The sequence below is a fragment of the Kogia breviceps genome, chromosome X, assembly GCF_026419965.1.
Source record: "Kogia breviceps isolate mKogBre1 chromosome X, mKogBre1 haplotype 1, whole genome shotgun sequence".
Taxonomy (NCBI): Eukaryota; Metazoa; Chordata; class Mammalia; order Artiodactyla; family Physeteridae; genus Kogia; species Kogia breviceps.
The window spans coordinates 35798371-36086728 of NC_081330.1; the positions used below are offsets into that span (position 1 = coordinate 35798371).

General features: G+C 43.3%; 1 protein-coding gene across 10 annotated transcripts; it reads right to left on the bottom strand.

The window, feature by feature from the left end:
- Positions 1 to 8418: 8418 nt before the first annotated feature.
- Positions 8419 to 176445, bottom strand: TMEM164 (transmembrane protein 164). Of its 10 annotated transcripts, none has more exons than XM_059049842.2 (8): positions 176358 to 176439; positions 175544 to 175627; positions 174959 to 175240; positions 101331 to 101380; positions 72752 to 72818; positions 42719 to 42797; positions 14630 to 14730; positions 8419 to 13040 (listed from the first exon to the last, which is right to left on the bottom strand). In XM_059049842.2, the coding sequence occupies exons 3-8, from the start codon at positions 174965 to 174967 to the stop codon at positions 12834 to 12836; spliced, it is 513 nt and encodes a 170-aa protein (XP_058905825.1). In that variant the 5' UTR covers positions 174968 to 175240; positions 175544 to 175627; positions 176358 to 176439; the 3' UTR covers positions 8419 to 12833. The 10 variants fall into 10 exon arrangements, 9 of the variants coding, with proteins under 9 accessions (XP_058905825.1, XP_066879465.1, XP_058905827.1 ...); XM_067023364.1 differs by lacking the exons at positions 174959 to 175240; positions 175544 to 175627 and adding exons at positions 86464 to 86625; positions 88148 to 88284 and having other exon boundaries at positions 176358 to 176433; XM_059049844.2 differs by lacking the exon at positions 176358 to 176439 and adding an exon at positions 175960 to 176014.
- Positions 176446 to 288358: the final 111913 nt, after the last annotated feature.

Here is a 288358-nt window from a genome sequence, read left to right on the forward strand (position 1 = left end):
TTGGGAGGTTTCTGATTACTGATTCAATCATCTCTTTACTTGTTCTAGATCTGTTCACGTTTTCTATTTCTTCTTGAGTCAGTTTTGGTAATTTCCACGTTTCTAGGAACTTTACCATTTCATCAAGACTAATTTGTTGACATACAACTGCTTATAGTATTCTCTTATAACCCTTTAAATTTTTGTAAGGTTGGTGGTAACATCCTTCCTTTCATTTCCAATTTTAGTTGTGTCTGTTTTTTCTTAATGAGTCTAGCTAAAGATTTGTCAATTTTGTTGATCTTTTTAAAGAACCAACTATTGGTTTCATTGATTCTATTTCCTTTTCTATTCTCTATTTCATTTAACTCTGCTCTAACCTTTATTATTTCTTTCCTTCTGTTGGCTTTAGGTGTAGTTTGTTCCTTTTTCTACTTCCTCAATGTGTAAAGTTAGGATGTTGATTTCAGAGATCCCTTTTTAATACAGGTGTTTAAAGCTATAAAGTTAACTCTGACCACTGCTCTCACTGTATCCCAAAGGTTTGGTATGTTGGGGAGATTGGGAGTGACATATATGCACTACTATATATAAAGTAGATAACGAATAAGAACCTACTGTAAGGGAACTCTACTCAATACTCTGTAATGACCTACATGGGAACAGAATCTAGGAAACAGTGGATATGTATAACTAATTCACTTTGCTGTACAGCTGAAACTAACACAATATCGTAAATCCACTATACTCTGATAAAAATTAATAAAAAATAAAAATAAAAAAGCATATTGTAAGAAATATATGCAGAAAAAAATTTTAAATGGTACATTGTATTTCCCTTTTCATTCATCCCAAAGCATTTTCTAATCTCCCTAGTGATTTCTTCTTTAGCCCACTGGTTAAGCGTGTTGTTCAATTTCCACATACTTGGAATATTATCAGTTTTCCTCCTGTTTTTGATTTCTAGCTTTATTCCATTTGGTCAAAGAAGATACTTTAATTCCAATCTTTAAAAATTTAGTGATAGGGCTTCCCTGGTTGCGCAGTGGTTAAGAATCCGCCTACCAATGCAGGGCACATGGGTTTGAGCCCTGGTCCGGGAAGATCCCATATGCTGCGGAGCAACAGAGCCAGGTGCCACAATTACTGAGCCTGTGCTCTAGAGCCCGCGAGCCACAACTACTGAGCTCACGCACCACAACTACTGAAGCCCGCGTGCCTAGAGCCCGTGCTCCACAACAAGAGGAGCCATGGCAATGAGAAGCTCGCACACCACAATGAAGAGTAGCCCATGCTCACCGCAGCTAGAGAAAGCCCGAGTGCAGCAATGAAGATCCAATGCAGCCAAAAATAAATAAATAAAAATAAGTAATTTTTTTTTAATTTAGTGATAATTGTTTTATGGCCTAAAATATGATCTATCCTGCAGAATGTTCCAGGTACACTTGAGAAGAATGTGTGTTCTGCTCTTGTTGGGTAGAGTCTAACTGGTTTATAGTGTTGTTCAAGTCTTCTGTTTCTTACATATGTATTGTCTAAGTGCTTTATCCGTTATTTAAAATGGGATATAGAAGTCTCCACCTATTATTGTAGAACTGCCTGTTTCTCTTTTCAATTCTGTCAGTGTTTCCTTCATATCTTATGGACCTTTGTTGTTTGGTGTGTATATGTATATAATTGTTATAGCTTCTTGATGAACTGATCCTTTTATCAATTTTATTTGTCTCTGGGTCTAAATTGAGTCTCTTGTAAACAGCATATAGTTAGATCATGTCTTTTTAAAATCCATTTTGCCAGTATCTGTCTTGTAATTGGTGAGTTTAACCCATTTACATGTAAAGTGATTACTGATAATGAAGAATTTTTTTTTCCTGCCGTTGTGCTATTTGTTTTCTACATGTCATGTCTTTTTTCCTCAATTCCTCCAGTACAGCTTTCATTTGTGTTTGATGGACTATTTTCTAGTGTACCATGTTGATTCCCTCTTCATTTCCTTTTCTGTATCTTTTATTTTCTTAGTGGTTACCATGGGGATAGAGTTAACATCCTAAATTTGTAACAATCTAGTTTGATCAACGTTTTCTTTTCCTTTTAAATAGACTATAATTTTAGAGCAGTTTTAGGTTCACAGCAAAGTTGAGCAGAAAGTACAGAGAACACCCATATACTGCCTGCCCCACCTCCTCCGCCTCACACACACATAGCCTCTCCTACTATCAGCATCCCACACCAGGGTGGTACACCGGTTGCAACTGACGAACCTACACTGATACCAAAGAAGTCCAGAGTTTACATTAGGGTTCACTCTTGATGCCATACATTCTACGGGTTTTGACAAATGTCTAATGAAATGTATCTACCATTATAGTATCATACAGAGTAGTTTCACTGTCCTAAAAATCCTCTGTGCTTCACATATTCATCCCTCCCCGCAACTCCTCCTGGTAACCACTGATCTTGATCACCCCTTTTTAACAATTATAATAACCAATATTTATCGAGTGCTTACTGCACAAAAAGGACCAGGGTATACACTTTTCAACAGCCTTATGAATTTTCGATTTTACAGACGCTAGATCAAAGAAGTTATCCGTTACCCAAGGCCACCTAGCTACAAAGTGGCAGAGCCAGGATTCAGACTGTGTTTTTCAAGCTCCAGAGACAGCTTTCCATCATTCACTCTGCTGTCTTAATGAAGATGAAGATGATGGTGACAATGGTGGTGGCAGTAGTGGTGGAAATGGTAGTAATGACAGCATCTAACATTTATGGAAGTAGTGCTTACAGTGTGCCAGGCACCGTGCCAAGTGCCTTATCTATTCACTCTTCACACCTGCTCTGTGAAGTAGTCATTATATTTATTATTGTTATTGCCATCTTATAGATGAGTAAACTGAGGCTCAGGTTAAATAGCAATCTCCCTCAAATGCATAGAACCTACTAAGTAGAAGCTAGTGACTATGACTGAAGACTTCGTTTTGCCTATCCACCATCTCTCTCTAGGGCTGAAGGTGGCAAAAACATAGGACAAGGTCTTTCCCCGAAAATTGGTTGGCTTGGTCTTTGAAGTTCAAAACCCAGGGACTTAGGCTTGACGTTACTGGACTCTTTCTTTTCCAAGGACACATGAGGTCTGACAGCACTGCTCTCCCACGGGCAGGGCAGACTCTGCCCTTGGCTGTCCAGCCTTAGTTATTGTCTTTCTTGTCACAGGAGGACTGACCCCAGGCCTCTGGGTACACAACTAGGGCTCAGAAATAGCCCCCTAATCGGCCTCATCAGCTTTGAAGGAGGCCACTGCAGGAGGGGCCTAAGTAGGCCAACACTTTAACCCAGTTACATGAGGGCGGCTGTAATCCGGGCTGATCATGTCTTGCTAAGCTCCCTCGCGGGGCGGTGCGGGACGGGAATGTCCCAAAACTGCTTCCTGTGCCCAAGTATCCCTGGATCTCACCGCAGACACTCCTTCCCCTTCTGGAAGAGCCTGGCCTCAAGGCTACAAGGGCCGAGCTTAATTAGAGTGGCTGCCAAGACTCGAGGGAAGGTTGGTGGCAATTTCCAACCGCAGTGAATGTACATGGCTTAGGCTACCCTAGGTGCTGCTTTCCCCCAAAAGGCCCACCGCCTAACTCTTGTTCCATCTTGTCGGACGAGGTGAGGAAGTCATCGTCTCCCCTCTGCGTGGGCCAGACAGCCGCTTACATCAACCCAGGGAGCTCAGGACAGGCTGCGCTCCCTTCCCCTGCCCCAGCCCTACCAGCTCATCCCTGGCAATGAGCAGCCCTGGGACCTCCCCAGGGCAGCAGGCTAAGCCTTCTGGCCAGGCTCTGGTTGGGAAATAAAGAAACCAGAGCTGCCGGGGGCAGCTGGCCTGGCTTGTGTGGCTCCCTCCCTGTCAGTTGGCACGGTGGGCTTCCCTGCGCAGGTGCACTCGGCCTCGTTTCTCTCACGTCCCACGGAACATCTGCCCCAAGAGACAGCCCAACAAAGGGGGCTCCCTCTGGTCAGGAAGCAGAAAGCTTGCCTGGCCTGGGTGGATGCCCACACGGAAGAAAGAGAGGACGGAGTGTTAGAAGGAGACTACATGCTAAAAGTTTAGAAGATTTTTCGAACGGCTGTTCTCTACCAGGAGGGTGACTCTCGTGGAGAAGAGGAAGAATCCAAGTTAACAATGACGGCCCTTCAGTGACTCTAAGACACCTCAGATTGGAAGATGTCTGCTATTTTATGCACTGCTGAAAAAGAAAAAAGAGGTTGCCGATTAAATTGTCATGCCACTGACTAGTAAGGTGCATCTCACATTTGGAGATTTTTGTTTAACATCTTTATTGGAGTATAATTGCTTTACAGCGGTGTGTTAGTTTCTGCTTTAGAACAAAGTGAATCAGCTATGCATATATGTACATCCCCATATCTCCTCCCTCTTGCGTCTCCCTCCCATCCTCCCTATCCAAATTTGGAGATATTAAAATCTTTTTTTAAAAAGTGTCTTAGAGTCAATGAAATACAGAAAAAAAAATGCCTTAAATCTGAGGTTAGCACCTCTCTCACACGCCTCAACCACACAGGGCACAGGAAGGTGCAGTGTGTGAGTGTAGTCAAAACCCCCACCAACTCCTGTGCCCAGAGAACAAGCCTAGAAACCACACTCTCTGGAAATAGGACCTCCTTACGTTGGATAGGACTTTGCAGTTTATAAAGCCCTCTCCCACCCATGTATCTCACTGGATGTCTCCCACCTCCCTGGAGTTCAGAGAGGTCTGACTTTGTCAAGCACACCTGGGACCTAAGAGCGGACGGAGAGCTGGGACCAACGGGTCCCACCCGCTGAGTACTACCGCAAGGCTTTTCCAATGACTACAGGACGACCACTATCTCAGAGAGGGTAGAGACAGACTAGGGAGGGTGGAATTAAGTGGCTTTTAAACCCTTTTCCCAATGAAACTATTTACAGAACCTCAGTGTACAAAGTGGAATAAAATTGGAGTTGTTTGGGGTGAAGCAAGGGGAAAGGCCGGAACCTCACCCCCTCTGCCTCTACCCATCCCTCATCCTGAGGTGGCCCCTCAGACACCTCCCCAGACTCCCTGAAGCTCTGAGGAACAATCTGGAGTAAGGGGGCTTCAACTCTCTTGGTAACATTTCTTTGCTCGAAGCTGGACTTAGATATTATTCTTCCTACTTTTGGGCATGTCTTAAAATTTTCACTGAAAAACGGCACTTTTGGTGTAGATGGGCAGGTCAAAGAGATGACTTCCAACCTGGAAGCTTAGAGTCAAAACAAAATCAAACAAGAAGTTTGCTTTGAATTATGAGCTGGGGTGAGGCCGGGGCATTGACAGTCTTTGTAAAGCTCCCCAGGGGATTCTAATACGCAGGAAAATTTACAAGCCCCTGTATCAGCGGCATCCTGTCATCTCCAACACTCTGGAAATCTGCGGGAGGCCCCTCCATTCTCAGAGGGAGAAAAACCGGAGAGCGCGGGGTCTTTCTAAAAATGTATGGAGACTGGGGACTTGGCGACGAGGGAAGGAGCAGCTGAAGGGACAGTACAGCAGGCAGTACCTCTTATTGGTCCCTGGATGGAGAGGGAAGGGGGAGGGGAAAGGCGGCGGGGAGACCAGGGAGAAGTAGCGGCTGGGGCAGTGGTACAGCTGGGGACCGACGCGGCCCATGCTACTGGCTCTGTCGCCTATCAGAGCTTTGTTAAGGAAGCATCTACCCTCCTTGCTATGACCTGCTGTGTAGTGAGACTCCAAGGCCACCGGCCGGCCGCGATGCAGGCAGAGCCCCACTGAAGCTAGGAAGCCAGCTGTGGAGGGCAGAGCCCTTTGGGTCATCCATCAGCAACAGGAGTAGCCTTCACTAACTGCCTTCCTGGGGGACGCTTCAGCCCCTCCGTGGCACAGCTGACACCCCCAGATATGCGGTCTAGATGCTAGGCGAACACTGACTGGGAGAGAGGCAGGTACAGGCAGTAACAGAGAGTCCTTGACTTTGGACTAGGCCGGCCTTACTGGTTGCCAAGGTTAGTAAACCACATGGCCTTTGCGTAAGCCACTGCACTTGTCAGCCTGACATCTGTGGATCTCTGAGCCCCCACTGGCCTTGGCAAACCAGGACAAGGGAAAAACTCACTGGGGGATCAGGTTGTAACCATCAGCTGCTCCCTATACCTCAAAGGGGTAGGTGACACATTCCATGGGCTGGTGGGGCTTTTGCCACGTAAACACCAACTCGGCCTGTGTGCCCTGGACAGCGGAAGGGGGACCCTGGAGGGGATAAACAGCTACCAGGGATGCAGAAAAGCAGTTGGCTGCCTCACCCACACCCCACCCAGAGGTCTAGGGAAGGGTCAGGCGGAACAGATGCTGTCTGTCTCTGTTCTCTTTCCTCACAAAACGCCTCCTCATCCTGGATCCCAGCTACCCAGGGCCCCACAGAGAAGGAGGATGGAGGCCCACCGGCTGGAGCTCGAGGTGCCCGGGCCGTCAAAGGCACGGGGCCCCATGCAGAACTCGGGATGGGCGACAGCTTGTGTGGCCTTCCACTATTTTGCAGGACTCTGGGATAAGAGCATCGTTCACCGAACACCTTCCGAGGACCAGGTCCTGGGCCAGGGGCTAAAGGATGCATCAGACCCCTCTCTGCCCTCAAAGAGCTCAACGTCTACAGAGGGAGACAGTGCCCTGATGACTTCCTAGGAGGCAAGTGGGGGCCCTGGAGTGAGCACCGGGGACGGTAGGAGCCGAGTGGAGGGGTACCTGATGCATACTGGGGCTTGGGGAAGACTGCGTGCAGGAGCTGACACTTGAGCTGAGACCTCCGGACGAGCAGGGAGAGCGGGGTAGCCGAGAAAACAGCGCGAAGAACGAGGCAAAGAAGCGGGAAATGGCAGGGCGTGAACAAGTGGAGTTCAATGTGGCTGGAGCAAAGGGTCTGCTATGGATGGGTCTTTGTGGGACGTGAGGGTGAGGAGATGTTTACAAGCCCCCGGGGGAGTGAGGCAGTCAGGTCTCCACTGGAAACTGTTGTCTGCAGTAGAGGGTACAGACTGGAGCAGAGACCTTCAGCAGGGGCAGATGCACGAGCCCAGGGGACAGGGGGCCGTGGCCTAGGTCCTGGGTGTTCAGCTCTTTCTGAAATGGGAGACACACAGAAAGGCCACGGGACTAACTTGCCTCACCTCCTTTCCGGCAGCCTCTCCCCGCAGGGCCAGCCTTTGCCTGGCCCCTTGTAGCCCTATCCCGTTTACTTGTAGGCCTTTCAGCTCTGCTCTGCGGCTCACCAGGGTCAGGTTTGCTGGCAGCAGAAGAAAAGAAGGGCTTGACCCCCTGCCTCGGCCGTCGTGGGGCCCACCCTCCTCTCTCTCGCCTTCCACCTCACTGCCCGGTTCTCCTCCTGTTCCCCTCAGGTCTGGGGCCCTGGGCAAGGGTCTGCCCAGTCATGCCAGCACCCCCAGACAGGCAGCAGAGTCAAAGGGGAGAGTGCTGAGCACCGAGGCCCTGGAGCCTCACCAAACTGGCTTCCCAGGCCAGCTCCTCCATTGATTGATTCGACCTGAGCCTCAGCGTCCTGTTTCTGTCTGTTCCACAGGGACAGCATCAGCAATCAGCTCACCGTGTTTCTGAGGGGATTGCGCCCTGTAATGCATGTGGAGGGACCTAGCACCATGCCTGGCACACGGCTGTAGCTATCGCTTTACCGACAGAGAAGCTGGGGTCACAAGCAAACGAGCGACTTGCCCAAGCTGGTGGTTTTGTGGCCCAGGATGGCAGGGCCCAGCCTCTCCGATAGCCTGGGTGCCCAACTACTGGCCAATGAGGAAATCCACCTGCACTGGGGACCGCTATGGCTAGCTGTGTCCCTTCTAGAAGCAGCCACAGCGGCAAAAGTCTGAGTAGGGCCTCTGGTCTGGTGTAAAGGTGGGCTGGGCTGACCACAGTCACCACGGGCTGCTCAGTGGGGAGCCCTGGACAGCCGGGTCCGAGTGTCCCCCAGGGGCAGGGTTACCTCCACACGGGACGGTCTGACCCGTGTCGGCCTCGCCCCTCTGCTGAACAGAGCCCGCCCTTGGGAAACCTGGGATGAGGGAGCCTGATCACGTCTGGTTTTAGAGCTGCCACCTCTAGCTCCATCCTCCAGCCTGGCCCAGCGCACGTGGGGCCCCGTGAGCCCAGCAGATGCCCCCAGCAGACAAGCCCTGCTAAGAGCACAAGGCCTGCTCAGTCCCTGGCAGCACCGGGGGAAGCAGGCAGCAGCGTGGGGGGATTCGAGGCCGCACGTCTGGCCACGCGACTCCCAGGGCAGAGCTGTGCTGAGTGCGCCAGCTGCCCCTTGCTGGTCCTCCACGGCCTGGACGCCCATCGGTCCCCTTTTGTCTACTTTTCAAAGCAGAAGCCCTTCTGAGAGGGTTCTGGGAAGCAAGGCCAAGACTCCTGGGTTCTCATAAACCTTTTAATAGCAGTAAATGAAGGAAACATTTAACAGTGAGTCCCATGGTGAGGGTTCCTTTTCATTCAAGGATCTTCAACAACAGAAACGCCTCAGACTAAAATTCAGAGGGCTAAGTACACAAATTAATGACCATTTATTTCCAAAGGTGACTGCAGAAACCACTGTGGTACAATCAAAAGGTTTTACAAAACAGAGGAAACATGACAAAATGCCCCAAGAGGCAAGCAAACTGGTAGGGGCACAGAGCACCCAAGAACCAGCTTGGCGAAAAATACTCATCCTGCAGCTGTTTAAGGGGATCACAAAGACTGGTTCTAAAGGGAGCCACTGCGGGGGCGGGTGCCAGGGAGGGGTGTGCCCAGCGCATAGCAATCCCACCCTGGGAATGAGGAAGGACTGGGGTCGGGGCGACGACAGAAGCACTGCCAATGTCCCGGCAGAAAGCATTACAAGTCGGACTATCTTATTCTCTCTACCACAGCGACACCAATAGAAGGGAAGAATTCCTCCAAATACAATACAACACTGACACTGAAAGAAAGCAGGTTTCCAAAACAACAGCTCGGCTTGAAATGACTTTTTCTTGTTGTGCTTGTTTCGTGCCACGAGTAGCAAACCAGTGTACAACAACGTCACAAGAGCAGCAACAAGCGACTAGGTTTTCCTGAGCACAAGTGGCTCACTCTGTATACAGAAGAGGAAGGTTTGCTCCCTCTCCTGGACCCTACCCACCCCCCAGAGGGCGGGCCAGGGTGTGCAGGGAGGACACCCCTTCCCGGTAGTCCAAGGAACGTGCGAGGGCCTGTGGGACAGACATCCTCCCTTATGCCTGGCTCCCGATTTACCAAAACCAGCACCGGTGTCTTGTCTTGTAGGGGCCACACTGGCCCTTCTTCGCCCCTCGTCCGCCTCCCTATCTCCCCTTCAGACGACTCGGGATCAACACGTGCACATCCATGGCAGTCTGGTTTTGGCCAAGGGAGGGGGAGGAAGGGTCTTCTGCCAGCCTCGCCCCAACACCGGCACACAGAGACGTGCTGACAACCTGCTCTCCGTGGGCAGCTGTGCCCGCTCCACTAAACACTGAAGTATCAACGAATACGAACAGCAAAACCCCGATGGAGGCTGCAGCCGAAGGGACGATCTGAGAGCTGGACGTGAGGTACCAGATGGGGAAGGGCCCCGACGCCCCCACACATCCTGGCCACGCTGCAGGCAGCTTCTGTGAATGCTGACAAGTCCCAGGAGAGAGAAAGAAGGCTGACTTCGGGGGGACGGAAGCTGTGGCTTCCTCACAAGCTGACAGAGGAACACACCACTGGGCTTCCGGGAAGAAGACAGGCCAGAGCATCTTTGGTGTACAGAAGCAAATCCCATGGGGCATGGAGACGAGATGCGGGCCCACGAGCAGGCATGACCACCTGTTATTCTGAGCTGATGCCCCAAGTTGGGCAGCTGGACACACTGATCTCGCTGGGCCAATCCTTAGCCAAGGCTACCTGGGGGCTGGAGGGAACACTCCTTTCCCTTCCCCGGGCCATTTTAAAAGAAACTGTCCACTTCCACAAACACTCTCCCAGACACACACGGAGCTCTCACAGGCTGGCAAATAGCATATGGAAACTTGGCCAGGATGGCTGGGGAAGCTCCTTGGCACTGACAGGAAAGCACAGGGGACGTGCTGCTGGGCAGCCCGGGCCCACTGCTACAGGGGCCACCCTCCAAGGCAGGCCGCCGAGGGGGTGGCCAGGTAACCCCTCCGCATGGGCCTGGCCCAAGGAAAGAGCCAGGTAGAGACCAGTTCAGACGCCTGAAGCTCCCCAACACCTCAAACACAGGCCACGACTCCCTGTGGAACCTGCGGACGGGACTTGCTCTCTGTTCCTTCCCCCTACATGTTTCTGAGCCAACCTGGCCCCCAGAAGCCCTGCATCTCGCCTTCTCATCCCCCTCCCCTGGACAGGTGCACCTGCCTCTGGCCTGGCCAAGCCAGGCACATAGCTTCCACTTTCTTCTTTCCCTCTAAGCAGCAGAAAGGTGCCAGCCAGCGTAGCAAACTTCTAGAGGCACGCCAGTGCAAGGGAAGCTCGAACTGACTGGCACCCCGCACCAGGCCACGGAGACAGGGGGGAAGAGAGCCCCTTTCCTTTTGCAAAGAGGCCAAGGGGCACTGAGGTCTTGCCTCATCAGCCACGCCTACACGCAGCCAGAGGGCAGGGCGAACCCAGCCACTCAAGAGCTGCCTCTTCCGGAGGGCAACCCAGGGCTGAGAGGCACTAAGAAAAATTTGGCCAAACCCTCAAAGATGGCAGAAAAGGAAGGTTACGCATCTTGAGGAGCTCACAGGGAGCCAGAGCATTCGGTGTTCCCCCTTCCTGCAACCCCACACCCTGGAGACTGATGACCTCACTGCCAGCGTACCTCTGCAAAGGGATGGGCCCTGCCATGGTTGCTTCCCTGGGCCTCACCTTGCTAGGAGAGACTCTCTCCCATCCTGCTGCCTCCTGTAGGTCCACTTGCTAAAATCACAACCACCGAGTCACTGAAACTCAATCTAGGTCTGATACAGTCACACCTGAAATACTGAATGGGCCCAGGGCAACTGGGTTGCCTAGAGTGTGAGAGGAGACCTCCTCCTCCATCAGAGGAGGTCACAGAAATATCTTTTCTGTTATTAAGTAATCTATTCTTAGTAAGAGCCAACAAGGAGCCAGCAAATGGCACCACCTCCCTTCTTGAGGTCCATGTATGACTGAGGCTCCCTTGCAACCAAAGGTCTCCCTTTCAGAGCACTTGAACCTCCACCCATGGGGACCTGATTTTTTGGTACCTCCCTTTCAACCCAGATGTGGGCTTTCGGGGTGGGGAGCATGTGATGCTTTCGACGCTAAACAATTCAGCTCTGAGTCTGGCCGCAGTGATGACACCTGGCCCCAGGGAAACAGCACTGCAGGATCTGTATCTTCCCAAACCTAGGATGCCGATACATGCTGTAAAACCACGAAATGGATCGACAGGTGTCCCTCCAGAGACAGGCCCTAATGCAAGGATTCTCCGAACTCAAAACATCCAAAAGCAAATGGACAGACGAATACACAAAACCCCAAGAGCCGAAAAACCCAACTCTAGCTCGTCCTTCCCTGAAGCTGCCTTTAAAAAAGAGAGAACATTTAAGGGGCACTCAAAATTCAAATGTCATCTATTATCAACATTAAACTGAAAGCAAGCATATGATTCAAATCACAGTTTTCTCAAGTTACCGCTGCTGTTGACTAATTTCTATGCTCACTTCTGATTGGGATATGGGTCAGCTCTCAGCTCTCAAGCGGAATTTACCCAAGGTCCTGCCTAGCATTAGCTGTGGACATTTCAACCTTGTGCACTCTGGATATGCCATTGCAATAGTGGAATCTAGCCCCTGGGCTGGGTCGTGCCCCACACCTCCCACCTCTGGCAGCATCCTGGAGGGAGTGGCTGGTTGGCTGCTTGCTTTGAGTCATGGGACACCAGTGGGAAGAATCTGGCCAGCTCTCTTTTGGCCATGAGCTGGGAAATCCCTTGGCTCTCGGCTTGCGGCTGGTATAGAAACAAGGCCTCAGTCCCCTTATGGTGAGGGCTGTGCTGGAGACAAAAGGGGACCCCAGCATAAGCCTGGAGGTCCCTGGCAGTGGAGGAATGAAACGCGGCCCAATCTCATCACTTCGATGCCAAAAGAACTACTGCTTGTTGTTCCCTTTCTCCTCAACCAGATGTTGTTAAAGCAGCAACAAGCAGAGTGAGAGCCACTGACTACTGTCTCGCCATTTAAGGCCATGAGGAGCAGGGAGACAGTGGCAAAGGGAAGGAGGAAATGTGCGGCCCTCAGCACTACAGCGCAGGCTCCAGGACTACCGCCCAGGCTCCAGGACTACCGCCCAGGCGCCAGGACTACAGCCCAGGCGCCAGGACTACCGCCAGGCTCCAGCACTACAGCCCAGGCTCCAGCACTACCGCCCAGGCTCCAGGACTACCGGCCAGGCTCCCGGACTACCGGCCAGGCTCCCGGACTACCGGCCAGGCTCCAGGACTACAGCCCAGGCTCCAGCACTACCACCCATGCTCCAGGACTACCGTCCAGGCTCCAGCACTACCGCCCATGCTCCAGGACTACAGCCCAGGCTCCAGCACTACAGCCCAGGCTCCAGGAGCTGTCCTGGGGGAAGAGCCGGGGAAGGAAGAGTGGTGGAAGAAAGGGACAGAGAGGAAGGAAAAAGCAGCACACCAAACGTCCTCCTGCCCTCTCCCATGATATCATCAAGAACTGGGTGTCCTCCAAGTCAAGTCAGGACTTGTTTCCTCGTGGGCAGAAGGAAAAAAAAAATCCCCAAACAAAACAAAACAAAAAAACACAAGCACCTTCAGTCTATTTTCTTGGCTGGAAGCCGGAGCAAATCCAGCAGATATTTACACAAGGGCCCAGCCATGTATGAGAACAGGATGACCAGCTTCCCGTGGGTCATGGTCATGAGAGTCTGGTGTCCCGAGGCCCAGATGCGATACCAGGGGCCGTAGAATGGGTCTGAGATGGCCGGACACAGCATGTTGTTCAAATTCACTTCGGTGACCTGCAGGGACAAGGGAGGTAGAGTGAGCGTTCACCATCCTTAGGCTTTCTCTGGCTTCTGCCAGTTCAGCCGTGTCTACCTAATGGGGGCTAGACAAGGAGGGATTGACAAATCCCCACCTGTTCATAGTGGGATCTTTCTCCCCTAGGTTTTCTGAGTGGGTCAAGGCTAGAGCCCTTTGGAGGGGACGGGGGAGGCCGTCCAGTGGAAAAGCTGGTCGGTTTTGCTCAGTTTTGCCTTCCAGTTGGGCCCAGTGCCATTACCATGCCTAAGCATTTACTAGGTGCCTCGACCCAGAGGGGTGTCATGGGGTAAAGGCAGTGCGTGGCACGGCCCCTGCCTGCACCCAGGTGGGGTGATCGGTCTACCACGTGTGACCTCAAAGCAGACGGCGCTCGCCAGCTCTTGCCCACCACGGGATCTGAGGGGTGTACAGGATGGGGGCTGAGTTCTCGGAGAAGATTTCACGAGGGCAGTGACACCTGAATGGACTCATGAAGGATGGATGGGGCTCATGGCGAGGAATGGAGTGAACGCAGCCTTCCTTGTAGGAGGCACAGAGGTCAGACCGAGCACGGTATTGTGTGGTGACATGGGCACACTGAGTCCTCTGGGACTGACCTTCACACCCTCCCTAGAGCACGGGAAGCAGTCATGCTATTGGCAAGGAGCTCAAACCAGCCCCCGGGCCAACCAGAGCAGAGCAACACGACGGGATGGGGAAAACAAAATGACTGAGTGCTTCAACAAAGGCGCTGGTGACATCGGTTACACGCCCCAGTCCTGCGAGGTCCACGCGGCTAACGCTACATCAGTGCCGCTCGCACACAACACCCGGCATGCCGCTCCAGCCTCGAGCGCGGCCACGGCCCCTGCCTTCCAACGCCCTTCAAGCACGTTCTCCTTAAAGACAAGTCCTCACCACCTCTCAGGTTGGGGTTGCAGGCCTGTGCCGTGGCACAGAGGGTGGAGCGCGCACGGCGCTCGAGAATGAGGTGACTCAGCCAGAGCAGTGGCTAAGGCCGGGACCTGCACCTGGGTCTCCCGACCCCAGCCCCAGCCCCAAGCTCTTGCTACTCACTTCGCCACCACTAGACACACCGCCCACACACTCAGCAATCCTGGGCTCTGGATAACTACTGAACATTCCAGAATGCCACGGGGATCACCTGACACCACACTTTCACTGGACACACAGCTCAGGGCCCGGTAGTAGACCCAGAATGGACCCAAGGTCAGAAGCATCCCCCAGGCCCAGGGCCAGGGCTCGCATCCTGCCTCGCGTGGGGTCCACAGCAAACCACTTTCCAGTGCAGCTCTCTATCTCCGATCCGAGCGGCCGTGAGTGAAGGGCCTCCTTGCCTCCCCAGGGATGAAAGAAACAGTCATTACTGAAGGATTCAGAAAACTCTTTGGAGAGGCCAAGGCTGTGGATCGTAAATCAGCAGCCCAGACACAACACTCTGACAGCCTGGCCTTTGGCATCTTGTATTTTCAAAACAAAACAATACACCAGCGCCAACCAGGATTATCAAGATTTATGAAGAACGCCAAACAGAAGGGATAGAAGGGGACAGAACCAAACTTACCAGGCCCAGGATCTGCAAGACGCTGAAGTGATAAAAGAACATGAGGCCAGTCGAGAGAAGGGCCCAGCAGAAACTGCTGAGGGGCTCCGGGGTATAAGCACCTGGAGAAAAAGTGGAGACAGTGAGACAGCACGTTTGATGACCCACTTCTCCTCCCTTGTCCCACAAGGGTGCAGGCGCTGCGGCCACAGCTACCACCTGCTGTTTACCCCCTTCTGCTGCCCTGTGATGGCTGCTCAAGAGACAGCCCCAACCGATTAGCTGGGTACTCCTATCACCCCTTCCAAAGTCTGTTCTGCCACGTAATGTTGGGGCCATTACAAAGAGAGATTTTTTTTTTAACTGTTATTATAAAAGTAATACGGTTGGCCCTCTGTATCTGTAGGTTCCACATCCACGGGTTCCACTAACCGGATTGGTCCATGGTTAGTTGAACTTGTAGATGCGGAATCTGCGGATCCGGACAGCCGACTGTACCACACCATTTTCTATAAGGGGCTTGATCAGCCTCAGATTTTGGTACCCGCAGGGGTCCTGGAACCAGTCCCCTTCGGATACTGAGGGATGACTGCATGTGCTCACTAAAGGAGACTTAGAAAATGTTAAAAGGTAGAAATGAGATGGAGAAAACGAAGAAAAACACTCCCAGTGCTCTACTAGCTGAATGTGACCACTGCTAGCACGTAGGTGTGTCTCCTTGGTTGCTGTACGCCTTGGGAGTTTCTTTTCTTTCTTCTTTTGATTACTAATTGGAATCTTACTGTATATATAATTGTACAGCCTTCATTTCTAAATTTATTTTAATCATTCCGTCACGTTTCTAAAGAGAAACGTCACTGAGGAAGTGTGGCGTGGTCGTTGAGATGTCACACAGATTTGGTTTCAAACCTGGATTCTACCAGTTACTGGCTGTGTGTGACCCTGGAAAAGTTGTTTCAACTCTCTGAACCTCAGCTTACTTGTCTGTAAAATGGGGCTACTTCTGAGAGTTGCTGTGGGGAGTAAAGGAAAGAGTGTATTGAGAACTCTCAGTACGGGATCTGGTACAATCAAAGTGTTCAATGCATGTCAGGTACTGTCGTCACCGCATCGTTATTATCACTCAAGTAACTAAAGAATGTGCCATATCCAGTTGTTGGGCCATTTCCCAATCATTAGACAACTCTCTCCCCTTGGAACAGCAAGAATGATGTATTTTCCCTCTATCGTCACTCAGGAACTCCTATCCCAGTAGGCTTGGATGTGTTCTAGACCGTGCAGAGCAGGGGTGTGGCTTATAGGATGCTATGGGTGCATGCATCAATGGGGGTGCTCCGGAATGGAAGGAAACTGGGACCCTCCACCTCAAGCAAGTAGGCGGCAACAGGACATCCTGGAGTAGTGTTTTCCCAAGTCGGTCTTTCATAGATTCATCCATTCATTCACCACTTACTAGGCACCTATTATATTCCAAGCCCTGTGCCAAACTTTGGGGATAGGAACATAAAGAAGACGGGCTCCCTGCAGCCTCAGATGCACAATCTGGCGGAGGAGGCAGACAAGCTGCTCTGCTAACAATGAGAACCGGTATGATGGGTGTTATGACCCAGGTCATCATTATGATGGGAGGACAGAACTCAGCTTTGGGGGTGGGGAGGGAAGACTGATGATTTTTGGTGGAGGGGGCACCGAGCAGTCCTAAAGGACAAGTGGGACTAAAAGAGGGGCCTAGGCGTTCCAGAGCAGCAGCCTGCAGGAAGGCAGACATCCGTGGGAGCGAGCCAATTCACAGAACTATGGGGAAGAGTTGAGGCCACAGGGGACAGTGTGATGGGGCAGCGGGCAGGGATAGGACTCAGAGGTTGGCAGGGCTAGGCTGCTCCGAGCTGGGCCAGGTAGGACCTTAGGAGCCAGGCTGAGGGGCTTTGGGCTTCATCCTGTGCCACAGGGTCATGACCCTAGATGCCTCAAACCTCAGGCAGGCAGGTAACTGGGAGCAGGGGAGTGACCAGACAACAGGGATGCTGGAGACGGGCCAACTGGAAAGGCCAGGCCCCTTCTGAAGAGGTCAGCCACCACTCAGTTTTCACTTTTGCAAAAGAAGCCAGAAATGGGAACTTTCATATGGAATTTCCTGACTTTTCAACGTTGGCAAATAATTCAAATTGTTTTAAGAACGCTCAATGGACCACACAAAACATGTCTCCTTGGATGGCTTTCAGAAAGCGGCGGAGGGGTCTGAAGCGGGAAACTGATGTGATCAGACGTGTGCTTAAGAAAGATCACCCTGGCCAGGGTGTGGGGTGTGGGCTGGAGCAGAGAGAGTCGAGGTGGCGGACTGAGACGGAGACTGCTTCAGGAACCCGATGACAGAGGAGGACGGATAGCTTTGAAGATAACGGCGGTGGCCCTGGGTTCTAGCTGGGCATCACTGGGTGGATGGTGCCATTTACTGAGATGGAGAAGAGAGGAAAAGGCAGATTTGGGACAGAAGGTGGAGAAAGGAGGCCAATTTTAGACATGTTGAAGTTGAGGTGTCCGTGAAATATCCAAGTAGAATTGTCTCTTAGGTGGCTGCCTGCACTCTGGGAAATACAGCGTGACGGGTGACAGTCTGGGCACTGGAACCAGGAAAACACAGGTTCTCAAATCCTGGCTCTTGTCGCTTATCGACCTCAGGGCCTTGGGCAAAGCCTCAGTATCTCTTGAACTCAGTTTCACTCATCTGCAGAATGGGGTGCCGCCGCCTACTTCACAAGGTCAGCGGGTAGATAAGATCATTTAAGCCCTGATTGGAGTGCTATATCTGGGATCTAAGAAATGCTGATTATTTTCATTATTATATGAATCACAAACTCAGTGAAAAGGACGGGGCCAAGCGTCCATATATAGGTGTCATCAGCACAAGATAGTAACTGAAGTCACAGGAGCATATGCAGACCGAGTGAGGAAGAAGGCCAGAGGCAGAACCACAGGGGACACCACGGTGGGGAGTGTAGACGGAAGGAGACGGGTGAGATGGGGCTGACTGAAGCCCCCCTGGGTCTTCTGGGGGAGAAGCTCAGGCGTGCTCTGTGAACGAGAGGCAGGCTCACCGCACATCTGAGTCAGACGGCCCTTTGCAGGGATTGGACTCATCTGTCCACTTTGTAGATAGACAAACTGAGGCTGGGAGATGGGCAGTGCCACAGCCGAAGTCAATAGCAGAGCACTGGGCTCTCAGACACAATGCCAAAGGACTCGCTGCTCAATGCCCCCGCTGCCACTTGTCACAGACCTCCATCACACCACACTGTACCAGCTCTTTGTCTATCTACCCGTCTAGACGAGTGCCTCGGGTCGAGGACTGCGTGGGATTTGTTTCTGTGTTCCTAGCAGATATCTAGCACAGAACTTGGAATGTGCTTAAACTGTGTGCACTTTCCTGTCTGCTGGATGAGTGGGAATTGGGTACCATGTGGTCACCCTGACTGCTGGGGCCATAAAGGGGAAGAGGGCACCTGGAGGACTGACAGGTGCTTAGAGCCCTGAGCAGTTTTCCCCAGGTGTCCCTTCCCTCCAGCCTCTGCTTGGCTCCCCCTGGTGGCAGCTGGGCAGTAGTGACAGACCCCACGGGCCTGGTGGTGGCTGCAGGGGGGGAAAAAGGACCGGAGGGGGAAGTATCCTCAGCCAGACTTCAGCAGCCCTCCCCCACCCTCCCCTAAAGCCCCTGAACCCTGTCCTGCCCTATATATGGGGGGAAAGGAACACTCAGGCACTGCCAAGGGGCACATTTCTCAGCGCTCTCACGGCAACCTCAGGACCATTCATTCTGTGTTACATCACCCGACCCACGTCAAGATAATTAACTCTCTGAGGGAGGGGCCGTTTCTGAATCACCTCTTCACCTCCAGCACCGGATGCAAGGTAGGCACTCAAAAAATCATCACTGCTTGGGAAATGAACGGGACAAACTTTCTGGAGCATCTCTAAAACTATATATAACCCTTTGGCTCAACAATGCTACTTTGAGGACTACCGTCCAGTACCTCAAACACCCAACACATGGCCCTTATTTGCACAAAGATATTTACACCTGCACTACCTACTATATTGAAACACTGGAAACAAACCAATTGGGGAGATAAGTTAAGTAAACTCTGGTACCTCAGTATTATGCAACAGTCCACTGCCATTCAAATAACAGCCAGACAAACTATATACGCGTGTGGCAAAGTCCCTGGCTCGTGATGGCAAGTGTAAATGACAGAACACCAAACAGTACATCAGTGATGGAAAATACAGCTTAGCGGTTTAAGACAAAGGCCTTGGGGTCGGACAGCCTTGGGTTTGAGTCCTGGCTCTGCCACTGCCTAGAGGGGTGACCTTGGGCAAATTGTGCCACCCCTCTAAGCCCGTTTCCTGTAGCAACGTCTATCTCTCGGGGCTGCTGAGTGGAATGAGAGATATAAAAAAAGTAAACACAGCAGCTAGCCTGGCATACAGATGGCAGCTGCCATTTTTATCAGGGCAACCACAGCCATCCAAAATCTCATAGAAGACTGGAAGACGACAAGGAATCTCATAAAGAGGTGATCTTTTTCTATGAAGGGGGACTTTGACTGTGGTTTCCCCCGCCTTTTCACTGCTGTTGGTTCTTTTCATTGCAAAGGTGATCAAATATTCAATCTCTTTGAAAAAATAAAGAGAAAAAAGAAAGCACCATGAGAATAGATGACCCAGTCTACACAGATATATGCAAATTGTATGCAAAAGCACATCATTCTTTTTTTATATACCTGGATGTGGCCCTTGGGAAAATCTCAGTGAAAAACCAGTTTTCTTTTAAGAGAAAATAGAAACTTAAGCACTTTCAGAAAAATTAAACACATAAAACTTTTTTTTTTTTTTTACTTTAAGAAAAAAAATAAATGTGACATTTTCTGCTAGCATCTTCTACCCCAGGAGGATAGAAGCATTTCAGCTCTAAAGGTAGGGGGAAACCGAGATAATAGCTTTTTCTGAAATTGATTTCTGCCAGAAGGAAGTTTTATGAGTGCTGGGAGAGACATCAACTGTGCCACCAGCAGCCAAGACCGATCCCCAGAAGCCTCTCCCAAGGGCCCTTTCTCTCATCCTCTAATCCCACCCGGGAAGGGCTTACACCAAGGAGATGAGACTGGGCAGGACGGCATCCTATTCTCCAATCTTCTTCCTGCTCCCTTCAACTCATTCACTTTTACATATTACCCATTCATTCAACACCGACTGGCTGCACGCTGGGCAGACTCCATGCTAGACAGTGGGGATACGGAGGCTAAGACAGGCCCTGGCCCTTCAGAACTACCCTGCAGCTTACCTGTGAGCAATGAGATGGTGTGATAAGGTAAGCGCGCTAAGCAATGGAGACACTGAGGAAGGGGAGCTGAAGAACATGACAGTTTGGGTGAGTTTTGAAGAACGAGAAGGAGATGGGAGCAGGAGCTTAAAGGAAGGAAAGGACATTCCGGGCAGCAGGGTACAGCCTGGGAAAAGGTGTGGAGGCATGAAACAGCATGCCATTTGCATGTAATCCCAAGCAGGTCTGTGTAACTGGAGCATCAAGTGGGAGGGGACACGTGCCAAGAGATGAAGCTGGAGAGACCGGCTCAGGTCATGAAGAGCCTTGTCGGCCGTACCCGGGCCCTTGGCCTTTATCCTCTTCACAACGAGAAGCCATTGAGAGGTTTGAAACAGGGGAGTGCAAGGTCAGGTTTCTGTTTCAGCTAGCTCGACTGCTCTGGCAGCAGCGTGGGTGATGGACAGAAGAGGGATATGGTTGAAGACCAGTTCAGATGCTGCTGCAGAAATGGATGACTTGGCAACTCGTAGGACACAGAGGAGGCACCTAGGGTGACTCCCAGGTCTATGAGTTCAGTGACTGAGGGGAGTCGATTCAGGGGAGAGGAGAGTTCAGGTTGGGGGTGTGCCGACACTGAATGCCTATAGGATACCCACACGGACGTCTCCAATAGGCTGTGCAAGTCCAGGTCTAGAGCTCAGAAGAGGGAGATGTCCCAGAAACAGAGCTTGGGGTATGGATAAGATCAACACGGAAGAGTCCACAGAGTGAGATGAAAGGACCAAGGACAGAGCCTGGAAAACAGCAATAGTTGCCAGGAGAAAGAAGATCCATGAGAAGACAGGATTGAAGACAGGTTAAAGACTGCCACGAGCCACACGTGGCAATTTACATTTAAATGGGTTAAGATGAAATAAAATTAGAAATCTGGTTCCTCAGTAGCCCATCACATTTCAAGCGCTCGACAGCCACACACAGCTAGTGGCTACCATATTGGAGAGGGAGGAGAAAGAACATTCCCATCATCACGGAAAACTCCACTGGGAACACGCTTCTTTGTAGAGGTACAGTAAAGACAAATACTTCCACTGGGTTTGGCAACATGCTGGTCACTGGTGATCTTTTTTTTTTTTTTTTTGGCTATATGTGGGCCTCTCACTGTTGTGGCCTCTCCCTTTGCGGAGCACAGGCTCCGGACGCGCAGGCTCAGCGGCCACGGCTCACGGGCCCAGCCGCTCTGCGGCATGTGGGACCTTCCCAGACCGGGGCACGAACCCGTGTCCCCTGCATCGGCAGGCGGACGCTCAACCACTGAGCCACCAGGGAAGCCCCGCTGGTGATCTTTGCTGTAGCGGTTTCAGGAAAGTAGTGATGCAGGAGCTGGGTTGTAAACAACTGAAGAAAAGCTTTCCAGGTGCACAAGGTAAGGAAGGGAATGCCAGGAAAAGGGAACAGGATATGCAAAGTCACAGAGAAATCTATTAGCCAAATTCCCAACGTTTCGATCACTTCTCTGAATGTTCCCGTCATCCTTTATGCTCTTCCCTGATCTACCTCTCCCCACAAGGAGCCTGCTTCATCTCTAGCCCTCTGAAGTAGTCACTGGTTTATTTTACCCCGGGCCCATATAAGAAGAGTAGGGAACTTTTTTCTTTGCATTGCTATTTCCAACCCACTACCCTTCTGTTTCACAGTTGTCTACAGACTATGGCTCATGGTCCTTAATATTCCTCAGGGATATTAGTACCTGGCTTGGTACCTTTCTCTCCAAAAATACCCCCATCTTATCTCTTGATCTTTTCAACATACGCCTAACATGAACCCTCCAGGACCCTGGCCTCTCAGCTCCCTGGCCTCCTCTCCTCAATGATTTTGTCCCCGTCTCACCTCAGCCAGTCATTCTCAAGCTTGTGCCTGAGACCTTATAATTATGAATAGCTGCAGCCCCTCATTAAGTCAAGCATTCCCTCTTCACCCACCCCTTCTATCTTCCCAGCTGACCCCCTCTAACCCTGACCCCAACACGTCTTTGACCCACCGCCCCCTGGAATCTGGGATCCATTGGTCCTCCCATCATTTTCGCTGTCCCTCATGGTTCCCTCTTCTCCCTTTCAATTCCATGGCCCATTACTCGAATTGTCCCTGGCCTACACCTTTGACTTCACGGCATCTCTCATTAACCCTGTACCCATTTTGAAAACACCCCAGCCCTGGTTAAGTCCCAACCTCCTCCCCCGCCTTGCTCGCACCTACACAGTTGAACACGGCTGGAGAAAAACACCCGTGCTGACTGTTCTCACATCAGATTCGTGATCACAAACCTCAAGTTCATCTTTCATGTTGCCAGACGGTCCTACTACACTTCCCCAGCCCGTTCACTCTCTCCGGTCACAAGTTAATATTGTCTTCTGTCTTCTCAGATCGTCAACACTTCTATCCCATCCTCACTCTCAGATAATGACCCTAATTCCTACTTCAGGGAGAAAAAAAGGAATCAAAAACTTCCAGGAGCTCTCATGATCACATCTAACCACTCAACTGCATCGGTGCCCAGTGTCCTCTGCCTTCACCCTCTACTTCTTCTTCTCTACTGGATTATTCCCATTAGCATATAAACTAAACATACTGTAACAGCTCCCATTCTAAAACACACACACACACACACACACACACGACCTCACTTCGCCCCTGCAAGCACCTTATCCTCTGCTCATCTTCACAGAAAAACTTGAGAGAAATGTCTATACCTGCCCTCTCTAATATGGTAGCCACTTCCACACGTGGCTGTTTAACACGGAGATGTGCTACTAGTGTAAACTATACTACTGTATTTCAAAGGATGTAAAATATCCTGGTAATAATTTTATATTAATTATTTGGAGCTGATAATATTTTAAATATAGTCGGTTAAATATCAGATATATTATTAAAATTAATTTCACCCATTTCTTTTACCTTTTTTTTAGTGTGACTACCGGGACATTTGAAATTACATATGTGGCTTACATGTTTTTATTGGCCAGTACTCGTCTATATTCCACTCTTCCCATTCTCTCTCAACACGAGCTAATCAGGCTTCCGTGCCTACCTCCCCACCCCTCCCCTCCACCAAAACAGCTCCCATCAAGGTCACAAATAACCTTTTCATTGCTAAGTCCAGTGGCCAATTCCCAGGCCTCATCTTATGCACCCTTTCTGTCTTGAAACGTTCTTCACTTGGCTTCTGGGATGCCGCTGTCTTGGTTCTCCTCCTGCCTCACTTCTTCTTGGTCTCCTTTACTGCTTCCTCCTCATCTCCTTGACCTCTAAATGATGGAGAGGATCAGGTTGCAGAATTCAGAGCTTTTCTCTTCTCTAAATACTTTCATTCCCTAGGTGATTTCAACCAATCTCATGGCTTTAACACAATCTGCGTGCTGATGACTCCAACATTTGCATCTCAGCCTGGACCTCTGCCTTGAACTCCAAGCTCACATAGCTCACAGTCTACTCAATATGTGCACTTGGATATCTAAGCGTGCATCTCATTCTTAAACCCAGCTTTTGATTTTGGCTCCTATGGTAGATTGTTACAGTACTGGCTCCCAGTGAATAACACCTTCCCAGTATCCACACCCTTATGTATTCCTCTTCCACGATGATTTGGCCATGTGGCCCATCTGGCTCAGCCAGGGAACTTGCTTTGGTCAATGGGACTTCATCAAAAAGATGCAATCAGAGGCTTCATAAGCTCTTATGAATTGGGGCTTGCCCTCTTGGAATGCTGCCCTGAGACCCCCATGCCATGAAAGGCCTTGTGGATAGAGAGGCCCAGCTATCCCAGCTGTCCCAGTTGAACCCAGGCAGGACCAGTAAGTAGAAAAAAAAATGTCTTCGCTCAGGCAGCCATAAAAAATACCATAAGCTGGGTGGCTTAAACAACAGAAACTTATTTCTCACAGTTCTGGAGGCTGGGAAGTCCAAGATCAAGGTACTGGTAGACTTGGTGTTGGGTGAGAACCCACGTCCTTGTCCATAGACATCTTTTTGCTATGTTCTCACATGGTAGAAGGGGCTAGGGAACTCTATGGCCTCTTCTTATAAGGGCACTAACCCCATTCACAAAAGACCCACCCCCATGACCTCATCCAACCCTAATTACGTTCCAAAGACCCCACCTCCAAACATCATCACATGAGGCAGGGGTGGTTAGGACTTCAGCATAGGAATTTCAGGGGAGGAGACAAACATTCAGTCCATGACAAAGAATGACCCAGTCAACCGACACAGCTGTGAAAAATAAGAAGTCATTATTTTAAGCTACTGAGTTTTGGGGATAACTGAAAGAGCACTTCTTCCCCCGACCCTCCAAAAAAGCAATAAACAAGCACAAAACCCCTTCTCCTAGTCTTATCTCAATAAATGGTAATTCACTTAAGTTATTACTAAGGCCAAAAACATATATGCCCAGCAATCCCACTACTGGGCATATACCCTGAGAAAACCATAATTCAAAAAGAGTCATGTACCACAATGTTCATTGCAGCTCTATTTACGATAGCCAGGACATGGAAGCAACCTAAGTGTCCATCAACAGAGGAGCGGATAAAGAAGATGTGGCACATATATACAATGGAATATTACTCAGCCATAAAAAGAAATGAAACTGAGTTATTTGTAATGAGGTGGATAGACCTGGAGTCTGTCATACAGAGTGAAGTAAGTCAGAAGGAGAAAAACAAATACCGTACGCTAACACATATATATGGACTCTAAGAAAAAATAAATAAAATGTCATGAAGAGATTAGTGGTAGGACGGGAATAAAACACAGACCTACTAGAGAATGGACTTGAGGATATGGGGAGGGGGAAGGGTAAGCTAGAAAAAAAAAAAAAAACCTTAGAGTCATCCCTGACTCCTCTCTGTCACATCCCACATCTGAGCCATCAGTAAATCCTGCTGGCTGTGCCTTCAGCATGTATCCAGAATCCAATGGCATTTCTCTGCCGCTACTGTTAGTACCCAAGCCCAAGCCACTAGCACCTCCTTCCTCTTTTGTTGCAAACATTACTTATAGGTGTCCCTATTTCTATCCTGTGCCCATACAGTCTCATTTCAGCATAGCAACTGGGTGATCCCTTGAAAGATTAACTCAGATCTTGTCAGTCCTCCACTCAAAAGCCTCCAATGGCCTCCCATCTCCCTAAAAACAGAATGTCAGTTCCTTACAATGGTCTGTGAGGCCCTGTATATGATCTGCCCCTCACCTATATCACCTCTCTGACTTCATCTGCTATCACTTTCCCCTTCCTTCACATGGCTCTAGACACACAGACATACTTGCTATTGCTAGAATATTCTAGAAACACTTCTGTCTCAGGGTCTTTACACTCGTTATTTTCTCTGCTTGGCATATTCTTCCCCCAGATATCCAGAGGCCAGCAAGCCTTCACTCAGATGTCACATTCTCAGTGAGGCCTTCCTTTACTCTCTCCACCCATTCAGCAACACTATACCCGCTGCCCTGCTTTTTCTCTTCCTTTATACACTTAACATCATCTGACTTACTCTATATTTTACTTATTTCTATGTCCTTATTTCTTTACTGTCTCCTGCCACAAAAGAACGTAAGCTCCATGAAAGCAAAAATATGTATCCACTTTACTTGCTGCTTTATCCCCAGCAAGTGCCTGACACAAAGGAGGGGTTCAGTACATAATTGCTGAAAGAATGAACTGAGCAGCCCAGTATGTTTGAGAACTTTATACAGTTCAGTAGCAGTGGACTATCATGTGGGAGAAAGGGATAAACAAGAGACGAGGGCCAGTTCTTGAAGAACCCTGTTTGCAACATTTGATATTTTGGATTTTACAAGTCATCTTGAGATCTTGTTAAAAGGTGGGTTCTAATGCGGTAGGTCTGGGGTGGGGGCCAGAGCGTCTGCATTTCTAACTAGCTCCCAGGTGCTGCTGGTCCTCAGACCACACTTTACATTGTAAGGGCCAGAGCTCCCCATCTGGCTGGCTGATTGCAATAGGGCAAGACTAGAGGCAGGGAGACCAGTGTTGAGGCTACTGTAGTAGCCCAAGTCAGAGATGATCAGATGTGAACTAAATAAAACAGGAGTAGTAGGAATGAATCTGAGAAATGATCAGGAGATCAGATTGACTGGATGTGGTGGGAGTGGTGAAGAGCCAATGGTTATCTTAAGATTTCTGGGGCTTCCCTGGTGGCGCAGTGGTTGAGAGTCCGCCTGCCGATGCAGGGGACATGGGTTCGTGCCCCGGTCCAGGAGGATCCCACGTGCCGCGGAGCGGCTGGGCCCGTGAGCCATGGCTGCTGAGCCTGCGTGTCTGGAGCCTGTGCTCCGCAACGGGAGAGGCCACAACAGTGAGAGGCCCGTGTACCGCAAAAAAAAAAAAAAAAAAAAAAAAAAAAGATTTCTGGCCTGGGTAATGAGTGAGTGGTGGTACCACTCAGTGGGATGGGGACCATAGGAGAAGGTGCAGGTTTGGGTATGTGGGGAGAATGACAAGTCTAGTTCCCCACAACAATGCCATCCCATCTTTGGTGCCCTCTAAACGAGACACCCTCATTTACCCGGAAGACAGAGCTCTGGGTGGTAGAAGCCCAACGTGACCACAGATGTGTGATTTCCCATCCTCAGCTGTTGAGTGCAGGCCCAGGTCAGGCTGCTTTTCATCCAGGCACTGGATCAGATGAACTGTACCCTCTAGTCTGCTTAATGCACAAGGCTGTTCCAAGTTGGGTGTCCATGTGGAAGGTCCACCTGGTTGACTTTCTCTCCTGAGGGGCTGGAGAGCCCACTCAGGCCAGGCTTTACCCTCAAACTGCCTAGTGGAGGCTGACTGGGCCACCCAGCCTACGGCTAAGGCAACGTTAAGACCCACCTTCATCCATGAGGATCAGAGAGCCAGCCCTCTGCCAAAAGCACACAGAGTGAGGACCCTGAGCTGGCAAAGACTCCAAGAGGTTGACCTGGCCTAGCAAACAAGCACTGGTGTCCAGAGACCCAGGTCCCAGCGTCTGCTCTTCTCAAGTTGCTGTGTGACCACCTGTGTGGATCAAAACCCCTCTAAGCGTCAGAGTCCTGCTGCCAGGGAATTCTCAGGCTCTCTGCTCCTTGCAGGAGCATTGTAGGGATAGAAGAGCTAAAGGAGCACAGAGATACTCTAGGGAAAAGCGCTACTAAACATAACCCGCCCCGTGCCTCACACACGTTCTACAGTTAGTACTTGCTGGGTCTCTGGTGAGCTATCAGCAAGGGGGAGCCAGCTCTTGGATCATTTGAGGCAATGAGGCTAAACCTCAGTCTGTATCAGAATCCCCTGGCAGGTAGCTCTCAAGCATGAGCTGGCATCAGAATACCCTGGAGGGCTTATTAAAAGGCATCTTTGGGCTTCCCTGGTGGCGCAGTGGTTGAGAATCCGCCTGCCGATGCAGGAGACACGGGTTCGTGCCCTGGTCCGGGAAGATCCCACATGCCGCGGAGCAACTGAGCCCGTGAGCCATGGCCGCTGAGCCTGCGTGTCCGGAGCCTGTGCTCCGCAACGGGAGAGGCCACAACAGTGAGAGGCCCGCATACCGGAAAAAAAAAAAAAAAAAAAAAAAAAAAAGGCATCTTTGCTGGGTCCCACCCAAGAGTTTCTGGTTCAGTAGGTCTGAAGGGGGGCCTAGAATCAGGAATCTGAGAATTTGCGTTTCTAACAGGTTCCCTGTTTAGGCTGCTGCCGCTGGTCCGAGGACCAGACTTTGAGAACCCTTGCCCTAGAGAACCTATGGAAAGTGTAGATTCCCGGGCCCTGCATCAGAGACTAGAATCCAGGAGATCTGGTTGGACCCCGGAATTTCCATCTTAATAACAAGCACCTCAGGTGATCGATGCTAGGTCCTCCAACCACACTGCCTTAGGGGGAATTCTGGAGTTGCAAGAGGTACCAAGAGGTCCGGGGAAAGCTACTGGTACAGGGGCCGCGGTCTAGCATGAGGAGCAGTATCTCCTGGAAGCTGATAAAATTAAGGCAGGAGGGCTTCTCTGGTGGCGCAGTGGTTGGGGGTCCGCCTGCCAATGCAAGGGACACGGGTTCGTGCCCCGGTCCGGGAAGATCCCACATGCCGCGGAGCGGCTGGGCCCGTGAGCCATGGCCGCTGAGCCTGTGCGGCCGGAGCCTGTGCTCCGCAACGGGAGAGGCCACAACAGTGAGAGGACCAGGTACCGCAAAAATAAAAATTAAAAAAAAAAATTAAGGCAGGAAATACTTGAATTAATTCCCTGCTCCCACAAAGCACTCCTGAGCTCCAAATACTTCCTCTTCAGCAGCGAAAATCCCACAGTCTTCAGAAACTCACCTACCCACCCTCCTGCACAGGGATCAGCCCTGGGCCAATTTCTCAAATTCCCCAGCTTTTCCCTCTAATCCCCTAACCCATCAAGAGCCTTCAGAATCTACCTGAGTCCCTTATCCTTTTCTCCTGTCCCTCGCCTGAGCAGCAAAGTGGAACTGGGAAACCAGTGAAAGAGAATCTTCCCAGCATCCTAAAGCTAGACAGACAAGTGGGGCAGTGGGCTAACACTGGGTGGGAGAGAAACAGGGGGCACCACCTGGAACTGAGGTCGGTATGAAAACTTGGGGACATCACAGGCCTTTAACTGTCCTAGAAGCTAGCACGGGGGCTGTGTCCCAGCCCTCATCCTGCAGGAGATAAGTGTAAAGCCCACTCAAGAGAGAAGTGGCTTGCCCGGATCAAACAACACTGGGGTTCTTACACCCCAGTTCCCTGAGGCGTCCCCAAAGGACATATGATTTGCTTGGACTTCAAAACAACCTTGTCACCTGGGTCAAGGCTGAGAGTCCACTGTTCTCCAAGTCTGAAACAAGAGCGCCCTCTAGTGAACCCCAAATCCAAGCAGCCTGGAGGTGGGGCTTGTTGGCTTTCCTGTGCCTGGCAGGGACCCCTCAGGAAACATGAGGACACTGGTGAATCCTTTCTTAGAACAAGGTTTTATATGCATAAAGGAAGAGGCGAAGGGTTATAAATGAAGCCAATGACGTTAAAACACGGTTATCAAAATATTTAAACAGACTTGTAATATAGTACTTATGTTTCTTTATTAATGTGTTTAATAATGAGAGCTAGGCAACTACCGTAATTTCAAAGCAGTGATGAGCATAAACAGTATTCTGAGCTGTCTGCCACGACTGTAACGTGATAGGAAGCCATCTGCGATTGCTACTGACAACAAATCCGCAGGTATGGCTCATCCCTACATTCATGTGCTGTGTTTCTGCTAGAGGTTAGTGAAAACAAACGTGATTGTTTTTCTCATCCAAGTTAATGGACCCCTTAATTCCTATTTGTGCACCCCAGGCTAAGAAACCGTGCTTAAATAAAAACCAACCCAAAAAACCCCACAGGGATGGAGAAAAGGGAGCTCCCAGAGTGGGGAGTTGCACCACCAGCCCTGCAGGCCCTCAAGTTGGCTGCCGTCCAAGCCACCTCGCTGGAAACCCATGGAAACCCATGATGGCGACCCTACCAGCAACAAATCCCTCTGTACCTGCCGCCCTTGCACGGAATGGCCCTTCCACCTCCTCACCCTAAGGAGACCTGGCTCTCCTCTGAGGACACTGCTTCTCCCTCTGGCTATTCTGAGCAGGGACTATTCTTTCTCACAGCAAGCTTTTTGTTTTGGTGGGGGGGGTTGGGGGGTGGGTAAGGGGTTGAGTGTTGGGGAGGTCCTCTAAGCCCCCATTATTGCTTCTAGATGTTTTCTTTTTCTCCTTCTTTCAATCTTCAGCTTCTCTCCCTCAACACTGTCGCCCGCTGTCCTCCAGGTCACTATCAGATTCATCCCAGGTCAGTCTCACTGGGCTCGCAGTCTTCCTTTTCCACATTAGGCCTTGTGCTGCCAGCATCCTGGGTGATTTCAACATCCCCGCGGGCGCCACTTCCAACACCCTAAGCTCACGGTCCGGTGAACCTCGTCGACTCTGCCTGCCGATCTGCGCCTCTACTAAACCTCACTCCCCACAACTGGCTTCGGTCAGCACTGCCAACTGCCCCACCTCAGACAGGAGCATCTGACCACAGCTGCCCAGAGTTTCAGCTTTCACATCCTCATTCCTACCATGCACGTGCCCGTGGACTTCCTCGTGACCTCCGACCCCTTGGTGCCCCGTTCCTCCCCCCAAGGCTTTCTTCCCTGGTGCGCGTAGGGCACCCTTCATCCCTCCCGCCCCACACTTCTACCTCCCCACTCACTAGCTCATCCCCTAGCTTGCTAACGAGAGAAGAAACTACGCAGACCACGTTTCACGGGTTTGTAGGCTGAGTCCTGACACATTAGCAAGAAGAAATCATGCTAACAACAGCAAACTTCTGTAGTGCGAACTAAGGGGCAGGCACTCTTAGAAGCGCTTTACATACATTAAGACATTTAATGCACATTACAACCCTCTGAGGAAGTACAGCTGAACCGGAAACAACACGGGTTTGAACTGTGCAGATCCACTTATATGTGGATTTGTTCAATAAATACGTATATACGCACTGTAAATGTACTTTCTCTTCCCTGATGATTTTCTTAATAACATTTTCTCTTCTCTAGCTTACTGTATTGTAAGAATACAGTATATCACATATATAACATATAAAATATGTGTTAATAGACTGTTTATGTTATTGGTAAGGCTTCTGGTCAACAGCAGGCAATCAGCAGTTAAAATATCAGGGGGAGTCAAAAGTTATACATTTGGCTGTGCACGGCATTGGCTCCCCTAACCTCCGCGTTGTTCAAGAGTCACACGTACTATTATTCTTATTTTACAGATGAGGAGACTGAAGCACAGAGAAGTTAAGGAACTTAGCCAAGGTCACACAGCTACTAAGTGACAGAACCAAGATTTGAAACCAGGTAATCTAGCTTCATAATGGGCAGTACGTACTTTTTCATCATGCACAGAAGGTGGAGGAAGAGCTATGCTGTCCAACATAGCAGCAGCTATTTCAACTGCAATTCAAGTTCCTTAAAGGTAAATTCGAAATTCCCCAGTCCTAGTGCCTCGGCCGCACGAGCCACATTTTATCTGCTCAGGAGCCACCTGGAACTCATGGCTGCCATGATGAACAGAGCAGATATAGAATACCTCTGGCATCACAGAGCATTCCATTGGACAGCACTGGAACAGTCTAGACTTATCTCCTTCTCTCATTTCCCACAGCACTTACTCTTCTTGTCATTACCCTTCTCAGTCTACCATCAAGCCCTTTCATTCTCAGCGGCTGTCATCACCTAAGTCACTCACTCCCCTTTCTCCTAGTGCCTTCAACGTGCCCTCTCATGACCGGCCTTCATCTTAGCACCTGAACGTGCCCCAAGCCATGGGCAGAGAGGGAGGGGGAAGAGGGGAAAGCAGGGGAGAGAAACCCCTCCCTTGACTCTGCAAGGCCCTTCACCCCTCCTTCCTTAATGCCCTTAAGTGCTTCTGTCCCATCCTCACATCTCCAATGACCTCACTTTCCTGGAGCCCTCTGAAACAATGTGGTACTTTGGATCACTAGTCCTTTGATGACAATTTCTAATGCCTTCGCTTCCAGAACAACTAGCCACTCCTCTGGTGCTCCGACCATTCCTACAATTTCCTTACCTTCTTCTTCCTGTCTATTATTTACAGGTTCATGTCCCACAAGGCCTTTTTCAAAGTTCTATTTCCTCCCCACCTACACAGTTACCCTGGATCATCTCATCATTCCCATGTTTATATCCATCACCTTTATACCAAAGATATCAAAGTCAGCCTCTAGCCCAGACTCCCCTGAACAGCTCCAGAATATTCCATTCAATGGCCTCCTGGACATCTCAACCTGGAGAGCCTAGAATTGCCTTAAACTCAAGTAAAATCACCTTCCTCCTTAAAATATGCTCCTTCCTTCTGTGCTCCCTATGCATTAGGGGCAGCCAATCCCCGTCCCCGCCCGTGGCTACCCAGACCAAAATCGTGTGGCCTCAGAAGACTTCATCCTCTCCCTTGCTCCTACAGCATCTTAATGATAATAAACACTATTAATTTAATGATTTATTATTAATTTAAATTACAATAAAATATGATTTAAATTCTACTGGGTTCGCCAAAAAGTTTGTTCGGGTTTTCCCCTAAGATGTTATGGAAAAATCCGAACGAAACCTGAACACACCTTTTGGCCAACCCAATACAGTTTCATCTCCTGAAAAGATGAAAAGACGAGACTGCCACCTAGTGGCGAAGCACAGATAAACAATTAGATATGGAATATAAAAAGTATAAGGAACTTCCAGGAAAATGTGCCTTAGGCTGCCTAGGAAAGTCAGACACAGATCCAGAGAGGAGGTAGCACCTTTGAGCTAACTTGTAGAGGAGGACGCTGAGTTTGCCAGGTCCAAGTAGAGAAGCTGGTTTGTGTATTGGGCGGGGGACGGGGGGTGGGGGGCGCAGGTATGACTTCGAAGGTAAAAGTAATGGGAGTTGAACTCTTAAGTGATGGGAAATTGGGTCCAAGAGAAAGGCAAGGGTCAGATTGTGAACAGTCTTGAATGCCACGTAAAGGAGTTTGGTGTTCATTCTGTATGGGAATTTTAAGCAGTGGAGTGAATTATTTGCTTTCTTTACAAAGGTATTTTGGAGACTGGATGCAGGAGAGACTGGGTGGGAGGTAGGGGCAATCAGTGGGCAGGGAGATGAGAGAAGAATCAAAGTATTGGGCCCAGCAATGGATGCTGAGAGCCTGGACTAGGACAGGGGGGTGGGGGCCAAACTGGCAAGCATTTTGAGAATCTGGATCCTCAGAACTTCTGAGCCGATTGGTATAGGGGATGAGGCAGAGGAAGGGGTCCAGGAAGCTGCCTTGGATTTTGGCACTGGGTGGTTGCTGGAGCCACTAAGATAAGAAATAGAGGAAGAGGAAGAACAGCAGGTTGGATGGAGGAGCATGGAACTGAGGAAGCTGATTGCAGATGTTTAATCTAAAGTATCTGTGGTGTTTCTTGGGCCTGCATCTATAGACGGGGAATGCCAGGGTCTCTGGGGCAGGCAGGGCAGAGGAGCCCAAGGAGAAACAGCCGGAGGAGGAGGAGAACCTGGAGACAGGGGTGTCATGGGGCTCAAAGGAGAAACGGGCATCTAAGAGGAGGGTTGTCAGCAGTGTTAAATCTACTGACAAACGTGCACTTCGTGTCTGCAAGCCTGCGGCTTTAGAAGTCAGCAAGGTACAACCCTGACCCCAAGAGCCCACGGTCTAGTTGGAAGACAGATGCGAAATTAACGAGAGGCAGTATAAGTGGTTAATAATAAGAACAACAATACACAGCACTTACCATGCGTCAGGCACCGTTCTATATACTCTACATATATGAGTTCCCTGACCCCTCACAACACACCTACTGATCCTCATTTTACAAACGAGAAAACAGACACAGAGAGATGAAGGCACTAGCCCAAGTGCCAGAAACAGGATTCGAACCCACTGTCTGTCAAATCCAGCAACTACATGCAGTGTGGTCATGACGCCTGCCTGCCTGGTTTCAAATGCCAGTTTAAACTCTAGTGCAGGGGTGCCTAACCTTTGGGTACCTTGGATCCCTTGGGCTGTTTGGGGCCCTCTCTCAGAATAAAGCTTTTAAAATATAAATATATAAAATATATTACATATTAAATATATTTATATATTAAGTAACTATATTTTAAATATAAATATTGAAAATAAAAGATACAGGGTTATAAAAGAAAAAATACTATCAAAATACAGTTAGTAAAATACTTTTAAATAATAAATGTCTTTAAATATTGAGGTGATGTTGAAGTGAAAATGATTTTTCAAGATTATCTGTAGCAGGTGTAATCAGTAGAAAATATCTGTGATTTATATGAATGACAACATGCCAAGTACTGCAAATGCAACTGTGGGTTGCTGTCTGCGATTCAGAACTGAAGGAAATGCTGTATTTCAGTTGGAGTTAATGCAAATGAAAACGTGATTTTTTTTTCCCCCACATCCAACGTCATGGGCCCCGTAAGTCTAGTGAACTTTGCGCGGATTCAGTGAGATCAAGATCATCTTGTAAAACTCTTACCCAGTGCCCAGTTCATGGAAAGTGCACAATAAATGTTAGCTTGTAAGATGTATTAACAGGATACGTGCAATGCGTAGTGTGTGGATATATAGTCATTCATTCATCCCTGAGATATCGAGAACGAAAGAAAAATTCCTGTCCTTAGAGTGACGGGCATGTAAACAGACACCTGCACTGCAGTGTGACAAGTTCAGCCACAGAATAGTTTCAGAGGGCTGCCTGGAGAAGGTGACTGCGGAGGTGAATTTTGAAGAAGGCATGCTTTCCTGGCCAACAAGCTAGAGATGGGTATTCCTGCCAGAAGTCATGGCATTTTCAAGGGCACAGAGCCATGAAAGTTGCACAGTAAACTCAGGGGACCCTAAGGATTTGAGTATCACCAGAGTGCAGAGAACAAGGAAAGGAGGAACACGAAGGGAAAGGGGCAGGGCCAGGGCACACAGGGTCTTTTGTGCCCCTGGGAGTATGCACAGTGCTCTGGGGACAAGGGGGAATCACTGAAGGTTTCCGAACAGGGAAGTGTTATGAGCCAATGTGGGCTTTAGAAACAGCTTTGGGAGTTGCCAGGACTGAAGGGCTGTTAGGAGGAGCGGGGGAGGCTGGGGGCAGGGAGATCACACAGAGCCAACTGCCATGGTGGCTCAGCCCAAGGCTGTGGCCCTAGAGATGGCAGGAAGGGGATGGCCGTGAGAGCCATCTCGGAGGTAAAAGTAGGAGAACGTGGTGATCTCTGTACACAGCACCGGCACGATCTTTTCCACAAGCAGATCTGATCAGGCCGGACTCTTTGATAAACAGTGTTGGGACAAATGAGAGACCATCTGGAAATAAAGCTGGTCCCTTTAATGCCAGGATAAATTCCAAGTGGATAAAAGACTTAAAGGTAAAAAATAATAATAATAAATAAATAAATGGAACTACTAACACAGCAGAAGAAAGTATGGGATATATTTTTTTATGATGTTGGAGTAGGGAAGGGCCTTCTACCTATGACTCAAAATTCAGAAGCCGTAAAATAATACATTACATGGAAATGTAAACACCCTACCTGGCAAAGATAAATCATGAGCAAAGTTACAAAGCAAATCACAAAAGTGGGAAAGATATCTGCAGGTCGTATCACAAAGGGCCAACTCCTATTTATAAAGAGCTCCCAGGATTTAATTTTGTAAAAAAAAAAAAAAAAAAAAAACCAACAATGAGAAGAATGAGGACGAGAGGAACACATAATTCAAGGACAAGGAAATCAACGCCAATTGAAACATGTAAAAAGAGGCTCAGCCTCACTCAAAGTAAGAGAAATTCAAATTAAAGCTAGATCAATAAACCATTAGTTTTACCCATCAGATGGGCAAAAAGTGGAAAGGTTGGAAATGAGCCAAAAGCCTCTTTTCGTGAGGCTGTGTGGAAACAGACACTCTTCCACGTTGCTAAGGAGCATTTAAATTGGTATAACCTTTCTGGGTTTGGAAATACCCACCAAATTTACAACTGCAATACTCTTTGATTCAGCAATTCCACTTAGGGGGATTTATCCTTTAGACACACTTACACACCTGCAAAATGGCATAGGTTCAAGGTCGTTCAGTGCAGTGTTATTTATATTAGTCAGAGGTTGGAATTATATATTTATATATAAATATAATATATAAATTATATATTTACTATTAAATATATAATATATACATTACATATTTAATTTATACATACATTATATATATATAAATTATATATTTATATTAGTGAGAGTGTTGTAGCCTTGTGTCGTGTCTAAAAGCCGCACCACCGAGTTCAAATCCTGGTTCGGCTACTTACTATCTGAGCATCAGTTTCCTGATCTGTAAAACGCAGATAACAGTAACACCTACCTGAGAGGATTATGGTGGAGATTCAATGAGTTAATGTATGGGAAGAGCTTGAAACAATGGCACATCACAGTGCTACATCAAGTGTTGCCATTTTTATTACCCTGTATTTTATCATCCACCCAACAGAACACATGCTGCTGTGAAAGAGAAAGCTTCCTAGGGGCTTACTTGGAAAGCTCTTTAAGACACAGTGCTAAGCAAAATAGTAACAGCAACAAAACAGTTGTGTGGCATGCTATTTGGGGATGTGTGTGTTAAGAATAAAATAAAATATTTTAAAAACTTACTTATATATACAAAAAAAGAGAAATTCTCGGAGGATATGCAACAAAACAACAATGGTGGTAACCTGTGGACTTGTTGCTGTGAATGGGGGAAGGGGTGGGAAGGGTTTTTTTTCACAGAATGGCTTTCTGTATCTTAGATACAGAGCTATATAAATGAATTACACAAGAAAAGAATCAACAGGAAAAACAAGCTGATGCTATGCCCCTTCTTAAAACTTTCACTGGCTTTCTACAGCTCTTAGAATAAAGGCCAAACCCCTGACCACAAAGCCCTCCATATCTGCCCCTCAGGCCCAGGGTCACCTGCCCTCCCTCCAGTTCTCCCTCCTGCTGAAGTGCTGGCGTATCTGCCATTTTGTCGAGTTACAAGGGTTCACCTTCCTTAATCCTACACTTACCTAGTAAACTCCTACTCATCCTTGAGATCTCAGTTGAAATGTCACTTCCTCAGGGAACTCTCCCCAGAACTTCCATACCAAGTCAGCTTTTTTGTTCTAGGCTCTCATAAAAGCATGTTCCTTTCCTTCAGAGTACTTAGCTCAGTTCTAACTATATGTCCGTTTGTGTGATTCCTGAATTCACATCTAGCTCCCCTCACTACATTATGAAATCTATGAGGGAAGGAGTGGGGTCTGATTTTCCCTCATCAGGGCCCCCCAGTGGCCAACACAGAGGCTGGCAGAAAGAGGGCACGTGTAAATACATCGCTATGGTTTGAATGTTTGTGTCCCCCAAAATTCATGTGGTAAAATTCTAACCCCCAATGTGAATGTATTAGGAGGTGAGGCCTTTGGGAAGTGCTTAGGCCATGAGGGTGAAGCCCTCATGAATGGGATTAGTGCCCTTATAAAAGACACTCTAGAGGGATCCATCATCCCATCCACCATGTGAGGGCACAGTGAGAAGGAGCCAGCTAGGAATCAGGAAGAGGGGCCTCACAAGAAGGTGACCAGGCTGGTGACTTGATCTCAGACTTCCCAGCCTCCAGAACTGTGAGCAATAAATTTCTGTTGTTTCAAAGCTACCCACTCAGTAGTATCTGGCTATGGCAGCCCAAACGGATGAAGATGCATGTGTGAGATGAATGGATGAAATAGATGCGAGGGTAGGGATGATTCCCAGGTTCTACCTGGGGTGACTGGTGGTGCTACCTGTCAAAAGCCGCAGGAAGAGAAGCAGAGCTGATGGGGAAGATAATGAGTGCACACAGACAAGATGAGCTTATGATATCTTGACTATCTTGATATGATATCTTGAGTATGTAGCATATCTTGAGTATGCTTGAGATATTCAGGTGGAGATGCTTGAGTTAACAACATGAAAAGGAATCTCCTAAGATTCCGGGCTGCAGAGGGCAATGTGGTGGCCATCACTGCACAGACTGGTGGCTAAATTGTGTAAGCACATGAGACCATGCCGGGAGTAGCAGAGCGAGAGGTGAGGCCAGAAGAGAACTCTGGGGGAAATCAACAACTCGGAGGACAGAGGAAAGAGAACTCCTGCAGGAGACTTGGGAAGGCATGGTCAGTGAGGTGGGGATGTTGGAAGCCCTGAGAATAGGACATTCCAAAAAGGAGTGTTCAACAACATCCAACGTAGCAGAGTGTGGGCAGGATGAAGCCTGAGAGACGGCCATGAGATTTGGTCACACAGTTGTTGGTAATCTTTAGAAGTGCTGTGTCCACGAAGAGGTGGGCAGTGTGCGTAGACATCGGATGGCAACATTCTGATGAATGAAACATAACTAAAAAGAGGGCTCATCAGATGCAGACAAGAGTCACTCAAAGTTACATCCTACAGCGTGAGAGAGTGGCATGGACATATATACACTACCAAATGTAGGGTGGATAGCTAGTGGGAAGGAGCTGCATCGCACAGGGAGATCAGCTCGGTGCTCTGTGACCACCTAGAGGGGTGGGATAGGGAGGATGGGAGGGAGGGAGACGCAAGAGGGAAGAGATATGGGGGTATACGTATAACTGATTCACTTTGTTAGAAAGCAGAAACTAACACACCATTGTAAAGCAGTTATACTCCAATAAAGATGTTAAAAAAAAGTTATGTCCTATTCATGAGGTGATTTCAGGTAGTAAACAGATAAACATTTTGTTTTTAATTTAAAAGTTATATATTTAAGGTGTATTAAAATAGATAACCAGTGTACTGAATCCAGGATTTCACAGAGAGTATAAGGCTTCTCTTAAAAACAAATATATCTTAGGGAAAGAAAAATCAACAGGTCAAATATTACATACATAATAATACAGGTGATTACAATGAAAAAGGCAAAAATTATTATGTCCAAATAACTGAAATTCAGGAAATATTGTTTGGACTGTTCTTTAAAGATGCTTAGCTGACAGGGAGGATGAAAGATGGAGCTGTGTGGAGTTAAAGTTTTTGAGAATAGGGAAGACTGAAAAGCCAGTAGCGAAGCATTGAAAATCCAGATAAACAAGGGACTTATTGATGGGATGAGGTTCTGGAGGAGGTGGAAGGGATGCGAGGCAACCACACCGGGGTGTGGGACCAGCCATGTGCAGGAGGAACACCACTCCCTCCAAGACGGGACGGAGGAACCTAAGGATGGGCGTGGTTAAAGAAGCTCATCAAGTGGAGAGAGGTAGTTGAGGGAAAATTCACACCAGAAAGTCTCTATTTCCCCAGTCATTTGTTGGGAGAACATCTACTGAAAGTGGAGAGGACGGAATTGAATAGACTGGACAGGAAGTTTGGGGAGGGCGGTAAAGCTTTGGCATATGACTTCTGAGGGCTGTGTGTGGAGGAGCCAGTGAAAGATAGAAAATAAGCAAAGCGATGGTGTTGAGAGCACAATTATAACAGAGACCATGGGATTTCTGTGACCCAATTCTGAACGACCTGAGAGATTTTCTCAGTAGACTAAGACTGGACACTGAGATCAGACACTAATCCCAGTGGAAGGGACAAGGGAGTGAGACAGTCTCAGGAACTGGTGAAGGGAAAGTTCCAGTACTTGGTCATAGTGGCACAAGCTGACTGGGGAAAAGGGGGGGGTTGAAAGGAGTAGATATTTGGGTCAAAGAAAAGGACATAAAGGCTTATGATCTCAGATAGAAGAGTTTTAGTGGAAAGCAAGGGCTAAAGGGGATGCAGAAGTCACTGCAATTAAGAAGCCCAAAGCTTGAGAAGCTGGGGGTGGGATAAGTGCCCCTCACCGGAAGGCTCTCAGAATGCTAGCTAGAGTTGTAATGAAAACACTGAGAGAGACACGGGCCAAAGGCATGGCGGAATGTGGGAGAAGTGACCAAGAGGTTTAGGTGGTGGTGGTAGTTGAAAAAGAGAGATGGTAGAGGAGAAAGCACTGTCACAGAAGGCAGAGACGAAACAGTGGTCTGGAAGAGACAGTGGAGAGCCGGCCGGCACACAGGGCCAAGCGCAGAGAACGGCCTCCGTTAAAGGGAGTTTCAGGCAAGAGCTGGGAGGACTTTGTGTTCTGTGAAGAGCTGGGGGTAAGGGTGGAGTTGCACACGGGCAAAGTCAGAGTTGGGAGGAAAGGAAAGAGAAATAAAGAGCCCCGGATGGAGGAAGAAAAGAGCAGCGTGGACAGGGGAGGTCACGTTTACTGTGGTGGTGCCGAAGGGCTGCAGAGACGAGGGGGGGATGAGATTCCCACTCAGCACCCCCCAGACACCCCGAAACCACAGGAGAAGCAGGACCTTGCCTTTCAGGGAAACAGAGTTCCCGGGCATGGGAGGTACCTAAAGGAGAGCTGTCTGGCCTTGGGTAAAAACTCCTGAGCCAGCTATTTCTGGAAAATTACAAGACTTTTATTAGGGAAGAGAAGTCCCAAACTCTCAGCTTTTTACTCTTCCCACTGTTCACTCCAGATCCACGCCCCCTCTGCAAGGCCCACATCCAAGGCTCACGTGAAGGTAAAACCAACCTCAGGAAATCCAGATTTTTTTTTTTCCCCTCTATACGCTCATAATTTCCCCCAAGTGAACAGCAGATGACAGCAAAGAGCCAGAAAGGAAAGCCAAGAGCACAGAAGAGCCCAGAAATGGTAAAGCAGGGAAGGCGAACAAGGCTTCGGAAATCCTATCGCGCTCTCACAGCTGCACTTGTCACCCTGTATTACACCTGTCTTCTCTCTCAGACAGGGACTCCCTGTGAAAGGACTGGGCCTCTCTGGTTCATCTCTGATTCCCTAGCACAAATGCCCTGCACATAGTAGGTGTTGAACAAATCCCGGCACACCTCGGAGTTACTGCGGGTTTGGTTGCAGACCACCGCCATTAAAGCGAATAGCGCAATAAAGTGAGCCGCATGAATGTTTTGGTTTCCCAGCACATACCAAAGTTACGTTTACATTATACTGGAGTCTATTAAGTGTGCAATAGCATTATGGCTAAAAAACAAAGTACATACCTGCATTAGAAAATACTTTATTGCTAAAAAATGCTAACCATCCTCTGACAATGCAGGGTTGCCACAAACCTTTAATTTAAAAAAAAAAAAAAAAAAAACACGATAAAGCAAAGTGCAATAAAATGAGGTACGCCTCTCTGTGTTGAGTGACTGGCTGAAGCAGGGCGGGCTGGAGGGTTGATTCCCAGCCTGATGTGGTCAGGAGACACACATCCGTCTTTTAGGACAACATGGTGTGTGAGAGAATCAAGGCCAGGCTTTGAATCCAAGCTGCGGGGCAAGGTACCTAACCTCCCTGAGCCTTGATTTTATTTTCCCCTCTGTAGAAGGAGGATTTTTCACCAGGTTAGTTGAGATGGGGACATACCCAAAACATGCCTAGCACAGTATCCTGCACAGAAAACGCTCACTGTGGTTGCCATTACTGTTACTACCATTACAGCCTCTTTTCAAGGCCAGGCACCAGAGGAGAGGGGAAAGACTCACCCACAGTAAACAAATAAGTAAAGTGGAACTAAGACTTTGGAATCCCTACTTCCTTAGCTCAGTTCCCCCAAACAGTGCAGCAACAGATTCAATAGAAGGCTGCAGTGGAATCAGCCACTTCTAGAAAGTGTAGCTTCCCAGATGGTGGGATTTTTTTTTGAAGAGGCGGGGGACGTAGAGGCTACTGGGTATTTTCCGTGTCAGACCACTCTGGCTCGGCCAACTGACAGACTTTTATGGCACCTCAGAGCACAAACAGGTTTAACTACTAGCCATGCACATTTGGCCAGAACTTGCATCCCACACCTCAGAAACCAGGAACCATGAGTGGTGGGGCTCTGGAGCCCTGGGACAGCTTCCTGCCTGGTTCCCTTCCGAATGAGTGTATCTCTGAGACTTAACATATCATTAGGAAGCTATTTCCTGTGCCACAGGGGACAGATCTGAGAAATGGCACAGGTCACCTAGATACTGGAACGTCAGACCTTTCTTAAAGCTCAGTGGGGAAAAAAGAGTGTGTTTAAGTGCAAATTAAAAGGAAGTGCTCTTTGACGGTGTGAGACCCCAAGTGGCTATACAGGGTAAAGACAGCCTCAAAGAATATTTAGAGACAGGTCCTAAGAGTCCTAACTGACAGAAACCAGGGACCCTTGACTGTAAGTAGACTCCATGGAGAGCAACAGTTCCCATCCTCCAGCATGTCCCCCGGTTGACTGGTCCTTGAGGCTCCCTTGTGCCAGAGCTCTTAAGATTTGCTAGAATTCCTGAGTTAGAGGAAGCACAGCTTCCAAACGATCTCCCAGTGGGTTTTAGGGTCCATGTGGCTTCACGTGATAGAAATGAAACCCTTGCTGCCTGGGGTGAGGTTGGTCTCGCAGAGAAGTCCCAGCAGCCAAGATAGAGAGGCTGGTGGCTATGACTAGAAGAGGATGATTTCCAGGTACAGGGCCTTCTGGGAAGGTCAGAGCATCAAGAAGGTGGCTCTCACAGCCAGTCTCTCCTTCTCATTTGTCTACTACACAGTAGAGGGAGGGGATCATTTAAGGGTCATTGTGAGGTCACAAAGGGATCAGCTTCCTGACCAGGTTGGCGGTCTCTCCCCTCATGATCAAATGAAGATTTTCGATGCTTTGTTTTACATGAAGGTCCCTGCTCTTTCACCTGCCTCTTCCCTCAATCCCATAACCCCAGTTTCTGGACTTCTTGCCCCTTTCAATACCTTTTTTAGTTCTGAGAGGATGGGTATAATGAACAAAAGCACAAGGTCCTTCTCTTCTTCTACCCTATGCTGCACACTGAGGCCAGGAGAAGGCACAAACAGAAGCTAGTGACAGACTGCGCGAGGCCCCGTGAAAACCCAACGCCACCACGGACGAAGAGCCCGAGGCCTCGGCCCTAGGACTGGCCGTCAGTGGCACCGAGCTCACCCACACAAAGGATGGTTCTGGAAAGCCACCAGGCTCTTTGCGGGCCTCATCCGTGCCCGTTTTCCCACTGCCTGGTGTCTGCACAGACCCAGCCAGGCAGCACCTCAAGATCCTGATAGGCACCCAAGAGGTTGTGAGGGCCCCAAACAGAAGGGTGAGGCTAGGTGTCGCCATGGCATAGGGGCGGGGCTTGCTGGCCTTACCTCCTTTCCAGAGCAGGTAGATGGGTACCACGTAGAGCATAACATGCTGAATGTAGTAAATCTCCAATTCAAAGGGGAGCTGTAAGGACAGGAGAGAGAGAGGCGTTTCAGAGCAGGAAGCACTCATTCCAACAGATTCTGAAGTTGAACGCCCTAGCTCCCAAGGACCCACATCTTAGCAACCCCACGCACTTCAACCAGTTCAACTCCCTTTGCAATCAGAGAAAAAAGAATGAAATGAATATACCTATAACCTACACTGGCATCTTCCAAAGTGTATTTTGCAGAGATGGTACTTGAAAACTGCTCCACTGAGAAAGTTTAGCGAAACATTTAAGAAATGTTACCTACAATCTATCCCCTTGGAGATTCACCATGTATATGGGTGGTAGATTAAGGACCTGTGGGGTCTGTGCAAAGAAGGCTGCTTAACACTGTTTATCCGGTGTGGCCCAAACTTATTTAGCCAGTGCCTTTGTAAAAAAAAAAAAAAAAAATAGCACTTAGTGTTCTGCAGAAATATACTTGAAGAAACACAAGCTTGTGTCACTTCCTGCTCCTGGTGAGTAGCTTATTTCTCATTTGACACGAAGAACATATGGAGTAGGATTTATTATTCCCATTTTGCAGATTAAAAAATACTGATTGCCAGGTCTGGTTAGGTCTAGATCCAAGAATAAAGAGTTTCTCCACTGGATACTTGGGGTCCGTCCAGGGTTAGCCCTCATTTTGGGTGAAGACCAAGCAGCTGGGCCAGTCCTGGCGTGGCTTGCCAAAAAAAATGTCCCCACCCTCCTTCCATCCAACGTGCCCACTCATTCACTCCTGCTTCCCATCTCTCTCAAAATGGAAGCTCTAAATTACCAAAGCAGAGTGCGCTTTCAACCTGGCACGGGGACCGTGCTGCAGCGCTTGGCCGTGCGGGGAGAGTGGAAACAGCTGAGCGGCTAATTCAATTTTGGGAAAAGAACTGCAGCTGCTGGCAAGAGGCCTGGCCTCCGGGGCTTACACAGCCCTACACAGACACAGACACAGACACACACGCACACGCACACGCACACACCTCCCCCCACACACCGCCAAGGGGAAGCCCAGAGAAACAAGGACACCCAGGGCAAGGGTCGGCTGCCTCACTGTGCACAACAGGGCGAGCGCAGAACCAAACCTGTGAGCTCATGAAAGGACCCAATTCTGGGCTCCCGACACACCCAGGAACCCAAGGGCCCAAACCAAAAGATGGCAGAGCTCCCAGAATGGGAGCTGAGATGACTGCAGACCCTGGACAGTCACCGGTCTGGCTCTTGAAAAATAAAAAAAAAAAAACAGGCAGAAGGAAAATTTCCCAAGGACCCAGATGATGCTTGACTATTATTTTATGCTCACAGAAGGAAATGTAAAATCCCAGAAAGAGAAATGAGGTTCCAAGCGTCTCTGTAGACCTCGCTGGAGTAGCTTTGAGGGGTCATGGGGTTTCACAGTGGAGGTAACCACCAGCAGGAGGTAACTTCGGAAGCCTGAGAGGCCCACGGGGACCCTCAGAGTAATGTGGTCTGGGATCACTCTACTATCTTAAATTAACTGACTGGACGGTGGTCACACAGAAAGCAGGCAAGAAGGCAAAGGTCTCGGGAAGGCTTAGCTCTCTGGCGCCTAAGGGACTAGACCTCTCCCTGAAACAGGGCCTGGGGACCCAGGCTGCTCTCCCACAGCAGGGAGCAGAGAACTGGGCTCACCCGGGTCCCGGCCAGATCCCCAAGCAGTGTACCCCTTGCTGAAGTCTCAGACTACAGCCACTATTTACCCACCTAGACGCACGGTTCCCACTTGCTTTCCCTTCCCTCACAGCCCTTCTAGAAAGCAAACTCCCCACCAGGCAGGTCCAGGGAGGCAGTTCAGCATTGCGGCCGCAAGCAAGGACTTTCGAGTCTGCCGAATTCCTATTCTAGATTTGATTCTGCTAGTTAATATCCCCGTGGCCTCGGGCAAGTCACTTAACCTCTCCATCCCAGTTTTGGCACCAGTAAATTTAAAATAGTTATGCTGTTGTTAAGATTGCTGTAAAAACATTTAATCAATTTTTTAGTAAAACAAACATTTGTAGAATCCTTATTGCGTGCCAGGAACTGTTAAGCACTTTGTTAACTATCAGTTCACCTATTAATTCACCTGTACTGTTCCCATTAACTCCACTTTAGAGATGAGAAATTGAGGCACAGAGAAGTTAGATAACTTACCCAAGGGCACACGCCTCATCTGGTGACAGAGCCAGGATTCCAACCCGGGTAGTCTGGCTCTAGAGTTTATACTCTTAGCTTGTACACTCCCCTACCCCATGCCCCGCTCCTTCCCTCCCACAAAATCCTGACACCTGGGAGATGCGCAGGGGAGCTGCGCAGGGGAGCTGAGCCCCTGTTAACGAGGGGATTGGTAATAGCACATTAGCAACAGCAGGATCAGCAATTGTCCTCCACCTGGGGACCGGGCCCAGTCCCTCCCTGTTCACATGATCCCCGCCCTCACAGTGGCCAAGCTTGGCCTGCAATACAGGTCTCTCATCTCTCACCGGGACTCTGGAGACACCTCGGTCACAGATCTCAGCTGGGGTGGCCAGGAGACCGGCCCCATCAGCACCGTCTTTCCTCTGAGGGCGGCCTCTCCCCCTATTCCAAGAGTTCTCTACCTCAGAAGGATACAGAGAGTGTTCAACTAGGTGTGGGCACTGCTGACAGCTAAGGCCAGGGAGAGGAAGGGAAAGGGATGAAAGAGAAGGAGGGCAACGTAAGAAAGCCACACAAGTGGCAGGAGGAAGGGAGCTGAACTCGAGCAAGAACCTACCAGCGGACATTTAATAACAAAGAATATCTAGAAAGTACTTATGTCCCACACATTGTGTTAAATACTTTCACGTGTCTTACCTCACTTAATCATTCCAAGATACCCGTTTCATAAACACTATCTGCAAAGTGTCTTACTTCCCCCAGAAGGAGTTCCACTTGGCTAATTCGTCTCTGCCCTCCACAACGCATATCTGGAACTCGAGTCTAATGTACATATCTGGGCTCCTGTTCAGCTGGGGGATTCCTGAGGCTTTAGACAGAAAGTCCTACATCACTGCAATTGAAAGCCAAAGGCAATAAAAACATTTTAAGCTACATAAGTCATAACTTCCTTCTCACGTCCAAGTCAACATCTTTTTTTCAGAATCAAAAGAGTAGACTGGTAAAGTTCTCCAGGCCTCTGGAATCGGACTGCCCGAGATATGAAGTGCACGGGTCCCATCCATGGTGAGATCCCCGACCTCCTTCCTACGGACCCTCCGCCCTCTGACAGCCACACCACCACACTCTGCCGTGAAGACCACCCATCCCAGTGTGCCGTATGTCCCTGGTTACTTCCGTTACCACAAGAAGCCCAAGACTCCCAGGTCCCCGCCCAACCCTGAACTCTAACCTCCATATGGCTCTCTACAAGCCCGAATCTGAGACCAACCCCCAACGCTGGAGACCCTTCCCCTCTATCCTCTGGAACCCACTATCATCTGCAAAATCTCCTCCATCTTCAAACTCTTCTCTGAGCCATCCCTTGACCTTCTTACTTTGATGAAAACCTGGTCGCCCCTCTGAGGACACAGCTATCCCTACAGCCCTCTCAAGTGGTGGGTGCTTTCCCTCCCATGTCACCTTGTACCCCTGGGCCACGAGGGGTCCTGTCTGTCCCTCAATGCTGTCTCCCTCCTAACCACCACCCTGATCTGAATCTTATGTCATCAGTCTCTCCCACCCACTATTCACCTTGTAGAACTCAACTCTGGACCCTCCCTGTCACTGCCGTCCAACATGCCTTTGTCAAAATTCCCGTGTTTTCAATATTTAGCGTACACTGGTTTCTAATGCCTTGAACTCCATTCCCCTCAAGGGTCTCACCTCCATCTCACCTCAGCCCTTTATCCCCATGGTCACACCGGTCACTGCCAACACCTCCAAACCTTCCATAAACTCTGTCACGCGCCCCACTCTCCAACCACCACCTCCTATCTACCCAATCACTCTGCGCCCCTCATATCCCGACTAATAATCCTCCACCTTCACTAGGACCCACATCTCCTGATCCTCCACCGTTTTGCTGGCCCTCACCTACCTCATGTCCTCACTTCTATACTTGCCCACCACTCCCTTCCATACATTTTCAACCCTTTTCCATGCTTCTACCATGCAAGTAAGCACGGCTGGAGAAAAACGTGAAGCTATGCCCTTAACCCTTGCAATTCATGACTGCAAACTTTGAGTGGGTCCTTAATGCGACCTTATAATCCGACTACATTCAAGTCTGTTCACTCTCCTCTCTCCTGGACGATTCCTGTCACTATTTCACAACTTCTCCTATGTTCCTCAAACGTTCCCCCATCCTCCCCCTCGGCTGGTGGCATGGCTTTCTAGTTCATTGGTGAAAAGGGGGCAACTGGAAGAGAACATCAACAAGCTCCCACCTACACATCGCCCTCCTCCCTGCACCGTCCCCACCCATGCTGCTGGCTAAGGCTAGTCCCCATTCCTGCAATAGATCCTATCCTTTCTCGTCTACTCGGGGACACACCACCAGCAATTTGTCCCCCTTTTCACTGGATCATTCCCATCAGAAAACAAGCTACAAAGTCGTTCACCTAGAGACAAAAATTCTGTTTTTTAAACATCTTTATTGGAGTATACTTGCTTTACAATGGTGTGTTAGTTTCTGCTGTGTAACAAAGTGAATCAGCTATACGTATACACATATCCCCATGTCCCCTCCCTCTTGCGTCTCCCTCCCTCCCACCCTCCCTAAGAGACAAAAATTCTTGGTCCCACTGCACCCTCCAGCTATCACCCCCATATCTCTGCTTCCCTTTATAGAGAAACTCCTCAAATGGTTTGTCTCTCCTCACTGCCATCATTTCTTCTCCTCTGAATTATCCTTCCATGCACTCCAATCAAATTTTCATACCTACCACACCCCAACCCCCAAAATAGCTTTGATTAAGGTTACCAATGACCTACATGTTCCTAATTCCTCTACATATTGGAGGGGCCCAGAACCAAGTCCTTGGCTTTCTTTTCTATCTACTCTCACTCACTAGATAATCTTATCCAGGCTCTTGGCTCTAAATACCATCTATATACTGATGACTCCCAAATGAATATCTCCAGCCTAGAGTCAGGCTGTTAAGACTGAAATTCTAGCTCCATCATTTAGTTGCTATGCAACTTTGGGCAAATCACAATCTTGCTGAGCTTCGGTTGGCTCATTTGTAAATCGGGAATGATAATAGAAGCTTTCTCATCAAGTTGTGATGAAATTAGGTGAAATAATTTGTGTAGAGTTCCTGGCCCAGTGCTGGTATATAATATGTACTCAATAAATGCTAGCTGTTATTATCATCCTCCTCTTCAACATCAATGCAGCCAGTGAGTGGTAAAGCCAGGATTTCAACTCCAGCCATCAAGACTAATGCCAGGTCTCTCTGGGTCAAAAGCTGGACCTCATTTCACCTCACTATTCTGCCCCAGCAAGAGCCTCCAGCAAGAGATGGTGGCACCTGTACCTGCCCACAGCCCTAAGTCACAAATCACTATTTTATCAGACGACTACTAGGATAACTTTAGCTTCCCAGCTCAATCCATTCTTTTGGCCCATCTCTAAGAGAGAGTTTCTCCTGGAGACTTCTTTATTTCTCAAAGGAGTATCAACACCGCTCTCCTCTTCTCACCCATGACAGTCTCATTCTTACTCTCAGCCAACCAATTAAAAATATCATTTATTGAGACACTTCTAGGTGTCAGGTAACGTGTCTGGCTCTGGGTACACGGCAGTGATGAAGACACAGTCCCTGCCCTACTAGAGCTCATAGTCTGGTTGAGAAAGCTAACAGATAAAGGGATAACATCAGCGCAGCAAAAGAGCAGGGAACGACCTGTATACCAAGCACTGGATTTGGTTTGATTTTTCTCTAAAAGTAGGGACGGTCCTGTACGATGTACAGTTGTGCAGAGCTCCAGCTGGTGGCTGTGTGTCAGGGACTGGGAATAGAAATGTCTAAATCAAGCTTGAAGGCAGAGGCAGCGAGAGAACAGAGTATGGGCAGGTTTGAGAGAACCTAAGGAAGTTGAATCACCAGGACCGAGTAACTGACACAGACGGGGGGGTAAGCAGGAGTAAGAGGACAGGTCAAAGATGACCCCCAGGCTGATGGCCTAGGTGGCTGGTGGGATGTTGGGACTCCTCCCTAAGTTGGGGCCGACAGTCAAGGAAGCAGGTTGGAGGACCAGGGGCATAAGAAAAGCTGAGACCGGGCTGAGTTTTGTGAGCCCAGTGTGAGAACCTCGCAGAGATGCCCATAAATCAGTGGGAATGTGGGTCTGGATCTCAAGGAGGCTGGAGAAGATGAGAAGAGTTGAAAGGCAAATGATATACATGTATATGAAATGCAAACAGAGAAAAGTAAATGGATGAAATTCTAAAAGGCATAGAAATGCTGATATTCTCTTTATGAACCCAAATAGAACACCTTATGCAGCCCACTTTGCAGACCCCTGTCCATGGTACTCTTTCAAGAGTGAATGGATGGCGAGAGATGGAAGTCGTAGTTCAAGGGGAGTATTGATAGAATTGGGAGACTTGAACATAGTTATAGATGGAAGGAAGGAGCCAGTGGGGAGAGGGAGGCTGAAGAAGCAAGAGGGGCAGGAGGCACTGGATGGTGAGAGGTCCTGAAGCCGACAGGAGGGCTAGGAGCCAGAGCACATAGAGAAGCGTTAGCCTTGGGCTCCAGGAAATGAGGAGGGAAGGAAGAGCTGAAGTGAGAACAGCTGCACGGGGGAGGGGTGTGCTGGGAGTGGGGGAAGTTCACACCCAGGAGCTTCCCCTAGCCAGCTGGGGACTTGTGTTACCAAAAGGGTCCACGGCTGCTGATGAAGTGCAAAGTGAGGATGGGTGGTTACAAAGAGAGGACCTTGCTCTCAGCTGAGCCCCAGACGGTAGCCTCTCCAAAGAAATCAGAGAACCAAAACAGATTATTGCTATGGTCTGAATGCTTGTGTCTCCCTCAAATTCATGTCCGATGGGATGGTATTAGGGGGTGGAGCCTTTAGGAGGAGATTAGGTCCTGATGAAATCGGAGGCCTCAGAGAGCTCCCTAGCCCCTCCTGCCCTGTGACCCAGAAAAGGGTCTGCACTTGACCCTGCTGGTACTCTGATCAGACTTCCAGCCTCCAGAAGTGTGAGAAATCGATTTCTGAGGTTTATAAGCCACACAGTTTATGGTATTTTGTTATAGGAACCTGAACAGACTAAAACAATAATCTATCTCCCTTCAAGGGGAAAGGATGCAGGCTTCAGTAATTCTCCTGCCAACCAAGTTTGGCTTTGGAACACTTTATTTTCATTATCTGACCACAGACTTCTACTGTGGCTACCGGTGCCTCAAACTCTTTGGGACTGAACACCACTTGTTAGAGGAGCCACAAAAGGAATGCCTGCAACCTAAAAATCAACCGCGATACATTCACAGAACAGAATACCATGCTGCCATGAAAAACAACAAGGTGCCATGGCAAACAGACAAATCCCGGATGTGGAACATTCTGCAAAACAACTGCCCTCGTTCACCAAAATGTCAGTGTCATGAATGAGAGGGTGGGGGAACTGCTCCTAGATTTTAAAAAGTGAATAAACAAAACCTGAAGAGAGAGAACAAAAGCAATCTTGAAACCTGACTGGTTGCTGATTTTAAAAAAAACTTAAAAAAACACATTCCTGGGATAACTGGGAAAATTTGAATATAAACAGATTATTAGATAAAGAAGACAGTATTACAGAATTGTTGATAATTATCTTGAGTGTGATTATGGTATTGTGGATATACAAGAGAATGTCCTCTTCCCTAGGAGTTGTGGGCCGAAGTATTTAGAACAGAAGTGTCAAGATGTCTGCAATATGAGGGGAAATGATTCAGCAAACTTACACAGAGAAAGAAAGAAAGTGAATAGGGAAAAACAGTAATTGTTGAATCTAGCTTGAGGGTATACAGTCATTGTTCACTATACTTTTACTTCAACTCTTCGGGATGTTTGAAAATTTTTATAAGAATTTGGGAAGTTTTTAAAATGTAAATAAATTTAAAGAAGGTAAATCTATATGAACTAATATGGCAAAATCTTAAGGTATAATTAACTGGAAGAAAAAAACAAGGTGCAATCATTTTGGTTTTTTTGTTTGTTTTTTTTAAACCTCTTTATTGGAGTATAATTGCTTTACAATGGTGTGTTAGTTTCTGCTTTCTAACAAAGTGAATCAGTTATACATATACATATGTCCCCATATCTCTTCCCTCTTGCATCTCCCTCCCTCCCACCCTCCCTATCCCACCCCTCTAGGTGGTCACAAACCACTGAGCTGATCTCCCTGTGCCCTGCGGCTGCTTCCCACTAGCTATCCACCCTACGTTTGGTAGTGTATATATGTCCCTGCCGCTCTCTCACTTTGTCCCAGATTACCCTTCCCCCTCCCCGTGTCCTCAAGTCCATTCTCTACGTCTGGGTCTTTATTCCTGTCCTGACCCTAGGTTCTTCAGAAAGATTTTTTTTTAAGATTCCATATATATGTGTCAGCATACGGTATTTGTTTTTCTCTTTCTGACTAACTTCACACTGTATGATAGACTCTAAGTCCATCCACCTCACTACAAATAACTCAGTTTCGTTTCTTTTTATGGCTGAGTAGTATTCCATTGTATATACGTGCCACATCTTCTTTATCCATTCATCTGTAGATGGACACTTAGGTGGTGCAATCATTTTGGAGAACAATTTGTCAATATTTGTAAAAAATGTTAAACACCCATTCACTTTGACTCACTAATTTCACTTCTAGAAATTTATACCAACAGAGACACTTGCATGTATGAACAAAGCTGTATGTATAAAGATGTGCACTGCAACATTATTTGTAATAACAAAAAAGCTAACTGAATGTCCACTGGCAGGAGAGTCATCAAAAAATACTCTGGAAGATTAACTCTGCAACCATTTACAAAAAAGGAGGTACAACCATTTGTAGGTGAAACAGTCCAAATCTATATCGAACACAGCATGATCCTTTTTGTAGAAGAAAAAGGCCAAATTAGTCTTTGTACTTTTAGATGACTATAAATGCACAGGAAAAGGACTGGAATGATATTTACCAAACTGGGCGGGGGAAGAGGACTGGGGAGGACAGGTTGGGATAGGGAAGGGGAGACTTAGACTTGGATTCTATATATTTGTATAGTTGGATTTTTATGACAAATTAATGCATTAATTTATTAATCATGTAGCTGAAAGTTTAAAAGTCAAAAAAAAGGTCACAAGCAGAATGTACACCTTAGCAGCAATTATCTCTGGGGAGTGGGTGGAGGAGAACTTTCATGTTATATTCTTCTTATCTCTGTATTGCAGGCGTCCTTAACCAAGCGGATGCATTAAGCTATTAAGGATGCTTCGTGTGAATTTTTTCTAGTTTTTGATCTGAGCACATTGCAGAACCCCTCCCAAGTCCCTTGTTCTCACTGCATCTTCCCTTGTGAGCCCACTCCCAACCCCCAGTACGGACAGATGCCCACAGTCCTACCAGGCACATGGAATTCCATCTTACACTCAAGGTCTGATGTGGAGAGAGGGAGGGGCGGGCAACTGGTGTGGGGCAGCTGCTCTTTCCCTTTGGAGTCCACATCCTATCAGGGCTACTCCTGACTTCCTCCTGGGTGCTCAAAGCCTTGCAGAGGGAGAGCAGGAGAGCAGAGTCGTGGCTGCTAGCCGGCTCCCTGATGTCAAACAAAATACTCGGAGCCCATGAAAGATGTTCTTTGCTCTGGTGGTGCAGTTACTTGTGTAAGTGCATTTCCTCGTACAGCAGCCCAGGCCTGGCAAGCCCAGCCGCATAGCACAGGGAGATCAGCTCGGTGCTTTGTGACCACCTAGAGGGATGGCCCTAACTTCCTCTTCTTATAAAGACAGAGGTGAGAGGAGAGGAGCTAGGAGGGAGGGAGACGCAAGAGGGAAGAGACATGGGGAGGCCCTCAGAAGAAAGTAACACTGCTGAAACCTTGACCTTAGACTTGTAGCCTCCAAAACTGTGAAGAAATGTTTCTGTTGTTTAAGCTTCTCAGTCTGTGGTATTGGCGATGGCAGCCCGAGGAAACAAATACACTGGCCAAACGTGTGCTATGAGCCAGGCACCGTTTTAAGCACTTCACAAGTATTGACTCCTTTCATCTTCATCACATACTTATGAGGTAGCTCCTATTTTTATTCTCTAATTTGAAGATGAGGAAATTGAGGACAGACCGGTTTCTTGTAATAGCAAGATACTGGCAACAGCCAAATGCCCATCTCAAAGGGAATGCAGAAAGACCCGGTGGTATGTTTCTACAATGGAATGTTACACCACAGCGAAAATGTAACTACACTTATACTCAATAATAGGGATGCATCTTATAAATATAATGTTGAATAAAATAGGCAAATCCCAGAAGACTACATAAAACATAATACCCTTTTTTATAAGGATCAAAAAGCAACTACAATTATATAATACCTTATTTAGGACTGTTTTACATATATAAAATATTACATATTTTATTATATATAATGTATATTATATGTATTTTTTTCCGTGTACATGAGAAGAGGGATAAGATTACTTTTAAAAAGAGAAAAGGAGATTGGGCTTCCCTGGTGGCGCAGTGGTTGAGAATCCGCCTGCCGATGCAGGGGTCACGGGTTCGTGCCCCGGTCCGGGAAGATCCCACATGCCGCGGAGCGGCTGGGCCCGTGAGCCGTGGCCGCTGAGCCTGCGCGTCCGGAGCCTGTGCTCCGCAACGGGAGAGGCCACAACAGTGAGAGGCCCGCGTACCACAAAAAAAAAAAAAAAAAAAAAAGAGAAAAGGAATAATAGCCAAAATTCAGGCTAGTGGTTCACAGTGGTTAGCATGGAGGTAGGGAGCAGGATGAGGGAAGCACATAGGCTTACGTCTGTAAGTTACTATCTACGTGGCTAGTTGTTGGGTTGAGTTCATAGTTGTTTATAATACTCTCCATGAATAACTAAATGTAGTCATGAATAAAATTAAAGCATGCCATGAATGGACCAATGTTGACTCTTGTTATGAATCGAGAATTATAAATATGATTTATGATTTAAACAGACCTTTGCACCAAAGGTCTGTTTAAAAAGAAAAAGCGGTAGGGGTTTCATCAAATAACTTGCCCAAGGTCTCAAGGCTGAGCCAGAATGTGAACCCAGGCAACCTGGCTCCAGAATGCATAATCTTAACCACTGTTGTCTATTACATATCAAAACACCAGGCTGTTCCCCGGATGGAACAGAAATAGGGTCTACTATGAAGCCTAAAGGCCTGATCCTACACCCAGCTACCACCATAGGGGCATTAGCCATCCAAGACCCCAGGGGGGCTCCGAAGTCACCAAATCCAGATTTACTACTTCTTCAGACTGAGCCAAAGCTCGAATTTCATGGGGAAAAAGGAGAGAAGCTTTGAGTACACAAGAAGGTACTTCAGGACATAGAAGTCCAACCCTGAACACGTCATTTGACTTTTTACTCAAGGAGGGAAAGTAAATATTTGTATGGCTCTCTCCACAGAACTCAGGGGAAAGGCTAATGACAGAGATTGTTCAAAAGACCTACAGAGGAACCAGGGCAGCTACAAGTCAAAAGACAGTCAGCTTGTGTGTGGAGGCCAAACCACACCTGCGGAATGACTGAGCCAGGGCTGGCCTCCCTGCTCAGGGTGTGTGACAAGGGGCCCCATGAGGGCCTTTTGCATCACTGACAGGACCAAGGCCTCATTCTCCTCGGCCTTGGGTTACAGATTCCACACAGAAAATGTGAGCCATGTAGAGTGGAAGGGACGAGAGGAAAGGTACCAAATTTCCAGTCCCTCATCAGCCCAAGCAGTCTGTGATGCCATCTGGCTCGATTTTAGTGCCTTCAAAGGACTTGAGCATCAGATGGCTTGAAATAAGGTCAACCCCACACTAGCACTAGAGCAAAGGGAGGGACAAACACATCTGAGATTTGGCTCCTAGCCCAGTCAAAACAGCTCAGGGGAACTCAGTAAACAGCCCACTTCCCTCAACCAACCAACCATGGAGTCTGGTTAATCTTCTACTCCTTGGGGGCCCCTGCTTGAAGGCAACCAGTGTGCCAGGCAGCCATTTGTAAGGCAGGCCTACCCACCCTGTTGTCTCCAACACCAGGCTACAAGCTACAAGCTGGAGCCAGGTTCAGGAATCCCTAAATCAAGGGAAGGCAAATGTCCCATGTCCCCTTGAGGCATGACCCTTGAGAAGAGGCCAAAAGATGGCATTTGACAACCTCCTGACATGAGTAGACTCTGCTCACTTCTTTTTCTACTTCTTTTCTTCTCTTCTGTTTAACTCTCCCATTCTCAATCTCTTCCCAGTCTCCAAGCCTACTCCCAGGTTTTCTACGAGCACTGAAGGGTGATAAACTTAAGACTCACAGCAGCGCCTGGCTAATCCAACACACAGAGAATGTTCAGAATCTTTATTTTCGTCACTAATTTTTTTTTTTTTTTTTTTTTTTTTTTGCGGTACGCGGGCCTTTCACTGTTGTGGCCTCTCCCGCTGTGGAGCACAGGCTCCGGATGCACAGGCTCCGGATGCACAGGCTCCGGATGCACAGGCTCAGCGGCCGTGGCTCACGGGCCCAGCCGCTCCGCGGCACGTGGGATCCTCCCGGACCGGGGCACGAACCCGTGTCCCCTGCATCAGCAGGCGGACTCTCAACTGCTGCGCCACCAGGGAAGCCCCTCGTCACTAATTTTTAAAGAAAGAATCCTTTCGACCTACTAGGATGGGGCCCAGCAGTCTATATTTTAACATGGCTCCCTAAGATAATCTGGATGCAGGAGTGCTTAACTTACACTTGGGGAAATACTACAGTAGGTCAGCCTCCAGAAGTCTAAATGGTAGGTGTGAGATTAGAATATTTTCTCACAGAAATGATAGGCAGTTCCCAGGAAAATATACTGACAAGAATAAAGATGTGACTAGTGTTCAAAACAACAATCAAGATAATAATAATCATTACTAATTGCTGGTACATAGCACTTCTCGGCTAGGCATTGTCCGAAGTACTTGTATTAACTAACACTTAAAACAACTCTATAAGATAAATGTTATAATCCCCTTTTTTTGCATGAAGGAATTAAGACACAGAGAGATTAATAACTGGCCCAAGGTTAGTTACAGAGACTGGATATAAGCCAGACAATCTGACTCCAGAGTCCATGTTCCTACCCACTGACCTACATTATAGTACCCTGATATGTGCTGAGGCCCTTTACAGTACAGAGGAAACCCTTGATTTAAAAATGACTCAAATCCATGATGGTCTGACCCGCTGCTACTGAAATATTATCCTCTCTCTTCCATCCCCACTATGTGAACCCAGACCTGGAATCTTCTAACTATATTGCCAAGGGAACTAATCAACACTGCAATCTACCTCCATGACCTCCCAGACACCAACATATTCATTCATTCAATCAATCAATCAATCAACAAATATATATTAAGCACCTATTATGTGTCAACTATTATGAACAAGATACAAACGGTCCCTGCCTTCATCCACTTACACCAACCTCATTCGAAATGCTGATTTCTAGGGTTTAGAAGGGCTCAGAAATCAAAAGATGGTTTAAATCAGTGCCCTAAGGGCTCATGACCTCTAATATTAATGTTTTGTTAGCTACATGACAGGTTAAATAGCTACCAGATACCTCATAGAACTTAGTACAATACTAGACAGACATATAGTAGGTATTTATCAACTTATATAGAGATATTTCAGGAGAGCACTGAGAACAGAGAGATGGTCAAACCAATGAATAGAATTAGAACATCCTCCTGACTGCCCCCAACAGGAAGGACACAGACATAAGAGGGCTGGGAAACAAGACCCGGACTTCCATTTCTGGTAATAACAAAAGCTAGTTAGTACTTAAAGAGATCTATGACCCCAAAAAGCCACACTTCAGTGTAAATGTGTACTGGAAACACAAATTACCCCACCCCTAGAATGGTAAGGAAAATCCAGTCTCAAATCTTAACGATGAGTTGGGGTGGTAGGGGAAGAAACTAGTTAGTTCCACTAAAATCTTGGAACCAGAAGCCAGCCCTCGTGTGGGTTTGCACTCTAAATTTATACTACTTGGGTAATCCAAAAATGTTAGGCTGAGAGTTTTATTTAGCATGATTCCAGACTGGTAGCCCTCAAGTGCCTGGCAAGAACAAAGACAAATCCTCTCTAGAGAAATCCAGGACTCAAAAAATTCCCACAAATAACATTTTAAAGAAAATAAGCAATGTACAATAAAAGAACAATAACAACAGTAATATTTAAAACAAAACCTAAACACACAATAAGCCAAGAGCTAGTAAAAGCAGAGGTTTAAGGACCTCAGAATAGTTATAGACTATGTTTAGGTTTGGAAAAGGGAAAAGTAACTGAAATTAAAAACTCTATTGATAGTTTTAAGTGATATGTTTAGTTACTGATTAGAAAGCTAAAGAGATAAGTGGAATATAGAGCTGAAGAAATTATCCAAAATGCAACATAGTAGACAAAGAAGTGGAAGATAGGAACAAAAAGGATTAAGAGATGTGGAAGACAGAGTAAGATGAACTAACATAACTCCAAACATAGTGCTAGAAGAAGAGGAGACAGACAAAATAGCTGAAGGCATAATAGCTAAGAATGTTCAGAAACCTGAAGAACGACATGTACCCACAGACTCTCAAACAGAATAAGCCAAAACAAATAAACATTGAAACAAACCCTACTAAAACTGTAGAATGCCAAAGACAAAGAGAAGATCTTAAAACCAATCAGAAAGAAAAGAGATTACTTTCCAAGGAGTGAAAGTTAAGACTGACCAATGACTTTTCAAGGCAACAGTGGAAGACAGAATATAGTAAAATTACATCTTCACTGTGCTGGGAGAAAAATAAGTATGAACCAAGAATTTTATATCCAGTGAAAATATATTTCAAGAATGAAGAAGGAATACAAACATTTTTAGGCAAAGAAAAACTAAGAGGGTTTGTCATCAGCGGATCATCTCTAAAGGGAATTCTCAAGGATATAATTCCAGCAAAGGCAAACTAATGTCAAATAGACACAATACAAAATAATGAGCAAAGAAAGTGGTAATTATGTAGGTAAATCTAAATGAACATTTTTTTCATAAAATAATGTCTTTGTATTATTTTTAAAAGAAAAGCTAAAATAATACAGAATTAAAATACATGACAACATAAGCATATAAGTTGAGGGTGACGAATAGAGTTAAAATATTATAAGGTCCACATGCAAAAGAGTCAGGTTGTAACCCCATTTCTCAGCATATACACTCCTATGGATATACCCAAGAGTAAAAAAGAACAAAAACAAAAACATGTCTACACAAAAAGTTACACATCAATGTTCATAGCAGCATTATTCACAACAGCCATAAAGTGGAAACAATCCAAACTTCTACCAACAGGTGAATGGATAAAAAAAAATATGGCATATCCATACAATTGAATTTTATTAGCCAATATAAAGAAATGGGATATTAATAGATGCTACAACATGGATGAATCTTCAAAACATTATGCTAATGGATATATGTATATGTATAACTGATTCACTTTGCTGTACACCTGAAACTAACACAACATTGTAAATCAACTCTACTCCAATAAAAGTTTTTAAAACATTATGCTAAGTGAAAGAAGCCAGACACAGAAGGACAAATATTTTATGATTCCATTAATAGGAAATGTCCAGAACAGGCCAATCTATAGAGATAGGTATTAGATCAGTTGTTACTTAGGGCTGGGGGCGGGCAGGGGTTGGGGAGCACTGTAAGGGGACAGAGAGATGATAGCTAAGCAGTTACACTTTCCTTTTGGGGTTGATAAAAATGTTCTAAAAATTAATTGTAGTGATGCTTGCACGACTCTGTGTATATACTAAAAACTTTACATTCTACACTTTAAATGAGTGAATTTTATGTTATGTGAATAAACTCAGTAAAACTATGACCAAAAGGGAACTCTCTTGCACTGCTGGTGGGAATGTAAATTGATACAGCCACTATGGAGAACAGTATGGAGGTTCCTTAAAAAACTACAGATAGAACTACCATATGACCCCACAATCCCACTACTAGGCATATACCCTGAGAAAACCATAATTCAAAAAGAGTCATGTACCAAAATGTTTATTGCAGCTCTATTTACAGTAGCCAGGACATGGAAGCAACCTAAGTGTCCATCAACAGATGAATGGATAAGGAAGATGTGGCACATATATTCAATGGAATATTACTCAGCCATAAAAAGAAATGAAACTGAGTTATTTGTAATGAGGTGGATAGACCTGGAGTCTGTCATACAGAGTGAAGTAAGTCAGAAGGAGAAAAACAAATACCGTATGCTAACACATATATGTGGAATCTAAAAAAAAAAAAAAAAAAAAAAAAGGTCATGAAGAACCTAGGGGCTAGATGGGAATAAAGACACAGACCTACTAGAGAATGGACTTGAGGATAGGGGGAGGCGGAAGGGTAAGCTGTGACAAAGTGAGAGAGTTTCATGGACATATATACACTACCAAATGTAAATTAGATAGCTAGTGGGAAGCAGCGTCATAGCACAGGGAGATCAGCTGGGTGGTTTGTGACCACCTAGAGGGGTGGGACAGGGAGGGTGGGAGGGAGGGTGATGCAAGAGGGAAGAGATATGGGAACATATGTATATGTATAACTGATTTACTTTGTTGTAAAGCAGAAACTAACACACCACTGTAAAACAGTTATACTCAAATAAAGATGTTTTTAAAAAAAAATTTTTTTTAAAGAGTTAATGGTAAATGACTTTTGATTCATAGGACTTTCTGAAAAAAAAAAACTATGACCAAAAAATATTATAATATCCTTGTATTATTTGAGAGAAAAAGTCTGACTGACTCTAGATCTGGATATTTATGTTAACACTGGTAGGATAAACATTAAAAAAAAACAATAACTGAGGAGCCTGTGCTCCGCAACCAGAGAGGCTGCGATAGTAAGAGGCCTGCGCACCGCGATGAAGAGTGGCCCCCGCTCGCCGCAACTAGAGAAAGCCCTCGCACAGAAACGAAGACCCAACACAGCCAAAAATAAATAAATTAATTAATAATTAAAAAAACAATAACTGAAATAGTGTGTATAACTTCTAAACTAGTAAAGGGAAAATATCCAATAAATTCCCCCAAAAGGCTAGACTGAAGGGAAAAAAAAAAAAAGACAAAATGCTCCACCTGGAGTTTACAACCTGTATCAAATGGTGGCAGACCAAGTGACATCTAGCAGTCACATCTGTGCTAAGAAGCAGACTCTCCTCTGTGTGCGGGAGTTTGGGATGAGTGGAAGCTCACACTCTATCCAACCCACTTCATCAGCAGGGTCCCTGGAGAAACAAACTCCTCATGGAAGGCCTGGACCCTCCAAGAAAATACCACCTCGGGATGAGACAGCTCCCTTTGGTCACCAGGGATCAAAATGATTCCTCCAATGAGTTGAAGCCTATAGGTCTTAGGTGCTAAAGGAGAATAAGTAACTCTGCGCTGAGAGGTCATCTGAATTGTGACACACAAACTAGTTTGAACTATTAAAAGAGTGTAATGGGTGGGTGACTTGTACACGTAGCCCAGTAATCCCTGGCTGCTTCAGTAAGAGCCATGAGTGCACCTCGTGTATGCCATCATAGACAGGGTCCCTGCATCTCCCTCTAGGTCAGCCTGTTGTCACAGGACACGTATTTGTGCTGTGGTTATTCCACGGTATTGGAGCTGACTGATGGGAATGCTGTCTAGCCCCTGACCAGAGGAGGTGGGTGCCCCCCCAGTTCTGGCTGGAGAGTGGGGATCCTAGCTCTCCTGCTACCCTTGCCTCCTGGGTCCTTCTTCCGTCCTGCACTGGCATTGCAGGGCAGGGCAAGTAAAACCGAAACACATCTGGAACGACTCTTCTTGCCTAAGGGCCTACTCAGTTAAAGGAAAAAGAATCTTCTCTGGTTCCACCTTTGGAACTAAGAGTTTAGTCTTTAACCACATGAAAGCAGCCTGTCAGGGTAAAGTTCCAGGCCGTATTTTACAATGGACAGCTCTGGCCCTGCGTCTGCCAACAGCAACCCCCGTGGTCTCTGCTCCGCAGAGCAAGTCGCCATCCCTTTGCTCAAGATTGGAAACAGAACAGGGCCCATCCCTTTGGCCCAAGTTGCAGCTGACTTTTTGCCTAGCTTGGAGAGCAGGAAACAGCAGCTACATACAGTGAATGTGGTACGACACCCAAATGGGAGTGGCCCAATTCTTCTGACACAGTCTAGATCACCTACAAATTAACCCTCTTTGTCATCATCTACACATGCGCACGCACACACACATCCCTAAAGCCCTCTTCATCAATTACAGTATCCACGGGTCGTGTTTCGGTGTGCCTCAGGAAAATGCAAGTGGAGAGCAGTATTCATGGCTACTTGGAAACGAATCCTGGAAATCAGAAAGCTACGGATAAACCCCTTTCCCGGCCAAAGATGTCCTGGTGGCTCCTGGAGCCAACAGTCTGTACCTGTCACAGGGCAGGGAGCTGCTGTGAATCCGAGAGTTGAGGGTTTCTCCTGCTTTGAGACTCACTGCCCTCGGAGGAGGCAAGGGGTGGGCTCTGGATCAGCAGGGGGGAGGGAAGCAGCATTCTCCCCACCCTCCTGTCAGCCGGACCTCTGCTCCCATGGGACGGTCCCCACAGAGGGCAGCCTGTGAGTCAGACCAGAAGCAGGGAGAAACCAGGCAGCTTCTGGAAGATTCATGGTCTTCTCTTCCTCTCCATTCACCCTCCAAATAGCCATTTCTAAGTGGCTGTCATCTTTAAAAAAACATACTCCTTGGTCTATATGGACGTTCCGCTTCTTTAGAGCCCCCTCTATATCTCCCCACCCCTGCCTATTTTGGGCCAACATAATTTACAAATTCCCAGAAATGCCTGAGAAGCAGCGTATGCACTTCTGGTGCCAAGCCTGACCAGTTTTACAGATTTTCATTTAGCAGGTGTCTGTTGCTAAATCAGTAGCAGCTGCTAATTGCTTTTCCTCCCTCGAACCTTCAGACAGAATGAAACATCTGGTGTTGTCTCACTTTGGGTTAAAATCAGATACCTTATCATCCCTCCTTTGGGTTCCATTTTTATTAAAAAGCTGTCAGCTGATGCCTGGAACAGGCAGCAGAGAGCAAGCCTGCCCCAGAAGCAGGGGAATGATTCTAAGGGCAACCCAGCAGGATGAGGCTGCCTTCCATTCCCAGACCTCAGGCACAGAGGCAGGGTAGCTCGGGCACCAGTCTCCACAAGGTGGAGCTTTAAGCCCATGGCCGCCCAGGTTACTTGGGGCTCCATTTCTTGAGCAAGGAATCTGAGGACCTCGCCCACCTCTTGCTGGCAGTGCCCCTCCCTGCCCTGAACCTGTTCCAAAGCTGGCACCCTACGTCCCAGCCCACTTGCCTGTCTCTTTAATATGCACATGCTTCTACCGCCATGAACGGGAATCTCAGGGGTAATAAACTATATATGCCAGTGTTCTGTAGCTTTTTCAGCCACCTTTTGGTTTGGGTTTTTTTTTTTTTTTTCCCCCAAAAAAAATCTGTTGGCAAGGCCCCAAATCTGCTTCTTGATTCTAAGCCAAAATCATTCTTAAAGGTACCTTAATAGCAACTCAGATATTTTACATTATTAATAAATAATAATCTTAGCTAAACTTTATTGAGCACTTACCTTTTTTTTAGGAAAACAAAGTTTATCATACTCATAGGTCAGAAACAGGAGGCACCCATGCCATGCAGAGCCACATGGGGAAGCACCAGGGTTGGTCAGGAGGCAAAGGGACAGGAGCGAGGGGAGAGCCTAGGCCATGGCCTTTATTAGTTTCTGTATTTCTGCAGGACAGGCAAGGGAGGGCAGGGTAACAAGTTAGGACTGGTTAGTTTGAATAATTACAGCGGGCTCTAAGCTATAGGAGTGGTCTCTGGTTGCCTGGTACCAGGTCCTGGGATGATTAAGGCAGAGGAATATTGCTTCCAGGGTGGGAAGGGCCAGATAGTGCAGGTATAGCTCTGGATTGGTGAGTTTTGAGCACTTACTATTGTGCACCAGGCATTGTGGTAAGCACTTTACATGCATTACCTTATTGAAGATTTAGGAATTATGATAGTCCTCATTTTACAATATGAAACAGGCTCAGAGAAGGGCTATTGATGTTGTGGAAGCAAGACTGGAACTGTGTTCTGGCTGGCTTAGAAACCTGTACTCTGCTGACTGGGTATTTGATAATACTAAGGAATCACTGATAACGATTATAGATATGATAATGGAATTGTGATTATATATATACACATATATATATATGTCCTTATATTTTAAAGATGTATAATGAAATATCTATAGTTAAAATTACATGAAATTTCCCTTAAAATTACCCAGGTATAAGAGTGAGTGGTTGCAGGATGGGGGGGAAGCAGTTTGAGGTAGAATAAAGTGTATTGATTAAAAAAACATTGGCTATGAGTTGATAATTGTTGAAACTGGGTAATGGATGCACTCGAATAGTTTTTCTTTTTCTACTTTTACATATGTCTCCATTTTCTTTAATATAAAATTATAGATCTATAGAATTATACACATACTATCCACTGCATTTTAGAACCTCCTGACTTAAGATTTTTCCTGCCCCAAACTTCCTTTGCTGGGTCAGCTCCTCTGGCCTGCTCCTACCATCAGAGTTTCCTCAACTGGTACCAGTGCAGTACTGGGACTCAGAAGTGACCACCCTCCCCTTGGACTTATAAACCTTCAGTTTGTCTTCAAGTCTCCAGTCACTTTACTCAAGGTCCTAGGGTGCGTGGGACATAAAGGGAGGCTGGGAGGACAGCTGCTTTGGGAAATAGTTTGGCAGTTCCTCAAAAGGTTAAACATGGAGTTACTGTATGACCCAGCAATTCCACTTCTAGGTATATACCCCAAAGCAGTCAAACAGATACATTTACACAAATATTGACAGCAGCACTATTCACAATAGCCAAAAGGTGGAAACAACCCAAATGTCCATCAGTGGATGAATGGATAAACAAAATGTGAGATAACCAACAGGACCTACAGTATAGCACAAGGAACTACACTCAATATTTTGTAATGACCAATAAGGGAAAAGAATCTGAAAAACTGAAGCACTGTACTGTACACTTGAAGCTAGCAACATTGTAAATCATCTATACTCCAATCTTTTAAAAATGTGGCATATTGTACAAAGGAATACTATTCAGCCATAAAAAGGAATGAAGTACTGATACGTGCAACAACCTAGATGCACTTGAAAACTTTATGCTAAGTGAAATAAGTCAGTCAGAAAAGGCTACATATTATGTGATTCCATTTACATGAGATGTCCAGAATAGGAGATTAGTGGTTGAGAGAGAGAAAGGAGATTAGTAGTTGCCAGGGTCTAGGGAGGGGAGAGCAGAGAGATGTCACTAATGCTTTTTGGTGGAATGATGAAAATATTCTAAAATTAAATAGTGGTAATGGTTGACAACTCTGTAATACACTAAATTAAACATTGACTTGTACACTTTAAAATGATAAATTTGTATTATGTAAATTGTATCTCAATTAAAGCCCCCTCAAAAAATGATTAAAGGGAGAAAGAAATAGGCAAGGATTCATTTGTGGAGTGCTTTTAAATGTTCAAAGCTCTTTGCTAACTCTTCTTTGTTATCTTTTGTTGTCTGCTATCTTTTCTTCCATAACACATCTGTGAGGTAGACAGAGCAGATGTCACTAAGCCCATTTGACACATAGGGAAACTGATGCTTGATGAGGTGAAATGAACTTGGTCAGAGCCCCAAATCCCAGTCAGCAGTAGTGTGGGAGTGGGACAGGGCACCGAGCAGCACTGCCCCAGCTGCACACCGGAATTGCCTGTGGGGCTTTTTGAAAAGCCTTACGTCTTGAAATTGGCTCTGGTGATTCTACGGTACAGCCACGGTTGAAAACCACTGGTCCACAGACTGGAGAGAGTGAACTCACCCACTAGCTAAGGCTTTTACTGCATAAAGAAACACTGCTTGGGGGGAGTAGCTGAAGGTTGAGCGAGAAGTGTTGCTTGGACGAGCCAGAGGCTGTACCTTCTAATCGCTTTTTAGGAATAGAACCAAGGCAAAGAACTATTAAGCTCTGGAGGCAGAGGCTACTGCCTGCCATTCTCATTCACGGCTGCCACCTTCCCCATGGGTTGGGGGGCTTGGGCGTCACTGACAAACGCAAAGGTCTCGATGTTTCATTCAAATGGGAAGAAACACCAGGAGTGGGCCTAATTCACCTGTCATGAGGGAGGAGAGAGAGCTGGCTAGTTTCCTAATCAAACAGGCTGTCTGGGAAACAAATGCAAAAAAAAGCAAAGTCGCTATTAGTCAGTGTGGAAAAGAAATCCTGCCAGGGAATTTTAATCTCACTCGGCAAGGCTAATTCTGAAACAAAGCCCCCTTCACTTCACCATCACCCAATCAGGAAGCTGGGGCCAAGGCCCTGAAGGCTAACATCAAATAGCACATGCCAATAGGAACACGCCTCCATTTCTAAGATAATGTTAGGAATAGTAGTAACAATGACAGCATCTGATACTTACTATGTGCCGGACACCGGGCTAAGTGCTTACCCCACGTATCTCAATTCATCTGAGCACCAATCTACAGATAAGAAAATGAGGTCACAGAAGTCTGTAACTTACCCAAGGTCACATGAATAAAGGCAGAGGAGCCAGCCACAAAAGCAAGGACAGGCTGGCTCCAGGGCCAGCAACTTGACCACTACATTATGCTAACTCTTAACAACCAAGCAGAGACGAGAAGACCTTGAGAATACGCTGCAAACAATGTGAACAGTTGTTACCGCTCAGTGTTTTCTGTTCTATTTTGGTGTTTTTCTTTTTTTTTTTCCATTATGAATATATTACTTCTGTAAAGAAAACATTTATACAATTGTAACGGCAGAGGCACAAAAGCCTCGTGCCTTGTGATGGTTTTTTTTTTCTTGTTAATATGTTGAAAAACAACCACTTTTGCTTGGTGGTGATTATTTTTTTACTTCTACTTTTCTGTATTTCACAAATTTTCTTCAGTAAATAAGTCTTCTGCTGTAATCAGGAAAACATTATTTTAAGTGGTTTAAGAAATAATTCACCTGGGAAAGATATCATCTATCGTCCCTCTGTCTTCATACCTAAGATTTTATCCTGGACATGTGTGTGAAAGATCCCTGGAATTCCTCTGAGCAAGACAGAGGTTCGAGTTGATTGGCTAATTCACTTACACTCTCTGTGGATACCTACCATGTGCTGGGTGCCCTGCAGGGGACAGATACCACAAAAGACACTATCCTTGCCCGAAGACACTAGTGCTGAGAGCCTGGCAACAGGCTGAATATACAGTCCAACCAAACTATGGAATGCTAAGCAGCTATTGGAAAAGAATGAGCTACATCCATACCTGAAGAGATTACAGATTCTACTGTTAGGTTAAAGGAAAATACTCTGGAGGGATGTTTATAGTGCAATGCCAGTTGTGCAAGAAACCTAGACCCAAACAAACCAACAACCTGAGAAATGTGAACATCTTTATCTGCATTTATGAGCAAAAGAAAAATGTGCCAACTTATACAAACCCTTAATACAACTTACCCATGGGGGGACAGGATTGAAAGTTGATGGGGTTAAAAGATTGGCTTTCTCTTTATACTCATCTGTTTAAATGGTTTTTCAAGGAGCGTATATTATTTTTGCAACAAAAAAATCTTGAAAGTATAATCAATCCTCTAAATCTCTAATGGATATTGTATAAAATTTCTACAAAGACTTGACTTGGCTTAATACTTGAAAATCAATCCAAACAATTAGGAGAGAGGAGGAAGGAAGCCCATGAGCTTTGGTATCAGAAAGACAGAAGTTCTCAGGCCAGTTCTGTCAATTCCTGTGTGTCCCTGGGCAAGTTATTTAAACTTTCTAAGGCTTAGTCTGTAAAATGGAGACACTAATGAAACCGAGGGCGGTCATCAGCTAGATTCCTTAAAACATAACTTGCTTAATAAATAATATCCTGTAACCTGCCTTCACGGACCAAGCTCACCTTAACTGTTCTTACAAACTGTATACCCTCCAAGCTGCATGAAGCTTACAGATTATATCACAAGACTCCTTTAACCACCCCCTACAGAGGTGTTACGTTGTTTTTCAGGAACGTGGGACTAGTCTTGCCCAGTTCAAACTGGTCGAGACCACCAACCATTCAACTGGGCCTGAGAGTGTCTGATGGATAACCTTTTGATATCAGAGGACCCAAAACTCCACCCTCAGATCATGCTAAGGTCACCATTTTTCTGAACATGCAGTCCATGAAGAAGCATGTAACTCCGATACACTTGCACAGAACACGGATTACTTCACTTTCTTGCCACCAATCATTTTACCCCAGGCCTCAGACCACCCTGCTTCCTTGTCCCATAAATATCCTGAGCCCCTCACCTTGGGGGAGGTGGATTTGAGATTTGTTCTCCTTGCTTGGCTGCCTCGTGAATAAATTTTTCTCTGTGGCAAACCTCAGCATCTCAGCGTTTGGCTTGCTGCACATCAGGCAAATGAACCTGGCTCAGTAACACTAATACCCACCTCGCAGGGTTTCTGTGAAGATCAAAGACTAATAATTAACAACTAATGCTGCTTGAGGGCTTCCTATCTGCCAGGTGCTCTGCTACATGCTTTACACATATTAACTGATTTAATCCTTGGAACAGCTTGAGGAGGAAGGCACAAGCAGGGTATGAACCTACAGAATCTGATCCCTGAGTCCATACTCTTAACAACTACACTAGGGTGACATATTTGTATTTGTGAAAGCTTTTGTGGTTGCAAAGTCCCATCCACTTGCAAGGAATTCTTAGTAGTGGTGGAAAAGATAAGAAATACACATAAAATCTAAACACTACAAGGGCTAGAAGATGTGGCAGAAGTGGTGTCACAGGATGTCTTCTGGTGATTGGCAAATAAGGGGCAAAGTCTATATATACGAACTGGAGTTCATGACTCTCCATCCTGCTCTTCAGACTCTCAGTGCGGAGTTTACTGGTTCCTACACCTCCATGCCTCTGGCCCTGACATTCCTTTGGTTGAACTACCTCCTTCCTCTGCAATTTGCATGCACATTCTAATAGCGCTTCAAGGTTTGGTTCAGGCTTTACTTCTCCATGAAGCCTTTCTGAACCACTGCATCCAACGACCTCTCCAGGAGACAATGCATTAGAGTGCAAAGTCCTCAGGTTTAGCTTTAGTACCTACAAACCATGTAACTCTGAGCAAGCCGTTTAGCTTCTTTGAACTTCAGTTTCCTCATAGGTAAAATCGGGTTCTTGCGAGAATTAAATAAGAACATCCATAAATTGCCTGGCACATGGTAGGTGCTCAAAAAATGCTGCTAATATTAATCCTCTTCCCATTTTCTTAGAGGTCTCAACAACTGCAATTTAGCGATTGAGCCTGAATTGCCTTGCGATTTTCCTTTTTCACCATTATGACTCTAACATTGCCGGCACTTCTCAGGCATTTATGCCTCATCTTTCTAACTAAACTGCAAGTTCCTTGAAGGCCAGGAATGTATTCTGGTTGCTTTCGCATCTCCTGCAGCATACGGCACAATACGTAACACAGAAAAGTGCTCAATAAAAATCTGGATTGACCGGTATGGCTGGGCTGTATTCACGGAGGATGTAAGATCCACAAAGGTTAATCTTGAAGTTAATCTTGAAGTACAGGCAGCAATTAGACATATTCTAGGGTAGTCCCTAGAATTTGGTGGAAGCCCAGGTCTTCTCAACACCTTCTGCATCCCTGCACACTTGGCATTTATCTGATCAGAAACACGCTGGTCTTTGTAGAAGGTTGAGGCGCAATTTTGCCCAAATCAATTCTTCAGAAAGCTAAGGCCTCTTTTGAAAAACAAACCTTTTCTATTTTAAGTACTCTTAAGAAAGCAAAGGGAATTATAGTTTTACTTCTTTGAGCTTAAATAGGAAAAAGAAATCAGATAGCTAAAAATTACATTAACTTATCGGTCACATTACTTAAAAAAAAAACCTCAAAATTATCCTAAAATGTCTTGTATTTGTAATGTACAATTTTTCTGTTTCAAAAATAAACTCTCAAAAATGAAAAAAAGAAAGAAAGCAAAGGGACATTTTGTCCCTAGTTCAGGTCCAAAACCCAAACTATAACTTTTTAAAATAGCTCAGTTTGCCACTCACAGAAATAACTTTTCTAGGTCAATTAGCATGTTTCAATATGCCAATCAGCAGAGTGAGAGCCGATTTGCATTGGTGACAGCAAAGTTCTCCCAGAAGCCCACATGGGTACAAGGTGTGCCGGCGGCAGTTACATCCCAAGAACATTGAGATAATGATTGTGGTTGGGGAGTAGTCACCCCAGTAATGAAAAAATCATTACTAACCTCTTCCACTCAGTCTGAGAGTTAGGAACATTCAGGAGAACCATCTAACGGAGAAAAAGAACTGGGTAAAAGGGGAGGAGTGGTAAAGGAGGAAAAAAGGAACTAATGTAACAGATCAACGTGGATACACAATAATGGGCAATTTTCATAATGAGATAATAATATACTTGAGGCTTTGAGCCTTGAAGAAGAAAGGAGCTTGATGAAAAGAATCATTATTATTCTTCTCCTTATTATTCTAGTAAAAGACAGATGGCTGCAAACATAAATACTGGCCAGGCTAGAGTCTCTGGTCTGAGAAGGGGGCTGACACAGTGTCTAAAGTTTCTTTTCTGTTTCCAATCTCCCTTGCTCAGAACACATCGCATTGATAAGAAACTGTCATGGGTATTTCAGGGCAAAAGGCACAGGTCTGGGGATGCAGCTTGGGCCCAGTGCCTCATTCTGAGGACCAGTCCACCAGCTTTGCAAGGTAAGAGCTATAACTGAAAAGCTAATATGCAGCCAAGTTCCATGGGCACCCTACTTAGCCACCTCCCCCAACCTCTTGGCTTGCACTTTCCAGAAGGTGGTTTAGCCTGGCATGGATGATATTCCTTGCAAAGTCCCAGGCATAGATAAGGAACCCCATCACCATCAGACCAAAAAGCCACTGGCTATAACACGGAGCTCACAAAATAGGCAGCTCATCTATTCTCCAAGCCATGGACTACTGACAGCTTGGCCTGGGGGGATCTTAACATGGGATCCATGGATGGGCTTATGGGCGAAAGGGGCAGGAGGTGGCAGTCTGTGTCCCCCCTGAAATTGTATGCAAACTTGTCTCTGCACATCTGGGAAGAGGCTCTATGGTCCTCATCAACTTATCAAAGAAGCCTAAGACAGAACTCTTTTAGATGGAGAGAAGCTAGGCAGCATCTCCAGCATCTTGACTCACTAGTATTCAAACTCACACTGAATTTCAAGCAGACAACAGGAAAAGGGCTCTGAAGTCTGAGTCAGGAGACCTGGGCTCGAGGGGCACCCACCTTGGCTTTTTAGGTAAGTCATTTATCCATCTAAGTTCCCCCTCTAGAAGATTAGACCAGACAAGCTTTCAGCTCTCTGCTGATCTAATAATAGTTCCATGATGCATTTCCCCTCCTTCCCTCCAAGAAACAAAAGGGAAATCACCATTGAGACACTTCATCTGAAGCCAGAAAGAGACCTACTCTGAAATCCTGGAGGCAAAGAGCACTTACTTGTAATATGGGCCATTGGAATACACGTTCCTTCTTCTAAGGTGTCAGCTTCTAAGATGAAGAACCAGGAGGAACTTGGATCTGGGTATTCTCTAGCTGGTCTGCAAACCCCAGTGCCAATGAGGCACAGGACAGAGTACTACAGCACATGGAAGTTCACTGATGACCCAAATCCTTTAGCTGACTGTGGCAACTTCCTCCAACTCCCTCACTCTCTGTCTTTATATATGTGAGTGTACGTATGTCTGTGTTACTGTTATACACATCAATTAGTTCATTCTAATTTTCTTGTTTCCTCATTATAGCTAATTAGGAAAAAAAAAGGATTAAAAAGATCAAGGGCCAAGAAGGAAGGAAGGGCAAAAGAGAAGTCAAAAGCTGACTTCCTGCCTAACTGGATCATCAGGCTTAAAGAGTTGCCTACCTTCCTGTGTCTTATTTTAAGTCAAATAAGAGGTTTGAGTTCAAATAAGGGGTTGCAAAGCAAAAAGTCTGGAAAGCCAGGGTAACCCAGGAGGGGTCCCAACCACTTAAAATAACCAGACCAAGACCAAAGCCAATTGTCAAGACATATGCAAATGGAGCCACCACCGTGAGCTTTTATCAGCTTCATTTTAGAAAAAGAGGACCAAGATTATTTACCAGAGTGATTGGAATCGCTAGTTAAGAGAGAGTTCATTAAAGAAGTTTCAATGTTAAGGAAAGTTACTTGGACATTCTTGATAAGCTGGCTGGCTATAGCTTGACATTTATTTGGAAAGTATTAGGTGTCATAACAAATACAATAGCAAATCTGCCATTAGAGAGGGGAAGAAGGGTAGAGAGGGAAAGGGAGGGAGGGAAGGACGGAAGGAAGGGAGGGAGGGAGGAATTTCTACTGATGTATATATAATATGCACCTAGAAAAGTATAACCATCATAAGGGTATACATGAGTATTTGTGGAGAGGGAGTGACTAAATCCTCAGAGAGAGTGAAGTGTAGCTGTGGTTGTAGGATCTGAGGCTTAGTCTCCACTCCCAACTCTGCCACTTAGAATTTGTGTGTCTCCCTGAATGTCAGTTTCTTCTTCTATAACAAGAGGCCGTAATACTCGCCCTCACCCAGCTTAATATCTACGTTACACAACTGTTATTTGAAAAGACCTTGTAAATTATAAAATGCTATCCAAAGAGGAAGGGTTATCGTTATGAGATTTAAACTATGATCTTAATGCATGAGGCAAATTTAAGTCATGAAAACAGAAAGCAGTAGGAAGGATTTCACAGGTGATTTCTTTCCCTGAGCTTTCCAACCCAGCCTGCTAATCGCTCTGCAGCCCCACATATGGGAGTCTGAGGACAGGGCCCAGCCACTCCTATAGCTTCTGCTTCCCTCTGCACTGGTTCATCACCCAGCCACCTGCCACAGTGGGATTCTACCTGCTAGCCACTGGGGGAATGTGTGGGCCAGACTGCCCTGTGGGTCTGGAGGAACAGGGGAGAAATCCAGTTCTTGCCCAAAGGGGCCTTTGGCAAAGCAGACTGGCTTTGAGGCTCCCCAGCAGATTATTCTGGACCAATGTGGCTGAGTCCACACTAGAGGCCCTTAGAACACCTAGAAGCCTCTGTCGAATGGGTGGGACCCCCTTTCTCTTCACCAAACCCTTCCAAGAGCCTCTGTAGACTTTTTTGGTCTGTTTTGGTTCTGGCCCAAACCCTTATTAAGGCCCTAGAGTTCCACACAATACTCTTGCCCCCATCAAGCTCCACTGCATCCAAACAGGGCTGCGTCAAACCTCAACACTGAACGTGTAGATAGATATTTAAAAACTTACATGGAGGGGTAAGGGGTAGAAACTACTATGTGTAAAATAAATAAGCTATAAGGATACATTGCACAGCACAGAGAATAAAGCCAATATTTCATAATAACTTTAAATGGAGATTAATCTATAAAAATATTGAATCACTATGTTGTACACCTGAAACTGATATAATATCGTAAATCAACTATACTTTAATTTAAAAATTTTTAAAAAGTATTAAACTCACACGGGCACATGAGCTAAGGATGAGCAAGCAAATATGGTTTTGTATGTTGCTGGTATGTTCCTAGAAGAGGTTACTTACCAGCCGCGTATTTACCACAGGAAACAGCAGGGCAAGAAGAGCTCCATTCAACATGTGCATCTGTAGCCTGGAGAGGAAAAGAGATAAAGTGCAGGTCACACCCTGACTCTGATGCAGAGGCAGACAAAACTGTGTCAGGTTATGCCATGCCAGATGGGAGAGCATGTAAACAAGTGGCTCTCCGTGTAAAACGGCACTGGAGTTGGCACACACACCTAAATAAATGAAAAGCAGCATATTTCGCATTAACTGAAATATCCTGAAGAGCACCACCGCCACCTCAAAATCCCCCAACCACTCTGTGAACACGCTTTGGTTACAACACTTCATTGCATAACGAGCTCTGGGTTCCCTAAACATGCGGTCAGTCCCAATCTCAGCTCCAACTGTTGCGGCTCAGGCAGCATTACAAAGGGGAACTGCGGGAGCCAGGTGTTATTACACTAGTGTGTTATTACAGTAGAGACCTGTTTCTTAGAGCAAGGCTGCTTATTTCCACAGCCATGCCCAAGGCTTCTCTCCAAACAGAGACCTGGGCATAAAAAGGCTAGCTAATACAACCCAGGGAGCCAAATGCAGCGTTTGCAAATGCGCTCTCCCACCTTCTTAGAAACACCTTCAGGGGCTGCTGTGGGAGGTGGGGAGGGCAGAAGTGGCAGCCTTCCAAACTTTCCTTCATCTATTTTACATACTGGGTTCTGTGATTTAAAAGCAAAACACAGAAGAAAAAAGAGACAGAGACAAGAAAACCACGGGTTCTCCAGCATCGGGTAGGGATACCGTTTCCCAATTCCAGACTTGTTAAAACCCACACTAGGAACCCTTTCTAAGGGGGTTCCTGACTTGCTCAAGAACAAGCAAGTCAGGAACAAATTCTGCTTGTGCGAGCTGTGGGGATGGATTTAAGCACCTTCCTTCATCCAGGCAAGTGGTCCTTTACTACTGAGGGAGAAGCAGAGAATGACAGTGTGTTCGTCCTGGAGAAAAGCTAATTTGACGGGTCACGTACAACCATCGCTGAGTCAGCGTGGCTTCTGGACCTCAAGCTCACTCTCGTGCACTCTCACACACCCACACTCACAGCAGCCTCGTGATACCAGGATCTCTGTTATGTCCTGACTGGGACCTAGAAGAACTTAAGCTCTTCTCTTGGCACTCACAGACGTGTGCCTAAGACTAAGAGACAATGTTATAAGGAGCCCCAAGGGAACAGCACACAAGCCCCAAGGCTGCTGTTTGTTTCTTTCTGCTGCTTGTTGTTACCAATGCTGCCATGATGGTGATGATGTGCACTTAACATATTCCAGGCAAGTATCAAATTAACTGCTGTAAGTAAATTATCTCGCCGAATTTTTACAGCAATCTTATGAGATGGGTACAATTAAGTGTTTGCATTTTGTGGATGAGGAAACCAGGCTCAGAAAAGTGAAGTGACTTTGTCCATGCCACACAGAGGACAGCAGAGCCGCAATGCAAACCCAGGTTTATCTGACTCCAGACCCCTCTCACTGTCTTGTATCAGAGCCTGCCTCCCTTCCTCCATTGCAAATATGACCTCAGGTAGAGGGTCACGGATGCTCCGGTTTCAGGGGTCTCTCTTACCACCTTAAAAGAATGCTGGCATTTACACAAGGCCAAGTAGATATTTGGGCAACAAAAGTTACATCTTGAGGATAATGGAACTGATCCCAAAGGCCCATGGAAGGCCAGAGATAAAGAAGATAAAAGCCAACATCAAGATTCAAAATAACCAATAAATTCCTAGATAAAGACAAGCCTTGTTCTGGGTCCTCAAAATTCAGTTCCACAAGCTCCATATAGGCCAAAGGGTGAATTACACTTAATATATAAAAGGGTCTTGCATATCACTAATTATAAAAAAAATATCTAACACATATTGAGCACTTTCATGTGCCAATCACTGGACTAAGTATTCAAATGCATCATCTCATTCAATCCTCAGTTTTTATTAGAATCAGTATCGTTTTCAATTTCACAGCTGAGAAGACCAAAGCACTAAGTGATTAAGTGACTTGCCCAAGATCAAACAGATAATAAATAAGTGACAGAAGGAAAAGTCACACTCACCAAGTTTCAAGACCGTGTTTTTGCTGCCATACCCTGCACTTCAAATCCATGATATGAACATTACACATGTTGCGTGCGTGTGTGTGTGTGTGTGTGTGTGTATGTGTGTGTGTCAGACAACAGACCAGGTAGGATAAAAGGTTCTGGGATGCCCATGGGGCAGGGAAGGTCATGCCTAAGAGCGACGGAACCCCTAGAGTGCTCTGTTGCAAAACTGACCCTATTACACAGCTTCACTGCCCTCTACAGACCCAGGGCACAGCCCAACAGGTAAATGACTGACCACATCAGAGGCAAAGGCTTTTGTTTTTGCTATATACCACCTCCAGCCTGCCACTCTGAATTCTATTGGGTATTGGAAATAGAAAATGAGCCACCAGAAAATCCAGTGAGAGTTCCCTCATCTGTACAATGGGAATAATAAGAGTACCAACTCACAGAATTATTATAAGGAGTTGATATGTATAAAGTGCTTAAAAAAGTACATGGCATACAGTAAGACTCAGATACTAGAGCTCACCTAAAAGCCCCATATTAAAAGGGGAGAGTGGGCTTCCCTGGTGGCACAGTGGTTGGGAGTCCACCTGCTGATGCAGGGGACGCGGGTTCGTGCCCCGGTCCGGGAAGATCCCACATGCCGCGGAGCGGCTGGGCCCGTGAGCCATGGCCGCTGAGCCTGCGCGTCCGGAGCCTGTGCTCCTAAACGGGAGAGGCCACAACCGTGAGAAGCCTGTGTACCGCAAAAAAAAAAAAAAAAAAAAAAAAAAAAAAAAGGCAGGAGAGAGATCATGAACCAGGGAGGAAAGTCGAACTGTTTTAAAAATTCGAAGTTGGGCTTCCCTGGTGGCGCAGTGGTTGAGAGTCCGCCTGCCGATGCAGGGGACACGGGTTCGTGCCCTGGTCCGGGAAGATCCCACATGCCGCCGAGCGGCTGGGCCCGTGAGCCATGGCCGCTGAGCCTGCGCGTCCGGAGCCTGTGCTCTGCAACGGGAGAGGCCACAACAGTGAGGGGCCCGCGTATCACAAAAAAAAAAAAAAAAAAAAAAATTGAAGTGTGAGAAGGAGATCGACAGAGAGCAAAAGGACAGACTGAAGGCTAGAACCAAAGAGTAGAGCTTAGAGATGGACTCCAGGTCAGTCAGTCACACTTATAAATCTTCTTCTTGCTGGCTAGAACACTTGGCCATTAGCACTGTCGCAAATATTCTGTCAGCTTTTTTTGTTTCTGTGTAGGATACTGTACTAAGTTACCTTAGTTGGTAACAACCTGGGAAAATATGGCAAGTGTTATGGGTTGATTCTCTTTCAGGTCAGTTAATTTCATTAAATTTAGTCCACACACATTAGTCCATTAGTGTGTGTCTAATATCGTTCCTGGTGCTATAGAGAAAAGGAGATCAATATAATGAAGACCTAGTATTTGCCTTCAAGAAGCTGACAAGCTTATTGAGAAGCCAAGAAATAAAATAACTAGAGGAAATGTAGTATAATGGTTAAGAACTTGGTTTGGAATCAAACCTACATTCAAATCCCAGCTTTACCACTTACTGGCTGAGTTGACTCTGGACAAATCACTTAAAATATGTGATTCAGAGACTTCCCTGGTGGTCCAGTGGTTAAGACTCTGCGCTTCCACTGCAGGGGGCACGGGTTTGATACCTGGTCAGGGAACTAAGATCCTGCATGCCCCACGGCATGGCCAAATAAATAAATAAATAATAAAATTTTCAAAAATAAGAAAAAAATATGTGATTCTGTCTCCTCAGTAATAAAATGGGGCTAATAACAGTACCAACTAAAAGAGTTGTTGAGAGAATTTAATGAGGTAAGACCATGTAAAGTGATCAACATAGTGCCTAGGACATAGTAAGCCCTCAATACATGATAACTATTATAGTCCTTAATAAAGCAAGGTAAACGAATATCACATTATTATTCACAATGACAAATGAAGCTATTAAAACCCTCATCAGATGACATATTTGAATTTAGCACTTGATTATAACCAAGAATCAAAAGACATGGAACAGATAAAGTTCTCTGAGTTCCTGGAAAGGAAAATTCATAGAACGAAATTCTCAAAGAAAATTATAAAATATTTTGAACTGGACAAAAATTAAAATACGACATGCCAAAATGGGTGAGATGCTTATAACATGAAATTCTTATATTAGGAAAAAAGTATAGTCTCAAAGCAGTAACCCAAGATTCCACCTTAAGAATCCAACAAAAAGAAGAGCAAAATAAACCCAAAGCAAGCAGAAAGAATAAAATAATAAAGAGCAGAAATCAATGAAAGTAAAAACAAAAACAATAGAGAAAAATCAATGCAACCAAAAGCTTGCCTTTGAAAAAGGCAATATAATTGAAAAACCACTAGGCAGAATGACATGGATAAAAAGAGAGAATGCAAAAGTTATCAATATCAGGAAGGAAAGAAGGAATATCACTACAGTCCCTCAGGAATTAAAAGGATAATAAGGATATACTATGAATATTTCTATGCACATAATTCAAGAACTTAGAAAAAAATGGAGAATTTCCTCTAAAACCACAAACCACTAAAACTCACCAAAGATGAAACAGATAACCTGCACAGTCCAAACCTTGCCATTTGTGACAACATGGATGGACCCTGAGGGGATCATGCTGAGTGAGGTAAGTCAGAAAGAGAAAGACAAATTACTGCATGATCTTAATTATATGTAGAATATAAAGCAAACAAATAAACAAAACAACAAACTCATAGATTCGAAGAACAGACTGGTGGTTGCCAGAGGGCAGGGGGTTGGGGGTGGGTGAAATGGATGAAGGTGATCAAGAGGTACAAACTTCCAGTTATAAAAGAAATAAGTCATGGGGATGTAATGTACAGCGTGGTGATGATAGGTACTGTACTGTATTATTTGAAAGTTGCTAAGAGGGCATATCTTAAAAATTCTCATCATAAGAAAAAAATATGCAACTATCTGTGGTGATGGATATTAACCAGACTTATTGTGGTGATCATTTCACATTATATACAAATAACAAATCATTATGTTATATACCTGAAAGTAATATAATGTTATATGTCAATTATATCTCAATAAAAATGATTCTGTAGTCAAAAATCTGAATAAGACTCAGATGGCTTCAGTGATCAATTCTACCAAGTATTTAAACAACCTGGTCCAGAAAATACAACAGAAGCAAGCATTTCTCAACTCATTTTATGAGGCTATTATTACCCAGATACAAAACCTGGGGGGCACGGGGAGGGGAGGTGGGAGGAGGAGGAAGAAGAGGAGGAGGAGGAAAACTAAAACTAAACTAATATCCCTCATGAACACAGACTCTAAAATCCTCAATAAAATGTTACCAAATCTAATGCAGCAGTATAAAAATAACACTACTCTATGACTAAGTGGGTTTTGTCCTGGTAATGAAAGGTTGACTCAGTATCTGAAATTCAATTAATGAATTCTACCAAATTAATAGTGTAAAGAATAAAAAAGTATATGATCATATCAACTGATACAGAAAAGGCATTTGTCAAAATTCAACATCTATTTATGATAACAAAAATACCAACAAACTAGCAATAGGAAGGAACTTCCTCAACCTGATAAAGGACATCTAAAAATTACTATGCCCAAAATCATACTTAATGATACCGAATGCTCTCCCCATTAACATCAGGATCAAGATGAGGGTGCCCACTCTCAGCACTCCAATTCAACACCATGCCAGTAGTCTTAGCCAGTGAAATAAGGTAACAAAAATAATAGAGATTGGAAAGGAAGAAATAATACTATCTCTGCTTGCAAAGAATTATTGTATTTGTAGAAAATCCCAAGGAATCAACAGGAAAGTTCCTAAAACTAATATATGATTTTAGCAAGGTTGCAGGATTGCAAGGTCAACACACAAACATCAATAACATTTCTACACAATAGTGGTGTAAAACTGGAAACCAATTTTTTAAAAATATATACTATTTACATTATCTTCCCCCAAACTGAAATACTTAGGTATAAATCTAACATTATATATACAGAATCTGTACACTGAGAACTGCAAAAGGCTGATTAAAGAAATCAGAGATCTAACAAATAAAAAGACATACCATGTTAAAGGATTTAAAGGGCTCATCATAAGAAAGATGTCAATTCTCGCCAAAATTATCTATAGATTCAATGCAATTCTGATCAAAATCTCAGCAGGATATTTTGTAGATACAGGCAAACTGACTCTAAAATGTATATGAAAGGGCAAAGAAAGAATAGCTAAGGGCTTCCCTGGTGGCGCAGTGGTTGAGAATCCGCCTGCCGATGCAGGGGATACGGGTTCGTGCCCCGGTCCGGGAAGATCCCACATGCCGCGGAGCGGCTGGGCCCGTGAGCCATGGCCGCTGGGCCTGCGCATCCGGAGCCTGTGCCCCGCAACGAGAGAGGCCACAACAGTGAGAGGCCCGCATACCACAAAAAAAAAAAAAAAAAAAAAAAAAAAAAAGAATAGCTAAAATAATTTTGAAAAAGTAGAAGGTAGATGAAAGAATCACACTACCTGACTGTAAGCCTTACTATATAAAATTATAGCAATCAAAACAATAAAATCTGGCCAAGAAAGGACACATCAAACGACGAAACAAAATAGCCCAGAAATAGACCCACACTGATAGAGTAATTTGATTTTTCATCAGATTTGGAGGCCAGAAGGCAGTGGGGCAATAGGCAGATACATATTCAAAGTGCTAAACAGGTGTGTATTGGGGGGTGGGTTGCCTGTCAACCAAGAATCCTATATCCAACAAAACTATCCTTCAAAATTGAGAGAGAAATTAAGACATTTCCAGAAAAGCAAAAACTGAGGGAGTTTGTTATGACTTGACCAGCCCTGCAAGAAATGCTAAAGGGAGTCCTTCAGGTTGAAATGAAAGAACACCAGACAGTAACCCAAAAGCTGTATAAAGAAATAAAGGTCTCAGTAAAGGAAAATACATGGGCAATTATAAAAGCTAGTACTAGTGTAACAGCAGTTTGTAAATCTAATTTTGTCTACATGATTTAAGAGATTAATACATTTTTTAAAACACAATTATTAGTCTAAAAGCTAGTGTTACTGTTACTTTGGTTTGTAATTCCACATTTTGTTTTCTACATAATTTAAGAGGCTAATGCATTTAAATAGATTAAGTTTGGGGGCATACATGTATAAAGATATAATTTTGTGACATCACTAACTGAAAGGGGTGGGGATGAAACTGTAAAGGAGCAGAGTTTTTGTATATTATTGAAATTAAGCTAATAAATTCAATGTAAAATGTTATAACTTTAGGATGCTAAATGTAATCCCCATGATAACCACCAAGAAAATAGTTGGAGAATATATGCAAAAAGAAATGATTAGAGTGTTACACTACCAAAAAAATCAGCTAAACACAAAAGAGGACAGTAATGCAGGAAATGAGTGACAGAAAGTTATAAAGCACATAGAAAACAAATAGCAAAATGACAGAAGCCCCTGCTTATCAGTACTAACTTTAAATGTAAATGGATTAAACTCTCCAATCAAAACACAGAGATTGGCAGAAAGCATTAAAAAAATATATGATCCAACTGTATGCTGTCAACAAGATACGCACTTTAGATCCAAAGACAGAAATAGGTTGAAAGTGAAAGGACAGAAAAAGATATTCCATGCAAATGGTATCCAAGAGAGCAGAGGTGACTATACTAATATCAGACAAAATAAACCATCAATCAAAAGAGTTTACAGGACTTCCCTGGTGGCACAGTGGTTAACAATCTGCCTGCCAATGCAAGGGACACAGGTTTGATCCCTGGTCTGGGAAGATCCCACATGCCACAGAGCAACTAAGCCCGTGTGCCACAACTACTAAGCCTGCACTCTAGAGCCCATGCACCACAACTACTGAAGCCCACACGGTCTAGGGCCCACACGCCACAACTACTGAGCCTGAGTGCTGCAACTACTGAAGCCTGTGCACCTAGAGCCCATGCTCTGCAACAAGATTAGCCACCGCAATGAGAAGCCCGCGCACCACAACAAAGAGTAGCCCCTGCTCGCCACAACTAGAGAAAGCCTACGTGCTGCAACAAAGACCCAATGCAGCCAAAAAATAAATTAAAATTTATAAGTAAATAAATGTCTGCCCAAATAAAAAGAGTTTATAAGATGAAGAAGAAAATTATTTACTAGTAAAAGGTTCAATACAGCAGAAGATATGACAATTATAAACATGTTGGTACCTGATAACAGACCATCAAAATATATGAAGGGGCTTCCCTGGTGGTGCAGTGGTTGAGAGTCCGCCTGCCAACGCAGGGTGCGTGGGTTCGTGCCCCGGTCCGGGAAGATCCCACATGCCGCGGAGCAGCTGGGCCCGTGAGCCATGGCCACTGAGCCTGCGCGTACAGAGCCTGTGCTCGCAATGGGAGAGGCCACAACAGTGACAGGCCCGTGTACCACAATAATAATAATAATAATAATAATAATAATAATAATAAATATATATATATGAAGAAAAAATGACCAAGTTGATGGGAGAAATAGACAGTTCTACAATAATAGTTGGAGACTTCAATACTCTACTCTCAGTAACAGAACAGTCAGACAGAAGAAAAGCAAGAAATTAGAGGACTTGAACAGCACAATAAACCAACTAGATCTAACAAACATATAGAGAACACTTTACCCAACAACAACAAAATTCACATTCTCTCAAGTGCATTTGGGACATTTCCCGGATAGACCATATGTTAGGTGGCAAACTAAGCTTCAACAGATGTTAAAAGATAGATATTACACAAAATATCTTCTCTAACCATAACAGGATGAAGTTAGAAATCATTAACAGAAGTACAGTTGACCCTTGAACAACATGGGTGGGGGGTGGTTTAGGAGCACCAATACCCCAAGCAGCGGACATCTGCATATAACTCTATAGTTGGCCCTCTATATCCAAAGTTCCATGTTCACAGATTTAACCAACCGCAGATTGTATAGTACTGTAGTATTTATTGAAAAAAATCCGTGTATAAGTAGACCCATGCAGTACAAACCCATGTTGTTCAAGGGTCAACTGAAAAATGGGAAAATTCACAAATTTGTGAAAATTAAATACATTCTTAAACAATCAATGGATCAAAGAAGAAATCACAAGGGAAAGTAGAAAATAAAATGCAAATCAAAATCATAATAAGATACTATCTCACACCATTAGAATGGCTACTATCAAAAACAAAACAACAAATGTTGGCAAAGACATGGACAAATTGGAACTCTTATACACTGTTGATGGGAATGTAAAATGGTACAGCTGCTGTGTAAAACAGTATGGCAGTTCTTCAAAAAATTAAAAATAGAATTACTATATGATCCAGCCATTCCAATTCTGGGCATATACCCAAAAGAATTGAAAGCAGGGGTTCTATGGGATATTTGTACACTGACGTTCATAGCAGCATTATTTACAATAGCTAAAACATGGAAGCAACCCAAGTGTCCATCAACAGATGAATGGATAAACAAAATATGCTATATACATACAATGAAATATCATGCTGCCTTAGACATTTTGACACATGCTACAACATGGATGAACCTTCAGGACATTTTGCTAAGTGAAATAAGCCAGTCACAAAAGAACAAATACTGTATGATTCCACTTGTATGAGGTACCTATCTAGAGTAGTCAAAATCATAAAGACAGAAATGCTGGTTGCCAGGGACTGGGGATAGGAGGTAATGGGATTTATTGCTTAATGGGTACAGAGTTTCAGTTTTTGCAAAATGAAAAGAGTTCTGGAGATGGATGGTGGTGACGGTTGCACAGCAACATAAATATACTTAATGCCACTGAACCGTACACTTTAAAAATGGTTAAGATGTTACATTTTATGTTAAGTGTATTTTATCATAATAAAAAAATGGAAAAAGATCTCATAGAACTGTATGCCAAAAAGTCAACTCTACTGTATGATAATTAAGTCAAATTCAAAATATATGAGAAGCAAAACACTCAACTCTCCCAGCCTCAGCTTTTACACCTACAAAATAAGTGATCCTAGATTCTAAGCCTTTTAAATAGTGCTTTTTCCCTCTAGTTTTAACACTAAAATTTTCCAACATACAGAAAAGTATAAAAATAATATAAAAAGAACCTCTGCATCCAGCATCACACTTCAATAAATTTGAACATTACTGATTTAGTTGAAGTTCCATGTAACCTTCCTGAATACCATTCATCTCCTCTACTCCCTAACCAGATGGAGCCTTTATTCTGAAGGAGTTGGAGTCCTTCCTATGTTTTTATACATTATTACATTTGTATATATCCACAAACCATATACATTGTTGTTTCATGTCTATCCCATTAAATAAATGATAAATGATATACTGTGTGTGTGTACATGCATATCCATCCCCTTCTGCAAATTACATTTCATTCAACATGGCTTCTTCTAATTGTCCATGTTAACACACTTAGTCTGTTTCTCACTGCTGTATATTATTCAATTATATGAGTATATTAGAAGTTATTTATACATTGTCATGTTTTTTTTACATTGTCATGTTGATTTGAAGTCTGGATCGACTTTTTTCCCTTCAGCCAGGAACTACGTTAAGATTTGCTTTCTGTAATTTGTATTATAAAAACAATAGATACATTTCTATCATCCCAGAGCCTAGGGTCCTTCCACTCTGAACTTCTGTTTTCGTAAGCCCTTGGTCTCAGAGTATATACGTTTTGCTCGCTGTGTGAGGCCCCACAGCACAAGCCTGTCATGTAGCAGGGAATGCAGTTAGGATCTTACATCTTTTAACTCACTTATCAGAAAGCATGCCAAAAACCGCTGAATCTAGGTGGAGGTCATAGCCGTGCTTGGTGTACTGCCCTGTTCACCTTTCCATAGGTTTGAAACATTTCAGAATAAAAGTTGGAAAATAAAAAAACAAGTAAAGAAAACCAAACAAGTACAACAGGAAGGCTTGGCTGGCTTTGCCTGTGGGCACGAAGATAAACTTCCTGTTTGCAACTGGTGGTTTCCCACTTCCTTGTTCTGGACCAAATGGGGCTACACAACTGCAGGGCCTCCAAAACCTTTCTTCCTGTGAATTTCATGAAGTTGGCCGAAGGCCCCATCTGGAAAGTGCTCAACTAATGAAAAGGGTTACTTATCCGAAGGCAGTTTTCATTCTGAAATTCTACTTATCTGCATGAAAGTAATTTTCCTTCCCTGGGATCCTAATTCTAACAGTTAAGTTAGTACACAGATGGTGAAGCGTAAGGACAAGGATAATTCTATATATTATTAACACCTATTGATTACTTAGTCTATGTTAGGTTTCACGCTAAGAGATTAACATGGATCATCTCTCATCTAATTGTCACCACCAAAGAAGTAGTTACTATTCAGAGCCTTCTTTGACAAATGAGGAAATTAGATGCTAAGATTTAAGCCTTGCTCCGAAGGCTTAAGAAATAGCAGAACTAAAACCTAAAGCCATCTATTTCCACGGCTTTCTTCAAGATTCCACAAATCATATCTATCCAACAAACCAAATGTCGAATAACAGGGCACGGTTTAAATACATATTATGTCCATTCAAATGATGAAATACTATGCAGTCATTAGAAATCATGTTTAGAAGAATATTTAATGACACTGGGAAACAATCATAGCGTACTAACTTTTACTATATTACAAAGTAGCATGTATAAAATAATCCCAATTTTGTTTTTCATAATGGGCATATATACACAGAAGACTGGGAGGAAATTATACCAACATATTAATGGCGGAATTATCACTTATTCTTATTTTCTTCTTTATTGTTCTGTAACACTTGATGTTTTCCTTATAGTGACTGGATTACTTTTATAATGAGAATGAAACGTCTATTTTTTTTTCTCTCTCTCTCTCTCTCTCCCTCTCTCTCTCTCTCTTTTTTTTGGCCACACCGTACGGCATGCAGGATCTTAGTTCCCCGACCTGAGATTGAATCCATGCCCCCAGCAGTGGAAGCGCAGAATCCTAACTACTAGACTGCCAGGGAATTCCCCCTACTTTTTCATTACCTACTGAACAGCTCCTACATAACTTACCCAAACTTTATCTATTATTCTGTACTGTTTTTCCCTCCTGGAATTACTTTTGCCCAATAATTAGCACAGTAGATTCTGAACTTGGCTTCCAAAAGGATTAGCTGTGCTGACAAAGTACAAAGAGGCCCCAAATGATCAGTCCCCGCTCCTCTGCTGAGAACTCCTTTTCATGCTTTCCCAGATGGGAAAAGTCATCTGTATGTCCGGCCTTGCTTTTACCGGGAAATTGCGTACATTCAAGCACATGTTGAAAGCAGAACAGCCCAACGAGGGAGAAAAAAAAAAAAAAAAAAAAAAAAAAAAAAAAAAAACAGTCCCTGCTCCAAAAACCTTCAGAGAGACTTCCAGGAGAGAATGTGGGGAGATGAAAATACTGAATCAGAATCTGTGGGCCAGGGACTTCCCTGGTGGCACAGTGGTTAAGAATCTGCCTGCCAATGCAGGGGACATGGGTTCAAGCCCTGGTCTGGGAAGATCCCGCATGCCATGGAGCAACTAAGCCCATGCGCCACAACTACTTGAGCCTGCGCGCTGCAACTACTGAAGCCCGGGCACTCTGGGTCCCATGCTCCACAACAAGAGAAACCAACGCAATGAGAAGCTAGCACACCACAACGAAGAGTAGCCACTCGCCGCAACTAGAGAAAGCCCGCATGCAGCAACGAAGACCCAACACAGCCAAAAATAAATAAAATATTTTAAAAAAGAAAGAAACTGTGGTCCAAGACTGTAGAAGTCAAAAATTTCCAGGAGAGAACAAAATTGAATAGGTACACATGGGGAGAAAGGCTGCTTTTGCTGTGTGTGGAAGGGGAGGGGAGACCTGTGAACAATCTGAAAGCTTCTTCCCTCTTCTATGCATTAAGGGAGAATATGTACAGTTGCAGGTAGCAACCTGGCAGTGGCTCAGAGGACCGCAGACACCAGAGCAGCTTCCGTATCAGAAAGGAAATTGGTGTCCTTGAATTGCTGTTTATTTACTATGGATTTTAGGTTCCCAGTATCTTTCCCTCTGAAATCTATAGCATTCATATGTACGGCTTCCTCTCCCGTGCCAAGAACAGTCTTAATAAAGCTGCTCAGGTCAGAGACAGTCTCCCAAACACCCTTTTCAGTCATGAGTCCAAAGCTAGACCAAAAAGCAGCTACCTCTGAGGTGAAGATGCCAAAAGGCTGCTCCTTTGGGGACTCCAGAGCATCTGGTCTGTTGAGCACTAGGAAAGGGGGTGCTGAGACAGTGAAACCATTAAGGCACAGCAGCTTCAGCCTGAGCCCACCTCATGAACTCAGGACAGTCCTAGAGATATGAGTCTCCCTGCGGAGAATAATGCTGTTTAAAAATTTGAGTGTATAATAAATGGGATCTAGAAAAAGAGAGGGTCATGGGGCTACTGAGCTCTCATAATATCATGTGGCCCCAAGGCCAACAGGGCATCAATCTTGCAATGCCAAGATCACATGTCAGGCTGTCCTCATTGCCCTCACGCACCCCCATGCTTCCCTCACCTACCTTGGCTCACACTCGACCTCCAGACCTCTTTCCATCCAGCAATGCACCCCTGCTCTCTGTAGCACAGATGAAATTTCATCTCATCTCCTTCAAAAGCCTCTCCAGATTGAGTCAGCAGACACTCATGACCAAATAATCCTGCTTGCATCACAGGTCCACTCCCTTCCATGGGTACATGAAAATAAGCAGATTTAAGGGGTTCAGCGTTGGGAGGTAGGGGTCCCCGTACCGTACACTTCCTGAGGCAGAGGATGTAAACCAGCTCTGGGCTATGCACTTTTCTTACCTGGGGTGGGGTAGGGGAAGAGCTCTCTGCCATGGGTGCTCACAAAACAGCTAAGCTGGCTGATCACAACCCAAAGCTAGTCACTCCCTTTTCCTCCATCTATTCCTTCAAAATACCCCAGCTCAGAGACAGGAACGTCCCAAAAGGCTGGCTTCCCTAAGAGGTTCCTAGGCCCTTGTGAAACCAAGAATTCCATCCTTTTCTAAAGACAGTTTTCAGCTTGCTCTTCGGCATCCTGGATGCTAAGAGGCTATTGGCACTCAGAGCCCTCTATGGCGGCGGGATCCATGGAGACAGGGAAGGGGGAGTGAGCGCTCGCTACCAAGTGATGATGACATCTTCCTTCCAACAGAGAGCACGAGATTCCGAACTACCCAGCGCTGCCCAAGGCTGCTCCTGGCCATGCCTGCAGTTCACATGACTGGTGGCCCTTCAGCACCAGCCCCACCTTTCAGCTGCAATAGAGAGCTCTTAGATTTCCTCCAACTTCAGCTTCAGATGGTGCACGATCGTATAAATGGATCTGGATATGGTAACTCTGCTCTAAGAACAGCATTAAACATACCAGAGACCTGCTTCCCCCATGGAGATGGGAGGCCACGGTTAGACTTTAGGCTCTTTCCAGGTCTTAGAAACACTGAGGGCTGCCAAGGCTAGAGCTGGGAAGTTGGAGAATGTTTTCCACACCACTGAGAGAAATGTGGCTTGGGGTCCTGAGAGCAGCATTGTTTCCAGAGGTGAAGGGGCCAGGTCTCCAGCTGACAAGTAAATCCTAATGGCACAAGAATCTTGGAAAGGAGGTGCAGCGGCTGTTCCTTTTTATCCAGTGAACCTGTTGTGGTTAATAACCAAAAAACTAGGAGTTTCTAGCCTTGGGAAGAGACCAGATCATCTACAGGAAGCATCACCAGTCGCCAAGAAGGAGGGACGGGCTGGCTTTTCAGTTGCATCTGATATGAACACCTGTGACAGCTGCGGAGGTTCCCCAAGCCTCGGGAGGAGAAAATCTCTACCCTGATCGTTATGCCAGAAAGTGTGACTATAAACTCTGGGTATCTCTATCCCTAAAGAGCGTGGGATGATATCACCAGGATGAACTGCAGCTTTCCAGAACCCCACCCCACTGCAACTATGATATTCCATTTAAATACTCGAGAAATCTGTCTCACTGCCTTTGAGCTTTGAGCAAAGTCCCTGTCTTATTGTACACATGGAATTTCCTCTTCCCTCCTCTCTTTCTGTGTGCTAGATCGAATGGCTCTAAACGCAGGGTCAGCAAAATATGGTCCTCCTGTTATATTTGGGTCGGGAGGGGGTGATTTGTGTGGTAAAATACACATAATATAAAATTTACCATCTTAACCGTTTTTCAGTGTATAGTTCAGTGGCATTAAGTACCTTCACAGTGTTGTGCAACCATCACTGTCATCTGTCTCCAGAACTTTTTCGACCAGTCCTCCTGTTTTTGAAAAGTCTCATTGGAACACAGCCAAACTCATTTGTATACATACAGTATTGTCTACGCCGCTCTCATGCTACAACAACAGGTATGTAGTTAAAACACAGATCATATCACCTACAACATCTAAAACATTTATTATCTGGCCGTTCATACAAAAAGGTTGCCGACCACTGCTCTAAACCAAAATATAGGGAATTCCTTGGCGGTCCAGTAGTTAGGACTCTGCACTTTCACTGACAAGGGTGCGGGTTCGATCTCTGGTCGGGGAACTAAGATACCGCAAGCTGCGCAGCGCGGCCAAAAATTAAAATACATACATACATATATATATATATATATATATATATATATATATATACATACATACATACACACACACATACACACACATATATACATACATACACACACACTGGATTTCTAGTTTAAAATAGCATTTGCTTAACCGCCACTAACACAGCCTCTCCCAGCTTTCCACTAAAATACCTATCAAGATACAGAAAATGAGAAAACTCCCCCAAATTACTGAACACTTAGACTGATGGTCATCCTGTTACAATAATCTGGAAGAAATCTCCATTAACAATAAACCTAAGGCTGAAATGAGAAAAAAACAACCTGGGGCCAATTCGTGCAGCAGAAAGCTGAAACAAGATAGTAAAACACTGAGTCCTTACACCACTGTCAGCCTCATGGCTTAGCAATGGAGAGTTCATCTAGTAATCAGCAAACTGGACAGCCATGCCTCCACTACAGGGCTACTGTTTGCAAGGGAAACCAAGAACTCCCAAAGCTGGTCTATATCCATTTGGAGACTCCTCCCATAAACCAAAAGGGCTGAAGTGATGGCTTTGGTACTGTCACACTGCATTCTGGGAGTGGGAGACTTCACAAGTAAAACTCAGGGACCAATGCATGTTGGAGGCTGTAGTTTTTCACATACTTTATATGTTCAGCGTGTCAGAGAATCTAGTAGTAGGACTAAGCGATTCCATATGCGTCCAGCAGGACCCACCAGATGAAGCTGCTAGACACTGGGAAATGGGTTGGAAGCTCTGTGCATCAACCTGGCCACAAGGAGTGGAGCTGAGAAGGGGTTCTAACCAATACCAAAGAGAATATGAGGACACTCAAATGAAATCCACATACCCTGTGTCTTTAACAAAGAATAAATAAATCTTCCTTCTAATATGCATAAACATACCCCCAAAGACAGCATGCTTCCTATGAAAACCTCTAGCAGGAGAAGGGAAATGCGTATCATTCTGAAGACTTGGAGGAAACACAAAAGTCTACATTTAGTGTCTGAACCAGAAGAAATATTTTAGAAAATGGCATCCTCAAGAGAACACAAGAAAACACGGACTCTGTGAAACAGGTATAGAAAGCCACTGGAATAAAAACATATTGAGAAGGAAAGACACCAAACTGGAGTGAAGAGAAAGCTCAGCAAACCAAGGAAGAATTACAAAGAAATATTGTAGCAGCAGAATTAAATTTCACGTTGGAGATGGCAAAGAGCAGAATCTATCAAATTCATAGTATGGTGGTCAAATCTGAACCTCTCCCAAGTATGCAGAGGAAAAGGAAAGCTGACCTTAGAAATCCAACAAAGGTTGTTATTAGGAAACCTATTAATGTAACGTACCAAATGGGGAGGTCAAAGGAGCAAACCCAAATGAACCTCTCAATAGATTCTCAAAAAGCATTAGCTAAATTCAGCAACCATTCCTGATTTTAAAAGGGGGGGGGTTGATAATTTAAGAATAAATTATTTAACATTATAAAGGATGCTTAATCTTAACCAACAACCAACCTGAGAGTCAATAGAGAAAACACTAGGAACATTTCCACTAAAATCAGAAACAAGGCAAGAATTCCTGCCAGTACTACTATTATTTAACATTGTCCTGGAAGTTCTAGCTAAGACAATCAGACTTGAAAAAAGTTCTTCTCTTTGAAGGGAGATAAAGTTATCATATGGGAGTTGATACTATTAATTTCCAAAATAATCCAAGTGAAGCAACTGAAAAACTACTAGAAGAGTTAAGCATGGTGGCCAAATACAAAATAAACATATAAAAAAATCAAAATCTTTCCTACGTACCAGTAATAATTAGTTTGAAAATATAATAAATAAATGATACCATAAACTACAAACTGTCCAGGAATGACGTTGATGAGAAATCTGCGGGATACACAATCCACACACACCCCCTAGAATAAATTAAGAAATCTACCATATGTCTTTTCCTGGATAGAGAGACTCACTATGGTAATGACATTAATGAAATTTTAGATTTAAAGTAATTCCAATCAAAATAACAGTATTTGGAGGAAAAGTCTGACAAAAGCACTTTAAGTTCATTTGGAAGGAAAAAATGGTTCAGACTAGCTATGAAAAAAGTGTGAGTAAAGAAACAGTCTGGGAAGAATGGTGAAGAGAAATCTGGCCTGCTGGCTGAAACTGGTGGCAAACTCAACAGAGACATCGACGGGATAGTATAACAAGCCACCCAAATAAACCCTAGTGTCGAGAAGGAAGAAATTTTCCTCTGCCCTTCTAGGTTCTTCTGGCTGGTCTGAGAATTCAACTGACAGGAGACAGATCAACAAGAGAAAATCATACAAAAGTTTAATGACATGTATACATGGGAGAGAGCCAGGAGAACTGAGTAACTTGCCAAAATGGCTGGAACCCTCAGCTTAAATACCATCTTCAGCTAAAGAGAAAAGAGGATGCGGAGAGTAGATACTTGGGACTTCGAAGTTGAGGAGGGTGAGATGGGAAAACAAATGTTTGGTAAACAAATGTTTGCTGGGCCATGCAGAGACAAGAGGACACAGAGAGGACTCTGATATCTAGAGTCTGCCTAGAGCTTCCCCTGCCACACCTAGCCCATACTCAGCAGACATCTCTGGTGATAGCTCGGTTTCGGAAATAGGCCCTTTATCTAAATTCTTTAGGCAGCTAACGGGGGGGGGGGGGGTGGGGGGGGTGGTAAAAAGAAAGACTGCCTGAGTCTTCCATTTCTTAAAAATAAAAATAGTCAGCCAAAATTAATCCTCATGCCAAAGAGACACATTTTGGGGTTGGCAAATTTTGCTCCCATATGCTAGCATATATAAGAATTTATGCTTGATAAAAATGTGACAGCAATAATCATAGGGAAATAGTTAATCAACAAACAGTGCTCAAATAAATGACAATTTGGGGAAAAATGTTATATCCCTACCTCATACTATGTACAAAATGAATTTCAGATAAACTGACAGCTAAATATTTACAAAACATGGGCTTCCCTGGTGGTGCAGTGGTTGAGAGTCTGCCTGCCGATGCAGGGGACACGGGTTCGTGCCCCAGTCCGGGAGGATCCCACATGCCGCGGAGTGGCTGGGCCCGTGAGCCATGGCCGCTGGGCCTGCGCGTCCAGAGCCTGTGCTCCGCAACGAGAGAGGCCACGACAGTGAGCGGACCGCGTACCAAAACAAAAGCAAACAAAAAAACAAAAACATTAAAAAACTAGATTGTCTATCTGATCTTAGAATGCTAAAAGTCTTCAAGCACAAAAGCATTGGAAGAAATTACCATGGTCTGAAGGTGGTGCAGAAACCAATCACCGTGACCAATAAAAATGTAAAATATACATCAAAAGCATCATCAACAAGTTAGAAGGCAGTCTGGGGAAAACAATTACTGCAAAGGTGATAAAGGATTAGTATTCTTTATATGGGGACAACTCATGCAGATCATCAAGAGGAGAAATACCTTTACATCAAAAAACTGAGAACACAAAAGTGACAATTCACAAATTAAAATACATAATGAGTAATAAAGCATAGTATGCTTATGTTTGGAATTTTCTATAATGAAATTTGAAGGGAAAAAAAAACTGAGGAAAAGGGCAAGGAGAAAGCAAAAGAAAAGCAACCAGTGAGACGTGGCGGGGAGCTGGGAAGTACCTGCCCGCTTTCCTTTCCCTTGGGTTGCAAAAGGGAATCTTATTTATTAAGAACCCAAGAGGCAGGCTGGTTCATATTATGTGACAGGGTATTTTCCCTAAAGGTAACTGAGACAGGTACCTTTTTTTTGAAATTAGTAGCAGGGCAGTAAGCACAGAATGTTCTCTTAAGGATATATTAGTTTTACTCAAACCTGAGTGACAGAAAGAATTCTGTGGCTTGGATATTGAAGATGGTAGATAGCTCTTCAGATGAGAACCACTCAAAACAGCCAAATGAATAAAAAGGAAATGGCTCAGACTCAGAGACACACAACAACACTGCCTGTACAGACACAACACAACGAGCAAGTCTGGTGCTGCTATATGAGCATCCACAGCATGAAGGAGCCAGGAACGGGATGGGGGGATAAGAGTCTAAATGCTGCCAGGCCGGAATTCTAGCAGTTGGAGGTCAAAAGAGCACCATGCCCAAGTTGCTGCAGTGGTGGACCAGGTAGAAACCCCTTCCAATCTTAGCTCCACGTTCTAGATGCATGCCTTTCCTTTAGGCAGCCAGTTACAGCAGCAGACTTAGCAAGTCACATGTCAACTGTGGGCCACATAAATGAAGCACTATGGGACCCAGCCAGAACACTGGGGAACCATCATTCCCAATTGTCAAGTGCAGCGTGGGAACCCTGTGGACAGTCCCACCCCTTCCCCACCCTAAAGAGAACTGCCAGCCCTTGCCCAGCATGGCGCACCATAGTCCTTTCCTGCAGCGACTGGGCATCCCTCCATAAAGAGCATGCCAGCCCCTGCTTAGCTGGGAAGCAGACAAACTCATATGTGGCTGGCACAGCAAAGGGCCGAAAGAAAAAACAAGAGGTGGGTAAGACAGCGCTAGTCAATGAACCCACAGCAGTGCCGCACGTCTGTGTACACTGAAATTTATGACATTTTAAATAGGATGCTGTCATGGTTTTTAATCCTTTCAATAGTACCAGAAGAGCTGAAAATATTCACTTCAGCAACATAAGGCAATGATTAGGAGCACTGGCTCTGTAGTCAGAGAGACATTGGATCAAATCCCACCTATACCACTTACATGCCACTTAAATCACATAAACTTTCAGAGCCTGTTATCTTGATCTAACTGAGGATACTATCTGTACCTCCCACATAGGTTTGTTGGAAGGATTAAATTAGATCATTCATGTTAAATGCTTCCCGCCTTGACTAGACACACAGTAAAACTGATTATGAGCATTAGCAGGAAAAGGAAGAAAGCCAATCCTGACTCTGCCACTGTGTAATTTTAGCCAAGTTATGTAAAACCTCTTGTCCCCAACTGCTTTATCTGTCATGTGGATATAATGTATTCCTTATCTCATAACATTATTTGAAGGATTAGATAAGATCGTTTCAGACAAAGTACTTTGAAAACAGTAAACAGAGCTATACTAATATAACATGGAGTAATTCTTTTAAGAGCTGTCTACTTTCTAAAACACTGATTTTCAACTAATTTTTTTTAAAAAAAGGCAATCCCAAAGGTGACATACTGTATGATTCCATTTATATTGACATTCTTGAAATGACAAATTTATAGACGTGGAGAACAGATGAGTTGCCAGGGGTCAGGGACAGGGCACAGGTGGGAGGGTAGTGGACGTGGCTTTAAAAGGGCAACAGGAGAGATCCTCATAGTGATGAAACTATTCTTTGTCTTGACTGTACGGCTGTGATATTGTACCACAGTTTTGCAGTAGTTTACAACTGGAGGAAACTAGTTAAAGCGTACATGGGATCTCTCTGTATTTTTTACAAGTGTTTCTAAATTATAATGATATATTTATTATATAATATTTTATATATTTATCTCAAAATACAAAATTTAATTTAAAAATTTTGTAGACAATGTGAGTTCATGATAAAATGGGGGAAAACCTGGGATATCAAGTGAACAAAGCAGAATAGAAAATTATAATTAAAGAAGACAAAAAGTGGGGCTTCCCTGGTGGCGCAGTGGTTGAGAATCCACCTGCCAATGCAGGGGACACAGGTTCGTGCCCCAGTCCGGGAAGATCCCACATGCCGCGGAGCAGCTGGGCTCATGAGCCATGGCCGCTGAGCCTGTGCATCCGGAGCCTGTGCTCTGCAACGGGAGAGGCCACAACAGTGAGAGGCCAGCGTACCGCAAAAAAAAAAAAAAAAAAAAAAAGAAGACAAAAAGTAAAGAAATAAATTATATAAATCTTCAGATTAGGAAAAAACAGGAAAAGGAAATCAATAAAGATAAAACGTTGAAAATTAAGTGTATACACACACACACACACACACACACACACAAATAAAATAAGGTAAAAAGGATAAATATATCCAAAACCAGGTTCTATAAAGCAACCAAAAATAGATAAAAGTGCTTACTAACCTGACTAAAATATAAAATATAAGAGAGAGAACACAAAACCAGACAAGGTTAAGCCCAAGAAAGAAAACATGACTACAATGAGGAGATAGTTTTTTAAAATTTTAAAATAAGAGGGTAGCATATGCTCAACTAAATTCATGGCAACATTTTTGAAAACTTAAAAGAAATAGGTATTTTCCTAGCAAAATACAAATGACCAAAACTGACCCAAAAAGATTTGAATAGATGAATTACCATATAAAACACTGGAAAGGTAATTAAGGATCTACCAACTGAAAAAGACATTGAGACTTCGTATTTGGGCTTCACAGTTGAGTTTTATCTGACATTAAAAACACACACACACAATTTCTAAGGATAGTTAAAGTATTCCAGGCCAGAGAATAAGAAGGAAAATTCTGCAGTTCATTTTACATAATTTACATAATTTTAATCCTTAAACTTGATGAAAAGAATCCAGTAAAAAATGACTCCAGGGACTTCCCTGGTGGTGCAGTGGTTAAGAATCCGCCTGGCAATGCCGGGGACACGGTTCAATCCCTGGTCTGGGAAGATCCCACATGCTGCGGAGCAACTAAGCCTGTGTGCCAAAACTACTGAAGCCTGAGCACCTAGAGCCCGTGCTCCGCAACAAGAGAAGCCACGACAATGAGAAGCCCTCACATCACAACAAAGAGCAGCCCCCATTGGCCACAACTAGAAAAAGCCCGCGTGCAGAACGAAGACCCAATGCAGCCAAAAATTTAAAAGAAGTAAACAAAATAATTTTTTTTAAAAAATGACTCCAATCTCACTTATCAATACTAAGGCCAGGTTCTAAATAAAAGATTGACAAATAGAATCCAATAATATATTACAAATATATTACATTATTTCAGCAATGTAAGAGTAGTTCAAAACCAGAAAATCTAATGGCATAATTCACTATATCAAAAACTTAAATTAAAAAAAGGATCAAGGGCTTCCCTGGTGGTGCAGTGGTTGAGAATCCACCTGCCGATGCAGGGGACACGGGTTCGTGCCCCAGTCCGGGAAGATCCCACATGCCGCGGAGCGGCTGGGCCCGTGAGCCATGGCGACTGAGCCTGTGACCCTCAATGGGAGAGGCCACAGCAGTGAGAGGCCCGCGTACCGCAAAAAAAAAAAAAAAGATCAAAAAGATTGAAAAAGCATTTGATAAAATACAGAACCATTTCCGTTTAAAATATCTCCAAGTAAATGTGGAAACTATTTAAATATAATAGACTATTTGACAAATACCAACAGCAAATATGGAGAAACACCATTTCTATTTGAAATTAGTTATAGACAGAGTGGCCACCAGCATCATTTTTATTTAACGCTGTCTTTGAGTTTCCAGCAAAAACAGAAGAAAATGAAATAAATGATATAACCATTGGAAAGAAAAGATAAAACTAAAATAAAAGTTACCAGAACTAACAAAACAATTAGGTAAGATAGCTAGATATAAAAACTATTTTTAAAATTAATAAACTTTTTCTATTCTAGCAAGAGGCATTTAGGAATGGAAAGGAGGATAGTATTTCACTCATAACGAACAAAAAAGTTCTTAATTCTTTAAGAATAAATGTATCAAGAAAGGCATAAAACAAGATCTGAGCAGATGGAAAGAAATGCCATTTCTTAGACAAAAAGAGCTATAGGTTTTCAAAAATCAATTCTTAAAAAACTGAAATATAAATTTAATGCAATTCTAATTAGAATCCCAATAGGGTGGGGTTTGGAGGGCTGAATAAGTGATATTAAAATGTGTACAAGAGGGAAGAGATATGGGAACATATGTATATGTATAACTGATTCAGTTTGTTGTAAAGGAAAAACTAACACATTATTGTAAAACAATTATACTCCAATAAAGATGTTAAAAAAAAATGTGTACAAAAGAAAAAATACCAAAGAATAGCCAAGAAAAATATTATTTAATCTAATGTAATCCAGTCATCATGATTTACGTACACAAATAGACACACAGATGAAAGAGAACAGAGAATCCATAAATGGATCCTCATATATAAAAAGTTTGATGACAAAGATAGCAGTTCAGTTCACAGGGGAGAGTAAGGATTATTTAACATATTATGCTACTTTCACTGGTTTTCCATCTTTGAGGAAACAGTCTTAACAAAGACTGGGAACCCAGAAGCTATAAGAAAATAATCATATTTGGATATGAAAAAATTTATGTGTAAAAATATACCATCAGTAAAGTCGATACATACAGATTTGGAAAACATATCTATAATAAAGATGGTAGACCAAGGGCAAATATCCAAAATATACAAAGAGGCCTTATAATTTAAGAAAAATATAAATAACCCCTAGGAAATGGGCAGATCATATGAACAGATAATTCAAAGAGAAAATCCAATTGGACCAAAAAAGGAGAGAGAGAGAGAGAGACAAAAACAAAATGCATTAGTAGCCAAGGAAATACATCCATTAAGTTGTCAGAATTATAAAAGAGCCATAAAACCTTATGCTGGTAGGGATGTGAAACAAAGAATAATCTCATATGTTACATATAAAAGGGAAAAGTGAATTATAACAGCCTGTTTTTGTAAATCAATATGGTAACAAATATTTATTTATATATAAACATTTGTGTCTGTGTGTATAAATTGAAATCACCAGTATATAAGGGCATAAGCACAATGATTTTTAATTCAGCATTGACTGTAGTGGTCGAAATTTGGAAAGAATGTAAATGTTCATTAGTAGGGGAATAGCTAAATAAATTGTGCATCCATGAAATATTTTCCAGTCTTTTAAAAGAATAAGAGCTATACCAAGAGGCTTTGATAGATTTTCATGAGCTGAAAAAAGTAGGATGTGTTACTGTTTGCAGATGACATGATACTATACATAGAGAACCCTAAGGATGCTACCAGAAAACTACTAGAGCTAATCAATGAATTTGGTAAAGTAGCAGGATACAAAATTAATGCACAGAAATCTCTGGCATTCTTATACACTAATGATGAAAAATCTGAGAGTGAAATTAAGAAAACACTCCCATTTACCACTGCAACAAAAAGAATAAAATATCTAGGAAAAAACCTACCTAAGGAGACAAAAGACTTGTATGCAGAAAACTATAAGACACTGATGAAAGAAATTAAAGATCATACAAATAGGTGGAGAAATATACCATGTTCTTGGATTGGAAGAATCAACATTGTGAAAATGACTCTACTACCCAAAGCAATCTACAGATTCAATGCAATCCCTCTCAAATTACCACTGGCATTTTTCACAGAACTAGAACAAAAAATTTCACAATTTGTATGGAAACAAAAAAGACCCCGAATGGCCAAAGCAATCTTGAGAACGAAAAATGGAGCTGGAGGAATCAGGCTCCCTGACTTCAGACTATACTACAAGCCTACAGTAATCAAGACAGTATGGTACTGGCACAAAAACAGAAATATAGATCAGTGGAACAGGATAGAAAGCCCAGAGATAAACCCACACACATATGGTCACCTTATCTTTGATAAAGGAGGGAAGGATATACAGTGGAGAAAAGACAGCCTCTTCAATAAGTGGTGCTGGGAAAACTGGACAGCTACCTGTAAAAGTATGAAATTAGAACACTCCCTAACACCATACACAAAAATAAACTCAAAATGGGTTAAAGACCTAAATGTAAGGCCAGACACTATCAAACTCTTAGAGGAAAACATAGGCAGAACACTCTATGACATAAACCACCGCAAGATCCTTTTTGACCCATCTCCAAGAGAAATGGAAATAAAAACAAAAATAAACAAATGGGACCTAATGAAACTTAAAAGCTTTTGCACAGCAAAGGATACCATAAACAAGACCAAGAGACAACCCTCAGAATGGGAAAAAATATTTGCAAATGAAGCAACTGACAAAGGATTAATCTCCAAAATTTATAAGCAACACATGCAGCTCAATAACAAAAAAACAAACAACCCAATCCAAAAATGGGCAGAAGAACTAAATAGACATTTCTCCAAAGAAGAGGTACAGATTGCCAACAAACACATGAAAGAATGCTCAACATCATTAATCATTAGAGAAATGCAAATCAAAACTACAATGAGATATCATCTCACACCGGTCAGATTGGCCATCATCAAAAACTCTAGAAACAATAAATGCTGGAGAGGGTGTGGAGAAAAGGGAACCCTCTTGCCCTGCTGGTGGGAATGTAAATTGATACAGCCACTATGGAGAACAGTATGGAGGTTCCTTAAAAAACTACAGATAGGGCTTCCCTGGTGGCGCAGTGGTTGAGAGTCCGCCTGCTGATGCAGGAGACACGGGTTCGTGCCCCGGTCCCGGAAGATCCCACATGCCGTGGAGCGGCTGGGCCCGTGAGCCATGGCCGCTGAGCCTGCGCGTCCGGAGCCTGTGCTCTGCAACGGGAGAGGCCACAACAGTGAGAGGCCCACGTACCACAAAAATTTAAAAAAAAAAAAAAAAAAAAAAAAAAAAAAAACTACAGATAGAACTACTATACGACCCCGTAATCCCACTACTGGGCATATACCCTGAGAAAACCATAATTCAAAAAGAGTCATGTACCAAAATATTCATTGCAGCTCTATTTATGATAGCCAGGACATGGAAGCAACCTAAGTGTGCATCAACAAGTGAATGGATAAAGAAGATGTGGCACATATATACAATGGAATATTACTCAGCCATAAAAAGAAATGAAACTGAGTTATTTGTAATGAGGTGGATAGACCTGGAGTCTGTCATACAGAGTGAAGTAAGTCAGAAGGAGAAAAACAAATACCGTATGCTAACACATATATATAGAATCTAAGAAAAAAATATGTCATGAAGAGATTAGTGGTAGGATGGGAATAAAACACAGACCTACTAGAGCATGGACTTGAGGATATGTGGAGGGGGAAGGGTAAGCTGTGATGAAGTGAGAGAGTGGCATGGACATATACACACTACCAAATGTAAAATAGATAGCTAGTGGGAAGCAGCCGCATAGCACAGGGAGATCACCTCTGTGCTTTGTGACCACCTAGAGGGGTGGGATAGGGAGGGTGGGAGGGAGACGCAAGAGGGAAGAGATATGGGAACATATGTATATGTATAACTGATTCACTTTGTTGTAAAGGAGAAACTAACACACTATTGTAAAACAGTTATACTCCAATAAAGATGTTTTTAAAAAAGTAGTATGTGTTAAAGTATATATAGAATTATATTTTTGTAAAACAATTAACAAAAACAACCAAACATTCCAAAACCCGTGTGTGTGTGTGTGTATGTGTGTGTGTGTGTGTGTGTGTGTGTGTGTGTGTAAACCTGTGAGCATGGAGAAAAATATGGAAGGATACGTACTGGTCTGGTAATATGCAGGGATGATGTGGAAAGGTAGAGGCAAGGGACAAACCAAACAAGGAAAAGGACAGGGTAAAAAGGACCACTATAAAAAAATAAATCCAGCAGTTATATTTATGTATTTTATATGTACAAACACACATAAATTGAATTAAATTTAGAAAAGATGCAGTAAAAAAAACTAAATGTGGTCTCTGCTTGTTAAAATTTTTAAAAAAGCAAAAAAAAGGCACTAACCAAAATAATCTCTTGGTACGATTAGGGGTGGTGTTTATTTTATTCTTTATGTTTCTGTAATTTCTATAATGAGAACTGTTACTCTCATAATAATGAAATAAGACCAATAAATGTTACTTTTAAAACATTACACTGAAAAATTGAGCCCATTACGGGAAATCAAGGGGGGAAAACAGGGTTAAATACACCTTCCGCTTAGGAGCTGTCCAAGTAAGAGCTTATGAAATCAGGATCCATTACCCCTCATCCAGCAGAAAGTTATTCACCTGAGGCAAGAGACTAAGTGGCTATTCCAAGGAGCTATCTGAAGCAGCAAATAGGGTATATTTCCCCTACCTAACACTTTAAAGACTTAACTAAATCAGAAAGCCATTTACACCACTCTCAATTATCTAAGGATCTGCTAGGCTCTTTACTTTTTGCCCCCTCTCTCTGGCTTGCAGCCATTTCCCTGCTCAGAAACAGCTCCAAAGTGGGGGCCAGAGAAGGGGGAAAGAGACAAAATTAATTGGGTCGATTTAGCTTCTCATTAGCAACTCTAATAAAAAAGGTTTGATAAATGAGATGGTTACAACTCATGGTTAAAATGAGGCTTCCGGGACTCTTGAGAATTTCATTTAAGCAAACTTGCCTTCAGACAAACATGATTTGCCTGCAATACACTTTAATGGATCTGATGCTTTCTATTTTAAAGAAAGTCAGCACTTGTAATAAGGTGATATTTTTCTCTCCTCACTTTAATTTGCACTTTACCAAAAATAAATAAATAAATTAAAAACACAAAACAAAAGTCCTTCAAAGCATCCTCATTCGCTGAAGGAGGGGAGCTGTTTGGTCCCCAGCATACTCCAGAGAAACTGTACGAGGGCAGCAAACTTCCAAGGGGGAAAGTCTGGGGCATAAGACACCACCACAAAGAATCACTAAAAAGGATCTGTCAGGGCTTCACAAGCACAGAGGCCAAATCTCCACATACAACATTTGCCTGTTTCATTGGACCTTTGAAGACTTCTGTCCCTTGGGAAGCCCAGACACAAAGCATTGCAGGTTCAAGGTGGTCACAAGCAACTGTGTTCATCATCCTTTGTTATCAAACAGACAAAGCAGTTCAGCAATGGCAACAGAAAAACAATCTCCCCTTACTTGAAGACGACGACAGCTCCCGGACATGGAGGGCAGGCCAGAAGAAAGATCTGCAATGGAAAAAAAAAATTAAGTATGGTTATCAAGAGAAATGCTGGACACAGTGAGGCAGTGTTATTTTAATAATAATAATAATAATAATAATAATAATAATAAATAACCAAACTCTTACACAGAAAATGTAACATAAAAGACTTTAAAAGACAAGCAAGTGGTGTTCTAAACATGTTTGTGTTTGCACATGCATCTATGTGTGCCTGTCTGTTCCAGCTGTGTGTGTGTGACGGGGAAGGGGTAGGTCGGGGAGAAAGGGAAAGAGATGGATGAAGAGCGGAAGAAGTAATTGGTGGAGGCGTAGGAGACGGGGAGAGCTTTTCTTAAGCCATTTCAGCCTCTAAAATACTTCCTCTTAACCTCTAGAAGACTCAATTTTTCAATTCTTCAAGTTCAGCATGACACGAGTAGCCAGTATGACAAACTTTTAACCTAGGACAAGTAAAAATGGATTCTGAGATAGGACAAATATACAAATGCCATCTGGTTTGCCTCCCGTGGGGGAAGGTGGGTTAATCAATACCTAGCTTTGCCAGATTTAGAAAGAAAAATACAGGATGCCAAGTTAAATTTGAATTTCAGATAAACAATGAACAATGTTTTCGTATAAGTATATCCTGAATAGTGTATGGAACATACATATACTAAAACATTACTCATTGTTTATCTGAAATTCAAATTGAACTGGACAGCCTGTATTTTATCTGGCAATCCTATCAATATTGCCACCCCCCGGGCTCTTAACCTCCCTTTGATTTTGAAGGGGAGCAGAATTTGCTACCCCAAAGTTCGTTTCTTTGGCATAAGGATTACTTTAGGCTGATTGTTTTTAAGAAACAACAGACATAGGAAAAGCACTGAAAACTGTGTAGAAGTTACCCTTCTGTAAAAGACATCTACATTTATAAGGAAAATCTCCATTTGTTAAGGTGTCTCCCTCTAGAAAAAGAAGGAAGACTCTAAATCTCTAGAAACTCTCAACAATGGAGAAGGCAAGGACCTAAATCTGCCTAACAACCTTACCCTTGTTCACTGTGCTTTTCCTGGTCACCTCCAGGAACTGGCCTTCTCCTCCACCCCTACCCACCAACCAACAGTCAACATCTTTCTTTTATCTTTGGCTGGAGATGGTATTTAAGGTGGTGGCTTGGGCCATTTCAGGGAGTTAGTCAGTTTTCCTGGGTCTCCCTCATGTATACAGGAGGTATACATGTCTTTAAACTCCCACTGTTTTTCTTCTATTATTATTTTCCTCCCTCACATTTGACTGGTTTGTTTCGAAGCATGACTAAGTGGGTCCCCTTCTAGTCTCCCTGCTCAAACCAAACAAAAAGAACCTGGTCCTTCTAAGAGACCATCAGTTCCATGCTACTTGGTTTGAAATAGGCCTGGGTTACAGCCTTCAAAAACCTACAGCCCTGGCAGTCTGACTGCACCAAAGCACTGGTTCTCAAGAGGGACAAGGAAAGCCCTGCAGAGCACTTATAAAATGTGCAAATTTCTGGGCTCCCCCCCATTAGGAATGCTGATTCCAGAAGTCTGGGGTGCCAGGAATCTGCGCATTTTAACAAATGCCCCAGGAGATTCAAACACTCCAGGCAAGGTTTGATCAAAGACATTCAGCCAAAAAAAACAAAACAAAACAAACAAAAAAAAAAACAGACGTTCAGCAGAACAAAGGATTGACAAAAGAATGAAACTCATGTTTATGGAGTTACTTTACCTACAGTGTCTTAATGGTGAGGATTTACAAAATCATTGATATGTGTCCCTCTCTTGTGGTGAGCATTTATGAGCAGACATTATCTGCATTATGGGCTAGTTCGGCTTTGTCACGAGTATATTCTTTATATTCTGTACTTCAGTTCTCTCAGAATCTACACTTAAGAGGAAAGGGTACTATAAGGAAAATCACTATAAGTAGAGACACCTGCTTGAATCCCTGCCACGAAGAAGAGAAAGAATGGAAAATAAAAAGGGTCTTGAAAGGAACACAGCCAGGAGTCCATTACCCACACAATACTTCATCAGAGAACCCCGCCAAGAAAATATCCATTGAGAACATGCCTTTCCCCTGTGGATCAATTTGATTAAAAGTGCAAAACCAATGACAATTGCAGGTCCACAATCTATCTGCAATCGCCAAATCCAAAAAGCTCTAAAAACCAAAAGTCTGTTTTTTGTTTGTTTGTTTGTTTTCAAAACTAATTTGGTAGCAGATATGACTTGAACTGAGCTGAGGCTACTTACAGACTTTCTTTATTCCATTTATGGTGAGTATTCACACATTTTCCACAGAAAGAATGTATTTTGAATACGGGATGCTGTGCCAGACCCCACTGGGAGTGTCGGTAAAACACGTTCACTGGGGCTTCCCTGGTGGCGCAGTGGTTGAGAATCTGCCTGCCAGTGCAGGGGACGCGGGTTCAAGCCCTGGTCCAGGAAGATCCCACATGACGCGGAACAACTAAGCCCATGCGCCACAACTACTGAGCCTGCACTCTAGAGCCCATGAGCCACAACTACTGAGCCTGCGTGCCACAACTACTGAAGCCCATGCACCTAGAGCCCGAGCTCCTCAACAAGAGAAGCCACCGCAACAGAGAGTAGCCCCCACTCACCACAACTAGAGAAAGCCCGTGTGCAGCAACGAAGACCCAATGCAGCCAAAAAAAGCACGTTCACTGTATTGCCTTTCTAAAATCCAAAAAATTCACTTATGAAATACATCTGAGCTTAATGGTTTGGGATAAGGATTGTCAACTTGGAATTTCAATCATCCAAACATGAACTTAACCCCACTCCTCAACCCCACCTGTCAGGAGCAGTCCAAGAAAGAAACAAAGCTGGTATTCTTTACCACTGACCCAGCAGTAAAGTTACTCACCTTAGGAAAGGGACCAAGTTGGAGGCTGTACATAGTTACCCAGCATCAGGCCCATCAAAGGCTACATTCAGAAACTACAATATATAGAAAGCAGACAGGGGGCCCTAACCACCTTGGAAAGAATACTTCTGGAGTCACCTAAGAGCCATGCCAGCAGTGTTCCTGAGCTTCTGGAATACCCTAGATACTTCCAACATGCTAAAACAGAGAAGTAAAAATGCGACACTGGGCCCCACTGTTAACTCTTACTTTTCTATACCCATAGCCAAGAGGAGATAACCAGATTCCTGAGGGCCGATTTCCCTGTAACTGCTCCATTTGGCTGGTTCTGACCCACGACAGCCCTATGCCAGAGGCCCAGAAACCTACTGAAGAAAGCAAGCCTCCAGTCCCAACTCACTCATGGGTCTGATTTCTCTTAAGGTAGCTCTGCTAGTCTTGACTGTAACTGAGTTTTCCAACAGTTGCTTTCCTGCGGCCATGTCATTTCCAACCAGCACGTTGGCCTTCCTCATCTTGCCTGTCTATTCCCGACACCAGGACAGAGGGTATCTTTTTCAAGCAACCTTTAAAGCAGATACATGTAGACACATCAAAAAAGGAGATTTGAAAAATGATCCCAGGGACTTCCCTGGTGGCACAGTGGTTAAGAATCTGCCTGCCAATGCAGGGGACACAGGTTCAAGAATCTGCCTGCTAATGCAGGGGACACGGGTTCAAGCCTTGGTCCTGGGAGATCCCACATGCCACGGAGCAACTATGCCCGTGCGCCACAACTACTGAAGCCCGCGTGCCTAGAGCCCATGCTCCACAACAAGAGAAGCCACCACAATGAGAAGCCCACGCACCGCAACGAAGAGTAGCCCCCGATCATCGCAACCAGAGAAAGCTCGCGTGCAGCAACGAAGACCCAATGCAGCCAAAAATAAAAAATAAATAAATAACTTTTTTAAAAAAGAAGCTGCCTGCCAATGCAGGGGACACGGGTTCGAGCCCTGGTCCGGGAAGATCCCACATGCCTCAGAGCAACTAAGCCTGTGCACCACAACTACTGAGCCTGTGTGCCACAACTGCTGAAGCCCGCACGCCTAGAGCCTGTGCTCTGCAACAGAAGCCACCGCAATGAGAAGCCCACGCACCGCAACAAAGAGTAGCCCCAGCTCACCACAACTAGAGAAAGCCCGTGCTCAGCAACGAAGGCCCAACACAGCCAAAAATAAACAAAATTTTTTTAAAAAAATTTTTAATTTATATGAAAAAGGATCCCAACTCCATCCTATTCCTTTTCCAGTAAACTCAGTCTCCTCTGGCAACTTCATAGATTTATGACACTAAACCTCTGTGCTCTGTCATGCTGGAGCCACATCCATAATCACCATTAACCAAAGGAGAGGAGTGAAGATAACATGTTAATTCAGAGGCCCAAAGGCCCCCAGCCTTGGCCCGAATATCCCTGCTCTCTTCTTTGATTGGCTGCCAACTGCCTCCAAATTTTGTTGGCATTTGTTTCAGCCTAGCAGATGGAAAGCTACTCTATCCCTCAAGCTGCAAATAGGGTGGGAAGAGAGGACACTTGGAAGTACAAACAAGGATGGCAGGAAGATGAGAAGGCATCTGAGCACATCCGAGCACCGACTTGGCAGTTTGTGTTCATGCTGCCATCCGCCTGGCTAGGCACCTGAAGAAAAGGGCATGGGCAGGGAGCACACAGAGAAATGCTACAAAGCACTTCCACTTACCCATCGCCTGGGAGGTAAGCAGGGCCTTGCTATGAAATCCCATTTTACAGATGGAGAAACCCAGGGGGAAGGTTCTGACAAGGTTTCTGGCAAGAACCCAGGTCCCGTAACTCCCGGATCAACACACTTTCCACCTCACACCTGACATGGTCCCAGCCTCACGGGGGCTTCTTTAGACTCTAGCCCTGCCCCTTGACCCCCCCCCCAACAGAACACATGGTGCCATCGCAGGAGCCCCACACCTGTACCACCACCCAAAAATCTACTCCTCACAAGGCGAGATATCTCAAAACATAAACCTTCCTGGGCAGCAAATTATATTTACGCAGATGGATTTCAGAGTCCAGCAGTCTCTAAAGACAGGCTCATCTTAGCTCCAACCTGCTTCGTTCCCAGATCTGCTGGGTGCTGGCAGTTCCTGAATCCTTACAAAACTGGACTCTTGTTTGGCTGGTTTTTCCTGGAAAAACCTTCAGGTTCCATTCAAAAACCACACTCTCTCAGCTTCCCCAGGAGAGAGTGGCTCTCTAGCATCTTGCCCAGAAACTCAAAAATTCAGCTTTTTCCTAAGCACCTAATCTAGGCACCAGCAGCTGTTCCAGTTCACCCTGTGCCTCTGAACCACTCTGGTTCCAGGTTCCCACCTTCCCTACCCAAGCTCTCAGCATCACTTGACCCACTCCTGTTCCTCTTTCTGTTCCATAGTCATATCAGCCCCAAGTTCACTGGCATCTATACTCAGCTCCCTGTCAATTTCTGCTCCACCCGAACATTAGATTCAGTAAACCCCCATGGTCATAAGGCGGAAAGAAGATAATTTTTGTTCACAGGAGGAAGTGTTAACACTATGAGAAATGTAGTTGGGGAGGACGGCCAGTCACCAAGACCATCCTAATTGAGGGGCTAGCCAGGTTAAGCAGTGAAGAGGGATGGGAAAACGAAATGAAAGGGAAAGAGAGTGAGAGAGGGACAGGAAAGTTGTGTTTGGCCTGTAACACAGTCTTCCGAGGTCCAGCCCTTGCAGCTCCAATTCTCCTGGCTCCACCGCCTATGAGGGCACCCGACTATTTGGGGGTTCCTAAAGAGGAGTGCTTACAAACATTACCCACCATAGCAAAGATCCATTCCTTGGGCTGCCCAAAGTCTGTCCTAGGCTCTGTTCACCAATGTTTATACTCTCGGGTCCTCATCTTCTCTCTCCCTGGACCACTGACACAGACATTGCTGCAAGAGGGATCTATCTAAAATGCAGCTCTGATCTACCCTTTAAAATCCCTTAGGGCTTCCCTGGTGGCACAGTGGTTGAGAGTCCACCTGCCGATGCAGGGGACACGGGTTCATGCCCCGGTCCAGGTGGGCCCGTGAGCCATGGCCACTGAGCCTGTGTGTCCAGAGCCTGTGCTCTGCAACGGGAGAGGCCACAACAGTGAGAGGCCCACGTACCGCAAAAAAAAAAAAATTAAAAAAAAATAAATAAATAAAATCCCTTAATGGCTGGCCAGTAACTACAGGAAAAGCTCAAGTTCCTTAGCATGGCAGGCAAGGCTTTCTCTACTCTGGACCCTGTGGATCTCTCCAGCGTGGTAGCCTCATGCATTGTCCCAAACTGTATCCTGAACACACTCCATGTCATAAACATGCTTCTACAATCTCATTTTCTAATAGCTTCCTTTTATTCAATTATATGGATATGCAACAATTTACTCAACCAATCTCCTCCTGTCGCACACGTAAGTTATGTCTAAACTTTCAGATCCTTCTCTATTTAGCCTCCATTTGTAGAATAAGGATTTCTAGGTCTCCAAAGGGAATATACATTTTAAGGCTTTTAACCGATAATTCTAAACTGCCTTCCAGAAAATGTCTTTGAATTTATACTCCCACCAGCAACATATGAGAATGTGTTTCTGCTACATCCTGGCCAATAGGTCATTATCACTTTTTAAAAGGCAAAACACTGACGGGGAGCATAATTTGCCACCCCCATATAGGTCTCTTTGGCATAAGGACTATTTTGAGCTGGTTTTTTTTAGAAAAAAAAAAAAAAAAAAAAAAAAGCAGATACAGGAGAAGCCCTGAATATCAAGTATACAATACTCTTTCTGTAAGAGACATTTACATCTATAAAGGAAATCTCCATTTGTAAGGGTGTCTCTCACTCTGTACAAGAGAAGGATGACTCTGAACCTCTAGAAACTCTTATCAATAGAAAAGGCAACTTAAATCCACATAACAACCTTACCCTTGTTTACTGTGCTTTTCCTGGTCACCTTCAGGAACTGGCTCCCTCCACCCTTTTGTCTTTAGCTGCAAATGATATTTGAGGTGGTGGCTTGGGCCCTTTGACAGAGTTACTCAGTTTTCCTGGGTCTCTCCCATGAACACAGGAGGTATACAAGTTATTAAATGTCTGTTTGTTTTCCTCTTGTTATTCTGTCTCTTATTACAGGGGGCTCTCAGCCAAGAATTTAGAAGGGTAGAAGGAAAATTAATTTTCCTCCACTACAACACACACACACACACACACACACACACACACACAAACACACTCTCTTTATTGCTTTAATTTGCATGTCTCAGATTACCAGAAATATTAAACTATTTTCTAACATGTTTTTTGGCCAGCCATATTTCTTCTTTGGGGATGTGACCATCTGTGGCCTTGCCTATTTTTCAACTAGTATGTTCTTTTCCTTATTGGGTTATAAGAGCTATTTACATTTTAATGACATTAAATACAGACTATTTGACATTTGCTGCAAATATTTTTCCCATGTTGCCATTGTCGTAGCTCTGGTTATGGTAGTTTCATATGGAAGTTTTTATATCTTTAAGTAATCAGATATACTTGTTATTTCCTTGATGGCTTCTATCTTTGATGCCATGCTTTGAGTCTTTTACAACCCTGGGATTAAAAAAAGAGTCCCCGATTGTTTTCATAATATTTTAAAATTTTAAATCTCCAAATCAAGAAATTGTATCACTGCTAATCCTACTCACTCTTCCATGAGAATGGCCTTCTCATCTTTCTTCTTTTAGCTACCTCTTTTTTACCCTTCAAATAACAAAAGAAAGCATCATTTCCTCGATCCTCCCATTAATTCCTCCTGTTTACCTCTTTCTAAGAAATTACCATTTTTGTCAGTATAAGGAGATGACAAAGAGCCTTCTCTCAAGAATTCAGACAAAAGGGAAATTGGAGTACCTACTAACAAACTCTCAGGCTTCAAGAATCAACATACGATAGATTTAAAAGATTGCAAATTCATTTTAAAGCCAGAATGTTCCCAGACTTGAAAGGCCACATTGTAACCTGTTAGAATTATACCCAAAGAAAGAACGGGGTTGGCCAACAACTGAGGTATAGAAAAAGGAGAGTCACAAAGGCATACATACTTGGCAGTGTCCACATCCAAGCACTATCCAGGGACCAGAGAACCTTAGCTTAAAAACATCAAGTTTTCTGGTCCCATTGCCAAATTCACCTCTATTAAGAGAATGGAAGCAGGATAGGGAGCATTGCTAAGTGGGTGAGATTATGGGCTTTAGAGTTAAGACAGACTTGGGTCCACATGCTGGCTCTGCCACTCACCAGCACTGTAACCTTGGACAAGAGACTGGAGGAATTTTCATCTCTAAAATAGGGATAAAAATAGCACCTATGTCTCACGAGGTTTTGGAGAGGATCAAATGAGATAAAGCGAGCAAAGCACTTGGCACAATGTCTAGCACATAGCTAGCACTCAATACATAGTAGCTATAATTATTCTGATCTCAAAAGAAAATCCATCCCTACTTTGAGCTACATCAGCAAGAGCTTAGATTAAACTTCCAATTCATCTAACTACACTTGTTCTATTTCCATGCTTGTGCTATAATGTGCTAATATATTACTTGGCTTCCCTTATCCAGCTGCCTACAAGGAGAGAATCCTTAAACACTGGAGGCTCAGTTTCCTCGTCTGTCAGATGAGAGAATTACATTAGTACTATCTCATAGGGTAGAGGTGAAGATTGAAGCACTTAGTTTGAAGCACTTAGCTCAGTGCCTGGCACATTGTAAGGAATAAAATAAGTATGAGCTATTGATAGCATCATCCTTCTTGGATGCCCTTTCTGCTCTCTACTCACTGCAAATTCCATCCAGGCCCATAGCAAGTTCTAGTTCCCGCACAAAGCCTTCTCCAATAACTCCAGATAACACCTCTTTTTTTCCCAATGGCCTATACAACTCATTAGGTACTTAGATTTTATTTAATTTGGGATATTAAGCGGCTCCCTATGGCTGCACACAGTGTTATCCAGAGCTAGGATCTGATTATCAATTGTTCCCTCCTGGCGAATTTTAAATTGGCACTGGTGAGTCACTGAACAAAGTCCAAAGTCATCTGTTGGGTAATTAAGGCTCTAGACAATGTGGCCCTCAGCTGCCTTGCCAGTTTTATTTCCCACTATGCCTCAGGTTTTCACCCTGAACCTCAGTTTCTACATTCTAAAATAGAAAATAATAATAGTGCTTGCCTCCAACATCTTAAACTCAACTGTTGTTTGATGCCGATAACAAATGCTTTCTGGATATTTCCATCTGTATGTTATACAGGTATCTCATGCCTACCATGCATAAATCTGAACTTGCAGTCTTCTTTCCCTAACCTCTTCCCTCGCTTAACTGCTCCCTCAAAAAATGGGAGAGAAGGGACAGTTCTTCCAACAATAGAATTCCAAATGATAAAGGCAGAAGGCATGAGGGAAGCAAAATTAACATTAGGCAAACACTGCAGCAATAATTGTAGGCAAGAACCATTGATAGATGTTGATTAGTAGTGAAAGGTGATCATTTTTGCATGGAAAGTACTTGTTAATTACAAAGGGAAAATAGTAACTTTACGGTGGATAAATCTGGCAAATGACCAAGGTTAACATGATCAGAAATAATATATATCATTATGTACCCCCTGATATGATGCACCAAGAAGGGGAGGACATCACTTCTGTGGTATTTTTGCCAAAATTACTCAAATCTAATCATGAAAAAAAAAATCAAGTTAAGTCCAAATAAGGAACACTTTACAAAGTAACTGACCAGTACTCTTCAATACTGACAAGGTAATAAAAGACAGAGACTAAGGAATTGTCATGGATGGAGGAGACTAAGAAGATCTAACAACCAAATGCAATGTGGGATCCTGGACTGGATCCTGGAACAGACAAAGGACGTGTGTGGAAAAACTGGTGAAATCGGAATAAAGTCTATACTTTAGTTCAAGCACCAATGCTAATTTCTCAGTTTTCAGGATTTTACCATGGTTATATAAGATGTTAACACTGAGGGAAGTTGAAGGAAGGGTATATAGAAATTCTCTGTAGTATCTTTATAACTCTTCTATAAATTTTAAATCATTTTAAAATACAAAGTTTTTGCAAACTACTATGTATAAAATAGATAAACAACAAGGTCCTACGGTATAGCACAGGGAACTATATTCAACATCTTGTAATAACCTATAATGGAAAAGAATCTGAATATATATATATATATATATATATATATATATATATGTGTGTGAATCACTTTGCTGTACAACTGAAACTAACAAAACATTGCAAATCAACTCAACTACACTTCAATAAAAAAATGTTAATAAAAATAAAATAAAATACAAAGTTTTAAAAAACAGCACTGTTATCCAATCAATTAGCCTATCTTCAAGCCTCAGAGCTATCTTTGATGCCACCCCTCTTTCTCAGGCCCCAAGTCCTGTCATCTTGACATTTAATAACCTTTTCGTATAACTCAACTCCACCCTCATTATCTTTTCCTACTTCACTCCCTCTCATTTTCTTCAACTACTAAAACAGTTTCCAATCTGATCTCAAGGCCTCCATGGAGTGTCTTCCCTTCTTCACTCTAGTTCATACAGTACTGCCAGGTTCCTCTTCTTAAAACAGAGCTCTGATCATGTTATACAACTCACAAATTCTGGACGATAGATTCAACACAATCTCTATCAAAATCCAACTGATGGGGACTTCCCTGGTGGCACAGTGGTTAAGAATCCACCTGCCAATGCAGGAGACACAGGTTCAAGCCATGGTCCGGGAAGATCCCATATCCTGCGGAGCAACTAAGTCCGTGTGCCACAACTACATAAGCCTGCATGCCTAGAGCCCATGCTCCGCAACAAGAGAAGCCACTGCAATGAGAAGCCCACACACCACAACGAAGAGTAGCCCCCACTTGCCACAACTAGAGAAAGCCCGTGCACAGCAACAAAAACCCAATGCAGACATAAATAAATAAATAAATAAATATTTTTTTAAAAATCCAACAGATGTCTTTATACAAACTGGCAAGCTAATAATTCTAAAGTTCATATGGAATTGCAAAGTACCCCAAAGAGCCAGAGAAATCTTGAAAAGAAGAATAAGTAGGAAGATCCACAATGCCAGATTTCAAAACTTACTACAAAGCAACAGAAATAAAGACAAAATGGTGCTGGCACAAGGATAGGCATATAGACTAATGGAAAGAATTCGAAGCCCCAAAATAACCCTCCCAATTGATTTTCAACAAGGGGACAAAGAACATTGAATGAAAAATAAGTCTCTTCAACAAACAGTGTGAAGCCTCGTAGATAGCCTCATCCACCAGAGGGCAGACAGCAGAAGCAAGAAGAACTACAATCCTGCAGTCTGAGGAATGAAAACCACATTCACAGAAAGGTAGACAAAATGAAAAGGTAGATGACAATGTCCCAGATGAAGGAACAAGATAAAACCCCAGAAAAACAACTAAATGAAGTGGAGATAGGTAACCTTCCAGAAAAATTATTCAGAAATAATGACAGTGAAGATGATCTAGACCCTTGGAAAAAGAATGGAAGCAAAGATGGAGAAGATGCAAGAAATGTTTAACAAAGATCTAGAATAATTTAAAAAAACAAACAAACAGAGATGAACAATACAATAACTAAAATGAAAAATACGCTAGAAGGAATCAATAGCAGAATAACTGAGGCAGAAGAACAAATAAGTGACCTGGAAGACAGAATGGTGGAAACCACTGCTGCGGAACAGAATAAAGAAAAAAGAATGAAAGAAATGAAGACAGCCTAAGAGATCTCTGGGACAACATTAAAGGCACCAACATTTGCATTATACGGGTCCCAGAAGGAGAAGAGAGACAGAAAGGACCCGAGAAAATATTTGAAGAGATTATAGTCTGAAACTTCCCTAACACAGGAAAGGAAATAGCTACCCAAGTCCAGGAAGCGCAGAGAGTCCCAGGCAGGATAAACCCAAGGAGAAACACACCGAGGCACATAGTAATCAAGTTGACAGAAATTAAAGACAAAGAAAAATTATTAAAAGCAACAGGGAAAAACGACAAATAACATACAAGGGAACTCCCATAAGGTTAACAGCTGATTTCTCAGCAGAAACTCTGCAAGCCAGAAGGGAGTAGCATGATATATTTAAAGTGATGAAAGGGAAGAACCTACAATGAAGAATACTCTACCCGGCAAGGATCTCATTCAGATTCGACAGAGAAATCTAAAACTTTACAGACAAGCAGAACCTAAGAGAATTCAGCACCACCAAACCAGCTCTATCACAGATGCTAAAGGAACTTCTCTAAGTGGGAAACACAAGGGAAGAAAAGGCCCTACAAAAACAAAACCCAAAACAATTAAGAAAATGGTAATAGGAACTACATACGGATAATTACCTTAAATGTGAATGGATTAAATGCTCCAACCAAGAGACAGAGACTGGCTGAATGGATACAAAAACAAGACCTGTATATATGCTGTCTACAAGACACCCACTTCAGACCTAGGGACACATACAGACTGAAAGTGAAGGGATGAAAAAAGATATTCCATGCAAATGGAAATCAAAAGAAAGCTGGAGTAGCAATACTCATGTCAGATAAAATAGACTTTAAAACAAAGAATGTTACAAGAGAAGGATACTACATAATGATCAAGGGATAAATCCAAGAAGTTATAACAATCATAAATATATATGCACCCAACATAGGAGCACCTCAATACATAAGGCAACAGCTACAAAAGAGGAAATCAACAGTAACACAATAATAATGGGGGACTTTCACACCTCACTTAAACCAATGAACAGATCATCCAGACAGAAAATTAATAGGGAAACACAACCATTAAATGACACAATATATCTCATATATTTAATTGATATTTATAAGACATTCCTTCTGAAAAAAGCAGATTACACTTTCTTCTGAAGTGTGCATGGAACACTCTCCAGTATAGATCACATCCTGGGTCACAAATCAAGCCTTGATAAACTTAAGAAAATTGAAATCATATCAAGAATCTTTTCTGACCACAACGCTAAGAGATTATACATAAATTCTAGGAAAAAATGTAAAAAACACAAACACATGGAGGCTAAACAATACGTTACTAAATAACCAAGAGATCAATGAAGAAATCAAAGAGGAAATGAAGAAATACCTAGAGACAAATGACAATGAAAACACGACAATCCAAAACCTATGGGATGCAGCAAAAGGAGTTCTAAGAGGGAAGTTTACAGCAATACAGTCCAACTTCAAGAAACAAGAAAAATATCAAATAAACAATCTAAACTTACACCTAAAGGAACCAGAGAAAGAAGAACACACAAAACCCAAAGTTAGCAGAAAGAAAGAAATCAAAAAGATCAGAGCAGAAATAAATAGAAACAAAGAAAACAATAGGAAAGATCAATAAAACTAAAACCTGGTTCTTTGAGAAGATAAACAAAATTGATAAACCTTCAGCCAGACTCATCAAGAAAAAGAGGGAGAGGACTCAAATCAATAAAATTAGAAATGAAAAAGGAGAAGTTACAATGGACACAGCAGAAATACAAAGCATCATAAGTGACTACTAGAAGCCACTTCTATGCCAATAAAATGGACAACCTGGAAGAAATGGACAAATTCTTAGAAATGTACAACCTGCCGAGACTGAACCAGGAAGAAATAGAAAATATGAACAGACCAATCACAAGTAATGAAATTAAAACTGTGATTAGAAACCTTCCAACAAACAAAAGTCCAGGACCAGATGGTTTCACAGGTGAATTCTATCAAACGTCTAGAGAAGAGCTAACTAACACCCATCCTTCTCAAACTCTTCCAAAAAATTGCAGAGGAAGGAACACTCCCAAACTCATTCTATGAGGCCACCATCACGCTGAAACTAAAACCAGACAAAGATACTACAAAAAAAGAAAATTACAGACCAAATCACTGATGAACATTGATGCAAAAATCCTCAACAAAATACTAGCAAACAGAATCCAACAATACATTAAAAGGATCATACACCATGATCAAGTGGGATTTATTCCAGGGATGCAAGAATTCTTCAATATATACAAATCAATAATGTGATACACCACATTAGCAAATTGAAGAATAAAAACCATATCATCATCTCAATAGGTGCAGAAAAAGCTTTGGACAAAATTCAACACCCATTTATGACAAAAACTCTCCAGAAAGTGGGCACAGAGGGAACCTACCTCAACATAATAAAGGCCATATACGACAAACCCACAGCAAACATCATTCTCAATGGTGAAAAACTGAAAGCATTTCCCCTAAGATGAGAAACTAGACAAGGATGCCCACTCTCACCACTTTATTCAACATAGTTTTGGAAGTCCTAGCCACGGCAACCAAAGAAAAAGAAATAACAGGAATCCAAATTGGAAAGAAGTAAAACTGTCACTGTTCGCAGATGACATGATACTATATAGAGATGATCCTAAAGATGCTACCAGAAAACTACTAGAGCTAATCAATGAATTTGGTAAAGTTGCAGGACACAAAATTAATGCACAGAAATCTCTTGCATTCCTATACACTAACGATGAAAAATCAGAAAGAGAAATTAAGGAAACAATCCCATTCACCATTGCAACAAAAGGAATAAAATACCTAGGAATAAACCTAGGTAAGGAGGTACAAGACCTCTACTTAGAAAACTATAAGACTGATGAAAGAAATCAAAGGTAACACAAACAGATGGAGAGGTACACCATGTTCTTGGATTGGAAGAATCAATATTGTGAAAATGACTATGCTACCCAAAGCACTCTACAGATTCAATGAAATCCCTATCAAATTACTAATGGCATTTTTACAGAACTATAATAAAAAATCTTAAAGTTTGTATGGTGACACAAAAGACCCTGAATAGCCAAAGGAATCGAGAAAAAAACAAAACAAAAACAAAAAAACGGAGCTGGAGGAATCAGACTCCCTTACTTCTGACTATATATCAAGACAATATGGTACTGGCGCAGAAACAGAAATATAGATCTATGGAAGAGAATGGAAAGCTCAGCGATAAACCCATGCACCTATGGTCAACTAATCTATGACAAAGGAGGGAAAGTTATACAATGGAGAAAAGACAGTCTCTTCAATAAGTGGTGCTGGGAAAACTGGACAGCTACATGCAAAAGAATGAAATTAGAACACTCCCTAACACCACACACAAAAATAAGCTCAAAATGGATTAAAGACCTAAATGTAAGACTGGACAGTATAAAACTCTTAGAGGAAAACATAGAAAGAACACTCTTTGACATAAATCACGGCAAAATCTTTTTTGACCCACCTCCTAGAGTAATGGAAATAAAAACAAAAATAAACAAATGGGACCTAATGAAACTTAAAAGCTTTTGCACAGCAAAAGAAACCATAAAAAAGACAAAAAGACAACCCTCAGAATGGTTAAAATATTTGCAAATGAATCAACGGACAAGGGATTAATCTCCAAAATATATAAATAGTTCATGCAGCTCAATATCAAAAAAACAAACAACCCAATCCAAAAATGGGCAGAAGACCAAAATAGACATTTCTCCAAAGAAGACATACAGGGTCAAGAAGCACATGAAAAGTTGCTCAACATCACTAATTATTAGAGAAATGCAAATCAAAACTACAATGAGGTATCACCTCACACCAGTTAGAATGGGCATCATCAGAAAATCTACAAACAACAAATGTTGGAGAGGGTGTGGAGAAAAGGGAACCCTCTTGCACTGTTGGTGGGAATGTAAATTGATACAGCCGCTATGGAGAACAGTTGGCGGTTCCTTAAAACACTAAAAATAGAATTACCATATGACCAAGCAATCCCACTACTGGGCATATACCCAGAGAAAACCACAATTCAAAAATAGTCATGTACCAAAATGTTCATTGCAGTACTATTTATAATAGTCAGGTCATGGAAGCAACCTAAATGCCCATCAACAGACGAATGGATAAAGAAGATGTGGTACATATATACAATGGAATATTACTCAGCCATAAAAAGAATGAAATTAGGTCATTTGTAGAGATGTGGATGGACCTAGAGACTGTCATACAGAGTGAAATAAGTCAGAAAGAGAAAAACAAATATTGTATATTAACGCATATATGTGGAATCTAGAAAAATGGTACAGATGCACCAGTTTGCAAGGCAGAAATAGCAACACAGATATATGGACACCAAGGGGGGAAAAGGGGAGGGCAGGATGAACCAGGAGATTGGGATTGACATATATACACTAATATGTATAAAATAGATAACTAATAAGAACCCGCTGTATAACAGGGAACTCCACTGTACAGTAGAAACTAACACAACATTGTAAAACAACTATATCCCAGTTCTACAAAAAATGGTGCTGGGACAACTGGATTTCCACATGTATAAGAATGACATTTGGACCCCTACCTCACAATTGTGTTCAGAAATTAACTCAAAATGAATCAAAGACCTAAATATAAAAGCAAAAAGTATAAAACTCTTAAAAGTAAACATAATGGTAAATCTTCATGATCCCAATTTGGCATGGATTCTTAGATGTGACACCAAAAGCATGAGCAAAAAAAGAAAATATAGGTAAACTGGACTTTATGAAAATTAAAATATTTTGTGCCTCAAAGTATATTATCAAGAAAGTAAAAAGACAACCCAAAGAATGGGAAAACATTTTTGCAAACCTTGTCTTGATACGGGTCTAGTATGCAGAATACATAAGTGGCTCTCAAAACTCAATAATAAAAAGACAGTAGTTAAAAAGTGGGCTAAGGATTTGAATAGACATTTTTTCCAAAAAGACATATGAATGGCCAATACGCACAGGAAAAGGTACTCAATATCATTAGTCATTGGGAAATGCAAGTCAAATATACAGTGAGATACCACTTCACACCCACAAGCAAGGCTAAAATAAAATGACAATCTCAAGTATTCATGATGATACGGAGAAATTGGAAACCTCATACACTGCTAGTAGGGATGTAAAATGGTGCTGCAATATGGGAAAACAGTTTCGCAGTTCCTCAAAAAGGTAACAGAGTTATCATATGACCCAGTAATTCCACTCCTGTGTATATATCCAAGAGAAATGCTCATAAAAACTTATACATGGATGTTCATAGCAGCATTATTTTTTATAATAGCCAGAAGGTGGAGACAACCCAAATACTCATCAACGGACGAATGGATAAACAAAATGTGGTGTACCTATACAATGGAATATTATTTGGCCATAAAAAAGGATGAAGTTCTTGTACACACTATGACATGAATGAACCTTAAAAACATTATACTAAGTAAGAGAAGTCAGTCAAAATAGACTATATATTATATGACTCCATTTCTGAAATGTCCAGAATAGGCAAGTCTATAGAAGCAGAAAGCAGAGCAGTCAGTGCTTAGATCTAGGGGGATGGGAGGACAGGTAGGGGAATGTTAGCTAAATGGTATGGAGCTTCTTTTTGAGGTGATGAAAATGTTCTAAACTGACTGTGGTCATGGCTACACATACCTGTGAATACACTAAAAACCAATGATTGAACACTTTAAGTGGGTGAATTGTACAGTAATGAATTATATCTCAATAAACTATTTTAAAAAAACAAACTTCAGATGGCTCTTTATTGCTTGTTGAATAAAGTCCAAATTCTTTAATTTGGCATCCAAATCCCTCCCCTCCCCCATCATCATTTGATTTTCCCCACCAGCGTTATCGCTCACTACCCTTTTTCACAAACCAAACTGAATTATTTACCATTACCCATATACCCCACGCAGTTTCCTATCTTTGTCTTTCCTCTTGCTAGCCCTTTCCCCTGGAACTCTCTCCTCACAATTCATCTTTACATGTTTATACTCTGCTTCTCTTACAAGGCCCAGTTCAAATGCTCCCTCCAATTAATCCTTCCTGTTCTTCAACCCTCTAAGAGGGCCTCAAAAATTTATTTACTAAAAGAATGAACATAAGTAGTCCTCCCATATGATGGTTCCCACTGCCAGATGATAATCCTCTCAAAGCCATAACTGCACTTCTCTCTTCCTTTCCTAGCTCCAGCAGCAGCTCACAGGTTCAGGCCCCACCCCCCTTAATAAGTCCCTGAGAATGGTTCCAAACTGCTAGTCTCTACCTCTCCCAGAAACTTGCTCAAGATGAAGAAAACTGACATTACAGTATGCCAGGGCCGCCGAGTATAGTTGTGTAGGTTGTGCACTGCACAACCCTAGTGGCGCCATTCATTTATAGTCTATGTGAATGGCACCCTCTCCTAGGGTTGTGCAGTGCATAGCCATTCGTGGCGGCCCTGCTTGGAAACATCAGAATTTGGGAACAAAGCCAAAAAGAGCACTGAGTGAGAAGAAATCACTCTAACTATATTGTTGTTGAGAAGTGGGTATTTTCCAAATCTTATGAAGAAGATGGAAAAGAAACTCAGGAGAATAACATGGTCTTAACACACACAGTGTTTGCATGGAAATAGAAAACAGAAACATCCAAGAGAAAAACTGTCATTGATGTTTTTTCCAGCAGTGGAGACAGAAAAGGAACCATGTTCTTGTCAATACAAAGGTGTGATATACTTACATGGTCTCTTTCATTAAGACCCTTCAATTCCGTTAGGTTCTGATTTTAGGTTATCAAATAAGCCCCTGTTTAATTTGGCTTCAGGAATCTTGCTATCAGGAAAGGTATGACCTGACATAGACACAAGTGTTATGTGTCTATACATATCTCTCTCCCATCATCGATCCATTCATATCTACCTTGTGGTTAATCAAGCAGTCTTTTGTAAGGTTGGGAGTGTGAAACCAACATCCCTAGGCAAGCTGATAAAAATTAGGCTTTGAACCCACCAACCAAGTTGCAGAGTTAGGACCCATGTCAACTCTACTATGGCACAGACACCTTCTAAGTCCCAGCCAGAGCAGCCAGCAACAAGTCCCCCTCTGACTACCACATCTAAACCACAAGCAGTAATGTAGGACTCCCATAAATAGCTGGAAAGATGGGCTGTGAAGACAGGTGAGCTAGTAACAGGGTCTAAGTATGCCAGATGTTGGGTTTGTTCCTTTTCGTCCCCACTCCAGTTCAGTTCGGCCTCCTACTTTCATACTTACTCTACGCGGCATATTTCATTCCACTTCTACCTCTTCCAGACAGTTCCTGGATAACACTCCCCCAATTGATCATTCCTTTTCTGAACGCCATCTGTATGTATTGCTACTATACACTTATTGCTCCTTACTGTTCTAAATAATAACAGTAGTAGTAGTGATGATGATGAGATTAATGTTAATAATAATAATAACAGCAGCAACTATTATTTATTGAGTGCTTCACTAGGTGCCTGGCACTATATTCATGTATTCCTCATAGCAATCCTATGAGGTAAGTGCTATTCCCCACCCCAACTCACCTCCATTTACATATGAGGAAACTGAGCTAAGGAAAGGTTAAGTAACTTGCCTAAGGTCACATGACTAAGTAAGTCAGGCCTTGAACACCGAACTGTCTGATTGTAAAGACATGTTTGTAGCCAATACTACCTTTTGTCTCCCCCATTTGTCTTTTGAGAAGCTTCCTCTGCCTCCACGCCCCATAGTCCCTAACATAGGGTCAGACACAGACACGCTCCCCAGGAAACCTGTGCAAGTGTGACTCTGTTCCCTGGCTACAGCCCAGCCCAAGACACAAGCTGGAAGAGGAGGGAAGAGGGGCAGTGGAGTACAGAGACACATGACCTTTTGGGGAGCCACAGGAGTCCTCCTTCTCTGGCCCATTTAGGACAGGATCATGCTGCTACCTTGACCTCAGTCCCAGAAAAATATTTAGAACAGGATAGATAACCTGGTTGTCTTAAAACTCTTCCAGACAACTCTGAAGGAACAGAGCCTGGGCCAACCCGTGGGAGGGATGGATGGTATCCAGTTCCCTGCAGGAAGGGAACCAACTGTGTCAGGGTCACAGCCACGTGGGCCAGCAAATGTTTGCAGAGCTCTGCCACCAAGAAGCTTTATGACTATGGTCATGGAATTGGGGGGGGGGCAGGAGTATTTTAAAGAAGGAAGCTATATATATATATATATGTATACACATACATACACGCACACACACACACACACACACACACACACACACACCTGCCTCATTAAGCCTCAGTTTTCTCATCTTTAAAAATGGGAATAAAAACACCTACCTCTTGAAGCGCTGCTAAGGTATAAAATGAAAACATAATAAAAGGACCTATTGCCTAGTGCCTACATCAGTTTGTCCTTGCTGGCATTCTGGGCACACACAGAGATGCAGGACATAGTTCCTGTCTGCAAGAAGTTCAGTCTGTCTGACAAGGGTCTGATCTAGCATTACTGCCAGCACTCTGTCAACCAAGTACAAAGCTGGCTGGTAGATTATTATTACCCCAACTCTCAGCAGGCCATTTTGTCGGATGAAAATTCTGACAGGAAAGAAAACTGCTGGCAAGAAAAAAGGTTGCAGTGTATGTCTTTGCCTCCAATCTCCCATCCACACCTCCATGTTAGAAAATTGGGGAAGGGGACTCTACCAACCACTGTTTGGGAAGTGACACATGTAAACTCCATTCTTTTCCTTCACAACACTCATCACCATTTCTCATTTGACAGTAGCTGTGTCTTTGTTAAATGTCAATCTTCCCTGCTAGACTGTAAGCTCCTGGAGGGCAGTGGCTGTGCGTTGGTCCTTATTAGAGATCCAGACGCTGACGTAATGCCGGGAACATTCAAGATGCTCAGACACTTGTTGAACGAATAAATGAAACAAACAGATGTCTCTTGTAGGTGGATAGATGTGATTACCTAATCAAAAAGTCTCTTTAAAATATTCAAACCTTGTTTATGCATAGAATGCCTCTCAAGATTTCCAAGAAACTAGTAATGCTGGTTTGTTTCTGGGGAGAAAAGAATAACAGATTAGGGGTAAGGGGTTGGAGAGAATTATACATGCCCTTCTATTCCTTTCAAATTGTTTGAGGTTTTCAGTAACAACCAATCAAACATAAAATCTGAAGGAAAAACACACTGATGGTGAAAGACAGACTTGTAGAGGACTTTTTTTTTTTTTTTTTTTTTTTTTTTTTCGGTATGCGGGCCTCTCACTGTTGTGGCCTCTCCCGTTGCGGAGCACAGGCTCCGGACGCACAGGCTCAGCGGCCATGGCTCACGGGCTTAGTTGCTCTGCAGCATGTGGGATCTTCCCGGACCAGGGCACGAACCCGTGTCTCCTGCATCGGCAGGCGGATTCTCAACCACTGCGCCACCAGGGAAGCCCTAGAGGACTTTTACTTGCTACATGTCATATTCTTGTAATGTTTCAGGTTTGGATCAGAGGCTTGGCATTGCCTCTATGAAAGAATAAAAATATTGGGCCCGACTCTGCTAACTGTCTGGAGTATGAGACAGGAGTCAGCTAGAAGTTGGGACAGATTTTAAAACCCGGAAAGCTCTGTCCAAACTGGGGCAAGTGAAATTGCTCTGCCTCCCCATAGATAAGCTCCTTCTTCAAGCAACTGGAAGATTTATTTTAATCCCCGAGACTGACTCGAGCCACTGTTACAGCCCAGACACCAAGCCAGCTGGATACTTGGATTTTTTTTTTTTTTTGATGGGAAGGTGCAACTCTTTCGTATGTGACAGCAATGACAGGGCAGTCACAGTGAGACTGTGTAGCTCCTCAAGCTTTACTGGCTGCATCTTCTAGGCAGGAAAAACTAAGGTACGAAAAGTTTGATCATATCTTCCTCACCTGTCTCAAACAGCTCGGAACCCAACTGTTTGGCTTTGCTGTTAAAACTCAATGGTTCTGTGAGGGAGGTTCAAGAAGGAGGGGATATGGGGACCTACGTATGCATATGACTGATTCATTTTGTTATACAACAGAAATAAACACAGTATTGTGAAGCAATTATACTCCAATAAAGATCTATTTTAAAAAAAAACCTCAGGGCTTCCCTGGTGGCGCAGTGGTTGAGAGTCCGCCTGCCGACGCAGGGGACGCAGGTTCGTGCCCCGTTCCGGGAAGATCCCACATGCCGCGGAGCGGCTGGGCCCGTGAGCCATGGCCACGCTGAGCCTGTACTCCGCAACGGGAGAGGCCACAGCAGTGAGAGGCCCGTGTACCGCAAAAAAAAAAAAAAAAAAAAAAAAAAAAAAAGAAAAAAAAAGAAAAAACCTCAATGGTTCTAATGATACAAATGAACTTATTTACAACACAGAAACAGATGCACAGACATAGAAAACAAACTTATGGTTACCAACGGGGAATGGGCAAGAGAGGAATAAATTAGGAGTTTGGGATTAAAATGTATACGCTATTATATATAAAACAGATAACCAACAAGGACCTACTATATAACCCAAGGAACTACATTCAATATCTTGTAATAAACTATAATGGAAAAGAATATGAAAAATATGTACATATGTATAACTGGATCACTTTGCTGTACACCTGAAACACTGGAAATCAATTATACTTCAATAAAAAAAACCACAACCTCAATGGCTCTAAATGCTGAATGCACATTAGAATCACCTAGCCAGTTAATTTAAAATAAAATCCCAATTCCTGGGGCCCATTCCCCAAAATCCTGACTCAACTGGTTGAGCCTGGGGCCTGGGCAGCAGTATTTTAGAGCATTCCGGGCGATTTCAAACTACAACCAGGTTTGCAAACCCTAGTTCTACCCACTGCTGAATACCCCAGTATCCTTTGAGAAAGAGCCCTCACTTGTTATTTTTAAAACTCTTCTTTAAGTAGTATATTCCCCTCAAAAAAAAAAAAAAAAAAAGTCAGGCCAAAGAAGTCTGTAACCAAGACAACAAGCTAGGAGCACAAAAGACATAGGTCTTCTGTGACTTGCAACCAAAGGCAGCAGAAGAGGAAAAGCAGACACTGAAGAATGGACAGGAAACTAGAGAACAAAAGGCACAGTGGCTGAACGAGCGCCCAAACGCCAGCACATCAAACTCCTGCTTCATCTTCCAGGCTGGGTACCTTGACACACATGCCCTCAAGATGGAAAGCAGCCCTGGATTAGCAAATGAATCCCTTAAGAACACGCTTTCTTCTGAATTGAACTTCTGACCCCCAAAGTGGGAATGTCTGTTTTGGCGAACCAATTGTTTTCCTCCAAGCCCTCTCTAGCTTCCCTACCCACAGCTGACCCTGTATTGCAAAGCAGTATGACAATGAAACATGAAATCCGCGTGGGCTTAAGAGTTTGAAAAAGCGTTCTTCCTCCATATGTGTTCTGACCCTGGAGCTTGGGTTTTGTTCCCAACTCGAGGAGCACTGAGATAGATGAAAGGGCTGGGGATGCTGCAAATTGAAAGCCAAGGAGTTGGCCTTTTGTTCCCTTTTTACAGTCGAGGACTATTCTGGAAAGCAGACATCAAAAGGAAAATTCAGCCTGCGATGAGCTGAAATTGGACAAAATGTGATAAGACATAAATTTAAAAAAAAAGAAAGGATAAGGAAAAAGAGCTTTTATTTACAGAAGAGGCTCTTTTCTGAGAACTGCCTCAAATTACACTTTTCACATTTGGCTCACTCCAGGAAGCTTTGCATTGTTACTTCGAACCAAGATGCTTTTTGTCACGTTACAAGGAGAAACTGAGGCAGATGCAAACAGTCCAGAATTTGGTGGGACGTGACTTCAAGGAGAGCCCTTCTAGGTTCATTCTATTTCCCTCAATCCAGACAGACAGACAGACGAGAGTTTATTCAGTGACATTAAAGAAGTGGCATAGAAGCAAAACTGGGATGGAGCAAAATACTGGCAGTTTGAACAACTACAAAACCATAGGTTACCTTTTCTTAAAGGGGAGTAGGGAATGGCGCTTTCCATTCTCACTCATTATGCTATTGGCCTACCAGTCTCCGAGGACTTTGGGTGGCCTGGTGGAAGGAGGCTTCGCTCTCGCAAGCCCCTGAGGTTGGCTTTGGGGCTTATGATCCTTTTAGTTAGCCACCTGTTGGCTGTCTTCTTCACCACAGGGAGAAATACCCAGCCTGCTATGAGACTCCTGGAGTGTGTCCTACAGAAAGGCAGGTGAGAAGTGAGCTATGCTGTCCTCTCCAGCCAACCACATACCTTCCACAAGAATCCGACCTTGGGTCACAGGCTTACACCTGGAAAAGCTCTGCTTTCCCTTCCTCTCCGGGGACCAGCAGATCGGCACTTCTCCTAGATGCCTGTGAACTTTACTTAGTGTGGCCCATTAGGCTGTTTCCTTTCATTCAGTCCTATGGCGGATGCTGTTGTGAGCAGAAGAAACACAAAGAATCATAACCAGGGCTTCCCTGGTGGCGCAGTGGTTGAGAGTCCGCCTGCCGATGCAGGGGATGCGGGTTCGAGCCCTGGTCTAGGAGGATCCTACATGCCGCGGGGCAACTGGGCCCGTGAGCCACAACTACTGAGCCTGTGCGTCTGGAGCCTGTGCTCTGCAACAAGAGAGGCCACGATAGTGAGAGGCCCGCGCACCGCGATGAAGAGTGGCCCCCGCTCGCTGCAACTAGAGAAAGCCCTCGCACAGAAACGAAGACCCAACACAGCCAACAATAAATAAATAAATTAATAAACTCCTACCCCCAACATCTTCTTTAAAAAAAAAAAAACAAAGAATCATAACCAGAGTACAAATAACATTAAGCAACAGGTATTTAAGGTCTCCATGTACTTTTTTTAATAGCTGATGCAGGGTCCCCCAAACCAAATGGCAGAAAGGCTCCTCCTAACTCTATAGGAACTCCTTAAAAGTAATAATAGTAATAACAGCCACCACCTCATTTATCAAACCACATTTATCAAATTAAATGTTCAATGGTATAAAAAATTCTAACTGGTATTATCATCACACCAGAGGAGCGATTTCTGTAAATCGCAAAATCAAGAAATACCCACTGAGCATTCAGTCACGCTCTACACTCCGTGCAGATGTGGAATCTTAGCATAATGAAGAGCCAATTGTTAAGTCTCAATTCCGTAAGCAGTGCCTTGGGTTAGCTGGACTCCCTGTGCTCTCCCCCCAGGCCTTGCATTAATGAACCAAACCTAAATGAGAGAATGTACTTTTTGCATTACTTCACCCTCCTGTTGCCCTCAATCTATCACCAGTAGTGACCCTGGTCAAGTGATCTGAGACTGCCTTGAATATCCACGGAAGGATTAAGTTGTTTTCAATGCATGTTGACTTTATTTATAGAACATATAACCTCTGGAAGAAAGTACAATGGCCTGGGAGTCAAAAGCCTTAGATGGTATTCCCAGAACAGCTGTTCACTAAAGTATGGACTCGGGCAAAAGACTTGTCCTTTCTAAATCTCAAAGCCCACATCAGGACTGGACCAGATTTGTGCTTCTCAGAACCTTATAGCAGCCCATGGGTAGGTCTCATCAGGCGAGAGAGGTGAGGCAAGTGATTTATGATGAATAACATTTAGAGGACTGAAATTTGCAAATTATTTACACATCTATTCATTTTTATCTTATCCCTCCGATAGCCCCCTCTTTCTCACTTGCAAAATGCTCTTTTGCCACATGTTATGAGGAGAAACTGAAGCAGATGTAGATGCTTTCATATGCTTTCTTGAGTCAGAGAGCAGAGGTGAGTCACAGATACAGCGGTTGGGAATTCTATATAACCCCAATATTACCTTCTTACTGACACAGCCCTCAGCTTACTCTGCGGAGCACACGAAGACCATCATGTGTACAGCAGCTACGAAAATGTTGAGAATCCCTGGGCTAAATCATTCATTCACTTGCCATATTATGAAGAACCTACCTCCTGCCAGACACCATGCTAAGTGCTGGGGAAACAACAGCAAGTTAACACAGACATGGTCTTGGCTTTTGTGGAACATTTAGTCTGGCAAGAGGAAAGAGAAATGACATAAAACACACAAATCACAGCATAATAAAACCTATGATCAGAGTTTTGAGAGCCTGTAACACAGCCACCCATTGGGCAGCAGGGAAGGAGGTCTCTGGCAGAGGGAAAAGCAATGGGTAAAGGCTTCAGTGGCCCAGGGGTTACAAAGGCACGTTCAGGGAACTCAAAATAGCTCCGTTTGCCTAGATAATATAGAGTGCCAGGGGAAACCCGTAAGAAACAATGCTGGAGAGGTGGGCAGAAGCCAGGTCACACAAGGTCTAGGAAGCCACGTGAAGGAGTTTGAATTGTTCCCTCCAACAAGTTCCCTCCAACTCTCTGATTCTGCTCAGAGAGTGAAACTCAGACGTGTAACGAGGATCACAGGTCTGAAACTCTCGTGCTTTTTTTCCCCATAAAAACACTGTTAGGAATCCTGGCTAGGGGCTGAGGAACTGCACTTCCATTCCATTTTAGATTAAATAGGTTTCTGCCAGCTGGTCTGGGAACCAGACCCCCAAGAATATTGTGTCCATGGGACAATGCAATCTGAATTCTAAATAGATTTCCAAAGAAACTTTTGGAACAAAACCCATACAACAGTTGTTGGGGAATGCTTGGAAAGCAATGAAACACAGGACCTTGCTTTCCTCCATGGAGCCAGTGTTTGAAAAAAAAAAAGACTGAACACTACAACCACTGTCTTAAAATAAACACAATATCCTCATTTTTGATTAGTAGGGTTATATTTGGGTACAGCCATTGAGTGGCACCATGCAGTATCTATTTATATATTTAAATTACCACAAAACCCCAAATATGTTGGAGATGACCAGCTACTTTCATTCTAGATAAAGACAATGTAGAAATGGAGAAGAGGGTGGTCTCTTTAGAAGGAAACATAGATGCAAACCAACTCTGTAACTTATACACAACATTCCTGTGTCCCTGCTCAATCAACTGTCAATTATTCAGGGAGTAATTCAACAAATATTCGAATACTAAGTGCCATCTAATTTTGCATGGTGGAGTCTCCATTTTTCTTCACTTTCATTTCAGTAGAGAATTCCTATCTGTTTGCACTCAGAAAAATACTCTCTGACATCAGGGATGCCCTATTTTCCCCACCCACTCACTTGGTCTACTGACAGTGAGGGAAATGGAAGTGGTGGTAATTTTCCAGAACTACCCTCCAAATCCCCTCAGGTCATTTTACAGAGTCGTCATTCTCAAAGTTCAGTATGCATAAATATCACCTGGAGAGGAGTGGAGTAAAATTCATGTTCTCAGGTCAATTCCTCTCCCCCTTACCTGGACTCACTAGGTCTGGGGTAGGGCCCAGGAATCAACATTTTTAAGAAACACCCAAGGTAACGCTGATGCAAATGGCTCAAGAACCAAACCTTGGGAAACTCCACTGTGGAAATTTTAGCTGGCTGAGTCCCAACCCTTGAACTGAGAACATCAGTTGCCAATCAGAAAGCTGGGTGATCTGACGTGAGACACTGACAGAGGGTGAAATGGATGCAAGAGAAAGAACGGCATCCGGGTCAACTTGCCCCCAACTGTATTTTAGTTTTTCAAAATGCCGTATTTTTACTTTAATCCAAGCAGATGGCATTGGCTTTCTAGCAATCTCCTACTGGCACCAGAAAAGGAACTCAACAGAGACAGCCTCCTTACCTCTCCTGATGGTTGGTTTCCATTTTGGGAACTTAATGCCGCTGTGGCAGAGAAGAGAGGCCAGGGTGGGGCGGTCTTCTATTACTCCCATTAAAGTTCTCCCCGATTACATGAATAATCAAGAGTTGACTGGAAAGAGGAATAAATGAAAGGCAAATATTCTACTGAGAGGTTAAATAGGATAAAGAAGGCCCCCTGTTGGTTGAGAGCTGTGAGGTGATAAATGAACAGTCAGAATCCCTGCCTCTTTTCATTCTCAGTTTGCCAGGAACACAGATTTAAAGCCCATAACGTCGGCATTGAGCCTGAGAGAAATAATCAGGTATCTGTGTTTTTTCACTGTTTCCCCATAATACCCAGAAGAGCCTTCAACACTTAATGTTAACCCTAAATGTTAAACGACTGTTGTCAATCGAGCCTCAAAGTCTACAACTGTGGACCTAGATCTGGTCTGATAATTTATTTTATTTTATTGTGATAAGAACATTTAACATGAGATCTACCCTCTAAACAAATTTGTAAGTGTACAATAAACGACTGTTAGCTATAGGCACAATGTCGTACAGATCTCTGGAACTTGTTCGTCTTGTATAATTGAAACTTTAGGCCCATGGATTAGCAATTTCCCAGCCCCTGGTAACCCTTCCCTCCCAGCTTCTAGCAACCTTCATTCTACTCTGATTCTATGAAGTAGACTATTTAAATACCTCATATAAGTGGAATCATGACGTATTTGTCCTTCTGTGACTGGCTTATTTCACTTACGATAATATCCTCAAGGTTCATCCATGTCATAGCATATGACAGGATTTCCTCCTTCTTAAGGCTGAATAATATTCCACTGTGCATATATACATTTTCTTTATCCATTCATCCATCCTTGGATGGCATTTGGATTGTTCCTACATCTTGGCTATTGCGAATAGTGCTACAATGAACACTGGAGTGCTAATATCTCTTTGATTTTCTGATTTCAATTCCTTCGGCTAAATACCCAGAAGTGGAATTACTGATCATATGGTAGTTCTATTTTTGAGGAATCTCCATACTGCTTTCCATAGCAGCTGCACCATTTTGCATTCCTATCAACAGTGTACAAGGGTTCTGATTTCTCTACATCTTCACCAACACTTACCTTTTTTTTTTTTTCTTGCTATTATCAAGAAATCGAAAGACAAGTGTTGGACTGACAATTTTTATTGAAAGAAAACAGTCCTATTCAAGCTGGCTCAACAAAAGGGAGGTTTATGGTAAGAAAACAGGTATCCCATGAGAATCCTATTGTGGGATAAAGCTTGGCCTCAGGAGAACTGGAAGGTGGCTCTGGGTTCAAGGTGGTTGTAAGGAACAGCTACACTGTCTCTCAGGGCATCTCTCCTTCTCTCTTACTAGCTTCTTGGTTTCCTCATGGCTTCTGTCTCCTCATAGCACCAGCATGGACTTGGCCTGACATGACTGCTCCCCTCCCTATCATCTTTTGGCTCTTGTCCCGGCTGCAAACTGTCTTATTTAGTCTCTCAGCTTCCCAATTCTAATTTCCTAGGAGAGGAACATGAATGGCCCAGCTCATCTTATCAAGCCCATGCTGCTCACCAGGTGATCAACGGGCTGTTTTGGGGACAGGGGGCCACTCCCAGTCCAATCAACCTAAGCCAGGGAGGCAGGGTCTCTGGCACAGTTCATGGCTACTGCCCCCCAGCACAGCTGGCATGAAGCAGTTTGCCTTTGAAGGGGATATGGACCAGAAGGCACAGTAAAATACATACGCACAAACCTGAGGCTTCACGTGTAATTTGAAAGTTAATGACATGTCCATTCAGGAGCTTCAAACACCCATATTTTTACCTTTGTAATTAAGAAAAAAGATAGCATCTGACCCCAACACAGACCTCTTAGCCCTCCACCTCTACTATAAACTAACCTCTTTAAACTGGTAAAAGAATGCAAATATGTTCTATTAAAGGGAAAAACAGCATGCTGCCAGCTCCTTGAGACAAAGAGAAAGAGAAAGAGAAGAAACCATGAGATAGACAAATCCTGATAAATGGATACCTCTGGCCTTTAGCCCATCTCTCTTGACAGGCCTTCTGTCAGCTTGCTTTACACCCTATGATCATCTTATCTTCCTCGAAGTTTCTCCAAGTGGCATGTGAGGTCAGTGTTCAATGTTAACTAGAACAAGCAAGGAGCATAACAAACCGACAGATGGCAACTGAGAGCTTATCATTCTTGGATTATTTCATTCCCTGGAGTGATACGTGCCAGAGAGTAAAGCATTCTATTTTGACAGCCACCTAATAATGGCTGTCAGGCACTTCTACTACTTCCAGGCTAAACCTTCCCCTCCATAACCTTCTCTCTTCCCATGAATTCCCAGTTGCAAAAATCATAAATGCCACGCCTGCTCAAGTCAATAGGAGCTTTGCTAGTGACAAGTGCGTGGACCAAGGAGAAAACAAAAACACTGACAACCATGGAGAATATCAGAGAACCAACAGGTCAGAACGAGAAAATCTGGTGGTGGCCATCTTGAAAAACGAGCAGGAGATGAAGAGAAATTAAAAGTTTGTGTTGCTTTGAAAACAATGTTTCTCAAATTCAGAGCAGGTCCTACTGGATTTGAAGAAAAAGATTCCAAATAGGGTTTCTAAGACCAGAGCTGCAAAGCCCTAAAGACCTGTGGAAGATTTTCATACGTAGTCTTATCTCACATTTATCCCCGGGTCGCTTAGTTTATTGAAGAGTTTTCCTGGAACTCTTAACATTAATTGATTTGTATCTTATCACTCCAGGTAAGTAAGTTATGGTAGCTCTGGAGGAGGCAGCAGACAGAATGATGCTCTGTTTCTGGTACCCAACAGCAGTAATCAAACTTTTTGTCCCATGTGCCACCTATTATCCCTTCTTCAAAACATCCCTTCAGAGTCCCTTATGCTTCTTTCTCACCAGAGACATTATGTAGCTATTAAAAGGAATGAAGTTGTGCTACATGCACTGGCATCCAACTCTACTGTCCGATGAGAAAAATTTCAGATTGTAAGGAATCATCTCAGTTTTGTTAAAAAAAAAGTACAGAAAAAGAAAAAAGATCTGAGAGAATAAATGCAAGCTGTTAATAATGATTACCTCTGATAGATGGGATTATGGAGGATTTTCACTTTCTATTTTTGACATTTTTCTTACAAAACTTGGGAGGTTTTTTTGCAATCAGGAAAAGGATATTTTTAACCCTCTACAGTTCATTGATAGGTAGTACCAACTTGGCTTTGGTTTTCACCTCTAATTGTAGGTTTTGGAGAGGCTGAAGGTGAAAGAGTAACACAGAAGGGTCTCTGAGGTTAGAAGAAAGCCATTCACTCTGTTTATGGGAGTCAACACTCAGTAAGTAAATTCCATGAATGGGACAGAAGGTAGTGTAAACAGAGGTCAAATGCAGTGGCTCTGGAGTACAGGTTCAAGTCTCAGCCTACTCTGAACTTGCTTTAAGCTTCCTCCTCTGTTGACTGATAATATGCATCAAACACTTGGAACATGTCTAGCATATGATGAGCTCAACAAATAGCAGCTATTCCTAAAGAGTTGTTCATTGAAAATCTATTTCATTTAATTTTAGTTATAATATCTGCAATTCAATTTAAAATACTTTCAGCATAGACACTGTGACATGTATGTGTATATTAGTTTTCTACACTGTAGGGCAGTTAATTAACATTTCGTGCTGTGCTGGAAACCCAATAGCACTGGCTAGCAAGAGTCGATTCTGTGCATCCCTTCACAATGCCTTTGTTACTTTAGTGAGGACAGACCGGTAATTTGAAATGGACCACATGAATTGGCAAATGCTATAAATCAGGGCTTTAAATGTTTATCAGCACACCACTGTTAACATCTGAAGAACCCTGAGAATACACACTCCAGGGGTGATTAGTTAGCAACTGAAATCTCTCATCAAAGCCCACAGTCAAGAACTCAACAACAAAAAGACATACTATCCAGTTTTTAAAAAATGGGCAAAGGACTTGAACAGACATTTCTCCAAAGAAGATATACAAATGGCCAATGAGCACAACATTAGTTATTAGGAAAATGCAACACAAAATCACAGTGAGATACCACTTCATGCCTACTAGGATGGCTATAATTTTTTAAGGAAATAAGTGCTGGCAAGAATGTGGAGAAATTGGAACCCTCGTGCGTTACTGGTGGGAATGTAAAATGGCTCATCTGCTGTGGAACAGTTCTGCAGTTCCTAAAAAAGCTAAACACAGAATTACCATGTGATCCAGCAATTCCATTCCTAGATACATACTCCCAAAGAACTGAAAACAGAGACTAAACAGATACTTGTTCATCACAGCATTATTCACAATAGCCAAAGGAAAACAACCCAAGTGTCCACAGACAGATGAATAAACAAAATGTGATTTATCTATAAAATAGAATATTATTCAGCCTTTTTTTTGGCAGGGGTGGACAGGGGCACTGCGTGGCATGTGGGATCTTAGTTCCCTGACCAGGGATCAGGGATTGAACCCGTGCCCTCTGCAGTGGAAGCACAGAGTCTTAACCAGTGGACCGCCAGGGAAGTCCCTATCATTCAGCCTTAAAAAGGAATGGCACGTGTTACAACACGGGTGAACCTTAAAAACACTGTGCTGAGTAAAATAAGCCAGACACAAAAGGACAAATATTGTATGATTCCACTTATATGAGGTAGCTAGATAGGCATATTCATAGAGACAGAAAATAGAACAGTGGTTCCTAGGGCCTGGGGGAGGGGAAAATAGGGAGTTACTGCTTAATGCCTAATGGGTACAGAGTTTATATTCGGAGTGATGAAAACGTTTTGGAAATAGTGGTAATGGTTGCAGAACATTATGAACATAATTAGTGCCACTGAATTGTGCACTTAAAATGGTTAAAATGGCAAATTTCATTATATATATATATTTACGACAATTTAAAAAATTAATAATGTAACATACCAAAAATCATTAATTATACACTTAAAATGGGTGAACAGTATGGTACATAAATTATATCTCAATAAAGCTTTTTTTAATCTCACAAGCAAGTCATAAGGGAATTTTTCGGGGGGGGGTGATGAAAGCATTCTCTATCTCAATTATGTTATATATTTGTCAAAACTCGTAGAACTCTATCCTAAAAAAGGTGAATTTTACTGTATGTAAAACACACCTTAATTTTTTTAATGGATAAAAAGCCACACTCAAATGTTTCAGCTATGAAATCTTCAAATGGTTTGTTAATTAGAGCAATGGATACTAGAGATTATATTTCATTAGGGAACTCCTTGGTGTTCAAGACAAGTGGATCAGTTAGAACTATTCAGGCACTCCCACCCTTGCATAAATTGGATATAAGACTTGGCTGGCCCAATGACCTTCACCTCTTGGGAATGACACATTAGGCTCAGGAGTCCCAACAAATCTTATGTTCAGACACTTAATGGAGGATTTGGATGTGCCCTTTAATTAGAAGGTAAGCTGAATCCTATAGTTAGACTATTGTCACATCTACCTCCAGTGAACCTTTCACACAAGATAGTGGTTGGCAACCATAAGAGATGGAATGTCTCTGGGCATACAGATCAGGCTTTTTGACTTTTTTGTGCCTGATTATTAATAAATGTTTGTGTGGTAGAATGTGATCTGAATTGCTTTCACTGTAATACACTGGTTGCAGGGAGGAAACCTTTATAGCCCTCACCTACCTCTAACTATTGAAGATGCATGATACCCACCAAAATAGAATCGAATAACTACAGACAACTAAATTGGTTTATTAGATCAATTTGCAACAAATATTTTGTGGGGGCTTCCCTGGTGGCGCAGTGGTTGAGCGTCCGCCTGCCGATGCAGGGGACACGGGTTCGTGCCCCGGTCCGGGAAGATCCCACGTGCCGCCGAGCGGCTGGGCCTGTGAGCCATGGCCGCTGAGCCTGCGCGTCCGGAGCCTGTGCTCCGCAACAGGAGAGGCCACAGCGGTGAGAGGCCCGCGTACCGCAAAAAAAAAAAAAAAAAAAAAAAAAAATTTGCGGACTTCTGGACAATCAGGGATGTGTCTGATTTTGATAACTTACTTCAAGTAAAATCAAAACTGAAGAAACAAAAAACTGATCAACTTTCCCATTCAGGCTGTATGGCTAGCAGGGGTGAGGGGATGGAAGATGTTCATGTTTGTTACTTATTTACAATGTAATACTACTTTTTTTAAATTGAAGTACGACTGACTTAAAATATTGTTAGTTTCAACTGACAACATAGTGATTCGATATTTTGATACATCACAAAAGGATCAGCACGATAAGTCTAGTTACCATCTGTCATAGAAGGTAATACTATTAAATGAATTTGTTTCATGGAAAGATTTCCCATGTGATCCATCGATCACCTAGGTGTTTTATCCAAAGGGTCAAACTTTACCATAAGGATCCAGGAAAAAAGATGACATTCAACAGTAGCAACTCTTTAAATCAAGCTGAAAGTTAGGACCCAAATATCAGTGTTTGGGCATGTCCACTAGCCTCAGAGACAACGTGGTTATGAGCCCAACCAGTAGGTAACCTCAGAGGATGGCTGAGCATAGTGGGAGGGAGGTTCAGTGAAACAAGAGAAGGCAAAGACCAACAGAAAGGAGTAGAGGCTTCATTCTGTTCTTTTTCTTTTCTTTTTAATTATATTACCCTGTATTCTGTCATCATGAAGTGACTGTTAGACAACTCCTTAAAATACAGACAAATAAAGGCTGCTGGGAAGTCACATTCTAATAGAACGAACAGAGTTGCAGTTACAGCTCTGAGGTCTTAAGTCTCTAGGGACCTAGATCAACAGGGACCATGACATGGTTCCATTTCCGAGTATTTTATAAAGGGGACATACCTCGTCATTTCACTAAAAGGAGGTTGTAGCCTACAGCATAGGCAAACTGCTTGAAGTGAACCCAATACATTAAAATCAAGATTTCACAACCAAGAAATTCAAAGGCTATAATTCACATTACCAAAGGATTTTTTTCTAAATGGGTATCTGTGGAAGTCCTTACTTTTGCAAGCTGCCCCTCTGCACGTGAAGCAGGACTTAAAGATTTGTATCACAAGCAGTTTTTTCTCATTCTTACAAAAGAGACAGCAACAGAGATGAATAAATTTGAAGGAGAGAACATTTGTAGCTCTTAGCGGGACGTCCTCTTAACATTTAATTTTGATATCTGTGAATATATCTCCGAGCTGATGGCAATGATCCAGTCCTGTTCCTGTTCGCTAGGGTCCCCCGTTAGGGCAGTAGATGTGGACAACCCCTCAGTCTTGCTGAGGGATTTCAATGTTACTCTTACACAACCCTCACCCTCTGAAGCACACCTGGCCCCTCATCTACACACCATGTGTATCACTCTCAGAAAGTTTGACCCAGATAGTACAGAAAACCAAAATCTAGACCCACTGAACCCCTAGAACACAACTCTGCATAGTTTTCTATGGAAGGTGATAGCCTAAGTGACTTCTGGTGTTATTTCTGAAGATCAAGAGGCCAACCGGAAAGCTTTCCTTTAAGCCAAACCGACAGAGCATCCTAAGGTGGGGAGACCATGACCACTCAAGTATGGAACAAAAGGTGTCCCTGACTCAAAAGCAATATCCCCTCTCCACCCACCCATTCAACTTCCTGGGAAAGTGGCCTCTACTTTCTGCACTTACTCTTGAAAAGGCCAGGAGGAGGCGCTGTCATCAATATCCTGCCCCCTGGCCTTCAGACAGGGCAGAAATATCTCAGACAGGTGGCAATTACCTTAGGTTTCCTTAGAGAAGGCAATTCTAGAGCCTTCCCCAGCTCAGTCATCTGGTACCTAGGAACCTTCTTTCCATCAAGAAAATCATGTTAAATCCACCACACCCAATGTCTCTTATTCTGAGTATGTAGCTTCAGAAAGGCAAAAAGCCAGGATGCTGAAGGATGAGGAGAAAGGACGTTGGATCAACAGGGTTAACAACCTTGAGGTTATTACAAACTGAAATGGACTCCTTAATAATAACAAGTTACCTTTTATTGAGTCCTTACTAGGTCCCAGGAACTGTACTGTACAGATCCTCTCTAATCCTTACAACAACCATACAAGGTGATAAGCGTTATTATTCCCATTTTACAGGCAGGTAAACTGAAGTTCAAAGAAGTTAAACTCACCTAAGCTCAAATAGCTAACAACTGGCAGAACCCAAACGCTAACCCACTAGTGTCAGATTCTAGTACCAAGCAGAATTACTTGGCAAACAGCACGTTCTCAGTAAATGCGTGTTACAAGAATCCATGCTCTTCACTTGTAAACTATACCACCTCCAGGATCAGGATAGAAACCATTAAAAGACCATTGACCTTGGCAAAAACCTTACACTGTGTAGCTCAACTCTTTCCTTTACTCGGGCAACTATGAGGAAGCTGCTTTCCTCTGCCGAGGGGAGTGCTACTTACAGTTATTCTAGCTGTATCTGGAGAGCAGGAGGCGAGCTGAGGTGCACCCAGACCACCTTTACTCTCAGCAACTAGCCCCTGTTCGCGTGAATGACGTGGACAGGGCACTCTGGTCTCAGGAGCAAGGCCTGCTGACACATAGAGATTTAACTGTCAGACATCTATCTCCAGGGTCTGCTTAGGTCAATGGTTTCTGCAGGCTTGTGGGTCTGACTTTGCTAAACTACCTTTTCCCTAAAGGGAGGGTGTTTTTGAGCGAGGCTGTGTCCCTGGGCCAAGCTGGGTCTGGAGGTTGGGAGGCAAATGGGAGCAGCTGCCTTAGCTGGGCACAATGTGCAGTGTGAAGAGGCAGAGCCCTTTTGATAGCGGTTTTCCTTTCCCTAAAAATGAGTCCAGAGGCAGATCTTTAGAACAATGCCAGCCAATCATCAAGCCTGGGTGCTAAAGTCAGGACAGGGTTATTATAAAAATATAAGCAAAGTAGTCAGGGACATGGTGGGGGCAAAAGGAGCAGATAGAAGGAAGAAACACAAATGTTCAACCGAAGGGAAAAGTAGGGACAGGGGAAAGCAGTGAGATTCAAAATATTCTAACAAAAAAACATGAGAAATTTTCCACTGGTCCTTAAAGGAAGCGGGCCAGTGGGAACAGAATGAGTGGGCTGCCAGGTTGTTTTGAAGGCTCAGGCATCCAAGACACACCTTTCAAGGCACCAGGACCACACAGGCGGCCTTTCTCTCCCACCTCCCAACTCCGAGCCTTCCTTGCTAGATGCTGGCGTGGATCTGAGCCACAGGAAGGCACACAATAACTGGAAGCTAATGCAAAAATAAATCATTTGTGTTTTCTGATGGGACTGGGTTCTAACGGCTTTGGTGAATCATTACTGCCCAGCCCTACCCAATAAAGGAGGAGCTAATAACTCACATCCTCTCCCACTAGCTTGCATGCCCCTGGCAGAGACGACCTTGCAACACCACTCTCTCCCGTCTCTCGTCTTCTCATGAATTGTTAATGGCTCCCTATTACCGACCATATCAAGTCCACATGTCTCCTCTGGATGTTCCAGCTCGTCATGCTCTGCCTCCACTCTATACCAATCTGGTGCCATCGCCCTCCTCTCCCAACACAGATCTGTCACTGGAGGCAGTTTCCATTTTGAACCAAACTCACAGCCTCTTCTCTCACCACAGTTCTATCAGGATCTGGGCTGCCTCACCAAAATTCTGGGCAGCCACAATGTCAAGGTTACATTAGATTACTATGAACACTGAGCTTCTCTTACCCATACAAAAAAGGGACTGTACCTTTAAATATTTTGTATGATCCTGCACTTTCCAATATGGTAACCACTATTACCCGTGGCTATTTCAATTTAAAGTACTTAAAATTAAATAAGGGACTTCCCTGGTGGCGCAGTGGTTAAGAATCTTCCTGCTGGGGACATGGGTTTGAGCCTTGGTCTGGGAAGATCCCACATGCAACTAAGCCTGTGTGCCACAACTACTGAGCCTGTGCTCTAGAGCCTGTAAGCCACAACTACTGAGCCCGTGTGCCACAACTGCTGAAGCCCACATGCCTAGAGCCTGTGCTCTGCGACGAGAAGCTACCACAACAAGAAGCCCATACACCGCAATGAAGAGTAGCCCCCACTCACCGCAACTAGAGAAAGCCTACACACAGCAACGAAGATCCAAAGCAGCCAAAAATAAATAAAATTTTAAAAATAAATAAATTTTTAAAAGACACCTTATTTAAAAAAATTAAATGAAACGAAAAAGTCAGTTCCTCAGTTGCAGTAGCCACGTGCCAAGTGCACAGCTGTTGCACCTGGCTAGTGGCTACTAAATTGGAGAGTACAAATATAAAACATTTCCATCATCATGGAAACTTCTATTTGATAGCACAGTACTACACTATACATGCAAGAGAGGAGCAGCCTAATGTGTTTGAAAATTGTTGCTTTCCACCCCTTGGAAAACTTGAGGATCCAGATTTAACATAAAGGAATGCATAGCACTTAGGGATACAGTCCATCTTAAATAACCAGGAAAACATTCTTATTACTGATCCAAACCAGCTCTGTAAACATCACAGGTAATTACAACATCCTTTTCTTTTTTTAAAAAAAGTCACATGTAGCAGACCTCAGGAAACCTTCAACAAAGCATTCATAGACTAGTCAGGCCTCTGTATCCTAAGCTCTTAGCTAGGTTCTGGAAGCCAGTACAGAGCACATGACCCAGTCCCTGCCCTGGGAAGGAAGTCCATATACAGAAAACTACAGAAGGAGGCAGAAAGGGATAAAGGCTGTAAGAGAGGGACTATGGGGCAGAGAGATCAAATGAATGGGAGGAACAAGGGAGGACTGCATGGACAGGGAGATGATTTCAGATCTGGGTTGGGCCCTAGAGGATGACTACAATTTTGAAAAGGAGCTCAGAGGATGAAAAGAGAAAACTGCATAAGCAAAAGGGGGAGCAAGTTCGGGCCCAAGGTATATTTATGGCCGAGGGAGCAAAGGAAGAAATATGACAGCTAATCAACAGTTCTTTGAAATTTTCCCTGAGCACCCTAATAATCAAAGAATACATTAACTTAGATTCCATTTTCACAAAGATTTTGCTTTAGTGACAATATCTGTTGGCAAGGACAAGGTGAAATGGGGTCTCTTCGACACTGTTGGTGGGAATGTAAATGGGCACTACTTTTTTTGAAAAGCCCATATTAAGCTACTTAAAAACATTCATACCCCTGATGCAACAATTCCACACGAAGGCAAATGGCCTACAAAATAATCTGAAATACAGAGCTTTATGCACAAAGCAGTTTTTTGCAACATTATTTATAACTAGGAAAATAATAGGAAATGATTAAGTAAATTATGATCTAGTTATAGAATGGAGTATATGATATATCCATTAAGAATTATATTTCTGACAAGTTTTTTGGGTTTTTTTTTGTTTGTTTTTTTTTGTTTTTTTTTTTGCGGTACGCGGGCCTCTCACTGTTGTGGCCTCTCCCGTTGTGGAGCATAGGCTCCAGACGCGCAGGCTCAGCGGCCATGGCTCACAGGCCCAGCCGCTCCGCGGCATGTGGGATCTTCCTGGACCAGGGCACTAACCTGTATCCCCTGCATCGGCAGGCGAACTCTCAACCACTGCGCCACCAGGGAAGCCCCTGACAAGTTTTAAATGACATGGAAAATGTTTATGAGAATTTTATGTGAAAAAAAATCAGGGTATAAGTTTCGTAGTATACAAAACACAGTCACAACCATGTAAAACAATATGAGTAGTCGATAGCCTCATCCACTAGAGGGCAGACAGCAGAAGCAAGAAGAACTACAATTCTGCAGCCTGTGGAAGGAAAACCACATTCACAGAAAGACAGACAAAATGAAAAGGCAGAGAACTTTGTACCAGATGAATGAACAAGATAAAACCCCAGAAAAGCAACTAAATGAAGTGCAGATAGGCAACCTTCCAGAAAAAGATTTCAAAATAACGATAGTGAAGATGATCCAGGACCTCAGAAAAAGAATGGAGGCAAAGATAGAGAAGATGTAAGGTTTAACAAACACCTAGAAGAATTAAAGAACAAACGAACAGAGATGAAAAATACAATAACTGAAATAGAAAATACACTAGAAGGAATCAATAGCAGAATAACTGAGGCAGAAGAATGGATAAGTGACCTAGAAGACAGAAGGGTGGAATTCACTGCTGTGAAACAGAATAAAGAAAAAAGAATGAAAAGAAATGAAGACAGCCTAAGAGACCTCTGGGACAACATTAAATGCAACAACATTCTCATTATAGGGGTCCCAGAAGGAGGAGAGAGAAAGAACCCGAGAAAATATTTGAAGAGATTAGAGTAGAAAACTTCCCTAACATGAGAAAGGAAATAGCCACCCAAGTCCAGGAAGCATAGAGAGTCCCAGGCAGGGTAAACCCAAGGAGAAACATGCCAAGACACATAGTAATCAAACTGACAAAATTAAAAACAAAGAAAAATTATTAAAAGCAACAAGGGAAAAATGACAACATGCAAGGGAACTCCCATAAGGTTAACAGCTGATTTCTCAGCAGAAACTCTACAAGCCAGAAGGGAGTGGCATGATATACTTAAAGTGATGAAACGGAAGAACCTACAACCAAGATTACTCTACCTGGCAAAGATCTCACTCAGAGTCAGTGGAGAAATCAAAAGCTTTACAGACAAGCAAAAGCTAAGAGAATTCAGCACTACCATACCAGCTCTACATCAAATGCTAAAGGAATTTCTCTAAGTGGGAAACACAAGAGAAGAAAAGGCCCTACAAAAACAAAACCCAAAACAATTAAGAAAATGGTAATAGGAACTACATATCAATAATTACCTTAAATATAAATGGATTAAATGCTCCCACCAAAAGAGACAGACTGGCTGAATGGATACAAAAACAAGACCCATATATACGCTGTCTACAGGAGACCCACTTCAGACCTAAGGACACATACAGACTGAAAGTGAGGGGTTGGAAAAAGATATCCCATGCAAATGGAAATCAAAAGAAAGCTGGAGTAGCAATTCTCATATCAGAAAAAAACAGACTTAAAAATAAAGACTATTACAAGAGACAAAGAAGGACACTACATAATGATCAAGGGATCGATCCATGAAGAAGATATAACAATTGTAAATATGCACCCAACATAGGAGCACCTCAATACATAAGGCAAATACTAACAGCCATAAAAGGGGAAATCGACATTAACACAATAAAACTCGGGGACTTTAACACCTCAGTTACACCAATGGACAGATCATCTAGACAGAGAATAAGGAAACAGAAGCTTTAAATGACACAATAGACCAGATAGATTTAATTGATATTTAAAGGACATTCCATCCAAAAACAGCATATTACACTTTCTTCTCAAGTGCACACGGAACATTCTCCAGAATAGATCACACCTTGGGTCACAAATCAAGCCTCAGTAAACTTAAAATTGAAATGACATCAAGCACCTTTTCCGACCACAATGCTATGAGATTATAAATAAATTACAGAGGGACTTCCCAGGTGGTGCAGTGGTTAAGCATCTGCCTACCAATGCAGGGGACACAGGTTCAAGCCCTGCTCCAGGGAGATCCCACATGCCATAGAGCAACTAAGCCCATGCACCACAACAACTGAGCCTGCACCCTAGAGCCCATGGGCCACAACTACAGAGCCGGCGGGCCACAACTACTGAAAGCCCATGCACCTAGAGCCCGTGCTCCACAACAAGAGAAGGCACCACAATGAGAAGCCCATGCACCACAAGGAAGAGGGGCGCCCGCTCGCCACAACTACAGAGAGCCCGTGCACAGCAATGAAGACCCAATGCAGCCGAAAATAAATAAATAAAATACAATAAATAAATTTATTTTTTAAAAAGAAATTAATTAGAGTGAATAAAACGTAAAAAACACAAACACATGGAGACTAAACAATACATTACTAAATAACCAAGTGATCACTGAAGAAATCAAAGAGGAAATAGAAAAATACCTAGAGACAAATTACAATGAAAACACGATGATCCAAAACCTATGGGATGCAGCAAAAGCAGCTCTAAGAGGGAAGTTTATAGCAATACAGTCCAACTTTAAGGAACAAGAAAAATCTCAAATAAACAATCTATCCTTACACCTAAAGGAATTAGAGTAAGAAGGACAAACAAAACCCAAAGTTAGGAGAAGGAAAGAAATCATAAAGATCAGAGCAGAAATAAATGAAATAGAAACAAAGAAAACAATAGCAAAGATAAATAAAACCAAAAGCTGGTTCAAGAAGATAAACAACACTGATAAACCCTCAGCCAGACTCATCAAGAAAAAGAGGGAGAGGACTCAAATCAATAAAATTGGAAATGAGAAAGGAGAAGTTACAACGGACACCGCAGAAATACAAAGCATCATAAGAGACTACTACAAGCCACTTCTATGCCAATAAAATGGACAACCTGGAAGAAATGGACAAATTCTTAGAAAGGTATAACCTTCCAAGACTGAACCAGGAAGAAATAGAAAACATGAACAGACCAATCACAAGTAATGAAATTAAAACTGTGATTAGAAATCTTCCAAAAAACAAAAGTCCAGGACCAGACGGCTTCACAGGTGAATTCTATCAAACATTTAGAGAAGAGCTAATACCCATCCTTCTCAAACTCTTCCAAAAAATTGCAGAGGAAGGAACACTCCCAAACTCATTCTATGAGGCCACCATGACCCTGATACCAAAAGCAGACAAAGATAAAACAAACAAAGAAAATTACAGACCAATATCACTGATGAATATAGATGTAAAAATCCTCAACAAAATACTAGCAAACAGAATCCAACAACACATTAAAAGGATCATACACCACGATCAAGTGGGATTTATCCCAGGGATGCAAGGATTCTTCAATATACACAAATCAATCAATGTGATACACCATATCAACAAATTGAAGAATTAAAACCATATGATCATCTCAATAGATGCAGAAAAGGCTTTGGACAAAATTCAACACCCATTTATTTTAAAAACTCTCCAGGAAGTGGGCACAGAAGGAACCTACCTCAACATAATAAAGGCCGTATATGACAAACCCACAGCAAACATCATTCTCAACAGTGAAAAACTGAAAGCATTTCCTCTAAGATGAGGAACTAGACAAGGATGTTCACTCTTGCCACCTTATTCAACATAGTTTTGGAAGTCCTAGCCATGGCAACCAAAGAAAAAGAAATAAAAGGAATACAAACTGGAAAAGAAGAAGTAAAACTGTCACTGTTTGCAGATGACATGATACTATACACAGAAAAACCTAAAGATGCCAACAGAAAACTAGTAGAGATAATCAATGAATTTGGTAAAGTTGCAGGACACAAAATTAATGCACAGAAATCCCTGGCATTCCTATACACTAACAACAAAAAATGAGAAAGAGAAATTAAAGAAACAATCCCATTCACCATTGCAACAAAAAGAATAAAATACCTAGGAATAAAACCTAACTAAGGAGGTAAAAGAGCTCTACTCAGAAAATTATAAGACACTGATGAAAGAAATCAAAGATGACACACACAGATGGAGAGATATACCATGTTCTTGGATTGGAAGAATCAATATTGTGAAAATGACTATGCTACCCAATGCACTCTACAGATTCAATGAAATCCCTATCAAATTACCAATGGCATTTTTTACAGAACTAGAATAAAAAATCTTTAAATTTGTATGGAGACACAAAAGACCCCAAATAGCTTAAGCAATCTTGAGAAAACAAAACAAAAACAAAACACAGAACTGGAGGAATCAGACTCCCTTACTTCTGACTATACTACAAAGCTACAGTAACCAAGAGAATATGGTACTAGCACAAAAACAGAAATATAGATCAATGGAAGAGGATGGAAAGCCCAAAGATAAACCCATGCACCTATGGTCAACTAATCTATGACAAAGGAGGCAAGGATATAAAATGGAGAAAAGACAGTATCTTCAATAAGTGGTGCTGGGAAAACTGGACAGCTACCTGTAAAAGAATGAAATCAGAACACTCCCTAACACCATACACTAAAATAAACTCAAAATGGATTAGAGACCTAAATGTAAGTCCAGACACTATAATACTCTTAGAGGAAAACATAGGAAGAACACTATTTGACATAAATCACAGCAAGATTTTTTTTTGACCCACTTCCTAGAGTAATGGAAATAAAAACAAAAATAAACAAATGGGACCTAATGAAACTTAAAAGCTTTTGCACAGCAAAGGAAACCATAAACAAGACGAAAAGACAACACTCAGAATGGTTAAAATATTTGCAAACGAATCAACGAACAAGGGATTAATCTCCAAAATATATAAATAGCTCATGCAGCTCAATAACAAAAAAACAAACAACCCAATCACAAAATGGGCAGAAGACCAAAATAGACATTTCTCCAAAGAAGACATACAGATGGCCAAGAGGCACATGAAAAGCTGCTCAACATCACTAATTATTAGAGAAATGAAAATCAAAACTACAATGAGGTATCACCTCACACCAGTTAGAATGGGCATCATCAGAAAATCTATAAACAACAAATGCTGGAGAGGGTGTGGAGAAAAGGGAACCCTCTTGCTCTGTTGGTGGGAATGTAAATTGATACAGCCACTATGGAGAACAGTATGGAGGTTCCTTAAAAAACCTAAAATACAACTACTATATGACCCAGCAATCCCACTACTGGGCCTATACCCTGAGAAAACCATAGTTCAAAAAGAGTCATGTACCAAAATGTTCATTGCAGCTCTATGTACAATAGCCAGGACATGGAATCAACCTAAGTGTCCATTGACAGACGAATGGATAAAGAAGAGATGGTACATATATACAATGGAATATTACTCAGCCATAAAAAGGAACAAAATTGTGCCATTTGCAGATGCGTGGATGGAACTCGAGACTGTCATATACAGTGAAGTAAGTCAGAATGAGAAAAACAAATATCATATAATATCACTTATATATGGGATCTAGAAAAATGATACAGATGAACATATTTGCAAAGCAAAATAGAGACACAGACATACAGAACAAACGTATGGATACCAAGGGGGGAAGGTGGGGTGGGATGAACTGGGAGATTGGGATTGACATATATACACTATAGTGTATGAAATAGATAATCAGAACCTGCTATATAAAAAATAAATTTAATTTTTTTAAAAAACAGTATGAGTAGAAAGAGGAAAGTTAAGCAAAAATGTGTACACTCTGGTAACAAGATTATGGGCAATTTTTATTCTCCATACCAGGGCTCCGCAAACTATGGCCCACAAACCAAATCTGACCCACTGACTGACTTGTATATAGTTTTATTGGAACACAAACACACGTGTTTATTTCTGTATTGTCATGTCTGTGGCTGATTCTGTGCTACAATGGCAGAGTTGATTAGTAGTGACAAAGACAAAATTATTTACTATCTGGCCCTTTACATAAAAAGGTTGCCAACCCTTGTATCTTCAAAATTTTCTAAAATGAGTAGGTATTACGTTTGCAATCTTTTTCTAAAATGTCCATTTCCACATTGTGAAAGGCCAGAGGAACAGGCTAACAACTTCAGATTTTATTCTACAAGTTACTGGGAGCACTAGAAGTTTCTGAGGAGGACAGGACATGATCTGACATGATGTCCACCAGTAAAACACAGAACACCAGATCATTTAAGAGGATGGAATTGAAACTGTATGCCAGGCAAAGTCTGTGATTCATCAAAAGCTGTGACTCTGGGCCACTCCTCATTTAAAGAGGAAGGTTAACTTAAGGTGTGGCTTGTCATTGTTTTCAAACTTCCTCCTCTGAATAAACCCTACGAAATGGTCTCTTCCCTGTGGTAATGACCAATCAAATTTTTTCCAAGACAGAAAGGCAGAGGCCATATGCAAATTTGTGACTTTTGCCTGGAGACACAGTTTGAAAGTTCAGGGTGGTAATCCTGTATTCATGAAGTCAGTCCTCCAACTTCCAAGCTTTTTCTTGTCTCTTATTTTTCTTTTCTTTTCTTTTCTAGAAGGACACAGGGAGATGACATTGGGTAAAGGGGGAGGGGGGGTGAGGGAAAGGCACAAAAGGAAAGAATAAAAAGTATTAGAAGCTTCTCTCTCAAGAGCGCTTAAGGAGTCCCTAGATCTACTCACCCTTAGAATGTGGCCAAGGCCCTAAACTATCTCCAGGGAATATGGTCCACCTGATTTTATCTTTAGAAAGAGGAAAGATTTGTTTCTCTAAGAGAAAGCCTCCTGCCTACAGGCTTTCTCCAGGTTCTCTGTGCCCTCACCACCTGCCTCAGGCCTACTTCCCCAGATGTACTGCAAATAACCAGTTCATACAAACCACTGTTTACACATTCTCTCAGGAATGAACACAGTGAAAAGATGATAATGGTATGAAGACTAGTTTCCTTGCAAATAAGCACAGAACCAATCACAAAGAAGATTAATCATCTACAGAATGAGAAACTCCAAACTACCATAATTTCAGGTCTGGATGCAATAAAAACACAATAAATAGGTCTCTGGGTTTTGGTTGGTTTTTTTTTTTTCCCCCTTTTAAACACATGATAATTTTTGGATTTCAGCAAATTAAAGTTGGGAATTTCACTTGGGGCACATTATAAAACAGAACAATTTGCATGTAACTCTGCTAGCAGTTTTTTAAAATTTGAATTATGTTGTATTTTATTGGTTCATGAGAGAGACTGGATACAGAATGCACTGAGATGATCATTTAACAGATCATGCTTAACATTTTACATTTTAACATATACCCAGTGCCAACAATTGTTCTCATGAGCTTTGTGAACCATTAAGCTGCACTGCTCTCCTTCTTCTAAATCAAATATAAGTAATTTGTTGTCATAGCGATGCTTCTTCCCACTCCAAAATAGTTCAATACAGGCTTTATTTCTGCAGACAACTATCTGTCTACCAAAAATTGGTCATTATCTGCCATCTTCTTGACAAATGTCTTATTAAATTTAGCTGCCTGGCTTTTACAGTCTTCAGGAGCCTGTATTTCTTTGGCACTTTCTAGCACCTGTACAGGAAAGGGGCTTATAAGACTCCTGTGGAATTGCCTGGAAGCATATCACAGTCGCTGGGTGAGAGCCAATCTCCCCAGTCATGATGACAACAATCCTTTGCATTATTACCCAGCTTTACGGTTTACAGAGTGCTGTCACCCACTTTACTGTATTTGAGGCAGTACTAGGTGACGCTTTCTTATATGCTTCTTCAACTCCCTACATCGAGTGGGTTATTTAACTGTGCACATCAGTAGTAAGTTACACTTGTTCTGATCTTTCTCCTCTAAGGCCAAGTTCTGACTCTCTACCCTATTGATGAGGTATATATTAAGCTGCTGAGGGCGATTAAATAAGCTTTGGAATTGCAAATGGAACAACTGAGGCACAGGATACCATTTTGCTAGTTGCTTGTGCAATGGCCCACTGACAGATATTAAGTGTTTAGATAAACATACAAGACTGCCCCTCCCAGAGTCAGCAACAACATTCATGTTAATCTCATATTTGTAAAGCATGTTAGTTTACAAAGTAGTTTCGCAGATACGGTCTAATTTGGACTGTACCTCTTGTCCACCCATCCCCTAAGACACATAAACACAGCTAGATCAGGATGTGGGTACCTAAAATCTTACTCCCTGCCTTACAGTTTATCCATTTTTAAATAAAGATGAATAACTGTGTTTCCCAATCCAGTTCATAAGCCCTGGCCTTTATTTCACTCAGCCATATTCCGTAGAAGCTACAGCCCCAATTCCCCCTGGCTACACAATTAGGTTGAAATTTCTTTTGCACTAAACTTCGGTAATAAAAGCAAATTGGAAGGAAAGGACCAGAGGGTGGGGAGGAGGGATTCTTTGACATTAGCTAAAGTCTTTAAAAAGAAAAAAATGGGGTTGAGGAGATGGATTCCCAGGAGATTTCCCTTTTTCTTTATCCATTCCTAGGTTTTTAAGGTTTTTAATTTATGATCATAGGTTACTTCTATAATCAAAAGATAATAATAATGAAAGTTGGTCCTAACTGGCTCACCTGCTCCCCCTTCTTTGAAACTTTCTGGGAGGGAAGGAGGCATTAGTGAAGAGGACCAGCTCAGACTGTTTATTTCAGAAATACGATCATAATATGTGGCTGCCCTAACAGAGCCTGAAAATGAGATTTCACAGAACCACACCGGCTCAAGAGCTGGAGCTGAAAAGTTCTATTCCCACCCAAATGTGACCAAATGTAATTTGTCTCTCTGTATGACTTCCAGCTTCATGTGGTCTGATTCTATTCAAAAATCTAATAAAAGATGGAGTCGTTGCCATCATTTCTGTTGCTTGGTCCTCATGAGCGCTTGTCTCTCACAGACTTGATTTTCTTTCTGCAGAGTGAGCAGAGGATCTGATTAATTATTTAGAATCCCTATGCAACTATTATCTCAATTTCTGCACACCTCACCCCTGTCAAATGGAAGGGGAATGAGTACTACCCACATAATTACCACTGAAACTAAAAGGCAGAGAGGTTAACGGGATTTGAACCAGGTCCCACAGAAAATGCTAGGCAATAGAAGCAGAATGCCTAAGGGTCTGAAAACTGTCTGACCAACCAATAGTAAAGTCTATAAGGCCCAAGAGAAATAAAGTTCTCCTTCCCAACCTCTTGCCCAACCCAAAAGGAACACAGCTTTCAAAACTGTTTTAATGATGACAAAAAGCCTCTGGCAGTTGAGGATATGAGGGTGTTAATTTTGTTTGGCAAAGTCAAATTGCTTTAAGAATTTCATTCTATAACTGGGAAGGTGCAGTTCTGATTTTAAATGTCTTTCTTCCCTGGAGCTCAAAATCCAATTTACCCAGCCCACCTAGAGGGATGTTTCTGCTTTCACCAAGTCACCCTTACTAATCTATCTACAGGCTAAGTTGCAATGGGAACGCCTATACTGAACATTTCGTCAATGGACCTAACAAAGAAATGTAAAAAGTAACTTACTACCCCTAATAACATAGCTTCAAAATATATAAAGTAAAAGTTAATAGAACTAAAAGAAGAACTAGATAAATCCACCTCTGTGGTGGAAAATTTTAAAAACTCTCCCAACAATTGATAGAGTAAGCAGATGAAAAATTGGGTAAGGCTGTCAAAGAGCAGCAAAATTAACAAGGTTGATATAGTGGACACTGGCCTCATGCTGGGCCACAAAGCAAGTCTCATCAAATTTCAAAGAACCAGACCACGGAGACAACACTCCCTGATCACAGTGTTATTAAGTTAGAAATCAGCAACAAAATAACTTAAGAAATGTTTTTAAAAAGTTTTAAAAATCCTTCAAAACATCCCATGGGTTAAGAAATCACAATGGAAATTATAAAATACTTGGAACTGAGCAACACAACAAAATACTACATGCCAAAATCTGTGGGATCTAGCTAAAGCAGTAGGTAGCTCAAAATTATTAGCCTTTAGTGCTTATAGTCGAATAAAGTCTGAAAATAAATGAGCTAAGCATCCGACTTAAGTTAGAAAAAGAACGAGATAAAACTCAAAGAAAATATAAAGTATTTTAAATTGGTTTAAAAAACAATTTTTTAAATTAGCATAAATTAACAAAACAGAAGACTAACATACTATAGAGAGGATTGACAAAGCCCAAATTGCTTCCTACGAGATAGTAAATAAAACTTATAAATTTCTGTTGAGATTGATTTTTCAAAAATAAGTAATGATATGAATGAAAAGGGGGTTATCTTTTTTTTTTAAAGGATATACCTCTTGGTTCTTTCACACACATCCTCAATAAACTACGTGTATTTAATAGGTTTTTTTTAAATTTATTTATTTATTTTTGGCTGCGTTGGGTCCTCGTTTCTGTGCAAGGGCTCTCTCTAGTTGCGGCAAGCGGGGCCCACTCTTCATCACAGTGCACGGGGCTCTCACTATCGCGGCCTCTCTTGTTGCGGCGCACAGGCTCCAGACACGCAGGCTCATGGGCCCAGTTGCTCCGTGGCATGTGGGATCTTCCCAGACCAGGGCTCGAACCCATGTCCCCTGCATTGGCAGGCAGACTCTCAACCAGCACATGACCAGGGAAGCCCAGGGGGGTATCTTTTTAATATCTGCAGTTTTTATAGTTAAGAGGCTATTAACAATTTTTAACCAATAAATATGAAAGTTTAGGCAAAATGGTCACATTCTTAGAAAAACAAACTACCAACACTAATTAAAGAAGACACAGAATACTTGAAAATTCCTATCATCATGAAAGAAACTGAATCAGTAGTCCAAAATCTTTCTGCAGGAAGACACCAAAGCCCTGATAGCTTTGCTGGCAAGTTCTAGCAAGCATTCAAGAAACAAAAAACTCCAATCTCATGCAAACTATTCCAGAATTTAGAAAGAAGAGGAAGCACTACCCAACCCAGTTTATGAAGCTAGCATAAATACCAAAACCTGACGGGGACAGTATGAGAAAGGAAAACCAGAGCCATATTCATTCATGAACATAGTTGTAAAAACACCAAATCAAATACTAGCAAACCATATCCAGGAACAAGAAAGATAATGCATCATGATCGAGGTCATCCAATTTCAGGAATGCAAAGTTGGTTTAATATTAGAAAATCAACATAATTTACCACACTGAAAGATTAAAGAACAAAAGCAATATGATCATCTCAATAGATGAAAAAAAAGCCTTTGATAAAAAGCATCATCCATTCATGATTAACAAAAAACAACTCAGCAAACTCAGGATAGAAGGGAATTTCTATTGTCTGATCAAAGATGCCAAAAATTGTACACCAAACACCATACTTACCGGTGAAACACTGAAAGCATATCCTTTAAGACAGGGGAAAAGACAAGGGTACCCACTATTGCCACTTCTATTGAACATTATACTAGTGGTTTTAACCAGAACGGTAAGGCAAGAAAATGAGGGGTGGGATAGGGAGGGTGGGAGGGAGGGAGACGCAAGAGGGAAGAGATATGGGGATATATGTATATGTAGAGCTGATTCACTTTGTTATAAAGCAGAAACTAACACATCATTGTAAAGCAATTATACTCCAATAAAGATGTTAAAAAAAAAGAAAAAGAAAACTAAAACAACAGAACAGAATGAATAGTTCAAGACATAATTCAAGAAAAGAAAAAAAAGAAAATGATATTAAAAATAAAATGACTGCAAAGGAAGAGACAAAAGTCTCATTCGTTGTAAATTATGATTACCAACATAGAGAACCCAAAAGAATCCTCAGATAAATTAATTATAATTAATTTAGAAGCATTCAGCAACGTTGCTGAGTCTAATAGTCAAACTATTAGACTCCAAGACATCTCAAGGGTAAAAAATCAGGGAGCCACCTCATAGGAGCCAATGAAACTCACCCATGTTGTCCCTTAGGCTGGGCACTGAACTCCCACATGCAACATACAGCTCATTACTCATACACCCTGCTGTCTACAGCTCAATTAGCAAAAGCACACACTTTTTCTCTGGAGATTTCCACCCCAATCTTCCGGACTCTTTTAACTGGCAGCAAAAGTCAACAACTTCAAGCTTCCTGTGAGGTTGAAATCCAGAGTTCTGGTTGATTACTCTTCATCATCAAAAGACAAGGCAAACCTCAGCCCCTTAGGGCACACTAATGCCAGAAGAGCTTCTGGAGATATTCAAAGAAAGGCTGTTATTTGTTACTGGCTCCACTTCTTGGGGGGAAGGGGATAGACAGTAACTAATATTTTTTGAGCACCTATTATGTTCCACACACTCTTCTCAGGGCTTCACCAATATTAACTCATTTAAATTCTTTCTATAACCTGATGAGATAGAATTCTTAGCCCCATTTTACAAATGAGACAGTGATTAGGTGACTTACTTAACGCACAGAGCTCATGAGTGACAGAAATTAGCTTCAAACCCAGATATGTCTGCAAAGCCCTGCGCCAAGCTAGAAGAGAAAGAAATAAAGGAGGGAAGTGGGTACTATGTGTATGAAGCTATGGATTTCAATTCTCCTTCTGAGACCAGACACCACAATTCCAATGGGAATGCAAATAATCATTATGTGAATAGAAGACTGAAAAACCAGCAAAGCAGAAGGGTATCCAAGTTAGTGTTTATATAAAGTGGCAGCAGATAAAATGCTGCTGCCATTTTGTGGCATGACTGAGCAATATTTTTTAAAAACCCACAGAAAGGGACTTACCTGGTGGCACAGTGGTTAAGAATCCACCTGCCAATGCAGGGGACACGGGTTAGAACCCTGGTATGAGAAGATCTCACATGCTGTGGAGCAACTAAGCCCGTGTGCTACAACTACTGAGCCCACGTGCCACAACTACTGAAGCCCACACACCTAGAACCCGTGCTCCACAACAAGAGAAGCCACCGCAATGAGAAGTCCACGCACCGCAATGAAGAGTAGCCCCCACTCGCTGCAACTAGAGAAAGCCTGCACACAGCAACAAAGACCCAACACAGCCAAAAAATTTAATTAATTAAAAAAATAATGTTTGTAACTCTTTAAAAGAAAAAAAAAACAGTAATACTGCCCCTGTGTGGCCTCATTTTACCCATTCTTTCTCTGAAAACCAAGATATTCATGGCCGGAACATACACTCCTATGAGCATATGCAGACCCAGGTGATCATGAATAAGGTAAAATTGGGTTGGTAGCTAAAGAATACGATGTACCTGCAGCTTGAGTTTTGATGCCACCTGGTTTTTAACTCCTTTTTTTTTAATTCATAGTATCTTTTTTGATATGTCTTTTTGATTTTATTCATTCTAATGAGTGACATTGTATCTTACTGTAGTTTTTTTAATAGATCTTTTTAAATTTTATTTATTTTATTCATTTTTATTTTTGGCTGCATTGGGTCTTCGTTGCTGTGCGCGGGCTTTCTCTAGTTGTGGCAAGCAGGGGCTACTCTTCATTGCGGTGCACAGGCTTCTCACTACAGTGGCTTCTCTTGCTGCAGAACACGGGCTCTAGGTGCACGGGCTTCAGTAGTTGTGGCATGTGGGCTCAGTAGTTGTGGCTCGCAGGCTCTGTAGTTGTGGCACATGGGCTTCGTTGCTCTGCAGCATGTGGGATCTTCCCGGACCAGGGCTTGAACCTGTGTCCCCTGCACTGGCAGGAGGATTCTTAAACCACTGTGCCACCAGGGAAGCCCTTAACTCCTTCTGTATGGCAACACTGATAGGCTAACAGACTTGATGGCCTACAAGTGATGAGTATCCCAAGGGCTTTGTCCTGGAACCAGTGAGGAAAAGGCTAACTAACATTAGTGCCACACTGTGCACCAAGCACCACTGCCATCACAGCCCACCTGTCAGGGCTTCCCCTTCCTGTCCCCAAGTAAATAATTTTGTTCCTCCTAATGGCAGTACCTAATCTTAATGGGCAGAAGAGGAGACCAGAGCCTGGCTTTGGGGGCAGCCCCAGAGCCCTGCCTGATGCAAGCTGATTGATATACCCGTACAATCCAAAATAAGAGCTCCCAGGTTCAAGAACACACGTGCCCACACACCCCAAGGATAACATAAAAATACTTTTTAAGATCAAAGTTACCATTCTAACTGCAGCATCACATAGGTTTTATAGATTATTAACCTCAAATGTTCTTGAATACAAGATGATTTTTCATGACAAAACAGATAAATGCAAGGTTAACTACACTAGACCTAGTTATGGATCTACCTGCTCTTAAACTCTGAAGGGAGATAAAAGTTGCATGTACAGGGCTTCCCTGGTGGCGCAGTGGTTGGGGGTCCACCTGCCGATGCGGGGGACACGGGTTCATGCCCCGGTCTGGGAGGATCCCACATGCCGCGGAGCGGCTGGGCCCGTGAGCCATGGCTGCTGAGCCTGCACATCTGGAGCCTGCGATCCGCAAGGGGAGAGGCCGCAACAGTGAGAGGCCCGCATATAGAAAAAAAAAAAAAAAAGTTGCATGTACAGCCTTCTGTTTCGATTGCTTCTCTTCTAGAAACGACCGTCTCCCAAAGTCCTCTTGCAAAACAGAACACAAGGGGACTTCCCTGGTGGCGGAGTGGTTAAGAATCCGCCTGCCAATGCAGGGGACACGGGTTCGAGCCCTGGTCCGGGAAGATCCCACATGCCGCGGAGCAACTAAGCCCGCGAGCCACAACTACTGAGCCTGCGCTCTAGAGCCCGCGAGCCACAACTACTGAGCCCCTGAGGCACAGCTACTGAAGCCCGCGCGCCTAGAGCCCGTGCTCCACAACGAGAGGAGCCGCCGCAATGAGAAGTCCGCGCACCGCACTGAAGAGTAGCCCCCGCTCGCCGCAACTTAAGAGAAAGCCTGCGCGCAGCAACGAAGACCCAACGCAGCCAAAAATCAATAAATAAAGAGGAAACTGTTTAAAAAAAAAAAAAAAAAAAAAAAAAAAAAAAAAAAAAAAAAAAAAAACAGAACACAAATTCTAGTAATTCTAACCCAGACCAATAAAATATGAGCACCCTAGATTTAGGTGCCCTGTTACCCTTCCAGTCTTTACTTGATCTTTAGAAATACTTTCAGTGACTACAAAGGGCTGAAATTAAATAACAGCCACTTTAAGAAAGCTGGTAATTTTTGACGTGGGGAAGGAGCTAACTGAAAAGAAACTATTTCTTTATAAATTCCTGAGGAAAACTAGAACCAATCTGTAGTTGCCTAAGCATGATAAAGCCATCTGAGGTTAACTGACCCATCCAGGAAGCTCCTGGGAGCACTATGAGAGTCTCCCCACTTTTACACTTCTGATGCATTCTACCCCTCATCCAATTCCTTGACTTTTCCATTCTGCCAGGAAGTGAGAAATGAACCCAAGTGTCATTAAATGTATGAGCTGGGAGGGATCTTACATATCATCTGGTCCAACTCTCATTTACAGATGTGGAAAGTGAATCCCAGAGATGGGAAGTGACTTGCTTGACCCTGCAGTGCTGGTGACTGGCAGGTCTCCCAATACAGTCCGCCCCACAGTGGAACAGAACTCTACTACATGGGACTCTTCTCATCGGACTAGTTCTTTAAATGGGCTTGCAGAAAATTGGCAGATAGTTCTCCATCGATATGAGGAATGTCATTGGTAATCTCTTTAAGTGACAAACTCTACTAGCCTAATAGTTAACAAGACCAGCCTTGGAGTCAGGCAGACCTAGATGTCCACACCAGCTTGGCCACTTTCTAGCTGTATGACCTTGGGCATGTTACCTAACCTCTCTGAATCTTACTATCTTCACCTGTAAAACAGAAATGCCAATAATAGCATTGATACCACAGGGTGTTCAATCAATATTAGTTGTGACTATTACCACAACCTGGCACAGTGGAAGGCAGAGCTGTCAGCTCCCTAAACCCCGTCTGTGTGGGGAAGGGGCTCGGGGAAGAGCAACCCAGAATCTCTACCTTGAATTACACCTGACTCTTCATAGAAAGCCCCAGACTTGGAACTGAATTTTGGACTTGGGAACCGGCAGGGAACAGGGCTAAAAGAAACAGCCTGATGCTGGCACCACTAGGAACCCACCCCACTGCACTAATTCTCAGGACCGTACGTAAACACCTCCTTCCTCTAAGGTAAGCTTCACACACACACACACACACACACACACACACACACACACACACACACACACACACACACACACACACACACACAAAGGAGTGACTGAGGCAGAAAAGTCATAAACCTACCAAGCTTGGGAAAGCCCCTTAGAAAGAGTAGAAAAAGTACCATAATTAGACACAGAGGGGTTAAAGTCAGTGGCTGTTTCAGTAAAGGGAAAATGCACCATTGTCAAGGCCTCTTGGGCCTGAGCTATAATTCCAGTGGTAACCAGTGCTGGCCCTCTCCAGGCAAGGTTTTAAGAAAGATTAAAATGCAACTCCCCTTCCCCTTTGAGCATAAAGCACAAAGTGGAATTCTAGTTAAAGTTTTAACATGGGCCATTAGGTTCACTTGTCCTTCACCTGATCAACAGAACACTGTAAGAGGGCCTCAAAGAGAGACAGCCCGGCATGCCAGCCCTGGCTCTGCCCCGTCCCAAGTGGTGTGACCCTGGGCAAGTAGCTTCCCACTCTGGGCTTCTTTCCCTCACTGCAAAATGAAGGGTTTGAACTACAGGATCTTCAAAGGGCCTCTGACCTCTATCATTTTCCTGTTGTAAGTTCTCCACATAAAAATGCAGTAATTAGACTATAAATGAGCCTTGATAATAAGCTCCCTGTGGAGCAGAAACCATATCTGATATTCCTTGTGTATCTCACAGTCCCAAGTATGATGCTTGGCTCAGAGTAATTGCATAATAGATGCTGAGTGATACAGATGCACCGCACAGTGCCTGGCATATCATAAGCTTTTCACATGCCAGGCAGTTCGCAAGCCTCTCTCCCACCAGACTTTTCAAATATGTCAGATTTTACTATTCCCGGGCTTTTAATAAAAAGCAGCCACCAGTGCTCGCTTCGGCAGCACATATACTAAAAAGCAGCCACCAAAACTTAAAGAGGGGCTTTCTTAACCCTCGGTTAGTCAGAGAAGGCACTTAGCTAGTCCAGCCTCTGCCCCAAGCACTCTACTGGAGGCTTAACTGGCCTGAGAACTCATCCTTTGGGGGGAAGCTTCTCTACTCCTAAAATTGATATTTAATTTGTCCCTTCTCAACTGCGCTACTCTTTGCCTCATGCGGATGTTTCCTTACAGCTATGAGTGTGCTCCGCTCCTACTGCAGCTGGGCTCCCCGCCAGTCTCTCCCCTGACCCCATCCTCTCCCTTGCCCCCCTTATATACACACACCCACTTTGGTTTGCTTTTTTTTTTTTTTGCGGTACACGGGCCTCTCACCATTGTGGCCTCTCCTGTTGCGGAGCACAGGCTCCGGACGCGAAGGCTCCGCGGCCATGGCTCACGGGCCCAGCCGCTCCGCGGCACGTGGGATCCTCCCGGACCGGGGCACGAACCCCCGTCCCCTGCATCGGCAGGCGGACTCTCAACCACTGCGCCACCAGGGAAGCCCTGGTTTCCTTTTTTAATTCCTTCTTAATCAGCCTCTGCCTGCCTCTAAGTCACCTTGCTACTCTTCTACTTGATCCCTCCCCTTTCAGCTGAACCTCCTGGCCATGGGGTTGCAGCCTTACTCTAGCATCGCTCTGTGCCCCCGGCTCCTCTCCCGCCAGCCACAAAGGCAGCAAGGCCCCTGTGGGCACAGCCTCCCAAACACACGATGCTTTCTCAGTTGCCAGATCTGGTCCCGTGAGTCAGCTTCCTTCATCCGCTGACTCTCTTCTACTGAAACTGCTCTCCCAGGCTGCCAACCATCTCCTTTCTTTCTTTACAAAAATATTTCTTCTTAATTACTCAAGAAATTTGTACTCACACCAAATTCAAACAATACAGAAATGTGTTAAGTATAAAGTGAGGGTGTCGTCCCCTTCCCCTAATCACTCAGGAGTAAACACTACCGGGTACACATTCTTCTAGGCTTTTACAACGTGCTCAGAAACACGCACATATACAAGGGCTTGTGGTTTGTTTTCTTAGGAAATGGGTTCCTATCATACATGCTGTTCTGCAGTTTGTCTTTTTTTTTTAAATTTTGACAATATACTGTGAATATCTTTCAAAGGGAATACAGAGTTCAGCCTCCCTTTTACAAGCTGCACAATACTCCACTGGCTGGATTTACCATTCTGCCACTGGCGGGCTGTTTCCCAGTCTTCTCTGATGCCATAACGTCCGTGCACACAACTCTTCACACACAAACATTTCTAAGGTAATTATTTAGAAATGGGTGGACGGCTGCCCACAGAACCAGCCTGTACTCACCAATTCCAAGTGCCTTTTCTCAGGTCCTCCTTGGTCTCAACCTCTTTGCCTCACATGACAATAGAGACCCTGCTTCATGAAACTCCTTCCTCTCTTGGGTGTCCTTCCACTTTTGCTTCACTGAGTCTTTTCTCCTGCCCACAGAAGTAGGCATTTCACAGAATCCTTTTCTTCTTTCTCTCCCCTGGCTTGTATGATGTTTACATCTTCTGCCCCTCCATCTTCTCTAAATCACGTTGCTAGCCCAACCACATCTCAACTGCCTGCTGTTCACTCCAGCCTCGATGTCTCAAACATCTGAGACTCAACAAATCCCCAAATGAACACCTGACCTCTTTCTCTAAGCCTCCGTTTCCTCATCCGAAAAACAAAGGGAATGGGCTAGACTCGATTAAACTTTCTTTAAAAAGTAGGAGTCTAGTATGTACTACATGCTGTGCAGGATAGAAAAAAAAAATCGATAAAACACAGATCTTGCATTCAGGGAACACACAAACTAAGGAGTGGGGGAGAGACATAAACAATTATGTAATATAAGGCAGAATACAATGCTAAAATAGACAAGAATGGCTAAATCTGGCATGAAGGCTTGAAGAAATCTTCACAAGAGGTAATGTTTAGGCTGAGCCTTGAATGATGATTGGCATCTCAACAGGATGAGAAAAGAAAGTATTTCTGGCTGAGGGTACAACATGAACAAAGTATAAACTCAGAGTCAAAGAAGCATGGAAGTTCATGGTACATGTGGCTGGATCAGAGCACATATGAAAGAATGTATCAGTACTAGAGGACAGGGACTTCCCTGGTGGTGCAGTGGTTAAGAATCCGCCTGCCGATGCAGGGGATGCGGGTTCGAGCCCTGGTCCGGGAAGATCCCACGTGCCACGGAGCAACTAAGCCCGTGAGCCACAACTACTGAGCCTACTCTCTGGAGCCCGTGCGCCACAACTACTGAGCCTGCGTGCCACAACTACAGAAGCCCACACGCGTAGAGCCTGTGCTCTGCAACCAGGGAAGCCACCGCAACGAGAAGCCTGCACACCACAACGAAGAGTAGCCCCTGCTCGCCGCAACTAGAGAAAGCCCGTGTGCAGCAATGAAGACCCAATGCAGCCAAAAATAAATAAATTTATATTTAAAAAAATACTAGAGGACAAAGCTGGGAAAAAGGTTGAAACCAAGATCATAGAAGATCCTGAATCCTATCATAAGGAGTTCGGGCTTTCCCTAAAGGGTTTATCTATCTGCCACTCTCTGACTGAGTGATAGTCGCTGCCTAAAATACTATCCTAAAGGCAATTCTGAACTTACATGGAGATACATGTTGGGAAAGCATGCTCATGTTCTGATTAGCACGGTTGGCCTGGGGCACCGTAAGGTGTTATTTATCTAGCTATATCTGCTATCCTTGCCAAAGGCAATAGGGAGCTATTGAAGGCTTTTGAGCAAGGGAATGGCAGGACCCAACAGGAATTTTCCTTGTATCATTTCTGGCAGCAGTATAAGGGATGGACAGAGCAGAAAGACCCCTAGAGAAGGGAAGATCAGTCAGGAAGCTGCTGTTAATAAGCCAGATGGTGGTGATGATGATGATGATGATAAACAACCAGACGAATTAGGGCAGAGAAATCAAAGAAGAAAAGGAAGAGACAGATGGGAGAAATAATGGAAGACGACGGAATCAAAATGACTCAGAGACATGATGATAGAAGAGAGGAATGGAAATGTGTCAAGGTTTCAAGGGACTTAAGCTGGGTCACTGATGGACCGCAGTGCCATTAACTAAGATAGGGGCCATGAGGGAAAAGTATCATAGTCCTTGCTTTTCACTCCAAATCCTCCAACCACTTTACTTGGCTTTTAAGCACTCTTAAGTACACTAGGAGGGAAAAAGCAGGACATACATTGCTTGATGGCCCCAGCATTTATATAACCCCACACATAAACCTACTATTCTTCCTTTTGCCAGACTGTCAAAGAAATATCCACCAATATCTGATCCTAAAAACAATGGGCTAATAATCCTTTGAATGTTCATGCCCTCAAAAGATGATTTTTTCCTATTTAGATAGTGCTTTCTAGTTACAAGACACGCTCAACATATCTTATTTTACTTGACTGTGAGGTATGAAAGGCAAAGATCATCCCTATCTTACAGATACAACAGCCATAACTCATATTTATCATATTTACTCTACACTTGCTATGCACCAGACACTGATCTAAATACTTTACATGTAGCCATGTATTGAATTCTTACAAGAAAACCACAAAGTAGAGACTGTTATCCCCATTTTACAGAGAAGGAAAACAGGCCCAGAGATGTCAAGTAACTTACCCAAAGCGACACAGCTAGAAAGCAGCGGAGCCAAGATTTGACCCCAGCCAGTCTGACTTCAGAGCCTGAACTCTTAACTACCACACTTTGGATCATATAAGAAGATCAGGCACAGAGAGGCTACCTGACTAGCCAAAACTACTAGGTTCTGTCAACCAGAAACCTACATCCAAGGCCCAGGTCTGTCTAATACTTAATCCTGTGCTCTTTTTCATTACTCTACATTGTTTACCGAGATGAACTGACCTCTCCCACTGGGTTGGCAGATTATTTTGACCTTTTTCCCCTTTGACCTTTGTCACTCACTTCTGCCAGACAAAGTTTCTGTATTTGCTCCCCTGTCGTGGAGCCTCATACAACTGTCCACTAGGATAGGATGCAGGTCTCTATTTAGAGGAAAGAAATGATGACCTCAGTTATAGTCCCAAGTGAATGGGTCCCATTTCCAAACAACCAGTTATCTCGCAGCAGATCACACTGGCTTGACATACAGGCTCACTGAGCGTACACAACTGCCTGGACTACCTGCCCAGGACAAGCAGCAAGCAATGGTGACACTACAGCCTGGCTCCGCTGTGGAAGAGAGGGAGTAAGGGCAGAAAAACACATTGACAAAGCAGTTGCTATAGCAGTCAGGCAGAGAGGTGGCCTGCAGCCGTGAGATCCTCGCTTTCAAGGCTGTAAGACAATGATGCTCAAAAAAACACATGATTTCTGTTTCTCTACTAGTGGGCAAGAACAAAAGTCCATCTCCCTTTATGCTGGAATGGTTAGGGGTGGAAGGAGACCATGTATGATACTAGAGAGAGACAGTGAACCGGGAGTCAGGAGATCTACCTCTGCTTCTATTGAGCTGTGTGACTTTGGGCAAATCACTTCACCTCTCTGGGTCTCAGATTGCTCATCTGGAAAAATGAGGGAGGAGATGATCTCTGAGGTTTTTTTTTCAGCTCCGACCTGGCATCACTCTGCCATTTCAACCCAGGAAAGTATTGCTTGAATATTTTCTCCAGTATCTATAAGTCGACCAAAGGAGAAATCAGCTAGAACCGAGAGAAAGGATTAGATAAAACAAAAATGACCTTTTTGTGGAAGGCTGCAAACTAGGTAATATATAGGCAATAGACTTAAGCACAGTGCCTGGGGCATAATACATGCTCAAAATGTTACAAGTGTTATTATCACTACTACTCCTAACCTTCAAAGTGTACAGAGATAACCAAAAATTATAAGGAGCTCTTTCTCTTAAATTTAACTCCTTTTTGTCCATCTGACCCTATTCCAGGTTTATGGTGTTTAAAAGGTCTGGGTGAGGGACGACCCTGAATGAACAGCGGCACCAACTGTCCTTAATGTCGATGGACAGTTATGACTGGAAAGTGAGAACCCAACCCCAAGGGAAACTAAAGAGAAAATGTAAGTGGGAGGAGCCAGGCTTACTCCTGTTTGCTGCAAACTGGCCGTGGAAAGGGGGATTAAAAAAACAACAGCAACAGGTGCGGACCACAGCGTACTTTGCAAATTGTTTTTCAGTTCAGACCCAAAGCGGGGAGTAAGAAACTTGGGAAGATGATCCCAGCCTGGTTTCCACGTGTGTCCATCTGAGCAAACACAGCCCTGACTGTGAGGTATGGCCAAGCACCGTTCAGCCAGGCAGGAGACCCTGTGACCCGGCGGGCTTTGCATTCTTCCCCAGGAAGCGAAAGCAGCCTCGGCCTAAAGGTCACCCCTGACTTCCCAGGGCCAAGACAGCACCCCTCCCCGCGGACAGCCCCGCCCCGGGGGAGGACAGCCACAGGGCTTGGGGTGGGGGGGTCAATCTGTTTCTCTTTGCTCACTGGCCAGAAACCCCACCAGCAAACAGGGAAACATGACCTTGGCTTGGTGCTAGCTGGCAGGGCTACACTGAGGAGAGCTGAACTGCAAAGTCCAGTGAGGGGCCGCGAGGGGAATGGAAATCCAAAGGTAAAACCAGGCACCCTTTCCTCAGGGGGCCCTGAGAGTCCTCCTGCGACTGGGGGCCTGGGAAATGGGGAGAAAGGCCCATGTGAAGCAGCAGCCGCAGCAGCACGGGCCCAAGGGGCCAAGTGTAAAAGTGCTGAAGATAATAAGGCACTTATGCACATGACCCCGAGCAACATTCCTGCAGGGCGCAGGGAATAAAGTGCAGCAACAGGCAGGAGCACACGCTCAAGTGCCTGCGACTTAAAAAAGGGAACTCTTGACAAATGCAAAGCGACAAGGAACAAGTGGTGATATGAAGGAGACCCTTTGGTACAGTCTCCCCTAATTTCTCAGGGTTGCTCTTTGTTTTAGGAATGCCCTCCAAGCCAGCTCCAACCTGGGAACCAGGATTATTACATTATTAAAACATGACCTTAACCTAAGAAACTGCCTATTTACCCACAATGCTTGGGAACATGCCTGGGGGTGTTCCAAAGGCCTTGCTGGGTGGGGTAGAGCACTCCAACCCCAAGGCTGTGAAATCACATGACCCAGGCCTTGGCCCTGGAAGGCTGTACTTAATTAAAGGGGGCCTCCCTTTAGTGACTGGTGGCTGAGGTCCCAGTTTTGAAAGAGTAGCTGTTCTTCAAAACTAAGAGAGGTTTCCCGTATCCGGGAGATACTGAATTGTCTTTTTTTTTTTTTTTTTTGGTCCGTTTGCTGACATGTCAGGCAAAGCACTGGTCTACTTTTAACCTGCCTTTCTCCTAGGAGCTCTGGGAGCAGCCCTTTCTCCTCCAATAATTTCTTAACCCTGGGAACAGGCGGCACTTGAGCAAGTGCACTCCCCTCGGTCGAAAGAAATTAATGAAAAAGGAAAAAGTAAATCCACGCACCTGTCTCTGCCCACGCCCAAACCACTCCTTTCCTACTTCTGTCATGTACTCGGTTTCCTAGGCTACCAATCTCAAGATAGCTGGCACCAGAGAGCCAGCCCATTGATGAAGAGCAGCAGTAATGAAGCCCAGAGGTCCCTGGAAAGCCAAGCTTCCTACCAATGACAGCCATCCTCCAAACGCTTCAGAAAGGGCTGGGTGATTTACAGTAACATCCAAATTCCCCACGAAACTGTCCTCAGGCCTCCCAACAGTCGAGCCACCCTGCCCTGCAGAGATAATGTGGGTGCCACCTTCATGGAACCAATATGTTTGCCTACCACATGAAACAAAGATGCCAGGGAAGCTTCTCCTGGGTGAGATTTTTTTTTTTTTGGGGGGGGGGATTCTTAAAGCTGCCTTCCTGTATCTAATCTCTATCATCTTATCCCAGCATCAGGCAACCAAGCTCACAGCAGCAGTAGCCAGAATAAGGATAACGAAGCTCGTGATCATCATCACACATCACATCACAGCAAAAAATGTATTGAGTGTCTCCTATCTTAAGTGCTTTATTAGTATTGTCTCATTTTTTTCTCATTTAATTCTTACGACAGCTCTGCAGGGTGGGTATAATTATTATTCCATTTTACAAATGTGGAAACTAGGGGGTTGGAGAGGTTAAGTAACTTGCCCAGGGCTACACAGTTAGTGGTAGGATTTGAACCCAGGCCTTTACCACCCTAGAGTCGGCTTTTACCCAGTATGCCTTGAAATATATTGTACTGCTACTACTACAATAGTCCCTTGCTATCCGCAGGGGATTGGTTCCAGGACCCACCACGGATACCAAAATCTGTGGATGCTCAAGTCCCTCTTGTATAAAATGGTGTAGTATTTGCATGTAACCTCACACATGCTCCTACACACTTTAAATCATCTCTAGATGACTTATAATACTAATACAATGTAAATGTTATATAAATAGTCGGAAATACAATATATAAAGACTTATAATACCTAATACAATGTAAATGCTATGTAAATAGTTGCAAATACAATGTAAAAGAAATGTAAATAGTCGCCAGTGCACAGCAAATTCAAGTTTTGTGTTTTCAAACTTTCTGGAATTTTTTTTTCCCAAAGATTTTCAATCTGTAGTTGGTTGAATCTGCAGAAGTAGAACCCACGGTTACAGATGGCCAACTGTACCATGAAAAACTGCTAACATTTATTGAGTGCTGACAATGAGCCAGAACTTCTGCTAAATGCTTGATTTAAATTATTTAATTTAATCCTCGCAACAGCCCTATTAGGTAGGTACTATTATTACTCCCATTTTACAGATGAGTGAAACTGAAGTTGATAGCAGTTAAGTAACATGCCTAAGGTCACATGACGATGGAGCTCAAATACATACCCAGGAAATAGGGTCCAAAAGCTCAATCCACTAAGCTGAATTTGCATTAGGAAAAGGAGGCATTTCCAGTGCCCTACTTAACTTAGCCAGTCTCCTTGCTGTGTCCCAATCCAAACCTACTGGGTCCCAGTGAGAACTTCACAAGTAAATGCCAATGAGGAAACCCATCTAGCCCTTCCATGTACATGCCAGCAGCTCGGACCTGACGAGTCTAGGAAAAGAAGAGCAAGACCTTTTCTAGACCCTTTCTCTCCTAGCCAATTTCCCCAAACTTGATTTCTGAAGAAAGCACCTCGTACCCAGCAGCCTCTGCTAATACTTTGCCCAGAACATCTAATAAGTGTTTACCCAGGGGCTCCCAGAGCCGTAGTTAAGGGCCTTCATGTGCAACCTGGCTCTGCGCCTTATTTAATCAGCACCTGAATGAAATGTCTCTTTGCTAGCAACAGCCTGAGCACAGAGTCTTTCTGCAAACACAGCTGGTCGACTGGCAAAGGCGATTCTATTCACAGGCAAAATACATCCTGAGTTTACACCACCGCTGATGTGCGATGGAGACAGGGAGACTGGAGGCACCGGATGGAATTAGAATGGGCTCATGCCTCCTTTCTCCTCCAGATAATCCTGCTTCTGGCTCTTCTACCCACCTAAACACCTGCCCACAGGACACGGCTTGAACTGTTTCTGCCCAACAGGCCAGTCCTCTCTAACCTCCCATCTATTCATTTTCCGCAGAGCCACGGGCCCAGAACCAGACTCATCCTACCCTTCCTCCTCTGACATTTGCTCCAACAGCTACTGTTAAGGAAGCACAGCCAACGGAGAGGTCCCCCCAACCTTCCCCTTCAGGATCTCAGGCTCGGAACAGGTCTGCGTCCCTTGACACACTACACGTTGACGGACATGCAAGCCATGCCCTATTTAGCTGGCAGCTCTTTCCCTGGAAAAGAGCTGAGCAAACAGAGAGCACCATACCCAGAAGAGGAGGAATCCTCCCCCCAGGCCTTCAGATTTAACTGCTGCATCCAAGCACCCTGGAGGGAAACTTACCCTGGGAGTCCCGCAAGTAGGGTAGCAAGACACTGATAACCCCAGTTCTAGGGGGGATGGTGGGGTGTGGAGCGGGAGGGAGGCTAAAAACTGGGTAAGGAACACGGGAAAGGCCACCTGCTCAAAACCACTGGGACACACCCCACCATTTAGAGTAAGGGTAACAAGGCCCTTTTGAAAATTCCTGCCCTCCCCCAGCCCAGTTGAGTCCATGAGCCATCGGCACTTCAGTGTGAACCTCCTAAGTGGAACTGATTTCTTCCTGATTTCCTCGGAGATACGACCTCCTCTGATGAAATGAGCATTTTGAAATGTATCAATACAAGGGGTTGAATCAATACAAGGGGTTGATTCGGAGCTTTGAGCACTCTGGAAAGAGGCAAACCTGGATGGAGCGAGTCGGGGGGGAAAGACTTGGAAACAGGAAAGAGAATAGAAAAGAGAAAGGTAGAAGGATAGCATCACATTTCATCAGTTCTGCTGTGGAATCCGTGGGGACAGCAAGCACCCCATGAGCCGCTAAAAATCATCTTCTGGTCGCAGGTGGGATGTCTGCTATCTCATGTCCTGTATTTAATGTTGGCTCACTCTCATCAGTGTTCTGTGTGTCTGTCCTTGACCGTGTGAGCCCTCCTTGGGACAGCACAGAGAACACAATTCTCGATCTCACAAGCCCCCTATCAAGGATTCGTAGGCAACTGCAGCTGTCTTATCAACGGGCCAGAAATGACAGAGCATTCCTTGGTTTACCAAGGGAGAAATATGAAAAACTATCTTCCCCTGATAATAACAATCAAATGACTCCAGGTAAGAGTTGAGAAGCTTTCCTGTGAAACAGGAAGCAACTCTGGGCCTTTATATGTATTGTTTCCTATGCCTGGAATCTCCTTCCTTCCTGCAACACCCCTTCCTTCCTGCAACAACCCTTCCTTCCTGCAACAACCCTTCCTTCCTACTCATTCATTCACACATGTTTACTGAGCACCTACTATGAGGCAGGCCCTGTCTGAGGTGCCAGAATAGAAAACAAGACAAACAAGGGCCTCTACTCTCAAGGAGCTAACATGCCTCCTTTGTGAGTCAAATGTCACCTCTTCTAGGAAGCTTTCCTTAATTGCACTAGGACAAAAAAAGACCCTCTGTCCTCTATGCTTTGTTCAAATCTGTTACCGTACATGTCATGTTGGCATTTAGTTGATCTTTGTTCTTGCCTGTCTCATCTCAACTGTTAGCAACATGAAGGCAAATAATTTTCTTATTTATCTTTGAATCTCCAGTGCCTGGCACAATGTTTGACACACAACAGGCACTGGAAAAATGTCTGCTGAATGGATACATGAATGAATACATTCCCATGAGCATTTAAAACAAAAGTCCTGCACATAGAAAATTAGCATGCAATAACTCTGTGTCAGTATTTCCTCTCGTTAGTTCCCCAAAATCTCAGACACTGGCAGGATGGGAAGGGAGTGTAGAAGGACCGGAAGGTGCCAAAGGAGGCCTGGCTGAAATCCTCCACTGACATAACCCCTAGGGACCCAACAGGCCACTGGAACTCAAAAGATACCTTAAAATCCACCTCACAGTAACTCAGAGCCCTCAACCTCTAATTTCAGCCACATTATTGAACACCCACACAAATAGTGAGGTACTACCAAAAGACTAAATGCCCACCCAAAGGCCACCAGATTCACACCAGTCAGGAGAAGCATTTGAACCGACATCCCACCTCATACTTTAGCCGCTAGATGATGTCTCTCCAAGCAGGGTCCAATGCTCACCAGCATCAGAATCACTCGGGAGCTTGTAATAAAGGCAGATTCCCATCCTCACCCTATAGGCCCTAGACCTACTCAGACTCCCTGAGTAGAGAGCCAGGCATCTGCATTAGAACAAGCTTCCAAGGGAATTTTTCACAAAGAATGTTCGAGAAGCACTGCACTCCACACCCATAGTCTCTTCAGGTCCACTCATCCAGTGACAGGCAGAAGATGCTCTGTTTAACAAAAGATATGAAAGACCAGGGATCTCCATGGGGGGTGGGGAATCCTTTCACAATGTATACGTACATCAGATCATCATGTTGTACACTTTAAATATCTTAAAATTTTCTTTGTCAATTATACCTCACAAAGCTGAAAAAAAAATAAAGTAAAAAAAAAAAAGATATGAAAGACCAGAAGTTGAGAAGCCTGGCTCTTCTTGCAGAGGGTGTTTCAGTGAGGTATGATGACAGTGGAGCTACCTACTGAAAAATACAAAAGGGGAGAGAAAGAGATGGAAAGTGAGTCACCAGACTAATAACGTTTTTTAATGTGTCTGATATTAAAGAAGGAAAAGAAGAAAGTAGACACATCCTGATGTCGAACCAAGGGATTTCAGACCAAGATCCAACAGCGTAATTTCCTCACAGCAATGAAAGGGAGCAGATACTTGGGGCAGAGAATGGGCTGCAGTTCCTAATAACCAGCTCTTTGTGATGGAACCAAAAGATGCGTGAGCTGGAGGCAAAAACCACCTCTCTCCTCTGGCTATTTCAAAACACAGACAGGAGATTCTCTTAATGGGTACAGAACACATAGGAACAGTGCCCAGGAGACCTCAAGGGAACACAGACAGAACCACCAGAGGGACAATGAAAAAGGGGAAGAAAACAGTCAGCTCTGTCAGTCAGTCAGTCAGCCAGCATTATCCAGGCACACATTAAAAAATGAATGTGCATGTATTGTATTAAGCTCTGCAGGGAGTTACAGAGGGAAGAAAAAAAAAAAAAAACAAACACTACTCCTTTCCTTAAAGAAAAGTGTTTACGCTAATGGTGGAGAAGGAACAAACATGCAAAAAAAACAAGCAACCCAGTCGAACACTCACTGAATTACCTACATGTATACAAAGGCGTATGTTAAAGAGCCAAACAGTCTGAGGAATATTCAGAGGGTCAGGAAAAGAGGACAAAAGCTGTTACTGGAATGAGTGGAATAACTGTGGAGTCAAGGTCAACTGGAAAGTTCCACAGAGGAGACTCTTCAGGAGGAACTGCAGAGGGGAGGAACTCACGACAGATCCCACGAAGACAGCGGTGAAGGAGACACATCTATGGCAACGGGACAAAAATCCAGGGATCCTGTGGATCACCCCGAGTAGGAGCCAGCCACATACCGTTACTTAATAGCAAGCTCCAGGCTGGGCTGTATTAATAAGTGCATGGTGAGAAAAGGCTGAGAAAGGAAAGCTTTCCAATCTGCTGGGTGTAGGCTGGACCTCTGGTCACAGCACCCAGTTTTATAGGCTGTGCATGAGAACGGTATGCAGGCACAGGCAAAGATCCAGAGAAAAGCAACAGAAATGATTAGAGGAATGGATTCTAATAGCTATCAAGAAAGGTGAAAAGGTGTTGAGGTTTGTCAGTTTCTGAGCCGGAGGTAAAAATCTATTGGTCATCGTCCAGCTCTGATCAGCTGTACCTGGAATCTCTGTTTAAGTGGCCACAGAGTTATTCAGAGGATTAAAATGCTTTGTTTCCATGTGGCCCGTTTCATGAAGAAGATGGAGACAGGAAAAGGTTAAATAATTTGCTGAGGTTCCCTTGCAAGCCATGAGCAAAACTAGCATCATAATTTTAAATCCCAGGGCTGTCTGTGGGTTGTTTAATCCACCAATGCACACCACTTCCCTTTATAATGGACACCCCCCCCCAAAGACTATAATTACGAAAGATGGAAAAATTCTCTGCAAATTTCCTTGGGAGAAAAGTAAAACAAACTAAAAAGGAATGTCATGCCTCACCGCTGAGGCCCATATAAACATTATCCCCTGGTGTACCCCTGGACTGATGACACAGGACACAGTCCATCTGATAACCCGTCAGCAGATGGCTGGATCCCTCATTGTACCCATTCCCCACCGACGTCAATTGCAAGCAGGAGCAGTTATCAGCGCTCCAGACAACAGATGGGGATGAGGAGGTGTGGTTGGTCTGAAGTCAAGGAGGCGGGGGACAAAAAGCCTAGTTCTCAAATCTATCAGGTTTTCTCTAAAACAAATCCATCACAGAGCAAATGGAATACACCCGTGTATATTCCGTGAGTTCCAAAAGGTGTCACAAAAAGCTCAGGGCCATTTTGAATATGTGCCATTCTACGCTTTCAGCAAAGAGGGAAGAAGTAGGAAAATAAACAGTGAGCCAAAAGCAGGTTAGCCATATTTGGTGGACGTCAGCCTTCTAATATATCATAAAGACAGAAAAATAAAATAGCAATGGCAACTCTAAAAAAAGGATGGGGCTCACTAGGTATTACAGGGTAAAAACCAGAGGCTTGGCGCTCCGGGGTCAATAGCATCAATTATCATTTGGCAAATGTCCAGCTGAGATCCAGCCTGCCTTATTCACAGAGACACGGAGGGTTAAACACCATATGCTGTGCCCCACTCAGTTCAGCGCCCAATCAGGAGATACTGACACAGACACATACAGAACCAACCGGAAGTGGACAATTAGACAAGACATCCAAAATTTGATCTTTTCGTTAAGTTCCTAAGACAGAGACAATATAACTAGATGCAAAGGAGATAAAAGGCCACCAGTCTTTATGGACACAATCAGTCAAATTGCCTGGCATTTTAACCCCTTCTGCTAAGAACTTGTAGATTTTCGGACTTAAATAGCTATGAAAATCTCTTCCTGCTAAAGCCCCAATTCCCACTGTGGCAGCTCAGTTCTAAAGCCACCTCTGCCACTAACTTGCTGGATGATTTTTTTGGTAAACAGCATAATCAGTCAGTAAATTCATTCCCTGTAACCCATACCTGCCAAAATAATATGCACAAGGGGACTAGCCACACTTGAAGAAATACTTACTGGTGTAATGGGTAAACACCACTGATATTCAGCAAGGGGTTTAATAACAGTGCATTAATCCTGGTGCTTGCTGATACCAAGGACCCTCAAGCATCACCGGCTTGGGTTCAGATGTGAGAAGGTGCTGCTGTAATCATACAAACCTCCGCCAGACCCCAGTTCCAGGGCCCCTGAGATTATCAGATGAGGCCAAAAAGAAACCAGACAACAGGAATATTAATCAAGAACAGAACTCAGATACAAGAACTGCCCTTCCTTATGCTTCTAAAGCTGGCGGTCACCCAAAGGCAGCATGGCTATGATGAGGGTCTGTGTAACAAGGCCTTGGAAATAAATATTTTACAGACTGAAAAATGGGAGATAAGGAGACTAACCACTTTCCCTCCAACTCCTCCATTTCCTGGGCTAAAGCAATACTGTCCTTGTTACAAACTTACACTGGCTCTGAGGAACAAGGCCTTTCTATAAAGCCATAATTGAGTCGGCCTGTTGAGAGACACACATCAGAAATGTCTCTGCTAAGCTCCCGCTTTCATTTCAGCTAATGTCTCCCTTTCCTTATTGGGACCTCTGAACTCCACAGAATTCACTGCCATAATATGGCCTAACTCAGCTAATTCACTTGCCAAAGCATTTCTTTGTACTCAACATCTCCCGTGTGGAATACACACAGTCACAGGAAACATTTTAACAACGCTCTCTCCAGGCTCAAGCTTATCTAGCATAACCCTAAAGAAGATAATGCATGTGAAAGTGTCTTATAAACAGTTAAGTGCTAGATAAATGTAAAGTATTACTAACCATACTTACTATCATTAGTCATTGCTGTAACCGAGTCAGAAAATTGTTTCCAACCATCTGTTGTTAAATTTCTTTTAAGGACTCACATCAACGTTTAAAAATCCATACGTCCCTGCTTCCCAGGAAGAGCCACAGGTAAGGTATGGAATGTTGGATTTATCACAGGCTAAATCCCCCACTAGGCCAGAAGTTACTATTTAAATGACACAAAGCAGTGACTGAGGAGTAAAGGACAAAGCAGTGCAATCCTGCTCTGGCTCAAGAATTCCTCAGCCTGACTCTGTTCTTTGTCCCCACCCTCTAGCTTCAGAGTTTAAGCTAAGCACAGGACAACAGCAAAAGCACAAGTAACAGGAATCAGTCCCTAGTTCCCCAAACATCTATCTCTCTGCAGCTGTCAGCCCCAAGTGCCAACATCATCTACGTGTGTCCCTAAGGGTGGCCTGGTCAGGTGTACTTTACGGGGAAGACACAGGGAGCAAAAGATGAACATAGATGAGAAGATGAACAAGGCCACCTGAAATTGGAAAGGAGGCCAAAAGCATTTCTAGAATAGCTCTCTGTGGCATCCTCGGACTCTGCTTATGGAGAAAAGAATCACAGAACATAGGCTGTCAAGAGCTAGGAATGCAACTCTGCCTCGTTTTGCAGCTGGGAGAACTGAGACCCAGGAAAAGTACTTTCCCCAAAGTCACACAACTAATTAATGCAAGAATGAAGTCTCCAGCGTCTTCTAAAACCCTCTGCACTAAAAAACGTGGTGCTGGACTTCCCTGGTGGCACAGTGGTTAAGAATTCGCCTGCCAATGCAGGGGACACGGGTTTGAGACCTGGTCCAGGAAGATCCCACATGCCACAGAGTGGCTAAGCCCGTGAGCCATGGCCGCTGAGCCTGCACTCTAGAGCCCACGAGCCACAACTACTGAGCCCACATGCCACAACTACTGAAGCCTGCGTGCCTAGAGCCCGTGCTCCACAACAAGACAAGCCACCGCAGTGAGAAGCCCGCACACCGCAACAAAGAGTAGCCCCCACTCGCTGCAACTAGAGGAAAGCCCATGCGCAGAAACGAAGACCTGTTGACCTTCTACGTATGTGGTTGTCAGAGGCCTCAAGACCCCTTTGTAGAAAAGGCACCCTCTGACCCTCACCACCTGCCATCCAAAAAAAAGCTCTCCTGTCCCAAGAGCCTCACATAGCAGCGGGTGAGATGCGTTGTTTCCTTTCACTAACAAAAAGCCCATTCATCAAAAAAAAAAGAAAGAAAGAGGACAGGCTCAAATTTACACAGAAGGTCTAGCTGGGAGAGCCCTCTGGGTTTCCTGTAATGGCATCACTTCCCAAGAAGTCCTCTTTGGAAAATGTTACCCACTCCAACCCTGCGTGATGCTTATAGCCATCCCATCAATAAGAGCTGCTTTATTCCAAAGTTGTCTACACCTCCTTGCCACATCTACAAGACTGGAAGGGGTTTGTGGCCATTCACATTTTACAGACTGGGAAACTGAGGCCAGGAACCTGCCATCAAAGGAGTTCCTAGAACACAGAGCTAGCAAGCATGCCAGCCACAAGTAGGCAGCGCCATGCCGATCAGCATTGGCCTCCCCCCAGAGACTGCCCTGCCATTCCACAACCCTAAAGAGGGTGGATTACCTTTCCAACCCGGAAAGCTAATTCATCTTTTGGCTACAGGGGAGCGACCTCCCAACCCTGGACTCCACCAAGCCTTTAAAATGGAGATAAGCATCTCGACCTCCTGCCCTACACAGGGTTATCACAAGGCTCCTGAGAATAACCTTTTACAAATATAAAAGCAATAAAGATGCTAATGACAGGTTTCAAAACTGTCCCTGCATAAAACACACCAGGTTTTCCACAGCCTGAAATCTAAAAAAAGATATTTTTTCCCTTTCTCCTCTTCCTCCTCCTCCATGATTTTATAGTTTTAGAACATCTCTCTACACAGGCTGAGTACAGAAAGACAGTCTCGCTCTTGGTCCTCACCCAGATTATTTTTATGTATTTGGCAACTTTCCTTTTCAATCTCATTTGTTTTTCTCAGCGCCGCTAATGGGAGGTAAAGAAATCAGCTGTCTGGGCACCCCTGGACCGTGACCTCAGGAGAGAGAATAAGAGTGGTAAGATGGAGAGGTTTGCAGGAAATAAATACCCTCTCACCATGGACAGAGAAAAGTTCATGAGTCTGCCTGGGGTCGGCTTCAGAGTGCAGTTAGTAGGAGCTTGGTGCTGCTTCAACAAACACCACAGAACTCAAAGGCAGACCTCACCCTAAGAGCGTAAACTCCCAAATGAAAGAGTCATTAAGAGAAACCCGTAAAAGGATTTCCCCAAAGTACAGTGGAGACCAGTAACCTTATGTGACCACCTCCAGGAAAGAATGTCACCAGGCCTCTGGGAAATTACCTGTGGCAGAGGTAATGGGGGACTGGGCCATGGTCCCCCACTGGTGATTCAGAAAGGGCACCTGGCTGGGGCTGGACTTCCTGCTTGTGAAAGACCTGGCCAGGCCTGGGAGGGGAGGGGCCGTGGCCTGAGTGCTAGTCTTTCCAAGCGCCCACCTCCACCGTGGAGCTGACGCATTGTGCAAAGGTAGAAGAGAGCCGAATCTTAAATCCGCACACAAACTGCCTCATTGGAAAATCATTTGTGAGGGTCCCACTTCCCGCAGGGATGAGGTGCTCTACACTGCCAAGTGTCCTGAGCACACAAATGACTCTGATCATTTGAGCAGAGGCAGAGGCTGAGGCTGCCCGGGGTGGGGTGGGGGGGAAGTCAACAGACTCACATGCATCATGGTGACCAGGTGACAGGGGTTGAGCAGGTAGATGACGGTCTTGGTGGCGAACTTAAAGCCCACCTCCACCCCGAAGGTCAGGCACAGGGCTACTAAGAGCAGATTCTTGCTCAGGCTCTCTTTGCCTTCCTCTGGCCGCTGGGTCACCTGCTCTGGCTGGCAGCCACGGCCACCCCTACCGTCCTCCTTCGTCTGCCTCAGGATGTGCCGCAGGGCCACCAGGATCTCCAACAGGGCCAGGGTCAGGACCACCACACTTTCCAGCAGCCGCTGCTGCCAAGAGAGGAAGGCAGCACAGTCGGGGCCCCCATTGCCTGCAAAGCTGGGGTCCACGCCCCCATAGAGCCAGTCCAGGAGACTTTGGTAGCTATACCGGGACATGATGCAAAGTGGTTCCCCTCGACCACCGTGCAGGAAGCAAGAGCGAGATGGAACACAAGCCCAGAGGGTGGCCCGGGTGGTGGGACATGTACGGAGGGCACACCCCCGCACCCGCACCCCCTCCGGACACCAGGGCACCTAGAGCAGGGGACGGGAAGCTACACGCGAGGCCCGGGGCAAAGTGCTGGCTCTAACTTGTCCCCACGGCTGTCTGGGGAGCCCCCCGCGCTTCTCCAGTGGCCACCAACGAGGCAGGGTGGAAACGAGCCGTTGGCCAATCTAAAAGGAAGGAGAGGAAAAAAAAAAAGGTCTCAAAGAGGCAATTGCATCGGGAATTTACGAGGCGGGGAGGGGTAACTAGCGAGGGAAGAAAAGGAGAACAGGGGCAGTGGCGAAGCAAGCAGGGGTCGGGGGAAGTCGGAGGCCGGGAGGGTCAGGGAGAGGGCCGAGGGGACCCGGCAGCGCGGCGGGAGCGAACCGGGGGCGACGGCGAGGGGACACGCGGAGGCCAGGAGGGGAGCTGGCGGGGCCGGGCAGGCGGGGAGGGCGACGGGGCTGGCGGGAACGCCGGACTCCTCGTCTCACGCACTCGCCACAGGGGGTTCGCTTACTCCTGCAACCGCGTGGCCGTCTCTGCCCGCAGCGAGCAACTTCGCCGCCGACTGGCCCCTCCGAGCCAATTTAGAGCCGTCCCTGTCCAGCCTCCCGCCCCCGGGTACACCCCCGAGCCCCCAGCTCCACCCCCCGGCCCAGACGCCCGCCCTCCGAGCAGCACCTCCCCCAGCCCGCGGCCCGCCCGGGACCTGCCCCCCTCGCGCGGGCAGCGGCGGGAGGAAGCCGAGAGGGAGGGAGGGAGAGAGGGAGGGAGGGAGGGAAGGCGGGCGGGAGGCCGGGCCAGCCGGGGGCTGGGCTCCGGCCGGCCCCCTCCCTCCATCCCGGCGCCGCATCTTCCCGCGCCTCCCGCCTGGCCCCAGGGACTGACAGCCGCGCCCTTCGGGGCTCCACTCACCGGCAGTCGGCCTGCGTCCCCGGCTGGGCGCCCGCTTGGATCCCCGCGCTCCCCGCGCCCCGGCACTCGGCTCCCCCGGCGGCTGCCGCGGCCGCCGCGCACGGCTCCTCCTCCCCGTCTTCCTCCCCCTGCGGCCGCCGCGCTTGCTTCCTCCTTCTTCCCCTCCCTCTCTCCTCCCCCGCGCCGCCGCCGCCCCTTCCCCCTCCCGTCCGGCTCGGCCCCTCGGGCCGCGGCCACCCCGCCTCGCCTCTTCCCCTCTCCGGCCTCCCTCGTTCCCCTTGCCGCCCCCACCCTTCACACCTCCCACCCTCCCTCTTTGCGCCCCTCCCTCCCCCGGGCTCAATCCCCGCCTCCTTCCCCTCCCCCCCGGCCTGCCTCGCGTTCGGCACTCGCCGAGCCTGCACGCGTGCACGGCCACCTTCTTGCACCACTGTCTACGGAATTCGCCTCCTCCGCGAAGCCGTTTGGACCGACTCCACCTCCTGCGACCCGGTTCTCCAGGGCATTTCTTTGTACACCGGCCACCTAGTAGGCGCTTAGCTGGCCCTCGCTAAGTTCTTGGGGGAATGGACGAGCCTGTCTAGTGAGGAGCAGCTGGTCAAGCTTGGCTTTGGGGGGGTCTGCTGGGTGTGACCTTCTACTCTTCGCCTCTGAAATAGCAGAGTCCGACCTGAAATAGCAGACTCGGGCGGGGCCAGGAAGGCGTCTTCTCCCACCTTTCTACCCACAGCCGTACTCTCCAATACAAGGACGAGGCTTCTTTTCCTACTTTTCCCGGCCCTTCCCCCTCCTGCTCCGCTCCAGCGTTTCTCCTTCTAACCTCCGGACACACAACCCACCGCTGCCACTCCCTCTCCAGGCCCTCTGTCTCCCCTTTCTACTGCCACGCCTTCGAGCTCAGTCGTACTCTAGCTGGAGGAAAAGAAGCTTCCCCTGACCTCTTTCCCTCCTCCCTCTCTGCGACGGAGCAGCTGTTTCCCAACCTGCACTTGGCCGAGAGTCCTGCCACTGAAAGGCCTGCCAGGACGGTGTGGGTGTGCAGGGGCCCCAGAACTGGATAAGGGCTGCTGATTGAAACAGGAGCCCCTCTTCCCTGCTGCTTCCTACCCATAGACTGTGGTTTGCTTTTCTTTGGGCAAGGAAATGGGAAAAAGACCTTTTAAGAATCTACCTCGTGTTGGTTTAATATTTATTGAAAACTCAAAAAGAGAATATCCAGAAAAACACAGTTAGGCACCTCGCCTGGGAAACACTTTCTGGTGTTGGCTGCAAGCCAGACTCAAAACATAAAATACAATCTACTGTATTATCAGGCCGTTGTCCTCCCATCCTTTCCAACTCTGGTTTTCCCCATGTAACCTCAGAGCCAGGTAACCTTGTCTAATTCCAAGCTTTGTACAGCATCAACCTGATCAACCTGCTCTTCTCTTCAAGTGCTAATTAATAAAGAACAACAACAAACGAGGATTGATTCAATCCAGCAGCTCACTCGTTCACTCTCCGTAGGTGTTTTGTTAAATCCTCTGCACCGTAACATTAAGGATAAAGCTGTGGAGCTCCTGGCAATGACTGCAGCCTGAGACCTCAAGTTCCTATCTTCAAGGAAGTAAGAATGAGGTTATAGCACTCAGCAAAAGGCTTCATTAATCCGTGCAGAACTTCCTTGGGAATTTGGCCTAGAGGGTCCTGTGTTTGCAAGATGATGGTCTTTAGTGACTGTAGCCAGGCCAACTTCCTCACCTGAGGCACAAATTCCTCTCTTGCCAAGTGTAGAATAGCCAAGTGTTTTGACGACCAGGATTCTAATTCTAATTCTGCCATTTACTTGCTATGTCACCTTGGGCAATTTACCTCTCTGTGCCTCAGTTTCCACCTCTCAACCGAAGGGTTATCAGTGATCTATTATCTAATTCCTAAGATTATGCACATTTAAAATGAGTTGAATTATGCAGCACATTATGTAGTATCTGGTGCATAAAAAGTGCTCGATAAATGCTATCCATTAGTTATCCTCATCCAGTTCTACATCTGCGCTGGCAGGCCTGCATGGGTGCAGACACACTCACATCCAGTGCCCTCCCCTACATCTGCATAAACAATCCTACCCAGCCTTCAAAGCCCACATGAAATTGCACTCTCCCTACCCCCCACCTCCAGCTCCCAGAGCTCTCTCCCTCCTCTGAACTTCAGCAGCAGTTATTGCCTGCACTACTCATTTTATTCTGAATCACATACTGCCTTCCATTGTTCTCTCATTGTTAGTTCTGTCTCCCACACTCAGATCTTTGACAGCAGGGATGGGTCTTCATCTTTTCTAAACCCCCCTCAGCACCTAGCAGAGTGGCAAACAGTAAGCACTACGCACAGACACTGCGGGAGTGTTGTCCCCATAGGTAAAAGGCAAACAATGATTGAGCTGAAATGGTGGGTCAGATTTTGGAAACTCATAAGCTCCAGACAAATTTCCTGCTCATTTCCTTGCTGGGACAACAGGCCATTGGCTTCTTGTCTCCAAACAGTAACAAGAGCACATGAACTTTGGTTTTTTAAGTAGAACCTTGAAGCGCAGTGAAAAGGGAACTGGGAACTTGGGGAAAGTCACCTCTCTGTGACTCCATGTACTCAGGTAAAATGAGTGGGGTGGACTGGAATGGTTTCTAAGATGCCTGTCGGCTCTAAGATTCTATGATTCTAGGAACTCAGCCTTGCTGCCTTTCATCCAAGTCATGTTTGAACCTTAAGGCAGAAACTTGATCTAACTGGCTTGGTGATCCTAGCCACCTTTCTGCCTGTTGAGACAGTACCCTAAATTCTTTTGTCCAAAGTACCTTCCCAGCTATGAACTCAGCTGACCTATGGAATGCAAAGAGTCAACTTATTACCTCTGTCATACCACAGACGAGCAGCTCAGAAAGGTGTAGTGACTTGCCCAAGATCACGCAAGTTTGTGGCAGAGTGAGGGCTAGAATTTGGGGTTCAACAGCACGGACCAGAGCAAGCTTGCTCATTGACTTGAACATCTGACCCTTTCTCCTCCTGCACTTCATATTCTTTGAATCCACTCCTGTCCTTCTACGCACAATCTAACCTGAAAGTCAAATGCGTGCATGATCACCCACAAGCAAAAAACAATGCACAATCCCCATATTATACAAAATGTTATCAGTAAAAATAAACTGTGTGTATGGGGGAGAATGAAGAGAGAAGCCTTTGTCTTGATCTGACTATCTGCTTTCTGCTTCTTTTTCCCCCTCTTTCATTCAACACTAGCGTTCATTCCACAAATATTTACTGAGCCTCTATTACAAAATTACATATTGTATAGGAATATCCTAGACTTGTAGGCCATCTCTGCCTTCAAGGAGCTTAAGATCTAGCTAGGGAGACATGACAAACAAACAAGGAAGGCTGGATAACAATACAGGAGGGAGGTATAAATACAAACTAAGCAGGTAAGAGCTGCTGCCACCAGAGCAAATCTTGCATATTTCAAGTGAGCTGCACAGGCAATGAGGGTAAGAATTCAGTAGTTCAACACCAGGCAAAACTCACAGCAGTAAAGGGGAACAGAATCTGTCACCCCAGAATATGCCTAGTTGGCATAAGGATTATTGTAGGCTGATTATTTTTAAGAAACAGCTGACATAGGAGAACTTACCCTTTTGTAAGAGATATTTACATTTATAAGGGAAATCTCCATTTTTAAGTGTGTCTCCTTCTCTGAACAAGGAAGAGAAGAAAACTCTAGAAGCTCTCCAGAAACTCTTATCAGCAGAGGAGGCTACAATTTAAATCTGCATAACAATGTTACCCTTGTTTACTGTGGTTTTCCTGGTCACTCACCTTGAATAACTGGCTCCCTCCACTCTCAACATTATTTGTCTTTATAAGATGGTAGTTAAGGTGGTGGCTTGTGCCATTTCAGGGAGTTACTCAGTTTTCCTGGGTCTCTCCCATGTACTGTATACAAAACTGAGTCTCCCTAAAACTGTTTCCATGCTGAGTTTATGATTATCCTTTCTATCCAAATCTTTATTCCCTTTCCTGTCCTGCCCCTGTTCCCCTCAGGATTGAGGAGTATCAAAGAAATTGGGGGACTGAAACTGAGCAAGACCCCGCGGGTCCCTCCCCAGTACAAAAGTCCCTCTGTGTCCCCATTTCTTGTTTGTAGAAAAGAGCTTTAGTCTCCTAGGCCTTCCCTGAGTTCCAAAGAGCAGACTCAAGCAGTTACTAAGAAGTTCATGTGCCCAGCACACAGTGAGGCCAAACAAACAGAAATGTCAGAGTTTGGAGCAGAGAAAGGTTTATTGCAGGGCCAAGCAAGGAGAACAGGTGGCTCGTGCTCAAAAAAACTCAAACTCCCTGAAGATTCTTGGGGAGAAGTTTTTAATAGGCAAAATTTGGGGTGAGGGCTACAGGGTGTGTGGCTTTCTTCTGATTGGTTGGTGGTGAAGTAACAGGGTGGTGCTCCAGAAATCTCGTGCTCAGCCTGAAGTTACCATCCTCCACCTGGGTTGGGGGGGCTCTTAGTTCCTGCAGAAGAACTCAAAGAAACGCAAAGATATTGTTATGTATATTCCTTGAGGAGGAACCAGGACCCTGCACTATTGTTCCTTAATTGAGCCTCCATTGTTTATACATTCCCTTACTTCTCTGATTAGCAACTGTTTGAACCTGCCCTTTGGTACTCAGGGAAGTTCTAGAGGCTGAAGCCTTTTTCCAACAAATAAGAAATGGGAGACACAGAAAGGATTTGTACCCAGGAGGGCCTCAAAGGGTCCTGCTCGGTTTCAGTGAGGGAATGAAGAAACAAAGAAAAAGCAGGTAAACAAGAAAAGTGATGACAATAGTTCAGTGATAAAACAGAGTCCTAGTTCCTCCTCAAGAGATATACATAACAATCTGACATATATCTTTGAGTTTTCTGCAGGAACTAAGACACACACACACACACACACACACACACACACACACACACCCAGGTGGAGGATGGTGACTACTTACTGAACACAAGCACATAGACCATAGACCCCAGACTGGTTGGAACCAGAAAGTTGATAATTAAGATTCCAGAAATATCACCCTGTTATCTCATCACCAACCAATCAGAAGAAAGTCATGCACCCTGCAGCCCTCCCCTCAAATGTTGCCTTTGAGGCAACCTTCCCTTAAAATCCCTTCCCTGAAAGCCTTAGGGGAGTTCAGGTCTTTTGAGCATGAGCCGCCCATACTCCTTGCTTGTCACCTGCAATAAAAGCTGGACTCTCCTTCACCACAACCTGGGGTCAGTAAATTGGCTTTGCTGTGCAGCAGGTGAGCAGACCCAAAGTTCAGTCCAGAAACATATACATGTTATTAAACGTCTGTTTGTTTTTCTCCTGTTGATCTGTCTTATTGCAAGGGAGTCTCAGACAGGAACCTAGAAGGGGAGAGGGAACATTATTTTTCCTCTCCTACAGCAGTTCCTCTTGGGGGGCACTGACAGGGAAGGTGAAGGAAATCTTCCAGAGTGTAGGCAATGCTTGTTTCTTGATCTGGGTGCTGTTACATGGGTGCACACATATGTGAACATTCATAGACCCCAAAACTTGAGAGTTTTGCACTTTACCACATACCAGTTATATACCTCAGTTTTGAAAAAAATTCAGAGAAGAGAGAAAACATCTAGAGCAGGAATTACCAGGAACTTCTTCATGGAGGAAGTGGTGGTGTTTAATTGGAGTTGCGAATGAATCTAGGCCAGTGGTTGTCACCTCTGTCTATGAAACCAAGCAGGACCCTGTGGGGCTCTCCAAGGTACAGAAGCCTTTCCGTGTCCCCTGTTTCTTGTTTTCAGGAAAAAGGCTTCAGCCTCCTAGACCTTCATGAATACCAAAGGGCAGATTTAAATAGTTGCTAATCAGGGAAGAGAGGGGATGCAGAAACTAAAGAGGAAGAATCAAGAACCTATAGTGCAGCATTCTGGCTCCTCCCCAAGGGATACACGTAACAATATCTTTGAGCTCCTGTGCAGGAACTAAGGGCCCCACCCAGGTGGAGGATGGGAATTTCAGGCTGAGCAGGAGATTCCTGTAGCACCGCCCTGTTACCTCACCACCAACCAATCAGAAGAAAGTCACATATCCTGCAGTCCTCACCTCAAATTTAGCCTATTAAAAACTTCTCCCCAAAAGCCATTGAGGGGGAGGGAGGTGAGAAGATGGCGGAAGAGTAAGACGCAGAGATCACCTTCCTCCTCACAGATACATCAGAAATACATCTACACATGGAACTTCTCCTATAGAACACCCACCGAACGCTGGCAGAAGACCTCAGACCTCCCCAAAGGCAAGAAACTCCCCACGTACCTGGGTAGGGCAAAAGAAAAAAGAATAAACAGAGACAAAAGAATAGGGACGGGACCTGCACCAGTGGGAGGGAGCCGTGAAGGAGGAAAGGTTCCCACACACTAGAAGCCCCTTTGCGGGTGGCGGAGGGGGAAGCTCCGAAGCTGCGGAGGGGGAAGCTCCGGAGCTGCGGAGGAGAGCACAGCAACAGGGTGCGGAGGGCAAAGCGGAGAGATTCCGCAGAGGATCGGTGCCGACCGGCACTCACCAGCCCGAGAGGCTTGTCTGCTCACCCTCCGGAGCAGGCGGGGCTGGGAGCTGAGCCTCGGGCTTCAGTCAGATCCCAGGGAAAGGTCTGGAGTTGGCTGCGTGAACACAGCCTGAAGGGGGCTAATGCACCACAGCTAGCCGGGAGGGAGTCCGGGAAAAAGTCTGGAGCTGCCGAAGAGGCAAGAGACCTTTTCTTCCCTCTTTGCTTCCTGGTGCGCGAGGAGAGGGATTTAAGCGCGCCACTTAAAGGAGCTCCAGAAACGGGCGCGGAGCTACCGAACAGACAAGAGTATTTTTCTTGCCTCTTTGTTTCCTGGTGCACGAGGAAAGGGGATTACGCGCACCGCATAAAGGAGCTCCAGAAACGGGCGCGGAGCTGCCGAAGAGACAGGAGACTTTTTCTTGCCTCTTTGCTTCCTGGGGGGCGAGGAGAGGGGATTAAGGGCATCACATAAAGGAGCTCCAGAAACGGGCGCGAGCCACAGCTGTCGGCACGGACAGCAGAGACAGCTGTGGGACGCTAGGGTTGCTGCTGCCGCCACCAAGGCCTGTGCGAGCACAGGTCACTCTCCACACCGGCCCTCCCGGGAGCCTGTGCAGCCCGCCACTGCCAGGGTCCCGGGATCCAGGGACAGCTTCCCCGGGAGAATGCGGGCCGCGCCTCGGGCCGGTGCAGCGTCACGCCGGCCTCTGCCACCGCAGGCTCGCCCGGCATCCATGCCCCTCCCTCCCCCCGGCCTGTGCCAGAGCCCCCGAATCAGCTGCTCCTTTAACCCTGTCCTGTCTGAGCGAAGGACAGATGCCCTCCGATGACCTACACACAGAGGCGGGGCCAAGTCCAAAGCTGAACCCCAGGAGCTGTGCGAACAAAGAGGAGAGGGGGAGGTCTCTCCCAGCAGCCTCAGAAGCAGCAGATTAATACACCACAATCAACCTGAAGTGCCCTGCATCTGTGGAAAACCTGAATAGACAGCGAAATATTCCAAGTTGAGGAGGTGGACTTTGGGAGCAAGATATACTATTATTTTCCCCTTTTTTTTCTTTTTGTGACTGTGTATGTGTGTGCTGCTGAGTGAGATTTTGTCTGTATAGCTTTGCTTTCACCATTTGTCCTAGTAGGTTAGACCGACCCATTTTGGTTTTTTTAATAGAAATTATTCTTCTTAATAATTATTTTTTACTTTAATAACTATATTTTATCCTACTTTATTTTGTCTTCGTTTCTTTCTTCCTTTCTTCCTTCCTTTCTTCCCTCCTTCCTTCCTTTCTTTCCTTTTTATTTTTTCTCCCTTTTATTTTGAGCCATGTGGATTAAAGGCTCTTGGCACTCCAGCCAGGTCTCAGGGCTGTGTCTCTGAGGTGGGAGAACCAACTTCAGAACACTGGTCCACAGGAGACCTCCCAGCTCCATGCAATATCAAACGGCGAAAATCTCCCAGAGATCTCCATCTCAACACCAAGACCCAGCTTCACTCAAGGACCAGCAATGAACAGTGCTGGACACCCTATGCCCCCAAAATAGCAAGACAGGACTACAGCCCCATCCATTAGAAGAGAGGCTGCCTAAAATCATAATAAGGCTACCAACATCCCCAAACACACCACCAGACGTGGACCTGCCCACCAAAAAGACAAGATCCAGCCTCATCCACCAGAACAGAGGCACTAGTCCCCCCCAACCAGGAAACCTACTCAACCCACTGAACCAACCCTAGCCACAGGGGACAGCCACCAAAAACAACGGGAACTACGAACCTGCAACCTGCAAAAAGGAGACCCCAAACACAGTAAGATAAGCAAAATAAGAAGACAGAAAAACACACAACAGATGAAGGAGCAATATAAAAACACACCAGACCTAGCAAATGAAGAGGAAATAGGCAGTCGACCTGAAAAAGAATTCAGAATAATGATAGTAAAGATGATTCAAAATCTTGGAAATAGAATAGACAAATTGCAAGAAACAGTTAACAAGGACCTAGAAGAAATAAAGAGGAAACAAGCAACGATGAGCAACACACTAAATGAAATGAAAAATACTCTACATGGGATCAATAGCGGAATAACTGAGGCAGAAGAACAGATAAGGGACCTGGAAGATAAAATAGTAGAAATAACTACTGCCGAACAGAATAAAGAAAAAAAATGAAAAGAACTGGGGACAGTCTCAGAGACCTTGGGGACAATATTAAACGCACCAACACTCGAATTATAGGGGTCCCAGAAGAAGAAGAGAAAAAGAAAGGGACTGAGAAAATATTTGAAGAGATTATAGTTGAAAACTTCCCTAATATAGGAAAGGAAATACTCAACCAAGTCCAGGAAGCACAGAGAGTCCCATACAGGATAAACCCAAGGATAAACACGCCAAGAAACATAATAATCAAACTGTCAAAAATTAAATACAAAGAAAGCATATTAAAAGCAGCAAGGGAAAAACAACAAATAACACACAAGGGAATCCCCATAAGGTTAACATCTGATCTTTCAGCAGAAACTCTACAAGCCAGAAGGGAGTGGCAGGACATATTTAAAGTGATGAAGGAAAAATAACTACAACCAAGATTACTCTACCCAGCAAGGATCTCATTGAGATTTGACGGAGAAATTAAAACCTTTACAGACAAGCAAAAGCTGAGAGAGTTCAGCACCACCAAACCAGCTTTACAGCAAATGCTAAAGGAACTTCTCTAGGCAAAAAAAACAGAAAAGAAGGAAAAGACCTACAAGAACAAACCAGAAACAATTAAGTAAATGGTAATAGGAACATACACATCGATAATTACCTTAAATGTAAATGGATTCAATGCTCCCACCAAAAGACACAGACTGGCTGAATGGATACAAAAACAAGACCCATATATATGCTGTCTACAAGAGGCCCACTTCAGACCTAGGGACACATACACACTGAAAGTGAGGGGATGGAAAAAGATATTCCATGCAAATCTCAATCAAGAGAAAGCTGGAGTAGCAATTCTCATATCAGAAAAAAGAGACTTTAAAATAAAGAATATTACAAGAGACAAAGAAGGACACTACATAATGATCAAGGGATCGATCCATGAAGAAGATATAACAATTGTAAATATTTATGCACCCAACATAGGAGCACCTCAATACATAAGGCAAATACTAACAGCCATAAAAGGGGAAATCGACAGTAACACAATCATAGTAGGGGACTTTAACACCCCACTTTCACCAATGGACAGATCATCCAAAATGAAAATAAATAAGGAAACACAAACTTTAAATGATACATTACACAAGATGGACTTAATTGATATTTATAGGACATTCCTTCCAAAAACAACAGAATACACCTTTTTCTCAAGTGCACATGGAACATTCTCCAGGAGAGATCATATCTTGGGTCACAAATCTAGCCTTGGCAAATTTAAGAAAATTGAAATCGTATCAAGTATCTTTTCCGACCACAGTGCTATGAGACTAGATATCACTTACAGGAAAAGATCTGTAAAAAATACAAACAGATGGAGGCTAAACAATACACTACTTAATAACGAAGTGAGCACTGAAGAAATCACACAGGAAATAAAAAAAAATACTTAGAAACAAATGACAATGGAGACACAACGACCCAAAACATATGGGATGCAGCAAAAGCACTTCTAAGAGGGAAGTTTACAGCAATACAATCATACCTTAAGAAACAGGAAACATCTCAAATAAACAACCTAACTTTGCACCTAAAGCAATTAGAGAAGGAAGAAAAAAAAAACCCCAAATTTAGCAGAAGGAAAGAAATCTTAAAGATCAGATCAGAAATAAATGAAAAAGAAATGAAGTAAATAATAGAAAAGATCAATAAAACTAAAAGCTGGTTCTTTGAGAAGATAAACAAAATTGATAAACCATTAGCCAGACTCATCAAGAAAAAAAGGGAGAAGACTCAAATCAATAGAATTACAAATGAAAAAGGAGATGTAACAACTGACACTGCAGAAATACAAAAGATTATTAGAGATTACTACAAGCAACTGTATGCCAATAAAATGGACAACCTGGAAAAAATGGACAAATTCTTAGAAATGCACAAGCTGCCGAGGCTGAACCAGGAAGAAATAAAAAATATGAACAGACCAATCACAAGCACTGAAATTGAAACTGTGATTCAAAATCTTCCAATAAACAAAAGCCCAGGACCAGATGGCTTCACAGGCAAATTCTATCAAACATTTAGAGAAGAGCTAACACCTATCCTTCTCAAACTCTTCCAAAAGATAGCAGAGGGAGGAACACTCCCAAACTCATTCTATGAGGCCACCATCACCCGGACACCAAAACCAAACAAAGACGTCACAAAGAAAGAAAACTACAGCCCAATATCACTGATGAACATAGATGCAAAAATCCTCAACAAAATACTAGCAAACAGAATCCAACAGCACATTTAAAAGATCATACACCATGATCAAGTGGGATTTATTCCAGGAATGCAAGGATTCTTCAATATATGCAAATCAATCAACGTGATACACCATATCAACAATCTGAAGGAGAAAAACCATATGATCATCTCAATAGATGCAGAGAAAGCTTTTGACAAAATTCAACACCCATTTATGATAAAAACCCTGCAGAAAATAGGCATAGAGGGAACTTTCCTCAACATAATAAAGGCCATATATGACAAACCCACAGTCAGCGTTGTTCTCAGTGGTGAAAAACTGAAACCATTTCCACTAAGATCAGGAAGAAGACAAGGTTGCCCACACTCACCACTCTTATTCAACCTAGTTTTGGAAGTTCTAGCCACAGCAATCAGGGGAAAAAAAGAAATAAAAGGAATCCAAATAGGAAAAGAAGAAGTAAAGCTATCACTTTTTACAGATGATATGATACTATACATAGAGAATCCTAAGGATGCTACCAGAAAACTACTAGAGCTAATCAATGAATTTGGTAAAGTTGCAGGAAACAAAATTAATGCACAGAAATCTCTGGCATTCTTATACACTAATGATGAAAAATCTGAGAGTGAAATTAAGAAAACACTCCCATTTACCACTGGAACAAAAAGAATAAAATATCTAGGAATAAACCTACCTAAGGAGACAAAAGACTTGTATGCAGAAAACTATAAGACACTGATGAAAGAAATTAAAGATCATACAAATAGGTGGAGAAATATACCATGTTCTTGGATTGGAAGAATCAACATTGTGAAAATGACTCTACTACCCAAAGCAATCTACAGATTCAATGCAATCCCTCTCAAATTACCACTGGCATTTTTCACAGAACTAGAACAAAAAATTTCACAATTTGTATGGAAACAAAAAGGACCCCGAAAGGCCAAAGCAATCTTGAGAACTCAAAATGGAGCTGGAGGAATCAGGCTCCCTGACTTCAGACTATACTACAAGCCTACAGTAATCAAGACAGTATGGTACTGGCACAAAAACAGAAATGTAGATCAGTGGAACAAGATAGAAAGCCCAGAGGTAAACCCACACACATATGGTCACCTTATCTTTGATAAAGGAGGGATTGATATACAGTGGAGAAAAGACAGCCTCTTCAATAAGTGGTGCTAGGAAAACTGGACAGCTACATGTAAAAGTATGAAATTAGAACACTCCCTAACACCACACACAAAAATAAACTCAAAATGGGTTACGGGCTTCCCTGGTGGCGCAGTGGTTGAGAGTCCGCCTGCCGATGCAGGGGACACGGGTTCGTGCCCCGGTCCGGGAAGATCCCACATGCCGCGGAGCGTCTGGGCCCGTGAGCCATGGCCGCTGAGCCTGCGTGTCCGGATCCTGCGCTCCGCAACGGGAGAGGCCACAACAGTGAGAGGCCCGCGTACCACAAAAAAAAAAAAAAAAAAAAAAAAAAAAAAATGGGTTAAAGACCTAAATGTAAGGCCAGACACTATCAAACTCTTAGAGGAAAACATAGGCAGAACACTCTATGACATAAATCACCGCAAGACCCTTTTTGACCCATCTCCTAGAGAAATGGAAATAAAAACAAAAATAAACAAATGGGACCTAATGAAACTTAAAAGCTTTTGCACAGCAAAGGATACCATAAACAAGACCAAAAGACAACCCTCAGAATGGGAGAAAATATTTGCAAATGAAGCAACTGACAAAGGATTAATATCCAAAGTTTATAAGCAACTCAGGCAGCTCAATAACAAAAAAACAAACAACCCAATCCAAAAATGGGCAGAAGACCTAAATAGACATTTCTCCAAAGAAGATATACAGATTGCCAACAAACACGTGAAAGAATGCTCAACATCATTAATCATTAGAGAAATGCAAATCAAAACTACAATGAGGCATCACCTCATATGAGTCAGAATGGCCATCATCAAAAACTCTAGAAACAATAAATGCTGGAGAGGGTGTGGAGAAAAGGGAGCACTCTTGCACTGCTGGTGGGAATGTAAATTAATACAGCCACTATGGAGAACAGTATGGAGGTTCCTTAAAATAATACAAATACAAATACCATACGACCCCGCAATCCCACTACTGGTTATCTACCCTGAGAAAACCATAATTCAAAAAGAGTCATGTACCAAAATATTCATTGCAGCTCTATTTACGATAGCCAGGACATGGAAGTAACCTAAGTGTCCATCAACAGGTGAATGGATAAAGAAGATGTGGCACATATATACAATGGAATATTACTCAGTCATAAAATGAAATGAAACTGAGTTATTTGTAATGATGTGGATAGACCTGGAGTCTGTCATACAGAGTGAAGTAAGTCAGAAGGAGAAAAACAAATACCGTATGCTAACACATATATATGCAATCTAAGAAAAAAAAATGTCATGAAGAGATTAGTGGTAGGACGGGAATAAAACACAGACCTACTAGAGCATGGACTTGAGGATATGGGGAAGGGGAATGGTAAGCGGTGACGATGTGAGAGAGTGGCAGGGACATATACACACTACCAAATGTAAAATAGATAGCTAGTGGGAAGCTGCGGCATAGCACAGGGAGATCACCTCTGTGCTTTGTGACCACCTAGAGGGGTGGGATAGGGAGGGTGGGAGAGAGGGTGATGCAAGAGGGAAGAGATATGGGAACATATGTATATGTGTAACTGATTCACTTTGTTGTCAAGCAGAAACTAACACACCATTGTAAAACAGTTATGCTCCAATAAAGATGTTTAAAAAAAAAAGCCATTGAGGAGTTTGGGTTTTCTGAGCGTGAGCCACCTGTTCTTGCTTGGCCCTGCAATAAATTTTCTCTGCTCAGAACCCCAATGTTTCAGTTTGTTTGGCCTCACTGTGCATTGTGCACATGAACTTGAGTTCAGTAACAGCTACACTTAAGAATCAACTTGAGTAGCTTTTTAAAAATACTGAATCTGGGGCCCACCCCAGACCAATGTAATCAGAAGTTCTGGAAATCGGGCCTTAGTATGTTTTTTTTCTTCTTCTTTTTTTTTAATTAAAGTGGAGAACTACTATGTGTCTGGTCACTACAGCAAGAATATCTAACTAAGGCTGATGAAACACCAGTAAGTGGTATACAGTATCTCATTTAAGACTCATGAAAGACAAACCTGAGAGATAGGTACTATTATTATGATCCTCATTTTACAGATGAGAAACTAGAGGCTCAAGTCATACTGCCTATAAGTGTCAAAGCTGGATTTCACCCTAGATCTGTTCACCCCAAAGCCTGAACCCATATACACTACTGCCTGGCAGCTGATCATGTCACTGGGGAAGCATAGGCAAATGCTCTTGATAGACGAGCTGGCTGTCCATGAAGAAATCATTGCTTTTTAAGTGTTCTCTTTTTTTATTGAGAGTTACCTTACATACAGTAAGATGCATTATTAGTCTTAAGTGTACGGCTCCATAAGTATGACAAATGTGTACACCCCTATAATCACCACTCAGATCTTGATGTTCCACACCCAGTCAATCCCCACCCCCAGAGGCAACCATTGTTCTGATTTCTATCATCATAGATTAGTTTTGCTTAAACTTGAATGCCATATAAGGAGAATCATAAACATGTACTTTATTGTATCTGGCTTATTTTGCTTACCCTTCTGTCTGTGAGGTTCATCAGATCACTTCTTATGTCAGGAAATAAATACTAAGAGTATAGGAGATGCCAAACCAGTTACACTTGGGACCCACCAGGCCTCAGGGCTTTCATTGCCAAACTGGGAACTGTTGTAACTGGGAAGCCCCTTCTTTACCCCTGTCACTATAGTTCCCAACCATGTTCCCCTGCTGATATTAACAGTGGGGCCCCAGTGTTGTATTTCTACTGAATTGTTCAAGACACATTAACCTCATACAATCTGGGAAGCAGCAGAAGCCGGCTTCCTGGAGTCAGAAAGAGGTATGTACTACAAAGAAATTGGCCTCTGGACTCCAGGAGCCCCAGGAAGATTTCCAGCCCTCCCAGTTTTGGAAAGGCCTCAAAGAACATTAATTAATATTTGGTGGGAGGTGGGGAGGGCATTTCTGATGCAACCACACCTTAGGAAAGTTTAATAAAGTCCTTATATTCACCTCTACTCCCCATCATAACTGAGCCCAGAATGCCATGGCTGATCCCCAAATAACACAAATTGGACACAGCTACTCTCTCCTTCCATCATCCTTCCACCCCAAGCTAATGCCAGCCTCTTGTGTTCAGCTACTTTATTTTTGTAGGCAATTCCAAATTTCTAGATTTTCTAAGTCCATTTCTATGTGCTAGCCCTTCTTCTCATGGTAGAAACAATACAACTATTTTGAATGGGTTTAGTTTTATGGACACAGCTTTACGCTCTCTCTGTTCAGGGTCTCCAGCATGAGGCAACAATAACTCCAACTCTCACAATGTGCAGAGTTCTTTCATCAGGGCTGTGAGAGGCAGAGAATCACAGTCCTTGCACTCTTATTTCCTGGCTTTATTTTAAGGGTTTCCTTTCTATAACCTTGAACTTTGACCTTTGGACTTTATTTGTAAGTCTCCTGGAGTCTCCAGACATCAAGCTAACTTTTTGATATGGTTCCTTAGTATCTGATGGATTTTTTTCTTTGATTATTTGCTTTGTTGTTTGGCTCCCTAACTTCTAACATACTTTGATCCCTCTAGCAGCAATTTTCACTTGCTCTCCACTGGATCGCTTGATAAGAGACCTGACCCACTAGTTGAGAAAAACCACTGTGTTCAGAGACAAAAACGATCCAGGTTCTAGCCTTGGGCCCTTGACTTCCTACCTAACCGACTTCACCCTTTGGTTTCCTCCTATTTGGCAGAGAGGTACAAATTCCAAACTCTCCTTGTTTCACAAGTATATGTACAGGACAAATAAGAATATACACCTGAGGGCACTTCCCTGGTTGTCCCGTGGTTAAGACACTGTGCTTCCAATGCAGGGGGCAAGGGTTTGATCTTCGGTCAGGGAACTAATATCCCTCATGCCACACAGCATGGCCTTAATTAATTAATTAATTAATTAATTAAAGAATATACACCTGAGGTGCTCTGCAATCTGGCTGATCTATAAGTTCAAAAGATTATTACCATCATTAAATCTTAAATAATGGGAAAGTCATACTTTTACAAGGGAAGCCAGTTAGAAGTACATATCTCAGGTACATATCAAGAAAAGAAAGAAAAACTTCAGGAACAGCACACACGAAAAAGGTCTTTGCTTTGGGGTAAACTAACTGAACAGAACTGACATTATTAAACCTTTTATTTATCAACTAGAAAGCCCAAGCCAGCTGAAGAAAAAGTTCAAGATTAACAAATTACTCCTCCAGCTTCCAGATTTAAACTTTGCCTTAATTTCTTTAATGGGCTATCAGTGGAGAAATGTTTTCTTGGCTCGTAGTCCTAAGTTACCACTTACTGTGTCATCAGAAATTCAATTTGGCATTATTCGGCTATTTAAATCATGAAGCAGTCAGGTGGTTGCCTTTTTTCCAGGGGTTCAAAGAAAGGTCTGTGGTTAAATGTCACAGGCTCAGGCAGAGCCAAAAATTTGCTGTGGCATACTGGGCAGAGCAGGGAACTCTTCAGGACTTGGGTTGCTTGCTCTGCCCTTGACACAGTCTGGGAAAGGCTGGCTGGCAGAAATGTCATATAGTTCAAAGCACAGGAGAGAACTAGCAGCCAGGAAACCTGGGTTGAATTTGATTAGCTTGGGCTAGTCACTCCCTCTCTTTGGGGCTCTACTTTCTCTTTTGGAATCTGAAAGGATTTAGTCACTCATCTCTAAATTCCCTTCTAGCTTTAATAGTCCTTAAAAAAATCAGGAATGTTGGTGTGAAAAAAACAGGCCTTAAAAATATGGGCTGCAGTTTGGAATCCTGACTATCTAGCTCATTTGTCTCTTTCTATGCCACGATGCAGGAAAGAAGAAATTGCTCCATTGAATAGAGACATAAGCTGATTCATTCCAGGCTAAGCTAGTCCCAGGTGCATGGAAAATGGCAGACCCAGCATCTTCCTGAGGGAGGCTCATATGTACTGGTTGTATTTCCTCACGTCCTTTGTTATCATTCTTTCTTTTTTAAACATCTTTTTAAAACATTATTGGAGTATAATTGCTTTACATTGCTGTGTTAGTTGCTGCTGTATAACAAAGTGAATCAGCTGTACATATACATATATTCCCCACATCCCCTCCCTCTTGTGTCTCCCTCCCTCCCACCCTCCCTATCCCACCCCTCTAGGTGGTCACAAAGCACGGAGCTGATCTCCCTGTGCTATGCGGCTGCTTCCCACTAGCTATCTATTTTACATTTGGTAGTGTATGTATGTCAATGCCACTCTCTCATTCCATCTCAGCTTACACTTGCCCCTCTCTGTGTCCTCAAGTCCATTATCACAGCCTGCATCTTTATTCCTGTACTGCCCCTAGGTGCTTCAGAATCTTTTTTTTTTAGATTCCATATATACTTGTTAGCATACGGTATTTGTTTTTCTCTTTCTGACTTACTTCACTCTGTATGACAGACTCTAGGTCCGTCCACCTCATTACAAATAACTCAATTTTGTTTCCTTTTATGGCTGAGTAATATTCCATTGTATATCTGTGTCAATCTTTATCCATTCATCTATCAATGGACACTTAGGTTGCTTCAATATCCTGGCTATTGTAAATAGTGCTGCAATGAACATAGTGGTACATGACACTTTTTGAATTATGGTTTTCTCAGGGTATATGTCCAGTAGTGGGGTTGCTGAGTCATATGGTTGTTCTACTTTAGTTTTTTAAGGAACCCCCATACTGCTCTCCATAGTGGCTGTATCAATTTACATTCCCACCAACAGAGCAAGAGGGTTCCCTTTTCTCCACACCCTCTCCAGCATTTATTGTTTGTAGATTTTTTGATGACGGCCATTCTGACAGGTGTGAAGTGATACCTCACTGTAGTTTTGATTTGCATTTCTCTAATGATTAGTGATGCTGAACATCCTTTCATGTGTTTGTTAGCAATCTGTATCTCTTCTTTGGAGAAATATCTATTTAGGTCTTTTGCTCATTTTTGGATTGGGTTTTGTTTTGTTTTGTTTTGTTTTTTGATATTGAGCTGCATGAGCTGCTTGCATATTTTGGATATTAATCCCTTGTGTGGTGATTCATTTGCAAATATTTTCTCACATTCTAAGGATTGTCTTTTCATCTTGTTTATGGTTTCCATTGCTGTGCAAAAGCTTTTAAGTTTCATTAGGTCCCATTTTTATTTTTATTATTTATTTATTTATTTATTTATTTGGTGGTACGCGGGCCTCTCACTGTTGTGGCCTCTCCCGTTGCAGAGCACAGGCTCCGGACGTGCAGGCTCAGCGGCCATGGCTCACGGGCCCAGCCGCTCTGCGGCATGTGGGATCTTCCCGGACCGGGGCACAAACCTGTGTCCCCTGCATTGGCAGGCGGATTCTCAACCACTGCACCACCCGGGAAGCCCAGGTCCCATTTTTATATTTTTGTTTTTATTTCCATTTCTCTAGGAGGTGGCTCAAAAAGGTTCTTGCTGTGATTTATGTCATAGAGTGTTCGGCCTATGTTTTCCTCTAAGAGTTTTATTGTGCCTGACCTTACATTTAGGTCTTTAATCCATTTTGAGTTTATTTTTGTGTATGGTGTTAGGGAGTGTTCTTATTTCATTCTTTTACATGTAGCTGTCCAGTTTTCCCAGCACCACTTATTGAAGAGACTGTCTTTTCTCCACTGTATATTCTTGCCTCCTTTGTCATAGATTAGTTGACCTTAGGTGCATGGGTTTTTCTCTGGGCTTTCTATCCTGTTCCATTGATCTATATTTCTGTTTTTGTGCCAGTACCATACTGTCTTGATTACTGTAACTTTATAGTATGGTCTCAAGTGCAGGAGCCTGATTCCTCCAGCTCTGTTTTTCTTTCTCAAGATTGCTTTGGCTAGTCAGGGTCTTTTGTGTTTCCATACAAATTGTGAAATTTTTTTTGTTCTAGTTCTGTGAAAAATGCCATTGGTACATTGATAGGGATTGCATTGAATCTGTAGATTGCTTTGGGTAGTATAGTCATTTTCACAATGTTAATTCTTCCAATCCAAGAACATGGTATATCTCTCCCTCTGTCGGTAGCATCATTAATTTCTTTCATTAGTGTCTTATAGTTTTCTGCATACAGGTCTTTTGTCTCCTTAGGTAGGTTTATTCCTGGGTATTTTGTTCTTTTTGTTGCAATGGTAAATGGGAGTGTTTCCTTAATTTCTCTTTCAGATTTCTCATCATTCGTGTATAGGAAGGCAAGAGATTTCTGTGCATTAATTTTGTATTTGACTACTTTACCAAATTCATTGATTAGCTCTAGTAGTTTTCTGGTAGAATCTTTAGGATTCTCTACGTATAATATCATGTCATCTGCAAACAGTGACAGTTTTACTTCTTCTTTTCTGATTTGGATTCCTTTTAATTCTTTTTTGTCTCTGATATCGGTGGCTAAAACTTCCAAAACTCTTTTGAATAATAGTGGTGAGCGTGGACAATCTTTTCTTGTTCCTGATCTTAGTGCAAATGGTTTCAGTTTTTTACCATTGCAAATGATGCTGCCTGTGGGTTTGTCATATATGGCCTTTATAATATTGAGGTAAGTCCCCTCTATGCCTGCTTTCTGGAGAGTTTTTATCATAAATAGGTGTTGAATTTTGTCAAAAGCTTTTTCTGCATCTAATGAGATGATCATATGGTTTTCTCCTTCAGTTTGTTAATATGGTGTATCACGTTGATTGATTTGCGTATACTGAAGAATCCTTGCATTCCTGGGACAAACCCCACTTGATCATGATGTATGATCCTTTTAATGAGCTGATGGATTCTGTTTGCTAGTATTTTGTTGAGGATTTTTGCATCTATGTTCATCAGTGATATTGGCCTGTAGTTTTCTGTTTTTGTAACATCTTTGGTTTTGGTATCAGTGTGATGGTGGCCTTGTAGAATGAGTTTGGGAGTGTTCCTCCCTCTGCTATATTCTGGAAGAAGTTGAGAAGGATAGGTGTTAGCTCTTCTGTAAATATTTGATAGAATTCGGCTGTGAAGCCATCTGGTCCTGGGCGTTTGTTTGTTGGAAGATTTTTAATCACAGTTTCAATTTCAGTGCTTGTGATTGGTCTGTTTATATTTTCTATTTCTTCCCGGTTCAGTCTCTGAAGGTTGTGCATTTCTAAGAATTTGTCCATTTCTCCAGTTAGTCCATTTTTCCAGTTAGTCCATTTTATTGGCATATAGTTACTTGTAGTAATCGCTCATGATCCTTGTATTTCTGCAGTGTCTGTTGTAACTTCTCATTTTTCATTTCTAATTTTATTGATTTGAATCCTCTCCCTCTTTTTCTTGATGAGTCTGGCTAATGGTTTATCAATTTTGTTTATCTTCTCAAAGAACCAGCTTTTAGTTTTATTTATCTTTGCTATCACTTCCTTCATTTATTTTTCATTTATTTCTGATTTGATCTTTATGATTCTTTCCTTCTGCTAACCAGGGGTTTTTTGTTCTTCTTTCTCTAATTGCTTTAGGTGTAAGGTTCAGATGTTTATTTGAGGTTTTTCTTGTTTCTTGAGGTAGGATTGTAGTGATATAAACTTCTCTCTTAGAAGTGCTTTTGATGCATCCCATAGGTTTTGGCTCGTCGTGTTTTCATTGTCATTTGTTTCTAGGCATTTTTTTATTTCCTCTTTGATTTCTTCAGTGATCACTTCGTTATTAAATAGTGTATTGTTTAGCCTCCATGTGTTTGTGTTTTTTACAGTTTTTTTTCCTGTAGTTGGTATCTAGTCTTATAGCATTGAGGTCGAAAAAGATACTTGATACGATTTCAATTTTCTTAAATTTACCACAGCTTGATTTGTGACCCAAGATACAATTTATTCTGGAGAATGTTTCATGAGCACATAAGAAGAGAGTGTATTCTGTTGTTTTTGGATGGAATGTCCTTTAAATATCAATTAAGTCCATCTTGTTTAATGCTTTGTTTTAAAGCTTAAGTTTAAAGCTTATGTTTCCTTATTTATTTTCATTTTGGTTGATCTGTCCACTGGTGAAAGTGGGGTGTTAAAGTCCCCTACTATCATTGTGTTACTGTCGATTTCCCCTTTTATGGCTGTTAGCATTTGCCTTATGTATTGAGGTGCTCCTATATTGGGTGCATACATATTTACAATTGTTATATCTTCTTCTTGGTTTGATCCCATGATCATTATCTAGTGTTCTTCTTTGTCTCTTGTAATAGCCTTTATTTTAAAGTCTATTTTGTCTGATATGAGAATTGCTACTCCAGCTTTCTTCTGATTTCCATTTGCATGGAATATATTTTCCATTCCCTCACTTTCAGTCTGTATGTGTCCCTAGGTCTGAAGTGGGTCTCTTGTAGACAGCATATATGTGAGTCCTGTTTTTGTATCCATGTAACCAGTCTATGTCCTTTGGTTAGAGCATTTAATCCATTCACATTTAAGGTAATTATCGATATGTATGTTCCTATTACCATTTTCTTAATTGTTTTGGGTTTGTTATTGTAGGTCTTTTCCTTCTCTTGTGTATCCTGCCTAGAGAAGTTCCTTTAGCATTTGTTGTAAAGCTTGTTTGGTGGTGCTGAATTCTCTTAGCTTTTGCTTGTCTCTAAAGGTTTTAATTTCTCCGTCAAATCTGAGATCCTTGCTGGGTAGAGTCATGATGGTTGTAGGTTTTTCCCTTTCATCACTTTAAATATGTGTTGCCACTCCCTTCTGGCTTGCAGATTTTCTGCTGAAAGTTCAGCTGTTAACCTTATGGGGATTCCCTTGTACGTTATTTGTTGTTTCTCCCTTGCTGCTTTTAATATGTTTTCTTTGTATTTAATATTTGATAGTTTGATTAATATGTGTCTTGGCATGTTTCTCCTTGGATTTATCCTGTATGCAACTCTTTGCACTTCCTGGACTTGACTATTTCCTTCTCCATATTAGGGAAGTTTTCAACTATAATCTCTTCAAATATTTTCTCAGCCCCTTTCTTTCTCTCATCTTCTTCTGGGACCCCTATAATTCGAATGTTGGTGTGTTTAATGTTGTCCCAGAGGTCTCTGAGACTGTCCTCAATTCTTTTCATTCTTTTTTTCTTTATTCTGCTCTGTGGTAGGTATTTCTACTCTTTTATCTTCCAGGTCACTTATCCGTTCTTCTGCTTCAGTTATTCTGCTATTGATTTCTTCCAGAGAATTTTAAATTTCACTTATTATGTTGTTCATCATTGTTTGTATGCTCTTTAGCTCTTTTAGATCCTTGCTAAACGTTTCTTGTATTTTCTCCAATCTATTTCCACGATTTTGGATCATATTTACTATCATTACTCTGAATTGTTTTTCAGGTAGACTGCCTATTTCCTCTTCATGTGTTTGGTTTGGTGGGTTTTTACCTTGCTCCTTCATCTGCTGTGTGTTTCTCTGTCTTCTCATTTTGCCCAACTTACTGTTTTGGGGGTCTCCTTTTCACAGGCTAGAGGTTCATAGTTCCCTCTGTTTTTGGTGTCTGCCCCCAGTGGCTAAGGTTGGTTCAGTGGGTTGTGTAGGCTTCCTGGTGGAGGGGACTGGTGCTTGTGTTCTGGTGGATGAGACTGGATCTTGTCTTTCTGGTGGGTAGGACCATGTTCGGTGGTGTGTTTTGGGGTGTCTTTGAACTTAATATGATTTTAGGCAGCCTCTCTGCTAATGGGTGGGGTTGTGTTCCTGTCTTGCTAGTTTTTTGGCACAGGGTGTCCAGCACTGTAGCTTGCTGGTCGTTGAGTGGAACCGGGTCTAAGTGTTGAGACGGAGATCTCTGGGAGAGCTCTTGCCGATTGATATTACGTGGATCCTGGAGGTCTCTGGTGGTCCAATGTCCTGAACTCGATTCTCCCACTCAGAGGCTCAGGCCTGACAACCAGCTGGAGCACCAAGACCCTGTCAGCCACATGGCTTCAAATCTTTTTCAGTGTGTTCTTTGAGTTAGTTTTCCAGTCTGTTGGATCAAGGAGTTTTCCTTCTTCATATTTTACAAAGAATTCACCCTTTTCTTTCCCTTTGTGTTTTCTAGTTTCACCCCCTCATTTGGTGCCAGGGGCAGAGGCCTCTCACCTGTCTCTTCAGACCAGAATCCATAGTGCAAAATGGCTGCCAACCCCTCAGTCAGGTGGGCTCTGTTATCATTCTTTTTAGTAAACATGTATTGAGGGCCACTCTGTGTGAGGTAATATGTACAAACACGTATTTTACAGCTAAAATTTCACAATGTATATTTCAGACATTAGAATGCATAAACGTACTTCCCTTTTTTTTGCAGAAGTCGAATAGTGCAAGAAATATTTTAAGTCCCTGATGCTGAAATTAACATAAAAATAAGTATTGACTTTATTTCATGAATCAATATTTGAATAATCAAGTAAACAAACAAATCAGGCTTGAAATCAGAGCGACATGGGTTCAATTCCTTGCCATCGTTCCTTCGTTCCTTGATGAGCTTTTGCAACTCCAGGCAAGTGACTTAACCTCTCAGAGACTTTTTCCTCATATGTGTTATGCTATTCAAAGTATCCACCGTGCAGGGTGGTTGTGAGGATCAATGAGGTAATACATATGGAAAGTAGCTAACATGCTGTCTGGTAAGTAAGCCACTCAATAACTCTTCGCTTTAAGGATTTTCCCCTTTTTCAATTCCAGATATTCATGTTTTAATCCTAAAGCAGATATCAAATCTATCCCAAGTTGGTCAAGTGGGCCAATTTTCTGTGGATTAGAATACCCTTTTACTTCTGTAGCCTCAGGTGAAACTGGCATCCTGTCCCACCACAACATTGCAGGAATGTTATTAGAAACCACACACTTTGCTGCAGGGGAGGAAGAAAAAAGGAAAGAAAGAAAATCAGGCATCTGGTACATGTGCGATTGATTTGGAGATGTGGCCAAGCTGGCAGTTTGTAGTTGCTCTTTTCCTGAAGTGCAGAGCTGTCAGAAATCAATATGCTAAAAGCAGTTTTGGAAAGCAATCTCAGGAACCCCGGGGGGATTCTGAGAGCTGTTGCTGCATTCATCCTAGCTCTATGCAATCCCCTACCCTATCCTGGTACTCTGTAAGATAAGCAGTCAGTGCTCTATCTCCTCCCTCCCTGTTACAGAGAAGATAAAGCTATTCTGTCCATCCCTCGTGGGCAGGCCCAAGAGCTTTGAATCACTGTTCCAGCAGTGGAGTCAGATTGAGGATAGGAGATTGATTTCATTTGACTTGAAATTACTAAGGGGTACTGATAATAGCACCCTCCCTTGGAGCAGGTGAAACAGTGACCAGGGCCAGGCGAATTTGCATCTCTTCTGAGAATTCTTGAGGGGAAGTGTGGCAGTAGCAATCAACTTCCAAATTTACACTTAGATCTCAATCTACACTGAGAATTGTAACACTATTGGTGATAATAAAAATAGTAACAGCCATCATTTATTGAGTAGTTATGTGCTAAATTATCACAACCCTGTGGGGAAACCAAGGCTTAGAGAGAGAAAGAGGATAAGTAATTGGCTTAAGTTTCCATTGGTAATAAGGAGGAAATAAGAAGGGCAAGTTTGCAAGCCAGATCTGTCTAAATGCAGAGCCTGACCAGCTACACTCCACACCACACTGCCTCTTGCCCAGAGTTTTATAGGACTTGTGGCTTGTTCTTGCAAAATGACTGTCTAGGTCTGGAGGACTCATTTGTGGACAGGGGCACAGTCATTACTGTTTGCAACTGGGGAGTCAAGAAGCAAATGAACCACATAGGGTTTGAGCCCAGAACTTCAGCCTCATGATCACAATATTTTAATCTTCTGAGTACTTGGTAATACCTTCTACCATTAAAGATGAGTAGGCTTTTTACTTGCTGCTTCAAATCAGGAAGTGATTTAGCTCTTTCAAGGACTCATTTGGCATAACTGGCATCTGCTTTCAAAACACTTGGTGATTGAATATCTTCAGAGCAGTTCCCTCTTGGATGGGGTTCTCCGGATATTGATGGATTTGTTTCTAAGGAAACAGACATAGACAGAAAGAACAAAAGAATAAGAGACAGGAGTTCCCATTTTGCCCTTGGATTGGCCCCTATCATTCTAATCGCTTATCTACACCAGGGGTTCCAAAAATGAACGTTTTATACTCAGATTCTTAGTTTATCCCCATGCAGCCCAGCCTCTTTCCAGCACCTCCCCCATTTGGAGCTACCATTTGTGGCAGAGCCTTAACTTCAGGGCACCTCCTGCTCCTTTCTTCCATCCCTTTTCTTCATCAACTCTCCATCTATTCTTTCATCCAGATTTCACCTCCAGATGCCCTCCTTCCCCTGTAAGGGATACTCAGCATGACATGCACGTGACCCATACAACTCATGATACACTATTAGTCCACAGCACAAGTATGGATTCTCTTCCTTTCCATATTTGATATTTCCTTTACTCTGGCTTAGAAATTTATAGGAACTATATGTAGAGAAAAGTACAATTTGCTATTAAGGCAGGTGAATAATAAGATGCAGTGACTGCATGAGACTCAGATGGAAGCTTTCTGTTTTCCCCTTTGGAATGGGCCATCTCTGACTTGGCATTTCCTGGTTCTTCAGAGGTGTGTATAGCACAATGTTATATGAACTTAATCATGCAGATGAAGAGTGAAGGGATCCACTAAAGAAAAATCTAATCGGACTTTAAAAAAATGAATATAGTACAGCATAGTGCCTACAGTTAATACATAGTGCCTGTATTGTATATGTGAACATTTGCCAAAAGGGTAGGTCTTGGGACTTCTCTGGTGGCTCAGTGGTTAAGAATCTGCCTGCCAATGAAGGGGACATGGGTTCGAGCCCTGGTTCGGGAAGATCTCACATGCCAGGGAGCAACTAAGCCCATGTGCCACAACTACTGAAGCCTGTGCACCCTAGAGTCCATGCTCTGCAACAAGAGAAGCCGCCGCAATGAGAAGCCCACGCACTGCAATGAAGAGTGGACCCCTGTCACCACAACTAGAGAAAGCCCGTGCAGAGCAACAAAGACCCAACGTAGCCAAAAAATAAATAAATAATAAATTTATTTTAAAAAGGAAGGGTAGGTCTTATGTTGTGTTCTTATCTCCTCAAAAATAAATAAATCAAGAGGGTAGGAGGAAGCTTTTGGAGGTGATGGTTATATTTATGGTATTGATCGTGGTGATGATTTCACACGTGTATACTTATCTCCAAACTCATCAAGTTGTATACATTAAATATGTACAGTTTTTTTGTATGTCAATCATACCTCAATAAAGCTTTTTTTTAAAAAGCAAACATAACTGGATAGAGGATACCCAGGGTGTCTCTGTATCATTTCTTACAACTGAATGTGAATCTGCAATTATCCCAAAATAAAGTATAACTTGTAAAAAGAAAAGAAAAGAAGATCTTTATATATAGGATTTAGTCTGGAGTTCCTAAGAGAAAGAGATCAGTGGAAAATCAGGTCCAAACACTTCTGTTTCCCTCAAAGATCAAAGAAACTCTGATTCTGAGTGCAGAAACCATGACCTTATTAATATTCAATTGATTAAAGGTAAAAGAAGAAAAACGAGAACAAAAAATAGAGAGAGAAGAATGAGCTACTTCTCATGGTGTTGCTTATTCTCTTTTTTTGACCCTCAACGTGATGTTTTCCCCTCAGTTGTGTCCGCTGCAATAACTGAAGCAGCCACAACATCTGATTGGGATGGTCAGGTCAACCCTAAACAGAAGGGATATCCCTCAAATGGTGATTCTTTAAAAAAAATTAAAAATAAAAAGGATCTATCAGTCTTCTAGGGCCATTTGCGTCCTTTGGGCCTCTCCCAGCCCTGTCGGCCTCTCTCCCTCTCTCTCTCTTTCTCCCACTCTCTCTCTTTCCATCCCCATCACATCATCCAAAGATTGGATTTCATCCTGTTTTCTATAGAAGACAGACCAGGCTTGCCTGGAAAGAAAACATCCCTGGAGAGATTAGAATCTAAAGGCAGAGGATTAGATTAAAAATAAATAACATAATACTGTGCTGCAACTGCACTACACAAGGTCCCTAATATATGGCATTTTTAATGGCGACTGGCCAAGGTGGTTCTTAGAAGCAGATGGTTGGTACTATATTGGATCAAAGGCCCTGCACACCTAGGAAGAGGACAAGAGGAATAACTTAGATTTAGAGCAGAAAAATGACTTCTGGTTTTTCTTCCTGTTCTGATATAAACATTCAAAGTAATAAGATTCACATTGAAGTGTGTGTTTGTGCAAGCTGTGGGGAGGAGGGAGGGCAGAAATGCTATTTTGTTATAGCCAGCACCTGTGGCTAAAGGGACCCAATAACTACCATTAAGCAGGAGAAGCCTGGGTTTTCACTTCCTATTCCTCCTGATGCCCCTCCAAAGGTCTTTCACTGCTCCTCCCTTCTTACTTTTATCTCCTTTCTCTTCCTTACCCTGTCTCCTTCCATCTCTCCGTTTCCCCTGGCCCAGAAAATCATACTAACTTTAAAACTCATCCTAAAAATGTTCAACTAGTGTCACCTGACTTGGAAACTCAGCAGATATCATCGTCAATCTCTCATCTTTGTCCCCTCCCACTCTGGGTTGGTTTCCACATCTGGGGTGACACATCGCAGCCAGCCCAAATAGCCCACAGAGTAACACATCTGAATCTGGCTGCCTTGTGGCTAGTGGAGGGAACATGGGGAGCTTGCCTGTGTTAAGGGGACTTCCTTGGCTATTCTCCAACCCTACAGAGAAGCACAGTTGCTCTGCCATTTCCCTGCTTCCCACCCTCTTCATGCTCATCTGACAGGATTCTTGCCTATACCTCTGGGTAGGTGAAAAAACACCTGCAAAAATGACTATTGGGCTTCCCTGGTGGCGCAGTGGTTGAGAGTCTGCCTGCCGATGCAGGGGACACGGGTTCGTGCCCCGGTCCGGGAGGATCCCGCATGCCGCGGAGCGGCTGGGCCCGTGAGCCGTGGCTGCTGCGCCTGCGCGTCCGGAGCCTGTGCTCAGCAACGGGAGATGCCACAGCAGAGAGAGGCCCGCATACCGCAAAACAACAACAACAACAAAAAACAAACAAAAAAAGACTATTGCTTCTTAGATTGCTATAACCACCAGTGAGAGCAATGTCAGAGGTCTGTAGAGGATGAGAGAGGAACAATGGAAGGGAGAGAAATGGTCTTCTCTGCCCATTAGGCCAGTATTATGCATAAGACCGAGCTGTCAACTGGCTTCTTTTATGGAGTCCCTTTCCTTCCTGTAGTGACAAACAAAATCAGAAGGAGGGAAGGGAGGGCTTTTGGGAAATCAGAAAAGAAGCTGAAGCTATCATGCTTCATAGATTTACTTCTTTCCCTTATCAAAGGCAACTCGAAATGGTGGCTTGAATCCCAAGTAAGGCAGTTGCCTGAGTATGTGATGAAAAGAACAGAGCCAAGTGCCTGGTGCTACCTAATGGGTGTTGTTGTCTGAGTAGCACTGTAGCATGATGGTTGAGTGTAAGAGGCTCTGAAGTAAGGGACAGCTGGTTAATCCTGGCTCCCTCCCTTACTAGCTCCACTCATGCCCTTAAACTCAAATGGCGACAGCTTTACTTCTTCTTTTCTGATTTGGATTCCTTTTGTTTCTTTTTCTCCTCTGATTGCTGTGGCTAGAACTTCCAAAACTATGTTGAATAATAGTGGTGAGAGTGGGCCACCTTGTCTTGTTCCGATCTTAGAGGAAATGGTTTCAGTTTTTCACCATTGAGAATGATGTTGGCTGTGGGTTTGTCATACATGGTCTTTATTATGTTGAGGTAAGTTCCCTCTATGCCTACTTTCTGGAGGGTTTTTATCATAAATGGGTGTTGAATTTTGTCTGAAGCTTTCTCTGCATGTATTGAGGTGATCATATGGTTTTTCTCCTTCAGTTTGTTAATATGGTGTATCACATTGATTGATTTGCATATATTGAAGAATCCTTGTATTCCCGGGGTAAACCCCACTTGATCATGGTGTATGATCCTTTTAATGTGCTGTTGGATTCTGTTTGCTAGTATTTTGTTGAGGATGTTTGCATCTGTGTTCATCAGTGATATTGGCCTGTAGTTTTCTTTCTTTGTGGCATCTTTTTTTTTTTTTTTGTGGTACGCGGGCCTCTCACTGCTGTGGCCTCTCCCATTGCAGAGCACAGGCTCTGGATGCACAGGCTCAGCGGCCTATGGCCCATGGGCCCAGGGGCCCAGCCGCTCCATGGCATGTGTGATCTTCCCGGACCGGGACACGAACCCGTGTCCCCTGCCTCAGCAGGCGGACTCTCAACCACTGTGCCACCAGGGAAGTCCTCTAGGTATTTTTTGATTTCCTCTTTGATGTCTTCAGTGATCTCTTGATTATTAAGTAGTGCATTGTTTAGGCTCCATGTGTTTGTATTTTTTACAGATTTTTTCTAGTAATTGCTATCTAGTCTCATAGTGTTGTGGTTGGAAAAGATGCTTGATATGATTTCAATTTTCTTAAATTTACCAAGGCTTGATTTGTGACTGAAGATATGATCTATCCTGGAGAATGTCCCATGAGCACTTGAGCAGAAAGGGTATTCTGTTGTTTTTGGATGGAATGTCCTTTAAATATCAATTAAGTCCATCTTGTTTAATGTTTCACTTAAAGCTTGTGTTTCCTTATTTATTTTCATTTTGGTTGATCTGTCCACTGGTGAAAGTGGGGTGTGAAATTCCCCTACTATCATTGTGTTACTATCGATTTCCCCTTTTATGGCTGTTATCATTTGCCTTATGTACTGAGTTACTCCTGTGTTGGGTGCATAAATATTTACAATCATTATATCTTCTTCTTGGATTCATCCCTTGATCATTATGTAATGTCCTTCTTTGTGTCTTGTAATAGTCTTTATGTTAAAGTCTATTTTGTCTGATATGAGAATTGCTACTCCAGCTTTCTCTTGATTGAGATTTGCATGGAATATCTTTTTCCACTCCCTCACTTTCAGTCTGTATGTGTCCCTAGGTCTGAAGTGGGTCTCTTGTACATAGCATATATATGGGCCTTGTTTTTGTATCCATTCAGCCAGTCTGTCTTTTGGTTGGAGCATTTAATCCATTCACATTTAAGGTAATTATTGATATGTATGTTCCTATTATAATTTTCTTAATTGTTTTGGGTTTGTTATTGTAGGTCTTTTCCTTCTCTTGTGTATCCTGCCTAGAGAAGTTCCTTTAGCATTTGTTGTAAAGCTGGTTTGGTGGTACTGAATTCTCTTAGCTTTTGGTTGTTTCTAAAGGTTTGAATTTCTCCGTCGAATCTGAATGAGATCCTTCCTGGGTAGAGTCATGTTTGTTGTAGCTTTTTCCTTTTCATCACTTTAAATATGTCCTGCCACTCCCTTCTGGCTTGAAGAGTTTCTGCTGAAAGATCAGCTGTTAACCTTATGAGGATTCCCTTGTGTGTTATTTGTTGTTTTTCCCTTGCTGCTTTTAATATGTTTTCTTTGTATTTAATTTTTGATAGTTTGATTAATATGTATCTTGGTGTGTTTCTCCTTGGTTTTATCCCGTATGGGGCTGTCTGAGCTTCCTGGACTTGATTGACTATTTCCTTTCCCATATTAGGGAAGTTTTCAACTATAATCTCTTTAAATATTTTCTCAGTCCCTTTCTTTTTCTCTTCTTCTGAGACCCTTATAATTCGAACGTTGGTGCATTTAATATTGTCCCCAAGGTCTCTGAGACTGTCCTCAATTCTTTTCATTCTTTTTTCTTTATTCTGCTCTGCAGTAGTTATTTCCACTATTTTATTTTCCAGGTCACTTATCCATTCTTCTGCCTCAGTTATTCTGCTATTGATTCCTTTTAGAGTATTTTTAATTTCATTTATTGTGTTGTTCCTCATTGTTTGTTTGCTCTTTCGTTCTTCTAGGTCCTTGTTAAACGTTTCTTGTATTTTGTCCATTCTATTTCCAAGATTTTAGATAACCTTTACTATCATTACTCCAAATTCTTTTTCAGGTATACTGCTCATTTCCTCTTCATTTGTTTGGTCTGGTGGGTTTTTACCTTGTTCCTTCATCTTCTGCTTATTTCTCTGTCTTCTCATTTTGCTTAACTTACTGTGTTTGGGGTCTCCTTTCCACAGGCTGCCGTTTCATAGTTCCTGTTGTTTTTTTGTGTTTGCCCCCAGTGGGTATGGTTTGTTCAGTGGGTTGTATTGACTTCCTGGTGGAGAGGACTGGTGCTTGTGTTCTGGTGGATGAGACTGGATCTTATCTTTCTGGTGGGCAGGACTGCCTCTGTTTGTGTGTTTTGTGGTGTCTGTGAACTTAGTATGACTTTAAGCAGCCTCTCTGCTAATGGGTGGCATTGTGTTCCTGTGTTGCTAGTTTTTTTGAATAGGGTGTCCAGCACTATAGCTTGCTGGTTGTTGAGTGGAGCTGGGTCTTAGCGTTGAGATGGACGTGTCTGAGAGATCTTTTGCCATTTGATATTATGTGGAGCCAGGAGGTCTTTGGTGGACCAGTGTCCTGAACTAGGCTCTCCCATCTCAGAGACACAGGCCTGACACCCGGCTGGAGCACCAAGACACTGTCAGCCACATGGCTCAGAAGAAAAGGGAGAAAAAAGAGAAAGAAGAAAAGAAAAGAAATAAAGTTATTAAAATAAAAAGTTTAAAAAATTATTAAAAATTTAAAAAAATTTAAAAGGAATTAAAAAAAGAAATTAAGAAAATAGCAACCAGACCAAAAAACAAATCCACCTATGAAAACAAGTGGTAAAAACTATACTGAAAAAAATTTTTTAAAAACGGACAGACAGAAGCCTAAGACAAATGGTAAAAGCAAAGTTATACAGATAAAACTCACACAAACAAGCATACACAAACACACTGACAAAAAGAGAAAAAGGAAAAAAATATCTATCTATCTATCTATCTATCTATCTATCTATCTATCTATCTATCTATAAAGGAAGAGAGTAACCAAATCAATAAATAAATCCACCAATGATAATAAACTCTAAATACTAAACTAAGGTAAACATAAAACCAGAAACCAGTCAGTTGCATACAACAAACCCCAAGTCTATAGTTGCTCTCAAAGCCCACCTCCTCAATTTGGGATGATTCGTTGTCTATTCAGGTATTGCACAGATGCAGGGTGTGTCAAGTTGATTGTGGAGATTTAATCCGCTGCTCCTGAGGCTGCTGGGAGAGATTTCCCTTTCTCTTCTTTGTTCGCACAGCTCCAGGGGTTCAGCTTTGGATTTGGCCCTGCCTCTGTGTGTAGGTCGCCTGAGGGTGTCTGTTCCCGCTCACACAGGACAGGGTTAAAGGAGCAGCAGATTCGGGGGCTCTGGCTCACTCAGACCGGGGGTGGGGGGAGGGAGGGGCACGGATGCATGGGGAGCCTGCGGCAGCAGAGGCCAGCGTGACGTTGCACCAGCCTGAGGCACGCCATGCGTTCTCCCAGGGAAGTTGTCCGTGGATCACGGGACCCTGGCAGTGGTGAGCTGCACAGGCTCCCGGGAGGGGAGGTGTGGAGAGTGACCTGTGCTTGCACACAGGCTTCTTGGTGACTGCAGCAGCAGCCTTAGCGTCTCATGCCCGTCTCTGGGGTCCGCGCTGTTAGCCGCGGCTCGTGCCCGTCTCTGGAGCTCGTTTAGGTGGTGCTCTGAATCCCCTCTCCTTGCACACCCCGAAGCAATGCTCTCTTGTCTCTTCGGCAGCTCAAGACATTTTCCCGCACTCTCTCCCAGCTAGCTGTGGCGCACTAGCCCCCTTCGGGCTGTGTTCACGCAGCCAACCCCAGTCCTCCCCCTGGGATCTGACCGAAGCCCGAGTCTCAGCTCCCAGCCCCCGGCCCGCCCCGGCGGATGAGCGGACAAGCCTCTCTGGCTGGTTAGTGCTGGTCGGCACCGATCCTCTGTGCGGCAATCTCTCCACTTTGCCCTCCGCACCCTGTTACTGCGCTCTCTTCCGTGGCTCTGAAGCTTCCCCCTCTGCCACCCGCAGTCTCTGCCCGTGAAGGGGCTTCTAGTGTGTGGGAACCTTTCCTCCTTCACAGCTCCCTCCCACTGGTGCAGGTCCCGTCCCTATCCTTTTGTCTGTTTATTCTTTTTTCTTTTGCCCTACCCAGGTACGTGGGGAGTTTCTTGCCTTTGGGGAGGTCTGAGGTCTTCTGCCAGCGTTCAGTAGGTGTTCTGTAGGAGTTGTTCCACATGTAGATGTATTTCTGATGTATTTGTGGGGAGGGAGGTGATCTCCATGTCTTCTCCACCATCTTGAAGGTCTCGGCTGATTTGTTTTGTGCTTCTGTGATTCTAGCTATGAGTCAGTGGATGGAAAAGCAGCCCACAGCAATTGTTGCTCTCTGCTGTCCAGATGCAGCTGCCATCCGAGAGCTATTCACCTTTTTCTTTCCTTTGTGCTTAGTGTAGTTCACTGGCTCACAGGATGCTGCATGCAGAGGCCTCACATCTGGCCCTTCAGACCAGAGTTCCTCATGCAAAAGCTCAATGAATATTTTCTAAATGAATGAGTGACTGGATGAATAAATCTCTCTACCAAGACTCTTCCATATAGAACAAGTTCTCAATAATGCTTAAGCAAAGCAGCTGAAAAGTACTGCTCACCCCAAAACAAAACAGATCCACATCTCAGGGAAGAAGAGCCTTTTGTATCAGAAGAAATATTGACAATTCTGCACTTGCTTTTTATGCCTGATCCTCATACCTGGAAGTTGGGATATGAATCAATTTTCAGATGAATAAAATGATGAGGCTCAGAGAATTTAAGCAACATTTTCAAGGCCACCTAGGTGGTAAAAATTCATCCTCTCATCCATTCATTTGTTCATTCCTTCAACATTTATTGAGCACTTACCCTCTGCCAAGCACAGTTCTAGACACTGGAAATACAGCAGTAAACAAGAGACATGGATTTTCTGTCCTTCCTGGAGCTTAAACTCCAGTGGAGTAAATGATCCTATGAGTAAAAGACACTTAAATGTTGTTTCATTGACTTGATTTATTGCTAGTGGATCAGCTGATAGCCCTAGGACAAATCTTTTTAAAAAATGCAGATTCCCACCTTGTAGGCCTGGAGTACCGAGACCCTGCTTGTATTGCTGGTCTAGGGACCACACTTTGAACAAAGTCTTAGTGTAAACACAGTCTCTCAAGGAAATAGGAACATCTACTAGGCCCCTGTCCTTTCATATAACAGTCTAGACAGAAGGGCTAATTACAGCATGTGGAGAAATTTCAAGTTACCAAGACTCGGGATTTCCTGACAGGTGTGTTCAACAGGGCACTGGGTACTCTAGAAGGAGCTGGTATTCAGAGATGCAGCTGGGCAGGCAACATAAGGGAAGTAAGTCACAAGGTTTCAAGGCCACAGCCATTGCAGCATTCCAATTCCTGTGAGGCAGGAGGAAAAGGACTTGAAAGAACAGAACAGATTCCCAGTTACAGAGGATTATCAAGGCCCAAACAGAAGCTCAAGACCAATAGGCCAGAATCAGAACAGAGAAAGACAATGGAGGCTTGAACTCAGGACGAAGGTAGAAGTCATCACCACAGTGTTATGGCAGGACTTGTCTTGAACTTGAGCTTTGAATTAGAGGCCCTTAAATCACTGGAGGGCAAGATTGGTCCCATAGATGGGGCAGAGCTCACTGGGCCTATAGATTGTGGTTCAAGTGGCTCCAGGGGGAACTATGGAAAGAGGAGGGCTTTGGGGACAGGAAACCAAGCAGATTCCACACTGTTCCTATCAGTAATTCTTAGAACACCAAGAGATGGAAAGTGTGTTGGATTTTGTTTTGAATGGCATGGCCCAAAGGGGGAAATTTAATATTGATTATTGGCCAGAGATAATGAAAAAAAAAACAACACTGATTTCTCTCTTATCTGTCAGGATAGAAAGCCCTTGGATGTGAAGAATATTAAACTAATATTGGGAAGGAAGAGATAGCAGAGAGCTCTGTTGAGAGAGAACTGATGGGAGAGACTGACAAAAGAGGACAAAGGGAATCTGGTGTTTATAAAACTATGCCCTTGATGAGATAAGAGGAAATGTAGGAGGGACCCGAGGAAGCCAGAACCTAACACTGCGAATGTCACACCAGTCTGTGTGCTCCAGGTGAACTCGGCAAAGAAGGGTGACTAAGCTCCAATTTCCTGGAAACTCACTGAGTGAGTGGCCAGGGAAGTCTGCCATCTCTCCTTGAAAAGGAGCCGGAAAGGCCATGTAGCCCCACTGACTCAGAGATGGATACTGAGAGCAGTACTGATTATGTATGTGGCTTCTAGAGCCAAACAAGCTTGGGTCCAAATTCCCTCTCTGCCACTTTACTTCTTTGGGTCTCAGTTTCCTCATTTGTAAACAGGGATGATAATAAAATCACATACATCACAGAACTATGGTGAGAATTCAATTACTTGATGCACAGAAAGGTTTTCCTTTAATATTTATTTATTTATTTATGGCTGTGTTGGGTCTTAGCCGTTGCACGAAGGATCTTCCACTGGGCACAGAGGCTTCTCTCTAGTTGTGGCGTATGGGCTCAGTAGTTGTGGTGCACGGGCATAGTTGCTCCATAGAATGTGGAATCTTAGTTCCCTGACCAGGGATTGAACCTGCATCCACTGTATTGGAAGGCAGATTCTTAACGACTGGACCACCAGGGAAGTCCGCACAGAAAGTGTAGAACAGTGCCTGGCACACTGTAAGTGTTTGCTAGGGGTTAGTTGTTACTGTTGTCGCAACAAGGAAGAGCTGGAAGGAATGGGAGAGTCCAATGCCCTCATTGGCTTGGAAAGGAGCATGAGGTCCAGAGAGAAGCAGGCAGGTGCTCCAGGACACCAGCAAGCTCAAAGCAGGGCTCCGAACAGAAACTGGGTCTCCTGAGTGCTCTACTCTTCCCACCACACAACATTAACTTTTCAGAGGAATGGCTTCCCAACTTCTTAGATCACACATACTTTTTACACTGTAATCCATCCATACACCCACACTGACACAAGATTTGTGTGAAATAATACTTCGACATTCTACATTCATTCACTTTAATATTTCCTATTCTATGAACAATGACAATAATCATAATAATTAGGAAAAAAAACCATTAGGGTCAGGAGGCAAAAGTAGGAACTGAGCGAAGCCAGCTGGAGAATATTACACTTGTGAGGGGTGACACGTGTAAGAGCCCATGAGGCACTTGGATGGCTATCAGACAGAGGACAGAAGAGGCCAAATATGCCCCACTAACACTATATCACCATATCCCTTTCCTCTAATCACCACATCACACTGCCTCTATTCTGGAGACATCAGAAGCATTAGGGGAGAAGGACTGAAGGACAGACAGAGTTCAAGACCCACTGACCACCGGACATGCCTGAGCTGAGGGGCACGGGAAAACGTGCTCTGAATCCGAAATCGGATTGAAGATTGCAAGTAGGACAAGACTGGATTGAACATGATGTGATATAAAATTGGTTAGAAAACCAGTGGTGATGCCCACATGATATCATGCAAGGGAAGGGAAGGAGATTTGAGCTAATCAAAAACATTAAATTTAGAAGGAAACATTTCTTGTTGGTCCCCTTGTGTTCGGATTGCTCAATAACCTCTTCACATTTGTAGAGGTACACAAAAATATTCACTCACACAGAGAGAGAGACCATGTTTTTATTAATAGAGAACTGATTATATAAATTACCACAGAGCTGTATGATGGATTGCCATGTCACAGTTGAAAAGTATGAAGTATATCGGTAATGCTGATGGGAAATCTCAAACATGCATATTTTTCTTGACAAAAAAAATACAGAGGTGTGTCTATGGATTTGGCTATTCTGGATATTTCATATGAATGGAACCATGCAATATGTGATATATTATGTCTAGCTTCTTTCACTTAACAATGTTTTTCAAGGTTCACCCATGTTGTAGTGTGAATCAGTATTTCATTCCATTTTATGGCCAAATAATATTCCATTGTATGGATATATCACATATTGTTTGCCCATTCATAAGTTGATGGAAATCTGGTTTATTTTTAATTCTTGGCAATTTTGAATACTACTGCTATGAGCATTCATGTACAGGTTTTTGCGTAGACATATATTTTCAGTTCTCTTGGTACATACCTAGGAGTGGACTTGTTGGGTCATATGGTAACTCTATATTTAGCTTTTTGAGGAACTGCTGAGCTGTTATACAAAGTGGCTGCACATTCCCACCAGCAATGTATGAAGATTCCAATTTCTCTACATCCTCATCAAAACTTGTTATTATCTGTCTTTTTAATTATAGCCACATTAGTAAATGTGAAGGGGTATCTCATTATGGTTTTGATTTGTATTTCCCTAATGATTAGTGATGTTGAACACCTTTTTTGTGTGCTTATTTACCACTGGTATATCTTCTTTGGAGAAACGTTTATTCAAATTCTTTGCTCAAAGGAAACCATAAAAAAGACGAAAGGACAACACTCAGAATGGGAGAAAATATTTACAAACGAAGCAACTGACAAAGGACTAATTTCCAAAATTTATAAACAGCTCAATATCAAAAAATGAACAACCCAATCCAAAAATGGGCAGAAGACCTAAATAGACATTTCTCCAAAGAAGAGATACCGATTGCCAACAAACACATGAAAGGATGCTCAACATCACTAATCATTAGAGAAATGCAAATCAAAACTACAATGAGGCATCACCTCATACGAGTCAGAATGGCCATCATCAAAAACTCTAGAAACAATAAATGCTGGAGAGGGTGTGGAGAAAAGGAACACTCTTGCATTGCTGGTGGGAATGTAAATTGATACAGCCACTATGGAGAACAGTATGGAAGTTCCTTAAAAAGCTAAAAATAGAACTACCATATGACCCAGCAATCCCACTACTGGGCATATACCCTGAGAAAACCATAATTCAAAAAGTGTCATGTACCACCACTATGTTCATTGCAGCACTATTTACAATAGCCAGGATATTGAAGCAACCTAAGTGTCCATTGATAGATGAATGGATAAAGATTGGCACGGATATACAATGGAATATTACTCAGCCATAAAAGGAAACAAAATTGAGTTATTTGTAGTGAGGTGGACGGACCTAGAGTCTGTCATACAGAGTGAAGTAAGTCAGAAAGAGAAAAACAAATACTGTATGCTAACACATATATATGGAATCTTAAAAAAAAGGTTCTGAAGAATTTAGGGGCAGGACAGGAATAAAGACACAGACGTGGGGAAAGGAGTTGAGGACACGGGGAGGGGGAAGGGTAAGCTGGGACGAAGTGAGAGAGTGACATGGACATATATACATTACCAAATGTAAAATAGATAGCTAGTGGGAAGCAGCCGCATAGCACAGGGAGATCAGCTCCGTGCTTTGTGACCACCTAGAGGGGTGGGGTAGGGAGGGTGGAAGGGAGGGAGACGCAAGAGGGAAGAGATATGGGGATGTATGTATATGTATAACTGATTCACTTTGTTATAAAGCAGAAACTAACATCACTGTAAAGCAATTATACTCCAATAAAGATGTTTAAAAAATTCTTTTCTCATTTTCAACACTGAATTATACACATTTGCGGTGGCAAAATATAAAAGCATTTTTTAAAAGCATTTTTAAAGTCTCACCTTGTGGGCAAAAATTTATGTAATATAATCTCCAAATAAAAATTGTAAAGGATGACATAATTTTAAAGATGGTAGGTAGAGGGAATTTCAAAGTGTACTTAACCATTGCCACATGATTTGTGACTGTAACTGGTAAACTGAGATTGCTACTAGACTTTCGCAGAATATTCTTGATTGATTAGAGTTTTGAATGTTGCAAAATCTTCAGGAAGACTCTGGAATAAAATACATCCACCTTCTATAGACAGAACGTGCTTCTGAAAAGAAACATGGTGGTTGGCTTTTTTAAAAATGTCCTAATCATGAGTGAACAGCTTGATGAATTTTTAAGTATGTATGTACTTGTGTAATCACTGCCTGGACTGAGACATGGAACACTTCCATAATTCCTCACACCACTTCCCAGCCTACACCCCGACCCCAGAAGTAACATTATTCTGACTTGTATCACTATTATGTCCTATTTCTTGAGCTCCATTTAAATGGAATCAAGCCATTTATATTCTTTGGTATCTGATTTCTTTTGTTCAACATAATGTTCGTGAGATTCATCCACATTGTCATGTGTGGGATCAGAAGGGAATCTGTGCAGAAAGAAATGGTGATAGCAGAGAGTGTGTTTGGCTATGTACAGGAAGATTAAGGATGAAGGGAGTGAGGTTTGTCACAGTCAGAGAAGGGAGTTAAAAATAAGGAAAAGGGGGGCTTCCCTGGTGGCGCAGTGGTTGAGAGTCCGCCTGCCGATGCAGGGGACACGGGTTCGTGCCCTGGTCCGGGAGGATCCCACATGCCGCGGAGCGGCTGAGCCCGTGAGCCGTGGCCGCTGGGCCTGTGCGTCCGGAGCCTGCGCTCCGCAACGGGAGAGGCCACAGCAGTGAGAGGCCCGCATACCGCAAAAAAAAAAAAAAAAAAAAAAAAAAGGAAAAGGATAAGACTAGAATGAATCTTGTGGCATTGGATTTGACTTGGACATATTGATATGAACTTGTAGTGTATTAATTTCCTGCTGTAACAAATTACCACAAACTTAATGGCTTTAAAACAACATATATTTATTCTCTTATAGCTCTGGATGTCAAAAGTCTAAAATCAAGGTGTCAGCAGGGCTGCATTACTTTGGGAGACTTCAGGGGAAAAATCTGTTTCCTTGCTTTTTTCAGCTTCTAGAGGCTGCCTACATTCCTTGATCCTTGGTCTCATTCTTCCATCTTCAAAGTGCATCACCCTGACCTCTGTTTCCATCATCACATCTCCTTTTTCTGTAGTCAAATCTCCCTCTGTCACCGTCTTGTAAAAACACTTGTGTTTATATTGGGTCTACCCAAATAATCCAAGAAATATCCTTATCTCAAGATCCTTAACTTAATGACATCAGCAAATTTCCTTTTACAATGCAAGAGAACATATTCAGAATATCTGGGGTCAATATTCAGCCTACCACACAGAGTGTGAATATATACATGGCTACATATAGAAATAAATATAGAAATAAGTGTGTGTGTGTGTGTGTGTGTGTGTGTGTGTGTGTACCCATGCACATACAGATCTCGGCTTCTAAATACCATTGTCCAGTAAAAGAGCTGGTACTCCTTCAAGAAATGGTTGATTCCAAAGCTGTGGCAAGAAAAGAACAAGATAAGCCTGAAAAATCTTATTGTGCTTTTGAAAGCAATGAAGTATGGATTTCCCTGGTGGCACAGTGGTTAAGAATCTGCCTGCCAATGCAGGGGACATGGGTTCGAGCCCTGGTCCGGGAAGATCCCACATGCTGCAGAGCAACTAAGCCCATGAGCCACAACTACTGAACCTGTGCTCTTGATCCTGTGAGCCACGACTACTGAAGCCCATGAGCCACAACTACTGAAGCCTGTGCACCTAGAGCCCATGCTCCGCAACAAGGGAAGCCACCACAATGAGAAGCCTGCGCACTGCAACAAGGAGTAGCCGCTGCTCACTGCAACTAGAGAAAGCCCACGCACAGCAATGAAGACCCAACACATCCAAAAAATAAGAAAGAAATTTATATTTAAAAAAAACAATGAAGTACAAAAATAATAATAATAGAGGCATGTCCAAAGAAATATAAGCCAGCTGGAAGGGGCTCCCATTGGCCAAAGTGGGACATTTTGTGCATTAGAATAAACAATGAAAGTAACTGATTGTAACACATTGACTTATAAGGGAAATAATGAGTCTGTACTCATATAAGGAAATATATGAGAAACTAGAAAAATACACTGAATGGAATTAATAGCAGAACAGACAGTGCAGAAGAAAAAAATTTGGAAACTTGAAGACATAATAATTGTATGTCTGGCAAGAAGGGCCAGAAAGAGAGAGTGAGAGCAAGACAGAAGTCAGTCTTTTATAATCTAATCTTAGGAAAGACATCGCACCACTTTTGCCTTATTCTATTCATTAAATGCAGACCATTAGTTCTAGCCTACACTCAAGGGGAAGTGATTACACCAAGACATAAAAGCAGGAAGTGGGGATCATTGGGAGCCATTTTAGAAGCTGACTATCACAGCAATAGAAACTATTCAGAATTAAACACAAAGAGAGTAAGGAATTTTTTTTTTAATGACAGTGCATCAATAAGCTGTGGGACTACTTCAGGTGGCCTAATACACATGTAATTGGATAGGTGAAGGAGAATAGATGTGGGAAGAGAAAAAAACATTTGAAGAAATAATGGCCCCCAATTTTCCAAATTTGATTAAAACTATAAGCTTACAGATACAAAAACTCTACTAACCTCAATCACAAGAAAAAGATAACTACACCAAGGTACATCATAATCATATTGCTCAAAACCAGTGATAAAGAGAAAATCTTAAACACAACCAGAGGGGAAAAAAGACATATTGTATATGGAAAAACAAAAAATAAGGAAGACAACAGGTTTTTCATGAGAAACATTGCAAGTGAGAAGACAGTAGAGGAACATCCTTAATGTACTGAAAAAAACTGTCAACTTAGATTCCATACAAAGTGAAAATATCTTTCAAAACAAAACATTGCTTCTCATCACAAGAAAAAAGAATTTTGTAACTATGTATGGCAACAGTTGGTAACTAGACTTATTGTGGTAATCATTTCACAGTGTATACAAATATTGAGTCATTATGTATACAAATATACAATTTACAATATACATTACATAAATACTGTCATTATGCATACAAATGTGTATATATGTATATATTATGTATATAAATATACAAAATACAATATACAAATACTGAATTCATTACATTTGCAACTAATATAATGTCATATGTCAATTATACCTCAATTAAAAAAACAGAAACAGGGCTTCCCTGGTGGCGCAGTGGTTGAGAATCCGCCTGCCGATGCAGGAGACACGGGTTCGTGCCCCGGTCCGGGAAGATCCCACATGCCGCGGAGCAACTAAGCCCGTGAGCCATGGCCGCTGAGCCTGCGCGTCTGGAGCCTGTGCTCCGCAACGGGAGAGGCGACAACAGTGAGAGGCCAGCGTACCGCAAAAAAAAAAAAAAAAAAAAAAAAAAAAAACAGAAACAAAAATATTAAAACATTGCTGAAAGAAATTGAAGAAAACAAATAGAAACATATCCTGTGTTCATGGATTGGAAGACAATATATTTTTTTCTTCAGATATTTATTTGAAAAAAATGGGCTTCCTAAATTTGGGAATAGTTAACTACCATATTAACTCTTCACTGAACATTTTTGGATGTCTTCTTTTTTCTGTAACTGAAATGTCTTTTTTTTTTTCATTTTCTTCTCTCATTTGCAGATTTCCCCTAAGAAATATTGAAAACTTTCTGCCTGTTCTCTTTAAGGCAGCAATTCTCTTTTCATGAAGTTCTCTCTTTCATGAAGTCATGGAAGTCAAAGCACATTATGTAAGGAGAATCTCAGCATTGTGTAAATAAGAAGTCCAATTTCCATCACTTGAAATGTGGAATCATGGAATTGTCAAAGTGAGAGATATCTTACAGATCATTTGAATAGCTGACAACTTTTCAGAAATTCCTCCTTGTCACATTTGAAAGAAACCCCATCCAGTCACCAAATACATGTTGGAGTCCTCAAGCTACCACTGGGGATCCCTTCCTTCATTCCAGGAATATTTACTAAAGTTCTATCAAGTGTTGGCACTGAGATTTAACAGATCCAATCTCCAGGTGTCAACTCTTTTCTTCCCCCTTTCCAGCTTTATTGAGGTATAATTGACAAATAAATTTGTATATATTTAAAGTGTACAATGTGATGATTTGATACAAGTCCACATTGTGAAACGATTACCAAACTCAAGTTAATTAACAAATCCATCACCTCACATAGTTACTTTTTTTCCCATTTGGTGAGAATGCTTTAGGAGCCACTCTCTTAGCAAATATCAAGTATATCATACATTATTATTAACTATAGTCACCATGCTGAATATTAGATCCTCAAAACTTACTCATCTTATAACTGAAAGTTTGTACCCTTTGACCAACACCTCCCCATTTCCCCCATCTCCCACCTCTGGCAAACACAATTCTACTCTCTGTTTTTGAGTTTGACTTTCTTTTCTTTTCTTTTTTTAGATTTCACATATAAGTGAGATCATACAGTATGTCTTTCTTCCTTTGTGTGACTCATTTAATGTAGCATACCTAATGCTCTCTGGGTTCATCCATGTTGCCCCAAATGGCAGAATTTCCTTTTTCCTTCTTTTATGGCTGAATAATATTCATATATCTATGATATATATAACACCTTTATCCATTCACCTGATGGTGGACACTTAGGTTGTTTACATATCTTGGTTATTGTGAATAATGCTGCATTGAACATGGGGTTCAGATATCTCTTCAAGACATTAATTTTATTTCCTATGGATATATACCCAGAAATGGGATTGCTGGATCATCTGGTAGTTCTATTTTTAAATTTTTGAGGAACTTTCATACTATTTTCCATAATGGCTGCACCAATTTATATTCCCACCAGCAGGGTAAAAGTGTTCCCTTTTCTCCACATCCTTACCAATATTTGTTATCTCTTATCTTTTTTATGATAACCATTCTAACAGGTGTGGGGTGATATCTCATTGTGGTTTTGATTTGCATTTCTCTAATGATTAGTAATGTTGAGCACATTTTTGTGTACCTGTTGCCCATTTGTATATCTTTTTTGGAAGAATAGCCTGTTCAGATTCTTTGCCTATTTTTTTTTGTCTGTGTTGGGTCTTCGTTGCTGTGCGTGGGCTTTCTCTAGCTACTGTGAGCGGGGGCTACTCTTCATTGCAGAGCATGGGCTGTAGGCGGTCGGGCTTCAGTAGTTGTGGCTCGCAGGTGCTAGAGCGCAGGCTCAGTAGTTGTGGTGCACGGGCGTAGTTGCTCTGCGGCATGTGGGATCTTCCCAGACCAGGGCTTGAACTCGTGTTCCCTGCATTGGCAAGCAGATTCGTAACCACTGTGCCACCAGGGAAGCCCCCCGTTGTCTATTTTTAATCAGATTATTTGTTTTTCTGCTATTGAGTTGTATGAGTTCTTTATATATTTTAGATATTAACTCCTTGTCAGATATATGGTTTGCAAATATTTTCTCCCATTTGGTAAGGTACCTTTTCATTTTGTTGATGGTTTCTTTTGTTGCACAGAAGATTTTTATTTTGATGTAGTACCGCTTGTTTACTTTTGTTTTTGCCTATGCTTTTGGTGTCATATCCAAAAAAAATCATTGCCAAACCTATGTCAAGGAGCTTTTCCTCTATGGCTTTGTTGTTGTTGTTTTGGCTGCACTGCATGGCTGCACTGCATATGGGATCTCATTTCCCTGACCAGCGATTGAACCAGTGCCCCCTGCCTTGGAAGCGTGGAGTCTTAACCACTGGACCACTGGGGAAGTCTCCTCTTATGTTTTTTTTCTAGCCATTTTACAGTTTCAGGTCTTACATTTATGTCTTTAATCCATCTTGAGTTACTTTTTGTGAATGGTGTAAAATGGGGGTCCAGTTTCATTGCTTTGCATGGTATTATCCAATTTTCCCAACATGATTGGAAGACTTAATATTCTTAAGATGTTAATACTACCCAGAGAGGATCTAGAGATTTTTTTAAAGTCCTAAAATTCATATGGAATCTCAAGGGACCCAAATAGCTAAAATAATGTTGAAAAAGTGGAGCAAAGCTAGAGGACTCACAGTTCCTGATTTCAAAATTTACTACAAAGCTATAGTAATCAAACAGTGTGGTACTAAAAATATAAAATGTTAGGATACTAAAAGACTTTTCAGCAATTATTCCAAAATATTTACCCAAGTTCATAACAATTTCTAGTCCATAATGAGAAGGCAAAAAAACAAAAACAAAAGCAGTGTGGTACTGCCATAAGACAGACATGGAGATCAATTGAACAGAATAGAGAGATCCCAAAAATAAATCCTCGCATACATGGTCAGAAGATTATTGCCAAGATCAATGGGGAAAGGACAGTCTTTTCAATAAATGCTGCTAGGAAAACTGGATATCAACAGGCAAAAGTTGGATCTAATACCAAATTACCAATTAATTACCAATTGAGACAAATTACCAATTAATGAAAGAGTTGACATCAATATAGGTATTAAAAGGAAAGTAAGGGAATGTTATGAACAACTTTATTCCTAAAAAGTCAGCACCTTAGATGAAAGACACATTCTGTGAAAACTCACTCAAGAAGAAATAGATAACATGAATAGCACTATATCTATTAAAGAAATTGAATTTGTGGTTAAACCCCTTCCCACAAGGAAATTCTAAGCCCAAATTGCTTTGCTGGTGAATTCTACCAAACATTTAAAGAAGAAATAACATACATCCTATCCAAACCCTTCCAGAATATTGAAGAGGAGGGAAACCTTCTAAACTTATTTTATGAGAACAGCATTACTAAAGTTGGTACAAGGAAAGAAAGCTACAGAACTGCCGCCAGCTGCGGCGGGTCCTCAAAGTGTAGCAACAATCGACGAGAGGGGGTAGCGAACTGAACGCACCAAGGTATGGGATCAGAAGGGCACAAGCAACTGATGGTTGCAAGGCAAGTTTAATAACAAAGCATAGCCATATATATCCCCCTAAAGCAGGGAATTTGCTTAGTCACCATCTTATCGGCATCAGCTGGTTAATTGGCTTCTCGGCTTAGTCACGCCTTATCGGCATCAGCTGGTTGATTGGCTTCTCAGCTTCTCCCTCAAAGGCACCAATTTCCCCTCCAGAGTTGCTTTTCCTAGCTTTAGAGAACAACCAGGGACTCCCAGTAACTGAGCAGGTCCCTGGAGCGATTTGGCTAAAGGCCATCTCCTTTTTTATGTTCATACCATAAAGTCCAGGATGCATACCAAGGAGAGTACAATCGGGCCCTGAGGCTTATGAGGGTCTTAATGGCGCCTTCCTCAGAGGGCAATGCTCGCCACATTTCCCCCTCTTTTATTTTTTAAAGCTTGATAATGCAACTTCAACCCATACACCTCCTGATGAAGAGCAGCGAGACGGCCAACAATAAAGCGTAATAAACAAGGTAAGGCAATTAACATCAACAATACACATGACCCCAGGGTAATCAATCCTGTGAGTCCATTTTGAAACCAATGCATTGGGTTTAACCATTGAAGCTGATCCAAGAGTCCTTGAATTAATTGTTGGGGCCCGTTTTCTTGTAGATGAGCTTCTTGAATTGCTTGTATTTCTGCATTGTTTTTGTATGTCCAAACTAATGTGTCCATCAGTCCATACACTTAAAAAGTGCATTTTTACTTTGTTCCAATCCCAGTCAGTTTCATTATAAGTGTGTTGAGTCACACAAATCCAAGTATATTTAGCATGGCAAATCAAACGCATTTTCAATTTTAAAGCCATAATTTGGTCTCCTAAACCTATGAGAGCATTTTTTAACTCATCAATCTCAGTTTTTAGTTGAGTATCAATATGACTTTGTAATGCTAATGCAATACTGGTATTTTTAGACAATTGACTAACATAATGTGCTTGTTGTACAGTTTTACTTAATGCTAAACTGGCAGTAGTGGCTGTGGCTGTTAAAGCGGCTAAGGCTAATATGCTACATATTAATATTCCAATGAATCGTTTAGGTCTTTTTAAAGCTTCAGATAATTCTAGCCAAGCTTGCATGCTAGTGCTATGATACCGTGGTTCAGAAATATTTACAGGCAGCATTACATAGGAAGGTTGTTTTAACATCATAACAGAAAAAGTTCCTTTCATAGGCAGAATGCAAGTACTAAAAATACAATTCTGACAAGTTATATTATATCCTAAGGAACCAGAAGAAAACTCAATCTGTAAATCTCCTATTAGCAAGGCATATGAGGGTGTAACACAATAACCGGTTGATAAGAATAAGACAATGCAAACTTCCCAAAATCCCAACGCTTATAAAAAACCAAACTATTATTAGTAACAGAAACTGAAGAAATTAAAATGGTACCATTATTATAATCTAAGGTGCACCAGATTTGAGAATTCAAAAATCAGATTGGGGAAAATCAGAAGGAAAAAAGGAGGGAAACTTCAAACTTGTAACAGCTTTAACTACCTTTAAACTATGGCCGGCCAGTAAAGTCCCTTGTCCTCCTACATATACTTCAACACAAAAATAATATCTTTGACTTTGCAGCTTCTATTAGAGCTCCACTTTCAGCTTTATGATTAGCCCCATCTTTGTTGCTGAAATTACCAGTCTCATTCTTTCCATTTTTGTTATTGTTGCCCTGTGAAATCATTTTTTCTAGAACAGCAAGAAGATGTAAAGCTTTCTCAGCTTGGTAGGTTAATATATACAGGTCTACGAGCAAAAAACACACTGCTTGGGCAAATTTTTCTTCAAAAGATTCTATGAACTGATAAAGTTTTTCACCAACGGATATGGCTTCTGTATACTGTCGGACATGATACAGGATGACTGCTTGATTGTAATACAACATACTGTTTTCAAGATCATCTAGTCCATCCATTTCTTCAACAGACGAGTGTACCTGATTCTTCAGTTGGTTAAGTGTCTGTCTTAAACTATCTGTTGTTATCTGGTTACTTTTGAAAAACTCAGCTACTGCCGTATTCAAAATTATTTTATAATCGTCTTTGTTTATATCTTGTAGGCAGGCAAGATGTTGCAGACAGACATCATAATTTCCAGCTGTAAAAGCCTGGAAAGCACTGGTGGACAACTCCTTCTCTTGATCAGTGATCTCTGGTCGCTTCTTGGATACTTCTTGTCCCATATTTTTTTACTTCTGACTATTGCCCCGAGTTACTATCAACTTTACTATGTGGCCACACTTTCACCCTTAACCCCGGGGATTCACCTACCGAGATTCAGATGTCCCTCTTGTCAGGTTCCTGTTCGGGCGCCACTTGCCGCCAGCCGCGGCGGGTCCTCAAAGTGTAGCAACAATCGACGAGAGGGGGTAGGGAACTGAACGCACCAAGGTATGGGATCAGAAGGGCACAAGCAACTGATGGTCGCAAGGCAAGTTTAATAACAAAGCGTAGCCATATATATCCCCCTAAAGCAGGGAATTTGCTTAGTCACCATCTTATCGGCATCAGCTGGTTAATTGGCTTCTCGGCTTAGTCACGCCTTATTATCGGCATCAGCTGGTTGATTGGCTTCTCGGCTTCTCCCTCAAAGGCACCAATTTCCCCTCCAGGGTTGCTTTTCCTAGCTTTAGGGAACAACCAGGGACTCCCAGTAACTGAGCAGGTCCCTGGAGCGATTTGGCTAAAGGCCATCTCCTTTTTTACGTTCATACCATAAAGTCCAGGATGCATACCAAGGAGAGTACAATCGGGCCCTGAGGCTTACGAGGGTCTTAATGGCGCCTTCCTCAGAGGGCAATGCTCGCCACACAGAACAATATCCCTCATGAACCTAGATGCAAAGATTCCAAACCAAATTTTAACAATTTGAGTCCAATAATATGAAAAAAGGATAATACATTATGACCAGCTAGACTTTATCTCAGAAATGTAAGACTTGTCTAATATTTGAAAATCAGTCAATGTAGTTCAACATCCATGGAATTAATCTCACAACTCAATAATGTGTTATCAACTGCAGTTTGAAAAACATTGTGTGGGAGAAGCTGTAGACCATTGCTTTGCTTGTTAGCTTATTTGTTGGCTGACCACCATTCATTCTCTTCCTATTTGAAGGGAGATCTCCTAAGATGGAGATGCTGGTACAAAGTATCCTGCCTCATCTAGAGAAGTTGAAGAATAGATATCTTCTCCCCCTCTCCCCCCATTCCTAGGATGAAGAATCTGGAGCAACTGACCAGGAGACAGAGATGATTAGTATCTCGTCACTGTAGTCTTGACAATGCTTAGCCTCACCCACAGTATCCCAGCCATACTGTTCCTGCTGGAAGAACGTTGCGTGTTTCTTGGTGGCCCCTGGAACCCTTCTCATATTGGAAAATTGAAGGAGATTCATATCATCTTCTAAGCCTGGCCCTCTAACCTCCTCTTGATTTTGAGAGCTCCCCCTGCCACACCAACGTCCTTTCAATATTTTTTTTTGTTTGATTAGGTTAGCTGTAGTTGGTTTCTTCTACTTACAACCAAGAACCCTGATAAAACAGAGAAGAAAGGGGAGAGTTATGGAGAAAAAATTCTGGAAAGCCCACCAAACTTCAATCAAGCAGGAACTAAATACCTATTTTGTTTAATAAAATTCAAACCCACTGACGTGAAACCCTAGGGTAGCTTTACTTAGGGTTAAGGAAAAGAAACGTATGTTCAGCAATTTTTATACAATAAATAGAGCCTGCTAGTTTGCTCCAGATGTCCGGACTGCAATCTCATCTTCAAAGACACTTCCCACAGGGCTAGCTTGGGTGGGTGGGCATTGAGTTTTGTTTTTCCTTTTTCTTGTCAATAGAGACAAGGCTGGGTTTATAGAGAGTGGACAGAGTGGTAGTGGCTGTTTGCCATTGTTAGGTAGTGGGAAAGATGGCTAAGGGACCCTGGATTTGGACCTTCCCCAAAGCAGTCAAGACCAAATTCTCTGTCTGAGCATATCAAGGCCTTCACAACCTGTCCCAGCCTGCTGTTCTTCCATTACTACCTGTCCCTTCCCCTCTATATAACCATGTCTTATTCACTCTCATCCACTGATTTTCAAATTGTAACCTGATAAAAAGGCTCTAAGGTTTGATGGAAATTAAACTCAAGCCAGGAAAGTTTTAAAAAATACTGCTCTGGGCCACAGTCACCTCTTCCACCTCTGACCTTGTCTTTTTTTTAAAAAATTAATTAATTTATTTATTTTTTTGGCTGTGTCGGGTCTTCGTTTCGGCATGCGGGGTCTTCGTTGCAGGTGGGCTTCTCTTTAGTTGTGGCATGCAGGTTTTCTCTCTCTAGTTGTGGCACGTGGGCTCCAGGGCACGTGGACTCTGTAGTCTGCCGCACACAGGCTCTCTTGCTGAGGCGCACGAGTGCAGTAGTTGTGGTGCGTGGGCTTAGTTGTCCCACGGCAGGTGGGATCTTAGTTCCCGGACCAGGGATTGCACCCGTGTCCCCTGCATTGGACCACCAGGGAAGTCCCCTCTGATCTTGTCTTGTTTTGTTTGCCATGGATCACATTCAGCTTTTTATTTAACATTTCATAGGTTATATCTTTTTCTTAAATTGAGGTAATGTTGGTTTATAACATTGTATACATTTCATCTGTACAACATTATATTTCTACTTCTGTATACACTATATCATGCTTTCCACCTAAAGTTTAGTTTCCATCCATCACCATACAGATGACTTTCTTTACCCATTTTGCCCTTCCCCCACCCCCCTTCCCCACTGGTTACCATTACACAGGTCTCTGTATCTACGTGCTTGCTTTTGTTTAGCTCATTTATTATTATTATTTTTTAATATATCCCACATATGAGTAAAATCATATGGTATTTGTCTTTCTCTGTCTGACTTATTTCACTTAGCATAATACCTTCAAGGTCCATCCGTGTTGTCCCAAATGGCAAAATTTCATGTTTTTATGGCTGAGTAGTATTCCATTATATATATACATATATATACACACACCACCTCTCTTTATCCATCTCTTGATGGGCATTTAGGTTGCTTCCTTATTTGGCTAGTGTATGCTGTATGCTGTATACTGTATACTGTACGCTGTAATGCTGTAATGAACATAGAAATGCATATATATTTTTGAATTCGTGTTTTTGTTTTCTTCAGGTAAATAACCAGAAGTAGAATTGCTGGATTGTATCGTAGTTATATTTTTAATTTTTTGAGGAATCTCCATACTGTTTTCCAACTTAAATTCCCACCAACAATTTATGAGGGTTCTCACAGGTTATATATTGTCTTGGTTTCCCAGTGAAATTGGAAGATTTTGGAAAGCACAGTGCCAAGCTCATTTCTAGCACTTAATAAACACCCATTGAATGAATGAATTAATGAAAATAGTTAACATGTATTGATTACTATGTGCCAGATACCATGTTAAACAATTTGCATGCATTGTCTCATTCAATCCTCACAACAAACCTATGAAGTGGGCTTTGTTAATATACTCATTTCATAAATGAGGAAAGTGAAGTTTAGAAGATGGAAGTGACTTATTCAAGGTCACACGGCCAGTAAGTGGCTGGCTGGCATTTAAAGTACTACTAGTCTCAAAGGTAGCATGATTCAAAGAGGGAGAATGTTAAGGACTTTGAAGATCTACAGTTCTGAGATACCAGATGTTCTCAGACAGAGTTGGCAGGTAAAGTATGAAAAACGTAGAGAAAACTCATTAAATTGAGTTTTAATGAAGAAAGAAGGAAATGGAAACCATCACCAAATTAGGGCCATTGATTCACTTTCTGCTGGCACTCTCCCCACCTCTAAGCCCTTTGCCAGACACTCAGCAAGTTTCTATTAAGTGGGAAAAGTAGCCCACATTCATTCACAAAGCCAGAATTAAGCATCTATTTGTAAAGAAGTTTTCCGTGGTTCTCAGATACCAAAACATGTACACGTGAACAGCTGTTTATGTAGAAGCTAGCACAGCGCCTGGCACATACACAATAGGCACTTAATAAATGAATCATTCCTGTTATTGTTGGTGTTCATAAATAGAATGTGTATTGAGTGCCTAATATGAAGAATATTCTGGGTAATTTCATGGTTCCTGACTCACATAATCCTCACAACCATCCCTTGAATTAGATGATTTTACTGAAGTTTAACAGATGAAGAAACTAAAGCACAAAATGGTTACAATTTCCTCAAAGCCACACTGATCTGATACCAAAACTCATGCTTTTTATAATACCCAGTAACGATAAAAAACGTGTATGCTGATACAAATAAATGGACCAAAAAGGAACATGGCAACCAGTTCTTACCAATACCCTAGAAACAATGCCTATGGTTTGAATTCAAGGATGGATGAAATTCATTCAAAGTTGTTGGTGGCCCCCTCCAGCAGCTCGATCAGATTTTACAGATGATAGCAGCTTGGAGACAGATATTCTGTCCCTCCAGGAGTCAAAGTCCACTTGAGGCTGGCCTAAGGCCCATTTCATAGCAGACCACAGTACTTTGTCCTACCCCTTTCATCAAGAACCCTTTTGCTTGATCAAAACTACAATGAGGTATCACCTCACACCTGTCAGAATGGCTGTCATGAAAATGTCTACAAATAACAAATGCTGGAGAGGGCGTGGAGAAAAGGGAACCCTCTTGCACTGTTGGTGGGAATGTAAATTGTTATAGCTACTATGGAGTTTCCTTAAAAAACTAAAAATAGAGTTACCATGGGACTTCCCTGGCAGTCCAGTGATTAAGACTCCACGTTTCCACTGCAAAGGGCACTGATTCAATCCCTGGTCAGGGAACTAAGATCCCGCAAGCCAAGCTGTGCGGCATGTGAAAAAAAAAAAAATAGAGTTACCATATGATCCTGCAATCCCACTCCTGGGGATATACCCGGAGAAAACTCTAATTTGAAAAGATACATGCACTCCTATGTTCATTGCAGCACTATTTACAATAGCCAAGACATGGAAGCAACATAAATGTCCATCAACAGAGGAATGGATAAAGATGTGTACATATATATATATATATATAAATAGAATATCACTCTGCCATAATAAAGAATGAAATAATGCCATTTGCAGCAACATGGATGGACCTAGAGATTATCATACTAAGTGAATTAAGTCAGAAAGAGAAAGGCAAATATCATATGATATCGCTTATATGTGGAATCTTTAAAAAATGATACAAATAAACTTATTTACAAAACAGAAACAGACACACAGACATGGAAAACAAACTTATGGTTACCAAAGGGGAAAGGGAGGGAGGGATAAATTAGAAGGTTGGGATTAACATATACACAGTACTATATATAATATAGATAACCAACAAGGACCTACTTTATAGCACAGGGATCCATACTCAATATTTTGTAATAGTCTATAAGGGAAAATAATCTGAAAAAGAAAATATGTGTGTGTGTGTGTGTGTGTAAATGAATCACTCTGCTATACACCTGAAACTAACGCAACATTGTCAATCAACCATATTTCAGTAAAAATAAAATAAAGTAAAAATAAAACAGAAAGAAACTTCTTGCTTGGTTACAGCCATGGGGAACAAGCCAGTGAACCAAGGAGTCTTTGGGGAAAAAGAGATAAGCAAGGTTATTCATTCATAATATACTGCTCTGCCACAGACTGCTTGTTGACTCCCCACAATATTTATGCTCATGTTTTTCAATAGAAATAGGAGCTTTATAAATTTATTTATTTATTTATGGCTGTGTTGGGTCTTCGTTGCTGGGTGCAGGCTTTCTCTAGTTGTGGCAAGTGGGGGCTACTCTTTGTTGTGGTGAGTGGGCTTCTCATTGCGGTGGTTTCTCTTGTTGCAGAGCATGGGCTCTAGGCGCGCAGACCTCAGTAGTTGTGGTGCACAGGCTCTAGAGCACAGGCTCAGTAGTCGTGGCACAGGGGCTTAGTTGCTCCACGGCATGTGGGATCTTCCCAGACCAGGGCTTGAACCCGTGTCCCCTGCATTGGCAAGCAGATTCTTAACCACTGCGCCACCAGGGAAGTCTGTAATAGGAGATTTAACTGCATATGCTAGGCCAGGTAAAGATTTCATTTTCCAACATTCCAGGCAGGTAGATGTGGCCGAGTTACTGGGTTCTTAGCCAATCAGACTCAAGTAGAATGGATATTTGCAATTTCTGAGTTGTGTCCTTAAAAGAAAGACGCATATATTCCATTCCTCTCCATAGGTGAGGGAAATTAAGAGGTACAAACTTCCAGCTGCAAAATAAAACGAGTCACAGGTATGAAATGTACAGTGTGGGGAATACAGTCAATAACTATGTAATATCTTTGTATGGCGGTATATTGTAACTTGACTTATCTTGGTGATTACTTTCAAATGTAGAAATACCAAATCACTATGTTGTGTAACATAGTGTTGTAGGTCAATTACAGTTCAAAACACAAGCAAACAGGGACTTCCCTGGTGGCGCAATGGATAAGACTCCACACTCCCAATGCAGGGGGCCCAAATTCAATCCCTGGGATCATGTGAACTAGATCCCACATGCATGCTGCAACTGAGAGCTCGCATGCCACAACTAAGGAGCCCATCTGCCACAACTAAGACCCGGCACAACCAAATAAATAAGTAAATATTAAAAACAATAAAACCCCAAGCAAACAAACAAACAGAAAAAGGGATGAGATCTGTGGTTACCAGAGGAGGGGTTCGGGGGTGGGAAGTCAGGGGAGAGGGGGAATTGGATGAAGGCAGTCAAAAGGTAGAAACTTCCTGCTATAAGATAAATAAGTACTAGGGATGTAATGTACAACACGATAAAGATAACAGTGCTGTATGTTATATATGAAAACTGTTAAGAGGGTAAATCCTAAGAGTTCTCATCACAAGGAAAAATATTTTTTCTATTTCTTTAATGCTGTATCTATATGAGATGATAGATGCTTACTAAACTTATTGTGATGATCATTTCAGGACGTATGTAAGTCAAATCATTATGCTGTACACCTGAAACTTACACAGTGCTGTATGTCAATTATATCTCAATAAAACTGGAAGAAAGAAAGAATGAAGTGTGCCTTTCACTGTCTATGTGCTCTGTCTCTATGAGCTGGAATGTTAACAAGGTGGGGAGAAACAAGATAGAAGGAGCCTGTGCCCTTAACATCTCCGAACCTCCATGCCAGCCCTGGACAACCTCCTTGGATTCTTAAGTGAGTGAAAAAAAAAAAAAAAAACCTTCTGTCTTGTTTCAACTACAGTATGTTGGGGTCTCTTTTTAGAGAAGTTGAGCATGTAGGTAACTAATAGGAGTACTAATGTGAAGATTGTTCTGGAAGATTGGCTACTTTGGGTGTTTTGCTCTAAATGATTAGAGATAGAAGGACCTTTGTCTGTCACCTAATCCAAAGTCTTGCTATTTCAGATGGGACGCAGAGAGGAGGAAAGAACTTGTTAAAGAGTCCCCATTTAATTGGGGTTACCATCTGTTGCCTTCCAGGGAGGCTCTCCTCTTTATTTATGTACTTGGCATTATTAGAGGCCAACAACAAATGCACCTTCTAAAAATAACAAACTCAACTTGCCCTCATTTCCAGATAGACCAGTTTCTAAAAGCAGGTCTGTTTCAGCCCCTTGAAGGCCAGCCTGCTGGTGGACTGAGGTGGACTGAGGTTCATAAAAGCAACGTATTATGAAGTGATGGGGTGAACTGTAAATTAGTGCCACTCATTTTGAAAAATAATAATGATTTTTTTCATTGCCCTTTTTCCTGGGAATCAACATAAATGCACAACCAGGTATCCAGCACTGACTTTGTAAAAGTGGGAGTTAGAAAACTTGGCGGAAGTAAACATTGAGTTGGCCAGGTTGGCAGTTGAATGACAAGTGTTTAGAGTGTACCTCAAGCAACTGTTACATGGAAAGCAGGCTCTGGATTCACTCACTTTTGTAACAGAGCATCAACCCAAACAAATATCAAGTGTCCAGAATGCTGAAAAGTCAAGTAAGCAAAGGAGTCTGATTTACCTTCAGCAAGTAGGAGTGAGCACCAAAGATGGTATGTGAGGACAGAGAAAGAAGATTTGAAAATAAGATCTGGGGGCAAATTGATGTTACAAAGAGGCAGCATTAGAATGATTGTTTGAGGCAGGGTATAGTAAAGGCTCAGATCATGGCCTTTGGAGATGGGTAGACTTCAGTTCGAACCCCAGCTCTGCCACTTACTAGCTGTTTTTCCTTCATTTCTTCAAGCCTTGATCTTCTTTTTTTTAACAATTTTTGAAACGGCATAATGTTATTTTATTTTTAAAATTTATTTTATTGAAGTATAATTGATATACAATGTTGTGTTAGTTTCTGGTGTACAATGAAGTGATTCAGTTATACATATATATATAATAGTTTGCATCTGCTAATCTCAAACTCCCAATCCATCCCTCCGACACCCCCTCTTTCCCTATGGCAGCCACTAGTTTGTTCTCTACGTCTGTGAGTCTGTTTGGGTTTCATGGGTAAGTTCATTTGTGTCATATTTTAGATTCCACATATAAGTGATATCATATAACATTTGTCTTTCTCTGCCTGGCTTCACTTAGTATGATAATCTCTAGGTCCATCCATGTTGCTGCAAATGGCATCATTTCATGCTTTTTTATGGCTGAGTAGTATTCCATTGTATGTATATGTGTATATATATATATACACCACATCTTCTTTATCCATTCCTCTGTCGATGGACTGTTAGGTTGCTTCCATGTGTTAAACCTCAATCTTCTTATCTGTGAGATACAGATAATATCCCTTGCCTCACTTGGCAATTGCAAGGATTATATATGCAATAGTAATGTCCAAAGCACTTAGCACACAGGCTGGCATAGAGTGAGTAAGTGCTCAGTTAACATGCTCTGCCATTATCATGGTGTTTATACATGATTATGACACTGAAGCCTGTTTGAGCAGGAGTAGGGACCCCTAAACAAAGGCTCCTCATAGTAAGGGCAGCAGTTGTTGTCTTTTACGGTATGACAGATTTAACCAGTAAACATGAGGAAAATGCAGATACCTGGGTCCTGCTACCAGAGATTCTGATTCAGCGGTCTGAGGTGAAGTTATTGTTTTTTAAAACTAGATTACCTGTTTATTATAAAAGGATATAACTTAGGAACAGCTAGATGGAAGAGATGCAAAGGGCAAGGTATGGGGAAAGGGCATGCAGCTTCCATGCCCTCTCAGAGAGCTCCACTCTCCCCAAATCTCCACATGTTCACCAACCCAGAAGCCCCCAAAGTGAAGCGTTTTCTCACAAGCTTTCCACATGATTCTCGTAGATGTGTTCCAAGAACTCTACTTTGAGAAAGAGAGGCTTATGGTCCTAGAATGCCTATATAGGACCTGAGGAAAGGCTGTCAGATGATTTCAACAGTCAAGCAGGTCTTGGCTAAGCACCATGAGACTGACAAAATCCTAGTTCACCCTCTTGCTTGGGAATGGGGGCGGGGTGAAGGTCTCCAAGCTCTGGGCTCTCTTGGTTCCATTAAGTCATCGATGTTTCAGAGTTGAAAAACTTACAGTTTAATTTCCTTCAGCTGCTTTTACCTGTTACTTTCCGAAGGCCCTCTCTCCCACTCCCCTCTCTCGGGAGACACAAGGAATTGCTGACCAAAGGGGAGCCTGTTAGAGCTAATGGTTCATTAAGCTGTTGAGTGAGGAGCTCCACTTAACTACTGTCTTGTTCTCATCAAAATTAGAGCTGGAGAGTGGCTGATAATGGGATAAAGAAGGCATCTTCTCTGACTGGCGCACACGGCCCCTGCAGTTCAAAATCCCAGACTCCCCTGATGCCTGTCTGAACTCTTCAGCTAGGATATTTGCTCCTTTTATGTTGAAATCAGACATAAGGACAACAGACAAACTGTCCTGCTACTTTGTGTAACACCCCCCCCCAAAAAAAAATGATTAGCTTGGTTTTAAATACATTCGCGTGCATGCACGCACACACACACACATCTTCTTTATTTGGCTAAGATAGTGAGAAAAGAATCTATAAGTTTTTAAGATTAACAACGTTTCCTTTTTTTTTGGCCACTCAGCTTGTGGGATCTTAGTTACCTGACCAGGGATTGAACCCAAGCCCTTGGGAGTGAAAGCGTGGAGTCCTAACCACTGGACCACCAGGGAATTCCCAACAAGATTTGCTCTGACACCATCCCATCTTACCTTTGTGATGGATATGAGGTGACAGAGACAGCAAGCATCTCATAGAGGCCATAACTGAAAAAAAATGAATCTCTAATGTTGGGCAAGAGAGTCTGGGGTAGGAGGACTTTGAGAGGACACTTGTTCCTTCTAGAAGATCTTGGTTTTCTCAACGAGGCTTTCTATACATTGTGAAATGCGTCTACAGAATAAGAATGGCACCTCCATTGAGATTTACCAGCCCCAAATCATCTTCCTTAGGAGTTTGGTCTTCAGTAAAAAGTCACTAGCTACACCTTCCCTTCCCCAGCAAGCCCATTAAAGAAACTGCACAGAAACCCAAAGGTTTTACTTTTTCCAGAATTCGGACTCAGTTAGATGCATAGAGAACCATTGGCCTTTCTCCACCCTGTGGAAAGAGGTCAGTCAGTGGCTCACAATAGCTTACAGAACAGTTTGCTTAACTGATATTGTCTGAAAGTCTGCCATCCCAAGACCGCATAGATCTGGTGTTTCACACCAGCTACGATGCATTATCTTTCCCATGTGTGTGCCCTATATGCTGCAGCCAGAGACCATCGTACACCTTGCTGGACACTCCACATTTGCTTGTTGATGATAATCACAGGTAGCAGAACACCGACCTCTGAGTGAGGAGACCTGCATTCCTGTTTCAGCTCTGCTACCAGCATGCTGTGTAACCATGAGCATGTCCCTTCCCTGTCTGAGAATCGAGTTCCTTATCTGTAAAATGAGGAAGAAGGTCTCTAAGATTCCCTCCAGCTCTGCCATTCTCTGAGTCTTAACATAAAGGCTTAATCAAATGTAAATTAATCCTATCACATCAGCAACCCCTAAGCCGGTGGTTCCTAAATTCCTGTGTGCATCAGAATCAGCCAGGGAAGCAACTCTAGTTTTTGAAATGTATCTCACATCTGAAAATGGTGCATGTACAAGGTAATGCATTACATCCATTGATTGTATTAGTTAGCAGAGGATTGGAAACAACCCAAGTGTTCATCAAAAAGTGACTGGTGAGGGAATTCCCCAGCGGTCCAGTGGTTAGGACTCTGTGCTTTCACTGCTGAGGGTTCGGGTTGGGGAACTAAGATCTGGCAAGCAGCGTGGCACTGCCAAAAAAAAAATAGTGACTGGTGAAATAAAGTCTCCTCTTTCCATATAATGGGATAGTATACAATTGTGAAAACTAGTAAGGAAGTACTCTATGACAGTTATGAAAAGATCTTTAAGTTATATATGTACTTATTTTATTTTTTTTTATTGCAGTATAGTTGATTTACAATGTTGTGTTAGTTTCTGGTGTACAGCAAAGTGATTCAGTTATATATATGAACATATATGCATATTCTTTTTCAGGTTCTTTGTCATTATAGGTTATTGCAAGATATTGAATATAGTTCCCTGTGCTATACAGTAAGACCTTGTTTTTTATCTCTCTATATATATTTAAGATAAAGAACGGTATGTAAAACATTCTAACTTTTTTTGGGGGGGCAAGTGAAAAATGTATTTCCTCTTTTGCTTGATATCTGATAAAGAACCTGGGAAAGGATTCCTAAGACTTGAATAGCAGTGGTTACCTAGGTTTGTATGGCAGGTGAGGCTGGGGAAAGGTCGGAACTGGGCAGCTGAGGACAGGGATGGGAGTGACACTTTCACTCTATACATTTTTTATATTTTAAAGTTTTATGCCATATGAATGTGTTGTCTGTTCAAAAATTACATAATAGAATAACAATCCACTTGAAAACTAGTTTAAAATTCTGAACTTCATGAGTCAGAACTCCAGGGGTTCAGAACCTGCATTTTTAGCTAGTTCCCCCCTGTAGATTCTGATGTAAGTGGTGAGTGAAATATACTTAAAAAAACACTGGGCTAAACACTTTGCAGAACAGGAAGGACAGCAAAGATGCCTGCAGTGTAAGTAAGGGCCTTCTCGTTAACGATTTCTCTACCAAGCAGGCCCACATCACAATGAAATTCTAAGACTTCCAAATCCATACCTTACCTTTCTACTTTCCTACATCTTCCAGTGATATGACCAAGCCTTCTTTGGGAAATCCTGATATTTCTTGACAGTGGAGAATATTAAGTCTCCGGCACTTTTGTTTGTGTGGCTTTTCTCTTTCAGGCTGGCAGGATTTGCTCATTTGGAGGAATGTGTGTTGGTAAAGAGAAAATCCCCTCCAAAAGATGAGATCAAAGCGTGATTTCACTTGCCCTGCCCTTCTGTTGCCAGCAGCAGTAGGGCAACCCCTGCCTCCTAATGAGGAGACCTGCTTGTGGATTTTGAGTCAGGGTGTGGGCAATGTGTAGATTTTGCCTGGAATTGATTTACACTGGTACTTTGTCTGAGCCCAATCGATGTGCTTTTAAAAATAATATTAAGCAACATTTATTGTTCAGGTGTGTTAAGCACTTGCCATGTTATCTTACTTATTTTTTCAACCTTGCTCTATTTCACAGATATGGAAGCCAAGGCTGGAGTAAGTGAAGTGACTAGCCACAGGCTATACAGCTAATAGGCAGCATGGTTGAGATGTACATACAGGCAGTCTGCTGCTAGAGTGTGCTCCTAACCACTCGACTATACTGCCTCTCTTTGCTGGTGGTAGGAGGGTCATCCCTACTCAAAGACAAGGCCCAGTCACCCAATAAGAAGTTTCTGCAACTCTTTCCCAAGAGCTCAAGGAATGTCCATGGGCTCCCTTTTTTTTTTTTTTTTCCGGTACGCAGGCCTCTCACTGTTGTGGCCTCTCCCGTTGCGGAGCACAGGCTCCGGACGCGCAGGCTCAGCGGCCATGGCTCACGGGCCCAGCCGCTCCGCGGCATGTGGGATCTTCCCGGATCGGGGCACGAACCCGTCTCCCCTGCATCAGCAGGCGGACTCTCAACCACTGCGCCACCAGGGAAGCCCCACAGGCTGCCTTTGACTCACAGTCCAGATCCTTCTTTGCACTGGTCTGTGCCTGGTTTTCTCACTAACGTTGAAGAGTCCAGATTCTCTCCCTTTGGTCTGCCCATGGGATTGGCACTTCAGTTGGACTGTCTAATGGGATTCAATGTTCAGCTTTTCCCTTGATCACTGGCTTTTAGATCACCTTTGGCTCCAAGCTCTGATGCCCCCAGGCGGGTCTAACCTGAAGCTCAACCCTGGCTCCCAGCCCAGGCCCCCAGCATGGATGTAGAATCCTGGCATCCTGCTTGTCCTACCAGGAAGAGAAGAACAGACTTTCTTGGTCTCTCTCAGACTGTTCTATCTTAACTAGCTGCTTCTGCTGACCCCACCCTCTGTCACATGCAGCAAGGTCTCCCAAGTCTTGTCAACAAGTTGACTTCCTCCAGCAAACCACGAAGAAGTCAAGCCACCAGCAATGACTTATTGGTGGCCCAGCATTGTGCCTTAGAGCTATAACTTCATTTGAGGGCATTTGCTGCCCCTTCCTACTGACAACTGGCATACAGCCCAGGCAGTGTGGAGACAGGAAGAGGAAATATCTCATACAACAACCATATAGTTCATGCACTTCTTGTTTTCTCAGGATTGGGGATGAATTTGCATCAAACCAATCATTTGTTATCACCTTGTTCTATGGTGGGGTGCATTTGAAGGTAGTTGGCTACAGCGAGGGAGAGGTGGAGTGTTTGGACACGTGATAGAGTAAAACAAACTGGTTCAGCCTTAGGGTGCTCTGAAAGCTTTAATCAATGGTGTTAACTAGTCCCCGGTAGGGTGACAATAACTACACCAGCTCACTTTTGGAGAATGCATGCTTGGTTCTGTTAGCCATGGTGAGAGCCAAATGATGCTGTGCTAATTTGTCCTTTTTAGCATGTCCTTGTCATCAACCAAGTCCTAGGGGCTATGTGGAGTAAGACCACTTTATCTCCTTTTGCTGCTTTGACCACATCCTTCCCCTTCTCAAAACCATTCAGCAGTCCTCTCATCAGAACACCAGAAAAACTAGATCCCACCCATGGTTCATTAACACGGCGTAGATAGCCTGGGTTTGGGAGCCTGAAAGCCTGAGTTTTGAATCCTAGCCCGGCTACCTACAACCTGTTTAATTTGGGGCAAGATACTGAACCTCTCTGGTTCCCAGTGTTTTCCTTTGTAAAATGAGAATAAGAATGCCTCTTATCTCACCAGGTTGTTATGAGGAATAAATGAGTTAATATTCGTAAAGCGCTTGGAACAGTGTCTGACTACAGTAAGTGCCATGTAAACGTTTGTTAAATAAATAAATAATAAGTATATCCATCCATTAAACAGATATCTGTCGAGTATCCACGAGCTAGGCAGGGATTGGCAAATTTGGCTGTGGAGGGCCACATACTAAGTCTTTTTTTTTAGGCTTTGCAGGCCACGTGATCCCTTGCAACTACTCAGCTCTGCCATTTTAATGTGAAAGAAGTCATAGATAGTACATAAATGAGATGGTGTGGCTGTGTGCCAATTTCAATTTGTTAAAAATAACCAACAGACTTTGGGCTAGATTTGGCCCACAGGCCATAGGTTGGTGACCTATGCTAGGGAATGGGGATCCAATGGTATGCAAAACAGACCCACTCGATCATTCAGTCTAGTGTGGGAGACAGATATGAACGAAATAATTATGCCCTTTGTCCATTATGCTAAGTATGGGAAAGAAGTAGGGATGGGAGTAGGGGTAACACACTCTGGAGGATCAGCCAAAGTTTCTGAGGGAGTGGCTTCCAACAGAGACTTGAAACAGGTGAATGGGGTTGTGTGGAGGGGCATGTGTGAGATGCCCTCCATTGACATCACCCTGAAAGACTAAGGATGTCCTAAACACCTTAAATATCTCCATCGTTACCCTTCATTGAGCCTATGGAGGAATAATTGAGATTTGTATTCAGTCCTTTCCTAAAGCTGTTTTTAACTTTGGCATGTCTAATCTATTGTGAGAACAGCAGAACTGTTAAAAGCACAGACTATTGCCAGGCTACCTGGCCCTACACAGTACTTGTGTAACCTTGGGCAAGTTTCTTAACTTCTTTGTGCCAGAGTTTCCTCCGTCTTTCAGATGAGGATGACAATGTTGGTAGTATCCACCTCATGGGGTAGTTATGAGGATTAAATGAGCCAATGTACGTAACCTACTTGGAATAGTGTCTGGCTCATAGTAAGTGTGAATATGTGTTAGCTCTTGCTATTGTGGTCGATTATGTGTTTGATACTCTTTGTAGGGTTCACTAGGGCTTCCTCTTCTTCCTGCTAACATTGCTCCCTTCCTACTCTGAGGAGTACCACTCCACTAAATTCTCTTATTTCAGGATTTAGTTAATTAGCCAATAAGACAATGACCAACACGTGTTGGGCACTTACGTTCCAGAGTTGGCGCTAAACCGTTTATGAATAAATCTCAATCCTCAAATTCAAAGTTTTAATAGCCCATTTAAATTGAGGAAACTGAAGCTCAGAGAAGTTAAGTGATGAGAGACAGAATATGCAAATGGACAATGACCATAGCGTATATAAAAATAAAAGTCTGACACACAACCTGCAGCAAATGCCTAGGAAACCACCTCCTTGTCTACAATAACCAGCCCAGGAAGGCAGCCTGCTATGTCAGACTCACACGAAGTCAGATTTCTACCTCTGGTAACAGTCCAGGAAGCCAAACACTGATCCCTGTAACAATCAGCCCCAAATGGCCAGGACCTGATTAGTAAGTGACAGCTCCCCTAAGTTTTGTCCCAGCTTCCAACTTGGGACCAACCAAAGAAAGCCAAATATGCCCCTCTAGTCAATTGCATAGGATGCCCTGTTTCTAGTTAGCCTGCCTACAGTGTTCCCATGCCAACAGCCTCCAATCAGGCCATACCCAAAGCCTTTCCTTTTTCCACTATGAAACTTTCCCACTCCTCTGTCTGCCTTTGAGTGTCTGCCTAATCCTAAGTGACAGTGACTGACTTTTTTGTTGTAGCAAGCTCTGAATAAATAGCCTTTGCTTGCTCTTACTTGGTTAGTCTTCATTTTGTCACACTGACATCCTAAGGGTCACAAAGCTAATAAGTGGCAGAGCTAGGATTCAAACCCCGGTCTATCAGTCTGCAGAGTCCCAAGTCCTTAACTTCTATACTATACTGTCTTCCCACACTTGCTTTGGGGATGTTCTTGAATCATACATTTTGATGGCATCCTCTTCACCTTTTCCCACTGAAAAGAGGTAATCTGTTTAGGATTCCCTTATGCAACAGCCCCTGCCTCCAAGAAAATTGGAGGCTCCCTCTCTGTACCTTCTCTAGCTCACTGCGCAGTTGGAGGTGCAACCTACATATAGTAATTACAGGGCTGACAGCACCCAGTGTAAGAATACGTGTTTCTTTTTTCAGGGCTGGCATGAGTAGGTAGTGTAATCAAGACAAAGATATAATAGTTGTTGAGTTCTTATGATGTACCAAGCACTGTGTTAAATACTTTATATACATTAATTAGCTCATTTAATCCTCAGAACAACTCTAGGAAGCAAATAATGCTATAATGCTCATGGTGGGGATGATGAATCAGTAGCAGAGAGAGCTCCAGCAATATTGCTGTGACTTCAGGGGATGGAGCTAACTTCTTCACTCCCCATAACACTTCTGGGTAGCTCCTACCTGAATTCCCATTATTAACAACCATTGGTTTTATCAAAATTGCAAATCTCCCCGGAAGAGGTAATACAGTCAGCCTTCCCAACCCTTTACACTTCACTTGGAATGAACATATCACAGTCCCATTTCTGATTTCTAACAGCTGGCTTTGACAGGCAGAAAAATGGAGAGAGCAAGGACATACTCAGTGAGGTGACAGACTTTGGGACATTTACTATCATATAATGCAATCAAGGGCCAGAGAGCTGGTCCTAGCTTCTGTTTCATTTCTGCTATCCTTCCTGACTAAGAACACCATCAGAACTTCCCATTCCTGTTCTCCAAGCTTTCTTTAAGCTCTGGACCAGACCATTCCTTCCCTTTGATATCTTTTTCTGCTTCATGAAAATCAGGTTATCAAACTTTTCCCTTACAGCTCCTTTATATCATCACTTCCTCCAAGCAGTCTTCTTTGATTAAGATTAGATCTGTTTGCCTGAGGAACCAGAGCAAACTATTGCCAAAGTTTCCAGTTCAGCCTGACCATTCGGTGGTTATCATCCAGGGACTGCTGCCTGTTCCAATCTGTGTATTAATGGACTTTCACAAAGCCCACAAGCTGATTGGATAGACCTGACATTTTAAAATTAATTAATTGATTTTTATTTATTTTTGGCTGCATTGGGTCTTCATTACTGTGCGCAGGCCCTCTCCAGCTGTAGAGAGCAGGAGCCACTCCCCGTTGCAGGTCATGGGCCTCTCACTGCCCTGGCCTCTCTTGCTGTGGAGCACAGGCTCTAGGCATGCGGGCTTCAACAGTTGCAGCACGCGGGCTCAGTCGTTGTGGCTTGTGGGTTCTAGAGCGCAGGCTCAGCTGTTGTGGCGAATGGGCTTAGTTGCTCTGCAGCACGTGGGATCCTTTCAGACCAGGGCTCGAACCCGTGTCCCCTGCATTGGCAGGCGGATTCTCAACCACTGCGCCACCAGGGAAGCCCTCTGATTTTTTTTTTGAACTTGATTTACAATGTTGTATTAGTTTCTGGTGTACAGCAAAGTGATTCAGTTATACATACATACATACATATTCTTTTTCATATTCTTTTCCATTATGGTTTATTACAAGATATTGTATATAGTTCCCTGTGCTATACAGTAGGTCCTTGCTCTTTACCCATTTTATATATAGTAGTTTGTATTTGCTAATCCCAAACTCCGAGTTTATCCCTCCCCAACCTTCCCCTTTGGTAACCATAACTTTGTTTGCTATGTCTGTGAGTCTGTTTCTGTTTTGTAAATATGTTCATTTGTGTCATATTTCAGATTCCACATATAAGTGATATCATATGGTATTTGTGGATAGACCTGGTTTTAATATACTCTGGTTGTCCCATGTAGTTAGAGTGTAAATCACTGCCCTGTCTTCAGCCCTCAGTCCATTCCATCTCCATTCCTCTTTTTAGGAAGTTTCCAAATTGGTGATTCAGAGAAATCGGCTATCACCCACTCAAAGCAATGGAAAGGAGAGAGAAAAACTGACAAATCAATATTCTGTGTCCACTATTAGCTAAGCTTGTGGAGGGAAGGCAGGAGAAGAGAAGAGGAGGAAGAGTGGTCTAAGGCCAGAGGTCTGCAAACGTTTTCTATAAATGGCCCGATAGTAAATATTTTCGGTTTTGTGAGCCATACAGCTTCTGTCGCAGCTCTCCAACTCTGCCATTGTAGCATGAGCGCAGCCATAGACAATAATATGTAAATGAATGAGCAAGGATATGTTCCAATAAAACTTTATTTATAAAAACAGGTGGTGGGCTTCCCTGGTGGCGCAGTGGTTGGGAGTCCGCCTGCCGATGCAGGGGACGTGGGTTCGTGCCCCGGTATGGGAAGATCCCACATGCCGCGGAGCGGCTGGGCCCGTGAGCCATGGTCACTGAGCCTGCGCGTCCGGAGCCTGAGCTCCGCAACGGGAGAGGCCACAACAGTGAGAGGCCCGTGTACCGCAAAAAAAAAAAAAAAAAAAACAGGTGGTGAGCTGGATTTGGCCTTTGGGCTGTAGTTTGCAGACTCTTGATCTAAACTAATGCGAACACTGGAGATCATGAATGGACAAACATTGCCTAAGCCTCTGTTGAGTTGAATGTCTTGCAGTTTCACAGGTCATAATTGTCAACACCTCTGGTTACTATCCAGACACGGAAGTGGAAATCACGTTGGAGATGGATGCAGGGGATTAGGCCTGGTGTGGCCTGACCTCGAGACATATTCTGGTAGTGCTGTTTTATTTATTTATTTACTTTTAATTTTATTTGCAGGCGGGGCCATGCCTCCCAGCTTTCAGGATCGTAGTTCCCCCACCAGGGATTGAATCTGGGCCCTCGGCGGTGAAGGCACAGAGTCCTAACCACTGGACCGCCAGGGAATTCCCTGGTAGTGCTGTTTTATTTTTATTTTTTCAATTTTTATTTAATTTAATATTTATTTATTTATCTATTTTGGGCTGTGTTGGGTCTTCATTGCTGCACACCAGCTTTCTCTAGCTGCGGTGAGCAGGGGCTGCTCTTCGTTGTGTTGCGTGGGCTTCTCATTGCGATGGCTTCTCTTGTTGTGGAGCATGGGCTCTAGGCGTGCGGGCTTCAGTAGCTGTAGCACACGGGCTCAGTAGATGTGGCACACAGACTTAGTTGCTCCACGGTACATGGGATCTTCCCGGACCAGAGCTCGAACCTGTAACCCTTGCATTGGCAGGCAGACTTTTAACACTGCGCCCCCAGGGGAGTCCCGGTAGTGCTGTCTTAAAACAGGAATCCTGATAGGAGTTTATTTTTTTCTATTTCTTCTACTTCCTGAAAGTGTAATGTGCTTTTTGTTTGGGGAGGGGAGTAGAAGAAAGGAAGATGATGGGGAGGTTTTCAGTGACTTGAGGGTCTGATGAACTGGATTCCACTTAACTGAGGTCTGTCTGCCTCCAAATTAGCAGCAGAGTAAGCTTGCTCTCCAGTCAGGGCTTAGCACTACCAGGGCCGGTGGACTTGCCCATCAGTATTCAAGTTTCACAAGTGGCTTGATCATAACTCTTGCAGGTCTAGAACATCCCTGGGTCTCCATGCCCCTGGGCAGGCTCTGTGACATGCTGGCAGTGCACTGTGCCCCAGAAGGTTTGAATCTGCGCAAGACCTGGGATGGCAAATAAGACATGCCAGCTGATTGGTAGGTAGCTGCTGTCTTTTGAGGGGGATTTTGAGGCTACATCTGCAGAAAACGGGAAGGTGAGTCTGCTTGATTAATGAGAGCTGCTGTGGGCATGGGAGGAGCAAGGGGAAGCATAAGGGCACCAGCTCTGCTGCAGGTTTGGAGAATTGAAAACGATATCTAGAAATGCAGACTATTTGCTGGGTCCTATCTGTTAGTGCCTGGCTGGCTGGTGAGAAACATTCCCTCAAACATCTGAGTGAATCAAGTGACTCATTGGGAAGATGGGCCAGGTAAGGCCTATACTTGTGGCCATTATCACCCACCTTGCTGTTGTCTCCTGTAGTATAATCTAGAGCACATGCCTGCTCAGGGTGTCCTGTAAGGAGGGTTGTGTCCCCTTTACTGTGGATCATCTGTATTCATTGTGCCAGCACTGAAGGGTACAGACCGAGATGGGGAAGAGAGAGTCTTAATCACTAAGGTTAAGACTGATATGCAAATTAGTATCTAAACCATAAAGCAGATTAAAATACATCCTAGAAGAACAGATTAAGGAAAATGCTGTTGGAGCACAGAGGAATGAAACGAGCTTTAACCCATAGGAGATGGGATTGGGGCCTCAGAGACAGAGGGCGTGGAAGTCCCTTTGGAGGAGTTAGCCTATGAACCAGGCCTTGAAGTTGAAGTCGATTTTAAGGTGTGGAGAAGATGTTGAGGAACTGCTTTCTTAAAGGTCTCCTGTCTGTGGTCCAGTGGTTCTCAATCTTATTTACACCCCAGCCTCCCTGAGGAATATGATGTGTCCCATCCATTCACCTGTCGAAATTTTCGAGCATGCCAGGTTGGGAGCCAGAGGCTGTGGTGGTGTGGCCTCGCCTCCCTCCTAAAGAACCATGCTTCCCAGTGAGAGAATCTCCACTCCAGGCTCCCATTCTGTCAACCCACCCTTCCCACTGCAACCACAGTCTGCCTGCTTGCTTTAGTTTCAATTTTTTAGCATTTTATTTATTTTTAATAAGAAATACATGCAAATGATCCAAAAAATGCAAAAGAGTATAAATAAAAAGGAAGTTTTTCTCCCCCAAACCCTGTCTTGTATAACCACTGTTAACAGTTCCTTATGTACTCTGCAGGAGAGAGTCCAGATAAATACAAGCAAATAGGCATAGACTTTTACAAATGGCAGCATATCATACACATTGTTCAGCATCTTGCTTTTTTCACAGAATTATGCATCTTGAAGATACTTTCCATAAGCACATAAAACGACTAGCCATTTTATAGCTGCATACTATTCCTTTGTATCGACTGCTGTGAATTATTTAACCCACCTCTTATTGACAGATATTTAGGTTTTCTGCAGCCTTTTTTTTTTCACAATCTTTTGCTAATGAATGATCTTTACACATGTGGGAGTATGTTTGTATGATAAATTCTTAAAAGTGGAATGGCTCCATCAAATGGTGCGGGCATCTGTAACTTTTATACATATCACCAAATTGCCCTCCATAGAGATATTGCAATCTACACACTCACCAGCACAGTGTCTTGTCACACTTTTTCATATCCCTCAATCTGATAGATGAAAAATGAGATCTCATTGCAATATTAAATTGCATTTCTCTTATTATGAGCCACATTGGGAAACTTTTCATATGTTTAAGGGCCATTTGTGTTTCCTTTTCTGTAAACTGTTCACATCCATTGCCCATTTTTCTATTTGCTTAGTGGTCTTTTCTTTTCTTTTTAAATTAATTTTTATTGAAATATAGTTGATGTAAAATATTATATAAGTTAGTTACAATATTATATATGTATAATATTTTAAAAATTTATTTCAATTTCCTATAATATTAAATTTATTCTTTTTATATAGCAGGTTCTTATTAGTTACCTACTTTATACATATTAGTGTATATATGTCAATCCCAATCTCCCAATTCATCCCACCATCAACCCCCCCACCCCCCTTTCCCCACCTGGCGTCCACACGTCTCTTCTCCACATCTGTGTCTCCATCTCTGCCCTGCAAACTGGTTCATCTGCACCATTTTTCTAGATTCCACATATATGCGTTAATACAATATTTGTTTTTCCCTTTCTGACTTACTTCACTCTGTATGACAGACTCTAGGTCCATCTACCTCACTACAAATAACTCAATTTCGTTTCTTTTTATGGCTGAGCAATATTCCATTGTATATATGTGCCACATCTTCTTCATCCATTCATCTGTCGATGGACACTTAGGTTGGTTCCATGTCCTGGCTATTGTAAATAGTGCTGCAATGAATATTGTGGTACATATATCTTTTTGAAATATGGTTTTCTCTGGGTATATGCCCAGTAGTGGGATTGCTGGGTCATATGGTAATTCTATTTTGGGTTTTTTAAGGAACCTCCATACTGTTGTCCATAGTGGCCATATCAATTTACATTCCCACCAAAAGTGCAAGAGGGTTCCCTTTTCTCCACACCCTCTCCAGCATTTACTGTTTGTAGATATTTTGATGATGGCGATTCTGACCTGTGAGAGGTGATACCTCATAGTAGTTTTGATTTGCATTTCTCTAATGATTAGTGATGTTGAACATCCTTTCATGTGTTTGTTGGCAATCTGCATCTCTTCTTTGGAGAAATGTCTATTAACGTCTCCGGCCCACTTTTGGATTAGGTTGTTTGTTTTTTTGATATTGAGCTGCATGAGCTGCTTGTAAATTTTGGAGATTAATCCTTTGTCAGTTACTTAATTAGCAAATATTTTCTCCCATTCTGAGGGTTGTCTTTTTGTCTTGTTTATGGTTTACTTTGCTGTGCAAAAGCTTCTAAGTTTCATTAGGTCCCATTTGTTTATTTTTGTTTTTATTTCCATTTCTCTAGGACGTGAGTCAAAAAGAATCTTGCTGTGATTTATGTCATAGAGTGTTCTGCCTATGTTTTCCTCTAAGAGTTTGATAGCGTCTGGCCTTACATTTAGGTCTTTAACCCATTTTGAGTTTATTTGTGTGTATGGTGTTAGGGAATGTTCTAAGTTCATTTTTTTACATGTAGCTGTCCAGTTTTCCCAGCACCCCTTATTGAAGAGGCTGTCTTTTCTCCATTGTATATTCTTGCCTCCTTTATAAAAAATAAGGTGACCATATGTTTGTGTGTTTATCTCTGGGCTTTCTATCCTGTTCCATTGATTTATATTTCTGTTTTTGTGCCAGTACCATACTATCTTGATTACTGTAGCTTTGTAGTTTAGTCTGAAGTCCAGGAGCCTGATTCCTCCAGCTCTGTTTTTCTTTTTCAAGTTTGTTTGACTATTTGGGGTCTTTTGTGTCTCTGTGCAAATTTTAAGATTTTTTGTTCTAGTTCTGTAAAAAAATGCCATTGGTAATTTGATAGGGATTGCACTGAATATGTAGATTGCTTTGGGTAATATAGTCATTTTCATAATATTGATTCTTCCAATCCAAGAACATGGTATATCTCTCCATCTGTTTGTGTCATCTTTGATTTATTTCATCAGTGTCTTAGATTTTTCTGGTTACAGGTCTTTAACCTGCTTAGGTAGGTTTATTCCCAGGTATTTTATTCTTTTTGTTGCAATGGTGAATGGGATTGTTTCCTTAATTTCTCTTTCTGATATTTCATTGTTAGTGTATAGGAATGCAAGAGATTTCTGTGCATTAATTTTGTATCCTCCAACTTTACCAAATTCAATGATTAGCTCTAGTCATTTTCTGGTGACATCTTTATGGTTATCTATGTATAGTATCATGTCTTCTGCAAACAGTGACAGTTTTACTGATTTTCCAATTTGTATTCCTTTTATTTCTTTTTCTTCTCAGATTGCCATGGCTAGGACTTCCAAAACTATGTTGAATAATAGTGGCGAGGATGGACATCCTTGTCTTGTTCCTGATCTTAGAGGAAATGCTTTCAGTCTTTCGCCATTGAGAATGATGTTTGCTGTGGGTTTGTCATATATGGCCTTTATTATGATGAGGTAGGTTCTCTCTATGCTCACTCTCTGGAGAGTTATTATCATAAATGGATGTTGAATTTTGTCCAAAGCTTTTTCTGCATCTATTGAGATGATCATATGGTTTTTATTCTTCAATTTGTTGATATGGTGTATCACAGATTGATTTGCATATATTGAAGAGTCCTTGCATCCCTGGAATAAATCCCACTTGATCATGGTGTATGATCCTTTTAATGTGTTGTTGCATTCTGTTTGCTAGTATTTTGTTGAGGATTTTTACATCTATATTCATCAGTGATATTGGTCTGCAATTTTCTTTTTTTGTAGTATATTTGTCTGCGTTTGGTATCAGGGTCATGGTGACCTCATATAATGAGTTTGGGAGTGTTCCTTCTTCTGCCATATTTTGGAAGAGTTTAAGAAGGATGGGTGTTAGCTCTTCTCTAAATGTTTGATAGAATTCACCTGTGAAGCCATCTGGTCCTGGACTTCTGTTTGTTGGAAGATTTTTAATTCGGTTTCAATTTCATTACTTGTGATTGGTCTGTTCATGTTTTCTATTTCTTCCTGGTTCAGTCTTGGAAGGTTATACCTTTCTAAGAATTTGTCCTTTTCTATCAGGTTGTCAATTTTATTGGCATAGAGTTGCTTGTAGTAGTCTCTTAGGATGCTTTGCATTTCTCCCGTGCCCATTGTAACTTCTTTTTCATTTCTAATTTTATTGATCTGAGTCCTCTCCCTCTTTTTCTTGATGAGTCTTGCTTAGGGTTTATCAATGTTGTTTATCTTCTCAAAGAACCAGCTTTTGGTTTTATTGATCTTTGCTATTGTTTTCTTTGTTTCTATTTCATTTATTTCTGCTCTGATCTTTATGATTTCTTTCCTTCTACTAACTTTGGGTTTTGTTTTTTCTTCTTCCTCTAGTTCCTTTAGGTGTAAGGTTAGATAATTTATTTGCGATTTTACTTGTTTCTTGAGGTAGGATTGTATTGCTATAAACTTCCCTCTTAGAACTGCTTTTGCTGCATCCCATAGGTTTTGGATCATTGTGTTTTCATTGTCATTTGTCCCTAGGTATTGCCTGATTTCCTCTTCAATTTCTTCAGTGATCTCTTGGTTATTTAATAGCATATTGTTTAGCCTCCATGTGTTTGTGGGGTTTTTTTCCCTGTAATTTGTTTCTAATCTCATAGCATGGTGTTCAGAAAAGATGCTTGATATCATTTCAATTTTCTTAAATTTACTGAGGCTTGATCTGTGACCCAAGATGTGATCTATCTTGGAGAATGTTCCATGTGCACTTGAGAAGAAAGTGTAATCTGCTGCTTGGGGATGGAATGTCCTATAAATATCAATTAAATGTATCTGGTCTATTGTGTTATTTAAAGCTTGTGTTTCCTTATCAATTTTCTGTCGGGATGATCTGTCCATTGGTGTAAGTGAGGTGTTAAAGTCCCCCAGTATTATTGTGTTACTGTCGATTTCCTCTTTTATAGCTGTTAGCATTTGCCTTATGTATTGAGGTGCTCCTATGTTTGGTGCATATATATATTTATAATTGTTATATCTTCTTCTTGGATTGATCCCTTGATCATTATGTAGTGTCCTTCCTTGTCTCTTGTAACATTCTTTGTTTTAAAGTCTATTTTATCTGACATGAGTATTGCTACTCCAGCTTTCTTTTGATTTTCATTTGCATGGAATACCTTTTTCCATCCCCTCACTTTCAGTCTGTATGTGTCCCTAGGTCTGAAGTGGGTCTCTTGTAGACAGCATATATATGGGTCTTGTTTTTGTATCCTTTCAGCAAGCCCGTGTCTTTTGCTTGGAGCATTTAATCCATTCACATTTAAGGTAATTATTGATATGTATGTTCCTATTACCATTTTCTTAATTGTTTTGGGTTTGTTTTAGTAGGTCCTTTTCTTCTCTTGTGTTTCCCACTTAGAGAAGTTCCTTTGCATTTGTTATAGAGCTGGTTTGGTGGTGCTGAGCTCTCTTAGGTTTTGCTTGTCTGTAATGCTTTTGATTTCTCCATTGAATGAGATCCTTGTCAGGTAGAGTAATCTTGGTTGTAGGTTCTTCCCTTTCATCACTTTAAATATATTGTCCCACTCCACTCTGGCTTTTAGAGTTTCTGCTGAGAAATCAGCTGTTAACCTGGGAGTTCCCATGTATGTTATTTGTCGTTTTTCCCTTGTTGCTTTTAATAATTTTTCTTTGTGTTTAATTTTTGTCAATTTGATTATGATGTGTATTGGTGTGTTTCTCCTCTGGTTTATCCTGCCTGGGACTCTCTGTGCTTCCTGGACTTGGGTGGCTATTTCCTTTCCCATGTTAGGGAAGTTTTCAAGTATTTTCTCTTCCAATATTTTCTCAGGTACTTTCTCTCTCTCTTCTTTTTCTGAGACCCCTATAATGCGAATGTTGGTGGATTTAATGTTGTCCCAGAGGTCTCTTAGGCTGTCTTCATTTCTTTTCATTCTTTTTTCTTTATTCTGTTCCATGGCAGTGAATTCCACCATTTTGTCTTCCAGGTCACTTATCTAGGTTCTTATTCCAGGTTCTTCTGCCTCAGTTATTCTGCTACTGATTCCTTCTAGTGTATTTTTCATTTCAGTTATTGTATTGGTCATCTCTGTTTCTTTGTTCTTTAATTCTTCTAAGTGCTTGTTCTTTAATTCTTCTAGTTCTTTGTTAAACATTTCATGTATCTCCTTGATCTTTGTCTCCATTATTTTTCTATGGTCCTGGATCATCTTCACTATTATTATTCTGAATTCTTTTTCTGGAAGATTGCCTATCTCCACTTCATTTAGTTGTTTTTCTGGGGTTTTATCTTGTTCCTTCATCTGGTACATAGTCCTCTGCCTTCTCATTTTGTGTATCTTTCTGTGAATGTGTTTTTCAGTTCACGGGCTGCAGGATTGTAGTTTTCTTTCTTCTGCTGTCTTCCCTCTGTTGGATGAGGCTATCTAAGAGTCTTCTGCAAGCTTTCTGATGGGAGGGACTGGTGGTGGGCTGAGCTCAGTAAAACTTTAGTCTGCTTGTCTGCTGCTGGGTGGGGCTGAGTTCCCTCCCTGTTGTTTGTTTGGCCTGAGGTGACCCAGCACTGGAAGCTACAGGCTCTTTGGTGGGGCTAATGGTAGACTCTGGGAGGGCTCATGCTAAGGAGTACTTCCCAGACCTTCTGCGGCCAGTGTCCTTGTCCCTGCAGTGAACCACAGCCACCCCCTCGCCTCTGCAGGAGACCCTCCTACACTAGCAGGTAGGTCTGATTCAGTCTCCCCTGGGGTCACTGCTCCTTCCCCTGTGTCCTGATGCACACACTACTTTGTGTGTGCCCTCCAAGAGTGGAGTCTCTGTTTCCCCCAGTCCTGTCAAAGTCCTGCAATCAAATCCTGCTAGCTTTCAAAGTCTGATTCTCTGGGAATTCCTCCTCCTGATGCCAGACCCCGAAGTTGGGAAGCCTGACATGGGTCTCAGAACCTTCACCCCAGTGGGTGGACTTCTGTGGTATAATTGTTCTCCAGTTTGTAAGTCACCCACCCAGCAGTTATGGGATTTGATTTTATTGTGATTGTGCCCCTCCTACCATCTCGTTGCAGCTTCTCCTTTGTCTTTGGATGTGAGGTATCTTTTTTGGTAAGTTCCAGTGTCTTCCTGTTGATGATTGTTCAGCAGTTAGTTGTGATTCTGGTGTTCTCTCAAGAGGGAGTGAGTGCACGTCCTTCTACTCCACCATCTTGAGCCAATCTGTGTACAATATTATACACTGTCTTTTCTTTGTTAATTTACAGCAGTTCTTTATATAGTAAGGAAATGAGCTCTTTGGATGTAAATTGCAAATATTTCTTCCACAGGTTAAAGATCCTTCATTTCAGTTGTGATATGTATGATTTCTCCCATTTCTCAGTCAGAGCAGGTAGCAAGGTGACATTTTTTGAGGATCTTTTCCTGCTTTGATATTGTATACATTCTAGGGACATTTCTTCCCTCCTTGCCCTACCACTTATATTCTGTATTCATTGTTGCTATTCCTTGCTAAAATATTTCCTGGTTAGTGATTATCTGCCTTTTCAATTCAAGGAGCCTTTCAGAATCTGATTAAAGCTCTGTTCCCAATGCCCAGAAATATACTCACATATACCACACCCACGATTTTGCATTTACTTTCAGGGAGTTCACAGTCCTTCTGAAAAGTAGTATTTCTTGAAGTGTGGCCTAAGGACAACCTGTATAACAATTTCTTGAGAGCCTTGTTTAAAATACAGTCTTCTGCATACCTCTCTAGGGTGAAGGAATCAGATTCTCTGCAAGTGGATGGGGACATGGAATTTGCATGTAAACACATTCTGGTAATTTTGATGCACACTAAAGTATCCCACAGCCTAGGGACAACCATGGATCCCAGTTAAGAACCCCTGGTTGAAGTCTCAGTCCCCAACTAGAGTACAGTTGGCTCTCTGTATCCACAGTTTCTGCATCCACCTATTCAACCAAATGCAGATTGAAAATATTCAGAAAAAAAATTCCAGAAATTTCCAAAAAGAAAAATCTGAATTTACCATGCACTGGCAACTATTTACACATCATTTACATTGTATTGGGTATTATAAATAATCTAGAGAAGATTTGATGTATACAGGAGGATATGTGTAGGTTATATGCAATACTGTGCAATTTTATACAAGGGACTTGAGCATTTGACTAGCATTTGATTTTTTTCACAGAAGAGTGTGCTAAGAGGAAACAGTTACTTGGTTGTCACTGGGGGCCCCAGGGCCATTCTCCTGGTACTTTCTCCTCCTGTAGGCAGCCTCCCCCAGGGACCCAATGGCCTCCTTTGTTGATCAATGTCTGCTTCTTCCCAAGAAATATATAGTATGTTCTGACTACTCTCTTAGAACAGTGTCTTTTAATTGTATGTGCCTCTATCTGGATGAAAGCACCAAATACACAATTTGCATAGAGTTCCGGGGGTCAATGAAGTTCCTGAAGCCCATCCAAGAGCTCCCAAAGCACTACTTCCCAAACTCTAGCCCTGGACAGCTGAGCATCTGTGTTACTCAGGAGCTTGTTAGAAATCCCTGTGCCCACACCTCACTCCACACCTATTGAACCAGAAAATCTGGGGCCTCTGCCTGGTCCAGCTCTCCAGGTGGTTCTGATACATACTAAAGTGTGGGACCCACTGAGTCAGAGTTAAGAAATCTGCCTGAGGATTCCTTCCTGTGTTGACTGGTGGGGGGTGCAGTCTTTCAGTTCCCTAGGGAGTCTTCTCTGAGGGAAATCAGTGAGCCCAGAGGAATGTAAGGCACTAGGGGCCATCACATGGACCTCACATGAGAATCTCCAAGAAATGAGGCAAACTCACTGATTTTGTTTTATTCCCAGATCAGGGTGTATCGGGGAGCATGCTGGGAGGCCAGGTCCCCTTGGGAGATGAGAAAATAGAATAGTCCAACCTAAGAGCTCTTCAATGACTCTCTTTATAGATAGACTGTATCTATCTCAGCCCTCTCTACTGTAAACATGGGCTTGGAAATTGAGGTGGACAGCCGCCTGCTGCTCAGTGGGGAGAAGAGGCTCAGGTGAACCAAAGCCCGGGTAATAACAGAGCATCTGGCCATGGCAGTCTGCCTAGCTTCCGGCAGCCTGAGAGCGGGAGAGGGCGGGGGCAGGGAGGCACGCTCTCCCCAGCTCCACTGCCCAGGTGTAGCACCCCTAGCTCCCTCAATGCAGCTCAGAGAGATGCTGCTCTCTGGGGAGCTGTCTGACTTTCCAGGGCAGCCTCCTTGCCCCAGCCCTCCCTGCTACCTTCCAGCTAAGAAGGAGTCTTTGAGGAGCTGGGAAAGACGGCCTTCCTGGAGGGCTGTACGTGTTCCTCCTGTCAGATGTCTAGAAGAACCACAGCACAGGGAGGGAGCGAGGGAGGGATGTGCAGACTGCTTAGAATGCACACAGAAGATGGAAGGTTCCACCGAACAGCCATTGCCGGGTCTTGCTGCAAGAGAAGTGTTACTGAGTCCAAGCTCGCTCTGCTCGCCACACGACAGGCCAATATATTGGAGATGAGGTGTTGAGGCAGGGAATAGGACTTCATTCGGAAAGCTGGCAGATGGAGAAGATGGCAGACTAGTGCCTTAAAAGAACCATCTTATCGGGCTCTAGATGCCAGTTTCTTTGACAGAATCAGAGAGGGAAGTAAAGTACAAAGGCAAAATAGAGAGGGAGAGGCGGTGAGGAAGTAAAGTAAAAAGGGCAATTAGTCTTGCAAAACATCTCCTGGAATGGCCAGCCTTGGTGAGGGCATGTGTTAATTTCAGCCATTTACAGGTGGGCAGGGGTCAGATTGTCTCCCTGTGAGCTGAATGAAGGCACTTTCGTTCAACATTCAGGCAGAGAGGCAGGGTTCCCTGTGTCAGGCCATTACGTATGATTATAATAACAAAAGCAACGAAAAGCAAAGGTTAAGGTCAAAGAAACAGATCCAACATGGATTCCGATTTAGCTCTTCCCCGTTATGGAAGCACATCGATCTTTGTTTCATGGAACAATGATGTACTTCCAGGTGGTCCCCTTTGGTGTGGGGTTTACTCTGCCATCCGGAACCCAACTCAGCTTTCAGTCCCAAGAAGAACCATTGGGTTCCAATGGAACCAACCAAGGATAAATAAACAAGCGCAAAAGACTGATTCCCAAACTCGACCTCTGACTTATGAAGTATCAGTGACGGTTCTATCTGCAGCGGACATATGTTCCCTGCTTGATGTGGTTTGGGTTGGGGGGCTAACTCCTCCCAGCTCCCAACTCTAAAAAGTCTCATAATGGGCTCTGCCCTTGTGTCTAAAATCTTCACCATCAGAGGTGCTTCTTTGCATTCGGGGGATGCATTCTCAACAGGAGTGATATCACCCCCTAGGGGGAAAAAATTGGTTCTTAACGGGGGTGGGAACACTGGTCCAGGGGAAAGGTAAAGAACTTCCAAGCCCAGGGCCAGATCTGGTTCTTGCCCTGCTTATTTGCAGCTTGGCCTGCTGTTTCTCTGGTCATTGCTATAGGAAGCCAGAAGATAACGTTTTCCTAGGCCGACTGCCCTAGTTGAGTCATTGGAAGGAAGCAGTGGGTTGAAGGATGAAGAGCAGTTGAAGATTTGTGACTAATAACTTAATTGGAATTTCAAAGGCTGGAGCCTAAATCCTAAATTATTTTCAAAAAGCAGCTTATCTTGCTCACACTCACCTCAGAATTTTCAGAATTTATAGTGTCTCCTTCTGACTCGAATTAGATGAGGGTGCTCTGAATCAGAGAAGGACCCTGAATGATCTTTGTTGTGGGTCGGTGACGCCAGATGACAAAAGGGCTCCGCACCACTCCCCATCCATGGTTGAGGCATAAATCTCCTTACCAAATGATCTTTACTCCTGATGCCTTAACTGATGTGTGGCTTCCTGAGCGGGCCTCTCTTGTGAAAGTGGGGTAGGTGTCCTCCTTGTTCCAAGTGCTGCTTCCAGACCACTCCTCCTTCACCCTCAGGTCAAAACCTCTACTGCTTTGAAGCTCCTTCAAGCCAGCAATACCACATTTCCCCCTTGTGAACCATGGTCATCTGCTAAAGTCCCCATCATTCAATGAATACGTAGGCACCTACTTCTCCATCCCAAGTCCTGCCATCTCTCTGGACCTCCATTCAGCCCTTCAAAAATTCAGTCTATGTTCTGCTTACAGCAAAGAAATCTTTATAAAACCTAAATTGGGGCTTCCCTGGTGGTGCAGTGTTTAAGAATCTGCTTGCCAATTCAGGGGACACGGGTTCGATCCCTGGTCCAGGAAGATCCCACATGCCGCGGAGCAACTAAGCCCGTGCACCACAACTACTGAGCCTGTGCTCTAGAGAACGCGAGCCACAACTGCTGAGCCTGTATGCCACAACTACTGAAGTCCATGTGCCTAGAGCCCGTGCTCCGCAACAAGAGAAGCCACTGCAATGAGAAGCCCGTGCACCACAGCAAAGAGTAGCCCCTGCTCACCGCAACTAGACAAAGTCCACGTGTGGCAATGAAGACCCAATGCAGCCAAAAATAAATAAATAAATAATAAATAAATAAATAATAAAATAAAAAGTAAATTTGATCCTGTCTCCCATTTGCCTAAACCCTCCAGTGGCTTCCCATGGCTCTTAGGATAAAGTCCATATTTCTCACCGTGCATGGATTACAAGTCCCTGTGTGATTGGCTCCCACCTACCTCTGTTCTCTCTTCTTGGATTTTCTCACTCTGCTCTAGCCACATGAACTCACCAAGCTCATTCCCTAACGTTCCTTACATTTGCTTTGCCCTCTGCCTGGCAAGTTTTTCTCCCAAATTTTTACATGGATAACTACTTCTCATCAATCCAGTTCACAGCTGAAATGTCACTTCAGAGAGGTATTCCATGGCCACCCAAACTAAAAATAACCCCCTACCCCCACCTCACCCACTTGCTCTCTTCTACATTATCTTATTTTATTTTCATAGCACATACCATGTTCTTAAATGATCGTCTGTTTACTTGTTTTTGTCTGTCTCCCGCCAACGTGAAGGTGTTAAGAAAAAAGGCTTTTGTCTGCCTCAATTCACTGCTGAATCTTGAGCACTTAGAATAGTGCCCTGTACAGAGTAGGTGTTTTAGGCAGCCTCTAAAATGGCTCCCATGACCCTCACCTCCTATTATCCCCACCCTTGTGTAATCCCCTCCCCTTCCAGAAGCAGAGGTGACAGATGTCACTTCAGAGATGAGATTATAAAAGATTATGGCTTCTGTCTTGAATGCCCTCTCACTCTTTTGCTTACTGACTCTGAGGGAAGCCAGCTGCCATGTTGGGGGCTGCTCTATGGAAAGGCCCACATAGTAAGGAACTGATACCTCTGGTCAACAGCCAGAGAGGACCCAAGGCCTGTCAGCAGACATCTGAGTGAGCTTGGAGGGGGATTGGAAGTGGATTTTTCCCCAGTCAAGCCTTGAGATGTAGCCCTGGTCAACACCTTGATTGCAGCCTGGTGAGAGGTGCTGAGACAGAGACATCTAACTAAGCCACACTCAGATTCCTGATTCACAGACAATGTGAGATAACAAATGTTTATGGTTTTAAGCCTCTAGATTTGGGAGTAATTTATTGCACAGAAATAACTAGCTAATACAGTAGATCTTTAATAAAGTAAATTACCTATTGACTTAATGAAGTCTTGGTGACTTCCACATGCATGTGACTTTCTCATCCTCAATGATCCTACCTTTCATCCCACTTTAGCCACTTACTCTCTTGGCCACACCCGTGTCCTTTGTCATCATCCAGAATTGTTCCACCTCTGAAATCATAAGACATTCCACTCTATGACCACACCCTTCCATCCTTTCACCTCATTTACTCCCAGTACAGTGACTCCATACACAGACACCATGTCAAGATTGGTTTCCCCAGGAAGCAAACTCTCAGAGGGAATTTACTGTGCAAGATGTTTATTAAGAAGTGCCCTTGGCAGGACAGGAATAAAGACACAGATGTAGAGAATGGACTTGAGGACACAGGGAGGGGGAAGGGTAAGCTGGGACAAAGTGAGAGAGTGGCATGGACATATATACGCTACCAAATGTAAAATAGATAGCTAGTGGGAAGCAGCTGCATAGCACAGGGAGATCAGCTCGGTGCTTTGTGACCATCTAGAGGGGTGGGATAGGGAGGGTGGGAGGGAGATGCAAGAGGAAGGGGATATGGGGATATAGGTATACGTATAACTGATTCACTTTGTTATACAGCAGAAACTAACACACCATTGTAAAGCAATTATACTCCAATAAAGATGTTTTAAAAAAAAAAAGAAATGCCCTTGGGATTAATACCTGTAGAAGGGAGGAGAAAGAAGCAGAATTGGGCAGAATTGGGGATGTAATACAGGCCTAGTGACTGTATTGGTCAATCCCATAGGGAAGTTCTGAAACTACCATCGTCCTTAAGTGTTGTTCTGAGTTGGGCCAAGATCCTTTAATTCATGTCTTGGTCAGTCATTGAATGTAGGCTGCTGGGGAAGAGGTGTGACTTCTTTGTGTAAGGCAGCTATCTCTCTGCAGCTATGAAGTAATCCTTGAAGGCCATGGCAGCACAGCTGAAGGCATTTCCAACAACGGAGGCAAAAAGACCTTCGTTGAAAGGTGGTCTGGGTGGTATATCACAGTGTGTATCACACTTCAATCTAACAGCCTCCTTCCTGTCTTCATTTCTTTCCTTACTCAGCTTACATGCCATTGTTCATCACTCCAATTATACTCAAGTAAGTACTCTCAAGTGCTCATTCCATTGTCTTTCTGTGTTACCTGCTTAGGCAAAACCTCCAGTCTTAAGTGAATTCAAGTAATCTTCCCCATTCCTGTACCTGAGCTGCTGAACACAGATAAAGAAAATCAAATAATTGTGAGATATCACCACACACCTGTTTGAATGGCTATTATCAAGAAGACAAGAGTTGGCTAGGATGTGGAGAAAAGGAAACCCTAGCGCACTATTGGTGGGAAAGTAAATTGGTTCAGCCACTATGGAAAACAGTATGGAGGTTCCTCAAAAAATTAAAAATAGAACTACCATATGATCCAGCAATCCCACTTCTGTGTATATATCCAAAGAAAATGAAATCACTATCTCAGAGAGATATCTGCACCCCCATGTTCATTGCAGCATTATGCACAATAGTCAAGATATGGAAATAACCTAAGTGTTCATCGATGGATAAATGGATAAAGAAATTGTGGTGCATCTATATACAATGGAATATTATCGGGTCATAAAAAGAAGGAAATCCTGTCTTTTGTGACAACATGGATTGGTCTTGAGGGCATTATGCTAAGTGAAATAAGTCAAACAGAGATAGACAAACACTGTAGGATCTCATCTATATGTGGAATCTAAAAAAAAAAAAAAAAAAAGCTCAAATTTGTAGAAATGGAAAGTAGAATGGTGGATGCCAGGGGTGAAGAAGTAGGGAGGGGAAAGCAGATATACTGGTCAAAGGGTACAAACGCCCAGTTAGAAAATAAATAAGTTCTGGAGATCTAATACACAGCATGGTGACTATAGTTAACTATAATGTATTATATACTTGAAAGTTGCCAAGAGAGTATAGGTGTGTTAGCTAACTTTATTGTGGTAATCATTTTGCAACATATATGTGTATCAAATCATCATGTTGTACACCTTAAACTTACACAATGTTTTGGTTTTGCTTTTTTACATTCCACATAAAAGAGGTCATATGGTATTTCTCTTTCTTTGTCTGGCTTGTTTCACTTAACATAATGCCCTCAAGGTCCATCCATCTTGTCACAAATGTAAAGATTTCATTCTTTTTTTCTGGCCAGATTCCGTTATGTATGTGTATGTGTGTATATATATATAATGAAAACATTATATATATATATATATATATATAATATCTATCAGTGGACATTTGGATTGTTTTCATACACTGCGTATTGTAAATAATGTTGCAATGAACACAAGGGTGCATGTAACTTTTCAAGTTAGTAGTCTCATTCTCTTGGGATAAATACCCAGAAGTGGAATTACTGGATCATATGGTAGTTCTTTTTTTTTTTTTGTCTTTGGCCGCTCTATGTGCCCCCTGCAATGGAAGGGTGGAGTCTTAACCACTGGAGAGCCAGGGAAGTCCCACATATGGTAGTTCTATTTTATTTATTTATTCATTCATTCATTCATTCATTCATTCATTCTTGGCTGCGTTGGGTCTTCGTTGCTGCATGCGGGCTTTCTCTAGTTGCGGTGGCTTCTCTTGTTGCAGAGCACGGGCTCTAGGTGCGCGAGCCTCAGTAGTTGTGGCACGTGGGCTCAGTAGTTGTGGCTCGAGTGCTCTAGAGCCCAGGCTCAGTAGCTGTGGCGCACGGGCTTAGTTGCTCTGCGACATGTGGGATCTTCCCGGAAAAGGGCTTGAACCCGAGTCCCCTGCATTGGCAGGTGGATTCTTAACCACTGTGCCACCAGGGAAGTCCCTGGTGGTTCTATTTTTAACGTTTTGAGAAATGTCCATACTGTTTTCCATATAGGCTGCACCAATTTACATTCCAACCAACTGTGCACAAGAATACCCTCTTCTCCACATCCTCACCAACACTTGTTGTTTCTTGTCTTTTTGCTAATAGCCATCCTAACAGGTGTGAGGTGGTAGCTCCTTGTGACTTTGATTTTCATTTCCCTGATGATTAATGATGTTGAGCACCTTTTCATGTACTGTTGGCCATCTGTATGTCTTCTCTGGAAACATATCTGTTCAATTCCTCTGTCCATTTTTTAATCAGATTTTTTTTTTTTTGCTATTGAGTTCTATGAGTTCTTTAACCCCTTATCAGACATATGATTTTCAAATATTTTCTCCCATTCCATAGGTTGTCTTTTCATTTTGTGAAGTACACAAAGTTATATATCAATTATATCTCAATAAAGCTGGGGAAAAAAGAAGTTTGGGAAATGTTAAAAGAAAAAAAAGAGACATCATCCAATTGCAATGTATAGATCTTATTTTTCCTGATTCAAAATACTTAAAAAGGGAATTCCCTGGCTGTCCAGTGGTTAGGGCTCCACGATTCCACTGCAGGGAGCATGGGTTCGATCTCTGGTCAGGGAGCTAAGATCCCACATGCCATTCAGTGTGGCCAAAAATAAATAAATAAATAAAGTTTGCTTAAAAAAACTATTTAAAAAACACACAAATTAATTATATGTACACTGGATATTTAAGTGATTTTTTTTTTTTTTTTTGCGGTACACAGGCCTCTCCCGTTGCGGAGCACAGGCTCTGGACACGCAGGCTCAGCGGCCATGGCGCACGGGCCCAGCCACTTCGCAGCATGTGGGATCTTCCCACACCGGGGCACGAACCCGTATCCCCCGCATCAGCAGGCGGACTCCCAACCACTGCGCCACCAGGGAAGCCCTACACTGGATATTTAATGATATTAAGGAATTTCTGTTAATGTTTCTAGTGAGATGATGGTATAGTTATTTTTTAAGGAGTTCTTATCTTACAGAGATACACAGTGAAATAATTATAGTTGATATAATTATATATATATATATATATATATATATATATATATATAATGATATAATGACTGGGATTTGCTTCAGAATGATAGCAAGGGAGTAGAACATTAAGGGAAACAAGACTGGCCTTGAGTTGATAATGTCGTAATCTGGATGATGGATAAATTGTGTTCATTGTACTATTCTTTCAACTTCTGTAACTGTTTGAAATATTCCAGAGATAAAGTGAGAGGAGGAGGCATTCCATGGCTCAGAATGTGAGCTCTGGAGTCACATGGCCTGACTTCATATACTTTCTCTGCCTTTAACACTTACGTGCCTTGAGGCAAGTGAATAGTCAAGATAGAAGGGACCTTGGATGATGGAGGCTCTGCCATCTTGTAATACCACCATATCAACATATGGCTTCTGAAGATGCTGCAGAAGGGGAAGAAAAGACATGAGGGATTTACGAGATGCTTTTAAGAGCCAGGCCTAGAAATGGCTTACATCATTTCTGTGCATATTATGTTAGTCAGAAGCCAGTCACATGGTCTTAGCCTAATTAGAAGGGAAAATGGGAAATGTATGTCCAGGAAAAGGAAGATGAAACTGATTAGATGAAACATGCTTTGTGCCACGAAAAGTTACTTAACTTCCTGTGCTTTAGTTTGCTCCTCTGTAGAATGGGGATGATAATGATAACATGTATCTCACAGGCTTACTCTAAGTATTAAATGAGTTAATATATGTAAATCTCTCAGACCAAGGCCTAACCCAGAGTAAGTTCTTAATTTTATGTATATATGTATTTATCTAAAAATGGGCCTTGACACATCGGGAAGATTATTATCAGCCAACGACAAGGATTGGTGTAGCAGTCTATTTCACAAACATAGGGGACAGCATTAGCAAAAAAGCAAAAGGAAAGCATGGGGTGTGTTCCGAAAATCATGAGTATGTGGTGTGCAGAGGAGGATGGGGGACATATCTGGAATGGCTGGTTGGTTGGGGATTGATCATGGAGGGCCTCAAATACCTAAATTTACCAGGCAATAGACCACCAATGAAAAAATGGTGGCCGTCAGATGACAAAATATCATAGAATCATAGAGAATTATAACACTGGAAGGATTACTAGGTAGCATATAGTCCAATCTTCTCATTTTACAGAGAATATAATTAAGACAAAGAGAGAATTAAATGACTCATCCAATGTGACACAACTTGCTGATGGCATGGCTGAAATGAGTTCAGCCTCCTTAACTCCCCAGCCTCTGGTTTTCCACCATACTTTGCTCCTCTTAACAATTGTAAGAGACTTTAGGAAGATGAATTTGTCAGGTTCTAATCTCAAGTGGCTATGGGCAAATTACTTCATCTCTGGATCACAGTTTCCTTTTCTGTAAAATGTAGGTTGTGCCACACAATCTATAAGGTGCCACTTCTAGCTCTAAAATTCGATTTAAATTAGAGTTGAGAAAGTTTAGAACCAGTTCTTTTGATAGTCTAAGACAGAGATTGATACTTGTCCCCTAGTATCAGTTCTCCTTCCTTCATATAGAGCACACAATTTTAAACTGGGAATATGGCTGCCAGAATAAATTTTATATCTCCAGCCTCCTTTGGAGCTATAAGTGGCTATGTGACTAAGCTCTGGCCAGTGGGCTATAATCTATGTTTTGGCGGCGAATACAACTTTCAGGAAGTATCCTTCAGAGGGGAATACTTCTGTCTTTCCTTCTTCCTCCTGGAAGGAATGCAGACATGACAGATGGAGCTGGAGCAGTCATATTGAATCATGATATGTCATTGGCCCTTGTATGGAAGCTGTGTGTTGAGAAATGCAGAACTATATGGTGAAAGAACTCTGGATGCCAATGATCTTGGAGCCTTCACTAACTCTGGACTTCCTATGTTTACATTCACAAGAAATAAATACCTACCTTGTTTAACCCACTGTCATTTTGGGCGTTCTGTTACTTGCAGCTGAACCTATATTATAACTGATACAGGAGATAACTGATGTACCAGATTAGACTGAGAATCTGAACTATCAATAGGCTGGCAGCAGTGACTCTAGGAAAGCACAAGTGAGTTGAAGTTTATTGCAAGGTTTTGAGCCTGACTGACTAATATCAGAAATAAGGGGCTTCCCTGGTGGCGCAGTGGTTGAGAGTCCGCCTGCCGATGCAGGGGTCGCGGGTTCGTGCCCCGGTCCTGGAAGATCCCACATGCCGCGGAGCGACTGGGCCCGTGAGCCATGGCCACTGAGCCTGCACGTCCGGAGCCTGTGCTCCGCAATGGGAGAGGCCACAACAGTGAGAGGCCCGCGTACAGCTAAAAACAAACAAACAAAAAAAAAAAAAACAAAAAACAGAAATAAGGAAGTGGGAGGAAGAGATGGTTTGAGAGGAAAGATCAAGAGATCACATGAACATTGCCCAGATGACACCAAATGCAGGCTCCCAGAGACACTTCAATGGGGAGGAACTCAGCCTTCTCCTGAAGACTCCCCCAGTTACTTCTGTGAGTCTCCCTGAGCATTTCACTTTATTCTTAGAAACATGTCCTTTCACTCTAGCTTCCTTATCAAAGCCCCTTATTACTGCTTCTGGCCCCATGAGAACACTCTGGACCATGCACAGCTGTCCTCTGCTGATGGCCATGCTGAATGGCACTGTTGTCTGTAGCAGAGAGGTAGGAGGCGGGGGGTGGAGGCTAGTCTTCCCTCAACTTTGTGACTCACTTTGTCACCTGCCAGGAAGAGCACGCTTTATGCTGAGAATCACACAAAGTACACAGCTTTTCTAGCACCTGGTTCTAATTGGACTCAAAACCAATCTCTTTGGAACCACTAGGTCACAGACCCAGTGACTTCAGTGAACAGACTCTAAGATGGCCCTTAATAATCCCTATCTCCTGGTATATCCTTTCATAATCCCCTGCCCTTGGATGTAGGCTGGCTTAGAAAGTTGCTTCTAACCCATAGAATATGAAAAAGTTGATGGGAATTCACTTCTGTGATTATGCTACATAAGATTTTAACTGTCTTGCTGGCTGATTCTTCCTAGTATCTTCATGGTTTGCATGCTTCCATGAAGCAAGCAACATGTTGGAGAGACCCGGATGACAAAGAATTGAGGGAGGCCTCTAGTCAGCAGTGAGAAGGAAACTGAGGCTCTCAATCCAACAACCCACGAAGAACAGAACCACACCAACAACCACATGAACTTGGAACAAGACCCTTACCCAGTCGAACCTTCCAATGAGACCCCAGCCCTGGCTGACACTTTGATTGCAGCCTTGTGAAAGACCCTGAAACAAAGGACCCAGTTAAGCTATATCCAAATTCCCAATTCACAGAAACTGCAAGATAATAAATGTGTGTTGCTTTTAGCCACTAAGTTTATGGTAATTTTTTATGCAGTGATAGATAACTCAAAGAGTAATATTTCCTCCATTCTCGTCATCTCTCCTTAGGCTCCTGCCTCCTCCACCCCAAAAATCTCCACCATGTGTATCAACTTATGCAAATATATGTCTTCAGGGATCACCAGCCCACTGGTTCTGCAACCACAGAGTTTTGACATCTTATTTTGGGCTATGATCTGGAAAATAAATAATCTAATATAAGGGTTTATCATTCCCTTACTTGTACAGCACAGCTTAATTTAACTCTAGATTCACCTTCAGGCTTCTCATATTTTTTCATCTTGATGTGTTCAATTTCTCCTAAAGTTGTCCTGGGTTCTGAGGCTCTACAGAAGGTCAATTATGAAGTCTCTAGATGCTTACAGATGCCTCTCTCAGAGCCTCAACTGGTTTTTTCAGTTGGCTTCAGTTCATAGAGCTAGTTAGTGTTTCATTTTGATTTTCCAGCCTCCAGGAAAGAGGATTCCACTCTTGGTCTTTCAGACTATCCATGTCTCCATTCTTCTTCTGGGCAAAGTTTTCCCATTCTGAAGGTATTTATAAAAACTTCTATGCTCTGCCCAAGTCTGCCTCCATTTCTGATTCATCCTTTATTTTCATGTGCTTTAGTAACCTATAACTTTCTCAACTGGTCACCCTCAGTTGAAGGCACATGTACTTTTCCACAAATTTTTTTTAATTTAACTTTTTTCATAAATCTCTATATTTTGGAAATATATTTATTTTTGACATGTTAACATTTTTTCTATCTCTTCCTACTAGCTATGCCATTTCCTTTAATCTATCTGCACAGTGCAAGAAAAAAAGAAAAACAGTTATTTGTGCTGTATGCCTCTTGTTTTCATTTGTAGGTGACACTGAATATCCTGTTATTCATTGTCATTCCGTATTTGTAATCCATGTTTACCACCTGTATGTAAACTCTATGGAAACATCTTTCTCAGGAATTTCTTCTAGTCTAAATTCAATTAATTCAACAACAAATATTGTACAGAAAACATGGGCAATGAATCTACCATGAGTTGGATGCTGGGGATACAAAGATGACTAAGACATGAATTTTACCCTCAAGGAGCTCACAAACAAGAGCTCTCACTTGTCTGTATGAGGGACAGGTAATAAACCAATATTTGTAATACCACGTGTTAAGTGCTATATTCAAAGTGTATAAAGGGCTACGGGAGCACACCGGTGGAAGTGAATAGTCTCCCTAGGTGGGAGGGAGAAATTTTATCTAGAAGGTAGCTTCTGAGATGAACCTTGAAGCCTGAGTAACATTTTTCACATGTGGAGAGGGACAATAGTGCATTCTAGGCAGAGAGAATATAATATTATGCATGTTCAAGAAGATGTTTATTGAAAACCACTTTTACATAGAGCATTAAAAGATTTTAAAATCAATTTCAAGTGGTTTCATTATGCCCTCTCCAAATGTTTCAGAGCTACTTCAAATGATGAAAAAAAATATCTTAGGATTTGAAGTAGGTGGTGAGTATATTTTTCAACACCCAGATTAGGACACATGATCTGAAAAATACAACTGTAATTTTGGGAATAATAGAACCAAATGTTTGAATTTGGGTCTGTCTGGGAAAATCAGGTCAGAACACATGTTCTCTTAGATACTAGTATATAGAAATGCCAGGTAGAGGAATTCATGATTACAACCCTTGACAATCAGGCAACTAAATCAGAATGTCTGAGGACTGCTTCATGAAATTTGCTGGCTCTTTGGAACCAGTCACATTAGAGCTCTACCATGGGAGTCCACCCATTCTGATAGTCTTTTATCTTTGGGCTGCAAGTAACAGACACTCCAGGTAGCTCAGGGGAGTACAAAGTATTGAGTGGAATGCTTTGTGGGATTCTGGGGTATCTCACAGGACCAAAGATAGAGTGAAATAATCAAGGCCCAGGAACAGCAGAAACCAAGATATGCCAGTAGCATGCCCTTGAGGAGCAAGGATCACAAATTTGTGGGGTCAAGTAGGGTTGAAGTGAGCTGTAGTGATCTGGAGCAGTTGTTACTTCCTTCTAGCCAGTTGTTGTCATGTAAAAATTTGGTGCAGTGCCACCAGATCCAGTAAAGTCAGAGTTGGGAATTGTTATTTGACATTCCCTGTTTTAAAATATTCACTAGTAATCCACATTAAAACAAAAGACATTGTAAGGGCCAAAAAACCCCATGTTTTCAGTGTCTGCTCCAAAGTGCTGCCATTAAAGTGACTCAACTCCAACACCTTGTCCTCTCTGACTTGCTCCATTCACAGTTCATGTTTCCTGGAGAGAGAATTCCATTGACCCAATCTGTGCCAAGGATCTATCTCAGACTTATTCAGCTATGACGGGAGGGCAGAGTCACTTAGCATAGACAGGCTACTGGGGGTGTGTGTGTGGGGAGTTCCACCTTTACGTATAAAAAGGATCATCCTCAGGGCAAAATAATCATGACTAACACATATTCCGTGCTTACCATGTGCCAAAAAGTGATCTAAGTATTTAATGCACATTATTTCATTTAAGCCACACAAGCGAATGAAGGGACACTCTCATTCCCATATTACAGATGAGGAAACTGAGGCTCAGAGAGGTTATAAGGGATTTGCCCGAAGTCACACAGCTAAGGGTGGGAAAGCCGGACAGTCTGCTTCCTGATCCTGTGCTCTTAACTACTTCACCAAGATTTCCCCCTAACAGAAGAGGGGATTCTGAACCAGGAGGCCACTCCACTTGCTTGATTGGTGAGAAGTTTCAGGAAGTACATGCATGACAGAGTTAGAAATGAAAGGACCACAGGTCTGCCAGATTCTGACATCCAAGAAAGTGATTCTCAGGCTGGAAAAGTGGCTTGTCCAAGGTTACACAGCTCATAGCAGGATAGGGGTCCTCCAAATCCTCTGCCTTTCCACAACAGCCTCTCATTCTCAGTCAATCAGCCACAATATTCACGCCCCCTAACACCTCACTTATATTTGTGGGGTCCCCTAAAAGCACCCTTCCATTTTTTTCACTCAGTTCAGCCTCTTAGCTGCAATTCTGTATATCCACCCTTTTATCCCAGATCAGCCTGTTTATTTATGAAAATCAAGGGAAACCCTAGAACGCCTTCCAGGGCAGGAAGCACATTATTTCCCATCTGCATTACTTTTTCCGCTTGTCAGAGCTTACCAGTCACCGAGAAGAATCAGCAACTTTCTGACACTGGCCAGGAGAAGTCCAAAACTGTAAATAAGTACTCAGAGGTTAAACTCTAGAGGCCAGTGTCCACTGCCGTCTTTGCCACACTGTCAAGCTAACCTTGGGTTGAAAGCACGTGCTTCTCACAGATCTCAGAAACGAAAAGAATGGGTTCAGGGAAAATGCTGGTCCTTGGGCCAGCCTTGTCAACTGGCCTGGAACTTCAAAACATGTGGCAAATCTCAGGCCTGGTAGTCCATCCTGCATGCTTTGGGGAGCTGCCCTTGGGCATCAGGTCCTCTGAGAGACGACTGTAGTGAGGAAGGGGCCTGAGAGTGGGTCATATGATGGAAATCAGAGTAGGAGAAAGGCAGAATTGAAGTTAGACAACCTTAAAAAATTTTTTGGGGCCATGCTGCGCAGCATGTGGGATCCTAGTTCCCCAACCAGGGATGGAACCTGCGACCCCTGCATTGGAAGCATGGAGTCTTATCCATTGGACCGCCAGGGAAGTCCTGGAGTATGCCTACATTCTTATGTTACCCTCTTTGTTAAAGCCTCCGGAATGAATCTGTTATACTCATTCCCACCGATAGATGCTGACCTTCCCAGGGGGATTGGTGTTGTCATCAACTAACCTCACCTGGCACTATTGTACCCCTAGACAGGTGGTGCGTGAATGGACTTTAGAAAATCCAAGAATCTTCTGAAATTGTATGTAAAACGTTGTGGGTATGTTCATTTTTCTAAGGAAAGCAATCATACATCTGATCGGATACTTAATGGGTCCATGATATGTTTTAAAAAATGTATAAACCACTTGGTCTGGAAGCTTTAAGGTGAAGGAATGCACTATGATTCATGTCATTTCAGGAGCTATGAGCTAGGGTTGGGGGTCAGGGATTTCTCCCCAAGTCCTTAAAAGCCTCATGGGACGCATGAATAAAGTCACAGAGAGTTGGCCTGGGAGAGGTAGGCCATCTTGAAATGGACCAATAGAAACTGGAGGGTAAGGCAGTCACAGAGGCAGCAGACATGTTGCGAGATGTGAGGGGGGGTTGGAATCAAATCAAAGCCAGACATTTTGAAATAACTCGAGCAGAGGAGCCAATCTGAAAGTGCTCTGCAGAACTCAGCTGAATGAGAGAGATGGGCTCTGAATGGCTGGAAGCAGAAGCTGTCTTGAAGAAGACTTGTGTTTAACTGTGATATGTAATATTCGTTTGCAAGGCAAAACAGTAGCAATCAATGTGAAAGCAAGGGAGCAGCTGCTGCTTCCCAAATACTGTCAACAAGACAGAAAATGTGTGAGGTGTTGTGAATAATGGCTGTAATTAAAGCAGTGCGGCAATTCTGGTAGGCTAAGCAGGGCTCCCAGGGTTATGATGATCAAGTTCAGTCTCCAAAGCACTGCCTCTGGGTGTGTGTCTCCATGTGTGCAAGTGTACGTGAGTGTACACATATGCACACATATACTTATGTACAGAAGTGTGGAGAGTTGAAAGGAAAGAAAGACAGAATCTGGAGAAAGTATCACGGGGAGGAAGATGAGATAGATGAGACTTGAATTTATGGTAGGGAATGATAAGAGAAGAGGAAAAGGGAGAAGATGGAGAAGAGAGAAAGAGAGAGGAAGAGTTGGCTTTTTGCTCTGTGGGTCAAGGGTCAGCAATCTACCTTACCTGGCCACCTATGTAAAGTAGGTACACACACACACACACACACACACACACACACACACACCCAGGTAGTCATTTTCACTACATACTATTTCTTGCAATAATTTCCCTCTCTTTCTCTTATTTTTCTTACTTATTTACTGCTTTCTTCATTGATTTGTACGTTCTGTGAGGGCAATGACCACATCTGTCCCATTTACAACTCGGTAGTAGTCAGTTTAGGCTAAGTCATGCTGCAGTAACAAATGACTGCCCAAGACAAAGAAGTATTTCTTGCTCATATTTTTACATGTTGGCCCTGGGTGGATAATGTGCTCCATGCATCTTCACCCTGGGACCCAGGTTGACAGAGTAGCCCTTATCTGGGATATTGGTGTTCGCATAGCAGAGAGAAGACAGACCATAGTGTTATCATGCTAGGGCTCTGAAAGCTTCTGCTTGGAAGTGGCATAGTCACTTCCACTCACATTTCATTAGCCAAAGCAAGTCTCATGGCTATTCCTGAGTTGAACTGGATGGGGAGGTATAATATACCCTCAGGCATGGGTGACAAATTTAGACAGTAATACAATCTGCTGAATCACTGCATTCTCAGCACCTAGCACCTTGGAGCAAAGTAGATTGTCCTATCAATGCTGCTCTATGGTCCTTGGCTATTGGGAGGTTTTGTTCTAATTTGTGATGTGAGATTGTCCAAAAGAACTTCCTCCTGGTTTGCATTATTTCATATAGAAAAGTGATATTTTCTCAAGCTTATGTAATATGTAAACAAAAGCATCTTTAGAAAAAAATTGCTCTTTTCAATGCTTTGCAGCACACAAGCCAAGTGAAAACCATGTGCTTTTTATGCAAAGGCAGCATCAAGAAAAGCCCCCTAGCTCCCTTTTAAACAGATTGCATTCTTTAAACTCCTTCCATGCAAAAATCTCAAAACCACCACTAGGTATGGTAATGGAGTGAAGGGCCAGTGGCGGGGGTGTGGGGGGCTTTGGAGCTTTCCAAACAATTCAGGGAGATGGAGGTATTGTTATTCTTTCAAAGTATAAAACTTAGGACAGTCTGTGGGGAAACGCTGAACCATGAGTTATCTAATAGGCCTGCGAAGCTCGTTATGTCCAAAGCTGAATTTCTGATATCCCCCTCTCCCCAAACCTGCTCCACCTTAAGCCTTTTCCATTTTATTAAATGATAACTCTGTCTTTCCAGTTGCTCAAGCCAAATTGTGTGGAGTTGTCCTCGAATATTCCTTCTGTCGCTGCTTCTCTTTCATACCCCACATCTAATTCATCAGCAAATACTGTCAGTTCTGTCTTCAAAATATATCCAGAATCTGATCATTTTCTATCATCTTCACTGCTATCACCTTGGTCTTAAGCATTGTCCTCTCTTAGCTGGATTATTGCACGACCTCCTCTATCAGTCAGCTATTGCTATGGTGATACTGCCAAACAACCCCCAAATGTTAATTGCTTACAATTATTATTATTACAATTTATTTTGCTTGCTCAGTGGTCTATGGGTTGGCTGGAATGGCTCTGCTTCAGGCTGAGAGTCAAGTTCACATCCTCTCCATGAATCTCTTTATTCTCGGACCAGCAGCCAGCTGGGGCATGTTCTCCTCACAGCAGATGGCAGGTGTACAAGAGGCCAAGCTAAATCAGGCCAGCACATTTAAAATCTCTTCTAGCATCATGTCCACTGACGTTCCACTGGACATAGCAAGTCATGTGGCCACGTTCAGCGGTAAAGTGGTGGTGAAATATAGTCTACTTGTTCTAGGAGGAAGTACTGCAAAGTCACATGACGAAGGGATGCATAAAGATTCTGTAACAGGAAGGGAGTGGAAAATTAAGAACACTAATCTAATCTGCCATGCCTCCTAACTGTTCTCTTTTTCTTCCTGGAGTCTATTCTCAAGGTAACTCCCTCCTGGTCTTTGGTCAGATGTCAGTTTCTCAGAGAGACCTTTCAAATTGTCCCCCCCCAAAAAAAACCATCCCAGCATCTCTACCTTCCTTTCCTGTTTCATTTTTCTCTAGTAACACTCAACAGCTAACTTGCTGTGTATTTTGCCTATTTGTTTATTGTCTGTTTCATTTCAATGGAACGTCGGCTCTCTGAGGGCATGTATTTTGGTCTGATGTGTTCACTGCTGTATCTTGAGCGCCTAGAGCCGTGCCTATCACATATTAACCCTCAATAAATGTTGAATGAATGAATGAGCTATCAGTAGCTAGGCTAAGAGTGGGAAGAGGCTGGGTATGGCAGTGGAGTGACACTTTATGCCAAAGGCCCTGCCTATTTTGAGGAGGGGAAAGGAGGTAACAAAAGCACCTCTGAGGGAAGGGAGACAATAAAGTATCACTTTATTCCTGGCCATTTGGTGTCTGTAGGCGAGGCAGTGAGGTGACATGATAACACACAAATAGCTTCCATACCGTTCTGCTACCTACTTCATGTCTGCCCCTTACTCACACGCAAAGAAGCAGAACCAGGATTACAAACTCATGTTTCCTGAGTTCCTTTGGTCCATGATTTTCCCTTGGCACCACACAGTCAGGAATCTTCAGCGGCTGAAGTTTCACTTAAAGCAATGAGTTCTTCCAGGCTGGCTGGTTTTTCCCCGTGTGAGTCCCAGGGGGTTACTGCCTTGGGATAGAACCTTATTTGAGAAGAACCCTGGTTTCTGTCTCAGAAGAAACAAGTGATTTCATGCAAGTAGGGCCCAGGCTCAACCCTAGAATCATGGTCCTCTAAATCACTGGGCTCTGGGAGAGCAGGCTGAACTACTGGAAAAGGCACTAAAACACTTGATAGAATCCAGGCCTGGGAATGAATTCCAACACTCACGAAGCATCCTGAAGTGGGGTCAATGGTTGCAGAGTATTGGTCAAAATATCTGCAATTTTTGGCTTTTTAAATCAAAATTTTTAGTGTGTATATATATACACATATGAGGTAATGAATTAACATGTATATATATATAAAACATAATATAAACAGTGTGTATATAAATAGTATGGTAGTCTCCAAAGATGGCCACTATTATTATTTCTTTCCATGTACCAGCATGCTACTCCAGTCATCAGAGTGGAGTCTCTTTTTCTCTCCTCTTGGAGATGGTTTGGTCTCATGTCTTATTTGACTAGTAGAATGTGGTAGAAGTAATACTGTGCCAAGTTCCTGGTTTAGCTTTTTCAGAGGCCTAAAAGCATCTGCACTTTCTCAGGGGCAGCCAGTTACCATGTAAGAAGTGTGACTATTCTAAGATCACCATGCTGTGAGGATGCCCAAGCTAGCCACATGGAAAGGCCATGTAGAGGAGAATCCAGTGTCCCAGTAGACAGTGAGAACTGAGGCCACAAGTACAGGAGCCCAGTCAAGACATCCTGACCAGTCCCCAGCTGTTTGAGTCATGCCAGCTGAGGCCCTGGAGATCATGGAGCAGAGACAAGTCATCCATACTGTGCTGGGATTCCTGACCCACAGAATCACAAGCAAGGAAAATGATGGTTGTTTTAAGTCATTAAGTTTGAAAGTGGTTCTGTAACAGTGGAACACAGAAACAACAGAATGTGTGGCAGTGAGAGATATAGTGTGGTGTCAGGCCCATGGAGCCTGGATAAAGTCTGTCCAGGTACCAGCTGCATGACCTTAAGCATGTCACTGAACGTCTCTGTATTTCAGTTTCCTTTCCTCCAAAACAGGGTCAATAATATGTCAAATCAGAAATGTGATGATTGAGGCCATGCATGTAAAGCCCTTTGAACTGCGCCTGGCACATAATAAATTCTCTGTGTTAGCTATCTTTGTCATGGTGATGATGATGATGTATAATTTGCATTATGGGTCAATCTGTTTCGTGCATATTTAACTCTCTTTTGTCCCTGGGACCGCTGAGGAACAAAAAGAAGCCACGTAGAACAAAGAAAAGTACTGCCTCTCTAGCTACCAACATAAGGCTTTTGCACGTGGTGTGCAGTTGGAATTTGGGGATTTAATTGAAGGCCCCAAATCATTTCTGGCTGACACAGGAAAGAATCAAAGGATCGTGTGTGCCCCTTTTCCCCATCGAATTTTCCTCTGTATTTCCATTTGTGTAGGCAAATGTTCAACTTTGCATTCCTTAAGCACACAGCCACAGGCTGCCACGGGAGTGGGGGTGGGGAGGACAGCTCAGAAACCAGCTGGAAGGCAGGGGAAACCCACTTAGAGAAAGGCATCATCCTCAGATAATCCGCGAAGTGGATAAATCACAGGAGGAATCAAGGGCTGACCTGAGTAAATTAGCACTTCCCAAGCACTCCCAGTGGCCTGAAATGTTCATGCATCCTCTCGGAGTACCTACCTATGCTGGAGAGGAGTAGTGTGGGCCCTAGGAGGATTGGCTTCAATATAAAATAGACAATAAGTATTTCCACCCTTCTTGTCACTATCATGGAAATGTAAGCTGCTAAGGCTGAGGGGAGGTGGGTGTTAAGCATTCATCTGACTAAGCTGTCAATCAGCATGATGCAGCCTGGGCCCAGGTAGTAGGAGGCAAGTTGGAGGAAAGAGCTGGGGCCCTGAACCACATTTGCAAGTGGAGGTTGGGAGGCTCCCCAAGAGGCACAGGGGACATGGCCGGAGCTGGAGGTCAGTAAGAGGGGGAGAGGTGGAGTCTGTCATACAGAGTGAAGGACGTCAGAAAGAGAAAAACAAGTACCGTATCGTATCCTAACACAATATATGGAATCTAAAAAAAAAAAAAAAGGTTCTGAAGAACCTAGGGGCAGGACAGGAATAAAGATGCAGACGTAGAGAATGGACTTGAGGATACGGGGAGGGGGAAGGGTAAGCTGGGACGAAGTGAGAGAGTGGCATGGACTTATATACACTACCAAACGTAAAATAGCTAGCTAGTGGGAAGCAGCCGCATAGCACAGGGAGATCAACTCGGTGCTTTGTGACCACCTAGAGGGGTGGGATAGGGAGGGTGGGAGGGAGAGAGATGCAAAAGGGAGGAGATATGGGGATATATGTATACGTATAGCTGATTCACTTTGTTATAAGGCAGAAACTAACACACTATTGTAAAGCAATTATACTCCAATAAAGATGTTAAAAAAAATGTGAAGGTAGGCAAAGTCCTTCCCCCGACTTTTCCATCCCCTCTACCGCCTGCATCCGTTCCCCTCATTTCCCCCACCGCTTCCTCACTTCCCATGCAGATTGCACAGACCTATGGGTGGTGCTCCTGAAACACCAAAATAATCAGCCCCCCAACTTGGGCCAGCCCCCTCCCCATGTATTCAAAACTGCCATTTCCGTGAATTGCTGAGCCCCTTCTAATCGAAGCCCCGAGAGAACGGCCAGGTCAGAGACGCATGAAACAGTTAGCTGCCTGTGAGTGAGGCCTGTGAGGGGGGAGAGGCGATGGAAGCAGGGGAGTCCTGGCACCCAGCTGCTGCCGGGAGTGTGGCAGGGCGGGGAGTGGTGGACGGGATAGTTTGGGCAGCTGCCTGGCTACTGGATCCCACCCGACTTTCCACAGACTGCGCAGGGCTTCAGGGAGCCGGGGAGGGGTTGTTGCTAGTACACGCCAGGCTTGCAGGGTGGGAAAGGGGAAAGGGGCAGTGCAGAGTGTGCCGGAACGAAAAAAAAAAAAAAAAAAAAAAACCAACAGAAAGCCCTCTCCCTAGGGGAGCTGCCAATTGCTGTGTCGCTTGACTCTGCTTTCCAACAGGGGCACTGTCTGCCGGGCATATGATGTTGCAAGGATCAAAAATAGCCTCTGGTAACTGCCAGAGGATCTGTTTATAGAGCTCCAGCCTTCACACCACCTGTGAGTTACAGCCAACCAAGCCCTCTTTTCTAAAGAACGAATTCGTTCTTTCTCTGAAGGGCCCACTGGCCACAATAGGCGGATGCTTTTCTGCACTCCCCATCCCTCCTTCACCCGCAGGGTCACCAGCGCCTGCCTGCCCTGGGTGTGCCCTCAGGCTCTGCTGAGCACTTCTGCTTGGCATCCCCTCAGCAAAGTTTACTTATTCTGTGTCCCATTCTCTCCCGTGCGCTCTCTCTTTTGCTGGAGACTAGCTACGTAACTTGCACAACGTTAGCAATCCTGAATTCCTTCCAAAGCCCTTCCGCAGCAGACCCTCTCCCCTTCGTGTTCCTGGAAACCAGTAGAACGGATTGCCCCTCCCAAGTTAACACGTTTGCATTTTGAAAGGGGAAGCCTACTTTCTTTAACCTAAGAGGTGACTGATGATAGTGTAGATTTCAGACAGGCAGGCCCCAGGAAAGCTGTTTTTGAGGCATAGGGGCTTTCTGTTGGCAATCTGTCTCACCCATCAGTGCTGGCAGCTACAAACCCTGCCTATGTCGAAGACCAGCCTTGTGGTCAGAGAGAGATACAGACCTAGTGACTACAGGAGCCAGCCTGGTAGGCAACTGAAATAAATCTAGTGGGTGTGGTACACTAGTCTTTGTGGCAAACTAGAGAGCACATTCCCATCTGAATTATGAAAACAGCAGTGCAAAGGGAGATAACAAACTGCAAATGACAGCCTGCCTCCTTGCCTGGTGGAGAAGAGGAAGTGGTGGGTTGGAGGTGAATTCGAGAGGGGGCGCATGCTCTGTTCACACAGGGCAGCCACTCCTCGGCTCCAGCCCCACGCGGCTGCAGGTCAGACTGCACGCCTAGAGTTGGCAGAGCTTCTGCATTTTCAAGAGAAACTGAAACAGCTGATGTTTTGAAATGCAAAATATCCTTGTTTTTTAAAAATATTTTCCAATTGCCAAGAAATAATCCTGAAATATTGAGCATGCCAAATAAAACACATGTTTGGGTTGCATGCAGTCTGCGGGCCTCCTCTCGTGGAGGTCATCCTGGTATACGACCCCAGGCATTGAATCAGAACAGAATATTTAAGCTTGGGTGACCTTTGGCCTGGCGCTGATTTATATGTTCAGGAATAAGAAGGAGACAGAGAGAGGGGGAGAGAGAAACCAACCTAGAGATAACTTCTTTATCTTTTTTGTTTGTTTGTTTTTGTTTGTTTTTAACATCTTTATTGGAGTATAATTGCTTTACAGAGGTGTGTTAGTTTCTGCTTTCTAACAGAGTGAATCAGTTATACATATACACGTGTTCACATATCTCTTCCCTCTTGCGTCTCCCTCCCTCGCACCCTCCCTATCCCACCCCTCTAGGTGGTCACAAAGCACGGAGCTGATCTCCCAGTGCTATGTGACTGCTTCCCTCTAGCTATCTATTCTACGTTTGGTAGTGTATATATATGTCCATGCCACTCTCTCACTTCGTCCCAGCTTACCCTTCCCCCTTCCCATATCCTCAAGTCCATGCTCTAGTAGGTCTGTGTCTTTATTCCCTGTGCTTTATCTTTTAAAAAAACTCTCACAAAAGGTGTTTGGGTAAAGCTCCCAAGTGGAAGAATCCTGAAATTTAGCTAGTAACTGGAATTCAGTCACTATTCAATTATGCACTGGAGAATTGCCTGCTCTAGGGATTAGTCATGGCAATTGTGAAGCCTGTGCCGGTTTCCTGAGACACTCAGTGACATCCCTGGGTGCTTCCTGCCAATCCCCCCACACTGGAGTGGCCACGACAGAATACTGACCCTTGCCCACAACAGTTAGGAGAGCAAATCTGCAGGAAAGATAATCTCAGAATCTATCCCCCCAATTCCATGCTCCTGTGAATCTCTGGCAAAAGAGATAAAGCAGGACTCCACTGCAGGCTTTAACTTCATCTAATTAGTAGAAGTTGGAAAGAGGAATTTGCCTGGGGCTATCTGTGCAAATGTCTTGCCTAAAGTCTTCTCAAGTAATTCAGAAACACAAATAGTATCCATGGGACAAAAATTCCTCCCCCCCCACCCCCCCACCCCCCCCACCCCCCACCCCCGCTTTACTTCCTTTCTTCTTTTTATTCCTCTCATCTTTAGACATAATTTATTGAATAAGGTCTATGTTCCAGGCTCTGCGCTTGTCACTGAATATAGAAAACCAGACAGCTGCAGCCACTGTCCTCTGGAGCTAGTGGAAGCTTGTGCAGATGGGGAGAAGGGAATTCACCTGTGATACATGCCTGGGCCTACGGAAGCTTCTCAGTATATACCTGTGGAGATCTCACCATATTCTGAAGCCATAGCACCATATCATGCTATGCAGAGAAAACACGTGGGCCTTGGAATCTAACAAGCTTCTCTTTGAATCTCGGCTCTGCCTCTTGCTACATGTGTCACCTTGGCCAAGTTATTTATCATCTTTTAAAAAAATTTTATTGGAGAATAGTTGCTATTTATCATCTTTATGCTTCAGTTGCCTCATCTGTATAATATGGGTAATAGTAGTACCTACTTTATCTGATTGTGTGCTTAGCAGAGGGACTGGCTCATAGATTTGCTAGATTTGCTCCTTTCATCCCTCATAATTTGAAAGTGATGCCACTGGCCCTCCATTCAGGATATGCACTTCTGGACAATTTTTTAGTGGTGGAGATGAGTAATACTGATCCACCCATCGTTTTTAATTTCTCTTTGCCATCGTTCGTGCTGACCCTGGTTGCATTTAGTAAAGGTCCGAGAATCCTGGCCAGTGGTGTGCAGAAGTCAACTTGCACCAGCTCACAAGAGTGGTTTGGGCACATTTCCCTGCTCTGTGTTCAGAGACAACTCGTTGATAGCTTGAAATGGGCCATTATGGGAATATTTACACCACAGAAACTGGCAAACATTATAAATCACAGCTCGCCCTGCCAAAGAGCTGGTTGGTAAGCATTTATCAGTATTCCACTGCCCAGGACTAGATGGAACCCCACTAGCTCATCTGGTCCATTCCTTGCTTCAGGACTGGTACTGAGGTGAATAAGCAAAGTGCCTAGGCTGAAACTGTAAGGTGTCACTTTCTTAAGGTCATGGAAAGGCAGGCTTGGCCCACTAACCTGAGAATGAGTGCCTCCTTAAATATGCCCTGGGCACCTTGCTTGTCTCATCCTAGCCCCACTTTACCTCATTTCCATACAATTATGCTTTCAATCAATATTTATTGATCATCTACTCTTTGCCACGTTCTTGTCTAGAAAGAAACAGCATCCCTGGCTTTATGGAGCTTACATTCTACTGGGGAAGGGCAGGATTAACAATGATAAATAAACATATAGTATGTTGGATAGTGTGAAGTGCTAAAAATGAAGCAGGGAAGGGGATATAGGAAATGTTTTGAGGTGAGTTGTAATTTTAGATAGCGGGGTCAGGGTAGAGCCTCACTGAAAAGTGACCTTTGAATAAAGACCTAAAGAGGGTAAACAAATTAAGACAAATGGTTTTCGGGACTTCCCTGATGGTCCAGTGGTTAAGAATTTGCCTTCCAATGCAGGGGCATGGGTTCGATCCCTGGTCAGGGAACTAAGATCCTCCATGCTGCAAGGCAACTAAACCCATGCGCCGCATCTACTGAGCCTATGCACTCTGGAGACCGTGAGCCACAACTAGAAAGAAGGCTGCATGTGGCAACAAAGAGCCCACGAGCCATAACGAAAATCCCATGTGCTGTGACTAAGACCCGACGCAGCCAAAAAAAAGAAGAAAAGAAAAGAAAAGAAAAAGAGACTAATGATATTCTTCCATAGTTTGAGAGCTCTCTAGGCGAAGAGCATCCACAAGCTCGTGGACTCATCCATTTATGCATTCATCCAACGCTTATTGATTGAATGTCTGGTGCCTGGCATTGTAGATGTTAAGGATAAAATAATAGCTAATGCTTATCTGTGGGCTCACCCAGGGCCAGGCACTGTTCTAAGCATTTTGCACTAAGCATTTTGCATTAACTCATTTCCTCATCATAACAACTCCAGGAGGTAAGTATTATCTCCATTTTACAGATAAGGAAATTGAGGCACAGGTATGGGGGTAACCAAAGCATGCTACCTGTTCCCCAAAAGCTGTCACTCTGATGAAGAATATAGATATTTAAATAATTATAATGTAATTTGATCAAAGGAAGGACAAGATGCTATGGGAACGTAGAAGGGCCCTATTTCAGCCTTGAGAAATTGGGGGTGGTAGCCAGGAAAGATTTCTCAGAGGAAGCCATTGTTTTGCAAAGAGGGATATTAAAATAAGCAGTTTCCTATCAAATTCGCCATAAGAGTGTTGTGGAGAATTCCATCCAATACATCTTACAGTATCTCTTCTTTTTTGAGTATCCTCAGAGGATGTTTCTCTCAAATCTCAGAAAAAAACTGAGCTTCTTTTAAAAATGAAGGGGGCAGGTATTTTTTTTAACTTATGGAAAGTATGAATCCTGTAACTAATCAGGTTTCTATCCTTGCCTTGGCTGCTAGCAAGCTTAGAAATAGATTTGTGGCCCACCTCTCCAGAAACAGAAGACTCTTTTAGCAAGCATTTTTTCTAGGTGAATCTTGCCTCCCTGGGTTTTTGTTTTTGCTTTAATATTTATTTATTTATTTTTGGCTGCATTGGGTCTTCGTTGCTGTGCACGGGCTTTCTCTAGTTGCAGTGAGCAGGGGCTACTCTTCATTGTGGTGCATGGGCTTCTTACTGCGGTGGCTTCTCTTGTTGCAGAGCACAGGCTCTAGGCACGCGGGCTCAGTTGTTGTGGCACGCGGGATCTAGAGCTCAGGCTCAGTAGTTGTGGCACACTGGCTTAGGGGCACCACAGTACCAGGAATCCTCCCAGACCGGGGCTCGAACCCGTGTCCCCTGCATTGGCAGGCGGTTTCTTAACCACTGCGCCACCAGGGAAGTCCCACCTCCCTCGGTTTTTGTTTCTGTTTCTAATTATAATTTTCTTTTGGCTACGATTTTAACACTTACTTGGTATTTTTTTCCATTTTATACATTATGAAAGCCACCTCAAATAATTATCAGAATAAAGTAGAATATAAAAAGTAGAGTAATTATTAAAGGCAAATGACACAAAATGAGTCTTAAAGGATGAGTTTATCAGGTGGACAAAGAGAAAAAGACAGGGCAGGAAGCAGGAGAAGAGGAACGAAGGCATGAAAATTAATGGTGCGCATTAAGTGAGTTGGGCAAGAGAGGGGCTGCAAGCAGAGCTAGTGGAGTCAGACAAACTTGGGTTGGAGTCTCAGCTCCACAACTTTTATGACTTTCATTTAATGTAGCTGAGCCTTGGTTTCTTACCTGTAAAATGGGGATAATAGTTATACCCATCTGATAGAGTTGTTGTGAGAGTTAGATTCATCCAGGCATCAAGAAACATTTATTGAGGGCCCCCCATGTGCCAGGCACTGTGCTGGACAGTGTGGGTAGAGGGGTAGATCGATGGCAATGGTGGCCTTTCTCCTCATGGAGCTGACAGTCCACTGGGAATAACACAAGGTAAGGTACTTAGCATATGGCAAGTGCTCAACAAATAGTCTGAACAATCATATGAATAACAAATAATAATAATAACAATAACAGTATAAATAGTGTTGTATGCTCAGGGCATGAGAACTCTGGGACTTCTTTTCTGAGCTGCAGCGTAGAGGAAGGGGACAGGAAAACGATGACCTTGGAAAAATATGAAGGGGACAGAGATCTTCAAAGGCTTTGTATGTGCTGTTAAGCAGTTTGGAGTCATATAGAGTTTTTAAGTGTGTGTGTGTGTGTGTGTGTGTGTGTGTGTGTGTGTGTGTTGTGGGGGTGGGAGGAGGAGTGAGATGATTTTTTTTTTAATGTAGAGTCACTCCATAGAGAGCAAACTTATGGTTACCAAAGGGGAAAGGCAGGGGGAAGGGATAAATTAGGGATTGGGGATTAACAGATACACACTACTATATATAATATAGACAACAGGGATTTACTGTATAGCACAGGGAACTATATACAATATCTCGTAATAACCTATAATGGATAATAATCTAAAAAAGAATATATACGTATATATGTATAACTGAGTCACTTTGCTGTACACCTGAAACATCATAAATCAACTATATTTCAAGAAAAAAATTTAGAGTCACTACTTTCTCATGTCTGAGCCAAATCTCTCTTCCTGTACTTCTTATATACATTTCTATCCTCCTCCTCTTCCACCTCTTACTACTCCTACCATTACTACTAGCTCGCATTTCTTTTTTTTTTTTATAAATTTATTTATTTATTTTTGGCTGTGTTGCGTCTTCGTTGCTGTGTGAGGGCTCTCTCCAGTTGCGGCGAGCGGCGGCCACTCTTCATCGCGGTGCGCGGGCCTCTCACTGTCACGGCCTCTCTTGTTGCGGAGCACAGGCTCCAGACACGCAGGCTCAGTAGTTGTGGCTCACGGGCTTAGTTGCTCTGCGGCATGTGGGATCTTCCCAGACTAGGGCTCAAACCCGTGTCCCCTGCATTGGCAGGCAAATTCTCAACCACTGCGCCACCAGGGAAGCTCAGCTCTCATTTCTTGAATGATTACTATGCCAGGCACTGTGCTAAGTTCTTAACCTGTGTTTCATGGTACTCACTCATTGGGCTGTGAAGATTATTGTCTCCATTTTATAGATGTGAAAACTGAAATTTAGAGAGGTTAGGGAACTCGCTCAGTCACATGGTTAATAAGTGGTGGAGCGGGCTTCCCTGGTGGCGCAGTTGTTGAGAATCCGCCTGCCGATGCAGGGGACGCGGGTTCGTGCCCCGGTCCGGGAAGATCCCACATGCCGTGGAGCGGCTGGGCCCGTGAGACGTGGCCGCTGAGCCTGCGCGTCCGGAGCCTGTGCTCCGCAACGGGAGAGGCCACAACAGTGAGAGGCCCACGTACCACAAAAAAAAAAAAAAAAAAAAAAAAAAAAAAAAAAAAAAAAAAAGTGGTGGAGTTAACTTCTGAACCCTGGGTATCTGCCATAATGGCACATAATGTAAAACTTTATCTCATTTCATCTTCACAACCACCTTGTTAGATAATATTATTATCCTCTTTTATACATAGAGTCTCAGAGAGGTTAAGTAACTTTTCCAGAGTCACACAGCTTATATGTAGTATAGCTCTACATGCAAATTTTGGCTGGTACTACTATTTAAATGGGCAGATTTACAACATTTGTACTTAAATTCTAGGTGCTATAGCTTAAATGTTTTGGGTCAATAGATAGATCAACTGAACAGTTGTTCTTGTTTTAAATGGGCCACCTTTTCCGTGTGCCTTGGGAAAGAGCTATAAGCAACTCTTGAACTTGGCCTCCCATGGAAACAGCTTTACAGCCGTTCCTGAGGCTTCTGCCTTTTAACAGAGGTTGGAATCCAGAGCTCATACCCAAGTCAGCCTTGTCCCTGCCCTCACACACACATACCACCCTCTCCCACATAACCTGATGCCACAAAAGCCACTGGAGAAGGGTGGGGCAGGATTGTGCACAGGAAGGTTTGGCCTGTCTACCAAGAAGCCAACAGTGGCAGAAGCTAATGAATCTGGGCTTGACAGGTCTCTTTCTGAAAAAAAAAAAAAAAAAAAAAAAAATCATTATAAAATGTCGCTGTCTCTTGAAGCCTCTCAGCACAGCTCCTGATTCATGGGAGATAAGCTGAGAGTTGCAAGCCTGCCACACAAAACATTAATCTTTTGGGTTTTTTCACCCTCCTGACAGCACAGGGTAATCAGACAGAATTGCAGCTCTAAGAAATTCATGATCATAGGATTTGCACCAAATAAACTGCCCAGGCTTTGATATCAATGGCTGGTTATAGGTTTTTCTCTTCTTATCTTTTTTTTTTTTCTGTTTCTGCAAAGCCAAGGGCACCTTTCTACATTTCTATTCCACATACATTTCTTCAGAAAGCCTTGATTCTCCATTAGCAAAAGAAATTCATTTATGCTACCCAAGGCTAACATTTGCAGATATACAAGCAGGAGCCTGGTATTAGCCTTGGTTTCTAGGAGCCTACTTTCTGCCCTCTGTTTCCTGAATGTGTGGGCAGGGTGTTGAGCAGGGGGTGAGAACAGAGGCTGCGCTTAGGAAAGCGGACCACAGCTGCTGCCTGAAATTTCACCGTGCATGTTGGATTTCTTTGGCTTCAGGTTCGAAACCCTGTTTGAAGGCACGTGTCTTTGGGAGAAGCACATTAATATGTTTCAGGGAATGAGTTTGTGTCTTTCAACGTGTAACTAGCTGAAAGTGAAGCTGCTTTTCAGGTAATTTAATGTTTTCAAATAGGTGGTAAGTACATTCACACGATTCAAATTTCAAAACTATTTAAAAGAGATACATTAAGAAGTCTTCCTCCCACCCTGGCTTAACTTACCCCAGTCTTTGGCCAATCCTCTTGCCTCTAATAGGTAACCACTTTTATCCACCTCTTGTATCACCTTTAATATTTGTGCAAATATGTGTATGTGTGTCATCTTTTCCACCTTTCTTCCATGGAGGTAGCATACTATATAGCCTTCTCTGTACTTTGCCTTCTTTGCTGTAGTATATATCATAAAGATACAGTTGTCCCTTGGTATCACAGGGAATTGGTTCCAGGACCCCACGCAGAAACCAAAATCTGGGGATGCTCAAGTCCCTTATATAAAATGATGTACAACAGTCGGCCTCTGTACCCATGAGTTCTGTATCCACAGATATGGAGGGCTGATTGTACTTCAGTATCAGTACAGAGACAGCTTCCTCAATCATCTTTTTGAACAAGTGCACAATACTACGTTCTGCAGATGAACCACAGTTTATTTATCTAGTTCTCTGTAGACATTTAGGCTGTTTCTAACCTTTCATCATTCCGAACAAGGAATAACCCTATACATGAGTGGTTTCATAAGTGTTAAAGTCTACCTGTAAGTTAAATACCCAGAAAGGTAAATGTTTTTAAATGTTGATAGGTATTGCCCAGTTGCCCCCTCTGGAGGTTGGACCATTTTGTATCCCTAGCAGCAATGCATGAGAGTGCTTATTTCCCCACTTACAGAATGCTAACAGAGCACACAAAGGAAGCATGTAACTCAGACTGAGAGCAATACAGGAACACAGCTTTAAGGAAGATTGACAGGTGGCCAGGCTAAGAAAGAAGCAAAGGACAGCTTGGGCGGCACAAAAGCATGAAAACTCATGTCACTGTCATGGGGGAGAGACAAAGGTATTTTTCATATTCAGTACTCATTGTGTAGTTATTGGTTGGTTGAATGAATGGTGAATGAAGAAAGTTTGAGGTCATATACTAGAGTGATAAATGAGTTCTCTATCCCTGTGTAACAAATCTCCCCTAAACTTGGCAGCTTAAAACAACAAACACTTATTATCTCACATAGTTTCTAAGGGACAGGAATGTGGGAGTGATTTATGTAGGTAATTCGGGCTCAGGTTGCTATTAAACTGTTGGCTGGGGCAGCCATCTCAAGGCTTGGCTGGAGCTGGATAATCCAGTTTCAAGCTCACTGACATAGTTGCTAGGCCTTGGTTGTTCATTGGGTGTTGGCAATATATGTCTCAGAGAAATGCCCGGCACATATTAAGTACTATATAAATACAAGCTATTATTATTATTACCTAAAACTCTGAGGAGTTGTGGAAAGATTTTAAGCAGATGAATGAAGTGATCATCTTTGCTGTTTCAGAACACTCCTTCCAGCTTTGCTGTGGGGAATGGACTGGAGAAGGAGAAAAGTAGGAGAGAAGGAGACCCATTAGAAAGCTGTTATAGGTGAGAGATGACAGTGGCCTGTATTAGGGTGGTGCTAATGGAAATGGAGAGCAATGGATTCATGCGGGGTACATTCTAGAAGTAGAGCTATCTACGCATGGATTAGATGTAGGTGATGATGGAGAGGGAGCTAGGGTACATAGGAGGAGGGGCAGAGTTCTTTGTTTGTGGAGGTGAGGTGAGGATGGTGACTTGAATTAGGACCACATGGAATTTGAGGTTCTTGTAAGACATCCATGAGGACATGTCCAGTTGGCAGTCGGATCTATGGGTGTGGAGCTCAGAAGAGCGATCTGGGCTAGAGGTTTAGCAGTCATCAGCTTATGGGTCACTGAAGCATGGGTGTAGATAAGATTATCCAAGGGAGAATATGTCTAGTGAGAAGAGAAGGCTGCCTAGGAAAGAACCCTGATGGTCACCAGCAGTGAAGAGGTGGCCAGAGGAAGAAGTGTCTGCAAAGGAGAGATAGAAGGAGTGGCCAGAGAGAAGGAGGAAAACCTGAAGGGTGCGGTGGCGTATAAGCCGACACCACATCACGTGGAGAGAAGGAAGACTCAACAGTGCCAGTGCTGCTTGCTGAAAGACAAAGGTCACTGAAGATAAGGGTTGAAAACGATCCACTGAATTGACCAAGAAAGAGGTCATTGGTGATCTTCGTGAGAGTCATATCACTGGAATAGTGTGGGCCTGTGGGCCCCTGCCCTAGCCTCCTTCCCTAAGCTATGAATGCACCCATTATGGGATGTCTAGACCTTGGTGTTGAGTACCAGTTCCTCTTCCCAAACAGAACCTTTGATCCCACAGGTGTCAGCTTCTTAGAGATGTAGATTCTTGGGTGGAATTTACTGGAACTGGGGTACTCCTTGACCAGGATGGTAATAATAAATAATGGGAACTAACATTTATTGAGTACTAATCACTTTACATGGATAATCTGATTTAATCCTGACACCAACGCTATGAGGTAGGTACATGGCTACAGCGTTTATTAGGTGCCTGGTACTGTGTTAAGTACTTCACACACATCAGCTACTTTATCATCCCCAGGTGAGAATCTGGCGGCCCACATCGCTGTATAGAAGACCCGGGCTGAGCTGAGCTGAGTTTGGCCAGGATCAAGGGAGACGTAAATCAAGGTCCTCAGTCACTGGAGAACTTCTGCAGCCTCTGGGCTTCAGGAAGTCTTTTCTGAGGAATGTCGAGTTATGAGGGCATTTTCTTGTGTGAATTATTGGAGTGGGTCTGTCTGGAGCAGGGGGTGTCAGATCAGGAAATGTTTTAGAATATCATCCAGGAGACCATAATAAATTGCCCTAGGGGCCACCTAACATGATAGCACTGGAAGGCCTTTAACCACGGTCTTCTGTTGCTCTCCTTCTTGGGTACAGAGGAAGCTCTGGGAACCTCAGAAATCTAATTTCATGAAGACCCAAGTCCCCAAGGGAGCAGAGAGAGCAGATTGCCATTTTAGATTGTAGCAGTGTGGGGACTGCAGTAATCCCAGCTCCTCTATTAAGATCTCCAGGCACGTACAGCTGTCCATATGCCAGGCAGAGGGCACATCTGCTTGGAGCTTTCATTGCCCTCGGTGCCTCTCCAGTGGCACTAGCTCATTAAATCACAGGAAGGTGGGAACAGCTCGTCTCCTCTATCAGACCCTGAATTTCTCAATAGTGGAGAGGAAATACAGTTTGCCTGGTGCCTCCCATGCCTTTTCAGCCTCTAACACCGTGCTAGGTTCACAACAAATATTCAATAAATATTTGTTGAGTTATTGAATAAAAGAATGAATGAATTCCTCCTAGGGCCAGCCCTTGTTCCAGCTTCTTATTTGTATTCAAAATCAGACTAATGTCCCTAACCAGCAGAGCATCTGTTGCTTTCTCTAAGGCAGGAATAACAAACAATAGTGTGGGAGGGGCTAGGTCAAGTTGATTCAGTTCAACAAGTATTTAGTAAGCCTGCTATGAACCTAGTACTGTGTTACATGCCCTCTCAGAACAGACACAAGCCTATGTAATACAAAGGCTTTTAAAGGTAATATTTCATTTAAAAATTGTGAATCACTATGTTGTACACCTGAAACATATAATATTGTAAATCAACTGTACCTCAATTTAAAAAAAGAAAAAACTGAGGGACAGACAGAGAGACAAGCTAAACTATGGCATACTCTTTCTTAATATGTATCATTTTTAAAGAATGTCATGGCTATATTCATACTAATAGATAAAACTGTCTAATGCATTAAGTGAAAAAGGCAATTGCTGTGATATGCTATCAATTATAATTAAGTTTCTGTTATCAATGTCTAATTTAAATACACTACCATCAGAGAAAAGATATGATACCAATTCTTGAAATTTGAGGTTGACTTTAATAAAATGTTATTTGCATTAAAGTCTACTTTTGCCCCCCCAAATTAATATTTCAGACATACAAAAAGGTACAAATTAATATGACAAACACCCAGGTACCCATTACCCAGCTTCAAAATGAAAACATAAGCAGTTTGCATCGTCCAAAAGGCTCTAAAAGTCAAGAGGCTTTAAAAAAAATTTTTTTAAAGTTTGACATCAAAATTCTTCTGGCAACAAAACCTAACCTGGACTGACCGGACGCTATTTCACAATCTTCATGTATCCCGCTAAGTGTGACCAATCCCGCTACTCTATCCCTGCAGAAATAGTAATATGTTTGGTTATGAGGTGTTGCCCCAGACCACACTAGTTTTGTTACTTAAGGTCGGGTACATACCTGTATTGCTTTTCTAAAATCCAAACAATTCTGAATTCCCAAACACACATGGTCACAAGACTTGTAGGTACGGCATTTGTAAGTTTGTGGTCTACTGGACCACAATTTGGGGCTTCATTCCTGAATAGTGTTTCCCAATGTCCCCCAAAGGAAGGACGATGGGGAATAGAAACTAGGTAGGCAGCCCAGAGTGTCCGGTACACTCCTCAGCCCCCGAGCCTCCACTCCTCCACCTGTTTCTTAGACTTCACCTTTCTTTCGGCCTCTGACTTGCCTGACTCGGTGGCAGCCTCCTCTTACATAAACTTCTTATGCCAACTTTTCTGTACGGGTCTCAGTTCCTCCCCATCCCCCAGATTCTATGCCTTCCTCTTCCTATCTCTCGCCCAGCTTTTCCCTCTCAGTTTTTTTTTTGTTTTTGTTTGTTTGTTTTTT

Coding starts and splice junctions, on each gene's coding strand:
- TMEM164 (XM_059049829.2), bottom strand. CDS start 175,348: ATGTCCCGGTATAGCTACCAAAGTCTCCTGGACTGGCTCTATGGGGGC. Junction 101,381..174,958: donor ACCTGGTCACCATGATGCAT/GTGAGTCTGTTG, acceptor TTTCCATTGCAG/ATCTTTCTTCTGGCCTGCCC. Junction 42,798..72,751: donor CTGTGGTAAATACGCGGCTG/GTAAGTAACCTC, acceptor CTGTCCTTACAG/CTCCCCTTTGAATTGGAGAT.